The following is a 288,358-nucleotide window of genomic DNA, read 5'->3' on the forward strand; positions in this document are numbered from 1 at the left end:
ATATTTAAATAATACCCATTTTGGATGCCCTAATGCGCTCTAAGATCTGAAATGTGCCTGTAGTTTCTAAAAGACAGAAGCCAAAGAGGAGGGGAAATGGGAGGGACTGAAAATACCAGATGAGAATGAAGGATGAATTTATCATTGTCTCATGGTCCTAAGAGAAAGACTGCTGACAGGGTCCGCTGTACTAGTCACACAACTCTCCTGCAATATAAACATTTCTCCTTCCTCAGGGACCAGGTTTTTCTTTCTTGCACATAAAATTTAGTGTTTCCATGGGGCCATAGTTAATTAATAGAACTTTCTTAAAACTTTTTCACTAAGAAATCATTTGTAAAGTAGAATCTCTACTTTTTTGGAAGAGGAGATTATCACCATTGCATTTATAAGATTAGTTAGATTTCAGAGGAAAATAAAAGTTTAAATTCCTTTTTGCTAAAACCCCAATTTTTAGAGCATATTGTACTCCCTTGAAGTCAGTGGAATTGACATACTGGCTTGTGTGGGTGACAGGTTCCATTTATATTATTCAGTTCAACTTTATGGGTCACAGTACATAGCTGTTGGATAAAATTAGCTTTAGAAAACTATCAGTTTTTACACTTTTAAAAATAAAGTTTGAAGACTACTAAGAATGTTAAACAAAGTAATCAAAATCAGCAAAAATTTCTAGTTTAAATGTTAAAATAATTTCCCAGATGTGTTGGAAAAAACAATTTCTGTTTCATATGACAAAGTAGAATCATTATTCAGAATTCCTTTGCTTTCCTTCTAGAGCTAATAGTTCTCATGATCTCCTAGATGATCTAAGAACATACTACACATGGTATGTGTACTGCAGCAGCAATCAAAGTTCACAGTAAACTTTGTGGATAAATAGGTATTTTACGAATTCATTTTCTGGATACTGTGCAGAACCAGTCCATTAAAGAAAGAAAGAAAACAATCATCAAACTACTCTGATTTTTTTTTTTCCTTTTATTAGTGTATCCAAACCCCACATAAATTAGAGCCTTTCTGGCAGGCCAGCTAGGTAGCTGTTCACATGTGTGTAGTAATTCCTATGAAATCATTCTCTCTTAACTACACCCCTACAGGGTGATTTGCCTTTAAGATCTGCAGTTTTGAACAGCATATTCTGCAGTAAATATTACAATATTTTTCTTCTAATGATTTCCAGTGTTCACTTTCTTCACTTCTCCACTATCGAATCACATGCCTGCTATATGAGTTCTTGACTCAAATTCTTCTATGATAAAATTCACGGTACAACTTCTAGGTCAGGAATATAATCTGCTTGATCAGTCAGTGTGCATTGCAGACAAGAACATACAGAGGTAGATATATACTGCTGTACCCTGCAACTAATTCATTTGAATTGCATTTTCATCCTTTCTTTTCATATGTAAATTTCATCAAATTTAGTGTAGAAGAGGTTAGAAGAAGAACTGAATTTGGTTGTGTTAATTTTATGATGTTTGATATAACTAGATACAACTTGGAATTTATTCACTCCTCTCCACCAAGTCACTGTAAGAGTATTGCAACAGTATCTTCCTCTGCTACAGCATAAAAGTTCTGTGGAAGAGTTGTTGCATTTAATTTGGGGAAAAATGAAGTCATGAAGCATAGCATCCTTAATGAAAGTGACAGGACAAATCCATCTCTGGAGTGCTCACAGAAGGCAGTGGAATTATAATTAGAGTTGTTACAGTGGAGTTAAAAACAAGATGTTTGTTCTGCTGACTGTAATAAAGAGTAGCAGTTACAAGAAAGAGATTTAGATTTTAGTGAGTTTAATGTTATAATAGAAAATTGTCTGATATATTTACAAAAATAAAAATATTCATCTTTTGACCTTTCCTAGAGTTAAATACATATTCTAAACATTCTAAAACCACAAGTAAATACTGGATACATTTTTTTTTAAGTAGTCTGTTCTTAGTGAATGAGTTGCTTTGCATAACGTAGTAACAGGCAATGGTTGAAGTAGAAGGTAGGAGCACCCACACACACACTATTAAGATATACAAGCATTGGCATGCAGAAGGAGCCACTAATGGCATGTTGTCATAGACAGTTTCCATGATGCTGAACTTAAAACTTTGATTTACTTCCCAAAATATTCTAATTGGAATATGCATAAAATGTATATTGAAGAATCAGAAAGTTTTCACAGATTTTAACTGAGTCTTAGAAGTGAATTGTAGAGATCAAAATATTTACAACACAGTACAAGAAGAAACAAAGTTTGGAAGGAATTATATACAGTTATATAGAAATAAACCTTTGGCTAGGACAGGTCAAGAGGAAAGTTTCATTTTAGGGTTTATTATTCTGAAGCAACTTTGCAAGAATGTTTATACTTTTCTTGGAAGCAAATGATACCAACTACTATTGAAGGTGGAAGTCAGACTAGTTGGAATTCTGATCCAGTACAGCAGTTTATGTGTGTGCCCGAAACCTACTCCTCCCCTTTTTTCTTCATCTTGGGTTGAATGTTTAGCTGTGACCCATTGGCAAAATTTCTGCAAGAGTACAGTGAGAGTGTAATATATTTCCATGAACAAAATGTAAGTCACATTAAATAAAAAGGGAGATGGTTACCACTTAACCCAAATTATTTCAGTGAATTAGAAATGACAAACCTTAAGCTTTTTAACTCCTATAATTAAAAAATCTCAAAAGAGCTTTCTGAACATGCAGGTTGCTGGAGCAATAGATTTCCTATGGTTTGTGACTAAACCATAGGCTGATTAGTTGCACGGTGAAAAGTAAACAAAATCTAAGTCTGGAATTTCTTATGCCATTGCAATTTTGTGTTTGCAGAAACTGCCTGAGAAAATATAAACAGTCCTGAGATATTACAGAGAAAAAAATTCCTTCTACTAGGCCGTATAAGACTAAGTCCTAAAAGGTATCAGCATACTTGATATTTACTTGACGGTCCATAAGGCTGTAGACCAGGCTTTCATTGCTAAATGTGTAAGAAAAGACTGAAGGGTCACATCAGATCAAACCTTTACTCTGTGAAAAATAATATTGAGTGTTTACAAGTTCTAGCTTAATCTGAGAAGATACGACTCTAAAATCGTTCAAAAGAATATGCAAAAGGACAGCACATTCATTACAGACAGGGTGTAATTTAGGGTGGTCTTCTATATTTATGGCCCTTCATTAGCTTTTCCTTTTTTTGTAAGCTAAAGTTAAACTTAGGATCCAAATGCAAATGGGATAGATAGTCTACTCTAGCTCTTGATGGGCATTAATACAGAGTTTTCTAAGTCAGGATTTGTATTGCATATACTAAAGCTACCTACATAAGAGCTAATTACACAAACTATTCTGCAGTTTGGACAGACCCAGTATCAAATGTTATTCAAAAAAGCAGTCTTATTGTATAAACCCTTTATCTTTAAGAGTTTAGTTTTCTTTTGCTTAGATAAAGCAGAAAATATAGGGTCCTCATGTAGTCAGCTCTAGGAAATACTGGGTAATTGCATCTGTTCAGATATCCAGACCTTGTAATATCAATGCTGTTTAAATAGGCTAAATAATCAAACTGAAACAAGGTTGGGTAAAGTGCCTCTGAAGCTGAAAAAGTAATATAAGTTGAAATCTCTTCAAAGAATGTTTTTACAATAGTAGTAGTAGTAAATAAATCCATTCATTTGCCTATTTTATTGTGGCATTTTGGGAATGTTAGCTGTGAGGTTTTTGTTTATTTGTTTTTCTGTTCTTACGCCTTTATGAAATTCTGGGTTTCAGCTGAAACTTCAGCACGCTGGAGCTTCAGCACGTTGTTCAGTAATTTATAGTTATCATGTCGTAGGTGTTTGTAATCTGGTTGCTTCATCATGTCTGAGTTGCTGTCTTTCCTGGATATTGTGTGGCATTACCACTATCTTACGTACTCTCCACATCTTTGCTCATAGTAGGGGCCACCTGAGTTCCTTCTGAGAATATTACTGATTCTTCTCAGGGAAGTTTGCCATGGTACGGTACCTTTTCCACAGAGAAGTATTTGCAGTGCGGGAGCCCTGAGTGTGCTAGAAGGGGAGAATATGCTTTGGGGGCAACTTAGAGCCAGACCTGTCACCCTCAGTAGTGTGTGTGGGGCGGGGGGGGAGGGCAGCTACAGCATTCCCTTGGGAGCCTTGGCAAAGCTGGGACTGCCTGGACCTCACCCTCAGTTCCCTGCTTTAAGTAGTAGCAGCAGTCTTTCGAATCTGTGATGGTTGCTGTTTTACAGATGCCGTAAGGTGTCTCAAGTCTCTAGAAGGTTTAACAGAAGTTGATAGAAACAGTGCCTCATTCTGTATCTTCTGGAGCAGCTACGCTCAGCTTGTGCTGTACACATCTCTCCCCTTTGTGCACACTTTGAGGTTGGTAATGGGTTCTATAGTCCATCCTTTCAGAACCATTCTTGGAGCATCATTTTCATACCCTTACCCTGCTGCTACAAGAAGGTAAAACAACATTCTCTGATACTTATAAGTGGAAATACAGAAACCTTATAAAATCATTGAACACGAATGCTAAGATGGATCTGTATTATTTAATATTACATGCTGATGGTATGATAGGTGTGCATCAAATAGGGCAAATCTTCATGAATTCATTCAGATTTTCAAACTTTACATAGGAAGCTTTTCTTTTACTTCTGAGAGAGTTTGACTAAACAAAGACTGAATCAGAACTAAATAAGCACTACATCTGTAGTTGGGTAACTTGACCTCTGTACAGCTGAAGCCCCAGTTTTAACTGAAGCTGTAGTTAGAAAGTATCTTGAACCCACTGTATGATATCAGCACATTCTGATGTAGAAGTTGCAGGAGGTAACAGAAACGCTGGTAAAGGTGTCCCTAGTGTTCTGCTGGAGGTATGGAATTCTCCCTAATAGGCAAAGTTTGATTTAGCTTTATATTTATTTCACTACTAGTTCTGCTGTTGTTTTCATTTTACCCATTATTATTAAAAACTTTTGGCAAAAGGAATAAAACCAAAATAGTTCTCTACCCAGTATATTCCTTGTCCTGGAGGCAACAGAAAGGAAATAGCCTTGCTGTTTGCACAGTGATAGTAAAGGCTGTGGAGGGTAACACACTTAAATATGCAACATTATAATCAGTGTGCCCTGCTGGTGTTAAATATATACCTAATCAACATTATTACTATCTCCAAATAAAGTGTAGGTAGATTAGGAAAGCTGAGAAAACCATCTCCATAACCCTTTGAACCCTTTAAGGAGTATGAGTAATTTTCCATCCTTTTCCATAAAACATAGACTTGATATTCTGTTCATTTAAATGTGCTGTTTGACTCACTGAAAGAAAGTAATGTAAATGAAATCTGAATTACAGCTGTGTTGTGTTATAATGAATAACGTCTGCTTAGTAAGACACTGAGTCAAGGACCTAGTTTTCTGTGGAAGGAAAATATTTGTGAGTTTGACTGGAAAAGATGACAGACGTACATCTGTGTTTCTCTGCTTCCCATGCCGAATGCTAGAAACAAAGCAAATTGTTGATTTGGCTAGAAACAATAAAAAGATGGTTCAAGAATCATACCATTTTCTGCATGACAGATTTTGAGAAGCAAATGTAAACTCTTGAAGAATTTTTTTTTTGGTTTTGGTCTCTTTGGTTTGCCTTTTATATTAGTTGGGGTATTAGCTTCAGTCTGGAATGTCTTAAGCAAAGTTCAGCAAGTAAAGCAGCACTTATTTTTGTCCGAGTTAGATAACTGATTAGCAAAGCAGGATATAAAATTCGGTATCCTATCGTGGTCTAAATTTTTCATGTATGTACATGGAACTTTAAATAGAAATGTTAGCTTCCTGAACAAGTAATTCCTGTTACAGAATTTGAGAGGTTTGTATGATTTATATGGAGACTATTCAGAGAAAACAGTCTGTTTTTCAGTTTCACTGTGAAGTCAGCTCTGGATGTGAGCAAATTTTAAACACGATGCTGGACTTTGTTCATATGTTCCAGTAGCATAGGTAATTTGGAATATGTGTAAGAGTTCTTTGAGAATAAAATGGTAATAGCATACAAGAATTTGTTTAGTCATCTAATAAATGTAGACTATTTCACCTTTTTCATTCATACTTTATATATATTCGTATATCTATTGTTACCTTTAAAATTGCTAACAGGCAGAGTTTAGAAGACATTTGAAAAAGCATGCAAAAATGTAGAAACCCATATGACCCTGTAATAGGTTGTGAGGCAATTAGTTTCTCAGTGTACAAATTAAAAAGTGAGAATTCAGTATGAAAAAAAGTGTTTTGTAAAAGTGATTATGGGCAGGTTCACAGCATCTAGTCTGCTGCTGCTGGAAGAGGGTGGAACACCTGGAGTACTGAATCCTACAGGCTGGCAAGGACCAGAGAAGGCCAAACTTTGATCAAATCTAAACAGGGCTGTAAATCCAATTTGAACAGGGCCAGAATTGATGCTGGTGCTGTACTTTTCTCAAGCATTGCTTGACTGACCGTGCTGATGGCTCAGGGTCATACATACCAGAACATAAGCCTCACCTTAAGTAGTGCTTAGCACTCCAAGAAAGATTTATATAAACTGAGCCATCTAAGATCAAAATTCCATTTTGAAAAAAGAATCCAAGCTGCTGCCAGCTATATCATCTAGGCACCATTTAGTTTGACTTTAAAATTATTTATGTACCCAGAGCATTGCTCTCATTGCATGTCCAGAGCTGCCTTAATCTGGATACTTCAGAGCCTAGTTTCTACCTAGACTTGATTTTGATTGAAGAACTAGACAGCAAAACAACTAAATACATGGCAGCCCCAACGTAGTACATGGTGTAGGAGCTTATATAAAATGTTCTTACAAGGTTGAGAACTTTAAAGTTTTAATAGTTTTGTGGTAATTTAAACAAGGCCAAAAGAGGTACCTATCATTAAAGGAAGCATGCATGGGTGAATACATATACATACTCTCATGCAGCTGTAGACCATTTTTAGCTTCTTTTCATACAAGCTTATTTTAAAAAGCTGTAAGTAAAGCTCAGCTATAACTGTTAAGTAAGCCATTGCAGATATGATTTCATTTCCCTTATCAGCCTGAAAGGAATCGTACTTTAAATTCCCCGGAGATAAACTTTCACATTGCTATCCTTAGACCTTTTAACTACTTCACAGCCAATTCCCCTTTTTCCTACCAGGAGCTACACTTAAGTGATTTCTGTAGAAAATTCCTAAACATGTAAAATATACTTTTTTGCCCCCCTTTGTTGATGAAGAATAACCTCTCTGGATAAGGCATTGCTCTCTCAGAAGAACATCTGGGAAGAAAGGGGAGAAAGTCAAGCTGTTGTTATTCCCTGTAACACAGTGACTAGCTTTCTTGGAGCATATATCACTCTATTGCGTGAGCATTCTGAAATCATGGAGCGCATGAACGCTAGTATATACCAAAGGTTCTTGGTTTATACCTACTCCAGCCCCTATAATTTGGCCATTTCTGGAAGTAAGAGGACATCTTTGAAGACTAACGTCCATTTCCATCAAATGGTAATTTGTTATTTTTTTAATGTGTACTCCTCCCTAACATTGGTAGATAATGCACATACAAATATTTTAGTTCTTTTCAGATCTGAAAAAGTCATGCTGGATCTGTGACAGTAGCAAAAAGAACACTAGGTTACTACAATGACACTGTAGTACAATGTCATTATTGAAATAAAACCCCATTAAAAATTTTATCATAGTCTGCCTGTCAGGCATTTAAAATGGCAATAGTCAAAAATTAGTCTTAATCTACAGACAGAGCTTTGTGAGTGAATTTGGTTTTTAGAACATTTGTTTACTTTAAAGGAAATATTGATGCAGTCCATATATATGGACAAGTAATCCTTTTTGTAAATAATATTGTCATCCAAACACTTAGTTTGTTACAGCTCCTAAGATTTTGGATGCTTTTTTTTGCGTGCTTTACCATTTGGTCCAATTTTTCTGCAGTGTTGTCAGTAGAGTCCAATGAAATTCTTCATGAATTCCTGAAATCAAATTTATATGCCTTAAAAACAGGATTTAAAGTGCCTAACACCAAGTTTCTCACTGTAGGATATAAATGATTTTGCTGAGAGTTTTTCTTACCTAGCAGGGAGAGAGGTGTCTGCCTAGATTCTTTGTAGTTTGTAGTTGTTATTTGATCTGAGTTACATTATCAACTCTTTTCCCTCAAGCTATGCATGTCTTGTTTCTGCTTTTTTAAACGTTTTTGCCTGAAAATTTTTTGCTGAAGTCTATGCTAGGTAAATGAAGTCAGGAGAAAAAAGCAGCAGTTCCTTTTTTTTTCTTTAACTTGGAGAAAAATTATTCAAGGACACAAAATAAAAATCATGTATTTATTCCTGGAATTAATAAATACTTTAAATCTGTTTAGGTTAATATTTTGTTATTTATTCCACTTGAAATGAGGTCTGTGTATTGTAAGTGTGTGTTTCAAAGCTGACGTGTAGAAGACAGAGATTCATTCTCACATTCTGCAATTTTAAAAATAAATCAGAAAAATTTATTTATTTACATTTAAATATTTTTTTAGCTATCTACTTGAAACAAAAAGTTAATTTCATTAAATTATTTTAAGCGGACTTTAATATTACATGCAGGTTGTAACTTCAGACATAAAACAGGCATAACTACCACTTAATGTAATCCATTATTTAAACGTACTTGGTTTCATTCTCCCCTCTCTGTACTTTTCTTAATTTCTTCCTTTTCTGTTATCTATTCACATGATATGACATTTATAGTTGATTATTTTTTTCTCAGTAGTTTGTTGTGGATTTTTGACATGTGCAGTGGCATATTTGGAAAAGCTTCTTTTTCATTTTCAGTTCCCAAGCATACCGTACAGGGCATTCCTTTTAGCACTTGAAATGCACAGGTGCATGTATCAGTTCTGTTTTATCTCATCTTCTCATGATAAGTAGTTGAGAAAGGAGTAAAATTTTAAGTAAAAATGTAATGTATCATTACTAAACTTTATGAGGATTTTGACAATTTGACAATTTTAGTGCTTGCTACACCCCAGTAGGTCCCTTAACACAGTAAGTCTAATGTGAACTGAAATTTCTTCTTTCTGTAGGAATAGAGGAGTAAGACCTGGCCAGCACTGCTGAGGTTGTCTCTGACTCAGAGGCACCCCCACCGAGCTGCCTCTGCTGGCAGCCTTCCAGGGAGAACCCTATAGACTCCAGGGAGAACCCTGTAGACTCTAAAGTTGTCTGTAGCTGGTGGAAGCCCAGGAGAATCAATCATGCTATAAAGGTGAGGAATGAGAGAGAACTGTAATAACTGCTTAGGGAATACTTTTGAAAGGATATATCCAAATATCAGCAGCGTTTACTGTGTACGCAAATCCATACTATTCCTTGGGCTATCATTGTCCTGATAGTGGTTTGAACCATCAAGAGTTTTTGGAGGCAACATCATTTAGGAGAATGCAACTGATGATGTCATCATTGGTTTCATATCAGAAGATGCAGCAGATAGAGGAAAAGAGCTTTCTGCCCTCTAGGAGATGGTTTCCCCAAGTCAGTCCTATTGCTGTATCTGAAGGGATACAGCAAGGTAAGTCCACATTAATAGTCCTTTGAAATTTGTTAAATTATCAGAGAATTTTGATTCAGATCCTTCCAGCACTTAAACTTTATTTAGGTGCCCAAATTTGCCTGAAACCAATAGGACTTGGTGTCCTAAATCCTCAGAGCCTAAACCCATTGAAAACCCATTTAAATTTTTTCTCTAAGAATCTGTTTTTTGTGAAATTCACATTCATGTGAAGTGAAATTCCTATGAAGCAAGATGGAAGCAGAGCAGAGACAAAGCAACAATTTAAAAATATTTCAGTGAAAATAGGCATCTGGGAAGAGGAAAAAATAGTTTGAGAGGTTCCATTGCTTTAAAAATATCCTTTTCTCTGAGACTGTCACAAACAAATATCACACATTTCTCTAAGGATTTCAGTAACCCACCCCTCTTTATGTCAGAAGTAAATATACAGGGTTAACAGGTAGGCTGAAGCAAAAGTTGCTGCTTTGATATGCTGCTTTGTGACAAAATAGTTCTGTCAAATCTGTATCCATTGGCTTTGCTTCACTCTTTCCCTCGTGCTACTATTGAGAACTGGAGTTTAAGCTACTATTGAGAACTGGAGTTTATGGGAATGCATTTTTTTAAAAAGGTCTCAGTCTCCTCATATGTGGGGAGAGAGAGGGAACAGATACTAATTTCAGCCTTCACTATGCCTACATGCTCAGCACCACTTTAATTTGCACTAAGCCTTTTTGTTGCAAATGAGATAAAGATGAAAAATGAAAACTGGGTTTTGATTTTGTATTGACTGTTGCATTTTAAGTTGAAAGTCGTGGTTCTCTGCTCTGCTGTGAGCTGAACCACAGAGCTAAATATTCTCAAATTTATATGGAAAGGAGCTGAAACATAAAACAGGCCTGAATCCTGTGGCTTCAGTCCATCTCTACGTGTGATTTTTCATTCACTGCATCTTTTATTGCTTTTTTGCTACTAAAAGTGACTATTGCAGAGGTAAAGGAAAGCTCTGGCATCAGCCAAGTATAACCATCAGCTTTATGCTCTGGTTTTCCAACCTTTAACAATTATCAAGACTGGATAGTGACAAAAATGTTTGGCCAAGTAACGTAAATATAAAAAACATGTTTTTATAGCACAAAATTTTGCTCTGGCAAGCTGAGCCTTTGTAACTCATATGCCAGATAGGAATTAGTCAAGAACAGCAGCACTTGTAGAAGAAGAGCAGTCACTTCATTCTGTGCCAGAGGACCCGTGTTGCCAGGGTGGGCATGCATTACTTTGGCAGCCTCTGGCAGTTGTGTCATAGGGAGCATGAACCTCATTAGAGGTCATGCACTCAAGGAAACAGTCTGGAGTAAGATGGCATGTAAATTCTATCTGCTCTATATACAAGAGGTGAACTTTAGCTCAGGCACAATAGTCCTTCCTGGTTCAAAGTGATCTACATGGTATAGTATTTGAGAGATTGTCAAGAATCAGTCAAGATGTCCGTGAATCTTAAAAGTATCATAGCTTCAGGGCAAGTATTAGGTTTGGCCCAATACTCCTTCAAGGAATGTGCAGAGATCTGTTCTACAGAAGTCATGCTGGGTACCAAGTTCTGATTATCTCCTAGTGGTTTTTCTCTCTGACCCTAAAAGTCTGTGAAGGCATAATGGAAATGTATTAGTCATTTTACTGCTCATTAATTTCCCATTTGAAATCGTCAGTCTCATAGTGAGAAACTGGAACATACTCTGGTGATACTCTACTAGAATAGAATCAAAGCACTCAAAAGAAACTACTTTAGAAATAACCTTCCCTCTGAAATTGTTTAAAGTAAATCAAAGGATCAAAATACAAAATCAAGGATCAAAATACAAAATCAAGAATATAAAAGTGATCAAATCTTCGAAGTCAAGCAGTTGTGTTCTCTTTTCTCTCATTAGAACAATCTATCTGCAAGTAATCTAAGTAACTATGCTTGAAGATGCTTTTAAGGCAGGTGTTTTTTTTTTTGGTTGTGGGGTTCTTTTTAAGCTTAAATACAAGGTTGCTTGATGCATTATTTTGTGATGTAGGAGGCTATTCTCCAAATTTATGAACATCAAAGTGAATTCTTGTTTTGAATATCACCTTTGTCTTTTAATACTGCTTATAATCATACTGTACTATGGCATGAATCTCTGTCTTTTTCATAACTAAGCACTTACTTAAATATGGTATATAATGTAAGCATGGGCCAAGTCTCTGTTAATGCCATCAAATGATCTGGACTTCTGTAACTAACTTTCCAAGTAGCACATTTTGATTTACTGCTTCACTGGAAACATAGGAAGGAACAATAGGACTAGAATTTCTTTCAGGACTCCCTCTTCACAGAGATGAAGCGTAAATACAGAAACAGCCTTAGTAGCATATATCATTTCTCTCCAATTTTTTTTTAAATTCTAAATCTGATTTTAATTCTTTGTGTTCATGTATTTATCTTCCTTTATATTTCTAGTAAGATTTAAGTAAACGTAGAATAAGGCCAATGTCTTGTTTCACAAAGTGTGACTTTCAGAAAGTGTTGTTCTCTCTGGTTTTCTCTCCTACTTTGTCCTTCAGCATTTTCCAGCCCAAGAATTCAGCAGTCAGTTGGCGAGACAAATGAGAAGGGAAAATTTCAGGGTACTGAGAAGCAAAGTTTAATATCCAAAACTGAAAAGACTCCCAGATGAATAAAACAAGCCAGACACCCATCAGACACAAACTCTGGCCCATAACCTGCAGGTAAATCTGTTTGCATGGACAATTACCTACCCAGTCCAATGATGTCAGTGGAAATCCATGTAGAGGTAAGGATTTGAGGGCTGAAGTTTGGCTCTGCTCATATTGGGCAAGCTGTTCAAGTATTTCATTTCTTTGTAAAGTGAGACAGACGTTAGATGTTTGTTGCAATTGCATACTTTTACAACAGACTGTCATTCAGTACTAAGCTACTCAGAATTACTAGCTGTCAAGCTGAGCTGCGTACTATGCTCATCACTCACTATTGGGAAACTAGCTGCAAATTTTAGACAAGGGCATGAATGAAAATAAGATATTTTGTCCTATTGTGATACCCATTTTTTTGCCACAAAAAACAGTTTGATTCAATATTGCCCAGTCTTTGGTCATGCCTGAGGGGAGACAGACTAAGAAAAGGTGGAACTGGACTACTAGCAGAATTTTAAGGGACAGTTGACTGTTATGAAACTAGTTGAAACAAATGATATTATAATTTGTGTACTTTTATGAGTAATCTGTTTTCATGAGCAAACTATTTATGCCTGTTTATAAATGCTAAAAGTATCTTCTACCTCTTATAATCCACCAATCACTTATGAAATACAGGAGGAGGAATGTGTTTTATCATTCATTCCACCATGTTGTTATTTCAAACTTAAATATATATTTTTAAAATATTTTTGTTTCTGTTTATTGTCTCTATGTGCTTTCTTCTGTCCTAATTTTGCAAACTCTTAGCCAAAAAGTAACAGATGTCCCATTGATTACTAATGTAGAAGATTTAATTTACTCTCAGAAGTGTTTAGAGGAAAAAAGTCCTCTGAATAATTCAGTTTTCCTTGTCTCTTATCCTTCACTATTGTCTATGCTTCTATTTTTCTTTCTAGATTCCTGTGCTACTTAAAATCACCTTTTTCTCACTATGTTTAGAATACTTTTTGGAAAGCATTTTCTGTTAGCAACCTTAACTAGTTCAGACTAGCTTTTGATGGACTGAACCTAAGAGATACTGAACACAAACTTTTCTCTAAAAGGTATAAGATATCTGTCAGGTTCAGACCCTGTTATTAACTTCAGCAGGTAAATCTCTTGGTAAACTTGTGCCCTAAAAGAGTCTCGACAGACTTCTAGATGAGAAAACTGACAAACTTAATAATGAAAGGAAAGAATTGCTTGTTTTTCTCAACTGTTTCTTTTTTACTTGTAGATATCCTTCTAGTATCCTTTAAAAATTCTTTATTTTATGAAGTTGTTCAGGAAGCACACAAACTTTGTTCTTTAAATATGTTGGGCAGTTCATATGTATACAGTTTATACTTTCCAAGGTTACAAAAGCAACATTCATATTGAGTGCATATTGAGCATGGTTTCTGGCTTGATTTTTAGATACATAGAAAAGAAAAGTAAGCCACATGGTAACGGTGGTCACCTGGAAAATTTTCCAAAGTCTTCCTGTGACTAGTTTAAATACATTCCCATTTCTTATATCTTACACATTTATAGTTTCATTTTATTTTGACTTGCCTTTGCGCTATCAGAATGTCCAATTCATCATTTCTCTGGTACCAGAAATAGCTGACAGGCTCCAGTCATTTTAATTATAAGTACATTTGGGTAGCTGTCAGCTTGAAAAGGTATTTCTATATATAAATAACTGATTGCCCTAAATTCAATTTGTGACACTGGTATATACTTTCAACTGAGATCCACAGACCACATCTTAAATAATTTAATGTGTTTTAACATGAAGTTGACAAGGAACAAAGTGCGTGACTAAGGGGAAGGAGTTCTGGCGTCTATTCCTGTTGTTCTGTTTGACATTTTGTGTTAATGCAGACATGTCATTTAAATTGTCTGGATCTTCCGGTAGCTGATCTCTCAAGTAGGATACTGTCAGTTTCTACCTGATATAGATGTTCATAAGAATTACTGCACAAATGCTTATATATGCATTATGAGATTCTACAATGAAAACATTTTGAAAGAAAATGCAAGATCGCTATGGAGGCTCTAGTCTTTCAACTTTTGTTTCTACTAAAGCATAGAAGGCTAATGATACTGCAGAGCTTTTAGTTCATTATTAAATGCTTTTTTAATGGCTTAGTTTTAGTTGTCATCTGCAATGCATAAAAATCTTTCAAAGAGAATCTCAGTAGGGAATAAGTATAGTTGTCCAGTATCTCCTGGAACACCACCATCCTGATGGCTAGAACTTCCCGTATCATATCACAGAGCCTTACAGTTCTGCCTGAACAAGCCTGTAAAGGGCTCTTAGCCTCTCCAATAGGTATTTCAGAGCTTTATTCACTTTAAAAAATACAGACTTCTCTGGTTTTGGCTACTACTTTTCTCTGGCACAGATGAATTATTTTATAGGACACAAACCTTCCCACACAACTTCAGCTCATGTCTTTGGCAACTCAGCTAACCCCTGTTCCTGTGGAGCCAGAGTATATGGAAGGCAGCCATGCAGCTGACATCGGTTGACTTAACAGACTGCCATCAGAGACAGCACGGTAACGACTCCTACAAAAATGGGAGGTTCTCAGAAGAGGCCATTGCCATGGCAGATGACTGATCTTTCCATTCATCCCTTTTGGTCTCTACTGAGAGCATCCTGATCTTCACAAAACATGCTTCCAAAAACACTTGAGCTATATGGAGAGAAAAATTGTTTCGCCTACTGCGTGCAAGTATTTTTACTTTAGATGTTCATTTGTAATTCAGAAATACATAGGGTTTAATTTATTTGCCACAACTTCTTTGTGATGTCTCTAGTACTTACCAAACTGGAATGCTAGATAAATCCTTAAAAGCTGTAGACCAAACTATCTGCTATTCATTCATGAGTTACCACACCAATAGTTATCCCTGTTCTTTATTCCACCCCCTTTTTAGTGTCTTGTTGCCAGGATACATGATAAACAATAATAATGTAAAAGGTTATGTTTTACTGGTTAGATTATGTCCTCATAGTTTACTGCTTATTGTCGGGGTCACACATAGCAAACATTGTTTGAATGAGCTCAAAGGGATAACTTTCTTGGTAATTTGGGTTATAGGCCAGCACTGTTGCCTGTCAAGGGATGCCTGCACACAAAAAGCACAATATTCCTGTAGGCTGAGGTATTTCTTCATGCACATTTTGTCACTGATAAATTTATCAAAATATTTAGTAAAACCGTATCATGATGCTAGTATTTTAATCCCATTGCTTCAATACATTTCTTGTTACATAGAACTGTTCACGTCCCAATAAGGATTAAATATACAGTATGAATTTAAGTTTAGAGTAGTAGACTATGTTAAATTCACACTGAATAGGTTAGATGAAAGTTCAGGAATCAGGGATTTAGAACCATGATCCTGCAGAGCAGTTTGGTTAAATATTGTGCTGATCTAAGTGGAATTATCCTTGTACTTAATGTTAAGCGTAAAAGCTTTGATGAATTAGAGCTTTGTTTAACCGGAATACCTTCCTTGCTTTTGCAGAGTTAAGGGGAAGTACGTGGAAGCTAAACCAAACAGCCTCAAACAAGATCTGTGAAACTTCTCTGGTATATGAATATCCATAGACTGAGAAGAGAAACAAAACCAGAAACAACACTTGAGAAATGGAATTCAAGGTGAATACAAATAAAAGGCTTCTCTTGAAGGTTATGCAGAGAGCTTTTTAGTATACTAGAGATGTTTTCCAGATTTCTTGTTAACATTAAATCCAAAAGCCTATTTCAGAGTAAAGAGCTGGTTAAGTTCTTTTTGAACAATTTCATTATTACAAGTCACAAAAATTTCCTCCTGCCCCCATTTATCTACATTGCAACTAAGACTCAAGTCCGTAAGGCTAAGCTTTCTCACACCCACAGAATAAAGATCTCTAAAGAAAGTAGGAGTTAAGATTGCTGAAGTATCCTGTTGCAATGGGCCCTTTATTTTTTATAGTATATAGTAATTTTGAATAACTTTTCACTCCTGTAAATAAGCTCGTCTAGACACATGAAACTGGAAGGCTGGAGTTACGGTGCCTTTTATGTGTGGGACACCTGTATATTTTCTTTCCTATGTTATTTTTCTAGTATCGTAATCTTTTATTCCCAATTTCAGAGGGCAAGGCTGAAGTATTCTGCAATCCATTACATTTCCATAGCATCTTTATTTAATCTCAGCCATATGTAGCTTCCTATCTTATTTTTCAATTTTGAGAACAATAGGGTAGTTTTCTGTTGCATTTACTATAAGTTATCTCAGCAAAAACAATTCTGAACTTTTGACAACCTTGGAAGAACAAAGCAATTCTAAGACTATAATTCACACTTCTTAGGGTTTAAATATACATAAAAAGAAACTCATGTTCTCACAGATATCTGAACTGGATAATTTATTCAGCTATTTGAAAATCCTTGTACTTTCTGTATATTCTGGTTTCTGATTTGCCAAATGTATAAAAATATAGCCGAACTATGATGGAGTTGGCTGACTAGTTTGTGATGAGTTGTGCTTTTGCAGCCTGTGGTTATTCTGTGCTGCTTTAAAATTTGGAGTCCTTTGCCATCATGTAGTATTTTCATCTTTAAATCTCTCAGGAAACCACTACCCTGAGCATGCAGAGGAGCCCAGAATGGAGAACTGAGCTGAAATAGAGAAGTTTTGGATTTGAAATGTCCTTATCTCTTTGTGAACACAATGGTTAATAAAGCTGAGGTGGTTCACAGACACAAGGCATGGCAGGACAGCTTTGTTGTTCTTTGGTGGAATGAGGTTTGCTGAGGCTCGAGCTCATGACTAGGCTGAAGTTATAAATAGTGAGATATAAATGAAGTACTGGAAAACAATTTGAAAGTAATGGATTAAAAGAATTGATTATATGATACTGAAATATGTAGCAGACAACAACTGAATGTGCTCCGATCCCCATACCAAACAACTCTCTAAATCCTACTTAAATGATCTTCAAATTTGTTCTTAAAGTGTTGTAATACAGGGAAAGGAAAAAGCATGTCATCTGGTGAGAGTAGTAAGGGAAAACAACTGTGTCATGTATTTTGGGGACATTTTATTATTATTATTATTATTATTGTTGCACAAAAGATCCGTTTATAAAAGCAGAAGGTCAGTGTGCACACTACTTTCAGAACTTTGGGATTGCCTGAGCTAGTCTGCCTCACCCTCCTCAAAACAAATTTAATATGTCTTAGATAGCTAACCTCAGGTATTTTGTCTAAGATAATAGTATTCCTTATATGCAAGTGCTGTCTACAAAGACCAGTTACTATAGGGAGATTACAGAGAAATTATGTAGATACACCATCATGCAAGCCAATTAAGCTTGGATGAGTTTCCTAATGATATAGAAGTGTCAAGTTATTTTAGCTAATACTGGCAAGATTATCTCATATGATTATATTTTGAAAAGTTAAAAGTTATTACATGTATGTGGGTGACCTTTAGGTCCATTTTAAAAGAATAATTTTATTCCATATAGCTGACCATCTTCCTCTGCTCTTCATAGTTTATCAGCAGGCATGTGATTGAAAGATGTTAATATATTTTGCTATCTTTTCTTTTTAGAAAATTACTGTTTGTGTTTCAGTATCTTCTGATGAATGTGTTAGCTGATTCCTTTTCAGCCCAATTATTTCTAACAGTCAAAACCAAAATATCTAATGTTTGCAAGAGAAAATATTCTGGACTTAGCGATTTTTCTGGTGATTACTGTCTATAGTTCCAAACTGCTCTTTCTGTTTTTTAAATGTTCTGAACTTCTGGTTATTTAATCTTACATTATAATTTTAAAAATATGTAAAAGTAAATCACAAGACACCATTCCAGATTCTGAAATGAACAAATTCCACTAGAGTTTACATGAAAAATTCTGATGTTTCCCTTCTCTGTCCATTTTTGACCCAACTCCTTGTCATTGATTAAGGTAAGTTCTAAATTTCTTTTAAAGTCATGGTGTAATTTTCATTCCTGGCATGATGCACAATGTTCTGTGTACCAAACAGTGACCAGAAAGATGACAAGGTGAACTCTTTGGGGGAAAAAAGGGAAGGGAAATGTTCTGTTGCTTTCCAGGTCTTTGTTACTTGAACACAGAGCAATTTTATACCTTTGTCTCCAAGTTGCAAGAGGAGGTTGTTGGAGCACACATTGTCAAACAGTGATTTCACTAGCACTCCTCAGCTTGAGAGGCAGACAAGTGAAGGAGGATGTTGTAGTGATTTATAAAATAATGAGTAGAATGGATGAGATAAACAGGGAAAGGCTATGTGCTGCCCACAATTAGGAGGCATCAAATGAAACTGGCAAATGGCAGTTTCAAACAAAAGGAGTATTTCTTCACACAGCTCAACACAGCACAAATTGTTGAGGCCATGGACCTTGCCATGGGATGTTCCAAATGCTAACATTTTACACAGATTCAGAAAGCTCCTAGAAGATTCACAGGATAGGGCAAATAAATAAATAAATAAAAGGATTGGAAGCTATTAAACACAGAACACCACCTGTGGCTCAGGAAATCCCTTAGCTGTAAATTGCTAAAAGCGATTTTACTGTGGGAGAGTATCATTTTATAATTGCCCTGTTCTTACATTTTTCCCAAGGGATCTGCTATTGTTCACTTCTCAGATTAGAATACCAGGCTAAAAGGACATTTAGTCTGATCCAGTGTATGCAAAATAATGCTCTTTTATTAAGCAAGGATTGCATACTGTATGTTGTAGAAAAATCTGATGCGTAATGGTTCATCAGTAAAACGTCAGTGTTGTGTTAAATATGTTTCTGACTGGATAACAGATTCAGTGACAGAAAAAAACCTGGAATATGTAGTAGCGAACCAGTAGTTAGAAGTTAGATGAATTAACTCAGTAGTAAATCACAACTGTCTGATATTCTGTAGAAAAGTCTCTTAATGTAATACATGAGCTGGACTTTTTGCATCATGTATTTACAAGAATGTTTTATCTAGATGAGTGCCTTTTGTGGTTTTTTTGGGTTTTTTTTGGTTTTTTTTGTTTGTTTTTTTTTCTGAAATCCATGACCTAGATTCCCTGCAATGTTCACTTCGTCATGAGGTAAAGCTACACTGAAAATGCTAGTCTGTTTGTATTAGTGTTAAATGACCTGAAATATTTATGAATTAGGTGATTCATATTGTAAATCACAGGCATATTGTATTTACTGTTCACTTAACTTTACAAATGTTAATAGCTTCCTTTGGGAAATTATAGGGTTACATGAAAACAGAAATAAAAAATTAATAGTTATCATAACAAAGAGCATTCAATATTTTGCAAGCACAGTGAAACAGTCCCTCTCACTACTGAGTTCTTTAAAAATGGAATCAAAGTCTCATGACAGCACATTATTATTTTGTCTGAGGGAAACAGGAGAATGAAGGAACTCAGCTATATGCTATACAGTATATGAATAAGTATATAATATAGTAACCATATATATCTGTGACTGCAGAGATAAAACATGCACTGGGTTTATAGGCTTCATAGGGTCTTGTGACAGCACAGTTACGGTGGAAAAAAATGTGACCAGTGTGTTTCAAGGATCATTATTACTGTTACTGGTGTGCTTAGATATAGCACATAGTATTGTTTTTCACAATTATGTTTGCTAGTCATCACAGTATAATAAAAATAGACTAGAATAGAATATGTAAAAAACAGAATAAAATAGTAGCCCTTTCTGTTAAAGAAGAGAGGAGAATCATTTTTAATGATGACTTTGTGTCATCAGCTTAGGACACAAACAAATAGTCTGCCTGCAAAGAAGCCAAGAACAGATGAAATTTGCTATGGAGACAGAGAGAGTGAGAGACAGACCACATAAATATCTACAGTATGTTATTCTAATTCATTCCAAAGGCAGTAATTCAGCAAAGATTTTTCAGTCTGTTATTTTAACTTTCTAAGTGGACCTATTTCATACCCTTCATTCTGTATAGGACTAAAGTGCTAATGATGATTTACTGTAATTCATTTGCTTTCTTTGTTTCTAACCAACAGTCTTTGCTTAAATGATGTGCAGTTGAGAATATGAAAGTGTTCAGCCCCTTCAATTTTCCATAGTAATGTATTCTTGTTCCAAAAAGTATTTAAGCTGTAGCAGTTATATATTACTTCTGCATTTCATACCCTGAAATTCCTAAGTTAGTTAGGAGTCCTTTTCTGTTTCCTTACCAATTAACCAATCAGTACATTTTGCTTTAAAACTTTTATCTAATCTGCCTGAATAGAAGACACTGAAATGGCTCTTTTTGTTCTTTATATCATGTCTGTGTTTTAAAATTTGGTCCATTTCTTTTGAGAGACTGACATAAGCCTTGTAACTAGTTGAGACTATATATATATATTCTCTTCTTCCATTGTCAAATTGTTATTTCACCCTCACTTCTAGTTTAGAGTTGCTTACATCTCTTCTCCTAACCTATCAGCACTTACTGTAATGCTGCTTGGAGTCAAGAATCGGAAGTGAAGCATGATATCACCTTTCATTTTGTTATACTGACACTCTATTTAATGCTTTGCAGTATCACCCATTGGTTAGTTAATGTCTTTTACCCCATTAAGGAACTTTGGATAAGTAAGTAACCTTGTAATAATGTGTGACACTGTTTGCTTTCAATTCCTGATTTCAGGACCGTGAAGTGTGCATCTGTGTATACTTTATAAACAACTCTTACCTACTTACATTAGTGATCATAAATAAATTTCTTATTCTTTGAACATTTTATATTCATTATGGAGAAGGATTTTCTATTAAAAAAGCACCGATTGAAGGGGCTTCTATTTTGCTATGGAGACAGAGTGAGAATACTATCTAGCAAAGCTGAGATATGTATTTTTTAACTGGCTTCTATAACACAGAACTTTACAAAAGGTTCAGTATAAAATCTAGGGCTACCCACAGCATCAGGAAATTTATGTGAGCTTAGAACTACAATCCTTTAGGTCCACATCATATTGCCTTAAATTCATCAAGGGCAGTGTTAATTTAACTGTTTATTTCATAGGATACATGAGTAACATATTACTTTGAAACTCTGAGTCTTGATTTCTAAATCAACATCTTTGGAAAATCTTAGTTCTAAATATGTTACTTGCCAAACTAAGCAGCAGCAACTATTTCTGTAGTCATATCTAATGTTGACAACCCACATCTCAGTCTCTATAGAGGACACTTCTATACTTTGCATTATCATCATCTGTAGCTCTTCACTACTGCAAATTGGCCCCATCTGAGAAAACTGGCTTCACCTTGATGTCTTCCAATCCAGAATCTGTTCCACAGGGCCCAGTGATGGCATAGAAATTTTAAAAAAGGCAGTTGGATGTTAGGATCTGTAAAAAGCAACCCATTTATTTTTTTTTTGCTCAAGATGATCATTCTTGCCAGCAGCATATGGTGTTGTAGTTGAATGTCACCAAGCTTGCATGTGAAAAATGGCATCAGACTGCTGATTTACAGTAGTATGAAAAAAATTAGCAAGTAGGAATTGGGAATGGTAATGCATAATAAGTTATTCACCCATTTTGAGCCAAATCATTTACAGAATGAGCCATAGCGTGTTCTGTATTAGTAGCTCTTTTCTGTCTGACCTTTGAGGAGAGATCAGAGTTCTGACTGTTATACCATAGAGTACTATAACTTTCAATTTATATTTCCAGTACTATCTATATAGGCAGCAGGAAGTGGAAGTATTATGACAGTAGAACATACTTGACACAAGCAGTTCCAAAGCATCTTATTTTGGTAAAACTCTGGACATTTGGAACAAAAACTGATGCACTATATTCTCTGCATCCGTACAGTCCAGAAATACATCTTTCATCATAAGCTTTTGCTGAAAGCAGGTTTTGTTCTAAGTAGCCAGTGCAACATTTTATTTGCAGGCTCTTCCTCTTGCTGAAATCCAAAGTATTCCCCTTTCCAAGTCATCTCTCTGTCTAATGTTATGTGCTTGAGGATGAAATGCTTCAGTACGTTTAAGCAGGTAGAAAACTTTCAGAGAAACAAAACATCCATGGCATGAAGTTGAGTTGAATTAGAGCATATTTACCTAAAAAATATTACTGCATTAATTTACCATTCTCATAATACTGGAATATTTGTGACACTTTTCTGTCACCTGCTCATGGTCTTCAGACTTTCATTTCTTTCACTCATGTGCAGTGTTTCCACTTCACATTGAGTTATGTGCCTGAGAGAGCCCATCTTAGTGTTAGCCAGCCCACATCCACACGGGGTAGTGGGACTATTCAGAAATCAGGGAGCAAGCAAAGGTTGAAGGAATTGCTATCTAATAAATTTTCAAAAAAAAATTTTTTTTAAGATTTCCACATCACTTATGTGCAATGAAAGCTATCCAAAGTAAATACTAGCCAATTTCCCAGGCTTTAGGAAGGCACAGTTCTTTTGGGGGAGCAAAACTTATACCAAGCAAGAAATAGACTTGACACATCTACCATGTGATGCTACCTCAAATGGTAAGTCAGTGGATCCTAAACCAGTCAGTTAGAACAGCCCCAGCAGTCATTCTGAATGGAAAGTTCAGTTGGAGCAGTACAACGGTTGCTCAAGAGCATCAGTAAAACAATTAAGCTAAATGTAGATAGTTTAATTTGATTTTACACTCCAAATCTAAATAGCAGTTCCCAAGTCACTGTAAGGTATTTTGACTTTCATTTACATCTCATTGGTATACTACAAAGAGGTATAGAAATAAACATTTTGATGGAATTTGGCAAGTAGCTTAGTAAAGGATTATTTTGACCAGTCTTCACATATGGTTATAACAGTATACTAACAAATTTAAATTTCTAATAGAAGTAGTAGAATGAGAGAGGACATGAAATTTATATCAAATATGAAGTGAACCATCACAAAATGTGACCCAGACTATTTAAAATGATTGAAAAAGTTGCCATGCTGTTATCCATTGTTTCATCCCTGGCATATAGGTAAAATATTTATTGGGTTTGCTAAATGTAGTCAAAACAGCTCTCTGGTTTGGCCTGCCTGTAGACGCTGCCTACTGCTCTGGATGCCATCAAATTCTGTGTCAACAATTCAGAAGCCTGAATGAAGAATTATTCTTCTCTTTTATACAAATTGATAATTTTCCGAATATGCTCATCCTCAGTTGGCATTTTAGTTAAAAAAAAAAAAAAAAAAAAAAAAGCCTCTGCTCTCTTGAGTTTACTCATATAATCTTGGACACTAGAAGTGGAAAGGACTTATTAGGTCATTCAGTTTACCCGTCTGCCAGGATATGGTTGTTCGCTACAGTGCAGTTTTTAATTCTGTGGCCAACAGCTTCTTAAATGCATGAAGAGAAGCTGGTTTTATCAGTTTAGAAAAAACATCTGTGAAGAAAGCCCTCTCATTTGCAGGATTCTACACATCATATTAAACTTAGCCAATATAGAGAGTGAAAGGTTTTGCTTGTTCTCCTGTGAGACTGAAACCACAACCAGTATTTTTGGCATTAAATTACATTACAACTAAAAAAAATTACTGAAGCTATTGCTCAACTCTTCATCTAATCCATTAGCTTTCATAGTTAAATCTCTAGGTGGTAGAACAGGGAAAAGGGTAAAATTTACTGAGCTTAAACTGTTCAGAAACATGAAAATTACCCGCTTCTTTTTAGCAAAGCTTTTCTTTTACTGACATGGTCCCCAGACAATAACTTTCATTGTCTTAGGCGGTCATAACTATTCAGCAATAAGGCTGTATGGACTATCTCCCACAGTATCTCAATCCTGATTGAGCTTTCCTTTCCTATACTAGGGCCAATACTTTTTGGCTTGTGACTGTTTCTGCAATTAATACATCCCTGTTTTAGTGATAGGATCTTTATGAAAGTCTGTTTTTGAGGCAGGCTCCAGTGCTGCTATCATCAAGGTAGCAAAGTATGAAGTAGTCAAGGATCCTCAGAAGAGCGATCAGTGCTATCATACAATGGGCAGTTTGCTCTGCTACTTTCAATTCTTTTTGGAAAATGCTTTCTAGATAGTCAAAGATTAATGTATTGGTATATTAATATCTGCAGTAGATACCCCGGGCCTTGGTCTTTCATCTTTCCCTCATCTTTTTTTTAAGGCATTTCCGAACAAATTGCAACATATCTGTTCCAATACAGAGAAATCACTAAATTAGCCCTCTCAGTAGCTCTTCAGGTTCTGTTTAGGGTGTTGAACAATTTTCTTTCTTGTTTTAAGACTCAGTAAGCTATAAAATCTCAAGAATTGCTGTCCTCTGATAAGTTTTATTATTTATTAGAGCTTATCCACAGAATTAGTTACTTAACAGTGTGGACACCTATTGCACACTATTAACACCTTGTATTTCAGTAGTCTTTAACTATTGTAAAAGCCCTTGGAGGAAGAAAGCCCTAACACGAATGTATAATTATACAAAGCATGATTACAGAATTAAATGCAGAGTTTCTACATACAGATAGAAACTACATTAAATTTCAAAAGATGTTAAAACTAAAATATGTTTTATATACAGAACTAATTGTATACAACAGAAATCAACACTAATTTCCACAAACACTTATATTTTCAACTTGGCTGCTCACAACCTCTCCCAACACTAATTTCGAGGTTGACTTGATTGCTTTGTCTTGATGAGAGCAAGTGGGAAGAACAGAGAGTACTTATCTCAAAATCTTGTTGGCCTTGAGAACATTTACCCAGAAGGTGGGAGACCTTAGTTCAAATATTTCCTATGAATCAAGAAGAAAGTAAGCTTGAACTTTGATCTTCTAATATATTAGCTATAATAATGAAAATGTCTTATGTTTATATTTGAGTTAGGGCATAAATCTAAGAGGTCAAAGAAAAAATTCTAATGTATTTTTTCATACTCTGGGATAAGGGGCAGGAACTCTCCTGCATGTGAGTGTATTAAAAAGAATATCCCATAGCAAAAAAAGTTAAAATGTTGGTTCAGTCTGAAATGATTTCTTTTATTCAGCAGCTGAAACTTGTTTGCCCTACCTTATACACAGTATCTATTTTGTAGTCATAGAAAACATAGGAAACATAGAAAGTTACTGACAGTGTTTTCCAGAAATAGGAAGTCAATTGTTCATTTTTTCCCAGGCTTTTCCAGACCTTTTAGCTATCTAATCTAATGTCCACAAACCCATTGTAAACAGACTGATGCAAAGTAAACACTGAAGCCTCAGTAACAGATAAACATAACACTGAAGATTCAAGTTTCTTTCTGCACAAGTCTTCTCAACCTAATTAACAATAAATTTTCCATACGTATCAATTTTCAGGGGACTTTATAAACTTTACATTGTTTGCTTTCATGAAGTCTGCGGTTTTGCTGGCTATACTGGGACTTTGATACTACTCTGTGCTTTCAGTAGATGTGAATTCAGAAAGTAAAGGAGATATATTCTGTATAATAACAAAATGTGGAAGTAATACCAAGGACAAGAAGAACATACTTACTGGAAGCTTTTTCAGATGTGCTGAAAGAGTTGTGTGTAAAGATGGCTCTTTTGCTTAATTTTACAGAAGCTAAGAAAAAAGCCTAGAAAGTGGTTTATAATGAGCTAGCTAAGGGTACTAAAAGGGGATTTGATAATTAGCACTATGATGGAAGTATGGAAGACAGTAAAATGTTTTATGGCAAAAAAAAAAAAAAAAATGTTGATGACAAGATTATTTGACTTGGCCAGTTAAAGATTATTGTATGAGGGGAGACCAACGTGATGAATTATGAAAACAGAGTCTGAGGGGTTTTGACTTAACTGTAGGTCTAGATAATGCTATGGGAGTTATTAGGCATAAAGAAATGTTAAGCTTAGAATAATTGATATTTCTGTACTTGTCAGCATAGACAAAAGCTAATTTTGCAGATGAAGTATGGATAGCTAGTTATGTGGATTTTTTAACTGGCTCAGAAAATTCAGTCAAGCATAGTATAAAATTTTCTAATTAGAAAATACCAGGGATATTTTTATTGAAAAGGTTGCAGGAAATAGTACATTAGTGGTATTTTCTTTAAAAATATCAGTTACATCTTTACTTATGTTATCTGAATAGAAAGCATAACATAGGAACATGGAAGACAGAAATAAAAGAGGATGGTGAACTGGGCAGGGGTGTAAAACTCAGACAGCACAAAATGGAAAAGGCAGATGTGGATGGGATAATGCAACTGCAATCCAAACATTCCAGAGAAATGTGCAAGAGCTTTTGCAAACACTTCCCCCCTTGCATACACTATAGAAATACTTCGTGCTCAGTTTTGCATCTTGTGAACATCAGAGGGATTTTCAAAGTTGAGAATGCAAAGAAATTAAATCCTGACATGAATACCTAACTTGCTTTCACCCTGATTTTAATTAAGCATTCAGTAACTAGGACTTAACTAATCTATCAATGTATTAATTTAAAGTTTTCAGATACACTAATGTCCACCTATTACGTTACATAAAAGGTTCTCCATGTTACTGTTGTCCCAGACATTAATCAGTAAGTCATTCTGGACTATGTCTGCAGTTCATTAGAGAAAATGCAGAGATATTCAATAAACATAGCTGATAATGAAAATATCAATTTATCCAGGTGAATTAGAACAGTCCCTGACTTCATACACATTATTTCTGCTCCTGATAAACCTATAGAGTAGTGTTGCAAAAAAATGTATATGTGCCCTATAAAAGAAATCCCCAGCTAGTTTTTCAGTCAAGATTTGGGAATAAAATTTCCAAAAATAGCAAAGGAACTTTTAAATAAACATGTGTCCTTCAGCAAGATCATATGTAGGAAAAAAGATTCACTGTAAGGTCACTTTATTCCTAGACAGGCCTGAAATTTGCTCATATTGCAGGACTGGCTGAAAGTTTAGCAGAGAGATCAATATCTCTATGCATCTGCGGCAGCCATGTCTAAAATACCTGGCTGATCATTTTGTGGGTGGTTCTTTTGCTTTTCACAATCTGAGCGGAGCAGTTAGTCTCTCTTCGGGACCTGTACTTCCCAAAGTACGCAGAGAATTGGGGAATGGATAACTAACCACTGTGAAAACAGCTTGGGCATCCAAATATGCTTTCTGAGAGGCAGTCGTCTCATGAACCTTTGGAAAGCAAGGCCAGTTTATAGTAATATACTGGTAAAAAAAATAATAATAATAAAAAATAAAAAATAAATAAAATCCTAGAAGTGGCAGGTGCACCTTAAAGAGGCTGCATTTAATGAAAAAGTACTTTATGTCACTAGGATAAAAAGGGCCGCAATTATGTTATTTTCAGATAAGGGATTTTAGGATTCAGGTAGATGAGTCAAAGATAATTAAGAAAAAAGGTCTGGTCAGAAAGAACATACTAAAATCATAAAATCATATAAGTAGGTGCCCAACATTGCATAGAAATATAAAGGTGTTATTGTACTGCTCATTAAGAAAACAAGGTTGTTTGTCTGCTCTTCAAGTGTCTAACTTTATCATTATAAAACTCAAAGGAATTAAAAAGCACAGCAGATTTGTAAGTTCTTTTTATTAACAAAATTAAAAAGCTTAAAACTTACACATTCATAAACTTCTGTATGCAATAAGCTGCAAAGGTTTGAGATCCATGAAGTATTTTCTGTTACAGAGTTGTTTCATTCCAGAGTGTATTCAAGGAGCAAGCACAAATAAGTCAGTGCTTATATTAGTTCTTTTCAGGCATCATAACTCTCATTTGTTAATTTGCCAAAATGGCAGACTCTTGCTCAGTTCAATGGAGCATGCGGATGGAGGTTGTAGTGTGCTGAGGATAAAATCTGAGCTCTTGTCGCGGGCTTTGCCCTGGAGGCCTGAAGACAGGAGACTCTAGCAGGCCTGCCGCTGCCATCCGTGGCGTGCCCCTTGTGCCTCGCGGCTGGCAGGCAGCAGCCCTGCAGAGGCTGCTGCTGGGGCTGAGGGGCAGCGGGGAATGGCGCCAGCCTTCCCGTGTCTCTGCCCTGTCTTGCTGTGCAGTCGGGGGTTGTAGTTTTCTTCCGTTCAGAGAGTCCGTAGCTCAGGTTTCAGCATCTGCCTGTGTAACTGTCTGATCTGGTTCCTGCTGAAATTTGAGAGTCTCATAGTCCCAGTTTCACTTTTCCTAGTCGCTCCAGTAAGACCTATTCTACACTCCTTGCTAGTACACTGCATAGCTGACACACTGTCTACTGCGTATTTTAACAGTTATCATTAGTCCTGTTCTGTTCAAAGGGAGAACAAAAAAGAAGAACTCGCCAGTTAACTGAAATGGTAACTCACTGTGGACAAACTTGCTTTTATAGAAATAGAATAATGTGAAGATAAAGATCGCTAGTGAAAAAATTGAAAATATTCTGATTAATCTGTGAATCTATCAAGTCTGAGAGGAGCATTTTACAGTGCTTATGGCCTCATAATTACAAGCTGTAATTAAAAACATAGATATTTCTTATCTCTGAAATTAACACTAAAAACATGAAACTTGAGTAGTTAAGAATTGACCTAACCGTCAAAGAAAAAGGCAAAAAAGAGATCCTGTAAGCTCTTTGGGGCAAACTTTTTTGTTTAGGCTACAAATATACTTGCAGTAAAATAGCAGCACACGAGGAAGCACTGATTTAATGTTCTTAAATTTTTAATGTAATAAGCAGAAAAAAAGAAAAGGAAGAAGAATCATTATTGTAATGACTGTGAGACTCTGAAAGGTTAAAAGAACGAGAGCAGCTTCTATTTCTTGATTCCCTCAAGATAGCTGAGAGACTGCAGGGTCAGCCAAGTAGTGACTTGTTGATGCAAAGTGTCTAAGTTGTGCCTTCCTGGCTGACTGTGGTATTGCTTTATATCTCTCCAGGGGGGTGGGGGAAGAGTTCTGAGAGCTGACTCTTCAGCTATCACAGCTCTGAAGAGCTCACGTTAAACTTAATTGTTGGGTTGGTTTTATTTTTTTTATTTTTATTTCTTTCCAACTTGACTCCAGATGTTGTGCTCAGTGGTGCTCTATGTTAGTCAGATTATGTGTAAAAAGAGTGAGAACCAGATCACAGCCTCTAATAACAAAAATGCAGTGAGGGTAAGTAGCAGGTGTATATTCCATCCAAGGCTTGTGTAAGCCTTGTCTTTTAAAAGTGGCCACAGATTCCTACTGTTGGAAATAAGGAGAGATGTATAGAGCTCCTTTTCCTACTTCCAAGTGTCTTGATACTCTCAAGAGACAGATTGATAGTAACCTTTTTAGAAGTCTTTTTTCAAAGAAGAGTCCTCTGTGAGAGAGAAAAAAAAAAAAAAAGTTGGGCACGATCTACTGATTGTCCAGACTGAGGGAACTTTTTGAGCTGTGGAAACCAGGGCATATGCAGGAACTGTGCACAGATAGGTCTCAGCAAACCTGCTGTCAAGACAGTTTGGATGGGCCTGGCCCTGGATTCTCAGAAAGATTAAGCCAGCTTAGGTACAGTAAGTGTAACTTTTGGGGACTCTAAAGTGATTCAACAGTAAGAAATGTGGTAGGTCTCTTTGTAATGACATAGTAAGTCTGCTGATATTTATATTATATTTGACATATTCAGGGGTCCAACTTACATGTTTATTCAGCTCACTGAAAATAATACATTGAATTTAAAGACTGCAGAACAAAGTCTTTCATTTTATTCTATATCCAACAGCATTTCCCACGATCATTCCTAAGGTGGTAGGAATAACTGTACGGTGGGAAAATTGTTTCTTTTATGTACTGTTCTTGCTCGACGCTTTTCCAAAAGTAGAAAACAGGGCAAGATTCTTATTTTTTGTTTCTTCACATTATTCAGTTCATTAAAAAGACCTTTATGTGTCTATGAATGTAATTCACATCCACTTTAAGATATAATACTTGTATAGCGTGTGCACCTACTTATTTTAGACTTCTAACTTATTCTAAGAAGAATGTCTTCAAAATTTCCTTTCAGCTTGAAAACCTATCAGAATCTCAGACTTCAATAAAATTCCATCTGAGAATAGTTTCTAAGAAGGACTAATAACTATTTTCTCCTTTTGAGGGTTAATTTGCTCTTTCTGTGAGAACCAACATATTAAAACTGTCTTACTCATTATATTCCAAAATAGCCAATGTATTAAAAACTAGTGCACATTATTAGGTTAATAACATTAGAAGTTATTCAAGGACAAATTCTTTGAATTTTTATGGTTTGAATTATTTTTTATTCTTTGCCCAGCAGAAATTGCAATCCACACTACTTGTGTACTTTTACAAATACCACACCAGAAACTTCTCATGAATATTAAAGTACTATTGCTGACACTTTTGCAGCTTTCCAAAGAAACAGATGAGGTGAATGTTCCTGTCATTTATATAAAAACAAGGTTTTCAAAAAGGTTTTGAAGAATATTTCTAAAAGCCACCTTGTTCTAAATGTGAATAAGTGAGAAAAAGTAAAATAAAGATGACCCATGCCAGCCTGCTTGCATGATTACTATCTCTGTTTTAACTGTATGTTACTCCTTCACCTACATGACATTTTATTCACAAGTTAGCAAAAACACATGACCAGGATCAATGCTAAAAATTTTGAATGCTATCTGTTCATCTTCATTAGAAAACTGCTTTAAGCTAGAATTGAAAAGTGCTTTGTTCACTAAAATGACGATGCCGTAAGTTCACAGTTAACATACCTGCATCTTGTACTACAGGACGTAACTGAATAAGCCTGTTAACACTATTCTTTGCTATGAACCTATGGAGAGTATGTTGAATAATGCCAGTATACACTGTCTCTTAACTCTCTTCAGAGTCATGTTCATACTGTCTATAACTTCATATTGAAGGCGAGCCATCTGGGGTCTCTGCAGCTACCTCAGCACAAACTATAAGTAATACTGAATCTAATGGTTTGTTTGTGTCATAAAGTCATCTACACTGAGGTAGGTACACTAAGGGTTTGCTATGAGATATTCTGGTTTTGTGAGATTTTACTATAAATGGGGGGTACTAACATTCAAAACACTTTAATAACATCCCTGATGCCTGCATCAATTTTTTTAGATTATACAGTGTAGTTGGTTATTACGAATTCTTATCAGATTTATCATGCAACCTCTATTTTATGGACTTTTCTTGACAATTCGTGCACTTGCAGTTGTTTCTGTTACAGTTGTACAGTCCATGTGATAGTTAGAAGTCTGATGTAGCATAACAGGTATGTGTCTCACATATGCTAACATTTAAAACAGAGGCAGCTCTTACTCTGAGGATAGCAGGGGTCTATCCCCAGCAGAAATGCATGATCCAGGCTACGTTCTTTCTTGGTCATTAAGCTTTAAGTGACATGCAGTGGTGGCATAACACACTGGAGACTTTTCACCATTGTGTAACAGAGGTAATTATAACACAGTGCACCGGTTATACAATAATGTTGTATCGTGTAACAACTTGTTGCAATGGTTACCTGCGCGGTGACCTCCAGTGCATCTTTCACTTGCTGTCTCCCAGCTGGCAGAAATGGGCATGTTGCAGCTTGGCTCTGCACGTGAAGTGTGTTTAAGAGAAAGCTACGCGGTTGCGTAGCTTTTGTTGTGTAGATGTTGTGTAGAACAGATCTTCTGTTCTATTTTGTGAGGTAGAACAAATGTATAGTCTTGCCAGTATTTTCCTCATAAGGAATAACCTGCAGTTTGCTTGCTTTGTATCATACTGTTCTCTCACATCTCTTTTGCGCACAGGCAAATGTGGGTGCAGGCAGCTACAGAAGGCTACTGTAAAACTTCTGGTTGAGGCTCACTCCGGCTCAGAAGCGTCGGAGCAGCCACTGATGCAAAGTATCAGGCAAGATCCTTTACTTTGCTCTTTCCCTGAGGCCGTGACCTTGAATCATGAAAATGAAGGAGCTCTTTTTGCTGAGAAGAATTATGGGGCTATAAAGCAGTATCCATTTCTATTGAAAATTTTTTATCAGTCAGTGAAATCCGTTAGTTTGTTGATAGCTTTTGCATTTCAATGCCTGATTTAACTCAGAACATAAACATCCCCAGAAATACAGCTTGCTGTAGATTGTACACATGCAAATTTGTAGAGATGTTAACTATTCTAATACGAATGTTAATTAGATGCATCTTCAGAAAATTTTTTCTACTCTGTCCCTGTATTCAAGAAATGCCATTTTTGTCTTCAGAACTCCAGCCAAAAGCGCAGAAGGTCTGTGAATCTGGTGATCTGCACTCTTTGGGCATTGTCAGAAGAGCAATGAATCAGCAGCATAATGTTTCAGAAGGATTTACTATTTCACTTGTTAGAGGCCAGCTGTGGCTCTAAAAACATTAGGAGCTTGACAGGAATGCCAGTCATGTTTCTGAGCATACGTGTAAATGTCATTTGGCTGGTGAGGACCAAATTTGAGATATGTGCCAATCTTTATGAATTCTAATTGACAAGAGACCAGGATTCTGTTCATACCTTTATTTTATGTTCTCAGAAATCTCACTATCTTCTTTATGTTGTAGTTCCCCATTTGTCTGATCCAAAGATGACACTTTGTAAAGTTCTAAGAGGTCTAGAGATTATATATGCAAAGCTATTAGTCATTTTAAATTTTCATTAGTTTTTCAAGAGAAAATATTTCCTTCACTTTCTGAGTACTTAAAATGGTTATAGTTGATATCTTTAGAGCTGGAAAAATAACAATATGCACTGGTTTTGTGTGCAGTGACAAAGAGACAGTAAGGCAGTTTATGGGAAAGATAGTACAATAACAATGCTGACCTCTGGCCTTTATAAATTAGGAAGTGCAATTTCTAAATCAAAGTCAGCACCAAAAACTCTGGGAATGGAAACAGGCTTAATTCTCTGTTGTGCAAAGAACACAAGACGTTCCATAGCAGCAGGTCAAATTTTCAGTCCTGTATACGTGTCCGTTGGCTTCATAAATTCCAGACAACTGTATACTCTGACAGACTGTGGGAATGAGAATGAGCCAGAGGGGAAGGTGCATGGTAAATGGCTGAGGAGTCCGCACTCATTCCATGCCAATGAGATATAGAGTTGCTCAGAAAAGGGGCCATTTGACTATTCCTGAATTCTCACTGAGGGATCTCTTTGCAATCAAGATGCTTCTTCTCTCCTACACTGTCTACAGAATTGACCTAAATACTGAGACTGCAGCAAACAACATACTTTTACCATCAGGGAAGAGTGACCCAGACCAAATCTCTAATCTTAAAATAAATACTGATCAGATATACTGACATTCACTGAGAGATTCTTTCCTTGGCTGCTGCTTTTAATTTGCCATATGCAAGATATTCTTCAATATTGTGGGTCCTGGAACTTGACTGATCTCTAGCAAGAGCTTGATGGAATATCCCTTTGAGGACAGGGAGTTCAATTGTGGCTGGGAAGGTGGGATTAAGCATATTTTCATTTAAAGGCATACTCCATTTCTTTGTTTTCAAAATCGTGGCCATTGTACTTTTCCATAATTATGATATTAGTCTTATGGTCAAGATTTTCAGCATATTCATAATTGACTATTCACTGTTTTGCCATTTGGAAAAGGGATGTTTAAATTTTTCAAATATGGATTTAATTAATTAAAGTAGTCACTTTTGTTAATTTTCCTGTGTGTAGAAAATGATCTTCTGAGAAGAGTATCTTCTTATAATAAGGAGTAAAAAGACTTTATACCTCAAAGCTGTTTATTAAGAAAAAAAGTTATAATATTTTCCAATAAAATGTCTTTTTAATTATATTTATTTCCACTTTTCTATGAGACATAATGGTTAGGAAAGAAGACAGACAATTTCTATTATGTTTAGGAAACAATTACTGGAGTAAATGGATTTCAAATGAAGCATAACCATTTTGGACACAGAAAAGTAGCAAGTGTGTTTCAATTAAAAATGCTTGTTTTAAGAATAGAATTAGTACTGCAGATTGAGAGGGAGATGTGCTAGAGAAATTATACATGGAAGGTTGCACTTTATGAGCTTATTTTTCCCTCTTTGCTGTCAGCTGCCTTTCAAAATGGAAAGATAGCCTGCACTTCAAGTATTGTTGAATGACAGATTTTTTTTTTTTTTTAAGTAAGTGTCATGTTTTATGGGCCCTGCAGGTGGGCATGCAGTAGGTCAAGTTACCATTTCATGCAGTTTTTTGTCCTGGGAGAAAATAAGTTTGTGCCGCAGTTGCTATCATACTGCCTGACAGCAACCCAAACCTGGTTTAGAGTAGTATATGTCTGGCTACGTTGCTACTGTTGGAAAATGAAACTGTGTTAATCAGTTTGGAAGTATAGATGTTGTAAATCTATTAAATTCAGCTAAGTATGTTATCTGCTGTAGGCATGGGTCTTCAGGGAGACATGGCAGATAAGCAAGAAGAAATCTTAAGAATGATCTCAGAAAAAGTATTACTGAAACCAAAGGTCCCCACTCTGCGTAGAAATCCCATGTTGTGTTACAGCATCTTTGGCCAGTGATGAGGATATGATCATAGGCTGGTGAAATGTTGGAAAGCTGGAGGGGCTGTGGTAAGGGTTGGTGTTTCCATACAAAAATAGTGGATTCCAGTACTAGCTGGATTCATATCATTGTTACCATTCTATGTGCCATAAAGTTGGTAGGGCTGAAAAAGAATGACTGTGTGATTATACAGTATTTTCATCTGTTTTCCAGATGACTCTTGCTGACTATATAACTTGGTCACCAGAGTCCACCACGACTTTGTTGTTACTCCTTTGGGGTGGTTTCGTGGCATCTTTTTAGTCAGAGTGCCTAATAAAACTTTTCCAGATTTGCCTATCATAGCTCAAGCAGTTCTTGAGGAGATAGAATTGATGCATCTGAACAGGGATTTTCTATTCTATAACACTGAAACAAAACCTGCAAGCCCATATAGACCTTAGTCATAAAATGGGTTCATATCAATAGTATGACCACATACCTATTTATGATTTTCTTTTTTATATTTTCTTTATCTTCCATTATACCTGATGCTATTAGTACAGACCTTGAGGCCCTCAAATACTAGGTGGTGATTTAATGTTCTTAGGACAGGATTCATTTTGAATAAAAAGGTAGTTTTAAAGCTGCCTTTGAAAAGTAGAAGAAATCAGTCCACGTATTTAAACCAAGATGTCCAGTTCTTCTGGTAGCCATGACAATGGACAGATTAATTCATAAGTGCCATCACTTTCTAACAGCAGATGTATCATGGGCTCTATGAAAATATAGTAGAGTTAACAAGAGAGAAAAGAATGTGAGAAGAGGTCATCAGTCAGAAGACAACCCATAAAATGTCAAGAGAATCGTTATACTCAGCCTTCCAGGCTACCCACCCATCAACAATAATAGCAGAAGGGCTGGCCCCAGCTTGGTATACTTCCAGGGGTTCCAGAAAAGCAGCTGGATGCTATTTCTCCATTCTAGGAATTCTCTGTGCTCTTTAGGACACATGAAGCACTTGTGTTCCAGAAGAGAACGTCATACCTGCTCGGTATGATCAGGCAGTGAAAATTGTTCTAATGATGCTATTGAAGACTGATAGTTGATTTCATTGGTATTTCATTTTCTGTGAAAAAAAATCTGGTATTGCCATGTTTTCTGATCTCCTTGCACATATTCAGTTGCCTTAATTTAAAATATTTTTTTTTCAACAGATTCAGTTGTTTTGCCCTACTGGTTTCTTTTACTTTGAATAATGTTAATTCTGAACAGATCAAGAGTTAAAACACTTAATCTTGTGTTCTTCTGCTTTCCTTTTTTTCTAAAGGATGAGTCATATGAGTATGGACGGCCTTTTGTTATGGTTTAATAAACTCAAACAAGAATGTTTACTGACTCATTAGAAAAATAGCAAATCAGAGAACGAAAAAATGTGAAGCAATCATTTAAAATAATTCCTAGCTGTATCTTACAGTTATTGTTCTTTTTTATATTAAAAAAAAAAAAAAAAAGCATTCATAAAATGTGCTGGATTGCTAGTCCTGAAGCCTAAGACCTTGTTTTCTGGAACCTTTCTATGTTGAGATCTTAGATGAATCAATAGCTGAGCTTCGGCACACTTGATTTATACTGGGAACTACGCGTACTATTCAGAAGAACAGAGAGTTGAGCAGATCCAACAGATGTGGCAATCAGTCTTTGTGCAAAGCCAATGGAGTGGCTGTTTTATTTGTGTAATGCACCCTCACTTTCTGCACAAACTCTGTGGTAGAAGAGTAGCCTACTTTTTATGTTAATTCAGTTTCAAACTGTTTTCTTGACGGATCTAATGGTTTTTTCTTACTTAGAGGTAAAGCAGAACATGGTTATATGTGATCGTGTAAAACTAAACATAGGTCACCAATACCCAAACAAGTTTGTTCATAAATAATTAAATATACCTTTTTAATGTTCGATGTTAACATTCTACATTCTCCTAACAACCACAAGTCATGGAGAGCAAAAGCTTGTAGCCTTTGCATAAAGTACATTCTTTGGTGGAGAAGATTGTGATATTTCTTTAAAAGCAAAGGTCTCTTTTTTCAGACGTGCAATGGAAATCTGAGTTTGAGACAAGCAGAAAATACTTCTTGCAGAGTAAGTTTGACACCTCAGTAAAAAGGAGGAGCATCTTCATAAAAGCTTTGGGCCAATGTTCTAAGTTAACAGATTTCATCATTGGCTAAGAGAGTGGGTACGTGTTCAATGCAAAAATCCACGCCCTGTCCACAGATTTTGAATTCCCCAGCATTCGGTACACCCAAAGGTCATTAAACTAGTTTGGCTTGTGTCCCTCCTGCTATGAAGAGAAAATGCTGTGGGTGCTGTCTGCTTCACCAGTATACAGTCATAATGTTGGCTCTGTTTTAAGAGCCCTCACAGCTGTGCAGTAACATAGTTCCCAGCGTGACTCACATGAAGAATTGTATTTAATATCTACAGGACTTTTGCAAAAAGAGAATTTTCACTTCTGAAAACCATTGAAGCAGCACAAAGCTCAAAACAAAATACATGTGAAAAAGAGGCTGTGTCTCAAAAGCTAATTTCCCATCCTTTTAGGAAATAATTTCAGTGAAATGGAAAGTTGGGAGATAAATAGAACAATTCCATTGATTCGGCCACATTAATTCTTGAAAGCATCCTGTAAATCATCAGTCCTTTGGTCATAATTTGCATTACTTCTGGCTCATAAACAGAAATGGTTAAAAACTAGTTTATTTTTTGTTTAGTGGCCCTGAATTCAGCTTTGTTTTAGGTCAAATTTTTTTTTTAATGGGCTTAAAGAGAAAGCAATGTCATAGATGCATTATCTTAGCAGTGTGTGTTGTTTCCGTAAAAGTGCAATGTTGGGGGGAAAAAAAGTTTCCTTACAAGATTGCTTAAAAACCTTAAGCCTGGCTTCACTGATGTGGTATTTTGGAGAATTTATATAAATGCATATCTTTTTTGCTCCCCCCTGCACCCACCCATTGCTTTTGGTCACTATTTGCAGCTTTGTATTTCTGTGAAGCTGTACACTCCTTTTTTTAATTCCAAGGTTCTTTACTATGGTTAAAATCCACAGAGAAGAAAAGAAAAATATCATGTTCCTGACATAGGTATAATGACAGTGACAAATACTGAATATTGGAAGTTCAAATTAAGCTCTCTTGGGAAGAAAAGAGGTAGCTACCAGCCTGTTTTACAGGTCAGAACTTTGAGAACATTTGCTAAAGGACTTACCATTTGAGACGTAAACCTGAAGTCACTTGACAAATATATAAAAGTGTCTCTCATTTGTTATTCTGAAGCAGAAAGTCTCTGATCACAAGACTCAAACATACAGAAGGAATCCCTAATTTTGGAAGTGGGAGCATGAATACTGGAGAGTAATCTGACATAGAGGTCGGTTAATAGTTCTGGTCTACATATCTTTCATGGTATGTATTGTAAAGAGCAATTACATTCAGTAACTGTTCAGTAATTGTTCCAGGTTCCCTCTGTGCATGAATGCTTTGATTCTGATATAAGAGTACCTTTTTACAGTCTAATTAACTGCCAAGCCATTACATTCCCAAAAAGGAGAGTATTACCTAAGCCTACTCACAAAATATTCTGCTAGACTCAAGAATCAGTCTTAGTGCTGAGACGTGCAACACCTGGATTTATAGGAGGCCTATTTCTGTGAAGATGAATTAAAAAGGAAGCCTTTGCGTATAAAGTGTCTATGGATGTTCAAGGAAAGGAGTTGTGCCACAGTCTGTTCAGGGCAAGTAATCTGAAGAAAGCAATTTGAAGGCCCAGTCAAAGGGAATTAAATCATGACGGTATATGGCAGCTGCCTCATTGTTTTTCACTAGAGTTATGAAATCTATTCTAGAAGCACTGTCCTGTGAAGGTGTAACACTAATGAGAAATTTCAGTGCAGCTGATCGTTGCCATTCATTAGTTGCTGAAGCACAGCAAACGTGCTCCAGGACCCAAGGAAGGTCCATAGGTTATTTTGTTCTTTATGGACTGTATCCATTAAGCTATATTGGCTATTTTTATATATAGGAACCTCAGAATTACCACTGTAATCATTTCTGTACAAATTCAAACACTTGGATTGATACTCCAATGATTATAGGAATTAGTAGGCATGACATGGATAAATCTGGGCTTGTAGTCAAGTGATGGCCTAGTTTCGTGTCCAAGTTGGGCAATCCAGAACTATTCTTAGAATTTAAATTTGAATTTGAATGATCCAGCATTGATTCTGTTTAAAATAAAGGGAAGCATAAGTGAAAATAAGGGAGGATAAACTTTAAGAAATATAGAGAAATGTTTGGTGTGGTCAAATGGGCTAAAAGGTTCATAGAATTCATTTTGAAGGTGACTGTAAGTCAAAGACTTATCTAATTTCTCTTATTTTTTCATTAGACACTTAAATGTGAACATTTAATATTCATTATGTTTTATGTATATTAAATTATCACTGTGGCAAACATGTAAGATTCAATACAGAAAACAGAGTGCAAGTAAAAGGTAGGTCTGCATGCAATTTTGATAAATCATTAAATCATTCCATTGCTGAGAATGGTTTGGATCCAGTGTCTCAGTTCAACTAGTCTTACAGAGATAGTCTGGCACCAAAAATTTTGAATCTAGGTTCAAGCTTTCACTGATTTCAGTACAGTTTTGATTTAATATTTCCATCTTCACCTTACCATAAAAGATAAAAGAAAAATGAACAAAGCTATAAATGACACTTTTTTTTATATCAAGATAAAACCTTTTTGACTTCAGTAGCAGAGAGCTTATTGCAAACAGCTATGTAGCTATTCAGTTAGTCATAGATATGTTCTCTTACTGATCAGAAGTCCTGCTTCCTCCTAAAGGAAGGCAAACAGATTCTGTTTGGACATTGGACAAGCCTATAAACTCATCCATTTTTCTTGGAGAGCCAACCACATCAGTCCAGGTATTATTACAGGTATTGTGGTTCTAATTAATGTCATGAGCATAAGTCTGGGAATAAATAAATAAATTGTAGGCATGTATATGAAAATCTGAAGCATTTTTCCTTACATACTTAGCTATCTTAATAGGAGGGGGTTGTCAATTTGTTTATTGTAGCTACCTGAAATTTATAAACCAAGTAACCTAACTTATAAAGTAATGCAATACTGGTTACGAAAACCATGAAATAACTGTACCATTCCAACACAGACAATGTGGAGAATTGGGAAGTATTTAATTCATACAAAAAAGTGGCATGTAATTCTTGTGAAATGTGTCAAGCCACTTACACCTTATGAGTGATTAAGACACAGACGACCCCCTCAGAATAGAAGTGGCATCGAATTAAGACATCTTCCTACTTTCTTTGACCTCAAATGACCATGGCAGAAGAGGGATTTCCAGCTAAGTGCGAATGCGTTTCAAATAAATACATTTTGAAATGAGGCCCAATACATATCAGATATAAAGATAACCTCAAGCTGGTTTGATTTTTTTTTTTTTAATGCATACAGAGATACAGATCCCTTTTTTGGGATGACAGTTCATAAAATAAATGCCTTATAGGAGTGATGATTCCCTGTGTTTACTGTAATCTCAGCAATACTTAAGAATAAATGAATGAATACTCCTACAGTCCATGAATGGGACTAAATTCATCTTTTTCAATTAATTGACTGAGAGCAGCAATTAATTTGATCATTGGTTTAGCAAAGATGCACACTGTGGCAGCTTTCTAAATTCATTTTGAAGTCTCCCAAATTGTAAATAAAACTACAGTTGCAACAAATTTTCCCAGCAAAACCTGTGTAAGCAATCTTCTTTGCAAGATAAGTTTGTGTTCTGATCCTTCTTATTCTCAGTAAAGCGTTGTATGGAATAAAGAAAGAACTCGAGTTAAAAAAAAAACAGTAGTCTCAAGATTTTTTGTTGTCTATGGAGTAAACAGTGAAGAAAAAGGTGGTACTTGTTCTGCATTCCTTTAAAATACTGTAATGACAGCATCAACTTGAATTATTTGAAAAGTTTTAGTTTGTGAAGGATTTGGGATCTTGTCTTCTTCATAAAATCTTTCATGTTTACTTTTTCCCCAGGTCACACAAAACCATGGCGTGAGGCTGAGATGGTGAGAAAAGCACTGGAAGAGAAGTATTGCAATTTTAACGCCTCACTTTCATTAGTGCTGATTGCTCATCAGTAGAAATATCCATGACTGCTCTTCAAATTCTGAGATTCTTTCAGTTTCTATGGCCACATCAGGTACCTTTTACTTTTGTTAGGAAGTACTAAGAATTATAAATATTATTTGGGCCATACCCATTGATTCCTCGTTTACATGACAAATGCTTTACCACAGAGGTTACCATAGAACTTCTTTTTTCACATACATGTAACTCTCACACAGCATACACTAACTGTTCATATATAGTCTCAGTGTGCATTTCATATACACACAAAAGTTCCAGATGTGCTGTTTATGTTGTTTAGTTGACTTTATTCTTCTCTAAAGCCAAGAGAAATATTAATCATTCATTTACAGTTAGGGGATGGGTCGTCTTCTCATATTTCAGTAAAGGGGGTGGAAAAGTAAAGTAAGCCAATTTTTTTTCTATTTAAGGCCAAAGCTGGGGAATGCTTGTGGCTGAGTTCTGTACATGGCCCGGTGCTGGAAGGGCAGGGAACAACCGATGTTGCTACTTTGAATAGATTTTTCTTTCCCCCCCATTTTTATTTTTGCACAGAGAGTCTCATGTCTAATATTTAGACATGATGAGCTTTGTGCAAAAAGTAACTTTGCTCATTCTTGCCGTGTTTCAACCCTCAGTTATTTTGGCACAACAAGACGGTGAGTAATTCAAGCTTCTTATGATTTAATGTTTTTATTTTATTTTTATTTTCACCAATCATTTAAATAGCTTATAAGAAATGTATTCACAAATCTCACCAGAACACTTTATCTTCACTAATTCAGCAGTGTCAGATAGTTAATGTTGAAGCTGAAAGTTGCAGGAGTATGCATTATCATCCCATAGGTTTATCTTCGCTTTGCTTTTTCTGTGGTTAAATGGACTGTACAGTGTTCTCTGCCTCAGCTGCATTCGTTCTTGTTCTTTCTTGTTTTCATATTACAGACACGGGAGAGTTTTTAAACTATTTCTTTTAAGTCTTGGAATAACATCTTAAATGCTAGCTCTGCACAGTCTGGAACTTATTTGTCACAAACAGTAAGTTTTTGCATTCAGCTTTTTAATCGGAGTACTCCTTTGTACTTTTGTAGTATGTTTTCCCCGGCAGCATTTTTTTTTTTTAACAATTTATGTGTGGAAAACAGTCTTAAAATTCTAATAAGTTTTGATGAAACAGTTTTTATGAGTGCTACATGAAAATAAGTCAGTTTATAGGATTTTCACTTTTGACATAAAGCAGGAGGGTAAATTAATTCCCTCAGCTAAAATAGTTTCAATAATGCATCTGCAGGCTGTTTTAGTCCCTCATGAGACTGGTTAACAGCTGATGGTATCTGGGAGTCTGTGTGAATGTGTGTATGCATATGTTTACAGAGAGAAACAGAACACCAAAAAAAAAAAAAAAGAAAGAAAAAAACATGGAATTTAGAGAAAAACAAAACTTTGTATAAATAATATACTTACAGTGTATTCAGCTTCAGCTTACAGTGAAGATAAGTGTGTTATGAATATTTAAGTTAAACAGATGACATTCCACAAGTACATCTGACCTTTTTTGGATGTGCTCTGTTCCTGCTTGCCAGACATTTTAAACAAGGCCTTCCTTAAGATAAAACATTTTTCTTCCTTGTAGATAAAAAAGATCTGTAATGTATTTATCCATACATTAAAGAAATGAATAACTTTACAAATAATTTGATAAGTGGCAGCCAAATAAACTGTACTGCAGTAAAGCAAAGCCAAACGCTTTTAAACCCATATCCTATCCTAGTTTATATAATACAAATCGTGAAAATGATTACTTTAGCCATTTCATGATAAATCTATCTGCCTAAGCATACCTGGAAAGGAACTTCTGCCTAGAAGATTACTATGATTCTAACAGCAGGCTTTTGGCAGTGGAGCAATCAGAGCTCAGAATGCTCTGCTCATGAGTAAATCAGGTAACATAATCTGCAACAACAAATAGCCCAAATTAATCTGGAATACCACTATTCCTCATCAAGAATAGACACAGGTTAAACGTTGAAAAGTATCTTAAAAGAATGTACATGTAAAGATATTCCATAGAGAATAAATATAATTCACTGTAAACATTTCTGTTTCTGCTTTTTCAATATATAAATTGTATCTTCAGTAATTCTCAGTGAAGAAAAAATTACAAAACTTGAGCAAATGGATGCTGTGTGTTCTCTGCTTACAGCAGCAAATAATATGCATATATTTATAAATAAATATTATATATATATATACACACATATATATATATTCAGTGGGATGAGAACTAAGGGACTATCTGCTGTAAGAAAGAACCTCAGTTTCATCTGGTCCAATAAACAAAGGCCTCTGAGTGCCAGGTCTCTTCCCCTCCCTTTGGTTGTATCCCTGAACATTTCTGAAGTGCAAAACATATTTGACTCAAGAAATGGTGAATTTGGGGTGGTAAAACAATACACATGCAAAGTGTGGGGGAGTATTCTCATTTCTCTGCCACATTCCTGGTTCATGTTGTAGCAACTTTTCCTTGCTGGGCTAATTTCCGTACTTCTTACAGAGACAGAGTTACTTAGAGAGGCTGGTAAAACAGAAGTTACCCCTTAATATATCACGTTCTCTTCTCTCTTTGGAATGTTCCTTTCCATACAGTTCAATATTCTTTTCTCACAGTGAAACTAGTAATCAAAGGAGTTGCCTATTAACATAGCTGATTCATGTACAGTGCTGTGATGGACTGGGAAGCTAAATTTTCCATGAGTCAAAAGAGAATTTCCAGACATGCTAAAATGCTCTCTCTTGTCAAGAAAAATGTTTATATGGTTTGTATCAAATGTAAGTCAATATAAAATTTTCCTTGGAAAAGCCTGCCAGGAGACAAGACTTGGCAAGATATTAAGGAAACAGTATACACTAAGTTTAGAATAGTCACGTGTACCTCTGGGCTATGTGTTTCTTTGTCTTGCTATAATAGCTAGCAATGGAGCTTGAGTCAATTTAGGTTTTCTGATTTGTGTTAAGTTTCTTAGTGTAAGATACTGCCAAGCCTTGATCATGTGCAAGATAAAATGCCTCCTAGTGGCTGACAGCTGTGTTTCAAACATTATAGATGATTCAGATTTGAGATGTATATTCAGTTTCACCATTTGGGGGCATATTTTACATGCTGCATATTAAACTACCAAATAATGTAAAGAACTTTGAGTACTTCTTTAGGAAAGAAATCCATCTTCTACCTAGACAACACTATTTCCTACAAGCATTTGCTAGTCTAATGTCCTACATTTATCCCATTTAACCGAAGTTCATAGGGTCAGTAAAGACAGGTACTTCCTGAAGAGAGCACAAGTTTTAGGCACACTCACAGCCCCACTCAGCTAGGTGCTAAAATGGGACTGGTCCTGTGCTGAGTGAAAAAGGGCATCTCAGTGACCTATACCTGACCAACCTCAGATGAACACCCAATAGACTTCGCAGAGGTCATCAAAAAACTCTACTGCCCTAAAAGCAGGCTGAGAGCTCAGCCAGAAACCCTTCATTATTATTCCAGCTAAGTTTCTGCTCTGAAGGAATTTTAGTGCTTTCATTGTAATGTAAGTACTGTCTTGGATGTTTGGTCAAGAAGCTCATTTCTAAGATAATGATTGAATCTTAAAATATCTTTAAGAAGATTTGCTGACCTTTCATATTAGTCTGAGTTACAAATTACAATTTTAGAGTGAAATACAGCCATCATATGTAGGTTTCAGGAGCCAACATGCAAAGAACTCCTTATACTGAACAGCTACTTCTGATTAAAATACCCAGAAAAGAAAGATGTTATTTTAGCAATATTTACAAATAAGTAAGCCCTTAATTTAGCAATTCTGTTTTCTTCTTTTTTTAGTTGAAAAAGGTTAGATGGGTCTTGGAGTAGATGGGTCCTGCATAGTACCATGGGCATGCAGTATATTTGTGGGATTTCCAACCTGATATTTTTAGCACTTACCTATATGCAACACTGTACACATACATTATTTTTATTGATAAATTAGCTAGAGTAATGGGGTAATGCTAATGACTGTCTTTCCTCATGTTTTTTTGATGACATAGACAAGTCCTCCTCCAGATTCTTGAAGGTAAAGCTGGATGATGCATGTTTGGTACCTTCACAGTGTGCCAAAAGATTGTTACACCAGCATAGGTAGCCTGGACTACATGAAGGTATGATAGATCAGGGGTCTTCTGTTCTTGTCCCCTGCATCTCTAAATATCCTCAATGGTTTATACCAAGTACATTGCAAGCAAGGTTATTTTTGGGAAAAGTGATTAATCCCTTTCTGATTTGGAAAAATCAGACTAAATGAAAGCCTGGGGAATCCACTCCCTCTAACTACTTATATATATGTTCTTGGAAATATGACAAATTTCATAAACACATTCGAGACCTCACATCCCTGGAAGAAATTAGCCTTAGGAAAATGAGACCATTAAATATCCATTCCATTGTTTTCCGTGTTTGTTTTTGATTTGAGACTAAAGCTATGCATCCTGAGTTTTTGAAAGTGGAGGTGAAGATGGAAATATCTGTTGCTTTATTACAGGGAGAAGAGGCAGAGGCAGAAGGGTGTTGTCTCTGGCACTAATATTGTTGATGCCTCAGTCAAAGCCATTACATTTGTTTTCTTTTTAGTGTTACAGATTAGAAGCAGGTCCTATATCATCTTCCAGTTGCTGCCAAAGTTTTGAGGTTAGAAATAGGCAAATGACACAACTGCGTGTTAGTTTTAATTAATGCTTTTCAAGAGAAAGAAAGGAATGAATTACTACCACCTTTTTGTTTCACAGATTGGCTAATAAACTAGACTGGCATGGATTTATTAGTCATTATCCCAATTATGTGCTAACGTTATTCAAATCTTGTTTTAATCAGAAATGTTCAGAAGATGGGACATACCTGGCTTCATAATCTGGAAAATATGCTATAGATCAGTAATGGAATTGATGTAGACTGATATTTAACATTTTGGATTAGTAGCAATCTCTTCAGAGTTGAAAGGTTCAGCTGACCAATAGGGGGAAGCAATAACAAAGCATGTTTTCTCTGGCTAGCAGGCAACGTGAAAATTGTGTTACTCTTAATGCTTTTATGGTAGGTTAGTAGCCTGGAGAAGAGCACAAACCACACCTGTTGTAACAGTTGCATGTTTTCATTCGTCAGTTTAAAGTAATGATTCTTCAAAACCCACAGAAGTGGAAATTAATGCAATGGCTATGTCTATTAATACTCCAGATTATTGTGTTTCAGTCATGTTTGTTTATGAAACAAGGCAAAAATCACAGCTAAGAAAGTGAAAACTGTTGACAATGGCAAAGGTATGCTGTTACCTGCACTTTTTGGTGGACTTCAATGACTGGATTAGCTTCCAACATAACTAGAAAATAAAGCTGGAACATGAAAAGAGTAGAATAAAATGTTTTCTGATATAACATGAAGCTGTTATCTCATTTCTCCTTCTTGAGGTAGCTTGCTAAGTTGTAGGTTGCACTGCTTTAAGGTGGTTAAGGGTTCAGCCTAGGACCTACTCCCAGCGGAAATGATTTGTATATAGCACCTGTATGTCTACCTGCATATCCTGAGATTTTCTGATTTTGATTTTTGGTGGACGTGGATAATCTTAAACCACAAGTGAAAGAAAAATTTTAGTGTTATCATTTTACCTTGAAGTAGTTACAGCAGTACTTTGCCAGCCTATCCCTTGTTCAACACATTCCTAATAATATGTCCTATACGCAGAGAACTGAGCATGGATGTAATTCGTTTTTCAGGAGTGATGAAGGAAGAGTGGTGTTTTGCTTCCGTTCTCTAAGAGAGCAACCCTTCCACTGGTTCCCTTGGACACTGCTGAGGGGAGCGTTGGCAGGTCTGGAAGTGTGCCACAGCCTGTGGCCATCACTGTGCTGCCCCGTGCCCAGCCTGGGATCCCCACGTGGGATTCCTGCTGGAGGGAAGGTTGTTTAGGGCCCTGCTGCTCTCTCTGACCTTTTCTCTGTTAGATATATGCCACAAGGTGACTCTCTGCAATTGTCTTTTAGTGGCCACGCTGCTAGTAGGTGTGGGAGTCAGTGGTTTGACTCAGTTATTGCTGCAGAACAGCTATACGGAGTTGCTTTCTTCCATTAATTCTTTTGCTGCACAGGTTTTGCAAAACTTTGCTTTTTGTCCTCTCCACAGTTTCCCTGACAAGAAATGCTGTCTCCCTGGAAAATCTCTGAGGAATTCCGACAGAATTTTCTAATCTTTTCCTGTGCAGTACAGAGTCAGATACTTTGTGGTTTAGGGAAAAAAATTTCTCGTATTTATGTGTAGATTCTCATTTTTTGTGTAAGGACCAGATTATTAGTACTGTTCACATTGCTCTGACACTGTATCATAGCTTCAAAGATTAACCGTTCTTTTGCCCTTTGTTTTGGCTGATGGACCGATAATCTTTGCAGTGAGGTAACAAATTAGAGTATTTGTAACACATTACAGGAGTCAGGAAGGCTCTTCAGTATTTTTATTGTGATAAAGATGTTTCCTAACCCCATATTAAATGCTGGAAGGATGCAAGGAAGAATGAATTCCTTTTTTGACTGTAGAGCAATACATCTTTCACACAGAAGCATAGTAAATTGTATTTTGTATTTGTAATATCAAATAATCATTTTTTTCATCTTGTATTTCGTAGGAGTTCTTTCCATTTTGCTGGAGAAAATCTAGCACTTCTTCCAACCACTGATTTTATTTATTTTTACTTCAAAACCAATCCTGTTGTCTCTGAGTCTGCAGAGTCAAAGTCGAAATCTCTGCCTGTTTCATGTCAAAATGACAATGGAAAACATGATATAAACCCCTCCAACAACAATCATTTGTTGGCTTTAGTTTGGGTAAACTTCAAGTCTGGGACTTCTGGCTTTGTTTAGTGAAAATACAGCAGAGGAGATTCCTTTCAGATTAGCTAAGAGACTACTTCCATTTTCCCTCATTTATGTCAGACCCTTCATTTAAACATGAACTAGCAGAATGAGAAGAAAAATGGTACTTCCTTTAATAATGTTTGCACATTTTTGTCTTGCTTTGATTCACACAAATACTCTGTGAAGAGATGTCTGCTAGGGAAGAGAAAGCATGCATGGGACATTAAACAGGGAAGAATGTGATAATAATGGAAAGATGTATATTTTAAGGCTGAATATGTTTTCTTATTTGGAAAGACTAAGCCTTAACTTATAGCTAAAGGGCCACCCCAATGACTCTAAAGAAATGGGGGATAAAAGTTGTAGATTTAAGGCTGTAGCTGACTTTGTACCAAAATGGCCCTCAACATAAGCCAGAGAAACACAAAGGTATCCATAGCCTCAGGAGACCAATCCTGAAAGCATCCCTCTTTACTGCTGTTTTTTGATTTTATTTAATTTGTATCCCACACTGAAGGGTGGCACGGAAACCTCTGCTCTCCTGCCAGGCCAGTAAAAGATTTGCTTCCATGTGTGCAAAACTTCTGTGGGCAACTATGCTAGCTTTAGGCTCAGCTTTACTCCCAGCTCCAGCAGTGTGATGGATGTTAGAATCACAGGAAGACTCTGTGCATGTTTGCAGTAGTAGATAGAAAAGGATGATCTGTGGCTGGAAGCTACTTCCCACAGCAATTCAATATTAGCAATTCTTGGAAAATATCTGGACATAATTTGTTTCCACTGAAAATCACACCCAGTGACCAGTCAGTGCATTAGCAGCCATGTATTGCAAACATCTATTATTTTCCCCTACTCTTTGCCTTTGTGCTGCTGCTTCTCTCTCTCCCTCTTTTTCTTCTTGCTGTTTTCTTTTTGGAAAGGATGCAACAGTAAAATTGCAGCTCCCTTTTCAAACAGAAATGACAGAAACAATTTCTCACTTGAATACAGCTAATGGAAAATATGGGAAGCATCACTCATTGTTCCTTTGATGTTCGGTGTAACAGCCACACTGAGCATCAAAGGGAGAATGAACTGCATCCCCTATGTTTTCCTTTAGCTATAAGCAGCAAACATGGAAACACTTCTATGTTCGTGAGAGGCTCTTTTAAAAATGTATATATATTTTTTGTATTTGGCTTTAGATCTGCAGTATGGTGTTTGCTTGTTTCCCTGCCGAGTGGTGGCCGTTCCGTGCCAGTTGCTGCAGAGAAGAATGTCCTAGTGAAAGCAAACAATAGACTGTGTGGTGGGAATTGCGACTCTTTGGAAAGAGCAATTGAAATCTGCTCCGATATTTGTAAGATTCTTTGTACAATATTCTAAGCCTGTTGGTGGCTTAGATGTTGGCAGGGTGGTCCTCTTTTTAGATCCCTCTTTTTAGCATGAACAGAATAACATAAATATACAAAAGAGAAAAGAGGACATCAAATCCAACTGATTCCTTTCCTGTTAGAGCAGCTGAAGAGAGAAAGCATGTTGTAAACTTGTCTCACTGAAGAAGAAAAAAATAGAAACAAAGCCTCTTCATTTATCACATTTCTCAGGCTCAAGCTCTTCCATTCATACCTTTTAAGGACTCTAACAGATAACCTCTGATAAATCTGTATCTGTTTAAGATGTCATAGCCTTCCCCTGTTCCCCAGGACTGTTTCTTCTCAGTCTGTGCCAGCAGGCATTGTTGCTGTACAGGGCTGGGAGAGCTGATGGGCACCAGGCTTCAGGCGGTCACTTCAGTGCCAATGCTTGTGACCTTTGACATTAGTAAAAATCAGCACTGTATTTGCAGGCACAGGCTTCACCATGCCAAAAGTGTGGCTCTTTACCTGACAAGGGCATTAGTTGGGAAAATGTTTAGGTGCTAATACTTGAAAATAGGGACTGAAATTGAAACTTAGAAGGTGGCGCCAAAATTAAGGAAGTATCTTTGGTACCCTGAGAAAAACTTGACAATATTCAGTTTGGTAGCCTGAGAAAGTTGCCAGTAAGAATGATGTACCCAGTCATTTTATAAACAGCTGTTTAATTTCCACTATGAGGCAGATTAAGAATTCCAAATACTGCCATGTGTATCCAACATGTCCAAGATGGGTGTGGGGTGAATTAATACAAACTGGAATAAGGATTGAATGAATACAAATTGTTTTAATGGTTAAACTAGGTTAATGATGCACTATGCATTCAGAATCTTTTTTTTTTTTTTCTCCCTGAACTTCTTAATTACAAATACGTTTAATTTATTGGCAGTCAAAGATACGATTCTTTTCTTTAGACAACATGCCAGAGCTCTTTATTCCATCTTTGGAATATAAAATGCAAGAACCAAATCTTTCATTTACTTCCAATTTCTGCAGTTACACAGAATTCAATAAAATTGTGCGGGGAGTTACATTAATGTCAGATTTGACCCACTGCTGCTTTACTCACCTCTGATGTAAATTCACTACAGCCATGGAGTTATACTGGGGATGACTTTGTCCAATGTATCTGAAAATGTAAATGGTGTTACCATATGCACTATACTGCACTATAACATTCCCCATCTGTTTCTGTCTCAGGAAAGAAGCATTGAATCAAACTGATTTCTTCCAGGGCAAACTGTCTTCCAGGGCAAACCATAGAAACAGTGTTACATAAAATTCTTAGTCCTCTCATTCAGCTAAGATGAATAAGAAGAGCTTGTCCCCTTTTAAATTTTAATTACCTGATAAAAATTGTTTTAATTGCAAAGTTAGGCAAAGAAAAACAAAACCATACCTTTTCTTTTCCTTGTGGTCTTTGGGTTTTGTCTTGCAAGAAAGTTTAAGTATCCTGATTTAAGTAGTTATAGTTCAGATTCCACAGTGTTTTACATGGATTTCTGGGTAGAGCAAGTTGTAGCAATTACCAGTTTTAAGAGGTTCACTTTCACGTAGCAGCTAAGAGTCTGAATGTAACTTTCACAGTGCTTTGAATGTGTCAGACTGGTCTGGGAAACCTTCTTGTATACAATGACTTTTCCAGTTTTTCTTTCTTTTTGCCAGATCTGCTTCAAGAAATGCTGCAAAAACTCTCCAACACTATAATCTATTTGTAGTCCTAGCTAAAATCATGAATGCAGATGTACATGTCTTTAACATATACCTTGTTTTTTGTTTTTGTTTTTTTTAACATCTGACAAAATGTTATGCTGCATTTTGGTACCTTTTTCTGCTTAGTTGTTCCTAATAATGTTGAGCATGGAGCTAGTGCTCCTTCTTAGAAATATGTTAGGCCAGCTTCTTATAGGATAAAATTAATATTACCTTGATACTATGACTCTGTCTGTAGAAGTCTTCATTGACTGCCCAAGGATTGACAGATGTATGTTTTAAAGAAACTAATAAACAAATCCATAAAATCCTCAGTAATCACATCAGAGCTTTGAATTTATGGCAATTTCTGTTTAGTTTAGGATTTAGACACAAGTCTTTGTGCCATTTGGCATCATTCACTGTAAAGACAAGGAGCACATTAAAATCAGATTACTGCAGAGTAGAGAGAATTTATGCCAACACTGCAATTGAATCACCTCAAGTAAACTGATTTCAGCCTGTTGCTTATTTTTAGAGTGACACCAAATGGCACAAAAGGTGATGTGCCAAAAATATATTGTAATATGAGAACAGAGAGGATGGAATAATCTCATAGGCCTTTTACCAGTGTTTCGAAGAGTGACCAAGAAATTACGCAATTTTCTCTCTTAAAGGCATTGAATACACAGAATTAAGATTCTTATTTTCTGTGTGGCCTGCTCTAATGCAAAAGGTTGCCTTTATTAAAATGTTTGATCCTTTCAGAGACTGAAAACCTTCAGCTCCCACTGGAATGTTTGGAAGTTATGCTTTTTAGGTCTGATCCAAAGCCTAGTAAAATCAAGGGAGAGCCACCTAAATTCTAGTCGGACAATATTTACCAGTAATCAGGCATGAATGAGGTACATTCTACAGATTGTATCCAAACAAGTCTACCTCTAATAAAAAGGCAGAAGTATAAATATTATCATCTGAGTCACAGGGTCAATATATTCAGAGAGGACTTTGGAGGAAAAAGTCCCAGAAAAACATCTCAGTACAGGATGGGTGTCAGGAATATCTTTCTCCCTTATTTAAAAAAAAAAAAAAAAAAAAAGAGAGAGAGAGAGAATGCCATGATGATGTCTAGGAATAGCTAACAACAAAAAGAGTTCAACCATCCCTTGCATCCATCAGATTTTTTTCTCAAAATGACATTTATAAATTCAGAAACAGGAAGAACAATTCTCTGAGCAACCTAAAAAAAAGAAGCTAGATGATACATATTTACAGCATTCTGCTCTATCCTGCCTCTAGAATGTCTCGGTTTGAAGCAGTTCAGTAGAAAGAACCAACCAAACAAAAAAACCCCACCTTTCCCTTTGTTTTCCCATCAGCAGTTTTGAAATGAGAGGGCTTTTCTTCCATTATTTTTCATGCTGAACACCAGCTGGAGCCATTGAGACTGTTGTATAACAGTATCACTGGTGGGATGTCAGTCGTCCCTATTTCAAAGCCATGCTTATGTGGCATAGTGACATATACTTACGTGGCATAGAAGTCTCATGAAGAGCATCATTCAAGAATGTCAACATACATGACTGAGTAGAGGAATATGTGAAACACAACTGTGCAAACAGAATGCTGACAGATTCAGTTATTTTAAATGACATTACCTTTGAGATAAACAAGTTTTGTGAACATAGGAAAATAAGGTTCTTAACATAAATCAAACTTTAAAGATCAAGAGAAAGCCGATAATCTGCAAATAGAAATAAAGGTATTTTGTGTTTTATTTAGTAGCAAATTTGCCATAAGGATATTTTTTAATCCTAATTCTGAAATTTCTAAAAGCTGCAGAAAGGTTTCAGCATTTGGAGTCTTACCTGGAAGAATGGAGGGAACAAGCAGTGATTTGTTTAAAATGCAAGTGCTTGTTTGTACAAGTGTATACCTGTTTTTTCTATTTTGTAATCTGAAAGAAACATTGGGTAGGTCTCAGAGCAAGAACAGTTTGGCTACATGACATAATGATACTTTGCTTCAGAGTCTATCTTTTTCGGTACATTGCCAGAGAAACAGTATGTGTGTCCCTTCTGCAGGATCTCTGACATAAAAATATAGCATCGTGACTAAACAGCATTATTGTGTGCTGCTTCCTCTTTCTTGCTGTGCATCTAAGTTTAGAGTAAAAGGGCTGAGACTGGAGTAGTGGCAGAATTGTTCAAATGCCAGCTGTTAAATCTAAAACTGTTAAATCTAAAAATGTCATGATGGGTAGGCCCAAATGGGCCCTTATGTCCTCATGCAACATGTAGAACAGATTAAATTAGCTAGCTGGCTGTTTTAAGACAGTTCTATCTGAGAGATGTCTGTGGGCTCCACATTTTAAAAATCCATGTTCTTAAACCATTTCTTTTCCTGTATTTCCACCTCTAGTCCTGACTCCTATGAAAAAGAAACTATTTCAAACTTCTCCAGTACTTAGCACTTACCTAACTGAACAAAATTCAAACAAGCTAGACCATTTTGGCTTAGCAAGCCGGTGAGTTCATTATGAGAATCCATTGTTTCCATTACTGATCACAGGATGGAATGAGCGTGTTTGGTTTTCTTATAAACATCATCATAATACCAGACCGAGAGCCCAAACCATTTGCTGCAAGGTAGACATTGTGGCATTCTTTTCTGCTCGGTAAATGGAAAACAGTGACGTTTCAGAAGCTGGGATGGAATCCTAAGTCTGCTACAGTATATGGAGGAATTATAACATTTCCATTGAAATTGAATAAAGTATTTCCTTTCTTCTTTGTCCATTGTTTAAGCAATATATACAACATTGTTTTAGTGCACAATAAAGAGATGTACTTATTATAGAAGAAATACAAAACCACATTTTGAATTAGTCATGCCGTAAAGCAAATGGCCAAAACCAGGTTAGAATAAGGAAGTACAAGCTTCATACTGTTTAAGGTCCATGAAAAGCAACAGAAAGACTCTTCTTGGCTTCTGTAGACTTTGGATCTGGTCAAGTTTAGAGGCAAGGCTTCTGATCCTTCACTTAGAGGCCTTTAAAAATCTCTCTTGGATTAGTTTGAAAGGCTTGATCTGATTCATTTTAAATAATGGCAGAAACCTTGCTTGACCCGTTGTGTTTGCGAACAGATTCTAGCAGATCATAGTTTCTCAGTTTTGCTTCTCAAGCAATCATCAGACTGCTGCTGAAAGACAGTGAGTCATCTGCGTGTGGACTATTGCCCTCTCTGAGAGAGAAGCAGAGAAGTTCAAGATGTTCTTTAATTTCTAACCATTTAGTCACAGCTCTGCAAATGGGATATGTGAATCTTTTATTAATGTAATAGCTGGAGATTTTACTTTGTACAAAGTGGAAAAGCCTGTGGTTTTTGAGGAAGCTATTAGGAGATTTTTCCTTTTGCCATATAAATGTGGTTAAGCCATGATCAGAGTGCCTGCACAGGTACAAAGTCAAAAGCAACTATAACACAGGTCGGATTTTCAGGTCAGTGTACTTAACAAAAAATTCCCATTGACCTCTCTGGAATCCGATTTCTGTCCCGTGTGACATCTGTCAGTCTTACCAAGACCATTTTGTTTTCCTCTGTAAATATTTGGACTCTTTTATACATCACTTTCCCAGCTCCTTTGAGACTAAGTGGTAATTTTCCTTTCAGCTACGCCTGACTGGTCTGCTTACATACTGCTTCTAGTCTGCTTAGCAAATGGGAAATAATTGTGTTGCCCTTTTCCCCCCTCATGTTGGGCTTGCCCAGGGAAATGCACTCATAGCAAGACACAGAAAATTTTTAAAGTGTGAATGCTCAGGAAATAGCATAAATGCTAAGTTATTCAAACTTTCAAACAGAAAGCTTTAATGTTTTGTAAAATGAATCAGAACTTTACCCAGCCTCCAGAGAACCATTGCAAAAGCTGTCATAGAAATGAAGTTCTATACAGCCACCATATTTGGGGCTTTGAGAAGTAGAGTAAGAACTGGCATTGCTGTAAGCCAGTCCTCTTTGGTTTTAATACTTTTTGAAATCTTAGGCTAATATGTCCGTTTGGAAATCAGTAAGAAAACTTGGTTAAGGCAAGTATGTGATTGTTTTACCACAAGTTTAGAAGTAAGCAAGTCAGCTTTTTTATAAACTTATTATTCTTATTATTTGCCAGTGTTTTAGCACAAATCAGCTTTCCAAAGTATTTTGGAGCTAATATTTAATCTTTATGAGCAATGTACAATGCATTATGTCATAACATGCTGACACACAGATCTACATCTGAGCACAGAGGGGGTGTCTTGAACAGACTAAGTCGTCCCAGATGTAAGTTTCCTCTGGAAAACTTATTTAATACTTTCATTCTGCCAAAGGCCACAACGATTTTCACTGCAATTCTCCTAGCTTATTTCTTAACTCATTTAACAACATCCAGAGAGTTAGAAACAAGTATGAATATCATTATATCCAGATGTCTATTTAGTCTTTCTCTTTCTTTCTGTTGAGTGATGCCATCTACTGTGGAATAATAGAATGACAACCTTGTAAAAATAAGGAAATACATTTTATTTCCTTATTGCTGTAAAATTATAGCAGTCACTTTGTGAGACATTTTAAATTTCTTTGATTTTCATTGATATCATTGACTAAAAATAGGGAAAGGTGAATATTCTTTCAATATGAAAAACTGATCACTGAGAAAAGGCTCTGTTTCAAATAAGAGTGGTTATCTTGAAAACAGAATCTTTTCTAACCAGCAGTGGAAAATATGGGAATAGCAGTCCTTTTCTGCTCCCCATTGGAGGTGTCCTATTAACTGCAAAGGTAGCGGGATCACATTTCTGGGGAAAAAAAGGGAAAAAAATAGATGAAAGTGAAATAAGAATTAAGAAAATTTTGAAATACAAAAATGGAAATTCTTGGATATTCATTCATAAGAACCTTGCAGTCTTAAACACTTACAGTTAAAGAAATCTTGTGATTTTTTAAGGAGAAGAGAGTTGTGCTGAGAGCTGAAAATCTGAACATAAAAAATAAAGTCATCAAACAGGGAGACTTCTTATGGGTACAGGAGTGTACATGTACACTCTGCCTTTCTATATATGTATATACAATTCATATAACTGTACGTTACGCATGTACACACAACAATAATAAGTTCTTTTAGGTGTATATAATTATATTTTTAACAATTTTGTGTAAACTATGTTTTGCCTTAAACTAAAGAAAAATTATCCTTCACTTCCTCATTATGTTTGTAAATGAGAAGGATGTTTTAACCTGTGGAGCTGGAAAGCATGTAAGTGGAGTGACTGCTGAGTACCTTGCTCTAGAGTGAAGTGAGTCTATGTGTATCTGTGCTGTATAGAGTATATCTGACTTTTACATGGATAACAAGTTCTGATCTCCCACTAGCTTTGAAAGTAATGCTTTCAAATTGCACAGTATAATGGCTTCTGAGTCTTCTTTTATACAGTGAACCACTCATGAACAGTGTTACTCATCTTTTGCAGCATTATAATTCAATTCTTTTCATGGGTGATTAGAAAGACTACAAAGAAAAATTCATTCATAATGCTGCAATTCTCATTTCTAAAATACATTTCAGCCTTCTTAGTGTATGATAAATAAAAACATTATTCATCATCTTTCTTCCATGAATATAAAACATTTATCAGAAAGCATTTGTCATTACTTTTGTCAAGGTTGGGCAGTTTGTTTTTTCATAAGTGTCTGACATGAATTACTGGTTTATTAAAAGGGGAAAACATTTCTCACAGAAACAGTCAGCAATTAATTAGGCAGAAAATCAGTTTATTTGCCTGGGATCCACCAGACTGATTCTGCAGTGTGAGACGTGGGAAACCAAGCAGCTCTTTTTAGAAACTAAATCTGGCTTGACAGACTAATCAAGAACGTCTGGATACTTATATGAAATAAATGTTATACTTCTCTTTAGAAGTAGTGGTTGTTAGGCTGTGTGCTTTGAAGCAGCATCTGATGCTGTGACCCTGAGTCACAACAGGTGTTAGGAAGATGCTCTCCTGGAAAAACAAACGGTTCCTCACCACCTTTCTTGGGTATAATCTGAAGATCCTGGTGATGCTCAAAAGGTACAGAAGCAACAGGAATGGGGATAAGTGAATTTCTGTGTGATAAAAAGCATAGTTTTAATTACAGCTGAGAGGAAGCAAGTTTTCCTATACCACTGGAATGCCTTAGATTTTAAGATTTTTGTGTTGTTGAAGCTGAAATACTGGCCACTCCCCCAACATGAGGCACAGAAAAAAAATTTGGCTTAAAAATGTCTGAAAAGGTTACTTAAAGCTTTTTGCATCTTTTTTTTGTTCTAATCAAGCTAGTGGTCAAGGACAACTCTTAACCACAAGTAGTGTCAGTCTTGACAAGTTAACATTTTCTAGTTTGTTGTTTTTATAATTGAAGGGAAGAATTAACGTAAGCTGAAGGTCCGCAGGGGGATGGAGATGGAGTAAAAAAAAACCCTGTCCAATGCTGGGCCCTATTCTGAGTTCCCCAGTCTGTTACTCCACTCAGCTAGCCAGGAGATCTCAATTGTATTGCCCATTGCCCTTGTGTATGAGCTCAGATAAAGTGCAACGAGGAGGAGAGAAACTTCATGGATGACATAGGGGAAAAAAGTCAGGTTAACAGGAAGGAAAAGCAATGGACTGAGACGTTAGGAAGGGATCAAAGTCTCCAAAAATAAGTTCAGTTGAGTATGTGGGAGAAAAGAAGGTGGACTGTTAAGGTGTAAAAGACAAGGGGATTAAGGGAAGGTGAAATGAGAAGTTATCTATTATGGGAAAGATGAATATGAGTAAAGAGAAAAGAGGGTCTGAAACAAAAGAAATATGGGAAGAGGGGAAATGTGTAGAAACAGAACAGAGGGAGAGGAGTAAGACAGAGGAGAGACATATCAGTGGGATGTGAAAGCTGACAAGTCCCAAAGCGCATGGGTATAGAAATGGATACTCACAGAAACAGAGGAAGCAAAGCAAAGAATGTAAAGAGGAAAAATAGATTGATGTGCTGTAAGCAGTGGTGAAAAAGGTAAGTAATGGAGATGAAAAATACCACATGTGAGGAAAATAAAAAAGGAAGGCATAACCTGTAAGAGTGGACTTCAGTAATGAATTTGGACTCAGTCTCGCAGTATATGATTAGGACCATTACAACAATTTGATGGTATTCAGAATTTTCCATCTGGAGCCAGTGGTAATTTTAATAGCAGTGGTAATTTTAATAGCAGAGCTTTGAATGGCTTTTTTTTTTTTTTTGAGATTAAATTAATCTTCATTACTTATTCAGATATCAAAGTTATAAGGACCGTGTAGGTACATAAATAGCTATTTCTCCACGATTTTGTGTTTTAAATCTAAATTATTTGTAATTATTCATGGAAAAGTTCTTATTTCATCCAGACATTCACTGATACTTACATTTGTAATCTAAGACTTCTTACAATTTCTACAAAGTTTACTGGGAACTTACCTAACTTTGAAAGTGTAAGTAGTGTTATTTTTACATTGCTTTCCTAAATGACTAAAACTTTCTGAATCTTGTTGCTCGAAGAAAATACAACCCCAAAGTTTAATGTTTGAAGCTGTCCTTCAGCATCCCCTTCAAATTCATTATCTACAACAAATTTGATCACTGGAATAGCTGTTGGAAGGAATTCACAACGCTGTGAATATTATGGCTGAATGACGTTTTTCTGAAAATACAGACATGCGTAACATATGACCAGGCCAGATGACATATTTATTGCAAACCATTTGGGCGATTAACGTGAACATGCTTTTAGATCTATCCCATATGTCAGCTTTCAAAAAATATTTTGAAAGCACTTAATTCTGTCTACTAATGCAAGATGCTAGCAACAAAAGTTCATGCTAGATAGACTGCTTATTCTGTATCCATGTGTTAGTGCTCATGTTGGCATATGGGTGCTAATGACATATTTGTTTGAGAGTTTGGGCACATTTGCTTTGCATCTGCAGCAGAGAATTCAGTTGCTAGTTACACGGTAACTCTGCCCTACACTAAAATTACCCTAGACAGAGGATTACCACAGATTTAAGTGAGCTTTGGATCAGCTGCAGGAGGTTTCCATTGATGTCTACAGGAATCTCATACAGGTTCAGAGCAGACTCTGTGATTGATGTAGCAGATCCTCCCAGTGCTTGAAGAGAAGTGTTTAGCCTTTTACTTCACACAGACGGGCCTTATTATGGTAGAAAACAAAACATGCTGTCCAAGAGCTTTCATTTTAAGCATCTTTGTTTGGAAAATCCATTTGAACTATTATTGAACATTATTCTGTCTTTCTTTCCAGTTGCTGCAGAAACATGTACCCATCTTGGCCAGGTTTATGCTGACAGGGATGTTTGGAAACCAGAGCCATGCCAGATCTGTGTGTGTGACTCCGGATCTGTTCTCTGTGATGACATCATCTGTGACGATCAAGAGTTAGACTGTCCCAACCCAGAGATTCCCTTTGGAGAGTGTTGTCCAATTTGTCCACAAACAACACCACAACCTGTTACAGTAAGTATCTCCTCGATACCTGTTACTTTTGCATTCTTCTTGATCCCTGTTGACTTCAATTAATTTTCATTTAAATACTCTCAACTGTGTTTTTCATTTTCTGACTTCAGGTAAATATTTAGGATGGGCCAATTATGCCAAATAAAATAAAAAAACAACTTGAACTTTCCCTGAATTTGAACTAAAATTTTATCAAGATTCAAAAATCTTTTTTGTTGAAATCATAAAACATAATTCCCGCCCCCTTTCCCCTTATACCTCTGTACTTCTGTGTTCTAGCAGAGAATTGATACCCGATCTGATAAGATACTCATTACTTCTTCAGTCTATGCAGCCTGAAGGCAAGAAGTCCCAGGACAAAAAGCTTTCAAAGAGTGCTTCAGCCCAATTTTACTTAGAAAACAGGCACAGATCTGTTTCAGATAAATAGTAAAAAGGGGCAGAAGGCAATAATTAGCCATTACATATTTCATTTTAAGTAGAAGCACAGGAATAATGCAAGCAGCTTATTTGTTGAAGTCATGCTTAATCCATATCCATGAAACCAATACTAACACAGAGGTAAAGAAAATCAGACAATTTTCACAGCATGAAATGAGTCTGCTTTCTGATCATCTCAGTTCTGCATATTTGTACAGTATATTTCCTTTCGTGGAGTGGCTACTGATTTAATGCACAGTAAAGGAAAGATGAGTCAGACCCTACAGCTGTAATTTGTCATTATCTTGTCTTTAGATGTCAACATTATCTAAAAGCAGTTGCAACAACTTAACCTCAGAAATAGAGAATATTAGTGCCTGCCAGGCTCCTCCACCTAAACTGCTTCACGGCTTGAGCTAGCTATACTGAGGTCTATGTTGTAGAAATACTCAGGTTACCTGAACATTTCATCCTGGTTTAAGATCCATGAGATTCTGTTGGAGTGTATGGATTCCCTCAGGGATATTGAAGATTCTTAATTGGAATAGCCTCCTGAGATTGTCATTGCTTCCAGGTTTGGGCTGTATTAAAAAAATTGCAAAGAATGAGCTTTCTCACAGTATTTCAATATCCTCATTTTCAGTAGGGGTAAGAATTACAGAGCAATAATATAAACAGTGATCTCTGTGTGTGTGTGCATGTGTGTGTGTGCGTGCACATGCGCATGCATGAAGAAAGGAGACACTACATGCGTGTAAAAGAGAGAGATGTGTATGCAGAAGAGGAAGGGAGAGGATGTGTGGCATACAGTATACTACAGCTATATAGACAGTGTATCTGCTCAAATGTGAAATGTCAAATACAAATAACTGACCTAGTATCGGTTGCACCATGCTAGTGCAATGATAGTGCTTCCAGAACTACCCGAGTTAGTACACTGAAGAGTTTGCACAGGCATGAATGACTGGTACATATAAGCGTACTGGAGATTTAAGCATGAGTTCCTCTCTTGTTGACTCCAGGAGTTGCAAACTTTCCTCCCAGTAAAGGCTTTTTTTTAGCTTCTGGGATAAAAGGTTGTTATTTTAGGACTGTGGTTCCCAAGATGAAACAATATTTAATCAGTTCTCCAGTTCCTGATAGTAAAGGATGTGGAATACTTCCTCCGGCCTGTCTTCATTATATACAGGTTTGGTCAGACCTGTGGAAGCTCAGCTGCTGACTTTGGATAACATACAGGGAAATTCCGCCTTGAAAGATCCAAGATCTTTCAGCTGAATATCCTCTGCTACCATTAGTAGTTGAATTCATAAAAGACTGTTCAGAACTATTAATTGAGAATCTAGACAGTAACTTATAATTGCATCATTCATTAAAGAGTAAATAAATTGGGGGAAGTAGGTCTGGAAGATGAAACTTAAACTCCATTACTTCACTGATTAAATATGTTTGTTAATTGCCTGAGAAAGATACAAAAAACCTGTTCCTTACAGATTTTCAGAGTGCCGCCTGTCCCTGTTGTGGTCAATGGGGAAGCTCTACTGATTTCATTAGTACCAGGTTTTCACCAACAGGAGGTATATAACATTAGCGATGAACTATGAAAATGCAGATGAAAGACTGACAAAAAAATCCCACAAAAACCCAGCCTTTCGAAATACTGAAGTGCAAATAAATGGAATTCATTTGTTAAAACTGTATTCCAATGTTTGACTGTGTTTTCCTCTTACTTATATATTTATCTTTGGTTTTGTTTTTTGTTTTGATTTTCTTTCTTAATTCAGTTACTTTTCCATTTTTTTCTAGCCTACTCCAAGCATTGTCCCAGGTCCCAAGGGAGATCCTGTAAGTGTAACTTCTTTTTTTTTCCAAGAAAACTAACAAAATCCAGCGCCAATTCATACAGTGCTATATATTCCATTCAACCTGCTGAGATATACAACTTTCACTAATATCTGCACTGTCTGCAGACTGTCAGATAGTTCTTTTGAAGTAACCTCTTTAGTATCAATAGAACTGTGAAAAACAGAGAGAAGAATTTAGTCCGAACTGTATTATATTTGTTACCTTTTTTATTATATTTCTTCCCAGTAGAAAAAAAATTGTATGGACTTCATTAGCAATGTTAATTTCACATTCAGCAATTGACCTGTTTAATATTTATAGTGTGCTTGATCCAATAGCAGCTGGAATAAGGCTCAGTCAGGTAATAAGTGTTTCCTTGTGTGAATTTTGTCTACTTTCCTTATCTTTCTTGAATTGTTGAGGTGTGACCTTACTTATGTCTAATGGAGAAAGCTCTCTATCACAGTCTCATATAATTTGTTACCATTGAAAGGATTTGTCCCCCGTGCACTTGCACTGAGAAGCAGGTGACAATGTCTGTGTTTGTTTTACCTGTGTCTTTGCAGGGTTCTCCTGGTACTCCAGGCAGAAGTGGTGCCCCCGGCCCTCCTGGGCAGCCAGGGAGTCCTGGACCTCCTGGTCCCCCAGGGATCTGCCAATCATGCCCCAGTATAAATGGAGGCGTAAGTAATCGTTATGTTCAGCTACTGTGTTGTTGCTCATAAGCATACAGAACAATGTTGTGAAGTGCAATATTCAGTGGACACCCCTCCTTTCTCGTGAAGCACAAAGATTAGGCTCCCTTGGGCTGATACTCGTAGTGCTACAAGGCAGTAAAGAACCTAGCCCTTGTACCTCCTCACACAGTTTGCTTTCAATGGCATCTGTCTCATTTGTGCCTTTGAAAAGTACAGCTGAGAAATGGGGGGGAAGGGAAGAGCTTTATAAGGTTTGACTGGAGTGCAATTAAATCTCTATCTCATCTTATTCCTTAAAAATTTTGGGGCCAAAGCTGATAAGACTTTATGTTACTCAGACTTAATATGAGCAGAAGAAATTTGTGTAGGAGGAATTATGTCCATTCAAGCTTAACGGGTAGGGAACTCTTACATTTCTATATTTTATCTAATCCTGTTTTATAAAGAAACATTCTAGAAGACTGGACTGAAACGCAGGTCTTCTGCCTGTAGATAAATGCCATGTAAGAGCTATTTCTTGTGCTCCTTCTTGCATTTTGTTTCTGGGCCACTGAATCTTGGATTCTCTTCTGAACTGCTGTGCAGCATTAGCAAGAGAGTTCATGAGTTCTCACTGAAGGGGTGATTGGGTTGTCATTCTGGGATGTCTACGATAAGGGTTTGAATTCCTTCACGCAGGTAAAGGATTTGAACCTGGGTCTCCTACTTCCTTGCTGGTTTCTGTAATCACTGGCTAAGTATGAGTAGCCCCTTTGTAATATACAAAAGCAGTGACCATCACTACGTTTTATAGAGAGCTCAATATTTTTGGCAGTTCTGGATCTCAGGCTAAATTCCCACAGAGGAAATAAGCAGAAGAATACATATACTCTTTTTCCTGACAGTGTATAGGTATAAGTCAGGCACCAAGCTGTTCACCCTCTCCTCCCTGTCTCTCCAAAATACTCCAGTGGTTCTAGTTAAGAGTAAGTGCGGAAGTGTCAGCTACCTATGGAACGTTTCATATAAAATCCTATGACACCTATGCAGCATAGACACCTCCATGATTAGTTGGCTAGTGAAGAGGAGATTTTAGTATTGCAGCTTGAGATTTAGATGCCTAAAATTCTGTGCAAGTCCCACTCTGGACATCTTCTAGGGATATGGCCCATGATTTTTAGGCACATCCAGCCTTGGTAGTTATGCTTAGCAATATAGTATAATTAAGGAAAACCTGTTCTTCATCTTAATGTTTTCTACGTGTGGCAGAGTTCTTACTTGTACTATAAATGGTTCATGCTATATCATGGAAATTTTAAACTAAAGATTCTGTGCAGTTAATTTAATTAAGAGAGTTGAGTCAGAGCTAGTGGTTAGTTAAGAAATCACTTTCAGTCTCACATGAAATTGAGCAAGCCTAGCTTTACAAGATGTAATTGCTTTAGCACAAAAGTATTAAAAATTGTATGATGCAACAATTGTTACTTGTGAACACAGGCCACTATTCATAGTTTCCATATATTCTTCCCACTTCCAAGTAAGCCAAAATCTGAGGAAGGATGCCTTGTTTTTATTTAGTTCTTGATGATTGCTACTAAAGGACTGAGCTTCTGGGAGTCATACCATTGCTTGATTAGCCAGTCTCGATGTCCATCACAATAATACATTAAAAGAGCTATTATTTTGGATGGGCAGATGCAGATAAAAGTGAGGAGTATAGGCTGAATTAGTCACCTACTCCAGTGCTCTATTGAACTTGTGCTGCTGAATCTTGACAATGTGGCTGATATCAATAGTGTAGGATTCTTCTTGTGCCTAGCCAGTGAAGGAGCTGGGTCTCAAGTGGTCTGCGTTATCACACAGAACACTGTATACATTCCAGCTTTTCTGCTCTACCACATATGTGCCAAAGATATTTAAACTGCATTAGTGCTATATTATTCAACTCCTTTCTCTAACATCTGCATGACAAAATCACTGTATGCCAATTGAAAGTCTAAACTAGAAGTTTCCTGAATAACCAGCTGCAAAATTCTTTCTTTTTTTAAAGAAGTATTTTATGTAAAAGGGGATATCAGAAATGCTATGTGCTGCCACAAAGCCCCTTAGGACATGTTTTCTTTTCATGCTTTGGGTAGAATTTTTATTGATTTCAAGGTGAATTGTCATAAGCAGTGAGGCTTGGCTGCTAGGGCTCAAAAGTCATGATTGTGTTTGATTTATCTAGAGTGATATAATGAATGGGAAAGATGATAGATGTGTATGTTCCTGGTTATGAGGTGAAAAATGCTACTTGTAACTCATGGAAGGACACACATACATGTAGGTGAGAGACTTTCTGGTATGAAATGGTCTGAAATGAGACATTCATTAGCCACAGGTAAAAGAAATGAAGAATTAATAAATTGTTGCATTGCTTAGACCATTGGCCCAAAAGAAAAATCCTTCATCAACTTCTTTGAGAGACAACTAAGTCCAATAGAAAAGAAGTTGATAAAGAAAGTGGGGGGGAAAGCTTAAAAGGAGTCAAACAAGAAAAAGGAGAAGAGAAACAATGGTAGTTTGTTGGCTCAACTGAGGCCCAGCTGTCAGCATGAAAAGCGAATGCATACACTGTAGGGAGCTAACATTACCATGATCGCAAAAGAATGATATTGGCTGGGTTTCTCTCATGGATGATTTTGAACTATGGCAGCTATATGTTAAAAAAAGTGCTACTCAGTGTATGTAAATGAGTTATTTCCATACATTTACCTTGCCAAAGTAAGAAAAGGCTTAGATATAAAAAGCAAACACCTTTCTTTTTTCTTTTTTTTTCTTTTTTTTTTTTCTATTTCTGTTACAGAGTTTTTCTCCACAGTATGACTCCTATGATGTGAAGGCCGGTTCAGCTGGTATTGGTTACCCTCAGCCCATTGTAAGATGATAGTCTTTTCTCTTTCCTTCCTTTTTTAAAAGAACAATTTTTCTGCTTGTAGATTATACCTCGGATGTCTGTCTGTATCCTGATTTGAATTTAATACATTAATTTTAAATTTAATTGTTGTCTGCAAGGAGAATGTGATGTGAGGCAGCAATTTGCTTGGCAATATCATTCTAGAAAGTAACTACAGATTATGTCTTTTTCTGCTTTTTCTCTCTCCCTTTCTTTTCTCACCTTCTTCTTCCTGATCTCTGTCTTGTGCTACCTCTTCATTTATATCTTTCTCCCTTGCGTACCCTCCTCACTGTTGCTTTTATACTCTTCTGATAATTGCTTCCCTCTCCTCCACATTTTTACCTCTTCCACTGTCTCTAATCTTTTATTCATTCAGCTGCATTCTGTTTTTCCTCAGTATGATATAATGATTCCATACTTGTTTACATTTCCACAACTCAAATTTGACTGATAACAAGTGAGTAAACCCCTTCTTTTCATCCTAGATGCAGCCAAAGTTTTTCACTCATTAAATTATTATTATACCCGCAGCTATTTAGACTGTGTACTAAGGATGCTGTATTTACCTGTTAGGCCTGGCACAAGCTTTTCACATGCTTTTTAGCGAGATAAAGCATGGATTGTCCGAAACAATTATGCTTGAGCTATACTTCCTCTATAAAATAAATGTAAAGGTTGCACCTCATGATTTTTCTTCTAGGCACTAGAATTTATAGACATTCACCACGAATGACATGGAGCGTTCTTGCAATACTGATATCGTGCTGATATATAAAAGTGTCTTTCTTGATTCAGGAAATTTGCTATGTAATGGATGTGGTGAATTACTATCATTTGAGATTGGCTGCTGCTCCATTAAGTATAATTGTGATTTCTAATCTCAAGCTGCATAACAAGGTTTGGGTACCACATGTTGTAATATATGAAGGTAGTTCCAAGCAAACATTATTTCTCAGGATTTCGTAAGATCATCTTATGGAGTAAATAGCATTTAATCATGACGGCTGTTTTTGCTGAACTATAGTTCATTATTTTCTCACCTTTATTTTCATCCATTTTTTTCTACCTTGTTTGTTTGCTAGTATGGTCATTCATGCATTGGTCTCATTCAGCCATTCTTTTTCTCACTCATTTGTCCATTTACTCATTTTTCAGCTCCTCACAGCTTTTGCCCACAGCTTACCACATCATCTGCATTTTGCTGCTGGCATCTTAATATCTGATGTGCTGAACCAGGCAGATAACAGCGATACCCTTCAGTTTGACAAACATGGTTGTTCCTCTGTATTTGGGCATTTTTCCCTGAGGTGCTTAATGATTTCTTGTGTTCTGATCGCTGTCCTTTGATTAAAAAAAAATAATTAATTGGGCACCCTAGAACATTTTCAACAAGAATTGGCTATATATTTTCATGTCATATGTTCTTTTATGTTGCATCATGCAATACATGAATCCAAAGTAAGTAACAGAGCAGATGTGACTAAACTTGCTAGAACTAAATAGCAGTTATCATTAATATTATATAGAAACTTCCTGTTAATTTAAATAAATACCTCAAACTGAAATAATTTGCAAGAGTAATCAAAAAAAAATGTCAGCTATAGCACCAAAAATTTTCCATGGGTTATTATCATGCCTGGTATTTCATTAGTTGCACATCTCTCCATTACTGTATTTACAGTGGCTTTCCACTCCATATACATTAGTTTTGAAGTTCACATCTCAGTTTCTCTTCATTTACTCTTATTGCCTTCACATATTGCCTTTTTCTCTTTCTACCAATGCACATATTCTAACTAAAGTATGCTCATTTATTTACAGCCTGGAGACACTGACAGCAAGCTTATGAGTTTATCTCCTCAGTGTGCACCTTGAAAAAAATAATGTGTTGTTTGTTTAGCCATACGTTTGATTGATTGACTGCAATCGATGAGTCAACAAGATTTAGTTTGTACCAAATGAGTTCTAACAATCAACACTAACTGCTCTGCCACTTTCTCTACTTTCCAACTTAGAAAATAGCAACTATTACAGTGACTCTCCCTTTTTGATGAAAGAAAGTCTGTGAAATAGTATTAACATAGTATATGTATAGTATTATACTATACTACATATACTAGTATAGTATTACTCTACAATTAACCTTATATTATGAAAATTCACTCAATGTAACATCTGTAATATATGACAAGTTCTGATACCATATGACAATATCCACGAAACACATGATTCCCAATATTGCCTGTACATACAGTGCCTGCACATACAGTGTTTCTCATGTAGCTTGTATCTTCAATTGTTTTGGTTGTATCAAATCCATGAGGAGTTTAATTTAATAAAACCATTTTTTAAAGAACCACAAGTAGCTGCAATAAAACATTGTACTCATTTTCAAATGTTTTGTGTTTTGCAGTATCAAATGCTTTTGAGGTTGTTGCTACTAGAGGTAGAAATACTGGCATTTTTCCAAAATTTAGAATTTTCTTAGTTATATTTTATTCCATTTTTACCAGCTAAAATATGGAAGTTAAACTGATTTGAGTTTTTCCATATGTATAATGAGGTTTCATCCTCCGAGTCCTTTGGTTAGTCCAGACAGCATTTATTTTTTATGGCTCAGTACTGTACATCTTCAGAAAACGAGTTCACTGGCAAAAACACATGCCTTGCTCACAACAAAAATATGGTCTTAGTTCAGTATACCTGTAAGTCCTAGGAAGTCTAGGATCGTAAACCACTGACAGGATGTGTTGCCAAGACACATCTTTCTCTTAAAAGGGAAAATATTATGGCTACAGGAAGCCAGAAGACTCACTTCTTCTGCTACAGAATTCTTCTAATGGTTTGTACATGTATATGTAATGTAACTCCTAAATGCAGATGAGAAACTTTTTAATTAGCTTTAGAAACCAACATCTGGCATCAGTATACTAGCATGCAGATTTACTAGCACGCTTTAACTACACCAGTGATGGTGGACGGTTAGGGTAATAGAGCTCAGTTCCATGGTGAGGAAACAGAACCTCATTTACTCTGCTTAACAAATCAAGAGTTCCAGATATATCTTCTGTCATATATCAGAAAACCTAAGCTGCACGTAACTGAAAAGTTAAGCTGCAGGTAACTTTTTGCAGGTCTAGAGAAGTGAAACAGTGGCCAAAAAGAAAAATTGCAGCTTTGAAAAAGTCTCCTTTTGATGTAGGATAGCTAAAGTTGTATGCTACTGCAGAAAGAAACTCAATGGTCTGTTTTCTGAAGGGACTGTAAATACTAGGCAATGTATGTAGCAACATGTGTGTGCTCTTTGGTCTTTTTACTGCACCAAGTATGTGTCACTGCGGATTTTTCTCTGTACTAATAAGTATTTACTTTGAAAACTGTATTTCACAGTTACTGGTAACTATTGCAGTTACATTAAACTTCATATTTGTACTACATTGATATAGTGACTATTTTTTAAATCCACAATATAGAGCGGCTTTCCAGGACCCCCTGGCCCCAGTGGCCCCCCTGGCCCACCTGGTCATGCAGGTCCGCCTGTAAGTAAAATTAATTATTTTCATAAGTATCGCATTCCTTTATATGACCTTCTCCTTTTCTTTCTCATAAATATTAGGTACATTTTCAACCAAAAAATCCAGATCCCATGAACAAGAATTGCATGATTAAATGTCATGTTCTGTCCTTGGGCTGTACTATCTATGTACCACCAAGAATCAATGACTTAGGACCATGTGCTTTATTGTTATTTATACTTATCTAAGCACATGTGCTCCCTCTGAGCTCACTTACGTTCCATGGGATGTCAGCTGAGATGACTGAATATTGCCCTTAGAGATTTTTAAAATATACTGCTGTTTATGATCTTCTGTTAAAATTCCTAAATGTTTACTCATACAAAAATGGTAAAGGCAAGTTGGTAAAGGAAACTGGAAATCCCAGTACACATTCTATGAGCACACAAAGGGTCTGAGTTTTTTAATGTACATCCCCTTTTAGAGAAGTAGTTTTAATTCTTTTTTCATAGAGGCATATTTCACTTGATTCTGACAATTTCACCTTCTTTTGGTCATTTGGTGACAGTTCTGAATAATTTTTTCCTTATGATTATGAAATCATTATGAAATGTGGTAGCACCATGTAGTGATGCATGGAATTGTTTATATATTAGCTGTTTCTTTCTGCATAATAGGGTGCTAATGGATACCAAGGTTCCCCTGGAGAACCAGGACAGCCTGGCCCTTCTGTACGTATACATTACATATCATTATATATGTCAAAGGCCTGGTCTTTCAGGCATGAATTTGACAGTTCATCCTGTCTGTTTACTACTGTGTGTGTCAAATGCTCTAATATTTTGTAACACCTAATACATTTTTAGTTTGTAAAAAGTTCAAGAAACTTAAAATTTATTATTTTTCTAAAGGGACCTCCAGGCCCTCCTGGACTGATAGGCCCAGCGGGTCCACCGGGAAAAGATGTAAGTTCACTACTATTCATCCAGTGATAATGAATGGGAAGAGTGAAAGTTGATTAAATGATAAAATGTCAGAGTGAATTGATACTGCTCCACTTAAAGAGTTTTTAATGTCTCCCGATTTCTAGATTTGGCAAAATGACCGTAAGAAGCTGGATTTGGCTTAAACTAGGTGTAAATGTCCATTCCAAAAAAGCTTCAATTTTAGCAGGCAATTTAATTAAAACAATTTTAAAAAAGAAAACCTGAGCATTAAATGTGCTCTTTTGATCTGGCACAAAATGAATTAGTGCTTATAAAGGTAAGCAGATAGTAGTGGTGGTTGTCCGCTCCCTTCAAGTCTTACTCTGAAACTTTGTTTATTAAAACCGTCTTTGAGTCACAGCTGGGAGTCCTGAAGAGGTATAGTACAGGGAGAGGCAATCAGCTAAACTCTCTGTCTATTTTGGGTGTTTTGTCATGAAAAATCAGTTTTCTGTGATGCTATTATCTCTTCCTAAAGATTGACTTGAAATATATTAGATGTTATCAAAATCTTATTAAAAACAGAGTTAATAAATTGTGACAAATGTTTTTCAAAAGTAGTTTCATGTAGGGAAATTGTCTTTACCCTGATCTAATTTTCCCTGTTGTCTGCTTGTGGAGGTTTCACCTATTTATTCCAATTCACCTTGATCCAACAGGACTAATTCTTTGCTGGTAGCTGTCAGAAAATTTACTTTCTTTCCACAGGGAGAACCAGGAAGACCAGGTAGAAATGGAGATCGAGGAATTCCTGGATTACCGGTATGAAAAAGCTCCCAGTAACAATGATCTTCTGATGAAAGGTTTTGTTTTCCAAGTTTAAGTTAGTCAAGTGAACATGCCATGTAATGTACATTGATTTGTGTCCTTCATTCAGTGTTTATGTTATTTATGCACCTTTCTGTATTTGTATATTTAGGGTCACAAAGGACACCCTGGAATGCCTGGAATGCCTGGAATGAAGGGTCAAAGAGTAAGTATTGATAAGAGTGTAACGGAATTGGTGACTCCACTTGAATTACGGTGCTGCACTCTTGTGCTTTTTTTGTTGTAAGTCCCCAACTAAAGAGATTGAATCATAAAATTAAAACTCAATTTCTGGACTATGTAGTCTGACCTCCCATAACATAAACTGTTGAATTTTATCTAGTTAGCTCAATTGTAGAGCTCCATACCAAACATTGGATTAAAAATGCCTTCCAGAAGAGCATCCAGTCTTAACTAACAGACAAGGAGAGATGGAGAATTCAGCATTTTCTTTGGAAAAGTGTTCTACTAGCTAGTTGCACTCGTTTTCAAAAATATATCCCTTTAATATGAATTTGTCTGATTTCAAGTAATGATGATTGAATGTGTTACATGTTGATTAAAAGGTCACCAACATGCTGCCTTCTGTCAAACTATGCAAGAACAAAGGTACTACCTAAGTTACAAAATTCTGAGGGAAAAATTGTGTTTTCTCCATTTGTACAGCATCAAGCATAAGGCCCCAATCTAAGTGAAATTTTGGGGGTATTAAAAATATAAATATGATATTGTTATAATTTTAAGTGATAATACAGCATTCAATAAAATATAATTGTTATTGCTAAACATTAATTTAAGAATAAATAAAAAGGAACAGTAGTGACAGACCTTCAGTGGAAACTTATGCTGCTTCACTAAAGTCAACAGAAAGAAACCAATGCATGTCACCCAACTATCTAATCCATGGTAACAACGTTTTTTTTAATATTAATTTTATAAAGTGTAAGACAGCATACAGTCTAAACATAATTATTTTAAAAACAATTGTAATATTAGAAGAATTAAGCATTATAGTGTATAAACATTACTGATAAATGTGCAAACTTGATTTAAGCTAATTGCTATTTTATAAACAAAGGATTTATACTAAGCACATCTCTTTCCAAATTATTGTTTCTTGATTTTATGATACTACAGCTTTGGCTATAAAAGAAAAGAAAGTAAATGTATGTAAAAGTTAACCAAAGCCAGACCAGGTACTCTAAAATCACTATTTGTACTTCTACCATTTATCCTTCAAAAATAAAGATTAAACAGCTGTAAAGTTATTTAAGATTTTAGAAATGCTTTTTTTCTAATGCCTGCTCTGAGCGCTCAGCTTACACATTATGGTAATGAAACAAAGGGAATTTGTATTAAGCTTACGTAACAAACTTTTTTAAAATTGGAGGTAGTCAACAGTATTTAAAACTTCTTCTCTGCATAAATTTTAGATCAGGGCTAGAAAACTGAAGCTGAAATCCCTGATACTGAGTTCTCAGCAGTGTAAACAGCAGCTCACAATTTAACCAAAGCACCCAATCATCTTCTGTTACACTATTTTATTCCTGTAACACTTTGTTAAACAGTCGTGATTTCCTCCTGCAATTCTATAAGAATACATAAAATATCTTGCTACAGTTTGAAAGTATTTCTAATCCTTCAGATTTAAGATAAGAAGAAGAAATGATGCACTTTAATATTTGGCCATGGGGAATCAAGTTTTCTAGAGTGTGAGATAAATAGTATTCATAGATATGTTTTTTGCTTCCCACAGGGTTTTGATGGAAAAGATGGTGCAAAAGGTGACAGTGGTGCTCCTGGTCCAAAGGTAAAATAACTATTAGTAGTATAGTCTTTGTAGGAGATAGAATTAGACCCTCAATTCTTTGTTATATAGCTATGCTTTATGTATTAGGCTAGTATAAAAATCTCTTAAGCATTGAAGAAATTAATTGCACAGCTCATATAAAGAATTGGTAGCTCCAAAGGAATTGAACTGTGACAACCTTGTCTCATCCTCATTTTCTAACTGTAACAAATACGAGATTCTATAATGAAAAGACATGCCCTGATCATTTGACTTTATTGCATAATAGAAAAAGACCAAGTCTTCCTGATTTTTTTCAATTTAAATATTTCATTCTGGCACTTCTTCAGACTTCTCAGACCTTACTGACCTCAGTACACACTGAGTACACTCAGCAGCAGACTTAAGTGGCAAAGATTTGGGCTATGTTGTTTCTACAGCTCATCCCCATGAATAAACCAGAAAATGTTCTCAGCAAAGTTCATTCTGTCATTGTTTGGTGTTTTCTTTACATAACAGGGTGAAACTGGTCTTCCTGGCGCAAATGGATCACCAGGCCAACCGGTAAATATTCCTTATTCTGCAGTATTTAAATGGAAGTGCCAATGGTACTTCCCTGTTAACACACTTGCTCATCTTTCTTTTAATTACCCCACCACAAGCATTGAACAGTACTGACCTATGCAAATAAGAACAATGTCTCTTTACTAAACCATATGTATTTAGGAAGCCGTACTACAGATTAGTTTTCCTGTGTTTTGTAGGGACCAAGAGGTCCAGCTGGTGAAAGAGGAAGACCTGGGAATCCTGGTGGCCCTGTAAGTAACTGCAACTGTTGTTGTAATCAAAGAACAGCACATATTTTGTTTCAGTATGTTGAGAATTCTCTCCCTCATAGAATGTATGTCCTAGAACAGTTGTAAGCCAATGCAAAGGATTAGAAAACTATGTATCATCTGTAAAATTACTTGTGAAAACTTATCAACCCCAATTAAAGATGGCAGTAAGTAGCACATTACCCACTGGTTTTACTTTCACAACTTTTGCACCATTTTATGCTTATTTACTTTTTACATGAATGCATTACACTTTGAGGGAAAGTTCAAGGTTTCAGTAAAGGCTTAGGTTCAGCTGAGAGGAATAGGGAGAAGGAATGGGGGCAAAGTGCAGCAGGAGAAGGCAAAGATAGTAAAAATACAACCTCTAAATTAATTTGAAGGAAAAGGGTAAAATTATGTGCTGATGAAGATTAGGAGGTATATTCCATGCTCTGAAGGAAGTCATATTTCATAGTTTCCAACATAATCAACAAAGCACAACTAACTTAAAATAACCAGCAACTTGTTTACACAAGCACTATGTACCCTGAGTAGCAGACCTCTTGATCTACCATGTTTGCAAGACAGGCAACAGCATTTAAATCAAAACACTGCTAGGTTCTTGGAGTGAAATTTTACTCCTTCATGTGAATTATAAATAACTTATTCTGAAATATACAGCATCTGTTTGGATCTTGTATATTAAACCTCAGAAACTGGTCACAAAGGTGCTGATTTGTAGCCATTACCTACTGAAGAAATCTGATATGAATATGTTTTTATGTCATGCTGTCTCATCATTACAGTGCAAGTCATGTAAGGTCATGGACATTCCTTCAGCAATATTTAGTTAATTATTATTTTAGAATTTCACAGTTCAAGAATCCTTGGGTCTTAATAAAGTAAGTGGGAATGTACAGATTCAAAAACATAATTTGTGAGTCAGGGGCATTAAAGTGTCCAAGGGGAGTGCTCTGTATCAGCAACTTGTGTTTTTTCCATAGGGTTCCCATGGCAAAGACGGATCTCCAGGAGCAGCTGGCGCACCTGTAAGAAGACTTACAGTTGTTTGAATATTTATTTCTAGCTGGTGTTCTGTAGTGTCAGCAAACCTGAGACTTGACATGCTTTGGTTTAAGAATAAGCATTTTATTGAATTATATTTCATAACTTTATGTTGGTTAAGATACTTGAATCATACAATGAAAATAAGACAATTTTAACACTGTAAATCAGAAAATGCATAAATGCAAAACTAAATTGTTCTCAGAGAGCTTACTGTTGAAGAAGATGGCTGTTCTCTACACAGATCAATTTTGGAATGGGCTTATCAGGCCCCTGTATGAGATGGGCAAAAGTTTTTATTTTCCAGGTGCCCAGAAACATGAGCATGTCCATGTGTCTGTGTAACAGCTATATTAGCTTGTTTTTCTTCTGCACCTTTTTTTATAATTAAAATCAACTTTTGACTATTTTTCATAACTTTATCTCTTTAATGATGTTTTTCATGTTTTTAAAATTTAAAACACAGAAATTTAACTGAATACATAAAAGTCAGGGTAACTAACTTGCAGGTGTGATATTTTAAGACTAGCCAAACTTTGTCTTCTACAGCATGATTTATATTTGCTATTTTGCCAGGTGCTTCCTTATTCCGAGAAAAATCTCATAATCAGACTTTTTTTAACTTAAGATTAATTCCATATGGCTTTTACCTCTTGTATTAATAGTATTTCCTTCACTTTTTAAGGGTCCCCCAGGTCCCCCTGGAACTGCAGGATTTCCAGGCTCTCCAGGTTTTAAGGTATCCAGCTAAAGATGTATACTAATATAGGATTTGCTCCTTTCTCTAGTTAGTCACTTTATGTTACTATACATCTTAACTAGATGGAGTCTTCTTTTCTGGCTGCTATTGCAGTGTTTGCAAGGCTAGAACTGATGTGTCTTCCTGTGCAGCATGAGATGAAGCCTATCTTCATCACCCTCATGAGTACCCACCTGGAAACACAATTAAGTGGTAGACCCCATGCTTTATGTCACATTATGGGAGGGACTCAGCTGAACTTTCAGCAATTAGAGGAAACATGCAGCATGTGCTTTCCGGCATGCATTAGTATCATGTACCTCAGTGTTATGCAAGCCGTGCTTATCTGATCCTTGCATTCAGGTGATGGTAGTAACAGCCATTTTCCTGAATCTTCCAAAGATGCCCCAGGAGAGGAAGAAGCAGTGAAGCTAACGCTGTTTGCGCTGAAGATTAAACTGCACTCATTTTCCCCTTACCCTGTTTTTCCATAGGGTGAAGCTGGTCCACCTGGTCCTGCGGGTGCTAGTGGTACTCCTGGAGAGAGAGGGGAACCTGGTCCTCAAGGCCACGCTGGACCACCTGGGCCTCAGGTGCTTAAACACCACTTGAGAACTTGCAAACCCCTTGCCAGCTGCTCTTCACAAAGCCCTGTGATTCCCCTGTGGTTTAAGGGTACTAGGTTAGCATCATAAACTATTTATTCCTTTATTTTTCAGGGTCCTCCCGGAAGAGCTGGAAGCCCTGGCAACAAGGGTGAAATGGTGGGTACCTTTTGTATCACTGTCTTTTGCTACATTGTGTTGGTGAGGATTACCATTTTGACCAAGCAGAATCCAACAACACCATGCTCTGTTCATCTCAGTGTCTTTTGGTTCTCTGCAGGGACCTTCTGGTATTCCTGGTGCTCCTGGTTTGCCAGGAGGCCGTGGTCTTCCTGGTCCTCCAGGTACAAGTGGAAATCCTGGAGCAAAAGGCTCTCCGGTGAGTCACTAATACTCATTACACTCATTGTACAAACAGATATATCTGAAGAAGTTCTGATACCATTAAAAAACCACCATTAAATCTGCCTATTCATTTGAGATGGTCTAATAAATTATTTACAATAATGATATGCAATTTTTTATAAATATATAACATACTTATCTTTCACACATTATTTTGTATCTTGATACATGTAATGGTAATACATGAGTATGGTAAGATTTATTTGCTTTCTTCTGTTACCTATTAAATCAGAAAAACACAACAAAGCAATAACTTGTCTAAAATGGCTGCCCTGAATAGAATCTGTGATTTTAAAATCCCAGTTTCACCTGTTTAAATTTGTAAATTCCCATGGACCTGAGTCTATAGCCCCCTACACCTAGTGAGTTGTACATACTGCTGCTATGCTGCCATTTACCCCAGTATGCTCTCTCCTGGCAGCTTTACACCACATGAAGTTCTTTCTCAGAGAAACACTCGGTGACTTCAAGCAAAAGTCACACGGATTTCTGAAACTGCTCAAAAACATACCTAAAGTTTTGCTCAGTCAATATAGTCATGTTTAAGATCTCATCCTTTCTTTTCTAGGCTGGATTTTTTAAAAGCCCTATACATTCCACATCCAGGTTCAACTAAAGTCTGCTAATTCTGTTGCAGAGAGTAAAATAATAAAAATGAGTCAATACTTTGAAAGATATTGTATCTATTTCTTAGTATATGAGCACTTTCTAATAACCCTATAATAATATCCTGATACAATCCATCATTTTAGTGTGATTTTCTCTTGTTTAGGGAGAACCTGGTAAGAACGGTGCAAAAGGAGATCCAGGCCCAAAAGGAGAGCGTGTAAGTGATTTTAGAATGTATTCAGAGACTCCTTCCCAGGAAGCCTGAATCCTTAGTCATTCCCCCTTACAAAACCAGGAGTTTGCTTTTGAGGACTTCCAACTTCACTTGTGTTTTTGTTGTTGTTGTTGTTGTTGCCAGGGTGAAAATGGCACCCCAGGTGCTCCTGGACCTCCTGGTGAGGAAGGCAAAAGAGGTGCAAATGGTGAACCAGGCCAGAATGGCGTACCTGGTACACCTGGAGAAAGGGTAAGCCACTACAGAGGATGCTGCACACTAGATACATTTTGAGTTAATAGGGAGATATCAAAATCTGGTATTCAAAGTACTTTAAGGAAAATTTGACTATATATGTTCTGGACAAATTTCGGATGTGAAACTGCTTTACTAAATTTGGGAAAATTCCAGGTTAGTTCCTAATCTGAATTGCATGGCTTGGTTCTGTCTCAGTATGAAATAATTTCATTTTTCGATAGTGCAGAAGTAGTGATCTTAAATAACTCGTTGTCCTATGTAAAGCTTTGAGCCAGAAAGGAACTGTGTAATGTGAGATCTACGAAGGAGATTAAAAAAAAAAAATTAATGTATATACAGCTTTCAGAAGTACTTTCTTTCGGTTAAATAATACAAAGAGCTAAAAAAGAATAATCACAAAATTTCTGCTCTGGAAAATGAAATTAAAGCAAATTCTTGTACATTCAGGATTTATCTTTATGTGAACATATCTTTATTGTCAATACATTTTAAATATCAATGGTGACAATTTTGTCAATAGGTCTTATATGTCAATAATGTGTTTATTGACAACTGTTTTTTAACTGGTAGGTTCAATAACTTTGTAAAGCTTGTTTTCACAAAGGATTTTTTTAATTAATTTATTGAATAAGATAAATAGCAACAACCTCATACAAATTTTAATTTTCTGTTCCCATCTAAACCAAATGAAATTGAACTGACTTATTTATAACTCCCAATTTAAAATTGGTTGCAGTATCTGTAGAAGCTATTAGGAAAGCAGAGATGCACAGTGAACAAATAAATCATGTTAAATATATAAATGGGGATGGAAATTAAATTTTATTATTAAAATTTCCTGTTAACGATGAAGATAGTAAATATAATTATTAAAATAATACAATGGAGCTATTTTCAATATAGAATTAGAAGAAAATAATTCCTCAAGAATGAATTTTTTATTTTGTTTTTGATATGAGTTTTAAAACCACTAATGAGTAAAGTAACTAATGCAGTGCCTGCTGAAATAAAATGAAGGACTATCTATGATTTCAACAGGAGAGTTATATCCAAAAGAAAAGAATTCTTTAGATTTTCTTACCAAAGTGAAATCTCATTTCCATGTATTTCTTCCATTAATTCTCATAATAATATATCTAAAGGTCAATAGTTTAGAAAAAATAGCTGCCATTACCGAAGGCATATTTTCTATAATCCTTATTTTGTTATTTTATTTGGCAGGGATCCCCTGGTTTCCGTGGCTTGCCGGGTAGCAATGGACTTCCAGGTGAAAAGGTATGAGTCTTCCTCTAGACACATCCCAAACTTCTGTGGAATCCGTGTTAATCTGAATGGACAATTTCAGGTTCAATATGATGCCTATTTGCTTGCTGTGAATTTCAATGTCTGTTTTTTAGGGTCCTGCAGGTGAACGTGGTAGCCCAGGTCCTCCTGGCCCAAGTGGAACTCCAGGAGACCGTGGACAAGATGGAGGCCCAGGTCTTCCAGGAATGAGAGTAAGACAGAATTTATCAGATTTTCTTAGAGAAATTCTATTAGAGATCCCTGATCTGAGCTGATACGACAGATAAATCCAATCAATTAGAAAATTTTTCTAGTGATAGTATTGCCTCTGTAAGTAAAGTACACACGTCCATAGTGTAATAAATAGCTGCGCAGTGACGTGGAACATTCAGAGAATATCTACCACAAGTGAATGTAGGAAGTTTATATGGAGCTGAACATGTTCCACAGTTCTCTGAATATGTCATGCACTATCATGAGAATATGGCTTTAATGTGAATTATCATTGGATGATCTTCTGTATAGTCTATTTATATTTTAGCAAATCTTGTCTTTTATAATGCAAATATGTTGGTCAGATTTTCATAATGCATATTCAGTGATTTTCAGACATAACCTATGGTATAATAGGTGTAGAATGTACTAACATTTTGTGAGGTATATGAAGAATTAGCAAATGCTGACAACAAACACATCCAAGTTTGAAAGTCAGCAGTTACTGATTCTGAACGCAGGCTTTTGGAGCTAAACAGGATTTTATTAGAAATGAAAATGAATAAATTTTAAAATAAAAATAATCACATTTAAAGAAGATAAAGAATATAAAACAAATTACTAAAAATATGTTATTAACATATGTGTTGCTCTTACCTAGAAGGACAGTGAAAACTGTTTCACTCCTTGATTTTACCATCTGAAATGAGTTGTCTTCCCAAATAATGAAAGAATGGAGTTCTTGTGTGTTGGTTAATGTCTGATGCCTCAATTATCTACAATGAATCTTAGAGAAAGGGAAGACCTCCTAGCAAATTATTTTGTTAGCTTTCTCTATTTTTCCCCTGATTTGGAGGATTTTATTGAAGAGCTTAAAACCAGGCATATAATTAAAATATTTATATTTATATTTTTACATATAGTGACCTAATAATACACATTTTAAAGTGAATAATAATCATGCTTTTTTTTTTTTCTTCAATTGCAGGGTTTGCCTGGAATTCCAGGAAGCCCCGGAAGTGATGGGAAACCTGGCCCTCCAGTATGTACACTGTGCAAATATTTTATCCCGGTCCTCCTACTGATCTTACTTGATCCCACAGCACCTGCATGATATCATGTCATCATAGTCAGATTCATTGTCTCTTTTTTTCTTTTTTAATTACCAAAGCACTTTATGTGCTTTCTCATTGTAATAGCATTATGTAAATCTTGTCATTTAATATTATTTGAAATACACAGTATACAAAAGAGCTTAGCTGAAATTCAAAACGCATAGTAAGTTCTGAACGGAAGTGTTGCTAGCATGAATTTGCCTTAGCTACTAAGTCATAGATATTCATTGATTTCATCTAATGATGTTGCATCTTCATTTCTTTTCTGCTTAACCCAGGGTCATCAGGGAGAATCTGGTCGTGCTGGTCCACCTGGCCCAGCAGGCCCACGTGGTCAACCAGGTGTAATGGGTTTCCCTGGTCCTAAGGGGAATGAGGTTAGTATGATTTCTCCACTTATTCTGTGCTTATCCTTGATTGGTCAACTGTTGAAATAAGTTGATGTATCTCTGCAGTCGGACGGTCTGGTGCTGCAGCTTTAAATTACTGTATCCTGTCTAGAACAAGTATTTGAAATACAATCTTTCTCTTTTGTAAGGGTGCACCAGGTAAGAACGGAGAAAGAGGCCCTGGTGGACCACCTGGAACACCTGTAAGTTTCATTAGTCATTTCTTTTCAATAATATTACAGAATATCCTTTTTTGGTCAATATCATAAAAATGATATCAACCCATAACCACAGCCTAATTTTGACTTTTTATAGGGTCCTGCTGGGAAGAATGGTGATGTTGGACTCCCAGGTCCCCCTGGACCTCCTGTAAGTGCAGGACTCTAGTAAAATTCAGTCATCAATTATTGCCAAGCTGGTCTATCACCTATGGAAAGAGACTGAATTTTGGGGAAAAAAATATTTTCTCTGATATAGAGAAATATCTCTTTATGAAGACAGAAATAGCAGAGCTCTTCTTCCTCATTTTTTAATAAATAAATACTCACTATTTTGTTATGAGAAAACTGAGGCAGATATAAGGTGTAAGTTGAAATTAAATGTTGACTTGCAGCTTTTCAAATTGAGATATACAGTGTTTCCTTTCAACTTTATCAGAGCTAGCAGTTCAGACTAGTGTTGGGTATTCCTGTGAGATAAATATCTTGGCTGAATTACATCTAATGGTTAGAGTGAAAAGAGCACATACCAATATACCAAGATACATTAGGATTTAGAACTGTGCAATGTTGTCTTCCATTTGAGACAAGGAGACTTAGAATAGAGGTGACGTGGAAGTGTTTATATGTTCAAATGTTGTCAAATGGTTTTGGTTTTTTTCTTTCTGTTTCCTCTTAGGGTGCTTCCGGAGAGAGAGGAGAACCAGGACCATCAGGTTCACCCGGCCTCCAGGTATTCTGTGTTTGTTGTTTATTGCTTTCTGACTTTTTTTTAATGGACTAACGAAGAAAGAAAGAAGACATCTAAATATCTGATTGGGACCCATGCCATTGTGTTTTGAAGACAGATGAATCAATTGACAAAATTGATTACCCAGTATTTTATAATTACAAATAAGAGGGCTGGCTCTGTGGATTATGTCACATAGACCTTTGGCTATCAAATTAGAGCCTTCTCCATTGTAAAGGATTATACTGAATTAGATACACACCTCTATGTCAAAAAAATTTTGCTGGTTAGGAAAATGCATATTTTATCTACTTGCCGTAGACTTTTACAAGGTGATACTGTTTCTTCCTATAGGGATTGCCTGGTGGACCAGGACCAGCTGGAGAGAATGGAAAGCCTGGAGAACCAGTAAGTAGTACATCTTTTCTACACCAAAAATAGAGAAGAAAAACACATGGAAGACAATTCTTCCCAGATTGCCTTTCCAGATTCAGACAGCAATTAGCACTCTGCAGAGCAGAGAAGTCTGCTTTAAAGGATAGCGATGAGAGAAACAGTGTGCCAACCACAGTGCAGTTTTACTATGATGTGAAGTGCATAGATGAATTACATTTATTTTCTCATAAACAGGGGCCAAAAGGTGAAATTGGAGGACCTGGATTCCCAGGCCCTAAGGTAATTTATCCTACATTTCTATAAATATATAAATGAATTAACAAACTAAGAACCTGAGAACAAAGAGTAACATATTTTGTTATTGCAGGGTGAAAATGGTATTCCAGGTGAACGTGGTGCACAGGGTCCTCCGGGACCTCCTGGAGCAAGAGGTGGGCCAGGTCCTGCTGGCTCAGAAGGTGCCAAGGTACCAACAGACTTGCATACTTTCCTGTAACCATGTGCAGCATTCAGGTTCATATTCTGTTTTTTTGGGGGAGTTCCTAATTATTTTTTGTCACTCTTTAGGGGCCTCCTGGACCCCCTGGAGCCGCTGGAGGCACAGGACTCCCTGGTCTACAAGGAATGCCAGGAGAAAGAGGAGCTTCTGGAAGTCCTGGACCAAAAGGGGATAAGGTAACAACTCCCCTACATGTGCACACAGACACGCACACACAAACATACACACTGCTAGTTTTATGCTAACTCCATTTTAGCTTCCCACAATGCACTGCATTTGTTACATGTTACACTTTTGGCCAGATTTCAGAGGTGCTGATTACGTAGAAGTATTATTGATTTAGCAATGATATGTGGGCTATATATGTTCAAAAATATATATTAAACCAGATTAAAAATACTATGCTAAATCTTCTGCTATGCTAGATCTTTTTTTTTTGGGAGGGGGTGTGTGAATCAAAACAGGTCTAATGAAGCTAATAAACAATGAGAATAGTTTATGCCAAACTGTTTGCCCATGGTATGGACACCTTTATGAATTAATTGGTTTTTTTGCATCAAAGTATTCAGTATCTGACACTGAATACTGGGCAGAATGTCATTCTCAATTTTAGATCTGTGTGACCGCAGTGAGAAACTCTAGTTACTGTGATACTCTTAGGATGCTTTCCTTTGCGTTGTTTTAATTCTTTCTTTGTCTTATGCTTGATAGGGAGAACCTGGTGGCAAAGGTGCTGATGGCATTCCTGGAGCAAGAGGAGAGAGAGTGAGTACTCTTTGAAGGTCTAACAATTCATGAATTAGCTTCACAAAGTATACACTTACAACATGAGTAAACTTAAGTGAATAAATACTATCTAGACGATGTAAAGTACTAATCCCATTGTATTTCATTCTGGGAGTACAAATTTGATTTTGTAAACTAAATCAGATTTAATACTAGTTTTTGTGATTATGTCTGCCTGGGTAGATAAAATAAAATTTTTGCAAGTGGAAGGCTAAAATACAGTGTGAAATTGTTTTGGAGAGAAAGCACCAATATAAAAGTAGGAAAAATGCTCCTAGCTTCCTTGATCTAGTTGACTGAGAAGGAAAATGGTGGTTACAGTAGAGCACAAAAAGACATCATGTTTGTAAGGATTCCCATGCAGGATATTTCTACGGCATAGTGTATGTGATATATTTATACATATACATATAGTATATGCACATAAAATATACACTTAAAATATAGACATATGTCCAACGAGTGCATACAAGCAAGTATATGCAAGTACATTGAAATAATGAGGGACAACAAATATAAAAAAGCAGCTTGTTTGAGATGGAGGATAAAAAATGGGTTTCAAAGTATAAGGTACATAATAAATTCTCAAGGCAGAATGTCAAGGAGCTGGTCAAGAGATATCTAAACTATCCTGAAGAAATACAGAGTAGTTTTATATATATGTGTGTGTGTGTGTGTGTGTGTGTGTGTGTGTGTATGTGTATGTGTATATGTTATATTTATATGTATATAAAATATAATGTATGTATGAAAAGTTAGGGCAATGAATGACTTTCATTGTGTATCACTGAAAGAGACCTGTTAACTTAAAATGGCTTTGGATCAGCTTTGTATGGGGAAAAAATAATGAGAAATCAATTGGAGATCTCTCACATCACAAAATGGTGGATCTCAAAGTGGCAATCCAAAATAAAGAGTGGAAATTACAATCGCATTGTAGATTTACTTTCCTTTAAATATCTCTAGCAGCATGTTTAAACTGATCATAATAGATGAATTAACACTGTCATATTTTGATACAATATATGTTATTTTCTAATTGTGTAGGGTAATGTAGGTCCCATTGGCCCTCCTGGTCCTGCTGGCCCACCTGGAGATAAGGTAAAGTATCCTCTGTAGTGATGTGTGATGCTGTAAACAGTCGCATTGGTAACTGTCTCCTTGGAAGAGAAAGAAAATGTAGTAAACATTTGTGTTTCTTGCAGGGAGAGACTGGTCCAGCAGGTGCCCCAGGTCCAGTGGGTGCCCGTGGTGGTCCTGTAAGTAAGAGTTCTTCTATTCCATCATAATCCTACCACAGCTCCTCTAGCCTGGCCCAGACATCAGTTGTGTAAATCATTCCTATCAAGAACATATGTGGCTTGAGTTCAAGATAGACAAAGCACATTCAGCTCCTGTTGACTCTTGGGATTTACAGGCGCTAAGAATCTCAGAAAATCAATACTTTTAATGTTGTAAAGGGACCAGTGTGCTAGGGTGACAGTTCAGGGCAAGAACCGGAGCCAGTGGTTCACGAGCAGAGCAGAGGGATGTCTTTTTTTGTTTTGTTTCTGTCTTACAGTTAAGTAAACTTTTTAAAATACCATACTGCTATATTTATACTTCAGACTGGTAAAACAGCAATCTGAGTTGTATATGGGGAACACCATGGATCGTTACAGGTATAACTGAGATCAGTTTGACACACACTAGATAATTATCAAATATTTACTGAACAGTTTATAGAGCTCAGAAGCAACTGTTCTTTTTTTTTTTTTTTTTTCCTCCAAAGACTGATAGGACAGAGAAACTTCAGCTATATGCATGAGAATGTGCTCAGACTTCACATGTGAAAATTGTTTTTCTAACATTTTCCATCATTGGCATATTGTTTTCTATAGGGTGATCGAGGAGAACAAGGTCTCCCAGGACCTGCTGGCTTCCCTGGAGCTCCTGTAAGTATGAATACTTAAAGGCAATTACATGTGATTATCGGTTGTATTTCATTTCTCTTAAATTCAGCTCCATCTTAGAAAGACTGACTGTAACACACTTTAACTTACATGCTTACTACATACATTCACTACATTTGCTGCCCTTTCTGTACTCAGTCACACATACAGCAATATTTCTTTATGCTTTCCTTCCCTTCCTGTGCTGGCAGACCAATAGAGTTCAGCTGCATTCAGATTTAATGTTATGGTTAAATATCCATGAGGAGAGTGTCTGAATAGGTTTTCTCATCATAGTGATATTGTCTGCATTTTTTTGAGTCATAATAAGGGATACTAAAGGAAGGCAGCATGATCTCAGCAGACTTTTAAGAAATTAGAACTTGTATGCCTTTTAATTTTCTACAGGGCCAAAATGGGGAACCTGGTGGGAAAGGAGAAAGAGGCCCGACTGGTCTAAGAGGAGAGGCTGGACCCCCCGGAGCTGCAGGTCCCCAAGGTGGTCCTGGTGCACCAGTAAGTATTTGCTGCTCCTCCGTGCTACAAATGAAGAGAGGCTGCTTCAGTCCTTCCTCAGGTCACTGCCGTGCCTGAGCGCAAGCATTTGAACTGCCTGAAAGTTAATGGCACTTTCTATAATTTTTTTAATCTGTTTTTCAAGTAAGTCATGTTACTGTATCTGCTTCCTTCCATATAGGGTCCACCTGGTCCCCAGGGAACAAAAGGAGAACGTGGATCTCCTGGCGGACCTGTGAGTATCTCCTTGACATAGTCACTGATATATGGCTCTGTTTATTAAAGCAAACATGCTGCAAATGAAGTACAAGAGCTTCAGTGACTTTAATCAAGAATAATTCAAGTGTTCAAGAAAAATCAAAGTATTCCACATGGAGTAATTAAGGTTGAGGTATTTAGTGATCTGGCTTCCATTGGTTCAAATGTGAGTGAGGTGCCAAAATAGCTTTCGGGATAATGACCTGAAGCTATAAAATGGCTTATCTCAACAGTTGTTGTTATTAGATTTACGTGCCATCTTTGCCAGTTTCTCTGAGCCCATTAGTTCACCTTTGAGGGACATACAAAACCTTCTCTTGGCAATAAATAAATAAATACAATTTTGAAATTCATGTTCAGTTCCAGGAAATGTAACTCAGGTTGTATGCAAAACAACTAAATATAATGCAAAGTCAGTTTTTGTATAGGGAGGAATTTGTTCACTTTTTTTTTCTGATCTTCAGAAACTGACAACTAAAAGCATTGATATATTATAGGGTGCTGCTGGTTTCCCTGGTGCTCGTGGTCTACCTGGACCCCCTGGTAACAATGTAAGTTGACTTGGCATTCTTTTATTCTTACCTTGCAGATGCATTTAAACATATTAATGTTTTAAACTGTAAAAAGCTGTATATACCTTGACATAAATACAATACAAGCAAAAGTATCCTGAATATGATATTTGTCTGTAGGGGGAAAAAACAGTGCAGAGGCAGGCTTGTTCTCCTCTTATCTTGGCTGGAACAGCAATTCTTTCACTTACTATCTTGGTACACCTTTTTCCTGTGGAATTAGCTTTCGAAAGCCCATGGAAGTTTGTGGAGTTGTTCTGCCAGCTCCCCTGGGATTTGGATCAGGTCCTGCTGTATTTCTGTTGGTCACAAACATCCTGTTTTCTCCTTGCTCTTTTATGATGCAAGAAACATTCATTTCAGGATCCTGCTTTGATACAGTTTTCGAAACTACATTTTGTAGATCACTGTTGACATTGGTTTTAGTTGTCTGGAGAATGGAACAGCATAAGATTTAATTACCTTGGGACAGAGGAGTTTAAAAAGAATAAGGTGCAGAAAGTTCCTTTCTTGTGATGTGGTTCACAGATAAAGTTTAATCTACCTGTCTAGTCTGCAGTGTCTTATTATAAAAATGAATGCTTACACATCAACTATTTCCAGTATTTTATGCATTATCTATTTGTGAAGAAATGCTGTTCCATAATAATCTTTGCTTGTTCAACATGCACCTACTTTTGACTTACATAGTAAAAATTAGAAATTGATTTTTGATTCTTTAAAAGCTAAGAAAGGACAAAGAGTACAATGGATTTTCACATTTTTAAATAATAATAATTAGAATTGTTCTATGTTGTATGGTAACACCGAGATATGAAATAAGAAAACTTCTTCTGGATTTAAATAAACAGATTTTTGTTTTCTGTCTTACGGTTACAGACAGATGCAAATTTGAATACTGCTGAACAATAAGAAAACTAGGAATTTTATTTAAGGTATCATTACAGTCAATGCAGTTCTTTCCATTGATTGGCTAAGCTAAGAGTTTTAATGAAAAACATTTCATTCTGCACATGTCTAAGACACCACCTTAAAAGTGTGTCTTGGATAAATAGAGGTATCCAGCATGAGTGATTCCAGAAATCAGCTGGAACTGCTACTATTTGAAGTTTCTGTGTCAGAGCCCTGGATAAGGAATTTCCCCTGGGTGGGGAAATTACAAACATTGGGCATCCCAAATGTGCTTTTGCTGCATTATGAAAACCAGGTATCCAGACATTAGGGAGAAAAAAAAGAAAAAAAAAAATCTGGTTTAAAAGGAGATTAAAAGCAGTAGGTGAAGGGATTAATTCTGTATGTAAAACCAAATCAGATTTGGGTGCATAAAGGTTGGGCCCTAAATCCACGTTTAGGCAACGAACCAAGTCTCTCTGGCTTTCATGAGGAAAGATCAACACCAGATTGCATGTGATACTGGTTCAGGTGATATTGCTCACTCTCTTCTTTCTAAAAAAAAATTCAGGGTAATCCAGGTCCACCTGGCAATGCAGGGCCTGCAGGCAAGGATGGGCCTCCTGGACCCCCTGGTAGCGCTGGCTCTCCTGGCAGTCCGGGGCCTGCTGGAACAAGAGGCGAGCCTGGCTCACCAGGTGAAAAAGGCCCACCCGGCTCACGGGGAGAAAGGGTATGTACACCTCTGTCCAGTAACTGTTGTAGCAGTAGACTGTGATTATGGTTGTCAAGAAGAAGAATGTAAAACAGAGGCTCAACTGAGTATTGATAGACCTGACCTTGTCTTAAACAGGGAGCCCCGGGTGAACCAGGTCCTCAGGGTATCGTTGGTGGCCGTGGTAACACAGGCTTACCAGGCCTGCGTGGCCCAGCAGGTCCAGCGGGCATGGCAGGCGCAAAGGTGAGAGTGCCTTTATCGAAGTAATTATCCTAGAGCTAATGCAACATACCTAATTCCGCTGTTAGAAATAGTCTGGCGTTACAAAAAAGTAATGAATGTGTGGCACTTTTTAATAATCTTTCTTTTATTCATAGCACTTTTGAATAAGTGAAAATTGATTACTCTTCTAATTTATTTTAAAGACTATAGAATTTACAGTTATTTGGGTTTATATCCATAAAATCAAGCTCTAAAATGTCCAGTAACCAACAGCTGTGGTATGTGAGGTTGTCTTTAACCTGTATTACCCAGATGCTTGGATCAGATTATCTATAAGTATATTCTGTATATACCAGCTATATTAAGAGGGTAGTTGCCCATTAACTCTCCTTGGGATAAATTTTTCACTAATAGTTTCATCACTGTTGGTTGTTTATCTTTGGTTATTCCTCAGTATATATCTTGCCAAATATTATAACCCAAATATGAAAATACTTTTGCCTCCCTCAAAAAAAGCAGGTGTGCAGCATGTTTTATTTTATCAGTAATACTGTGATAGACTGGCATTTTTTGTTAACTGCTTTGGCCATTGTTTTTGAGCACATAACAAGTGACAGTACCTGTTTACTATTTTGTATTTAACAAAGCAATAAGGAACACTGTTCAGTTTCAACGGTATTGCATGAATATTTACTAGTGACTTGTGCAGACCCCCCCCTTAATGTACATGATAGTGTGCCAGATAACTGTGTGTGACACCAAAGCAGGGAGAAAGTACCTGTAGCTGTCATGAGCGTGCAGTGTAAACAAGAAAGACATCAGCTTGGCCAAATTTTTCTCCATCTTCTTCCAAGTACTCACTATGACCAACGGCACACTGGCCCTTCATGATATTGGGTCTCCTTTGTGATCACTGCCTATTTAATGAGAGCCGTGTAGTATGATGGCATTTTTTATAAGCACATTATCTGGAATGAAATCCTTTCCCTTTTTGTTCAGGGTGAAGACGGTAAACCAGGCACCAATGGTGTCCCAGGAGAACGTGGTGCTCCTGGTCCACAGGGTCCTATTGGACAAAGAGGTCTACCTGGCGAACCTGGTAGAGATGTGAGTGGATGTCTTGGATTGTCCTGCTAACTTACTTATGAATTACATACAGGAGAATCAAGGAGTAAATATGCTTTAAGGTTCACAAAGCCTCCCTGAAATGCGTGATGGACAAGGGCCTACATTCTCGTGTAAAATGGTGAAGGCTGCTGTAACTTTCACAACCTGTGGACCGTGTCTCTGTCTCAGTTGGAACTGAGCAAGAGACTGCCCCGCCCATACTCTTACAAAATAATACAAGTCTGATAGACCTTTTATGGGCTCCTCAAGCTCCTTGAGCTCTTCCTTTTTGAAAACTCTTGTTTTGATGAGCATTATTGCAGCTTAGTGGAAAACATGCTGTCTATTCATAAATAATCTTATAAATAAACTGTACCACCCTGTTTTTCCAGGGTAACCCTGGCTCGGATGGCTCGCCTGGACGTGATGGATCCCCAGGAGGCAAAGTAAGGAACGACCAGTAATATCTTTAGATTGCCAAATAAATGTTATAAAGAGATATCCAGATATGTAAATAATTCTGTGCCATGTGACTTGTTCCTTGCATCTCTTAAGCTCCACTGAATATACACTTTATAGTGTAGTTCAACAAAATATTAAATTCCTTATCCTGTCAACCGTGACTTTATCTGCAGGGTGACCGTGGTGAAAGTGGCTCTCCTGGCCCTCCTGGACCTCCTGGTCACCCTGGGCCTGCAGGTAACAATGGTGCTCCTGGAAAAGCTGGTGAAAGAGGATTTCAGGTAAGACCAAAGCAAACAACTTACTGTTTATTTACTTCTTTCATCTGCACAGTCCATTTCATGCAGTATGAGTCAGTTTGGAATAGCTATCTACCATCATTTGTTACTGTTATAGTTTCTTGGCATTGAGGACCTCTCTTACAAGACTACTAAGGGAAAAGATGTCACAGTTTATATTGCTAATAATATATATATATATATATATATAGTATGTATGTGTGTATGTATGTACATATTTAGAGATTAAGCTCAAAACCCGCCATGCTTCTTAGAATGCCAAAAAGCACATCATCCCACAAGGCCCTATCTTAATTTCCATCCCATCCGATGCCCATGCAGCACAACCTATGTTAGGTAACTGAGAGAGTTAAGCACTTTGGAAGATTTCAAGTTACTTCCAAGAAATGCTAACATCAGCACAGCCTGAACACTGAGCACCTCAGAGAAAGAAGTAGGTGTCATGCTCATGGGGTATGTTTTGGTGCGTACAAACAGCTGAGTAGAAGGAACATTGATAGAAAAATGAACTGGCTAAAGTTCTTGCTGATTAATTCGTGTGTGAAGCTTCCCCTAGTGTCTGAACAGCTGTAGGCTTTGACCATACTGCTTATCTGGATATCTAGGTAATCTAGGCAGTGGCAACTGAGCCGCACCGTCTTATTCTTCTCATGTCACAGGGTCCACCTGGCCCTCCTGGCTCTGCTGGTCCTGCTGGTGCTCGTGGTCCTGCTGTAAGTCCTATTTAAAGTATTTTTGATATCATATATTCACTATTTTCTGCTATTTGGACATTTTTTTTCTTATTTGTTTACACATTGCTTCTATTACAAACCTACTCCTAAAGGGTCCTCAAGGTCCTCGTGGTGATAAAGGTGAAACTGGTGAACGAGGTACCAATGGCATAAAGGGTCACAGAGGATTTCCTGGTAATCCTGGCCTCCCTGGTCCTCCTGTGAGTATTTTGCATTATTTGGGGAATTACAGTTGTGTTCTTAGCTTCTGTGGTTTGGGTCCCAGGTACCTAATTAGGCTTAGCTAATTTACTGAGGAGCCTGTGTATTTTCATTGTCAAATGTATTCAGAAGTCCAGGTTCCCTGAATCAACCTAAAATAAGGATGAATAAAGAGGCTGCTAGGAGCTAAAGCTGGGTTTACATTCATTTTCATAGATTATTCCTGATTAAATTGTCAAAGATAGAAATAGGGGTTGAAATATCTATGTCTATGAGAAATTTATGCTAGACAGACTAAATTTATGAAAAACCTACTCAGAGTCCAAATATTTTGCTTTTGTCACACATCTTTTAGAGTAATTAAAATCATGGCAAAATGTGTATGAATCTATAAACTTTGCGAACAACTGAATTGTAAACGGACATTATCATTTTGAGCAATTCTTAATAGCTAAAATGATTGAAGAGTAATAGACAGGCACACCGTAGTATTTATGACAAGTCCAAATTTAAAGAGGGATTTATATTGAAAAGAACTATGATAGCACAGCTTCTCCTCATAAAAGTGAGAATCAAGAAATCCAAAGTCATCTAGTACTCTGTCAGTGATGCCAAAAAGATGGAAGTATTAACTGTAAATACCAACCTGTTTAACAACACAGCATACCCTGTTGTCTTACTTTTATCATGAATAAAACAAAATCTGATGAATCTTCATTTACATTATGACTGTGATATGATTAATCATTTTTAAATGTATGGCTTAGTTCTTTATGGTGCATCCATAAATAAAACAGCAATTTTTAATGTACTTCTTTTAAACATATTGATATCTGCTAAATTCTTTAAATAACCCTGATGGTAATATGATTAAAACTGCTATGTATTATGAAGATAAGATTTCATCCAAAGCTTGTTGAAGTCAGTTGGCTTTCTTACATTTTGAATGAGAGCCATTTCTAATATTTTTTCATTTAGAGAACATTTGATAATTTTCCTGGTCAAAGAATGTATCAGATATAAGAGATTATAAAAGATTGTATCAGATATGAGAAAGAATGATTGCCAATCTTTTATAAGATGCAATTTTTTATATATATATTACAATGATGTGTTTTATATAATTTTAAACATGTTTTCATTGTCTTTATTTAAGGTACATCCAGCTAGTTGCAAAGTAGCAATCTGAGAAGTATTTGACTTATCTTTTCTTCACAGGGACCTCTGGGTCCACAAGGTTCAATTGGAAGTCCAGGAGCTGCAGGTGCAAGGGTAAGAAAAACTCCCTACCTGGTGTAACTGTAAGATTCAGAATGTTTGCACACAAAAATATGGTGATCTTAACAGGTGACTGCTGAAGAAAAAGGATACACCTGATAAATCATACAGAACTGTTTGAAATCTCTCACAAAGCGTTTCTAAAATTGAGATTATCTGGTAAACTATTTTGACCACATTATGTTCTAGGGTCTCCCAGGACCAACTGGCCCCCCTGGAAAAGATGGTAGAAGTGGATACCCAGGTCCAATTGGTCCTCCTGGCCCACGTGGTAACAGAGGTGAAAGTGGCCCTGCAGTAAGTAAATTGTGCACACTCCACTTAAACAAATACTTTAGGCACTACTTATTAAAAATAGGACACTCTCCCATTTAAGTATCTCCCTCAGAGCATTCTGTACTTCAGGGATAGAGTTTTTGGTAGGAGGTATGTACCCGTTGTGTCCAAGTCCAAAAAAATACAAATCAGTTAATTATAGCTCAGTGTAACTATTGATTTACTGGGCTTTCTGTTAGTTCCACATAGTCACTGACCTTTTACATGTACAATGGGAAAGCAGGAACTCTTTACTTCAGATCACAGACTCCCATTTTGTCTTAGAAGCTACAGAACAGGGATACAGTTTTCCACACTCCTCTAGGGAAGCCAACACTGCAAAGGTCATTAGCATAGCTCATGGTACTTCTTTTAAAGCCAAGGAATGGCCATTCTCTGGATTTTGGTGAAAAAGGTTCTTTTTCCTTCCCAAAGTCCAGATAGAAGAAGGCCAGTCACAGTCTGATAAAATTAGGGAAACAAAATTCCAAGTTTAGGAAGACAGGATCTCTAACAAATGTTCATACTGAATAAATGGCATGTTTTATTATTAGGGTCCACACAGACTGCCAGTTTGAACTTGTGATCTTTACTCGGCATCATGTTCTTTATTTCTCAGGGTCCACCAGGCCAACCCGGTCTTCCTGGTCCTTCTGGTCCTCCTGGCCCATGTTGTGGTGGTGGTGTGGCTGGCCTGGGTGCTGGTGAGAAAGGTCCATCAGGCTATGGGTATGAATATCGAGATGAACCAAGAGAAAATGAGATCAACCTGGGCGACATTATATCTTCGATGAAATCAATTAACAACCAGATCGAAAACATCATTAGTCCTGATGGGTCACGGAAGAATCCAGCTCGTAACTGCAGAGATCTGAAATTCTGCCATCCTGAGCTCAAGAGCGGTATGTTAGGTTTTTATTTATGCCAATAGCAGCAGATCTTGGTTTTTGCTGAATACTATTGTCTTTAAGTATTGGAATGCAGAGATCTGCCATAAAAAAGTTTTGGTTTGGGGATTTTTTTTTGAAAATGTAACGATAAAGATGATAGACATTATAATCATTTTAAGCATAAAAGTGACTATGCATATACACAGCATATACACAGACTTCAATTCCACTCCTTATAGATAGATATATGTTTAAATCCTTTTCTGGAGAAGAACTATAAAAAAAAAAAAGTTCTATATATATTTCAAGTGTCAGTCACCTTACACTACTCAAACGGGCATATTTGTTTATTTGTATATCATCTTACTCTCTTCTGTGTCATCTCTTCTGTCAAAAATAACATACTCCCTAATTTGGTTCAGGAATCTGGAAGAGAGATAAGCCTCACATCATACATTTGAATTTCTCTCCAAATATAGTAAGTCTTTCAATATTTTGTTCACCCATAGGAGAGTACTGGATTGATCCTAACCAAGGTTGCAAGATGGATGCTATTAAAGTATACTGTCATATGGAAACCGGCGAGACATGCCTCAGTGCTAACCCCAGCACTGTGCCGAGGAAAAACTGGTGGACCAGTGAAAGCAGTGAAAGGAAACATGTTTGGTTTGGAGAATCTATGAATGGAGGCTTCCAGGTAAGAGCTCTACTACCACAATAAGCAGCCCAAAGGCTAGTACATATATTGTACTTGCATACATTGTAACTTACTTACCAAGAAATGAGCAATATTCAGGAATCAAACCATGCTAATATTTAATGGGTGAAATAGTTACTACACTAGCAGTCCCTAGACATGACTAAATGAAAGCTCTCTCTTACGTGTTGTACTCTGCAGTTCAGCTATGGAGATCCTGAGCTTCCAGAGGACGTCTCGGAAGTTCAGCTGGCATTCCTCAGGATCCTCTCTAGTCGGGCCTCCCAGAACATCACTTACCACTGCAGGAACAGCATTGCCTACATGGATCAAGCCAGTGGAAATGTTAAAAAAGCCCTGAAACTGATGAGCTCTGTGGAAAGTGAGATCAAGGCTGAAGGAAACAGCAAATTCACATATGCTGTTCTGGAAGATGGCTGTACTGTAAGTAAACAAGATTTTAGGATGATAGTCTAATAACTAATTCCCTCTAGAGGACTAGACCCTGAATAATGGATGAGAAAGCTTTGTTTGCCCTGGGTAAAGAAAGGACATAGTTGCACCTAACTGAGGTTATTTAGATTCGTTACACCAAAAGTGTAGCTCTTGTAGCAACTGTAGAAAGAGAGATGAGCTCCTATTTAAATCTGTGCTTTACCATTTTCTCATCTCTTTTGAGCCCAAGTCAGTTAGAGGCCTAAAATGAAGCCACAGTGACCAATTTTTGATCCTAACCCCATCTCAACTCTAGAACTAAGAGCAGTAGTAGGTAAATCATCCCTGCTGTGCAAAAAAATGAAGGCTAGCTGATTCAAACCGGTCACCTTGGCAATGATTATGGGAGGGGGCAAAAACAGTCATTTTTCAGCCCTGAACGTTGCTAGTCACTGTGCCTTGCTTACTGCAGCAGAAAGTACCAAAGAGGAACAGTAACATCTAAGAGCATGCTTGTCTTGGAGCGTCTGCAGCCTTTTCTGTAAAAAATAAACAGCAGGAGGCAGAAATTGTGAGTGGTGTTATATATGGTTCCAAAAGCATAACAGACACCAACATATATTGCAAAAAACGCATTTTAAGGATGCATGAATGCATCTACTTTGTGGCCATTTCTTTAATGTTAACATGAAAAGCTACTTCATTACTGCTACCACTTTTTCCTGGGAACAAAACCACTTTCCAAAGTAACTATCTGTGCAATCTCCCAGCACACAGTGTATTTCAGTACTAAGTCAGAGCACAGGCACAGCTCCAGAGTACTCTGCAGCCAACAGGCACACATCTTTTCTGAGCAGCGAGGGGCTAGAACCCTGCAACGTCTTGCATAAAAGGTCCAGTGGCTGACCAGAAATGAAGAATGGTTATAAACATATTCATTTCTAAGGAGCTAATGGGCATAAAAGTTTTCCTATTGCTGAGAAGAGCACATTATATGGGAAAAGCAAGTAGGGAATCCAATAAACTGTATGATAACTTCCATATGGCCCAACACTGATTTCTGACGTGCTTTTTTTTCTCTTTAATTTCACAGAAACACACTGGCGAATGGGGTAAAACAGTCTTTGAATACAGAACACGCAAGACAATGAGGTTGCCTGTGATTGATATTGCACCCATAGATATTGGTGGTCCAGATCAGGAATTTAGTGTGGACATTGGCCCTGTCTGCTTCTTATAAATCAAAGATCTTGCTCTTTCTGAAACCCCAGCAAACAAATTCACACTCCAACTGAGCTCCTTTGTTTTAACCTTGTCAGCTAGTACAGGTGACCATCTGTATCCCAGTTATTTATTAACAAAATGTCTGGGGGAAAAATTAATTTGATATCAAGGGTTTTTTTTTTTTTTTTTTGCTATTACACCAAGTACAATAAAAATGCTTTTTGCTGTATTTTTTTTAACCAAATTCCATCTTCAAAAACATGTCTCCGTGGTGCTATAATAAAACTTCAACACTCAATAAAACAACACTGTGTTCTATTAGTTGAATGTTAGCCAATTTACAAAGCACTGATTGCTCCCAGTACCAAAGTTTACCCTCCTTTCTAAGATGCAGTCCATAAAGCTAGAAAGACTTCCCTGTTTCAACTACCTCAACATGGACAGAAACTGGGATGTGTCTGATGATTCACACCAAAAATCAAACAAATCAAAACACATTGGACCTATTCGTCAATTCAGTGGAATCACTCATTTGGTACAAAATTGTATATTTCTGTACTGATTAGCTGTGAAAAAGTACAGTGTCTTTTAAGAGTTTAATACCTTAATATCAACAGTCACCATAATTTTATTGTTGGATTGTATTCTGTTATCAAAGGTGCTTCTCTACTTTCCTGTCATTGCTGGTCAAGACCACTAAAATTAGGGAAGTGTAAAAGACTAATATGATGGTGCTAATGTATTTTTCACTCCTAACTCTGCAAGTCAGGGTTATTGACTTGCTTTAAAAAAAAGTAAAGGATTAACAGCAATTGTAAATGTCTCCTGTCATAGGTTGTTATTGGCATGTCATATTTGAGAACTTTCTCCCTTCACTCTGTAAAAGTCAATAAAGGTGCAAAATTGTGAACTTCTTTTGTCACGTTAACACATTTATAGTGTTGAAGGTTAACCATCCTTGTAAGCTTTTATATGGTTGTTGGTCTATTCCTTACAGAGACACATAATAAAATATCTTTTTAAAACTCCTTGTTGTTCCATAAAACTGACTTTCTTTATTTTGCTATTTGTATCTCTTTCCTCAAACATATTAATAAGGCAGGCTATAATGCTGGCACCATTTTTCTAAGGTAATTTTACTTGAGGACAGGAAGCAGTTTATGGCACCATATAGTGAAATTTTCTTACTTGCTACTCCTCTCCCTCCAGAAGCTCATCTTTTCAAGCCTGATGAGCTTCTCTATCATCATAGATTCAGCTCTGACAGCAAAATCCAAAATAGTACCGTGTACCTGAATAGATCTGTTTGGAGGGAATAGAAGAACTGAATCCCCCTAAGAAAAAGACACCATCAACAACAAGAACAACAAAAACTGCTTTGATCTAAATAAGCAGGCTGTTATCTTTCCGGATGACAGCTTAAATGGCCTAAGGGTCTACTACAGTATTTGCCCTGGGGCACTACCATTTGGACAAAGCTGCCAGTCATGATTTGTCTATGGCCACTGGAGAGCCACAACTAAGTCATCTGCAGATCTTAGCGCAATCTCAAGGCAAGGCAATCACCTCAGTGCTTTTGGTGGCGTCTGAGTTCAGGCCAGAAGATGGAAGTTATGGGCACAGGAGAAGCCATGCTGTGAAAGCTCTCTGGTAGGTAATGCCAAGGGACACGACACAGGCTTCCCCATGACAGAACTGAGCCAAAATCTCCCTCACCTATCAGGACCCCCCTGACTCACTCCAGAACCCCGGGTGATTAAGGCCCCTCTACAAGAAGATCAACAAGAGCTCCAAAAATTGGGGTGGGGGCAGAAATGCTAAGTCTGAAAGGCTCTTGATGATAGGTGGGGGTCAGGCATCCTCTGAGAGTATTTCTGGATTGGACCAAGCAGGAAAAATGGGCAGAGGACTGCTGTTTCTGAGACATCTCACTGGACTCGCGTCTGAGCCATGCCACTGACCTGCTCTGGCATCGCGGGATTCAGCTGGCCCCACACAGACGCAGCCCAGTGAGGGGCTGGGGAACCTTTACCAGCACAAATTAAAGCATCAGGGCAGAAATGACTGTACCTAATATAACAAAAGAGCAGCAATGCCAGTGACTCATGAAAAAAAAAATTGGCTTTCACAGGAAACCCCCTCTTCTTTAATGATAAAAATAGCTGCCATTTGTGGAAAAAGAGAATTACATGTAAGTGATAATATTAGTCTGATATAAATTACATGGTTCTAAGTCTTTTGACTGGAGTTGAAATTTTATGAAAGCAGCCACTAAGAATGTTGGCAGATGGAAAAATGCATTGGAAACACCTGTTCTTAATCCTCCAAGCAGGAATAATACCCTCTACACTGTCCAGTACTGCTATGCCTGAGAGAGTGACTGGTAACAATTACTTGAGCTTAAAACTGAGGGTTTTTTTTTGTTGTTGTTTGTTGTTTTTTTTAAAGAAAGAAACTCATCAAGTCTTTGATTAATAATTTCTACTAACGAAGGGTGATTACTAAAGCATTTGTAGAACACAAACGAAAAAAGAAATAGCTGAGACCACCATAAAACAATTTACTTGTTTCAAATACCTTCATTTTTCAGAGAGTCACTTATTAGGACAACATGAGCCTGATGATATTTTTGTACTTACCAAGTTCTTACCTGATACTTTTAGGCTAGCAGCACCAGCCCTCATTGTGAGAGTAGCGCATGGCACACAGCAGTTAGTTAGTTCTGCAAATAACCCACTGTAGCTTAGGTGACTAACAAACAGAGATCTTCCAAGGCTGCAGAGAAATAGCAACACCTGCTTTCAGGCTTTATGATAAGAAAAGGCATAGACGAAGCTGGTGTAGGACAGATATTCACATTCATCTTCCTTTCAAATATAACTTTAATTAATTTGTATTGGAGAAGAGGGGAAAAAAAATACCATATTCTACACAGTTGAATGAGAGTCATGGACAAACAAGCAAAGACGCTGCCAACACAGTAATAAGCCTGATATGAACAAATATCTCATTCTGATTCACAGGTTCTTATTTAGTTACTACTTACCAGCTGACATTCACATATTTCATTCCTGCACATTACTACAGCTTTTGCAAAATAAAAAAATAACAAACAAACAAAAAAAACAACAACAACAAAAAACTTTGACTCCTCCTCAGATGGTTTCCCAGATTCTCAGCTCATACCAATAGCTTGAGGATTTCACTAACTAAATTAGTGCTAGGAACTTTAAGGTCTTAGTGGCGCTTCACCTTCCCAAATAACTGCAGGTGATCACCCAAAGCTGTGGCCCTTTCGTAAGACAGCAGAGCTTTTCTTCTGCTGAATGTGGATTCAGTGCCTGAGGCATGGAGAATGTTTCAACATTTCCTTATCTTTTTCCACATTCCTTATGGAAATCAGGTTAAAAAAAAAAAATACAACCACCACCACCACCACCCCAGCAAATCTTTCTCTGTTTCTAACGGAGAAACACTGGAATCTGGTGAGGCCCTGATTTTAGCCTGTCCGGAAACACTTGCGAGTCACAGAGCCTTACCTTGCTTTGGCTGATGGGCGAAGGGTTCTCTGTGGCTGTCCTATCTGGCAACGGCCTGGTGCCTGGCCCTGCTTTCGAGGCCCCAGAAGCACAGCTCCTTCACCCCAGAGGAGTATCGGCAGGTACAGGTTGAGAAAGCACGGCACAAAAAGCTTGGCGTCGGCGGTCCTCACTGTTGGACATCGACTGGCACAAGACAAGCCAATGAAGTGTGTGTGCGTCTCTGCAGCGCTTCACCTTACAAGTCAATTTGCAGCTAGAACCAGGACAGGATAAACAACTTCCTGTAATTGGCTTTGGATAGCTCTTGAATTTGAGTAACTGCTATGAATTATTTCCTGGAGCTGGCTAATGATCAACAGATTTCCTTGCTAAGAAAAAAGGTGACCATTTAAGTAAGTGTATAGTGGTGTAATTTGTAACTCGCACACCGTTGTGGCACCAACCAGATATTCCTAAGCCTCTGGCTGAGCTGGCTACAGGAATTTTGACCTCATAAATGGGAAAGGTCTTCCCCCAAACACGCCAGGTCATGCTATGATTTGGCTGATAAAGCATAAGTATTGAAGTCCTCACAGAAATTTCATTTCCAGTGTTCCTCCTCAGCTGCACATTATGCACATAAGGTACCTATTTTGGATGATTGGTTGTTATTTATAATTGTAACACGGCTTCACTGCAGTCACCAAATTAGAATATATTACTTATTATGAAATACCCCTTTTGACCAAGATAGAAACAATAATGGCTCTTTAAAAACCATGTCAACTTAATAATAGCTCTTTACAAATCATGTCACCTTAAAAAGCATAGGAAAAATGTTAGATCTGGCAGGCAATGATTTTTAAATTGAATGCCTTTTTTCTGGAAGTGTTAGTAATGAGGCACTTGCTGCACACATCTTAAACTACAGGAATGTATGAAATATTTTAATTACTATGTAGTTACTTTATGTTGTTACTTTACAACTAAATGTTAAAGTGACATTTTAAAGTATCCAAATGTTAATCTGATGTCCCAGATTGTACTTTACTGTCCTTAAAGACAATCCATAGAAACATAATGTAAAATACTAGAAGAGAAAGATATTTTGCAGGAGGTTTTTGGATTCAGGAGAGGAGAGAGGCGCTTACCACGTTTCTGCCTATCTGTTTACCGGGAGAAGGGAACCCCTCGTTCACCCTACGCTGCGGGATCGCTGTTCCAGGCTAAGGGAAGTGCATTAGAGCAAACGCCTCTAGCCTCCTGTGCTCACCTGTCCTTTGCCCTGTCACAGCTGCAGTCGCGAGGACATCTTTCTGAAGCGTTGATTGCAATCCACAGTTTCTCTCTCATCACTCTGCTTGTGACCTCTCCTTCCAAGATGGCCCTTGGTTGTTGACAACTCCTTTGTCCTCTTTTGTTCGTCCTTTTTATCCTCTTTTTCTAAGCAAAATCATGCATAGCCAAAACTTCTCTCTTTATCGCTGCCAGAGGAGGTTCATGAGATAAACTGCAATGGCCTGTTTTCAGTGTACAGTTAGCCACAGACACAGACACCTCTGGATTAAGGGGCTTAAACATATTTTTTATTGCTGAATTTCAGATCCAGGTTCGCATCCACGGAGAATACAGTTATTCAAAGAAGGTCACTTTAGGATGCGCTGGAGATGCATTTCAGTTATGGTGGGATTTTGTGAATGTTGCTATCACAACTCACATTTGAGCTTTACTATCTTTGTTTCAGGTGCTCCAACGTACCTGAAAGAGTCTACTCATGCTTCCTGTCCGTTTGGTAGCATCTGCAAGGCAGGGATTATAGATCTCACCTCCACTAGCAGTGTCCTTTCAAGGGTTTCAGCCATTCCTTTTAGAAACTGGCTGAACTGCTATGGCAGCAGTAAATACTTTTGGCTTAATCTGATTTCTCGTTCTATAACCAGACAGCACATTCCTTAGAGGACAGAGGTTCCTATACTACGAAGCTGGCTCCTATAGTTGTCACAGCTCTTATGTCAATGTTATATTTCTTTGTCATAGGAGTAAGATTTCTCCCTACCATACACGGAAAAAATATTTTACAGACATTGCTAGAACTGTAATAAAGTTCATCGTGTTAGAACTGGTTGTTTTTGTATCAGATATTTCACTCAGATGACTAAGGCCAAAGCGCAGTTCTGTGATGCTTTGACAAACATGACCTTGCATGGTCTTCTGCACTAACTCCTAACCAAGGTTGCAGAGGATGGACAGAAATACCTCAGCTGAGGAACTAACTATGCAATGGGAACACTTGATAGCACACTACTTCGATATTGAGAACACTACATCATACTGGCTATGAACTATTACTACTTAGAGGAACCTTAAGCCGGAGCTGATAACAAAGATGATTTCTTACCTCCAACAGCAAGGAAATAAAAAACATGGAAGAAATCAACATGTTGTGGATGGCAAGGAAACTAACCCTTCTAGGATCTGGTTCAAAGTAGTGTTCCCTGATACCTTAGCACTTTTTCAGACCTTCTCCCAAAGAATGAGGAAATATATAATGCTAATAGCACAACACGTAAATCAGCTATCAGTCTTTCTGAGTTTTCTCCTAGGTTATGTAAAAGTATGAAGCATCTCAGAGTTGGATCAGTTGGCTCAGATCCTTCCTCGACACTGTCTAATCCACTGGCTCTGCTACAGTATGTTCCGTTTTTCATCTTTGACATTGTGTCCTTTCTTCTTGGAAAAAGCTGATTCTTCTACTACTCCTACAAATATTTTGTTGTCCAATAATCACTCACAGGAGTGAGAAGCAACTTCACAAGAAACCTGGTCTCTTGTACCTAGTTTTCCCTTCGTGATGCACACACACACGCATACTCTCTCCCTCCTGTGGCTGCCAAGAGTTTAATGCAGGTGATTCTTCATCACAATTCATCATTTTCTTAATAATGTTGCCCACAATGTCTATTTGATAATTAATACACATTACCTCTGATATTAACATGAGCTAAATTACCAGGTGGCATGACAGCAGGTCAAATAGTCCAGCTAACCTTGTAAGGAACTGAATCTAATTCTTTGGTGCCCATTTAGCAATTTTGCTCAAGGCGGCTCCTTTACGAACATTCTGGACTCTGCAAAATATGCTTGAAATCACACACACCAACAAAATCTTTAAACTCATAGCAAGCAAATTGCAATCCACTGGACACACTAATCTAGAACCAAAATGATTTTTTTTTTCTTGCATAAACAGTTTGGTCAATTTGGTCTATGGCTCTGCAGTTTATTTGGCATTTATATTCAAGGTGTCAAACTGTAGATTCTGTACTACCTTTGTTCATATGATTCTTTTATGATAATACCATGAAATTTTTAATATTATACTCATTTTTAGCTTGTTTTCTCCATGGTATTTGCCTACTTGCTGGGAATCTTTTTCTTTCCATTGCCATTTTCACATTTCCATTTAGTTCTGCTCTTCCTTTTGCAATTGTTTTACTTTCTATCTTCCTGAAGGTCTCATTCTTTTTATAAATACAGCCTCTCTCAGTGAAACCAACCGCCTTGCAAGTATTAAGCTTCAATGTAGTCTTCATTTCTGTCCAAAATTACAAATTTTATTTTCTGTAGATTGAGAGTTACCTTTACATCTACTTCATATACATTCACAGAAGTTCTTTCCTACAATATACTTACCTGTTTGTGATGTTTTTCTCTTCAGATGTTTTACTGTCATTTGAGCTATTACATTAACTAACCCATCAGTGTCAATGTTATGAGTTTTATTCAGTGAGCAATTCACTTCCTAAACATATCCCACAAATATATTGTCTTAACTGTTATTTTAAAAATTCTTGCAGATTTTATTTCTACATGCGGAAGGTTACTGAAGGCAATGCCTGTGCAGTGTTCTGCTGCCTCGCAAATCCTAATGGCTTTTCATAAGTTTCAGGTAGTTTATCCTAATAGTTTTTTACTCAGTTTGAGAACTGGGAATCCTCTCTAGAATCTATATAAAATTCCGAAAGTCTTCCAATGCTGTTTAGTTGAATAAACTGAGTCAAATCCAATATTAAAGTTTCAAAAACTTCTTTCACTTTCTAATTTCTCGTGTAGATCTTGTTCTCTTCAGGGATGCCATTTCTCAGTGTGCAATACTCTTCTCACATCTTTAATGCAATCCAACAACAGCTTTGTTCAACTTCAGGCAGCCTCAGGAGATGAACAAAACCTAGAGGCCATTACCAGCAGTAATAAGAAAAATAATACTTTTTGTTCATACCCCACTGTTAGACTCTCTGCTTGCCTTCATACAGAAAAACTTCTCTACCTGTTTGCTAAGCTCTGCAGACTTTGCTTGCGTGGTGCGTCTGGCTGTTATCCCACAAAATTTTCTTTCTTACACTTTTGTGTTGCTTGATGCGTTTTTCTGTTTCGACATAGCACTCCAGGCGCCCGAAGAATCCTTTCAGTAGTAAGAGCTTAATTAGAGCTGAGTATTTACTAAAGCTACAAGGAAGCTAACAAATAGGCGAGGAAGGAGTTTGAGAGCGAGAGGCAATGAGATTTGAACTCGCACTCTCCGACGCCCAGACACCCGGACTGGAAAGAAGCACCAAAATCTGAGAGAGAGGAAAAGATTTCTGTGGACAGAGCGTGGAGGAGGTGCATCTTCGGCTGTTCCAGCCTTTCAAAACGGCAAACGATTCAGCCCAAACCTAAACCTATTTTCAGAGTCACTCAGAAGCTAAGGTGCATACATCCAAAACCGTGATCCAAAAACCCTCTTGCTCAGGGAGGACTTAAATAATTGATTCCTTGTTTGCCTCACTTTAAGCACACAGAGCTCAGTATACAAAGCTCACGGATCCAGCAGGCAGGCTGTGATCACCTCTGACACGCACAGAGTTGGCTTCCTCAGGAAACGCAGCAGGAACAGCAGCATTCTTTTTTTTTCAATATTAATATTACTTGCGTATATTTTAACAGTTATATTATTTATATATGTATAGCATATGTATAGCATATGATAGGCATTTAAATTTAATTTATATTAATATATAAAGTAATATTAATCTTGCCCAGTTAAACCACTGGGCAAGTTAAATGATTTGTCCAGTAAACTGTATCCCTAAGACCAGTTCTGTCTTCAGTCATGTCTCCTACTGCTCAAAATAAATTAAGAGAAGGTGTCAAGCAGGGAAAAAAATAAAGTCTTATTCTTAGAGAAGGCATAACTAAACTCCATTCAAAATATAGTGTAAAGGTAAAAGATTATTAAAATTAGTCAATAGCAAAACAAGAATAGGCTCTGCAATACTTGAATCCCAATTTTTTGTTCATTGTGTTTGCAGAAAAACACATTTTTTCATCTCTGGGAATATTTATCACAACCTCCAAAGCCCACTGAGCATATCTGAGAGATCTGCTGCCTTTTTCCATGCCTCAGTAAGACCAGATTCTTTCGAAGTTTTAACTTGGAAGAAACATAACACAAAAATACACTTTAAAAAGCTGTTTGTGTTAGGAGCCACTGCAGGAGAAAAGAAACCCAATATGGATTCTACTGTCCAGCTGCATAAAAGCTAAGCCCTGAAGGAGAAAAACCAGTGCTAAAAAAGACCTGAACCCTACCAGCCGAAGCTGCTGCTTTTCATACCTGGCTGATATTTTGTACTCAGTGAGATACTAAAAAGGACAGGCTCTCCCACTGACACGGCCCCTTGCGCTAGCGAAGCTCTGCGTGTTCCCAAACCTATAACCAGCTATGTAACTGCATGCAGAGTCAAGGCTGATATTTTATATCTGAAGTTCAGTGACACAGGGATAAAATCATTACAGTGATGATACACATACCTTAAATCAACATTACAAATCCAGATTATTTGGTTAAAATGAAATGACAAAAGAATCCAAACACACCTTTGTACACACTTCAAGGTAAACTACCCAACCATCGTTAACCTCTCTGTATACTGGCAACATACAATAACCACCAAATTACGAGTGGTAAGTAACAGAATTTTAATTTTGAGCTGAGATTTTACTGACTTGTTTTTAATGGAGATGAAGTTGCAAAGAGAGAGACTTGAAAAGAAAAAAAAAAGTCCCTCATAATAAAACACTCTTCTTCAATAACCTCACAAAACATTTATACTTATTATGGATTATCATATTCTGCTGATAAAAATCAGAGATTACAAATAACTTTCAAACATGCATCTATACTCTAAATGTTCTTTACTTTATGCTCTTTGAGAGATGTCATACAGAGGTACGATCACAGCCACCTCTGCACGAACTCGTTTGAGCTTGCCATTACACCTCAAATTATGAACATTACCCACCAGCTCTCAAGGATCCCACATGATACGGTCACTCATGAGTTACATATTACTAGAAACCATTTTGTGCTAGTAAAAAAGAAATCACAGAGCTACTGCTTGGGTCCAGAAAGCTAACGTCCGCATCAACTCGTCAACATCCCTGTTCACAGCCCATACGCAAACATGCATATGGACAACCTGGACACACACAGTCTCCTTGAATACTTGCCCTTTGGGAAGGACGGAAGAGGCATAAAGTCCTGCCTTCCTCTCTACAATGCAACTTTATGTCTGGTCTAGCAACTGTGTTCTATCAGAGACAATTTAAACTGAGGACCACATTTTATTCAGCGTGGAATAAAAATCCTGATTCTCTGGCGTTTCAGACAACACTAGTCAGGTAGCTCGACTAGGATTGCTGGTGATTGCTCCATACAAACTGACACTGATCTTGTGAAAATTGTCACAAAGAGAATATTATTCAAAATACTTTTATACTCCTATGTTTAAAATACTTCAGGTGAATGCATCGCAAATAAGTTATTTAAAATAGCAACAAAATTAAAAAAGCTTAAATACTTCTATTTTCACATTCCTGGAAATTAATTGATATGGGACACACTGGAAGGAATTCTACAAAAAGGAAACCACTGACATAGCAAGAAGCATGTATTTAATTAAATGCTTTGCAAAGATACATGAATAAAGCTATGTGCATGACTTTCTTTAGGGATGGCCCCAGCTGTTTATTTTTTTTAAAGAAACAAACAAAAAACTTGGAGAGCACAAATGCAGTAAAGAAACAAACAACTAAGTAAGTTTGTACCTACATGCTTTACAAAATAAAGCAGGCTGGTGGTACAAAACATTCTATATACTGTATGACCAACAGATAAATGCACTGTAACATTGTTCTTTAACACACCATAAGCCTAACAGCTAAACTCTGAAAATGACATTGACAGTAGGCGTCTTTATTTTATCAGCCTTCTACAGAGTCATTTAGCACCATCACTTTTTTTAATTGTTTTTGCCCTGCCTATCTCCGTTCTTGAAATAATAACAGAAGCATAGCACCTTTTAATATCTAAAATAAAAACAAGAATATCAAATGCATCCCAATTTCTAGAGATGAGGTAGCTCATGCTAAGAAATGATGGAACTTCCCTGCCTTGACAACTCAAGGCCATTAAGTCAAAAATTACTGGTGATGCATGTCTGGATGTCAGCAAAAAATAATGAATTTCTAAACTCTCTTTCTCTTTATTAGCAAACGCTCTGGTATACATGTGAATGACTTGCAACATACATACGTTGGCACCATATATAAGACATCTGTATAATTTGATATGTAATGGCTTATTAGATGGACAAGTATTGGAAAATCAACAAGCATTGGGTTTAACATGTATTTTGAAGATAAATGATAATTTAATGGAACTACATGGGTATACCTTGAGAAGTAAGAAGTCAGGCCTTAAACTTTATATATGGGGCAGTTCTACTGAAAACTTGTATTACCCCAGTAGTATTTTTACTTCATAAATTAATCATGGCTGTGGAATCCTCTTATGAACAGACTATTACATAGCAGAGTGCAGGAAAGTCAATGCCAAATTAAGATGGTCTTATTTGAAGAGATTTTATTCTATAAAAGACAGATTTCTGTGAATGGCTATCCTACTGACAACCACAGAAAGACATGCTGGGGTAGAGGGAGTAGACCTGACTGAAATATAACAAACAGTTCACACAAGCGCTCTACTCTTCTGTTACTCAGCATGCATCCAAGCAAAAGAAATAATCCTTAGAGCTTTACATAGTCCCACATTAAAACTATCTATTTTGAATACCTGTAAATTTTGAAATAATCTGAAGCAAAAGCAAGAAAAGATTCAGATTATTTTTAAAAGGTGATCATCGGTCCTCTTAAAATTGTACTGTTGTACTAAAAAGTTAATTTCAATCATTTAAACAGAAGGTTTGTAAGTAAAATAAATATTCAAAAGGAGGCTGGGCATTTAAGAAGAACTGTATATACAATGCTGATCCAATATCAGCCATTACTTCAAGAGTCTCAGGATTAACTTCAGTCTAAGTTCATGTGTTTAATTGCTGCTGTTGCTGGGTAGTGTGTAAATTTCCCCCCTCTCTCTTACACAAAGCAAACTGGCCCAATTTCAATTCCAAATTCCTGGTCAGTGCTGCCAATGTCCACTGGTGCAATATCTATGACAGGTAAGCGCGCCACATTCTGCGTTCTGTACTCAAAGACAGTCTTGCCCACATTCCCGTTACGTTTCTGAAAAACAAAGAAAGGAAGAATTAGGCCAGAGCTCATGTGAGAAGCAGACTGAATGCCAGCAGGTGAGTCAGCTGAGATATTTTAGAAGGATCTCACTGTATCTCCACTGAACAACACACAATCTTGTGCACTGCACCTTGATTATTTTAAAATGTATAATTTGTTTTACAGTGATGAGCGGATCCTTTAGACGGATACATTAAGGCCTTCTCCTCAAACTGGATTGATTTTTCTTCTTCTTAGGAAGTTCTTCCCTATGTGTTAATATGCTCCTGCACACGTATTCTTGGGCTACACTCCTGTAACACGCACTCTAATTTATGTAAAGTGCAAAACTAACTTTAAAAATATTTTGTCAATATCTTGATCTTGGCCAAGCATGTTATTGAACATGAAAAAAAACTTATGCAACTTCTACTTGATCGTTTTTTTTCCCATCAGTAATTTTTTTGTGGCAACATTTCTCCTTTTCAGCTAAGTCAGCCACAGCACCAACAAATTTACTTTAGTGTATTGCTGCAATGATCCTATTCGTCTGGCAAACAAGTGCTTGAATTTACTTGGTTTCTTTGCGGGATCCCACACAGAGGTAAACAAGTATTGGGAAATGCAAGATGGTAAGATATGTATCTCAGTATGTTCACTAATAACCAGTAATTTACAAATCTCCTCTAAATAGTGCAGACTTCCATTAAGTGAGCCTAGAACTGTATTAAAATATCTATTTGATCAGTTACTTCTATAATTCATGTTGAAATTCTGCAGCATTTTAATTATCTTGGTTCTATGAATTTTTGCTAAAGTGAGGAAGAACTGACAGTATTAGAAGACAAAAGTCCTTTTTCTCCATACCAAATGATAAAAAGAACTTACAGAACAGCTGTCATGAAGAACAGTATATCTGAATCGGCTGTTTCCCTCTGCTTTGATCTCCAGGTCATTGGCGCCTTTCAGAATTACAGCTTTTTTCAGGTTCTTAGTCTGGTCATCCATGTACCCAACACTGTTCTTACAATGATAAGTGATATTCTGGGAAGCTTCCTTAGATAAAAGGCGCAGGAATGTCATTTGAGTGACAGCAGTATCCCCATACACAAACTGTGAAGATACAAAATAGATTAACATATATTACATGAAAATTTGTATAAAGTGTGTGAATTTTATAAATATCTGCTATTCTCATAATCCTTTCCAGACAGGATTAGCACAAGGCCTATGACAGAAAATCTAAGAATGATTTCATCTGTGATTTGCTGCAAGTTGAGGACCAAGAAATACAGACATCCTGTAGCAGGGAGCATTTTGAAAAATTTTGATCATAATGCAGAAACTTTGAAAGTGAACAACTGACCCTATTCTGGAAGGCACTTGGGCCTCCACAGACATTTCAAGTTTTGGAATGAATACTGCATTCTTTCAAAAAATGGATTCGCTAGGAGCTAAACATTATGTATGAAATAGTAAATTATAGCAACCTCAAACTAGATAACAAACATCAATCTCAGAAAATGCTTTTATGCTGTACCTACTATATCACAACTTTAGGAGCTAGTTTTCTACAGAGTTTACATTTTATTTAGAAACATCATCAACAGCAAAAGTTTGACTAAATAAAAATACCTATACATTTGCATATGGACATTATAAAACTAACTTAGGCAGAAGTTTGAAAAATGTTTTTATATTCTTTCACTGTTTCTATAAGAAACTTCAGCAATTTTACCTGTGCAGTTTTCATTTTATTCATGCTTTGTAAATGATCGCAACATAGAAAACCACACTTAGGAATGACTAAAAATGCGCACGTTCCACTAAGCTTTGCCAAAAAAAGAGAAAATCTTATGTATTGCCATTGTCATTATATACAAAATGTGTTATCTATGTTTAGTGATATCAGAAGCATATATATTACATTAAATATCTGAAGGGTGTATGTGGCTATTACACAGATCGTACTGGTAGTTATCAAATCTGACAATGTTTTCAAAAATTACATATTCTTTTATAGTTTTCCTTGAGATAATTTCTTCTGCCAAAGAGTATCTGACTTACAAAAACCCTTTTTGTAGCTCTGCAGGCAGCTATATTTCAACCGTGACATTATGGGTGATGGCAAGTTCTTCTGAATTTAGTAGGAAGTAAAAGCACTGAGTATCTTAAAAATGCAACCAGTATCATATCTGCTCCCAATTGTTAAAGTTCTGAACTGTCATCAGGAATCTAGCTGATAATGGCATGATTATTTTCACCCACCAAATATACATTTTAAAGATGTTTAATTACTCCCTATGAAATAAAAACTGCAAATACTTTCTACGTTTTTTATTCAATGAACTAGGAACAAAAAGGCAAAAGCTGGTGGAATAATTATATACTTTGCATAGCATAAACTTATGTTATTTGGCAGCACCATTAAGCCTACTCTTAGAAGTTATCACAGATGGAAAAATCCCATGGAAAGCTAAGAGAGGGATTTTTGTCTGTCTAGACATTGATGTATTAGGCATGGAACATTCCTGACACACATGATACAACAACCATGCTTTCTTTAAAACCAGCTTAGTTGAGAGAATTGAAAAAGGAGGCTTTTTCTTTCTTAGGAGTGAAGAGTATTCTGAAAGAAAGAGTGGATTTCAATTAAAACAAAAGTTATTTAAATTATACATCAAAATTTTAAAAAAAGAAAACACTTTTTCAGGACAACGATAGAGAGTTACTAATACAGATTGCTGAAGAAGTTTAAGTTTTTAGGATTAAGAGAAATAAACATCCACCAGCAGTGGTCTAGTTATAGCTGATCCTGCCTGAGATATACTTGCATAGTTTCTCCCAGACTTTCTTCCTATAATTGCTGTATGATAATAACAACAGATTGAATATCCACCAGTCTATCAATATTTATAAAGTTCTGATCATAGCAGACTCTGCTCAGTAAAGCAGATAAAATTCCAAACCAGAAGGAATTAGAATAAAAGAGAATTCTTGAAATTAAATGTGTTTAGTTACCTGTGATCCCCTGTTCATATCAAGGCCATACCAAATAGGCTTCAGATCAGATGACCTGCTGGTCCACCATGTTTTGCGTGGTATAGTAGACGGGTATGCAGAAATGCAGGTCTCTCCAGTTTCCATGTTGCAGTATACTTTTATAGCATCTTCAACACATCCCTGATTAGGATCAATCCAATATTCACCTACAAAGAACATAAAATGTGGACTCTGCTATATTATTAAGATTCCTGAAATAACTGGGGAGACAATACAAACAGAAGAAAAACAGGCATACTCTTCATGTAACAATTTGGTGTGTATTTAAACGTGTGCTTTAGATATACATTATAATGTTGCCTTAAGCTGATCAGTATTTCAAATACTTCAAGATCAAGGAATTCAGACTTGGAAGTTGTTTAAGGTTATTAAGGTTGTTTAAATTCATTGCAAAGCTCCTAGAATCTCTCAGAGCATAAAGACGACACCATAGCTAGATGATTTTCCCTGCATATGAGAATCTGATGGCAGCTTCCCCGACTGTTGATGTTGGAGGCAAAGTTTCAGGAAATGGGGAAAAGCTGGAAAGGCCTGCCATGGATTCTCTCTGCCTTCCAGTCTGTTCTCATTTATCACTGGTAACCAGTATATGTTAGGCAAACTCCTAACTGGCATGTTAGTATATTACTACCTACGAATTGCCAACATGGAGAAGCAGCAGAAAATTCTGGATGGAAAGCACTCACAGGTCATCAGCAATGGAATGCACTGGGCACCCACGGGCAACACTTCGAGCTAACAAAAATTAAGCAAAAATTAACAAGTGACATACCAACCCATCTCTGCAACCATGGAAGTGTTCTATGGTGGTAACACTAGAAGTAGCACTCCATGAAAGTATAAAATATTTCAGATGTAAAAATACATCTAACTAAATAAATATGGGACACATCAGAAAATACACTTCATAGGTAAGAAGAAATGATACATTTCTGAGAAGTTTTTGAGCTCCTAGTGTGAATGTCAGTTTAGACCATCAAAATCTGCATTACGTATTTTTTCAGCGACCCAAATATATTCTGGAATAAGTCAGAACAATATGGCATATACAGAAGATGGTTTATACGCACCACTCTTCTTGGAGGAGTGACAAAGCTTCAGGTCATCACAAGTCCGTGCCGGGTGCTTCTTTGAACCATCAGGACTGCGCATAGTCTCGATCTGGCTGCTCAGTGATTTCAGTGTCGCATGGACTCCTGGATCTGTTTTATTGTGATCATCTGGGGCTGCTTCATCTTCAGTAAACTCTGGTAGTGGGTCTGCCATAGCATCATCATAGTGTCCCATAATGTCACCAATGGCAGCAGTAAGGTGTCCTGGAGGGCCTGGGGGGCCTGGAGGGCCTGGATCACCTGGTGGACCCTAAAGTAAAAACAAAAACAAAAAAGGCAATAGAGGGACAGCTGAGTCAACCAGGCAAAATGATAGAGAAGGGAAGCCAGTCACTAATAAAGCAGGGAAGCCAGTCACTAATAAAGCAAAACTTCAGGGCTGGTCACCCTAAGGCACAGGCAAAATTCAGTTATAGATAACCAATTCATGCTCCCAGGAACAAAGGTAAGAGATTAGAACTACATGAGAGGCATTCTCTCTGCTTCATGTCCTCACTGCCTGTCTTTTGCTACCTTGCTCAGTTTTTTCTTATTCCCTGCTTTTGGACTAAACAGCTGGAAAAAGTCAGCAAGGAAGGGCCTCTTGATTCCATTTTTTTAAGCCATTCCTCCCTCCTCCTTCAAATCCCTGCCTAATAAATTTATTTCTTAGCACTCCCAACAGCTGTAAGTGATTTTTTAGAACAATCTAAAATTCCTGTTTCTACTGAGTTGTCTCAGGCACACTTTCAATTAGTAAAATCTGAAGGGAAAACCGGGCACCAGAAATATTTTTATGTTAATCATGCATAGTGCTGAGCTTTCTGGCCACAGGTCTACAAACATGTGACACAGAATCCACTTCATCCTTATTTGGCAGAATTGGTGTTTCCCAGAGTAAGGCTATTTTCCTGAATGAGGGGTTTTGAGGTCCTTCTGTCAACCTGGACGGTGATACTTGGGGAGGTAACTGAGTCTTGAGAAAGAAAAGGTCTGGTGGTACACACTGTATCTCCACCTGCAGACTCTGCCAGCTCTTCTTTGGCAGCAGAAGGTCTGTAATATATCTTCATTGCAAGTTTGATGCTCTGGTGCATCAGATGGTATATGTGGATGTGGCATTTCCTTGGACATTAATTACCTCAGAGTTTGCAATTATTGCTCCAAATGTTTAATACAGAACACACACCCAAACTAACACATTCTGTGTTTGGCAAATGCAGCACTTAACTGTTATTTCTTGTTTTTTGGTTCTAATTTAGAGTCACACACAAATGTCAGGAAAAGCAAAACTAAAAATACTGGTATGCAGTATTTCTTGTACTGTCTCATTATATAGATGAAATATTTGGATACACATTATATTCCTGTATTCTACCACAGGCTATTATTTCAAGTCTTGGTGCTTCAGCAGAAGTGGAGATAATGAGAACTGGCAGAAATTCAAATGAAATAGGGTAAATATTAGCACATGATAAACACAGGAAACAACATGAATGTTTGTGTTACGAGACAAAAGAACAGCAGAAACTGTTTTTCTATGTTGCTCATTATTTTAGGTACCTTTATTCCACATTTCCCATATCCACTCCAAAATAAGCAATGCAAATCTTTTAACTCTTCATATGATCATTCATATCAGGCTGTTCTCAAATCCTTCTAATTTTTTATTTATATTCCTTGGGATGGTATTATGTTTTATGACTTAGGAGAACACAGACTGGTAAATGTCAAATGTGTGGAGGGCATTCAGCCAAGTTTAGGACTTTTTCCAAAATGGTCAAACTACTTTTTCTTTGTTGCAAATTAGCTCATGGTGATGCCTGTGAACTTCAGAGTAGGCTGAAGGTCAGCTGAGATCTGTGTTAGAGTTTGGGCTGGTAGTTTGGACTGAAGCATTTCCTTAATGCAAGGCATGATGGAGTATGCTCTTGGCATTCAGGGTCTGTTCTTAAGTCAGTGTCACCTTCATGTGGCTGGAATTAATTTAGTGGTAGGGCCAACATGAAAGCTGACTTTGCACTACTGCTGTCTCCACATGCACCCAGTGAACTATGCTTAGGCCTGAGGTTTTAGGGCACAAACTGTCAAATAGCCATGCTGCGCTGTAGATCCAGCAGGGTCCAGTCAGCTAATTAAAGAAGTAGCTTCAGATTGGTCTAAGGATAGCACAGATGGATGAGACTAGGATACTCACAGGTCTGGAAGAAGATAGTGGGAAGGATGCAAGCCCTTTTTAAACACAGTTACCCTAGCTATCTGTTGGAGAAAGTATATCTAATCCTATGATTTGTCTTGAGCTCATGGACGTTTGAGAAATTGCTGCAATAGAGTGTAAAAAATTTCCTTATTTGAAGGTAATCTCTTCCCTCCATGTTCCCACCAACTTACTTCAGGTCCAGCTTCTCCCACACTTCCTCTAACACCAGGAGGTCCAATTGGCCCAAGTGGTCCAGGACTTCCATCCTTGCCTGAAGGACCAACCGGACCTGGAGGGCCCTGGACAAAATGAGAGAAAGAAGGAATATGTTTTAGCATTTGATAACAAAGTTATCAAAAAAGCCTTTTACAAGCATTATCTCTTCAGGATGCAATACAATTATTTTTGTCCATTACCAGATTTTTAAAAATCATGCTTTTTCTTCTTCTCTAAAATTAAGAAGGTGGCAGTTTCAATGCTGTTTGAAGGCAATTGCCTGAGACAATATGCCTCGGATCAGCTGTGTTTTTCCCAAACCATACAGGTATATTCAATTCTGAGTGCTACCCAAACTTTGGAGTAGCTGCTTTATGCCCAGCTGTATACAGACCCAGAGATATCCTGTGACTTGAGAACACCCTAGGGAGCCATATCTCTCCGCTACTTTTCGGTCAATCACATACATAGAGGGTATGAAAGGCAGAGTTGCAGTAAGCAGAGTTGCCACATGCATGGTTTCTTTGCATCAGCTGTAGCAAAAGTCTCTGTATAAAGAGACTGTGGCACCATAGTGATTCTGAACTGACCTTTTTATCTGGCTATAAGCCACACTTATGTTAAAGCTTTCTTATATTAAACAAGGTAACATCCCTCAGCAAAAGATAGTACTGTTAATCACCACATGATACTGAAGCTGATAAATACCAGTAAGCTAAAAATGAAGACCAGATAGAAACGTGACAGTGGGGAAAATACCAAAACCTGAAACATGATACTCACCCGAGGACCGAAAGGGCCTGGAATGCCAGGACTTCCCTGTTCACCAATAGGACCCTAAATGAAAGAAATTAGGGTATCATCGAGATATCTAAAGCATATTCCTTTAGCTTTTTAAAAAAACAGCATGTGATATCTGCAAATATGCAGGCGTAGGGTTATAATATGCATGAACAATGGGCAGTACATTTCGCTCTTATGATTCATTTTCATCCTACTGCTCTCTTCTGCCACAAAGACACAGTAACAACAGCCATCAAAATTTAGATGAGTAGAATTTACTGGTGCTTGGCTATGTATAAAGTTGTTCCTGCAGAACAGCCTTGCTTTTGTGACATTCAGAATCAGCCTGGGTTACAAAAGAGTAACTGTCAGCACTATTCTGAAGCGGAAAGATGTTTTGGGGTTCTTTTTATTGACTCTTTTCCTGGATGTTGAAACTTTCAGCTCTTGCACAGGATCAGTGAACAAATGATAAAAAAATCAAGCTTTTCATGGCATTGCTAACCAATTGCCACTGCAATCAGGAAGTCCTTGCAAATATTTTAGAGACATACTGTGACACTGGCAAAAAGTCTTCTAAACTGTAATGTGCTTCTTCGTAACTATCAACTTCTGTAATCATCCTGTGCTGCCAGGTCATAGATTCTCAGTGACTGGTCCCTTTGGATTGACACAAATAGAACAAGAGCAGAAGGCAAATCTTGCAAAGCACAAGTGCAGACAGTCAGGCCGCTGGCAAGCACCTACTGGGAAAAATTAGCTCTTGTACTTATTTATGTATTTCAAATAACTATGTTCTTAAAATATGGTTCAGGTAACAAGAAAATAAAGTTACAATAAAACCAGAACAACTTACAGGAGGACCAGGAAGACCTTGAAGACCAGTAAAACCCCTGTGTCCTTTCTGGCCCCTATCACCTCGATCTCCATTGTCACCTTTGTCACCACGAGGCCCTTGGGGACCCTGTAAGTATCAGTGATGAAATGTAAGATTCTGGACTGGAAAAAAATTCATTTTGCTTTAGACACTGCTCTCCAACCTCCTTCACTAGTAAACCTAGAAAGGTGGTGATGCTGGGGCAGCTCTAGAAATCTTAATTTTTACCAAAAATAAGTAAACAATTACATAAGACAGTGTTGTGCTTAATTATACTTGCAGTAAATTTAGTCTGTTTAGCTCTATCATACACTCAAAAAACCGCTGTAATAAAAATATTAAATAAGTTACATAGCAGAATTATTAATTTTGAGAAATATCAACAGTGTTCAGGCTCTCCAGTACAAATGGCTTGGTTCTATTACTGTCATAATTTCATTCTTGGTATTTTTGACAGTTTCAAACGTCTTATACTGATTTAAAAAATCATTGGAAAAAACAGTTTCTGCTTTCAATTCTGTATTTCTCAGCCCAAATTTCACGCTAAATCTCTCAATGCAAAATTCCAAATAGTTTATCAACAACATCATTATTGCTAACTATTTAATAAACTTTTCTTTTTCCTCATATGACTTATGCTTAGGGATAGGACAGCATTCTTTTGAATTTCCCAAGTTTGAGATTAAGTTTTTGCTCCCAGCTTGGACTGTAAATAAGTTATGTAACAGAAAAAGATGAGTTTTGTTTGTTTTTCCATTTGGATTGAAGTCAGACTCTTGTGAGTTGAATAAGGCAGTTTCATGGGAACAGGTGATTTTGTTACATTTCTGACATTTTGATCTAAAAATCTGCCTTTCTCTTCAGTACTCATTTCCTACTTCTCCCAAAATTTGATTTGTCAAACACAGACTTTAGCCATTTGCAAGCTCAGGTCAGATCCATCATCTGGACAGCATTGCTGTCCAAATAGAGAGACTTCAAAAGCATTTGTTATTTCTCTGAAACTACTTTTAAAGAAAGCATAGGAATACTAGTATATTAAAAAAGAATTGTACAGCTTTACAACTTGGAAGACATTGTACATTCATTTGGAGTCAGAACACTAGAAGTGCAATTGCTATTCATCATTCTAAATTGGGTTCAATTTCCCTTACACTCCCCTGTAAAAAGTACCTCAGATTAAACCACAGTGACTATGGAAAACTTACAGGCAAGCCTCTCTTTCCTGCACGACCTGGGGGACCCACTGGACCTCGAGAACCCTACAAAGATCGCATAGAGATGACATGTGAGGGAATACACAAAAGCATATACAATGTATTTTTGATAGACAAAAATAAAAGGCTTCACTTACAGTTTCACCTCTTTGACCTGCATCCCCTGGAGGGCCAACAGGACCTGGAGTTCCTGGACCCCCTGGGGAACCAGGTAAGCCTGCAGGTCCAGGTTCACCACGATCACCCTGAGAAACATAATTTCAACATTATTTATCTAAATCATACTTTAGCGTCCTAATCTATTTTCTAGCAATTATGATTTATGAAGATATTCTTGCTGTAAGAACTCAAGTCTAAGTTTCTGAAGGCAAGTGTTCTTAGACAGGTTTCCTCAGCTTTGAGAGGTACTTCTTATTCAAAGCTGTAATATGTTTTTTTGTTTGTTTGTTTGTTTTTAAAAGAAGTCCTCCATTCACAGAAACTGAATGAAGAGAAATAACTTGCCATAATAAATAATAAAATGCAGATTTACAAAAGCGACTTAATAAAACAATATATTCTTACACGTTCTCCAACAGCTCCATCTCGTCCAGGAGTACCATCATTACCAGCAGGTCCCTAGAGTTAGGGAACCAAAAATAGGATTATTGATTTGCTCTGTAATCTTGCATTTGTATGAGAACAAAGAACTAGAAAGGTGTTCTCCATCTCTAACTGTAACTCTAGGAGAATAACTGCTAGACTCCTGCCTTTTTTTTCATGGTATTAGGTTCCAAATACTTACTTCTGGACCAGCTTCACCTACAGGTCCAGTGGCACCTGACTGGCCTATAGGTCCTGGAGGACCTTTATCACCCGGTGGCCCCGTGGGACCTTGTTTTCCTGGTGTACCCTAAAAAAGATGAGAAATATCACATCATAATTTAAATCATAAAATAAAGAAGAAACAAGAAAATTGCTGCCTGTAAAACACTACTTATGAACCCATAATCCATAATCTGAAATACCACCACCATTTGTAACTTCCAAAAATTGAGAATTAATGAAAGCGTTCATATAGATTTTCAATATATATTTGATATACTATGTAATATGTATTTTTAAACAGTTTCATTGTATTAGCTGCTTTTTAATAACACCTGTTTGAATAGGCCTTTGACTAGGAGCTGCCCTTCAAGTTAGTCTTTCTAGTAGTAACTCTAAGCACACACTCCCTTGGATACGTCAATATGTCTGGTGGCATTATCCATGACAGACAAGGGCTTGCTGACTCTGGAAAAAAGTAATGCAGCTTGAAATAACTAACATAAATTTTTTGTCCGTCTCAGCACGAACACAACTTCTGAGCCTGCAATAATCTCTGGTTCTCTTTAGCTATAAATTGACTTCATGAATTCAGTGGTGTACAGTTGTCCTCTATACTACCCCTCTTACTAATACTCTATTTAATGACTTACTAATACTCTATTTAATGGCTCTCCTGGATCCTTAGGCTTTCTAAGAAATATCTGTAAATCCCATGTGAAAGCAAATGGCCAAAAATTGCCATTGGCCAAATGGCAATTTTGAAGACTTGTTCACAATGACATTTACAAAATATTTACTCCCATTTAGGTGGCCTTTGGGTACCTAAATGAAGTGTGAGGTTGGTTTTTATTTTTTAAATACCTGATTTCCAGTCAAATTCTAACATCTTAACTAGAAGTCTTAACATTATTACCCATTTACTTTTAATTCAGGTTCCAATCCTCCATTATGGCAAAAATAAAATCTTCCACCTTATGCATTTGCATGAGGTTTAGTTATTCATTACTCTCTCTATATTAAATCCTGTAATGGGGGTTTTCCAACTTTCTCCTCACGCACCGGGCACTACGCTCTCAAACTCACAAAGCCAATGAAAATGCTGAAGACTGGTACGTTGACTTGATTGTTACTTACTGCGGGACCTGGCAGCCCAGGCATGCCTCTTTCCCCTCGCTGTCCTGGCATACCAACAATACCTCTTTGACCAGTAGTTCCTGCTGGACCAGGGGGGCCATCTGGGCCCTGAAATCCACAAAGGATAAAACATTACTATCACTTCACTATCAGTAACACAGGTAACAAGATCAAGCCTAGAGTTAGCTTAGAGAGAATTAATACCATCAACAAGAACGTACCGGCTGCCCATCTTCCCCTGCATCGCCCTTGTCTCCAGGACCTCCAGGGGGGCCGGCCGGCCCTCGATCTCCCACACGGCCATGAGAACCAGGATCACCGCGAAGACCTGGAGGACCTTCTTTTCCTGGCTCACCAATAGGCCCAGCAGGCCCGGGAGCTCCCTAATAAGATTAAAAGACCTCATCACACTAGACTTTGTTCTTATCAGGACAATTAAACTCTAAGGACTGCGTTTTGATTAACTGTAAATACACCTATGCTAAGAAAGGACCAATATGTGATGATCCCAAGCTAGTATCACCTCATCTACAGTGGTGTTGGACTTCCAGGATATTCAAATGATGTACAAGCTGCACTCCTCTTCCCCCCTGCCCCATTGCAATTCCAAACTTCCTCCTTCAAAGGACTTTTTTTTTTTAATCTCAGACGTGCAATTACAGGCAGAAAACTCACCCTCATTCATTCTTTCCAATAACATCAAGCCCAAAGTTCATATTCAAACTTTCCATTCCCTTTGTCCCAAATTAGTGTTTTCTTGTACTTTTGACCATTTACCAAAATGCTTTTGAAAGATTTCACATTTATATTTTTAATACAGCTGCTTCAACTTCTCTTCACCTTTTCATAAACTCGCAATGACTGTGAGTCATTTTTTTCATCAAAACTTAAAAAGACATATGAAGACAATGACACACAGAAAAATGGAGCTGAATTTTTACTTGTTGAGCCACAGCTAATTTTTTTATTTCAGTGTTTCTGCAAATGTTTAGATGTGAGAGTTCTCTTGGTGCTATCTTTTTTCCTAATTTTAGTAGATTACATTAATAACTTCACAGGTGGCATAGCCCAGCAGGGGCCTGTTCGTTTTACAAAAACTCCCCTAACTTCAGATATCACTGAAGAAAAAAAATGAGAAAAAAAAAGGACAAGATGATACAGGATATAGTTTCATTTCTGCTAGCAATTAATTCATCCAAGCAGTCTGAACAGCTCAAAGCCTAACCAAAGCCTACTTAACTCAGTGGAAAGTTTTGCACTAACTTGGACACACCGGATACAGTCCAAGATTAACAAGCTTTACTTAATAAAGTAGGATGCAAACCTGCAGTCGCAGAAGTCTGTGCTAACAAGCAGCTATAGCATCAGGTCACGAACACTGCTTCATTTTTCCTGTTTCAATTAGTCTTCAGGATTTCAACTATCATTTTATAAAATGTACCTATTAGGAATATGGGAATTAACTTACAGTAGGTCCTGGAGGCCCAACTCTTCCAGCAGATCCTGGGAATCCAGTAGCACCCTAAAAAGCATTTTAATGACAACTTTACAGAAAGAAATACAGGATTTTTTACCTGAAATGTTCTTAGCTCAATTAACAAGCAACTGTTATCATTACAGTCTGTTAAATGCAAGCTGAGATGAAGAAAGATATGTGCATTTTTTCCTTTACAAACATTTTATGTAAAATTATATTATTAAATTATTTATAGACAAGTTGCAGAAAATTAAATCTACTTACAGGTGGACCCTGAGTTCCTCGACCACCTTTCAGACCAGGAACACCAGGAGGACCCTAAGAAGACAGAGAGGTGTGATGGTGAACACTCAGGACATTTTAAATAAGCAAGATCAGTCTATGCTACTGGTTCTCTGATAACATTCTCTATACTTACTGGTGGACCAGGAGATCCAGCAAGGCCCTGTGGTCCTGGAGATCCAGCATCTCCTTTCTGTCCAGGTTCCCCAGGTTCACCTTTCACACCTGGCTGACCATCAGGGCCCTGTAAGAAGTAATAAAGAGAAGAGAGATCAGGTCAGAAAATACCAAAACCTTCCAGTCCGAGAAAGTCATTCTGTAGAGTATTTCTGGAAGGCAAAAAAAAACCAGAACAATTCAGCCCAGAAAACAGTAGTAGTGCATTTGCTCAATGAGACAGTTCAAGAGAACTGTAACATTTCACCACAGTCTTTAGAGGATCACAGATGGGATATTCTGAAAATTCTTTCAAGTCAATATTTGCATTAAAAATGTCAAATCTAGTTCATATTTTTCTTTTTCTTAGACCCTTTACCATCTATATATTTTCTATTTTCCTTGGCAGCTATTACATATCTAAAAGTAAAAGGGATTCAACAAACATTCTCTTTTTTAGATTTTTCCGCCCCAAGAGAAGTAGATGCTTAACTGTTTGTGAAAGGTCTGAAATGCACTATGTCAGCTGTGGGAAAGTTTGGGGTATTCACTGAAACTCACAGACTTTCCACTTGTTCCTTTTATTCATTCTAACTTCAACTTCTCATGGAGTAAATCTTTGCTACGTTTCAGCAGATGACAATTTATAACTTTCCTCATTTTAATCTCAAAGAAAACAACACAGCATATTCAGGAAGATATGAAATCTGGTGAACAATTACATAATCTTATCAAGAAAAACACTTTTCAACTGTCTAGGGTATTTATTGGCCCTTTTCTTTACATGATATAATAATGGGAAAAAGAAACAGCTTTTTTTGTAACAAAAATGTGACTCGTGTTCCAGAATTATACTCCAGAATTATTCGTAATGTAAGAAATGAAACGTGTCAAAGCATGAGTAAAGGATTAGTGTTATACAACACATACCGGAGGACCAGCAAAACCAACAGCACCAGTTGGGCCATTTTCACCTCGGGAACCCTGGTCAAAATATGAATAATAATTATTTTTCACAAAAAAGTCTTTGCATATACAGTATAATTTGCAAGTAAGAAGAAAAGATATAAACTACTTACTATCATAAGTATAATTATATTCTTGCTCTAGTTATCAGAATCAAATAATCACTTAATCACACAATAGTCATGCACTTAATGTGTTCATCTCACATTTAATCACACAATAAACACAGTGTTAACTACGATGCTAAGATCTAGCATGTGTTCAAGACTATATATAAAAATTCAAGAACTTTCAGAATTTAGAGAAGGAAAACATGTGCAAGGACTAAAACCACAATAGGAGAAACTCTCTTCACAACCAGTTTCAGTGAGAGCACACACTCTATGCAAACCTACCTTTCCAATCAAACAGACAGGGCAAAAAAACCCCAGTAGTTCAAACACCTTCACTACTGTGAGGTCAGAATGGGCTGTGAGCTGCTTCAGCTGAGCTTACCACAGAATGCTTCTTTGGAAAAGAAGTAGATGACTGCTACCAAGGTCCAGCACTCCCCAGAGGAGTGGAAGCTGTTCCAGTTTATACTGGAAGTATGGTTGTTCTGATTTATGACAGAGTTAATCAATTCCAAGCAGTATCAAGGATCTAGAAGGGCTGAGCCCATAATTCCCTAATCATCAAAGCCAACCTTTAAAATCCTTAAAATCATAAATAGGCAGCAGATGACAAGTTAACATAGTTAGATCAAGATGCACCTCTGCCAATTGTCCTGTTAAGTATTTATATGTGTAGAGTAGTATCTGGTATAGGCATGCTTTTAAAAAGATTGAAACAATTAAAAGTGGTGACACGCTTTCAGGAGTGAGGTAAATGAGGGTAACTCTATGCAGAAATTGCCCTAACATCAGTACAGGACAAAATATGACAACAGTTTTACAAGTACAAAGCATCGAGACAGGCACTACAGATTTTGTCTAAAAAGGAAAGAGAAGACAAAGAGGAAAACCTATCAACCAGTGAGAAAAATGCCTAGCTTGGATCAGTGTTAAATACTAGCAATATTTGTCAACTCATGCCAGGCAAAAAGTAAACACGTTTACTCACAGGGTTTCCACGGGAGCCAGGAGGACCAACTAGACCTCGAGGACCTGGTTCACCCTTAAAATAAAATTAAAGGTTATTTCCCAGATAACTTCTCTGAGGAGTAGTGAAAGTGCGAATAAAGTGTGCTGGTATTAAGAAACTTCAGTAGGGAATGGGATAAAAATACAGTTACCTTTTCGCCAGTGGGACCTGCTGGCCCCATTGGGCCTATTGGACCAGGGAGACCCTGTTGAACAAATTAAGATAAAACGAGGTTAGAAAAGAGAAGCTTCAAAACCATTCAGTTAAAACTTCTCTTATGTACCATTTACATGCGCATTTTAGTTCCTTTAAATTCTTCTCCTTTACCTCTGCAAGTCTGTTGGGTGTTCTTTATCTAAAATTTACTCGCATTTTCTCTCCCAGTGACCGAAAACCCGTATCTCAAAAGCCCTGCTTTCCCTCATTCTTTCATTCTTCACTAACTTCATCATCTCCTTTTTGCAGTGTCTATGAAGACCAAAGATCAAAAAGCTCTGGCTTTATTTTGCTCTCTCAGGAGGACATAAGGTCCTTTTCTCTCACTTGCACAGAAGCTCTCTAGATCTTTTCTGCTAGTACTTCACTGTTTAAAATAACAAAAGAGGGTTTATCATTACCTTTGAAGACTCATTTATTTATACTATGCAAACTGAAAAGTGTCCTTTTTGTCCTCGTAGCAACATTTAGGCAAATCAGTTCCAATCTCTCTATCCAAACCAATCAACCAGCATATAACGATCCTGCAGCACTAAACATACTACTTTCTTGAATACTTAGATACTCCAATTATAATTTGCTTTCACTAGAAGCAGAGTATCACAGATTTTGTGCTTCACATTTGTATTGAACAAGATTTCCCTCCCACAAAAAGGTGCCCTGGAAGCTGCTTCAGACTGTAGAGAAATTAAAAAAAATGTATTAACAAAAGGTACTGCATCGCTGTCAGTGCTCTAGTGACAAGGAGCAGAGATATCTGCAGATACCTGGTTTTAGAAGAGAGATCTACGTTCAGTTCAACATGTACTAAAGTATTCTACTTATTCGTTACTGTAAGCTATGAACTTGCCTTTTAACAACTAAGAGCTGTTCTATATCTATGGATCCTATCTGACTTATATAACTAATTCCAGATAACAGCTGGTAATTCCGAGTTAAGGCTTCTGCATGCTACAGTTTCTCCAAAAACCTTCTGTCCTCTAACTAGAAATTTAGTTCCGGTGATATCTGAGGATCTTTCATATTTATCTCAGATTTCCAGATGTCTAGCAGCTAGTACTCCAACTGGTTTGCAAAGTTGAAGAATCTCAAATATATGCAATATATGTACACAGTAACACCAACACTTCTGGGAAGCAAAAATGGTCAGTGCATACACAGCAAACCCACTGCACTTGGGATTCTTGGATAGCTGGTCTTCGCAGGAGAGTGAGTGCAACATGTCTTGAACATTTTGGGTTTACTGCATATAAGCCCATCTGCATTATTTATGCACAGGAGATTCAAAGCTTTGCAGAAGTGTCAGTAACTCACTGCCCTTGTGCTGTACAGTATATTTACAGGTATTTTTTCCTGCAAAATTCAGGGCAGAAAGAGAGCAAATCAATTTAAATGATAAGGAGGCATCCCACTTAGCCCAACAGTCAGAGCCAGTGGGTCTGCTTTTTGGCTACTGAACTCTGCCTGTGCCTTTTACACCTTTTTACTCTTGTTCAGCTTAGGTAAATCCCAAATCAACATTCTTCTTCTGAGAATCTTTTCTGCTGACATCCTAACTCCAATTATCTATCATACAAAACATGGGCTTGGAACAGAAACTTTCCAAAACACTGTGCATAGAAATCTTGAAAAAAATTTAGAGACCAAATTTGAAGGGTAAGTGGGATGAGATGACTGTCAACCCATGATATCTGCAAGCTGAATATTGTTTATCTCTATGAGGTGAGTAGTACTAACACAGTAAGCAATCTGCTATGTGGAGAGTGGGTCTAAGAAGAGCGGTAGATTTACTTACTCTTGCCCCATCATTGCCAGCTGTACCTTCAGCACCTTTCTCACCTATGCCGCCCTATGGAAAATACCCAGAAAGTCAAAGGTGTGACACCGAATCCTGAATAGTTCATATCCTGGAACAATTACAGTATTAAGAGACAGTTAATTCTCGTCAGCAGAACAGAAATAAACAGACTTACCCTATCACCCTTGGGGCCAGGAGTTCCAGCAATCCCTCTTTCTCCAGGCATACCTTGAAGACCTGGTGGGCCTGGATCCCCAGGCGTCCCACTAGGGCCTGGGCTTCCCTGAAATGAATAAAATGTGAATTTTTGCCTATTCATTTGAGAAGTATCTCTGTCTCTAGGCTGTGCCTGAGTTGCAGTCTCAGGGGTATAGTTGTAAGTAATAATTTTCTTAAATTTGGACCTAATTCATATTCAAATACTTTTCTTTTCCCATTGTATTACTCAGGAAGTTCAGTTGTAATACTGTAGTCTTTCCAAAATACATTAGTATGCACTCAGTGCATCCTGGGGTGAGGGCTGGCTAAAAGAAGCTCCAGCCTCTTTCTACCTTGACAAAGCATGGGATGCAAGATAGGTCCATTACACCAGACAGCAACAGGCAGAAATTGCCAGGAACAGAGGTGCTTTATTTATGCTTTGCTTCTCACAGTTGTGTCCTTCATGTGCATTACAGGTCCCATAGTACCACAGGCACTCACTTTTTGGAGTGATCTGCCCAGACCCAACTAAACCAGATGTAGGTGAAAGTAAGGGCTTGCAGTTTGGCTTGCAGTTTTCTGCATTTTCTTTTAAACACTCAACCGTGCTTTGTCTCTTCATGTGAAGTGACACAGTTCTTAAAACAGGGCCAATGCTAGTTGGTTTTCTGCAGTTTAGAAATGGCTTTGCTCTGTTCTACTGAGAAAAACAAAAAATATTTTAAAATTTAGATCTATATAAATGAAAACAAAATGTGATTTCTCAACGTTTTACTACCTTGCATTGCATTCGTACTGTTATACTGGAATAACACATTCAATACTGCATGAAAACTCTACTTCTAGAACCCTCATCTAAATAAGATAGCTTTCATAAAAAGTTAACCATTTTATAATAACAAAGATCTCTCTTTTATTCTTCCAAATCAGCAGAATTATACATGACATCACCGCAGCAACATAAATCTCTATTCAGATTACCTTTGGACCATCTGGACCATGACCTCCAGCCATACCCTTTTCACCCTGAAGTCCTGATGCACCTGGCTCTCCCCTTTCTCCTGGATTGCCACGTTCTCCCTACAGAACAGAAAATTATAACATATTTAGTAGGCAGGGAACAATTCTGGTAGGAAAAATGATAAATACACCCTGCATACAGCACTGCTATTCAAAGAAAGAGCCCAGGAGAACTGATCAAATTAAAAAAAAAAAAAAAAGTATTTATGCTTTTATCCTTAAAGTTGCGTAATACAGTTTGTCACTCAACAAATGGATAACAGTGCCATTTTCACAGGCTGTAAACCAAGTAGCTTTGCAATCTGTGCATCATCTGAAGAGCTCAAACTACTTAACTATTAATACAGCTTCATGAGCTATGAAAATGTCACTGGTTTATAGAACTAACACACCATCTTAAAATGTATGCATGTTTATAATCATTTTCTTGGTGAAAAAAAGAAAAAAATATTGACCGGGGTGTTCAAGTTTGTATAGTATATCAACCTTCAACCTCAGAGTGCTGTTATGAATGTTTAGTTCCGAAAAAAAAAAAGAATACGCACCCTCGGGCCCAAAGGACCAACAGCCCCAGGATCTCCAGGAACACCCTATGCAGAGGAGAAGTCACTATTAGAATGAAAGCATTATAGTTATGGAAATTAGACATAAACTTTTTCATAGTTTTCATAGTACTGTGAATGTAGGTGGCTAGTTGGGAATAGTATCTGTTCATGACAAGAGGATGTCCAGTGTTCGAGAGCATGTCCAATCAAATCAAAGCAGATGGCTGGATTCCAGTAATTATTTTACCCAAAAGCAGTCTACATCGACAGCTTGCAGACTACATCAGTACACACTTTGAAACACAGTGGGAAATAAAATTACAAAGAGAAGAAAAGGTAAAAACTCCCTTATGAAGTGAATTCTCATTAAGTTATACAGAAATTACCTGATCACCTGGCTTTCCTCCTTCACCAGGAGGACCTGGTGGCCCAGGCAAGCCCTGTAAAAAAAGGAAATAAAATGCTCACTAATGTGATGAAATGTTATGCAAATTCAGATTTAATTAAGACACCAAGAATATGAATTGTAGTATTATACACAGTAAATAAGATTATGCCCTCAATGATCCCTAAGCAAAATAGTTACATGAATATAGCATCTAACTGTTTTCCTCTTCTCTAAAAAGAAATGACAGTCCTTATGTATTTTTAGTGTTGATATGCATATGTCCTACAAGTGTTGAAGTCCTCTATAAGCAGAGATTAATTTTAATACTGCTACTACTAGTGGTCTTCATTACTACTTCCTTATCAAAAAAACTCATTTGCTCCATTTTTGAAGCAAATAAATTTGGAAATCTCCAATTCAAAACTAAAAAACAACACAAAGGTTTTCCCAAGGGATATAGATTGGTACTTAAGACTTATGCCGGTTCAGTTGAACACAAAGTTGGTGTTAGAACTAAGTATCACTAATTATTCTGAGCATCATTTTGTTAAGCATCACTCTGTTGTTCTCTAATCTAAGTTGATAAAGACATGGCTGTTTATTTTTTCCTCTTAAAAAAAATGAGCACACATACCTGAAACCCTGTTGGACCTGGAGGGCCTTGTTCTCCTCTTTCTCCTGCCAGTCCCTACACAAAAGAAAGTAATAGGTGTACAGTAGAGAAATATAGGCAGACTCCACATTTTCCTTCTGTCTGAATAGTGTAGGTATTTTCAATTATGTATTTGTTTCTTACATATTTTTACTTATCTCAGGTCAACATATACCCTATCTAAAAGATGTAGTAAGATACAGCTTATCTCCTTATTTAAGATCACAGAATAAATTTTGTGCTGATGGGAAAACATTCCATTCCACTGAAATCAAAGAAGCTAGGAAAATGCACTATAAGAAAATTTTGCACTTTGCACTATTTTTTGTAAAGGTCAGTAAAAGTAACTGGAATATCAATATGTACATGTTTCAACACAAAGCTCACCATATTTCTAGGAAAACTACTTATTTAAATGTTTCTTGTTTGTTTGGAATCAACAACTGGCATGAAGACAGATAAAAACTGAGGCAGAAAGATTAATGAATGGATGGAAATACAAGCAAGCAGGCAGGCAGACAGTGTTGAAAAAGTTGACTTACTGGTGGGCCAACAGGACCAGAAGGGCCAACTTCACCATCTTTACCAGGGGCTCCCTAAATTAAAACGACAAAGAAAGAAGTCTTCTATAGCGAGCATATACAACAGAAATGCATCATTTCCTATAGTCACTGAAAAAGTAACAGTCGCACTCACTCGTTGTCCTGGAACACCCGCATTGCCTGCTTCTCCGGGTTTTCCAGGATCACCCTAAATTCAAGAAATAAAAATAACCATTTTTAGCAACTATTTTCATCCATTAAAATACACGTACATGCTGAAACTTAAGCAGATACTGGGTACTAGGTGCTAGGTACTCACACTGCTGCCCTTTGGTCCAGGAAGGCCCATGCTGCCTGGCTGACCTCTGATTCCTATTGAACCTGCTGGACCTGGACGTCCGTCTTCTCCTGGGGCACCCTATAGAGATACAGCATTTTCCACACCAAATTAAAAACACTGTTTACTCATATGAGCCTATTTATCCCTGGAACATGACTCCCAGTGATACCAGAGCCTAACCAGCACTATCGGAACTTGAGAACAGCCCTGAAGTGAATAGATATTGTATTGTTTCAGCAAAATAGTTGCTTTTAAAAAGCATTAATATATTGAATATATGTCTCAGAGTGTAGTAACTGAACCCACACTTTCTCAGTAGTCTCAGAAGAAAAAGGTCAGCATGGAAGATAAATGGCTTTCCAACATAAAACAAACTTCCCTAATTCTACTTATAATTGAAATACGCATTTAAAGGTACAATTTTTCACTTGCAAGTTGGTGAATCTAGTAAATACTAGTTAAAGCACTCATATTATTGCATATGTATTGTATTAATCTGGTTTTGGTGTTGTATTTATCAGTTAAAAATGTCTTTTAAGCAGACAGAGTGCTTTATGGAGTTATAGGCAGACTGCTAGAGCTAACCAAATATCATGCAATTATCATCATTGAACCATTAGGTACAAATAGTTTATGGTTTCCAAAAAGAGAGAGTTAGAAAAGATATTCAGTTTGCAAAGATTTAAAAATCTTGCAGCAGCTGCTAAACAATTGACAGATACAGCTAAAACCAAAGGAACATTATTTGCACTAATTCAGGAGCTGGGAACCTAAAGTTAACACTTAGAGGAAAAGGTGAACCTTTAAAAATGAAGGAAACTCAGGTTAATAAAACCAATTGCAGTGAGTTGGGACTTTCAAATTATTGTGTCATTAACGGAAAAGACTAATTGATATGTCACTTACCAAGGGGCCAATTTTTCCTTCGGGGCCTTGAACACCTGGATTTCCTGTCAAACCCTAAAAATGGGAATAACATTAGTGTAAAGTTGTACACAGAATTCTAGAACAAGAAAAAAATTTAAATGAATCCAAAAGATATGCTCAGTAATTAATATTATAAAAACACTAAAATATTCTTTACACAACATTTTCTTCATTGTAGCTAAGGTCCTCATCCTCACTGTTAAATTATTTTACAGCTTCACGCCTCATTGTCTTTGATCTTCTCTTTTCCTATGCCCTCTTTTATTGCTTTTACACATCTCTTCAATGTCCCAAGGGATCATCATCTTCATTTCTGCTGCTGTTGCCCAATGGTCTATATTACATCTTGTTCTTGCTAAACCCTTTCTTTCTTTTTATGATCTTCCAAATTCTCCTCAAATATTTTTCCTGAAAAAAATTTCCACAGCATGTACCACTCAACCATATAGGTTATCAATCACCAATTTAATGAAAGTTTGACCTTCAATTAATGTTTTCTGTGATAATTATGTGTTTTACAAGCACACATCCTTCAGCTGCAGGTCTAATCAGGGCTATTTCTCCTTCTTCTGAAGATAAATGGGATCTTGCTTTTGACATCATGGCAAAAGAGTCCGATAGTTTGGCCTTTAAGTGGTCCCACTGAACAAAGTTACAAATCACATTTCATTTCAAAAGACAAAAGGCAATTCAAAAGAATGAGGGAATAAGTCTGTTCTTACACAACAGCTTTTTAATTCTGTGAAGTTCATTGTTGCCTTTTGAAAATGGAAAATGCCATGGTTTATAGTGTGTTGCTATTAGTTCCTTACCCTTGCACCTGGGAGGCCAGGTTCGCCAGGACGCCCAGGATCCCCCTGACCTCCTTTAGGACCAGAGGAACCTGCTGGACCACGCTCTCCTTGAGCACCCTAGAAAGATACCAATGGACTATTAAGTAATAGGTAGAACATTCACAGTGAGAAGGGTTTAAATAAGATAATATCTTGTATTAAGACCATATTTTTGCAAACAAGAGTTCCAAAGTATCTGAATCTTTATTTTTACTTAAATCTGGCCTCCTCCATAAAACAAATTTATATTAGGAATTTAGAATCCCTGTATTCTTATGAAGAGTTAAGAATCAGCAGAAATGCTAGCCAAATACATCTGTGAGTCATTGCCCTGGAAGTGCTACAGCAGTTAGGAAAGCCAAAGACAGATAAGCCCATCTGTTCAATGGATAAGCCTAGAAAAACTATACTACACTCACTATAGAGCAATGTATTCAGCAGTACAGTAATAGTGACAGGTCAATGTCTCCCATCCACATCTGAATATAAGAGAGCATTAAGTCAGGGACATACAAAGAAAGCTGAACATCACAGGATTTAAAGTGTTTTTTATCCATGACATTTTGGTTTGAAAACATTCAGATGCTTTTCTAGCATTTGTCAGTTCCTTTGACCCTACCCTTAGAGATTCTGAGGATCTGCCTATTTGCCCAGAAGCATATGCTTTTAATGGAATACTTTCTTTCCATATATCTGCATGTATGAGAATTTCAAAAATGACCCAACGAAAGACTGGACACTAATTTTACTTACCTTTGGTCCAGGCAAGCCATCAGAACCTGGAAAACCACGATTACCGGGAGCACCCTGTCACAAGTGATGTGGACAAGATTATCATCTTAATTTTTACATAACTTCTTGCAAATAAAGTAAAAGACTTATGGTTTGGAAGTTCAGTTTATTTTCTTACAAATTCCTTACTTCGGTACTTTAAACTTGTTTCTTTGGAGTGGTAAAAATATCTAAGTGTTTTATTCATGCATGCTGAACAGCTCTTTCCATGTGAACAGCTCCACTGAAAAGATAACTACCATTTGTAAAAGGGTTAGGCAAAAAATATATTGATTGATTCACTCATCAGACCTCCAGTGTTTCTGTTACTATGCCATCTGTGCACTGAATATACTAACTAAAATTTTCAGTGTAAAAATAATGCACAGTATCACAGAACTCCTTTTCCCCCAAAACAGTAATCAGAAGCAAGAACTATTCAGGATGCAAAAAGCATCATGCTACATTTTTACATACTCCTCATCACAGTATCATTTTCAAAAAGAATATATTGTATCACAGGAGTACAGCATCTGAAAATTACTAATCTAAGAGACATAAATTAACTACTATTACAAAAACAAAGTCTGACTCCACCTACAACGAAGCTGTAAGAAAATTCATGTTTAGGTGAAGATGGGAGGCTTTTCAGCCTGGCAGTCCCTGTCTAACAAGACATACTGTTCTTCTGCATTGCTTACCCTCTCTCCAACTGGACCTGGTGGACCTACTGACCCTGGATCACCTCGAGGGCCTCTTTTCCCTTCTTCACCTACAGGGCCAATGGGACCCTGGGGACCTTGTGGGCCCTATTGAAAATAAAATTAAAAAATTCTTTGTTAAGCTCACTGTTTCTCAGGCATATTGAAACAGACTGTCTTCTAAACATCATTAACGTTTTCCCAAATAAAGGAGAAAAATATTTAATAGTTATGTTTTGAATCAGTTGCAAAATGCAGCTATTCGGGGTCAGCTTTTCCCTTTTTCAGTATTTATAAGCTGATTTTTGAGTAAGAAGTGCAGTAAGAATAACCTGTAGTTCTGCAGTTCAGCTCTACTGTGCTTCTTGTAATCAGCTATTTGCTCAGACAGAATAATTTGTAATTAGATTTTTCCAGTTGAACAGGAAACAAACGACTCAAAAGTCAGTAACATTCTTGTAGAAATTCACAAACAAATGAGATCCACTGAGCAGTAAAGAAACCATTACTTCATGTGTATAGTTTTATCAGCTATTACGTGATGACTAAACTAGGAAAAAATAATAATAAAAAAAAGTTGAATTGACTCCAACTCTGCAGAATCTTTTTTATTCTGAAATTCATATGTTACGGCATGGAATTAACCATGCTGTCAAATAATTTCTCACAGACATGAGCAGTGGGCTAAACAGGTATTAATACCATCTCATATTTTTTGAAAAATAAAAAACATATTATACCTGTATAATTAAATATATTTTCTATATTAATATACATTATCCCCATATTTATAAATATTCATATTATTTTAGCATTTAAGCAAAAATATAATGAACATATATACATGCATAAGTATAAAATGTATTAAATATATTTTATTTTAAACGAAAAGGATTGTTTTCATTATGATCAGCATGCACCTATTTGCTCTTAAATGTCCAGAAATACATGGTATCTACTTTTCAATAGATGAAATTAGAATAAAGTCATTCTACAAGTGCTTCAGAAACCTCAATAGATACACTAACTGGTTTCTCTGTCTTCCAGCCCTTCAAGGTCTGTAAGGTCTAAACGGGCTAGGTGATTTATAACATCCAAGCACCTACTTTACCATCCATTCTTAGTACTATCTAGGCGAGTTGACTGTGGATAATCTTCCACAAGAATTACTTGATAAACAAAAGTAATCATGAGAAGTAGCACTGGATATGTCTTGAAAACTGTAATAACCTATTCAAAACATTCATACACGGCTTTGTGATTCCTTTTCATTTTACAAAGCATGTAGAGACTTACAGGTTCACCTTTCGGTCCTGCTTCTCCCTTGAAACCTGGAACACCAGGGTCTCCCTGAAAAACAAACAGGAGTAACACCCATAAAGGTAAAAATCTGCATAAGACATTCAACTAGTTTGATTATTCTTGGTAATAAAAAAACCTAGTTTAGGAACTAGCTGTAGGCAATATAATAGGATGTTTACAGTGGTCTGTCTTTCCCCTAAGCATTATGTCATCATCAAGACAAAAACCTAAGTGAGACCTAATTTCAGAAGATAACTGTTAGCTTTCGTCCAATGTACACAGAGACTCACTGCTAAACACTGTTTCATTTTATTGAGTGACACAATTGAAAAATATCACTGAGAAAAAGACATTATTACCGGCTGGCCTCGAATACCGGGTGGACCAGTACTGCCTTGTGGTCCTGGGGAACCAGGTGGACCTGATAAGCCAGGGGGGCCTCCAGTGCCTGGAGATCCCTACAAACAAAAATATCAGCATAGTAAGGAGAAAAACAATTTAAAAAAGGAAATAGAATAAATCCACTTACAAAATTTCTTCAACAGATGATTTGATTACTTACTGTTGGGCCCTTAGCGCCTGGGGAACCATCTGTCCCTTCAGTCCCCTAAAAATAACGTACCAATCACTAAAATGAATTTTTGTGAGTTGGGTATCAACAACAAAAACAGAGTGAGACAATCATTTGATCTGCTTTACAAGAGCAGCCAATAAAGGCTAGTCAATAATAGAGCAATATGAGATCTACCTGTGCAAATGCAGATATGAATAACAAAGTACGTAAGTTCATGTAACTTCTAATACACTTAAGCTTTAAAGTACTTGTAGGATTCAGACTACATCAGGCTGTGTAACTTTTGGTTTTCCAAGCTGTCTTAACTAAATAATGGAAAGTTATTTGCAACAAAATAAGTAGAAAAAAATATGAATGATATCTTTCTGGGAAAAAAAAGCCATTTGGGCAAAACTCACTGTCTATCAATTGGGGTATTAAAATCCCAACTACTAACAGACAATACATAAGCTGAGCCCTGAGGAACCAAAGTTTAGTGTACTTACAGGAAGCCCTTGTGATCCAGCTGGGCCTTGTGGCCCTGTTTCACCTCTTTGTCCTTGAGGACCTTCAGGACCACGAGGACCCGTTGGACCTGCTTCACCCTAAGATGTCACAGGAGAAAACAACTGGGGATTACTTTGCTCTGAAAAGCTGCATTTCAAAATAACTAAGGAAGAATAATGAATTTATAAGAGAAAGATAATTCAGGCTTTGAAATAGTTTATGATGCTTAAAATATATTTTTACTTATTTAATTCTGCCTCTATTGCTTCTATATGAATGTAAAACTTAAAAACTACAAAAAGAATTTTTCCTCAGTTTATATATGTTCATAGGAACTTTCTACAGAGAAGCAGCATTATATCTAGGGCAAGTGGCCCAAATCACACCATGAGGTTACTTTGATCCTACTGTTACTTCTGTAAGATAAACACCTCCATACAAAAACTCAGTATGTACTGGTAATTAACTGTTATCTCCTTTGCATTTTACCTTTATATAGGCAAATTGGCTTTTGGAATTGATAATTAATATTGTGCGTGCAGAACTGAAGCCCACATCTTCCACATGTAGTCTGCTTAGCTTTTACGAATTCAAAGCAGCTATTTCAATTACATCATCTGATGATGAAACTTGAAGGTAGCTTCTCCTTTTCAAAAAAGCTTTCTTGATTCTTCCCTTGGCAACATCTCCAAATATTTATGTAAATATTTAGCACTGTTTAGGCACACCAAAACATTTTATGACATGCATTAAAAGGATTATCATCTAACTGTATAAATTGTGTTAATACTTTTACTGAGGCTTGTTTCCAGATAATTGTTTTGTAAATGTTGCCAGCTTCACAATAAAACAAAACATCTGCTGAACTTTGCTACCTAGAATGGAAAAATAGTTTCTTCTTACATAATTTTTTCCTATCATTTTTAGGAGCATAAAGTAACAAAGAGGAACAACTGGGTGACAAGGGGGAAAGAAGTATAAGGAAACTGTCTCAGTCTTATTTGCAGATGTATTCTCAAGGATAGAAAAAAAATATTGAGTTGTTTCATGAAAGCCAACAAAGGAAAGTCAAACATCAACCACGCTGCAGCTAGTTCAAGGTTTTTCTTTTCAGCCCAATCACAGAGCCACAAAAAGTTTTAATCATCATTTGCAATGTTGTGATGAGTAGTGGTGCAAGCTCCATTGTGGTTCAGGCATTCTTCTTATCAGTCTAGGTCATCGCAGAAAGTTTATTAGGCTGAAAATGGTCACTGGAAGACGCAGCTTCTGTACAGATTCTTGCATTACCAAGTCTTAGACTAGTCCCTGCAACTCAACTTGCAGAATGTAATTCTTGTAATTCTTTTAATATACTGGACATTTCTGGGGGAGCACAGCATGGTAGTTATCCTAAAACCATCCCTTTGCACAAGAAAAAGCAAAAAAAGTATCCTGGTTATGGTCAATTTTTATTACTTCATTTGGTTTCTGATTTACAGCCTCTCTCTCAAGGTCTTAGCAAGACTGAGTTCAGCAGCTGAAATACCTGTATACATGTCAGCCTGAACTCTGTGCAGTCTAGGATGTACTTTTTAATTCTGTGTTGTTAGACATACTAAAAAGGTTTTGTTTATTTGTTTGTTCTTTTACCTTTACACCAGGAGCACCCGGAAAACCTGGGGAACCAGTTATGCCAAGCGGGCCCTACAAAATACAAAAGCAAAAAGCTGTAATTCTACAGTTTGGATCACAGAGATTAGAATCTAATAACTGGGTAAACATCATTCTGTGTCTAAATATAATTTAACTCACAAAACATTTTTTCATAACAAAAAACCCAAGTAACTCTGTAGCTATCATTTTTCTAAGTGATCCACATATGCATTATGGGATTGTGGTGTGATGTTTTAATAGTGTATTTACTGAGCGGCAAAATTACAGCTCTTGATTCGACTGCTAATGCCCAAACTGCAATGTATACAGTTTACAACTATTACAGTAATTGTAGTGTAGTACAGTAGTTTTTCAATTTCAGTTTTTAATAAATAGCTTATTTCCTCTTATGTTTATGTTAGCATGGTAAGGTAATGAAAAGATATTTGTTAAACAATCGCTACTTGTCCAATAGGATGTAGCAGACGAGTTTTGGTTCTTTTAAACTCAGAATAGTAACCTACAAAAAAGAGAAACTGAAGCTAATTCTGCATTGAAACAGGTTACTAGACAAGATTTTTGAGGTGAACAATATGACAAGTGAAAATATAAATAAAGATTATAGAACTGCCCGTGCTTCTCACCCCTCTACCCCACTGAGATTCTCAAATTCACTGCAAAATTCATTTTCAAGCTTTAAAACGCAGATTTTGTTTCACCTTTTCAAGGTGATACAGACAAAGCCATGTACAGCAGGGACAGTTTCCTGCTTGGATGCTTGTTCAGAGATATGCAGATACCTCTCACAAAGGAAGCAGAGGACAGGCTAGGTTATGGCATGCAACGATGCAACAGAATGCTCTGCAGAGGCAACATCTTTGGTTCCCAGCAGCAGCATAGCTCTTTCAGAAGAGCATGGAATCCAAGATAGTTAACGCTGTATCTAAGAAGGGCTGATAGCTTGAGCACAGCATAGTACTGATGTGGCTATACTGTTTCTGGCTCTAGAGCCAAATTCTCAGTGCGGTGCACTGCACTGCAGACCACACCTTATGTGGCTGAAAGGACACTAAGTTTGGGCATAGATGCAATCAGCTGGAGTTACATTATATGGCTGACCGTTCAAGGTTGCTGGGAAGCAGTCCTCGGGTGTATACACTTTAACGCACCTGTCTGGTTTGACCCTGTTTTGTTAAGCAGGAAGACCTCCAATTATAGGCCTTGGAGTAAAGTTTTAAATTGTTTTAAAACGTTTACATAATGCCCCCTGTGCTGAACAAAACATTCCATCGGAGACCTTTTCTGCTGCAGCATAAACTCTCTACAAGGCGGCACACAGTGGTTGTAAGTAGCCACTACAACTCCATGTTCCCAGATGATTCCTCTATCTTCTTCCAATTTTCTCCTTTTTTTGTAAAATATGATGCATACTGTGAAAGAATGTTTTATGTAATGAAGTTCTGCTGACAAACCTAATCAGAACAATCTGTCCCAGTGAGTATTAATTACAGACAACATTTCTGCCATGACCTTGCAATGGATTTCTACAGCACTGCTGTAATAGCTCACCAAACATACTCTTGAAAAAATCTATGTCCCAGTTTATTGGATCACAAATGGACGTCTGCCAAATCTCTCTCTTGTTGCAAGGAGAATTCCAGAATTAGGATATACCACTCTGTACTAAACCAAATAATCACGCATTTGAGTAACAGCTCCTCCAATGAGAAACATGTGCGTTAAGTATCAGTATCTCCCTTGTGACACCATATGCCAAAAATGTTAGCCAACCAACCATCATGTCCAGCGAAGCTGAGCTCATGTTTTATGCCAAATAAAAATTTCAAACTTCATATAGAATTACATTACTAGAGGGGTTTTGTTCTGCTTTAGATTTTGTTTTCAATGCTAAAACATCTTTTCACTGTTTCGGTTTCTTATAATAGCTGTAGTTACCCTTCTTTTCATGATGCACCAAGCAATTGAGATTTGCAGCTTTTATACACTGACACTCCTGTCTTGAGCTTTTAATATAGTTAACTGTTTCTTAATGAAGTTTGCAATAAAACAGTCCATTCATTAAGAAGACATGGGGAAATGAATGTTTCTCAGGACTAATATCACTGTTAAAGAGCATGCACGAAATGAAATTTTAATTGTGGGCAGGTCCATGTGTTTTTTTTTTCCTTTAAGACGAATGTCACAAAGTGACAACGGTTCACATTGCCTGCATCAACAAGGCAAAAACTTTGTCAACTGCATCTCAGAAGTAACACTTTCAGAAAAAGCAAACAAACAGAACACATTTTTAAGGTGGAAGCTTGCCTCTTGTGAATAGTATGAAATCACCATAAGCTTTAATTTGCAAAAGCAACATATGCTTCGTACATATGACTTCCTAATTTATTTGCTCATGTGGCTTGATTTAAAGATATCTTGCAAATGGACGCTGGGACTGGACTGTAGGATTGAACACATCACCTTTTGTTACACTAACATCCACAGTTTAATCTGCCACCACAATCACCTTCAGTTCTGCAGCTCTGTGAGAACTTTTAGTCATGCATATCTGGCATCCTCAGTGAGGCAGTTATTAACTAGAAAGACATTTACGCACAGGCTTCTGGTTCATTAGCTCACTCTCTGACTGTCTATAATTAAAACACTATCTTTTACACATTTTGTAATTGATCAATTCCAGGTAGCAAGTTCTGATACTGGTGAGCAGCATTTTTTCTTGCTGAGAATGGATATAACTTCATTTGTCAGCTTTGCATACGAAGGAAGATAATATGGAAGTATACATTGTTTTCTGTTAATAATGTATATCTTTAAGACACTTAACTCCCTACAACATGGATCCCACTGCATAAAAGCAGCAAAGCCTTATCTCTCCAGGGAGGATGTTCTAGTCTACTCCCCTGCAAATTAAAACCTTTAGATGAAGCAAACTACAGACTATCATTTCTCAGAAGACAGCATTAAACTTGCAATGAGTAATTCAATGCCAGAACCAGGAATCATTCACATATTCTAGGCGCACTTACCGTTACCAGCCACCGGCAACAGTTGTTTGTGCTTCTTTTGACAATGTCTAAAGGCAAGTGGCAAACACAAGGTGAAAAAAACAGATGATTAAGAAGCTTACCATTGGCCCTGGCTTCCCAGGCATCCCATGCTGGCCACGTCCACCCTAGGTTTGAAAATGGACGAGATGGAATGTTCATAAGAACACTTACTAAATCTTTTATTTATTGTTAGCATTTGTGATGACAGTCACACAGACTAAAGCATTCAGAGAAATGCTGGCTTGAAGATCCCTCGGGACACCAGCACAGAAAACTTTTGGAAGAACTCATAGCACCCCTTCAAATAAATGGGTATTCTGACAGTGTCATTGTATGGAGAGGTAAGGAGTGCATACATAAATGTCATGAGGAGAAATGCCAGAAAAACCAACAATCTGAAAGTGGATGTAAGGCCACAGGAAGAAATTTCTACTCAAATATGATCCCATGTCAAGGCTGATCCTTCTTTTTGCTGAAAAGCAAGATCATTCTAAAAAGTTTGTTTTTATTATCTTGAATTAAATTATAAGACTTTGAAATGAATTAAATTAGAAGATTAAATTTTCATTTTAAACTCTTTTTCCAGACAAAACTAATATATATTATGTCCAATTTGGCAATTTGGGGTTAAAATAGCCTTTCAAGGGTAATTTCAGAGAAAGAAAAACAAAGACAACAACCTTTTTGGATTACAGAAGAAAATGCTGTGAGGATACTTGGCCTTGTGGGCAGGTCAAAGAAACCACTGTGCTGCTAGCATTTTCCTTTTACTTGTGATTTTTTAAATTTACAGTAAAGATTTCATCCCACAAAACTCTGTTAAGGCCTTAACTTTCTTAAGCCATAGCAGAGCACACACAGAAGTGACTAAGAGTCATGTGAATAAACATTTTCAGGCTCAAGGCTTTAAATTTAAAGCAAAGAAAAGGAAGAATTACAAGGAGACAGAAGCAAGGCCCTACGTACAGGGGCACCTTGTGGTCCAATTCGACCTCTTTCTCCTGGCATTCCTCTAGGTCCCTTGAAGAGAAAACAGAAAAGTGCATTACTCAGGAGCTCATCATTACAAAGTAATGAAAAGTGGAAAATACAGTTCACTTGATTTCACCCCCCACCTCCCCCGCCATAGTGGATGGACTCCTCCTTATTTTTCTTTTTACTTTTTCTTTTCTTTTTTCTTTTTCTTCAAACATCCTTGACTTTTCCTTTGCTTCAAATAAGTTTTGTACTACATTCCTGCTCAGTAATTAAGTCCTCTCTATTGGCTTTTAATCAGAGTCTGATTAGGTTTACTGAGACTATAAATATGATAAGGATAGCTCATGTGAATAATGGTTACAGAACCGAGCTAATTCTTTTTTTTCCCCTCAGGTCTATTTTATCTTGTTTGACAGCAGGAATAAAGCAGCAGTTTACATAAGTCCTTGCAACCTCACAGGCTTGCCTAGTGGAAATTAAATAACTGTAATTTCTCTTTTCCTGTTCCAGCAGTACTTCCAGCTGCAAACACAAAAGAATAAATTCTGTATATACTCACCAGGGTCAATAACTCAGTATCATTTACTACAGCTCATTCACAACTAGGTTGCACTTCAGGGATATTACATTATGCATGACACAAGACAGTGTCTTGCAGAGAGATGTCATCTGCTATCACACAGGCATTGCACTTACATCATCACTGCTGAAAGTGGATTTTTGGAATGCTATAATGCTCACTACTGTACAGCTGTCCAAAACCATACCTGAATGAAAAATACTCTGTGAAAATTCTTCTCTGTTTCATTTTCCTGTCATGCATGCTTACCCTCAGCATTACCTCCAAAACCCTCTGTCCATGGTTTTCCATCTAACATGTTTCTGACCTAAATTATTTTAGTTCTATCTCACAGCAAGCTAATCTGATTTCTGTCACATGCAAATCACTCCATATGAGGCATCAGGATGTTAAAAAAGAGCATTTAATCACCCTAAATTTCCATGAGTTGGTAACCAATCACAAAACCTACATTCAAGCATCTGTTAAGCTTTCCGATTTATTACAGTTTTTTTTTTATAGTGGCTACTAATTGTAAGGAATAACAGCTTACACTGGACAGTTTACTGTAATAGAAAACAAAACTTCAACTGCACTAGGAAAAAGTTTAACTTTCAAGACATGAAGTGTGGGTCTCAAAAACATAAAATTCCTACATGTACTGTATTAGCAATAATGTGTGCAATACTACAACCACTTCTGTAAGTAAAATTCAATGCTTGTGACACTCACTAGAGGACCAGTTGCACCCATGGCACCTGTTGGGCCGGATTCTCCCTAGAAACAGAAAAGAAACAATACAGTTAGAGGGAAAAGGTTAGCGGAAAACAGAGTTACATTTTTCATCCCCTTTCTCTCAGCTTATGCTAAAGAGGCAGATTTGCATAGCAACATATGTGCATCACACATACTCAAGAGCTTCCTGCTAATGGGAAGGGCAATAGTCATATGATCTCAGTGAAGCAGAATTAACGCTTTTTGAGGAGATACCATGCATCATTCACAAATCTCTACACGTGATTGGGAGGCACCTCCTTCATCTTCTCTCCTAGGATTTTCATGTCTGATTCACCAATTAATCACAATGATGTTATTTTAGTACTGAGTATTGCCAGCATACTTATCTGAAAAAGAATCTGACCAGCCTCTCATTGACTGAGTAGGAGGAAAGCAACAAAACAAGGGAGAACCAGCAGCATTTACAGGCAAGAAATGGACATATTCTCCTTTTGCTTGCTCTAGCTGACAGCTCATGCTGCCTACTGCCGTGTTTCTACCTACTCTGATGCTTCTGTTGTTGCTGCCTCCACTGAAATTGATGGGAAACCCTAGCAAAGAAATCTTATCTTAGACAAACTGTCTTGGACTATTGATTTAACAATTGAAAAATCAATATTTAATATTTAAATTTAGATTTTGGAAGATTCACTTAATTTACTACATTTTTAATCCCAAGGAAGAGTACCATTTCACCTGTGATTACTGCCCTCAGCTGGCCAAAAAAGCTTCAGCAACAGCACTGAACAATGTAGAAAAGCCCAGAAAAGTTGTCTTATGCTCTTTCAAAAAAAGGTTTAGTCTAATTTGAAAGTATTGACTCCAGCTGGCTACACTGTGTTTAAAGTGCTTTGAGTTAAAGTAGTAAGGGTGAGGCAGTACCAATAAGGGACAAAAGTTCTAAGAAAATAAAACTGTTAGGAGAGAAATAGTCTGATAAAACATATTCTCTCTGCCTACCAAGCCTGTTTCTTTCAAACTGATCTTGTTTAAACTTAATATGGTAACCTGAAAGAGGAAATTCAGTTTTTAGCTGAGCATTGCTTTATGTTATTATATAAAGAAAACGTTAGGAAAGCCTTTTGGTTTTCTCTCTGTTTTGAGATTTCAGTTTGGCTGCCCCAAGTTACAAGCTGGACTGGTGGATTTCCAAGAGAATGCATAAAGCAGCAACACAGCAGTCTCCGCGTTGGTCAAACAAAACCAACAAGACCTGCAAAGTGGCCAAATGGCAAATTACAAGATGGGTATGGGCTTTATCTTAACACAATTTACTGCCTTCAGTAGGTGAAACAGGCAGACCCTACTCAATTCACTTAGTGATATATTATAGGCCTAAAACCAAGCGCCAGCTCTAATTGTGATTTGCACTGCTGAATTCAAGTGCTCTCTTCCTGTACAAAATGACTGCAGTTTGTAGCAGCTGGTGTGGATTGAACACACAGTAAAAATGGGTAAGTTCATGTAGCCTCTTCAGGAAAATGTAATCTTCATGCAACTAGCACTAACAGGAGAGAGAAACAGGGCTTTGTTCTAAAGATATACTATCTTTCATTATTTGGCATCACAGCAAGCATGCTTCAGCATTTAGTTCTTTGGGCCATGAAAATACCTTCGCTCCAGCTGCTCCAATTTCACCTTTTGGACCGTCAAGTCCTTTCAATCCCTGTAAGAGTTATAAAAATATGGAGAGATGGTATTTATACATGTGTATGTATAAACGTGTATATACGCATATAGAGAATTTCTAAAGTAACCCGGTACTAAAGTGTTAAGAACAGATCTGAGGTGGCAAGAATAAGAAGAAAAAAACAGATGGAAAACAGTTTTAAAACATTTTCTAAATGGAAAACATTTGTACAAGGTACATTTCCTTGGATTTGGGTTTTTATGTTGAAAAAAAATCCTAAAAGCAACAAGGAGGAGGCTCTGAGCCATAGGAAACCTATTTATTCCTCCCTGAAGTAAAGTTCTGGCCAGAAAGCTTGGTAATCTGTAATCACTCTGTCTTGCAAACATATCCAGCTCCAGAGTTCCCCACCCTAATGCCAGACTTGCCAACAAAGTGAGAGAACTGTCAGGTTTGTCCCTCCTGAAGTTTGGCAGTGTTCGTGCAGGCTCTTTCCAGTTTCCCAGACCATTTGAAACTAGAGTGAAGAAAGCACTAAAGAATATAATACAGAGGTCAGCTGCACTTAAAGGAGACTAGGTTAGATTTTCTGCTAGGTCCTCTTCCTCTCTAATGCCAGCAATTCTGCTGTAACTGGCAGGGCTAAGCATATAGTAAAATTGACCACACACATCAAAGAGGCTGAGTATGGCAACTGTCTTGAAACATTATCTCTAAGGAGAGGAAAAACCTTATTTCTTACCCTGTGACCCTTGAGACCTGGAAGACCTGGAGCACCAGGAAAGCCTCGAGGCCCCTATGCAGGAATAAAAACAAAAATAAAAAAAAGAACAAAAGCCACTGATTTCTACAGTGATACAATTAGCAATAATGCTGCTAACAAGGAAGAGGGTAGCGGCATTACTGCTAAAACTCCTAACACTGCTCCCTAGTGACATAATATAGTACGGTGTGACATTTAGTGGGTGGCACAGAAGATGAACTTCACCCTGTGAAGTTAAATAGTCTCAGCATTAAGCAAGTTTTTGCTGATATTAAAAGCTTTATGGTTTACACAGGTGTATGATAGAACCTCAAATTTCAACAGAAGCCATGAAATAAGAACCAATGGTAGATCCAGTTCTGAAGCTTAAATGAAGAAATCCCAGTTAAGCAGGGATCAAAAACCAGGGCTATCATTTAACATAAAACAGAAACAGAAATCAAACTGTGAACTGTTACATCAGAAAATATCAATCAAGTGGCATGATAAATAACTGCTATTAAAACACCTTTAGCAATCATGCCGAAACCTGCCCTACACTTAGATTTCTACCAATTTTAGCAGATTCTTTTTTTCAGGAAAGGCTAAACAATGAAAAGGAGCTAGATGCCCTGAGTTATAATATTGGTTACATTAATTTATAGCGGAAATCCCATTAGCACCTTCATACTCTCTGGCAACAGTTCAGCAAACTATTAAAACATATTATTTCTTCTACAGCACGAGGAATGGTTCACTTTAAGACTGAGTGGGCATTTCCACCTCAACAATTCTCTGCTACTGTAGGGACCTACAACTCACCCCTCACTCATGTAGCAGTCCACGGGGCTTGCCTCGAGCCAAGACAACGTGCACTTCTCTAACAAGGCGTTTGTGTAATCAGCGCTGTTCTCTACAATACTATGCAATTGCAGCAAAATCTTAAAGGTGATGAGAATTGCAATACTTCTTTCATTCATTGGTTTTAATGGGAACACAAATTCCTATTTGTTACCAGTTTGTCATGCCATGTCTCAGAAAGCACCTGTTAAACTGAATTTCTTACAAGCAAAGGGAGAAATATTTTCTGAAGCTACTGGCTAAAAATTCCTAGTCCGTTAGTGTCCCCAGTCCATTAGGGCACTTCTTACCATATCATGCCCTCCACAGTTTTCTAGGTTGAGCACATATGTAAATACGCTCTTTCATTGTTTAAACGTTTTCAACTTTTTCCAAGATTTTATCACAGGTTTTTAATGGGGATGATGTGCAACAGCACACACTGCTCTAAAAACATACAAAGTGGAGACAATTTTATTAACAAAAACAGCTTGATCGGAACTGAACAATACTCCACAGAGTACATTAGCATATTAGCCTCAAGCAGCTTACAAAGCATTGCCTTTGATTCATAAAACTGAGGAGAAAAGCTTAGGAAACAGCACTGCTTCATTAAAAGATCATTTCTCTCTCTATGAAATAGCACCTCCAATTGCCAACCAAATCACCACACTAGAACTGTATGGCTTGAAAGAAGAAAAGATGATGTGTAGCAGGTAGCTTCAGCTCTGGGATATACCTGGTCCCTTTTTAGCCACACTACATCTCTCTTCCAGTCACAGAAATTTGACGGATGAAGGCAGAACTGCTAATATTGGCTAAAATAATATCTGATGATAAAATGACTTATCATATATACCTGTTCCTTTTATTTCTGCAGTGAACCATAAGGAATGTCCTCTGCATTACATGTACATACTGTTTGGAAATCCTGTAATCACACTTGCATATTGAAAACACATGAAAATAAATTTTATATACTTCTATGATACAATCCCTGCTTCTCCTGCCCCTCAGACTGACTATTTTAAATCTAAACAATACCACCCTAACCTGACACCACTTTACACTCTGAGCACTTACTGCAAATGACTGTAAATAACCATATGACATACTGGGAAATGGCTTCATGAATCTTTATCTTTCATGTAGGTGTATTCTCTTGTAGGGTTCTTTTAACTACACATCAGCAAAGAAAAATGTTTATTAACCAACCAATATAATAACATTGTATCCATTTCTACTAAATAAGCTGACTGGTGCAGTTATTTTATATTAAATATTTTTAGATTTTGGTAGGCATTATCCAATCTGATGACCGTGTACGAGATGATGTCTAAGTGGATGACACACAAAAATCCAACTTGTATATACTGTCATCTGTTTTACACATATTTCATCTTTGAAATAGCTGGAACGTGCACCTGTGAAATGACTCTCAAGATTAACTCAAGGACATTTGAATCACCTGCTTGGTGCTTAGCTATCACACTGCTTTAGATCATCAGAGTAAGCTGACACAAGTATTCCAGAAACTGCATGGCAGAGCTTTGCAATCATTATTAAACCAGATATTGATGACATAACTATGACTATTTTCCGAAAATCTAAATAATCATGCTCTTACTGGAGATCCTGGAAATCCAGGCTCACCGGCTTGTCCTGGTCTACCAGGTTCACCCTAAGGAAAGAAAAAAAAGGAGCACATGAAAATAGCAAATAAGAAAATTAAGTTCTCTTATCATTCTTCCATGCAAACTAATGAGGACATTCCAACATCCTCATTCAGCACATGACATTTATAAATATTCTCTTTGCTGGAACGCTTCCAGTAATATACATTAACCACACACAGGACTAGCAATGTGTATTAGATTGCAAAGATTCCATTAACTTAAACGCTTCTTTTTAACAAAGAATTGTGGAAACTTTGATTGAGTCCAAACTGCATCTCAACATCACAAGATGGTGATGCAATGTAGTTTTACTGTGAATTAATGATGAGGCAACCTTTTATCACTGTTCAAGTTATTTTAATTTTCCATAGGAACGTTTTAATTTTCCATCTAAAACTCTTTGGGCTATAACTTATTACTTCTCCTTCTGTTTAGATGTTTTAAAACTTGTATAATGTAATTCTAAATCAGTGAATATTTTCTGTGTGTTGTGATAACAAAGAAAATGCAGTATGAACTAAATAAGCATATTTTAAAGATTATTCAAAGACCTCCATAGTCACAACCAAGCATTCTTTTATGCATGAATTAGTTCAAATACATCCAGAACTCTGGACTGGCAGACTATGAATGGCTTCAGAAAAATAGTTTCTGGATAGAGAAAACGTAAAACTCTTCATAAAAGCAATTAAAGAAACTCTTTCAAGTACTGGAAATGGAATAAGTTGTTCGAGTAATAACCAGATTTCGTTTCACTGCATTGAGAGTTATCCATTTCCTAAGACACTTATGACTGTAACTTTTTGTACAGTTTATTGGCAAAGCAACCATTACATAAGTTATAGTAAATTCCATCCTAAAATATCTGGAATCTTCAGCTTTTAAGTCATTTATCAGTTATAAATTACAATTCAGATGGATTTTGCATGCTTTGCAAACAAAGAATATATGTATATTAGAAAATCCTTAAGCTAAGTGACTTCATAACTTCTGTTGTGCAGTTATGTGTATGATTATATGTATAATATATACATATGTTATGTAATCATATGTATATGTATATACTCATGGGTATAGTCATAAATTCAGTTATGGATATAATCAGTTACTATGAAATCAAAAATTTTTAACTAGCAAAACTTTATTGTCCAGATCCAGGTGTATATTATCATTACAATTCCCTTTCTCATTGTGCAATCCCAAAGCTTTTGTGAGAGGAGATGCCTTCAATTGCCCCGTCATAACTGTTGTATATTATCATGTCTGATTTCAAGAAAGTCATCTCAATTGAAGGGCTAGCTGAAGCAAGAAATAAAGAGACGATGCTTTAACTTTAGGTATCATGGTGACATGCAAGGAAAAGAAAGGAGGGTTCTGAAAGAGAACACATCTTTTGCTAAGGATTATAGTTATGATACTGGACTTAATTAGAAGGATGGTTACAAAGAAAAGGAAACATAAAAGTTGTTAGAACATGCACATCTGCTGGTTAGTCACTGTCTCAGAGAAGCCAATATTTGTTTTATTAAAAATAAAACAAAATGCGAAGAATAACAAACTTACATCTTCACCAGGTTTGCCTGGAGGTCCTTCTGGTCCACGAGAACCAACTGGACCCTAAGAAATAAATACATTTGTTGAGAATTCAGCCATTACTAACATCTATTTGCTTCATTTGATAATCTTGTTTTCTAAGAACAGATGTAGAAAAAAGTTGATTTTATGTCTAAGCATATCTTCCCACCTAATTTTGTAGTGGTCTGTCTATCCTGCCCCTAAGAAATATGCATTATGCTATATAAAAATATAGGAGAGATTCTTTAGCAGGAAAAAAAAAATCAGTTGCTGTTGTTCTAAAGTCATAGCAAGGACTGTGAGGAGGCACCTTTCAATGGCATTTCAGCAATGTCCAAGGAGAGAGGGCTATCGTCTCATCAGGCTACAGCTAACAGTTATGATACCACCATAGGCTCAAGATAACCTGGTCTATGCTCTTGTTTTTACCTTCTAGTCATTATATCACCTCCAAAAAATAAATATTCTTATCTTTCTTTGTCTGAGTTACCCAAAAAGACATGGGATTACTAATGCTCAGTCCTGTGCTGGAAAAGTAACAATGATTGTCTAGTACTATAATCACTATCATTCACATTCAAAACAATTAAAATTCACTGATCCAGGACAACATGGTTTGAACACCACACTCTTGACTGAAGTATTAGTTACTTAATAGCTTTTGTCAAAGCAACATTAAAAAATCTGTTTTAAAGTAAGGAAGTATAATAAATTGTATGCAATTTTATTGCAGAAAGGTTTGTATTTATTTGGTCTTACCATAGGTCCTGGATCCCCAGGTTCACCAGGTGGGCCTGTGGGGCCAGCACCACCCTAAAATTAGGAAAAGATGAATACAGTTACAACTTCCAAAAAGTAAAAATAGAAAGATATAAATTAAAATCTGTGATCAGGAAAATCACAATCCATGGGGCAGCCTAGATTCTGATTCAGCACCAGCTCACTTTGCAAAATGAGTGAAAGTTGGGTACTAAAATCCCTCAAACTTTAGAGAAGTCCTGAGCCATACACAAATCTTACTGAAAACTAACACCATGCCAATACTGAAACCAGAACTGAACAGTCAGCATTTTCATTGGTGTTTCCTCATTAAAAATGTATGTTGGGTTAAAGCCTTTTTACAGTTCTAATAAATTGTTCTCTGAGTTAACACGACTCTCTTCAGAAACCTTCCAGAAGCATCATTGCAATTTTAGGACATTGTAATTTCTAGCTTGCAGCAAACAACTCCAAAGAATAATACTCTGCCACAAATCAAAAATTGAAAGAGAAGCCAGGAATCAATGGCACAGATCATTGCTGGACTGAAGTATTATACAGTGGACGTAAGAGTGGTAAAATCTCACCTATTTTGTTTTGACTGAAATCAATTTTAAAAGCAGGAAAAATTGTGACTTCATTGAACATGGCATATTTGCATTAGATCAGCAGAAAGCCCCCCGTGTATCTAGAGCCCAACAGTGTAAATTTTAAAAAAGACAGTGGAATAGAAGCAATATCATCATCCTCATTCAATAGATAAGAGTACTCAGTGTTATTAATTGTGTAACAGTTGGATTATCTAGCTTAATTCCTTCTGAAAGATACCAGTGGGTTACTCTTTCAATAAAAAGGCATGTATCTGGGGCAATCTGAACAAAGATGTCTAATGTATATATAACATAACACCTAAATAATAACATCACATGGCAACAAGTTTATAATAAAAAGATAATTATATGGCTAAACATGCCATAGGTTTAACTCCATAAAAGCAAACAGGCTATAGTAAACCCCTTTTCAAATGGAATTGCTGTATACAGAGTACATCTGGAGCAGAGCCCTTGAAAGTACCATATTTAGATTCACCTCCAGATGAGGATGGATTCAGCTATGCTTGAGGATGGATATGTCTCTGAGTTAAGTTCTAGCTACATACACCAGTTATTATAGACTTTGCCTTCTTTTTTGGCCATTTATCTTAAGTTCCACGAGACAAAGCACATACTTGTTTTCCTTGGAGACCTTGAGGACCTCTTGGACCCACTGGACCCTATTAAAAACAAAACTTGTTACACCCTGAAAAATACACTTACTCAAATAATATTCATTCTGCAGAGACAGCTAAACGGCCTGATAGTGACCTCCAAGATAACATTTCTGTAGTCAAAGCCTCTGAAAGGTTTTCACTCAAGAGACAGATGTTATGAAGTACAAAGAAAGTACCTAGAATTGAAATCTTCAAACTCAAAAAAACCAGAGGGGCATAATTCATTAGCAGCTGAAAATACTGGCTTTCTTTCTCTCTAGGAGGTCACAGCCTCTGGTATCAGTAATAAGAAGCTGGATGCCTGCATAACTCCACTGCAAAAATGTAAGAACCGGTTGTGAAGAACAGACACACCTTGAACTGAATCTCATTACTTAGATTAACATAATAATGGAATCAATGACAAAATAAACTCATCCAGCTATTCCCAGCCACGAGCAGGAATATGTCCAGATGGAAGGAAGTATTTTCATGAATCATATAAAAAATTACAACTGTTTCAAAATGGTTGAGTTTTGCTACAGGAAATTCAGATTTTCCCTTAAAATGTTTCAAGGGATTTTTTAGGAAAAATCTCATGCTTAATTGTAAGTTGTACTACGAAGTAAAAATAACGCTCACTGACAATAATTCTCTTGGCTTCGAGTAATACAAAAAAAAATACATCAGACATAACTTGTATTTTGACAGAGGCTCACAATTTCTCTCTTCAACACACAATCCATTATTTTTTTTCCAATTCTTATATTGCATTTAATTTACTTTAATCTTTTTTGCAAAGCCAATGTAAAAGAGTTAGTAATAGGCCAGTTAAAAATTCTAATCAAAAGTAAAAACAAAACGAAATCCAGTGGTTCAACTGAGTGATGGTCAGATATTGAGTGTACAAGGAAAGGGAAAAAAGATATCCCAGAACATGATGAATCAATCCAAAATGCATTAATGTCAGTAACTAAGTTCCAACTGACTTTAGCAGACATTGTGTAAGGCTGCAGAGAGGCCTAGATTTTGAAAAATAAAGACCTTTAAAGACATACTAATACTGAAATGAATCATATATGGGAATGGCAAAAGTAGAAGGCGGAGTACAAGAGGTGTGTTGTCTGAGACACTGAGTGAAAGGAATAAGCAGAATGATGGTGTGCAACAAAACAAGCAGGACAGACAAATTCATAGACAAGAGACATTCATAAAAAATAAAAGTTCTTTAAAGAAACCAATCCAAAGGCCAATCTTATGGGAGAATATCAGATTATCTTTAGAACCTTTTCTTTTAAATTGCATTGAAATTGAGTTCAAAGGTTACTGGTGGGAACTTAGAAAGAAAATGTTCAGATAGGCAAACTCGCAGACAGTGCAGTCACTGAAGGCTTGTTTCCTTAAGGAAGCATGCTAAAAATAACAACAAACAGGCTAATGATAGCTACAAGCTACTACAATATGATGAACACATGTAGTGAAAAAAGACAGTAATCAAAAATGACTCCAAGACTTCTCGTAGATACAGCTTAGGGTGGTGAAACGGGTTTTATAGATTGTAAAAAAATGTCAACATTACCACTAAGTCCCCAGTGTACTAGAAGTAAAGGGCACGTCTAAACAGGGAGAGATGCTAATGATAAAACTGGAGCCACTGGAGAAATAGAATGTGTCTTTCAATACCAATTACTAAGCTGAGATTTCAGCTCACAACTGGTTTCAAACGCAATCTTTTAAAATGCTACTAAAAATAATATTTGATAACACAATGTGAAAAAGAAACCTTCAAAGTTACGTAATTTTTTATTCTGCAGTGCTTACTCTGCAGTGACTCAAGAAATGAGAAAAGCAGAAGTAGCTTTTTTCTGTACCTTACTGGTAATAGCTGCTGCATTTCAGAAGGAAGGAAGGACAGCAGGAGGGCTAGGGAGAGTGGAAAATAAGCTTTCATTTTAACAGAAGAATACTTTTTCATCGTTTTCAAACACTGTGTAAAACTGCACTAAAACATTCTGTATATTCCTGTTCAATAAGCATATAAAGTTGAAAAGGATCCATTCCCCTTTTCGCTTTTGTGCACCATTCCATTTCACACATGCTTTACAATACAAAGGTAATCTGGTCTTACCACTGCACCAGGCATCAGTCCCATCTGACTACCAAGCCCAGATTTCTCATCCAGTCCTGCCATCTGAGCTGCAAATGGCTGAAAAAATAATGTGTGTGATTTTAGCAGGCAGTCATGTTGATGATTCACAAGGCAAAAATGTATGCAACAGATTCTTCATTACTTACATTGGCTTTGCAGTGCTAACGACTAAATTCTTGTTTTAATCATTAAAATAGAAGTGCTCTTTCCTATAGATTTAAGTTGGATAAAGGCTTCAAAGACCAGTTTAATGCATCATCCTATCTTCTTACTATTCTGACTCTACTTCCCTTTAGCACTGAACAATGGGAAGAGAACATAAAAAGAGGAAAGCCTCCCATAAATTAATTAATTTCTTTCACTGTCTTCAAATTTATATCAGTCCTTAACTTCAACTGCAATATTTTTTCATGTCTTCTAAGACTTTTTGTTTTCACTTACTACGCTTCAAGTTCAGAAATATCTGAAGATAAATGGAAACGCGGCTGATTTTATCACTTCAAATTAGATTTTTGAGCATGTTACCCTTAGTCAGCAAAGTTGAAAGGCCACTACTGACCATGCCAATCCACAAAGACAAATGAGTTACAGGAATGAATTGTCAGTGCCCTTCTCTCCTGCCTTTGTGCTTCTTGACATAGTCGAAGTCAACAGTTTCATTTTGCTTCTTTCAGGGCCAGATCCTCACACATGGCAGCTCAGCGCTTAGAATGGCTGAGAAGGACTAACAGCACAAATGTGTATTCAGCTCTTCTATAATTTAGGTCTTGCTTTGCATCAGATTGGTCCCCAAACACATTTTTGAAAAGGCTAGAGACTTCAGAGATAAGAATACAAACCAAAAATCACTTAAAGCTCTGACTACACCTATTCTTCCATATTTCCTAGGTAAATCTATGAAGAATGGGGGTCTAGCACCCATCCTCGTTCTTCTGTGATTCTAAAGGATTCCTCTGTGCTGAAGAAATTCCCTTGAGCTGTTTCTGCTGGATTTGGCACCATTTGGAAAGGTGTTTAAGTCCAGAAATGCTGCCCAAAATTGCAGGCTATTGGCCTGACTTCAGTGTTCCAGCTTATTGTCAATATAACTCCTTTGTTGTTGCAAGAACAATGGAATAAAAAATCAAGACAGATACCTTCAAAACAGTAACGAATGTGTAAGTGAATATACCTGAAAGCCTCAAACAGGTATTTTATTATCAATCATAATTAGTCTTCCACCAAATTTATGAAAAAGATATCTTGTAGAACACCTTGTTTGTATCTAAGACTGGCTAGCATTGCTTTTCACAGATCATTATTGACTTAGTTATCTAACATTTGACCTGAATAATTCCAGCAAGAACTAATTCACCATCTCGTTAAGAACGAGATCAAATCACGTTTTAATTGCTTTTGCTGGTTATTAAAATCCACCTGAAATTTTTCTTTTCTGTGTTCCCAAGTTGGTCTTCTACTTTCCCTGTACTACTGCCCTGATCCCTCAGGCCTAAGTCAAGTAGAATTAATAGAATCCCACAGAGGGTTTTAGATTTGGGCACCTTGGCTTTTCTAGATGTTAAAATAGACTGTGAAAAGTGTGCCTTTTCAGGGTTTTCTCAAGTTCACCTTGTCCAAGTCATTAATCACCTCTGTTGGCAGAATCTGCACTGCTGCTGGCTGCATTCCATGACTGCAGGACAAGAACTGCAGGCACAACATTGCAATCCAAATGGCTATTGCCTAGGCCATGGAAGAGGTTGTATGCTATGCATCTGCAAAAGGCTGATTCTGTGAGATGCTGCATATTCACTGAAGTAAACAGAAGTTACTCTTTGTATCATGTAGATCTGGTCCAGCATTCACCTGACTTTCTACTAAATCAAGTGTAAAACTTACCCTGCTCAGTCCATCTGGTCCTGGGTGGGTAGGATGTCCTGGAGGACCAGGATCACCAGGCTGGCCAGGGATACCAGGTTCCCCATCAATCCCTTGAGGACCACGTGGACCCTAGAAAGAAAAAAAGAAATGCAAACATTGCATGAAGGTTTTCATTAAAAGCATCAAACCAAACAGTTGTCTGCCAGTTATGTGATAAGTCTGTATTTCCACAAAAAGATCTTCGACCAAACAACATCCCTCAACACCTGTTCTCACCTTCAGATCAGAAGCACTGGCTAAAATTAGTCACACATCCAACACACAAGTAAATTGCAGTAATTTCTCTCAAGGCTCTTTCAGATGCCCAGGTTCCCTATCATTCCATCTTAGAGTATATTACTCCTGAAAAAAATATTTGGCTTTGCACACAGTATAAGAATATCAAGAATTTATTTCTAAAATACAGAGAGCTCAGATGAGTGTACATACATATACATACATAGGAAATTCCAGTAAGGCTGGATGTTTGTAGCCTCCTGACATCATGAATGATTTAGACAGCGCACACCATTGCTGAATTGTCAACACAGCTACACTACTGAAAATGCAGACTAGCTGCCCCAGTGCCAGCGTTACCTCTAACTAGCATCTGCAGACTAAGCTGGGAAGCTATCCCATTGCTCCCATTTTGATCACTCAGTTTTGATTTCTAATCTGCATCCCTCTTATCTTGTGCCAGAACCAAAATTAAATATGGAGGGAGATGATAAAACAACAGTGATACAAATCAATAGCAATAAGGCCAATAGAGATAAACTTCAAAAATAAATATGGACTTTAAAGTGATTGTTATTGCTGCCTCCTTTATGAGAAGAGAATGCTGGACTAAAGTGAGCAAAAGGTTTATACAGTATAATGAGCTCATTTACTTTAAGGATTCTTCGACATAAAACTTGAGAAGCCTAGCTCAGGGAGTCATCATTACAAACACAACTGTAATCAGATAGACTGCTTTTATTTCTGAAAGATGAGGACTGTATCTCCTTGCAGTCTGTGACACATTTCAGTGGTGTTAGAGACTGAACTAGTATAGTTTGCATGTTAATGAAAAAGCATTTCCTTGGGAAAGGCTACAAAGACATTGGGATATTGACCATAGGATTCCTAGAAACTTCCAGTGAATGAGTTGCATTTTTCCTCTTAATTTTCAATGAATCTTCATGGTCTGAAAGTCATATAAGCCTAGCAATCAGGGGAAAATCTTTCTTCTTATCAAATGAACATGTATACACACACACACGTACTTGGATACAGAATCTCTGTATTGAATAGATTGCAGAAAGAGTATTGAAACAAATGAGCAGATTCTTGCATGTTGGATGGAAACAGGAGGTTCTATCAAAAAACTTTAATATCTACCATTTTTTATAAACAGAAGCACGCACTGCCAAACCTTAAAGTCCATACTGTCTAAAGGGGAACAGTATAAGGTATTAACTTGAATACTTCATTTTCAAAAACAAAAGAAAACAAAGCCAAGCATTAGGGAAAAACACGTTTGCCAATAAACAATTAAGCAAGCTTCTATAAAATGGCTACTGACTTTCAATACCTAGACCAAGCCACCTTAGCAAAATCTGATTCAGAAAAAGAGCAAAACCTCATCTCCCAGACAAATCAGTCTTGTTGTAAAGTATCTCAAGCTAAGAATGCCAAAATTGTGGAACACCAAATAAGCAACTATGTCTTTAAACGATGGTCATGATATATATGTATCTTTTCTCTCCAGATGTTTTAACTATCCCACAGGCACTAAATCCTTCTCAGTAAATTGAACTTGAGTCAAACAAAGTCCTAGCCTTATGCCAAAGACACAGATGCACTGTGGTGAAGGAAGACATAAGACTAAGTGTATTTTTTTGAGTCACCAAAAATAAAACTGTTTCAAGCAACACAGTAAACTTTCTTCTCCAGAACTCTGTAAAACCCAGAAAAAAGTTTGTATTTCTAGATGGTAACTATACAGTGCTATACTGCCCATATTTATTGTTTTATTTTTATAAAATCTTGCTTATATGTATAAACCCATCATTTTCCTTCACCAGCTCAATGTCAATGAAAACGTTTTAAAAGATTCCGCAGGGCCACAAGGGGGCATCCTTTAAACACACACACAGTAGAGTGGCACTGACCGTTCCGGACCGCCGCGGCTGCTATTCAGGAAACTCTATCACAGATTTTGCCTGTGATGGAATGGTGAGAGGAAACGCAGTTTCCGAGAGAGCGCTTTCAGATGGCTCTGTCTTACAGCTACTACAGCCACCATCTAGTGTAAAACCACACTGAAACGAAACATGTTGATGGCTCTGAGCATGCTTAATCTTACTTTCTGTCTTCCAAAAATCATTGGTAATCACACAAAATTGTCATGCTCCGAAACTCCCCTTCCCAAGATGCATTTTGTAAATCCGTGTATTTATCTCTCATTGTAACACTAACAAAGAATTTGATAGCCACATTAGAAGTAAACCCGTATATATTCCTGATTTTACTTTTATGTCCGAATGTCCTGCTTTTGTAAAATTCATAGCACAGGTGAGTGCCTACTGCTCACCAGTTAATAGGACCCAGTTTTAAAGAAACAAAAAAGCACAAACAAACAAACAACTTCAAAATGTGCTTAGCAGTTTTGTAATATCACCAGTCAGCAATGTATTTTTCAAAATGAATTTTATAAAGGGTATCTGTATAAGCATACCTGCTCAATGAGCTGTTTGAAAAGGCTTGCAAACAATTTGTGGAGAGCTTTTCATATTATGAACGGCAGGTGTGAGTTAATAGGGCTTTTTTTTTTTCTTCCTCTCAAGTGAAAAATGGAAAGCCAGCATCAGTAGGCATTCCACATCTAAAACACTGCTCTGTGCTCTCCGATCTACACTCTGAGATTTAACTGTCTGACATAAACATACAGCTCACCAAAACCTTCGACAGAACATTCTCAAAGGAGCTGAATGGTTCCTAACTCCCCTGAAAGCAGTGTTAGTAATCTGTTTCAAAAGAACTCAAACTTGTCACAGGCTTCTGAAATCCTAAATACTTCTAGCCACCACTCTAGAAAGGAATACGAGAGGTACATATGGGACAGAGTTAGAAATTATTTAGTGTCTCATTGACAACATGGCACACTGATAGAGCACTTTAGATGTCTCTGTAAACTCACTCAAGATTTCTCTACCCACTGCAAGATTTCACAATTACTCCACCAATTCTTTTATGCATCTTCATAGTTATTCATCATACAAACATCTTATGGTGATCTAGACAGCAGCAGTGGCTTGGCATCTTTCTCAAAGAGGCCACACACTCATTCCACTCCTCTACAAATAGTGTCATGACCATCTATGGACAACAGCGATTCACTGGGGAAACAGTGGAAAGGAGTCAATTTAAGGCCTATGGCCTAAAACTCAGGTCTGTTATTAAGGCAAAATATTTTAAGCAGGAAAATATATAAACAGAAATTAAAATGATACAACTCTTTAAAACCTGTTAAAAGCGGCTTCTGCATTTTTACCTAGCTTTTTTAATAGGAACGTGTCGTCTTCAGTATATTCAGCACTCCCTTTCAGCCTTTCTGTGGTTCTCCACACACAGACACTGAAATGACCTTATGAAATCTTTATTTCCACTGAGCAATCTTGATTATATTATTCACCAGCATACCACCATATGTGGTCACATATTAACTCCTACTAACTTCCTGAGCTCTATCTTCTATTCTGAAATACGCCTTCGAGTTAATATTGCTTCTGATACATGGTAGTCACCAGTAAGAAGTCAGAAAGTACTTAAACAGGGAAACGTGATGTTCCAGAGTTTTGCCCTTCTTTTTTTTCTAAATCCTGGAGAAAGTTGTACTCTCACACACTACTTTGGGTAACTGCTGAAAAATCATGGATTTAGTGGAAATACTGCTAAGCCTAGCTCAGTTTTCTCCAAATATTCAGGTTTCAAGCTAATCAGAGAACAGTGAGATGTAAATATTTTTATGTTTGTTCGCTGATTCTTAGGAGAGATAAGGAAAGTATGTGGGACTCTAGAAGACAAGGAGACAGTTTAAAGCAATTTAACTTTTTGAAGTTAGTCCAGTACTTAATTTCTAGGAATAGTTAATAACTTACAGGTCTTCCCTTAGGTCCTCGTTCTCCTCGGGGTCCTTGTGAACCTGGAGGTCCCTAGAAGAAAGATTAGAAATATTTTTACCTTTTTACCTAGCTAATGATTTACTAAGCTCTGAAAATATAAAGTGTAATTCTTATTTGAAAAAATATTTGTGGCTCTTTTTTTCACATGATCATAAAGAAAAGGGTTACAATCACAGAGTACTCGTGATTTCTTCTCAACTGCATATTGCCTGAAGGGAGTAGAAACAGGATGCAGAGACCTACAAAATGGTTTCATGTCTTGTGCTCTAGAGTTCAATTTAGCAAAGGTTTTCTGAATGCTGGAGGCTCTTCTCATTGAGACGCACAATTTTGAGACACCCTCTCTACTAGTCCAGAACTGCTCTCTGCTTAGCTGCACCCAGGGAGCATACTGCATCTCCTTTTACTAAGAGGATCCCTGCTAGAGAAACTCCTCAGCAACAACCTTGCAGTACAGGTCCTCAGACACGTACGTACTACAAAACATAAATCCATTCACTTATGGCATGGGGATAACCCGGCACTAGTACAGAATCCCATAATCTTGCTACCTCCTCAAGTCCAGCAGCTTTGTACACATTCCTCCTGCAAATCACATTCGCAATACAAAACAGAAATGGCAGAAACGGGGAAATACTATCAATTAGAGAAAGAGAAGTTCAAAAACTACTCACGGCCGGTCCTGGACGGCCTCGTATTCCTGAAACCTAAAGAGGGCAATACAAATGAAAATTATTGCACAACATTAGCGATATATTTCTCATGACTACCCCGCATGAAATTAGCTACTGAAAAATAAATAGTGGCAGAGAAAATTAAGGTACTTGGCAAGCTGTAAGGCTTTTTGAAAAAAAAGGAATTTTTTTTATTAGTTCTCTCTCCACAGTTTTGGAGCTCTTCTACAAGCAGTATAAGCAAAATCTTGGAAGTACCATAGTTATTTTGGGTAAAAAGGAAATTAACTAAAACTAAAGCTTCTATAAACCTTTAGAAAAAAAGTTCAAATGAATAAGTGACTGACAATGATTTAGCCTCCGCTTCTCTAATTTTTTATTTATATCCTTCTGTGATAGAAAGTGATAAAAATAAAGGTAGAAAGTGAGAATTTATTTACAGTTTTCCCTAATGTTTCTGCACTGTCCGAATACTAATTTACCATTACACTCCATAAAATTCTAACTACAAAAATAAAGATTATGAGAGATTTAACTATAATTTTTTCCTGACATTCAATTGACAGGAATTTCCAATGGCACACATGTGAAACAGAGCAATTATTTCATTCCTTTAATAGCCTGTACATTTTTTTGTTAATTGCTGCAATTCTGCTATAAAACACTGACAATTTCTACTTTCAGAGAGCGCTAATAAATGAAGAAAAATGGACTTACAGGTGGTACTATTCCAGGTTCTCCTTTTTGTCCCTATAGAAAGATACAAAAACATATCAGATGGCATATAATTGATGATATATAATTAATGGTACTAGTTACACCAGTATGGTCACTGCCACATGACAAATGGTGAGGCTTTTCTACCGTTATACAACTGAGACTAAACTGAAGTACCTGCAATAGCTAATCCATATTTTTAATGAGTACAGACACTGTGTGGTTACATTAAGGCTATAAACTAATGGAGTTTCTGTAACTGCATAACATACTGGCTGAAAGAAGAGTCAAACTAAAAAGTACCATGATTTTTTTAATTACTAAAAAGCATGTTGCTAGTTCTGTTACTGGCTGATTTGATTCAGATGCAATGCAGAGTGCACAGAACAAATCAAAAGCATTCAGATCCCATTTCTTCAAGATATTAAACTAGAATTCATCACATCATTAAAACCTATGGACGTAAAAAACCTGCATGTCCATCCGCACTGTAAGGACAGAACAGAATACATATAGCATAGCTACAGCTAACAGCGCCCAGACTAAACTTCCACATGCAGCACTCCGACTCAGGCAGACCCACCTCCTGTACAGCCTTCTGTGGTAAGGGACACTTACATGTACTTGGGCAAGGGTTGCCAACATTTTACTTAGCACTGACTTGAAGAAAGCCATGATGTTATGCAACCTGCCCTGTGTGGTCTGAATTATTACCATAGTGAAATTAAAAATGCTGAAATTAAAAACGGTGCTGAAAAGATGTTTTAAGCATGGTTTTATACACACAAATACGGCTAAGGAGCATCTTTATGGTATTGTGCAATATTCCAGCGATTTATACCAGAATTCCATTTATTCATGGCCAAGCATATAAAACAATGAAATACAACAGCAAATGTAAGAAAAAAATCGTATTAAAAACATTATTTAGATCAAACAGCAGTATAAAACTAGTACAAAAACTTGAACTACTAAGTTTAACTTTGTGCTGTAGCTCACGATGTCAATGCTTCGGGATACCAGCTAGAAGGTGGAATAGTTTCTGGGCATATTTGCCTATCAGTCAAAAGTATCCTTTAAGCTCCCGTAAACACACTTGATCTCAGGTACCAATAAGCAGAGGGGCTGCAAAGCCTACCTACCTGTTGTGCATGATATCTAACTGGTGACAATGGCCTGTGTGCCGTGTTGCAACAACTATGCTGTTATTGGTACCTGAATTAGGGAGTTTAAAGCTACCCTAGGGAAGCCTTGACAAGCTGCAGTAACAGCGTGGACCACAGTACAGACATACTGCCTGCGCAAAGTTTTAACAAATAGAGCAGGAATGTTTAAAGAAAGATTGCACTAGCTACTGCATGCTAGGCAGCTAAGTCTCATCAAAAACCAAGCTGAAAGTCCTAACAGCCTGGATCCTAATGACCTAGTGGTCCCTTTCCTCATTCTGTGGTACTGCTAAGGATCAAACAACCAAACTACTTAAACTGGGATTTCTTTAATGTAGACTGCAGGGATTTTCAGCCAAGGTATTCTCTGTGTTAAGACCAGTTGTGTTGCCAGAGTCTGAGTCCCAGGATTTTTTCCACAGGCCTGCAATCTCCTAACCACTGAGGAAGAGCAAGAGAAAAGACCACATGGATTTCGTTAATAACCTGATGTATTGTTTTCTGATATCTAATTGTGCATATTAACATAAATGAAGTGTTTTTACAAAAGCGTATACAGAATTTCTGTGAAGTGCTCCAAGGACACGTGAAAGACTTTAATATTTGTAATATATTTTTTTCAAAATTTTAAAACAAAATCTTACCTTTCTTCCTCTACCTATTAAAATGAACAAAAGAAAAAAAGAGAGGAAATTAATGTTTTTATTGTGAGAGGCAGAAGACGATAAGAATTGCATGAAGGTGTTACAACTAGAACTGTCCAGCATCCTGGATGCACAGAAGATGGCGCAGGAATAAGTTCACAGGGATGCATACACTCCCTGTTTAGGGGTGAGCAAGGTTTCGAATGTTGCTCCCTGATCCTCAGCCTTTTTTTCCAGTGCTGCACAGAGTAAGACAAAGCACTTCAGGAAAGCAGAATATCTTGTGGGGAACTTTTAGAAGCCTTTACCGCTAGCCTAATGTTTGGCAATGAAGTCAAAAGGAGTTTTATTACTGACTTCAACACCAGAAATGTCTAACAGGAATCTACAACGTAACAGTAAGGAACTCTGGAATGTATCTATAATGCTGTTGTATCTGCTGGGTGTATTAGCGTTGGCCTAATGCCTCCCAAAACATAGCAGGATCCACCATCTGTTTATTAATGCTTGCCACATCTTGTTCCACTGCTCAATTATGCAAGACCCTACTACGGTCTCTTTATCACTACTTCATTCTGTATTAAGCTAATCAACAGCAATTATATCCCTTGTAAAAATTGCTTTAATTATTATATATTGAATGTAGTTCAAATAATGTAATACACAGTATTAATGAGTGTTAATTGCAAGTTCAGAGATATTTTGGGGGTGACTGCCCAATCCAAGTATCTCCATGAATAAAAAACTGACTGGAAAGACATAATCTTTAAGGTATGCTACAGAAAGTATACAAACAGAGTTCAGAATACTTCCTACAATTTTTTTCTTATGGCTCAGAAGTGGTTTGCATTAGCCTTGGCTAAATGCTAAACTGGCTTCAAGCATTGGGGGTCCGTATTTCCACTTTGGGGAAACACTCTACACTGAAATAATGTTTATATTTATTCATCTATAAAATATGGAGGGGCCAGGAATTGAGCATTTTGCTGAATCATGCACTCATTTTCTTATATAACTGTAATATACTCATTTTTTAGTTCTAGATGAACCAGAAAAGGAATGCAGAATTCAACCTCCTTGAAATATCAAGATGGAATTCAGATCAACCTTTTAGTTATAAACCCTTTGGACTTGTATCAGATTCCTAGTCAGAAGAGAATATTCTCCAGAGCCAGCTCAGGTGCAACCTTAGATGAAAAATAACTGTCAAGTATTGATTCTCTACAGATTTAAAACTTTACCATAGAAATACTATTACAGTATCCCCAGGTTCCTACTACTTTGGGTTGATTTTAGAGAACTTTAGCCTCAGCACTAATCGTGCTGCATATTCAGACTTCAAACTGGGAACAGATGTAGATTTAGACACCTTCTTCTTGACCCATTTTGAAAAACGGCAGCAGAGCAAACATCTTTCAAAAGGTCAGCCTGGCTAGCGCTCTTTTCAAAAAAGCAAACTGAAAGCAATCTTACCAACGGTTGTGTCAAAATTATTAGTTGCATGGGGACACACAGGACAGCACTCTCCTGGGGGCACCTGTGGGTTCTCACATTCTAGGACATCTTGACACTGGATTTCATCACACAGAATAGCTCCATTGTCACAGACACAAATCTGGCATGGTGCTGGCTTCCAAATATCCCTGTTCAGGTACATCTGGCCATTCTGAGTGCAGGCTATTTCTTCAACATCTTCTCCTAGGAAAGGACAGAGAATACAGAATGGATTTTTCAACTGTGAAACCAGAGGAGTAGGAGGTCTGGACAAGCAAACAGCATCTTCAGAATTCAAAAGCAGCATCATATACATGAAAAGAAAAACCACCATCATTGTTGAGGTCACTGTGAAGGTCCTGAAAACATCGTTCATCTTAAACTTCTTTCGTATCTTACCACCTTATTTCTTGATCAGAAAAAAAATAAAATAGTCATCCCAGAGTGCACAAAAACACCGCAGTAGATGGTCTCAAATGAATATTGCCTTATGAGTCTTTGAATGTCATTCTGCTCAGTGGGCTACTTTGTGTTGAGGAATTCCTGCCATGTGCCAGCTCTTCCTAACTCTTGTGCACAGCATTAGAGAAGGCTGACTATGAAAAAGAGTCTGTGATACTTTTGTAAGAAACTGCATACGTCAGCTACTCGCTGCTGCAGGTACTTTACACAGCCAGACTCACGGTAGTGTTGCACAGACACTCATGGCATACGGTTTGTTAAAAATAAAGAACTCATTTATTGGGATCTTGGTGCAGAGTAATACTCGCATGGTGAATCGAGTCTCCCAAACAGCCCAGCTGCTGTCCAGTGGCAATGGCAATCTCCACTGCAAGGGTCCTTGCTGTGGCACCTTTCAGTTGGATGAGGAGAGGCTCCTCGAACCACTGATTTTGCTCAGTCCTGTAATCCAGCAGGCTGTGGTCCTACAAAATCACCCCAGCACACACACAATTCATTGCTATTAATATATCTTAACAACCTATGAATTATTTCTTAAATATCTCAACTAGATATCAAAGACTGTCCTACATGACAATTTCTGCAGGAACAGCTTTTACTGACTATTCACAAATGTCTTACCTATGTACATATTCTCACATTTCTACAGAGGTCATCATATTTTATTAAAGTTACACATCTTTAAGAGCCTTCTCTAGACTGAATTTCTTTTTCTCTCTCTTTTTAATGTTCTGACAGAACTTAAAAATTTCCTATTCGATGGAGGGCAGGATTCTAGAGGACACAACAGTCCCTGTACATATTGTTATATCCATAGGTAAGTCCATGCCTTTGTTTTCTTCCTCTTGTGCAGTCAAATACCCCAAATACCTGGATTTGTTTTTTAAACACGAGGTGAGCATCTGCCAATACCTCCCTGCCCCCAAAATATGGTATGTCTGATAAAGAATTAAAAAAGCAAGTAAAGTTAAAACTTTTCTTTGGGTGTCCAACATTTTAAGGAATGTCCTATTAGCAGAAAAGACAGTTTTGCAGTTTTGCTTTGGCCCAAAGAATATTTCCTTCTCTGTACAGAGAAAACAAACTCCAGCAAAAGAAATCAACTCTCTCCAGACTGTCCCTAAGCGATGAGTCACAAACCTGCAAACCAAGAACCCCAGTGCCAAGATCGCCCCCCGCCCCAAGTCATACACAGCAAAGCTTTCAAGCAGAGTCTCCTGCACCCCAAATGATTGTCCTAACCCCTGGGATACTGTGGAGAGGTTTTATCTTACTCTGGCTGGAAATTCCCTCTAACCACAGAAACCTTCTCATCAAAAATATCTTTGAAACTGGCACGATCCATTAAAAAGCATTATCTGGTAATTTCCAACCAACTCTTAATTTCTAACTGAACTAAGACTGGGAATAGGAGCAATTTTACATACATATATGGAACACATCCAAGTAGTCAAAGATCATAACCATTATTTTAGAAAAACTATTACTAGGGTAAAAATTAACAGCCCTTAAGCACAGTCTCAGTTTCACTGTTCTCTACATCTTTGTCATAATTTAAACCAGATGTAAACAGAAAATCATGCAGTAATAAATATGAGCAGATTTGGGATTTCAGCTTCATGACTTAAGTCTGGTTATTCTGTCAATCTTAAAGCTAGGAGAAATGGAACAGATGCAGCATTAACTGTTGCCTGCCTTCATTAGCTTCTGAAGCCTTCGAACAGAAATTGAAAGCCAAATATATGCCAGGTCAACTCCTATCTCCAACTGGTTTATCACACAAACTGACAAAATGACTCTAAAGGGTGCTGCAGAAGCTCAGGAGGAAATTTTTTCACTGTGAAGACATCAACCAAGTTTGCTGTACAGTGCATTTATGGCACTGTGAGAATCATTTTCCAAACTACAGATTGTATTCTGGAAAGCATATTCTTCTCACTTCTCCCTTGTGTGCATGACATAACGCACTGTCTGACATATTTAGCCTTTTTCCCCAGATGTCTGGCATATGGTCTATGTCTTCCTTCATGTACTACCAGTAGAACTCATCGTGCTGTTCAGAAGAGCAGAAGTTTGCATAAATGCAATTTCTAAGTTACTCAGTCCAAAGTCAGCATTCTGTCATAACTTCAAATAAACCACATAGCAACTGCTTTGGCAAATGAGAGTTGAGCCAGATGGTGACTAGCTTATGCCTGAATACCGCTCAGCAACTCACTGACAGGAGACAGAGAGAGAGAAAAGAGCACATACTAACTTCTGGAAATATATTGTCTCTTTTCCTGTCAGATTGCAGGTATGCTGATAACAAAAAAAGCTGTAATACTTCAAGAAAGCACATTTTTAATCCTACTATCCTTTGATCATGTTCCAGCTCCTCGTCTTCCTTTATTCTGTGACTGCAATATGCTGACAGAGTAACGTGGAAAAAGCAGCTATTTCAATTCCAACTCAACCCACAAGCACATTTTGACATTTTACTCTCAGGCCTAAACTGTAGCCATGTTGCCTGTTACACCCAGAGCGGAAAAGGCAGCAAAGGAAATTGTTCTACTCCGTTTCTTCCCTAGTTTGGAAATCAACAAGGTTTAGCACAGAGAGCGTCATGCATTCTTCGTGTCGCAAGTTCTTTCGACTTCAGGAGTCATAACACAAGATGCCAAATAACTTCAGAAGCAGATTTGGAAATTCTTTATGTGGCAAAATGATATACTAGCCAGTTAACCAATTCCTTTCTTCCCAACAAAGGAGTGCAACTATAATTGATATTGGGCTTGACCAGAAAATCTACAGGGTCATGAATCTTTTTAGATCAGTGAAAACGAGGCTTAAAACATTCTGCGGATGTAACAGGCGAGGTACCAAAAATATCATATGACATGTTTAAGGACTCATCCATGTGTTTGTAGGTAGGACCTTTGTGAAAAAGAGAATTTCAAAGAAAAGCATGGTGAGTACAATGTGATTTTTTTTTCCCGCTGTACACTAGCCTGTTGAAAAATCATTTTTGTGTTAAAGAACTATCCGACCAGAAGTCAAACAGTCAGCTATACAAAGCCAACGGTTTGGAAGCAAAATCACACCATGCACTGACATACCCAGGTGCAACTTTTGTGAAGTTTGTGAAACTGTACTAAGAATTATCAAAAAAAAAAAAAAAAGAAAGATCCCAGCCACTAGATGGCTGTGAAAGCCCATCACTCATCATGAGCAATCGCTGTAGGAAAGAAGTCTATGCACGGTAAAGGAGTTGCTTTTCCTTTCAAGAAAATTTCTGTCGTCGTTCAGTCTCCCTCCTCCACAATTCAGCAATAGGACAAACATTTGGACAGAGAGCATATGAAACCATTTAAATGTGGCACTACAAGTCATGCATCGTTGTGAAAACAGCACCTGGAAATCCACTGCTGCTTACTCACTTCCCTCATACCTATACGGTGGGTTAGAAGAGCCTGAACACCAGGCTGCTTTTCTCATGGCTAAGGCAGGGGAAAGAAATGAAGATGAGAGAGAGTAAAGTGGGAGAAAATATGGCCTGGTTTGCTGCTCAAAGTTATTTCACATTATTGTGACCTTGTTGCTTTCACTAACTTATGGTTCACATCTTACATGAGAAAAAGGAAAGTAAGGTGTGGGACCAGAGAGAACAAAGGAGAGAAAGAAAGAAAGAAAATGATACCTTAAAAAGAGAAGGCGAAGAAAAAAAAGTGGGAAAAAAGTGTCTTGAGCAAAAATATTTTAAAACAAAAGGGTAAAAGGGGGAACAAAAAGATCACTCCACACATATGGACAGGAAGACTTGCTGGCGTTGATGTTTGATTCTGGATTCCTTACAGAAAAGTCCTCAAAGCACCAAACCATACTCTCCTCTTACTTCCCAGTTACTTGTCTCCTGTGAGGCTTATACCTTATGACCTAACTTGCAAGTGGTCAATCCCCATTAGCTCAGCGGCAGAGACGGCAGGCACACGACAGAGCAGATTGCCTTTCTGAATGCCATACTTCGGGCAGAGAAAGGCCTGAGCAAGGCTGGCAGTTATCTAGGTTTTCTGCAGACATTAACAACTTGGATTCATAGCTGAAATGGTAAGGGAAAGAAAAGAGTCTGACAGTAAAGTGTCCATTTCCTTACATTTGTAGTGGTCCTACCAGTGCAAGTATTAAAGGAGCCTAAAGGCTGATAAATCCTACAACAGCAGCAAACACAGTCTAACAGGGCTAGAAAAGGTTGTGACTGGTGCTTGAAGCACAGCCTGCCAGTTTTATGCTTTCTTCTACCAACAGGGACTTCTCGATAGCATACTGCAACCAAAACCCAATGCTTTTAACACAAAAATGCACTTAACGTAAAGAAACTGAAACAGAAATGATACAATTATTTTAATTAAAAAAGGGTTAGAATTGAAACAGCTTCTGCAGGTAGGTTTTCATCTTCTCTGCCATCCTGAGGCTAGTTTATGAAAAGGAAATATAAAAATAATTAGAGTAAAATGAATACAATTTTTTTTAATTTAAAGAAAAAAACATTACCCTTCAAGAAAACTCCAGAATCTGAAAGATCCAAGTTGTGAACTGCAAAAATTTAATCCTGCTGACTCACAAAGCATAGGTGCAGAAGAAAATCAAAGTGAAAGGTGATACGTGCTTACAACCATTTTGTGGATGTGCTGTGCATGCCTCTGTACAGAGTGCCAAGAGATGCACAAAAGGTGCTTGGTGTTAATAATATTTGATTATCAGCCTGTCACAACATCAGTGCAGGGCTTGATCCAGTTCTCACTAAAATCAACAGAAAAAACTCTTCTCTGATAAGAATTAGATTACCTGTTGAGTTTTTGCTTACCTAAGTTTTTCTGGCTGATAAAAAACTAAGCATTATTCAGATCACTGTACCATGTAAACTCTCATGCAAATATAGATTATTTTGAAAAACATACTTTTCAGGAGTGCTGATAAATATACAGCCTATTTTGTATCTGTTGCACACGAACAATTCATATTAATGATTAACACATACAGTTTAAAGAAAAAGTAATTTACAGATACATGCAGAAGGATGAACCTGGAGTCCGTTACGAATAAAAGTTGAACTGATTCAGAATTCACTTTATATGAAATATTTGATTGTCAAATCAAATTCGAACTCAGACATTTCCATTCAGGATGCATTCTATATCTCAGTGAAGTTCAGACATTTACACTACGACTATGCACTTCAATCCAAGTAACTCAGCATTGTCTCGGAAACACTCATCACTAACAAGGTCTTTAACACATTGTTATTCATTAAGTGTTACAGAAGAAGAATATTCTCTTGGTGACTTGAAATTCAGTTTCAGCTCCCCTCCATATTCAAGAGAGTAAGGAATGACACAGATTTATCAAGAGTATCACTAAGAAAAATTACTCGTTACAGGAATGCCTACAAAAGGAATAAAAAATTATAACTTGCACAGTCATTCATCGATCTAAAATAAAATGACTTTCTCAAAGTCTGTGGCTCTGTGTTGCTTTAAGCCAGCTGGAGGTCTGGATGAACATTTCATTTGCATTTTCCCTATGATATCCTAAGGCAGTTAGGCTTATGTGATCCCTCTAGCTACACTGCGACATCAGTTTCCCCAAGCCCGTTTGATTCCAGTGGTTAATTTCAGCAAAGTTTGACAGAGACCGGGAGAGAGAGCAGGTCTCCAAGACACCGTGCCCCTGCAAGCTTCGGGGAAGTACACAGCTGGGAAGAGAAGGGAGTTCCAAAGCAGTGCCTCACTGAACTCCCCTGTAAAAGGAGTGGATAATAATAAACCCTTTTCATTATAATTTTGGTACTCCACACATGTACACAGTTTAAGATACAAACCTGTAGGAAACCAAGCTTCATCAGATCCATTTCTTAGGAAAAGAGATTATGTTTTTTAATCCATTCTGCAAAATTCCTGCTTAGAAACCCTACCGGATAATTTGCAAAGCTCACCAGAAATACATAATATTTTAAAAAACATTCCATCAGATTAAGAATTTCAATGGTCTTAATTAATTCCAAATGACTTTTCAATATGATCAGTTGGTCAAACATCTAGATATGGAGTTGAAACCCACGTGCCTTGTTTCACAAGTATAAAAGTCCCAGGGTGTTCTCCTAAATGGCGTAGGTAATTTTAAAACAGGCATTTTAGGACTCAGAAATCACAGAGACTCAACTGTTTTTCCCACCACATGCTACCATAATATTAAGTATCAATAAATACTGCTAAGTATCAAGACACAAGTCAGCTCCCAAGGAGCAAGGAGAGACTTAATTAACTGAAGAAATCACCAAAGTAGTTAATCAAAGCTTTACTGAACAGATACACTTTGCAGCTGGCCAGCTGTTTCTGGCTCGTACTAAGGGTAGGGAGTTTGCTCTATGAAGTTTGTCAACCAGGAAAATACAACCTCCAAGTTCTAAATGACAACAGTCTGGAAGCAGAAAGCAACAACAAAACAATATACCCTGGCACAGGAGAAAAGGTGATCTTCCAGGAGAACAGTTCTTAAAATGCAATCTAGGAACTGCTTTGTCTCTTCAAGAAAATCATGCCAAAATAAATAATTCTGTTTTCCACTCAGCAATGTAAGTGATTCCAGATTTGGCCAAATAGAGGATACTGAAAAGGAAGAACTATACTTAGGATACCCATTAGACTCTTCTGAATGAATTTTTATTTCACATCTTAAGTAGATAACTGAGTCTCCACCCCTTCTTTTACTGGAAGGAAAAGCTACTACCCAACACTTGAGCTGTCAATCAATATTTCTCCTAACTCAGACATTCATGTATCTATGTTTCAGTTACTGGAGAACAGGCATTTTGCTTGCCTTTTTAAGGATAATAATTTCCTACACAAAACAATCCAACAAAAGAACAATGTTTTTATTATTAGATCAACACATGCTAGATATGAAGGCAGAATATACTGGGATCCCTTCCAGTAGAAAGGATTTCTCTTGGTGGTCCTACAGTATCATCCAGTGTTTATTATACTGACTGTTCAATTCACTAAGAGTATCTGATGATGTCATATACCAAGATTAACTTCATTATTGCTGAGCTAATGAGCAAGACTCAAACCTTCTAAACACCCCAACTTGTGCTATGGACAAGGTAGCAAACTACTGAAAGATTTGTCAAGCCAGTCCTTTTCTATTGGTTACTCCAAACTTTTGAATCAATGTGCTTTGAAAGACTTAATTTAACTATCCCACTAGAGTTATCCCATAAATAAGGATGGATGTGAACAAAGCTCTTGAGTTTTACTGTGGTTCACGAAACAGAATGGCTGGCGAGTTGCTTGGTGCCTGTATTAGAACAGGGGGAAAGAAGGCAATATCAAGAGGCTGATCTGCCAGGAGCGCTTATACAAAGTCTCAGATGACAGCAATCAAGCCTCAAGCATACAGTGGGAAATGAAATCATTTCCAAATGTCTAAGGCCACACACAGATTGTAATGGAGAGGCATGCAGGGCATTTCTTCAAAAACACTGTAGCAGATTTCAGCAGTCAGAGCACATCGGTCAAAAGCTCACGTCTGTATTGGGGAAGCTGGTATCTGCTGGAGTCCACTCTGCCAGAAATCCACTGCTTTGACTTCATCACTCATGGTAGCTACAGGGAAGTCAGTTTAGCTACATCCACCTGTACCACAGTTTACTTCCTCACTGCAGGGCAGACAAAGCCTAAAAGTGTGTTTACCATGGGGAATTACTACATTTTATTATTTCAGAATAGGCTTGAGGCAAAAGAGATCATCTGATTTTCCAACCAAAGTGTTTGACCACTTTCTTGAATCTGTTATAACTTTTTTAGTGGAATCGCTTTCATTTGTGTGAGGACAGCCTGGTTCCACAGAAAGAGCAGATTCTTTTTGATGGTTAACTTAAAAAGAGAGAGCAGAGGACATGCTGAAATAGTTTCATTCAGTGAAAAAAGAATGTGACAAGGGCTGAGTATCCACAATTTCTGAAATACAGGAATTGTCTTTAACATTAAAACAGAATTAAAAACTGCAATTAAAACTTTTCCTAAGATCTAAGAGGCTGAATCCTTTAACTTCATTCTGGAAGCAAACACTCTCTGACATTGGGAATTTTGCCTGAGCTGATGTTGCTATAAGTTAAAGCAAATCTTATCAGGACATAAGGAATTTTGCCTAATATATTTTAACCTAAGTCTAAAATAGCAACAGTTTACAATGAAAATATAATATTCTTCTCCTGTCTACTTTGGCACACGATTCTGGAATCTGTGAATGTTTGATTTTGGTCTTTCCAAAGTCCAGTCTTAGACTGCTATGCATCAGTAAAAAATGATGCATTTTGGCTGTGAAGAAAATTCTCTCAGCTGCTTCCTGTGCCAGTATCAGTCAGACAGTTTCCACTCACAGTCCATTTGGCTTCCTGTAGTAAATCTATCAGCAATTCACAAGTAGCCATCTTGTTGTCCAGTCGGCCAGAACCGGATTCCCCAAGCAACATGCTGTGAAATTGCACTGTGCCATTCAGGTTCTGAAGTATTCAGTTTTTATAACATCAAGGGAGCTACATGTTGCAGAGTTGTTCAGATGGTTCAGGCTGCTTTATATTTTGATCTTATGAGAAATGATTAAAAAAAAAAAGCCCCTCTTCTGTAAGTATATCCTTTTCTAAAACACTCCTAGTAAAGAATCAGCCTGTCTACAGATTGGACTCAGAAAAATGTAGGCTGGAAGCGACCTTCTCCCAGCTCAGAAGAGGACTACTTCCAGGTCAGGTCACACAGGGCCTTGTCCAGCCAAGTTCCGACTGTCTCCAGGATTGGACACTCCAGAACCACTGTCTGACTTGTCCCAGTGCTGAACCACTCTCACTGTGAAGACTTTTTTTCCCCATATATCTGGTTAGAATTACCTTTCTACACCTTATGAACATTGTCTCTGATACTCTCACTGCACATCTTTCAGCAGAATCTGTCTCCATCTTCTCTTTATTCCCTCTCTCCACCCTTTAGGTGGTCAAAGGCAGCAATCAGATTCTCCCTCTCAGTCCTTCTTCCTGCAGGATCAACAAATCCAGATCTCTCAGCCTTTTTTCACTCGTGCCCCAGCCCCCTAACTTCTTGGTGGCCCTCCAATAGATTCATTCCAGTTTGTCAATGTCTTTCTTGTACTGAATGGCCCAAAACTGGACACAATGCTCCAGATGCTCTCCAAAAGAGCTGAATAGTGGGGAATAATCACTTCTCTCAACCTGCTGACTACACTCTCATTAATGCAGCTGCTGCAAGAACAGACTGCTGAATCACATTCAACCTGTTGTCTGTCAGGGCCCTAGGTCCTTTTCTACAAAGGTACTCCTAGTCAGTCAGTCCCCAACCCAGCCTGCTCCACTGGGTTATTCCGTTTCGGATTCAGGAGTTGGCATTTGACTTTGCTGAGCTTGATGAGGTTTCTGTCAGCCCATTTCTGTCTAGATCACTCTAAATGGCAGCACTGCCATCCAGCATATCAGCCACTCTTCCCAGTCTGGTGTCATCGGCAAATCATCTAAGGGTGTGTTCTGAAAACAATAAATACTGTCAGCCCCAGTACTGACCCTTGAGGAACGTGATTACTAACTAGCCTCCAGCTGGGCTTTGAACCGTCAATCACTACTCTTTGAGCTCAATAGTCCCACCAGTTTTTCACTTACCTTGCTGTTGACCCACCCAGTCCATGCTTTCTCAATTTGACTACGGATGCTACGGGAGACTGCATCAAAAGTCTTGCTAAACTCAAGGTAGACAATACCCACTGTTCTCCCTTCATTCACCAAGCCAGTTATCTCACTGTAGAAGGCAATCAGATTTAACCAACTAAACAGCAAGGGGAAAATTTATGCAATAGCTAGCCCCTATTTGCAGTCTGATCATCTCTTCTCTGTATCCTATCTAAACTCTTAAAAGTTTGAACTTTTTTTTGACAGTGAATGTCAATAAGGATCTCCAGAATCCTTCGTTCCCTACAGAAGCATAACACCCAGATGGAGAAGCTGACAATAAAGGTAAAATGCTAATCATTAAGTTGTGTCAGACCACAGAGTTTATGAAGGCGGGATAAGAATGTAAAGAAAAGAAAGAGATGGTTTGCAGAATTTTCATCTGATTTGTTGGCTTATAATTGCAGCTGCCTGTGGCTGCTAATGGCTGTATTGAACACTTCCGTTAATAAAAACTTGCCCTATACAGACTTGTTCTGGTTATTTACTTTTTTCCAATAATAATATGCCTAGTGTTAATTATCCAGCAATCTTCATGTAACAGAAAGTACATGCTTCAATGGATATGAAAAGTCTACAGCAAATTAACTGTCGCAGCATAGTAAGCATATGTTAAATTAGTAAAGTAATGCTTATCAGTATCTATAAAGTACTTGCAGATAAAGCATTAAAAATGCACACAGTGTATAATAATATCAAATGAAAGAAATCAGAGCCTGCTATTCTCTACAATAGACTAGGTCATTCATCTCTGGATCTTAAATGGCTGAATTACTCAAAATGAATGCAACTTTTACACTAGCTGAGACTATCCGGGATATAATTTAGATTTATAAAGTGACTGAAAGTATGTTTCTACCATCAGAAGAGTGTTATGGATTTAGACTGACCAATTTCCATGCATATAAAGCACAACTATTTATATGCTATAGCTAAAGTAAATCCTCTGACAGGGCAACAAGACTAACTATTTTTCCAGAACCTCAGCTGGAGTAAATTAGATGTTGTTTCAGTGATTTCAAAATCTTTAAGCCAATTTATCAAACTAGTCAAAGATCCACTGTTCTGGTGTTCTGTTTTCTGGTATTTAAGAAATACTCTTAAAAGTCTGACCGCTAAAAATAACTACTTTGTACTGTAAAAGAACTGGTCTACCTTTCTTATTTTATAGGATTTCACTGCTTTGAAGTCAGAGAATATCGGTACGAACATCTTTTCTTTTTTACATCTAAGAGAAACACACTTGCTGCTGCCCAAGCATCCTCATTCTTTGCAGCTGCACACATCAAAGTAAAACAAAAACCTATCATTAGATGCTGCCTTTTCCAGAGAGCTTTTCTACATTGTGGTTTGCGAAGTGGACACATGTAATCCCCTAAATGCATCCTCTGCTGACTCTTTTTAACTAAAAATAAAGATTTGTAATTAGTAAGAAAATTCAATTCCATAATTAAAAATCCTTGCATACCGAGATACTCAGCTTTTCAAACTGAAGAGAAAACCACCCAATGTTTGGGTGGAGTAGGAAGATATTGCTGGAAAGCTATACTGATAATATGCTCTTTTTACAGCAAAGCTATTCATTTGCTGAAACTCAGGGCTTCTGAGAAATTAAAAAAGAATGGTAAGCAAGAAAGTCTGCAAAAATTCCAGCAACAAAGCCTCCGTTTCTTTTCTACTACCATTACCTTTACCACACTTCGGACAGCTCAGTCAGCAACTTCTGGTTTCAAAATGACATGGAACAGGCTTTGGCAGCCCTCAGGGTATCCTAGCTGTTTTCTGCACAGCATCAGGGATGAAGGTTATAGAGGAGTAGCGTGTTTTTTAAAGTAATCTACAATCAAGCGTGGGCAAGCGCAAGCGTGTGTGTGATTTAGATGGGTCTCATGACCAACAGATTTTTCTATTACTTTAAGATATGTGGGAGGAATTTCAAGTTCTTTCTACAATTCTAAATGCCCTTGAAATAAAAATCAAAATAACAAACTTCAAAATACATTAGGACCTTGATCCTGTAGAGACAGGATAGCTGTAGTATGTTGCATACGAACTGATATAGGAACAAGTTAAGTGGGTATTGCTTTGTTTTATTTTCAGTAATAACACTTCTGCTTGAGTGCCATGTTATCCCTTGCTAGTAGCAAGGATAAAAAGGCCACGAAATTAAGCTTTTGGTGGTCTGTGAACTGTCCAGTTGAACTGTTCAACACACGAGAGGATACTTAAGACATTCTCAGAATCGCGCCCCCCAAAAAATAACAATGATAACTCTCTCATGGCATTAACAATTCGCAAACCAGTTTCTGCTATGACACAGGGGGATTTACAAGCATTTACCACTTCAAGGACTCTTACATTCTGCAGATGGGAAACCTGTAATTCATTACTTACAGATATAGGAACCATAACAGTTTTCATCTTTCAATATCTACGAATATTCAGAATTATAAGTAACAGAGAGGGGAGCCCAATTATGTTCAGTAACATTTCGGGCTGAGAAAACTCTTGAGACTGAATGTAAGAGCGAGGGAATGCGCACTGGTCAGGAATTTTTCTAAAAGATTTCTTGTTGGAAAGTGTTGAACTACTGAAATACCAAGGAAGGTGGTTTTATCAGACATACTTGTTCTTGTATTTTCAAGATTGTTGAAATTACCTATTTTAGTCAAGAAAACATTGCTTTTGCTTACTAAGATGTTTATACCAGAAAAGTCTTTAAAAAAAAAAAAAAGAAAAGAAAAAAAAAGAGAGACATCTAAATCAAGTTGAGGAAAAGTGTCTTCATTGACCTGACCCGATTATATCTTTTCACCATTACTGATTGAAGAAAATTCTCAAGGTTCCCTTAATTCATCCAGACTGGATGGTGAAAACTTTCAGATTTATAGCACAGGCTGGCATTTGCATACTGCGACTGCTAGGATGTCTTCAAATAGAGTCTCACATTGGCAGACCACTGTAATTTAATTTAATTCCTAGAAAAATAATAATAAAGTTAGGTCAGAGGAAGAATATCCTTACTCCACTCAGAGTGTTGCATAAATTCATTAAATTTAAGGACGAAGTTTAAACAAGACCAAATCTTATTTTGTCTTTGCACGACAGCTGGAAACATAACATTAAATTATTCTTGTTTAAATCTACAAGTAGGCATTGAGAAAAATCTACTCTGAAAGCTTAATTAGAGACATCTCTGTATATCCAGAGGCCTTCTGTGACTGTGTCCTGCATTTGAATAAAGTTACATTTTTTTTAAATTTTAATTTCATTTTTAACTTGCCTCTGGTATTTTCCCAATCCTTGGTCCATGAAAACTAAAATAGTGTGATGAGCATAAAAAAGGGATATTGACAGGGCAGATAGAATTTCTTCTTTGCTGACTTTTTATTATTCGTTTAGATACATAAGGCTGATAAAGGATCTTTAAAAAAAACAAAGAAAAAAAACATACCAGCCATTACTTTGCTCTCCTGCAGGATTATGGTTTCTGGGACAGAGGAAATGAAAGGCTTTTCTGCAAGGCTATCCTGCTCTTATTCATTGGATATGCTTCCATGCTTTAGGCATGAAGCATTATGAACTTCTGTGAGGCAAATAGTCCATACTAAAAATATTCGGAATGAATTAAAATTCAAGTAGGGATGCCTAGTTTAAAACAAACCAGCTGTCATCACCTCCAGCTACTGTCTGCTTTGAACTTCTATTTTCTATTTCCCTTAGTTCTTCCTTTAAAAGCTACTTTATCTTTTTTCTCTTTTTAATTTTATCTTAGAACAGTTTCATTGATTTGAACCTTTAAAAGCCCAAGAAAGTCACAAGTCAAGCTCTACAAACACTGACACCATATTTCAGGAGTTAACTCTCACAGTGGAGTTAAGCTGCAATCAGGTGCCTATAATGCATAAAACATACAACATACACTCTTTATTTTTCCTTTTGTAACAGAATGAAAATCTATGTGGAGTTGAGAGAAGCATTCAAGCTGAAGTGATGTAACTTAGATATTTGGCTGGAAGTCTATGCTCCACATACATTTGAGATAACTTCTAAGGAACAAATCAAAGTATATGGCTACTCTATAATTAGAGTATGATTATACCCCACTGTCGATTTTAATACCTAGTCTTTCATTACACTCAGAAACCTGCAAGAACTACACAGGGAACGCCAGCTTACAACCAGACCTGGTTTGTTCTTTGAAGTGGAATTCGTGAGTTGGAACCCAGGAATCCTGCACATTACCTTAGACTCAGTTTAACAGTGAAAAGCTGTGCCCTGATTTACCTACTTCCAAAATCAAATGATAGCAGCACATACCTGGCTGGAAAAAAAAAGTATTTTTTTTTAATTGCTTATTCTTCAGTGCTATTAAATGAAAGACCTTTGGGGACTAAGCCACTAAAATCAATCAGGACACCCATTAATGTCAGTAGGCATTAATCTCACATAAAGCATGATCACGTTACATTTAGAGGCACTGAAATTTCATGACCAATCTGATTACTTCAGCTCCTTATAAACAACTTTCAGCACAGGTTTGTCCCTTGGAATCTAATACAATAGACTGTAAGAAGTGTCTATTACTGGTACATCAAATGTGTCACCAACCACATCTGTGACGCAGTATTTAAGACTGTAATAAATGCAACAAATAAGAACAGTCTAATCACTGTTTCCAACCCTACAGTTTAGGACTTTCCATAACCTTTGGGCTCTCCTCTGCTTGGAAAAGCTTCCGGGAATATAAACATGACACAAGTCAGTTCACTAGCTCTCTTTCCTAGTTTCAGATGACTTCCAGAAGAACCTCAAAGCATGCTCTGCTTGGTTTATATGAACTCCAGTTTATCACAAGCTCACCTGAGCCCTTCCAAGGTCTTACATTTCTCAAAGAACATCTCTACTTCCTATCTTTTTATGTTTTTATGTCATTTCATTTTCTGACCCTCAAAACTCTTCCAGTTCACTTTCCTCCTCCAAACCCAAAATTTCCCCTCTGAAACTTTGTCTTTCCCTAAGAAAACCTGTTTCTCTCCTTCACTTCAGCACCTTACATGCCTTTGAGTTACCATCAAGAGGATGCCTTAATTTTACTATTTCCCATTAGGGAACTCAATAAAATTTTACAGTCATCAGTAACTCACCAGGCAAGAAACAACCCAAAATGCCTCAACCTATTCTTAGCTTAGATAAAAGCATTAGCACACATCAATTCAGGACAATCATCTGCAATTTTTTACTATCAGTTTAGAAACAGACATTCATCTCAGCAAGGTACCATATATGCTGGAACATGCTCTTCGTAACAATAATAATGTCTGATGCTTGCTATGATCAAGATGACAGAAATTGCATCATTACCATGGTTCTTCAAAACCTTTAAGATTTTTATGTTCAGTTCCTTCAAGATGTGGCTTTATTGCTTGAGTCACTACTGCCATTACTGTGCAAAATAAGACTGCAACTTCCATATGCAAATTAACATATTTAGTTTTATCAGCCTACTGAAATCCTACTATCAGCCTAATGAAAGTTAAATAATTAGACATATTATATTTCAATTCTACCATAGCTTTAGAATACTAATGTTTTACCTCTTTCAGAATATTACAATCAAGAGCATCCCCAATACTCATGTTTCTTGTGCGCTTGCAGAAAAAGCCTAGAAATTAAGGGCTGTATTCTTGGCTGATCCAGTGATTCACAGCTCTGAAGTCAGTAGTTGTCAGTAAATTGAATCTTCTCCAGTTTATAGGAGTTGAAGATTTTGACTTCTAGTCTCTCAATCAGCATCTGTTTTATATATATATGTATCTATCATTCTGTTCTAAGAATGTTCCCAGAGGATTAGAAATAGTTGGCATCTATCCACAAAGCACACTAGAGGTTTGTGATAATTTCCAGAACACAATGTCCTATTGCTAAATTTATTCACAGTAGTCAAGAAATTTCACATTGCCAGTGTCCTTCCTCACAAGTTCCTTCCCCTTGTCCACCAGTGGTCTGCGCTGTAATCCAAGCCTCTTGCACCTACTCCCAATATAATCTTCTGTGCAAATAAGGCCATATTGTCAAAACATAATTAATCCTATAAGGTTAGCTGGCTCATATGTGGAATCAAATTCATTAGTACAGTTAAAATGAATTTTTCTAAAATAAAATGCACTGCAGGAAATAAGGAGTGATTATTTCAGAAATTAAAGATGCATACTAGTGCTAGACATAGACTAGACATAGACAGCCCTCCAGAATCAGTGTGCAGTAGTGGAGCTGCTAGGCATCAGCCGCACTGCTCATCTGCCCACACACAGAGGCCTTGGCAATATAGTATATTAGCCACGAGCCAGATTCTGCGGCATATGTGCAGGCTCTATCTCATGCGAGGTCAGATTTTCATGCATCTGTGCTGTGCTCAGGCCTTCCAAATACTTAATGAATGGCCAGTACTCAAGGCAAGCTTTTCAGCTGTCTTTAAACTTAACTTAGTTTCTGCTTTAAAGAAACAATGATCTAAAGCAAACTGCTAACATATCTACAAACACCTCTGGTAAAGTGCTTTGTTGCCTGGGTCTTTTCCAAAAGAAATGCAAGATTTAGGACTTTCAGTAATATTGCAAAATATACCTGATGCACATAATAAGACATACCTCTATGCATCAGTGCCTTATTTACAGTTCAAATCAAAATCCTTCAAGGCTTACAGTCTCCTAACATCTACCTGTTTTAATGAACCTAAATATTACATATGGGACAAAGAACAATACACAGAATTGCATTAAATGACCAAAAGATAAAAAACACAAATTTTCACAGGCTACATACCATCTTTGGTTTGTGCAAACGGATACAGTTGCACTGAAGTTAATGGATCAGCCCCATCATTGACAATCTACCCCACACAATGGCTCTTCAGCACAGACATCTGGCAGATAATTTTTTAACGAGTAGATTGAGTAGCAATTTTTCCAGCTGCAGAATAACATGCATGTGTAAGTGTGCTCTTACGTGTTGCATCTCTGAAGAACTACCAGAACTGATGAACTGGGATAGTATAAAAAGGAATATGTATTTTTTTGCCTCTAGAGCTGAAGCATAAATTGATCTATTATCTGCAGGGCATCAAAAGGAACAACTGTCTTTCATATAGTTCATTCTCACTACTTCAGTAACTACAGTTTTGTACATTACAGATATTGAAAGAGAGAGCAAAGTATTTTCATAGTGATAAGTCTGACAAGGAAAGATAATAACCACCTTATAGAAAACAGACGGTTTGCATTGCTCTGCTATAGATAAACTTGTGTCAGCATTTCCACAAAAGGCCTCCCTGTTTCCCGCAGTTTTAAAGCTGGCAGACAAAATTCCTGCGTCAACTAAGAAGATATAATCCTGGGAGTTATTTAGAAAAACTGGGGAAAAAGCCATTCTTGAGCTAGTAGTGGAAAAGAGAGAAGGCAGCTTTTTGTAGACAAATTGCCATAGGAAGTGATAGTATCCTAGCAGTACACTGACTTTTACCAGATTATTGTTTAGGCAGCAAGATCATATCTGATTCCACTTCTGTTGATGTTCATGACATAACCGCCAGTGACTTCACTGATGTGGAATCAAAATGCATATATAATCATATCATATCTGTCCATATATGTACACATACACATATGTAATATGTATATTTAAGAATACTTGTAAACCAAGGATAAGACCAGTTAGAAACTGAAAATAACACAGTTCAAACAGCCATTTGTGACAGAGCAAAAGGTTTAGGTCCTGAAAAAAACCCTTTTGTCTAACAAATGATCCATCCCAGATTTCACTACTGCTGAAACAAACCCCAAATCAACATAAACAACATTCAGATACATTTCAGAGGACACAAGTTCAGCTCTGTCCTTGTCAAAAGCATTTAATCCTGAATATTGTTTTAACTATAGAAGTTAGGCTCAATGTCTGCGTGTAGATACATAAGGGTATTTGTGCAAATATATCTTTAGGCAGAATTTGATCTAGAATCTAAGATGATCTAAAATAATTTAACAGGTTTATACTAATCTATTGAAACAAAATGATTTTTCAAGATGTATAAATCAAGAGTAAAAATGACTCTGCTTATAAATCAAGAGTAAAAATGACTCTGCTTCTCTTTCCATTCAATTCTGTGAAGTTCAGCTCTGGATCCAACCCAGAATTTAACATCACAGTTTAGGTCCCTCTGATTTAGTTTTATTTATTAACTTCATTAGAATTTAGTGTGCGCTCTTTGTACACTGATTCAATTAGCTTTACACTGACTAGAGCACTGTTCTTCTTGTGCTCCAAGCTTTTGGGTATTTGGATTTCCTCCTTTATGTGGACCACAAATGCTTTCTGGCAAGTTATTTCCTCATTGCTTGACAGGGGCTTTTTTTGTTGGTGGTGGATTTTTTTTTTTTTTTTTTAACTGTTGTAGAAGACACTGAAAATGAATCATAAATGAAACACTGCCAATGTGACAGGTGAAATCTGAATCAGATGCTCTGCACTAAAATTTATCACAGTTATTCTCATATAAAACACAGGAATGTACAAAGTGCAACAAAGGTTACACCCACCCAAAGCCAGGTAATAGCGAAGAGATATTTTTATATAATTACATCGGTTAAGTGTCTGGGAAAACTCCCAGAGAGGCAACTTTCAGAAACTTAAAGACCGTTGCTTTATTTCTGAATGAATGACTAACCAAGCTTAGCATTGAGCTTGGTGGCATTTTGGCAGGGGTAAAACCTCCTGTACAATCCTATACAAAAACATATGGATGCAAGAATCTCTGATATAAATTGTGCTTGCTTTCAGGCACAACGTAAAGCTTCCCTAGAGTTGTACGGTAGGAGAAATGGGCAGAAGCCTACTTCCATGAAAAAATGCACCCCACTGGGCTTAGCTGACACAAACTGCCAGATTTGCCATAATTTGATTTTAGTACAATACCAATGAATTTAGAAATCTATCAACTACTGTGGAAAATATTTTGCAGTATTTCTCTCTGATTTAATTTTTCATACAATTAGCAAATGTACCAGGTAAAAATGTTCTTTTCTTCAACAACAGGAATAAGACTGCCTTTTTCTTTTGTCCCCCACATATTCTCTGAAAGAAAAGTAATTTAGTTCCTAGGTGCTGCAACTCATTTGAGCAAAGTATCCACATACACAACAGGACTTTCTGCTTCTGGGATCAGAGAGTTTTCTCGCATACTGTCATTCAGGTATATCAGCTGCATTACAGGTTACTAGTGCGACCTACAAGAGATACACTTTCCCCTTCCATCCACACTCATTTTCATTAGCAAAAAGGTATGTAAAAAGGGGGCAAGCAGGAGGAGGTGAATCTTACTGCGGGATATTTAAGGACTGTTAAATATTCTGCACTAAAATTCAACTGGAGACAAGGGTGTTAGGTTTTTGACTGCTAGGAAAACCAGATGAAGCTAGCTAGATTGGATTATAGTATTGCTGTCAGTTATTTACCACATAATATCATTCATTACATTCTTCTCTTAGACTATTAACCAAAGAAAAGTTTGTTTGATAAAGCTACGTATATCCACATAAAAAGGAGAAAAAGGCAATAAGAAAGTTTAAATCTGACTTGCTCTTGCCAAGCTCTTCTGTAAGGCTAGATTACAAACCAGCACTTCTTTCCATTTGCTTACTACTATCCAGTATTCATAGTCAGTTCACATACTCATACATCTTTATATGTGATTTTATTGGTTTTGTCATGGGCATGTTCAAAAGCCAAAGCCATGTCTCTGCAGCTAAGAAAAAAACCCAAATGTATGGAGCATATATTTCTTGTTACCTTCGTGAAGTAAATGGTGCTGAACTGTATTATGCCAAATCAGATACTATTCCTTGGCCACTACAAAGTATAGCTTCATTTTATTAATTATCTAGCCGTACTTGGGAAGACAGTGATTCGATAAATGTGGATTTGGGGGATGCAAAATATTCTTTCAATATATTAAGAGAACAATTTAAGTTCTGTAGTTCCAGGCCATCCACTGACCCACACAGCACTGTTCTGTATCTTTGGCACCCTTTTGATAAACAGAAAGTTATAAATAAATTGTGTTCAGAAGCAAACCTCACTTTCAGGCATTCCATGGATGTCAACACTTGAAGAATATAAACAACCTGGTTGTTTCAGGGCCCCTTACACTTCTGATATTATGCAGAACTGGATAGTTTACGCTCAATACTGTCTATAACTCAAATATAACAAAACGACATACCTCAGAGATCGCTTTCCATATTTTACAACTTCTTTCCAACTAACAAGAAATCCAGCTGCTGAGTGCCATACAGCTACAGCATTAATAAAGGAGTAATAAAAAATAAGTAAGAGAGGGCCCTTTTTAATCTCATGCACTTGCTGAGTATCTGACCAATCGAACTAGTTAAAAAAACTTTAATGTTTTTGAATTTTGAATACAAAACCCAGAAATATTGTCACTGACTTGTTTCTATTTTTCAATCACTGAAAATATAAATTAATATTATCTCCCTGAGAAGACTGCCAATGATCAAGCTGAAGTTACTATACTGCAACATCACTTTTAGAGACTGGAATTTATTGATTCTTCTATACAACATGCCACGTGGACTAAAAGCTTTGGTTTGGTGTAAATGTGTTCTGTGCACTATTTATACAAATATCAGCAGAAATCATGTACTCTAAAATGAGTATACAGCCTTTTGTAATTACATAACAAATTTAATTCAAACAATATTTGTTAATGGTGTTAATTACCTTTTTATTATATAAATTAGTAGGACAATGCATTTGTAAAGAAACAATATTAAATATGAAATTAAGTGCTTATGGAAATTAAATGCTCTGTAATTAAACCTTATGGCTCAAAATCTCTAAACATTACACAAGTTCTTTTTCTCAAAAAATAATTTTAATCCACTACACCTCTTCATGGTTGGTTTGCTGGTTAAACTTAAGTAACTATTTTTGTGTACTGCAACTACAGTTTAGGGTAATTTACTTGAGATCATATTCAGCAAAGTAGAAAGGTTATATATTACAAACCAGTCTGTACATCTTGAAATATTCAGATTCTTATCCTATATTTTATTGTACAGTATCTAAGAAAATTTGTTATAGAAGTGTTGCTACACTTGGGGTAATTTTGAGATAATTCACAAGCAAACTATATGAGTCATCCATTGTTCATAACATACTTTGCAGATGGCATCGCAACTGACTACGATAGCTTATTTATTGAGCAATCATTTTAAATTGTATTTTAGGTTCCCCCATGTGGAGCTTTTCTAGGAATTCTTCTGGGGACTTGCTTGCCCCTTTGGAAGTTATCTCTACATACGTGCAATTAGAGAGAAGAAACAAGTTACAAAATGATAGAAGGCAGGAGCAGAGGAATATTACTGGCAGTAGATTTCTCGTGCTAGAGACCTGCACATTTGTACCTTATCACAGTTAGTTTCACAGCAGTTTCAGGACTCTTACACAGGCAGGGAAAGGTCTTTAGAACATAGCTGGTCTGTGTACATGAAAGCAAAGAAAACCTAAAAATCAAGTCTGACCACCAGTATAGATACAGCCCTTTCCCCAGACCTGGCTAAATATTAGTGAAGGACATCCACTGAATCTCAGTGAAATTAACTGGGATTCTTTCATCCTCTATAAAAGACATTGTGACCTTTTAAGTGTTCATAGTTGTAATGGGATCTGCTCCAGATCCCTGACCAATATTTTGTAAAGCCGAATTATAGTCAGCCTTCAAGAAAACACTAAGCATTTCCACTACATATGAATACTGATATAATGAAACAATCTACAAATTCTAGGTAACAGAAATCACTATTGTGTTTTAATGCTTTTACTGAGGCACAAAAGAACAGTAAAGACTGTCATAGTAGAAATGGAACAGTGGATAACAGACAGATGATTTCGTTTGAAAACTCAGCAAATCCCAAGGCTCCCTGACTTCCAACAACGTGCAAATGAACAAGACTCCCCCCCCAACATTATCAGGAAACACAAATGACAGCAAAATATCCACATGAACTTCACCTGTGACCAACACAGTTCATTTTCTAATTAGACAGATGAGGAACCATCAAAAAACTAAAATGTACCTCTACAATTTTTGAGAAACTAGAAGAATGAGGTGTACTGTTTTCAGTAACGCCGTAATCAATAAAGCCATAGTTTGGTCAAACACATTACTAGGCTCAAGGGTAAAGTGGTGAAAATGGATGAAGATTTCCATGTTTGTCCTCCAATTTCACGCTTGTTTCATCCTGGACTGAATGAATATTGCACAATCTTTGATATTATGCAGTCATACAAAGAGCAAGGGACTCACCCTTAACATACCTATGTTACAATGTTACCTTTCAGTGGCAACTTTCCAGTCTACACCAAGGGGGAAATTAGTTTAATCCAGCTCCAGAGATTCCACCTCAGGTAATAACAGAACAAAAGAAACTTCATTAAATCACAGTACAATATGAGAACACATCCTTCAAGACTTGAAATCTAGGTAAGGTTTGGGAACATTACAGATTGTTATATGATTGAAGAAGAGCCAATGGTACTACTATGCATTTAAAAAATTTTGATTTCTATGAATTTCTTAACATGAAGGGCACTATGGGAGACCTAACTTGAACCTAATGTTAAGGTGGCTAGCAAAGCAGTCCTAAACTAAATATTTGCATTCCCTAAATAGTCAACGGAGAGTGGCAGATAAGGATCTCTAAAAGCTTGCAGATGCAGGCTCTGCCTGTCTCGGCAGATGACGTTTCTTCATGAGTATCTTCAAGCACACCTTCGCCACACACGTCAGGGCTCCCCGAGCCTGAGGGCAGTTCAAGTGTGGGCCCTGTGAGAGGACCAGAACACCACAGCCCATCCCTAGGGGAACCCGCTCTGGCCACCAGGAGCTGCTGCAGCCAGCAGTCACTCTGGGACCTGGCTGGGTGCCTGCACCAGTGGAGCAGTTTGAAGAGTCAGCTCACTAAGCTTGGTGAAGTAGCTAGTGTTTAATGCCCAAATTAGACAGGCTGATTACATATATTTTTCCTGCTACAGATGCTTATTGACACGACAGTATGTAAAAGCTTCCTTACACATGAACTAGCTATTTTCAAGGAAAACTGCACTTGTTAGACTATAAGTCACCATGTGCTTTCCAGGATATTTCTTCTCAAAAAAGTTAATTAATTGAAACTCTGAATATCACAGATATCTATCTAAAAAAAAAAAAAAAATTGTCCCATGGTTACTAAGACCCATTAAAAACTTCAGATCTCATGAAGCAGTCTACAAAACATTGACAGGAATGAGATACAGAAGACTAATATGACTCTTTCAATATTAAAAAAACCCCATATATTGCCTCTAAGTTGCTCTACCACTGCTCAAGCTGAAAAATCCACAGACAAGTCTCCGTTTCTAAACCAAACCCTACCATCTGGCTTAATTGTTCTTTAATGATTCTCACACTTTATGAAGATCTGTTTTCAAAGCTTTAAAAGCAAAAACAAAACTGAAAGCCTCTAATCAAGCATTTCTGAGAAATAATCAAGCTTAGTTTAAAAAAGCATAATTATGTTTGTTATAAAGTAAGACTAGATTAGACATTTGTCCAATCCTTGCAGATGTGTTTTGGCTCCAGAATCTTCCCTGCTTCGAAAGCCACTGTAGAGCTATTGTTTCATTCTTCCTTCAGTGAATGACTGTTAAAACTCTAATCAATACCTCCAATAAGCACTTCTGCATGACTTTCTGTCCTTGCAGAAAGCCTTGCCAATCTCAAGAAACAAAAAAGCTTTTGTGCCACGTTTCATATCTATTTTTATATCATAGGAGCTCATTTTTCTAGGATATAAGTGGCAGCTTCCTGCCACATCTACCCACTCACATTGCAGCTTCACATAGTGAACTCTTCAAAACACCAGAGTAGGAATTACAGTTTATTTTAACAAAGATCAAAGGTCTCAACCTATGAAAACTATTGATCTAACTTTCGTAATCTGAAGTTCTAGTACTCAATGCATTTTCTTCACCATGAAGCTGTTCACATCAACATTCATGAATATAGGCCTCCTCTACAGATCATTACTGCTGCTCAGTCCTGCATTTTCTACATCCATGGTAATGGGCCTTCTGCCGTCTTCAAGCGTTAAGTGTTCGCGCCATATTGGGGAAAAAAAAATTAAGAACTACTTATAATAGCATATGGTCAGGAGCTGCCAGTTAAGAAACAGAACTATCAACACTGTTTTTATCCTCCTTTTTACTTGCCCTGCCAATAGGTTTAGATTGCTTCAGTTACCTCCTCACTAGGTATAACAAATACATCTAGTAAAATTCTCTCCAGTTACCAAAAGATTTGGAGAGAGTTAAGCTTAAGAAGTAGACTATACTAAGCAACACTCATCCATTTTGTATGAAAGAGGTTGAAAAACTTTGAAAATTTGATTTTTAAATGAAAAAAATCATGTCCAAAAAAAAAAGTAAGATCTGTAACAAAACTGTGGAAAAAAACAGGATTTGCTTCCTTTTGATGTTTATACATCAGGGCACAAACTGTGTTTGGTTGTAAAATTACCCTCATGCTTTTCACCATCTCGCACATCCTTTTATCTGACAGAACAGAATACAATGGAGATTTTCCATGAAGAAGGATCTTAGGATGTTGTTCAAAACAATGACTTGCAAGCTTTTCTCTTCCACAAATGGAAAAAAAAAGCACAGAAATACCACAAACCAGATGAAGATTAAAGGACTTGAGGGAAAGTAGGTGTCATAGCTACTTCTCATTGCTTCTTCTACTTCAGATCACCCTACCTGGTTGGCTCTGATTCCAGAGTAGCACCAAAAGTGATTGCACAACTGCTTGTTAACAAATACATAAGCTAGCACTTTCACTTAGTTTTGTAAGAAGCTTTCTTAAAAGATAAAGGAACTTAGTGAAAAGTTGGTCACAAACTTCCAGTACTTAATAATTTATTTACAGTTTGTCCTATTGTTTCCTAACATTCTTGAGCGTCATGTAATGTCTCCCACTCTTCAGGAGTGACCAGAGTTCTGGGGTTTCATCAGGCCAACATGGGTTCCTAGTCAAAAGAAACTTTGGGTTGAACAAAAACAAACCTGAGCCATACGCAACTTTTATATTAGGAACCCATTCCTAAAAAGTAACTCATGAATTAGTGTCACAAAGGAAGTTGTGTGCACCAGCTTTTTGGTACTGCAGGCAAGTGGTCAGTTCTTAAAATTTATAGGTGTTCCTCACAAATTTCCACTGACTACAGCACATAGTATATTTTTGAAGGGTTTATTTCAATATATTTGCAATCTTTACATGTCTGTCGGAAAGCACAGCAAATACATGCCAAGATATCTAGAAACAACAAACTAAATCATCACTTGCCAGAACAACTTCGAAGTGTTCAGAGGCATAGCAAAAAATGAAGCAATTCTGCAAACAGGTATCTTCCAGGGTGGTTTTTTTTCTTACTAGCAGCACTGTCCTTTAAGCGTTACCTCTCATATGGTAAGTAGAAATACCTCCTGCTGCTATTTACTGTCTTCTGGCACCAGCTGCTAATCACAGCCAGGCCACAAGCTCGGTGATTTCACTTCCAGCCCTCAGATCAGCCCCGTGGGGAAGCCCACAACCCTGCCTCAGGCAACTGGAGACTGCTTCTGGCAATTCCTCTCGCTTGTGGAAGGGCTCTGAAATCCTACGCAGCTATGAGAGTCACACACATACTTAACAAGCACATTATTCAAGGCATGTTATCAGGGAGTTTTATTTTTCTCCTCTTTCTACTGCTTTTTAAAGACACTTTAATATTTTTAGATATGTATCTTTAATGGTAAACAGCATAAAGTAATGCAAATTTTCTTTTTTCTCTTCTTATTTTAAACTAAACTAAGTCAGTCTCATCTCACAATTGTGAAGAAAATTCTGAAAATACCAATCTGAGCACTAATACCTTTTACAGTCAGACCTGCTGCACATACTTTGTCTCACCAGGAACAACAAAAAAATTCCATTTTAGAAGAATCTTAAATTTGCTATGAAAACAAAAGATTTGGAAGTCTCGAGAAAACACCTGAATTTTTGAAGAACCTTGCCAAAACAGAGATAATATATGGCTGCTCGTGGTAACGTTATCTCTCGGTTTATACCGGATGTCATGAAAGAGCACGCTATTCCTTTGTTCATCACTTACGAAAAAGCCACAGTAGCATCTGCATTTATTATTTGTTGGGCAAACAGATAGATATGAAATGTTGATGTAATCCAGTTATAAAGCTCAACCAGACAAAGCCAAACACATGCATCTGTAATACCGGTGCCTTAAATAGTATATACATTGGTTTATGCCATTTAACTTTATACCGTTGTTCCTACTTCTGGAGTTTTCTCAAACTCCAGAGAATAGTAAATATTATTGTTTAAAGATCTCCATTGCTAACTGTGCCTCAGTATCAATTCTCTCCAGCCATGTAGCTTTAGCTTATAATAACCAAATATATGTTGAAATATGAACTTCCTGCCAGGAGGTATCCATATATCTGAAACATGGCCTAATATTTGATCCTAATTTCCAAATGTGGCAACAGGTATAAGAAGAGATCTAAAGCTTGGAATATGATGTTCCTTTGTGCTATCTGCACTTAACCAGACACCTACATAATAGCTGAGCTATTAATTTGTGAGGATACAAGAAGTACTAGAAAAATGTTTTTCAGGTAAAAGACAGAGCACGTTGCCCAAAATTAGATTTTAACTGTTCAGAATAGTTTCGCCATCCTGCTCCAATATTTGTCTTTTACTCTCCACATATTAATCTCTACTAGTGATGAATAGGTTATGTTCCTTCTCACAGTTTGTTTATTTATTATAGCAGGGATAGTGGCACTTTTCTCAAAACATGCGTCCTTACCACAGTCCAGTAAAATGGTTTTGAGCCTGTAGTCTCTGGGTAATTTCTAAAGGGCCCATGACAGTAATTAAAGCTATGTATGAATAAAATATGCATAAAATGTGTACACTACAGTGTGCTCCAGGAATCAGGTGTCCCGATCTTCCAGACCAGGACCCTGACCAGAGCAGATCCAGCTCTCTTACAAGCCATGCACCAACATTTCTTTCTGATGAAAACCAACGCACAGAAAGGAAATGGGGAATGAAGGACTGTGGGTATCTCACTCTAAATGAAGTTGACGTAGTTAGAATATGCACCTCGACTCGTTGGTTAAAAGGAAAAACAAACATGCTGTTAATAGATTTAAATTGCTCTACAGCGCTCTGTACTTCCAAACTTTTTAAGGGCCCACATATTAAGAAGGCTGAAAACCATTAGTCCAGAGATCAGCTGCCCAAGGCAAACCTCTCTCATTTTCCTTTCCTGTAGTCATTTCACCCCCTGTAGTTAGCACATATTCTGTATCCTCCCCAATGTCAATGAGAACTAGATATATATAATGAGAGGAGATCCAGAAGGTGAGAGTCCTTCCAGTGATAGTTACTAACCAAGCATGGAGGAAAAAATCTACATTTCATGTGTCTTTATAACTGATTACATCCCACCTTAGTACTGAAGAACAAGAGCACATTTTCCAATATTTTAATACATATGGGAATCTGAGACATAGCCAGGAAGGCTATTTCATATGGAAATAGCTTCAACCTTCAAGATTTCAGAAAAGTATTCCATTTCTTTATAAATATCTCTCTAATCCCCAGGCAGATTAAATCCAAAAAAAGTGTAATAAAAATCAGTCTGAAGGCCCAACTTAGCACAAAGCCCGGTGAGATCAGTTTTCAAATCTCAGGCAGAGTTTATTTTTCTTCCCATTTACACTCAACAAATCATTGCTTCTGCATTTTCTTTCTTTCTATTTCATATTACTCTGCTTTTCAATGGACCAGATCCTTCTGAAGAGCATTTTGCTGTACAAATAATTCTTTCCAGTGGAGAGGAAACAGCACAACCAAAGATCATAGCAATTCCCTCCTCTTCTTGTTTGAGCTTATAGCAATTAAAAATACTGTATTTGGAACTAGAAACAAACAGTTTACAAATTACACCTTGTTTGCACTAACGCACAAAGCAATATATTTGTAAAAGTTATAAAAAGGAGATGAATTCACACAGTTTAAATATTAGCGTGGCCTTATGTTGTTTTAGAGAATACTACTAAGTTTTTACTGTGAAGACGCATGGGCAAACTGTAACAGAGTGCCTAAGAACCCCAGGACTACTACCTACAGCAGCAGCATTTACCATCACTTGGTAAATTCTCAGTCTTTTGGGGCAAATCAGTATTAATACCCTATTCACATATGGGCTTACTTCATATATACAGTATGGTCTGTTTCACAAAATATTCTCAGAAATCCCCATTCCAATGCTGTCTGTTCTATCCCTTCCTATTTACAGCAGAAGTACAAGGAAAGGTGATCTCATACTCTTCACCTCTATATAGTCAACTACATCTCCAAGCCCTGATGGCAGTTCTCAGAAATTACTACATTACCAAAAAGGAAAAGACAGGCACATTGTTTTAGCTATTATGGTCTGAGGGCATAAGCAAGAAATGGCTTGTAGACAAAGATCTTTTATCTGATCTATGAGTATAGTCAGAAAGAGCAGACAAGCTGAAGTCTTAAATAGAAGCAGCATACCTTCTTCATACCTTGTTTCAGAGAAGGTTTCACACCAATTATTATCTAGACCAGTTATTTAAAATTCTTGAGCAATATTTCTTAGCTGCCATTTACCTGTGAAGCCAGTCAATATCTTTTTTTTGTTGTTTTTTTTTGTTGTTGTTTTTTTTTTCCAGAAATAGTCTAACTGAACAGATTTTGACATTTGTAAGAGCACCAGTGCAAAAACCCGTTTGGAAAATGTATTACACCATGTTGTACTCAGTTTTAGTCCGGCTGGGCCTCTCAAGGAATATCAAATATACATACTAGATGCTCTATGTAATATCGATATGACATCATTACACTTCTCACAGATCTCTATATTTAAATATCAGCTTACAATGCACTAAATCCTCCAATAAAGTGTGTATATACATCCAATATTGTGCATAATAATAATGAACAGCAAAAATGCTCTTCATTATAATAATATAATACAAAAGTTTTGAAAGCAGTATATAAAATCCAGCTGCACTTTGAACTAAAGTTTAATTTATATGGAGTTAATGAATGTCTACATATTGACTAGTCTAACATTGTTGCTTTTCTCATTACCTAGGAAATTATCTATTTCTCATACTCCTCATGAGTAAAATACACATATATCTGTAATCCTAAAACTCCTTTCAAATAAAATTATTAAGGATCATTATTTTTCCGTTATTAAATGGAAAATTAATATAAAGCATAACGTGTCCTACTGCTATCTCAGATATGACCCAAATATACCCGCATCTTTCAGTACCTTCACCAAAAATTAATGAGTAGAGAATGGATTACCCTACATATTCTCATGATTTCATGGGGAGCCTGATGATATCCTACATGTTCATGATATGATATGATACTTTTAATTCCCATGCTTGCAGAGGGAAGCTTTAAAATTTGAACTCCAAGTGTTAACAAAAATAAAAATTAAAAATTAAAAACCCAGAAGGCAAATAAAAAACTAAGCTTGTGATTTTTTTAGTATAACTCATGATTTTGGAAGGTTTTGGATTGGCAATACTGATATATCTCTGTTCCAGTAACTCTTTTAGAAGCCTGTATAGACTGCATACCTTTTCTTATCAGCAGTTTCTTCCATCTCTTGAATTTCAGCCCTGTTCATTCCCTAAAATATTCCTTCATCATCCCCTAAAAACTTGACTGTCCCTTCAAAAGGAGAATTGCCTCAAGTCCTGCCACTCTCTCCCTCTTTAACTAGATGACTAAGTTTCAAACTAATCCTACCCTGTTCCTGTTTCTTACCTAATATGCTATAATTGCAGCTGGGGAGACAATGAATATAAATTAAGACACAATCCTTACTACAAAAAAAACAAATCTGGTTCATTTGATAGCAAAAGCTCTCCTTTTTTTTTTTTTTTTTTTTTTTTTTTTTTTTTCTTTCCCCCAGTGGGAAAACTAAAATTGGTTAACTCACTGTGAAATCCCAATAGATCAACCATCAGTAAGGTGTATGAATCTCAAACACCTACCTTACATTAAAATCCCGGATGGCTTGTCTCCACTAGCATGTTACACATAATGCGTATTAATTATCTAGTTGTGAAAACACATCTCCTTGGCACTGGGGACAAAACCGTCGTTTTGTTCACTTTGGCAGAAAATCAGTTTCCAAAATGATGTAATCTCATATTACTGAACCATTTTATAGACTCATTTAGAATCTGCAAACTATCATTTGATGATTGATAATTTGAAAACACATCTGTGGTGTTAGTTTATTACTTAATTGTAAAACAGTTTAAAATTTCCTATATTGATCCACTGCCAACCATTAAAATATTACACTTTTAAGCACTTGAAACTAAATAGGCAAATGGCACCTATAAAAATAGCCTCAATACACTTATACACAGGTTTACTCATGAATTTGCTGTTGTAGAACTTAATTTTATGCCAAAGACTAAATCAGAGATGAGTATCAATCTAAAAATCAAGAAATTAAGGAAAGATGAAAGTGAAGTTGTAGACAAGCATACAACTCTCTTCTATCATAATTTCAATGGCATTACCCCCAAATCTTAAGTCTACAAAAAGGTCATCTTAATTGTAAAACTTTTAGGCTACACTTTACAGAAACGTCCTGCAAATTTCAAAATAGCCTGCCACGGAGTTCCTGAATTATATGCTGTTCTTTTCTAGAAGTGCATCCTTAACTGTGTATTTCCTAGGTTTCTAACATTCAGGAAAATTCTTCTAATTTATCTTCTAAAACTGAAAAAAATAGGACCTTCTTGGGCCTGATCCCAGCACTATATTTACACTGGCATCACACAAATATTTTTGCTCTATTGATAAGATCATACAGTTGGAAAAGAATGCAAGGGATCTTCCCATCCATCCATCATTCCTGACAGCTGCTCTTCTGACCTGTTCTTAGACACCATCCACGGCAGAATCTCCCCAGATATCCTCCCCAGATTAACCTATTGCACAGTGCGTCAGTCCCTGTGTGAAAGGATTTTTATTGTATCTACCTTGAATTTTCCTTGCTGCATTTTAAGCCCTTTTACAGCTTTTAAGGCAGCAGTCACTGGCTCACACCTTCCAACGAGATCCGAGTTGTGCTGAGGGTATGAGACATACATCCGAAAAAAGCAAGACTTGGTCAGCCTGTCTCAGCTGATCCAGTCTCCCTCCATAATTCACAGGGGAGGAGAAGCCAGATCACCAAGACTCCACCGATCTTCCATTGGTTTCTACTCACTGAAAGGTGGGATAAAGTTGCAATAATGCCATTGTATTTGTGAGGTTAGTGGGTACGGCATAACTCGTGACTTCACTGGGAGGCCAGGTCTCACCTCCTTGAGTGACAGAGCTTCGGTTTGTCCCAGAAATTAGTAGGTGCCACCACAGAGCAGCCATTCCTCCCCAGTGTGCCATCACCCAGCAGTAGCATCTTGCAGTAACTCCTGGGCCTGGCTAGACTACTTGAAAAGTCTGCAGGATTTTAGTGGGATGGCTGTCACAAACTTCCTATATGCATTCTTAAGGGAGTACCCAGTAAATCTTAAATGTCCTCTAAACCTTAAAAACAATAAAAAACAAATGGAAGTATGGCATGCTATTATACCTCCCTGCTCCAGCCATGACAGGCATAGCTAAATCCACACAGGCAGGGTGCTGTACCATTTTCAGCATGCTGGAAAATACCAGATAATCAAGTCTGCATGCATAAACAAGGCCTTACAGAAATTTTTTTAGGATGGGCCTGTATATATTTTCTCTGTAAAGTTGTACACACATCCATGTGTGCGTGTTGACTCACTTGCTCATACAAACAGGACCAAATTTGTATAAATTCATGGAGCTGAGGAAAGGTCTCAGTTGTATGCCCAAACACAGGTTTCACACACCTGAGTGCTCAACACAACAACTGCCAGTTTATATAAGCTGCTCATCTTCCCTGCATATTAATGCATGTAAACAGAGAACATCTCCCCCATTTTGGCTGGATTTAATCTACTATTTCTAATAGTTTACAGTCTTCTACAGATAAAATATGGACTTAATAATGGACATCTTTTGGCAACAGATATCCTATCCAGTCCGCTTTGGATTCGTAAAAGTTAACTTTGCATAAAAGTAAATGAGATCTTCATCAGCAACATAGCATTAACTGTATTTCAGTTCCACAACATCAGCCAAATCTACTGTTATCAACATCAGATTGTTCCTTCTTTTTGTTTAGTTCTAGCTTTCCAACTCAAAATGCTCTCTCATTAGTAACACAGCTTTAATTAATTGCATATGTATTTCCAGAGTTACCAAGAAAAGGCTAACGACATCAGCATTATATGCATCAGCAGTGTGTAAACATTTTCCAAAACCTGTCTTTGCTCTGTCATCCTCCTCCCGCAAAGCTTCTACACACGCACGCACATAAAAGTGCCCCACAGCTAATAAATTCACATCCATTCAGCTTTAAGAGTACTCAATGTTCATCATATTCACTGATGCACAAACATCAAAGTGGACACTCCTTTTTTGTGTTATCAAGCCATTTGAACTCTTTTTACTTTCACAGATCATAAAGCATAACTCAATCATAAATAAAACAGAGTTCAAGTATTTTTTTGAAAAATTCATTCTAGGTCATGAGAACAGAAACATCTCAATGATAAGGATTATGTCCTGGTCTGTAGCTGGTCACATGTTTACTGGCAGGCCTGCACTAGCCACAGCCAATTTTGCTCAAATTGAAAGCCTGATGTCTCAGATATACTAGGACTGGGCCCAGCTATTTATATACGAGAAGTCTATTTATCGGTTATGCTTTCTACTTTACAGACCTCTTGGTACAGCTGCACTAAGGGTTCCTGAGTCCTAGTTCCTGCTCTGTCTTCCTCGTTCCTATCCTGGTTTCCTGCTCTCCTGCTCTAGATGTCTGCTTGGGAGTCAGCCTTCGCCGAGTCCTGACGTTGGCTGGCCGTGACCACGGGCCTGCTAGGCCCTTTGGACTGATACATAAGAATGTATCTTAATACAATCCTTCAATAACTGACCTGCACTAGCAGAAACCATGGTACCTGACTCTGGCCTGCATTTCTAATTGTAAGTTACACAACCTTCCACGTGCCTCTGAATATTGATTTAGCCCATGCAAGTATTAATGTGTCTGTTGTTTTTATTATGCAGCTGAACCACTGTTATTAGTTGTCTGATTTTCTACCTAGCTCTTTTTAAACCCAAAATTTCAGGTGAAACACATGCTTCAGTCAAGAAATTTCTTGGCATTATAGGATTTGAAATATTGCACTAATTTCATTAGTAACTTAAATAAGTCTATAAATTGCCCTTTGAAAATGAATTACAGGGTTGCACACGACAAAAACATAGTCTGAATATTACTTCAAGTGCAAGACAGCCGCAAAAACAGTTATGAACAGTGCAAACTAGAAAATTACCTTGAGCGTACACTCATCAAAAAATTGGTCTTGATTCAGTTGCCTAAATATAGGTGGTCTTTAGATGCCATAGGGTATCCAAGACCTCTGCATAAGACTGGCAGAGGCAACATAGGGTATATGGAGACCAACGGTCTTCTGGACTAGCAGCTGAAGGCTAGGCAGAATATACTAAGACTTCTCAAATGGCACTAGATGCCTTTATTTAAGCAACTGTTATGTCCCAGATCCAGTATGACCCTTAAGTTAAACATATACTTGAATATTTTGCTGGATGGAGTAAAAATAAGTAACTTGTGCTTACTAGGCAAGCCAATTCAGACCTCCTATGAGTTAGTCACGGGGCGTTATCCCTCAATACAGGAACTCATGCCAGCACAAAGTCCCAGCATGTCTAAAGTGCAAAAAGCCTCCATTTTATTTTACATACTTGTGATATTTCTTTGCCCCAATTTGCCAGGTCGTATTTGTTTTCTGCATCCACAGAATAATAAGCTGGTGACAATTAAACTTATTTGCCATTTATTATAAATCTACTGAATGGTTATAAAAGTCAAAAGAATTAAAATCAGCTAACACAAATATAAGTGGATAACCATATTCTGTTTGCATAACCACTTTAACTGAGGTAAGAGAAAATGGAATTTACTTGAGGCTGTATTTAATTGACCCTGAGTTTATCTGAGATATTTAGGGTTCTGTCTTGACTTATAAAAAATGTCTTTTCCTAAGGAGTGCAAATGCATGTCTAAATCAAACAAGCTGTCTCACAGTATCATCAACAGGTTCTGTCATGCTGTTGTATTCAAGATCACTGTTGGCACTAACTTGAAAACTACACATTACTTCTGAATAACCTATAGATAGGGTTGGGGTTTTTTTGAATAACGATAGGATAACTTGTGTTTTGGTTTGACTCAACTCTAGTTTCAGCTTGCACACGCCTCGCTTTGCAAGAAAACTGATGTCTGAATTCAAATAGAATTATTAGGTATTCTTCTAGTAGCAAAACTATTCAGAGCCTTGAGTCACATTTTGTCTTCTTTTACTCTATTACAAAGATGAAAATAATTTACCAGGTATTTAGTTTACATAAATAGCGTAAATGATTTGCTAAAAATCTAATAAATTTGGAAATATTTTGCAGCTATGTAGTGCCTTCAGGAGAAAGGGCTGAGGTTGCTTGATGTTTCTAAGATACTTAAAACCTCTGATGGAACATGACACATAACAGAATCAGCAACAAAATTTTATGACACTCTACCTGAAAAATGCTAATGCTAATAATACTCAGATAATTCTTTTGAAATATCTTTTTTTTTGCTATTATTTTCTGTTCATTGAGTGATCTCAGATAAGATGGATTGTGTACTAAATTTTCTATGCAATTTCTTCCTAATGAGATTAGGATGCTTACCTTTGCATTATATAAATTATAGTTATACATACATTATGTATAGATGTTAAAGTATTTCAAATGTGTCAATATAGTTTGATCATGCTATGCTTTTAGGGTTATGATTAATATTCTGCAAGAAAGTTATTTGTGAAATTTGTAATTTAAGGAGATCTTTTTCCATTGCACTATGAAACAGTAATATTTTAAGATGGCATTACCTCTAGGGAAAATATTTTGAAGACATAATTAATTCCATCAAGGGATACTAAGTGCTTTGAAGTTTAAAAACAAAACAGGTTATATAATACTACTTTGTTCCTATTTTACTGTTGAAAAATGTGGAATATTTGAAAGTTGTCCCTTGTTTCTGGTTGCTCAACCAGAAAGATTTCTTTTGTTGTTGTTTTCTAATGAAATGATGTACAACTACCACTCAACCTGAAGTAAAAAGGACATACAAATTGTTCCTCAAATTCAGGCCCCAAATCTCTCAAGACAGAACACTGAAATCTTTACTCCTTTGAAATCCTAGGCCTGCTCATCTCAAGATTTGAGCTACTTTGAGGATAACTACTCAGCAAATACATTCCTTCCCCCCCCCCCCCCTTTTTTTAGCTAGCCACTTGAACATCCAGCTAAAGGTCAGTTTTCAGAAACTCGACCTTAGTCTGCCCTAAGTTACAAAGATAAAATCCTCTCTAAATCTTTTTTTTTCCTCTAGCCAGATTCTATTTAACACCTAAATTTTGTAAATTAATACCTTTATAAAATTGGAGAGCATTTTTCTACATCAGCCTGAAATCTATTGTTTTGCTCTATTTCCTCACTTCACAATAGCAATACTGTTTTTGGTGTTAATGGTATTTCAACATTTCTTGCCTCATCTTATGTTGTGAGAAGACACTCAGTTTTGCTCCATGTAAACAAATTTGTTCCCAGAATTTGCCAAAGGCAATCCTGTATTTCATCTGTCTTCCTGTCTATGCCTTAAAAAAACCTTATGAGAGAAGAAAAGCAAAAGGAAATGAACACGCGCTTCTATTTTCTCATCTATCAACATCAATGTTAATTTTATATTAGCACTACTGCATGTACTAGTTTTTACTTTTCCAAAATTCATTAGCATATTCATCCTAATGTGGATTCTCAATTTATTTACATTGCATAAACTGACTGGGAAAAGCATGTGTTTCTGCAAACAGCATGTTTGCCAGTTGTTAGTGTTTGCCATTCTCCAGAAAGGGCATTGAGTAACCTAGAGAATTGTTTTTTTCAAACAACTTGAATTTTTATTCTTAAATCATACCCTCTATTTTGAGGGCAGACATTATTCACACCTCTGTACACACAGCAGGTATCATTTGGGAACGATTGTGGCACCATAGGACAACAGCTATGGTTGAACACATGGCAGCAGTTAAGGGACAATCTCTTCCTAATTTTTTCCTTCTTGTTCTGTAATGCAGTCCTCCTTATCAGTACACACAGGTGACTTTCTGCTGATTTCAAAGTGAAATGGGTCTAAATGAAATAGCAAGCTGAACAGAGCTGACTTTTATGTCCCAGGAAGGCCTTCCCTACTCCACTGAAAAGGCAAGAAGCAAAGCAAAGGCCCTGCAAATATTACCAGAGGACCAAGATTACTTTTTAGATTTCATGAAATTTTTAACTACAGAATCTGGCAATTTTATAATCTCCCACTTTAGTTCCAAATTAGGTCTCTCATAAATCTTGTTTCATATCATTATTACTTAATAATTTATCTGATATATAAATAAGAAAATAATTTATAAAAGAAATTAATTGCCTATTAAAAAAAGAAAGCTATTTACACTTCAGGGATAAACAACAGCAAGTTAGATTTTCTAAGTATATTTTACCACCCACTTTTTAAAGAGTTTTAGAGATTTTTAAGTGAGCTGTCTATCTATTAATTACAAATACAACTACATCATCAACAACATTAACATCATCCAGCCAAAAGTCTTTGTGATACGTTGCATGTCATAGCTTGTCATGCTCAACAAATTAAAGCCCGAGATTGCCAAAGGACAACTGCTAAGCAAATGGACCAGTTATACTGATTTCTTCTCATGACTGGCAATGCCATTAAGTCCACCTAAAGATGCTAGGTACAAGTGTCTTGTACTTTGCCTTTCAGGAAAGTGGTCGTTTTATGGGGATACTTCATCCTCTGCCATCTTTGTTTCAGTTAACAAATAGCTTCTGACTGTCTCAAAGCCGCTTAGTTTTAGTCTTGGCTGAAACCACTGTTTCCATACTTGCACATGTATATTCTGCAGCTGGTGTTGTATCTTAATATGCAAACTTCATGAACAGATTTTACTCTTAAACACTACATAGTAAGTTTTGTTTCTTTCTTCTACTCTATAAACTTCTGTCTGATTATCATTAGTCTCCTTCCACCAATAGCCATAAGAAAAATGTGAATTCTCAACATTCAAGCTTTGTCAGCATAATCATGAAAAGTGAATCAACTGCTGAAAATATAGTTATTTACACTGCCTTGATCATAACCAAAAAATGATCACTTATAACGGGAAAGCACTATTTTTTTTTTAATTAAACATTTCTCTTGACGGTCTGGCAATACAAGCCAGTACCTGTGGTCTTTTTACTAGTCATGAACAGACCTAAATACAGAAATGTTTGCAAACGGAGAGCTACACTCTCTAGATTCAGTTTCAGAATTTTCCGTTCTAAATTCTCAAGCTTGTAGCACTTGAGTTCAAGGGCATCCTCCTAACTAGCATTAACAACAAATAAGTAAATTAATAAAAGCAATCACCCTCTTTCTCAACTTTTTACTTTGAATTCATTAAAAATTATGCAGGAAGTGCTCTTTTTTTATTATTTTTAAAGGAAATTGCCAATACATCCATAACAGAGAAATACTGTCTTATTTAACACATTGGTGTAACAGGTAAAACTGGAAAAGAAAAAGTAGAAGCATAATATATGAAAAGGTAACAAAATACTGAACTCAGCCTAAGTAATTCCATCTTTAGATTACTCATTTAACTCCTTCAGGAACTACATTTTTTAGAATGAATGTTGTACATCTTTCCTATCTCATGCAATTTTAAACGTGAATCATCATTCACATTTCACCTTTAAAATAATACATGCTACAAAATAAACCTTAGTTACAATTAGGAAACATAGTCCCTATTGATATTATTGAAACTGATGTGATGCCAAGATATTAAGTATCATCAAATAGATATCTTCCCAGCTTCGACGTATCAGCCATATGAGACTCTGCTTCAATCCACAGTTATAAAATAAACATCATAGATCAACACTGTTTTCTGCCTCTCCATACTGCCTACAAAGTATTTGGATTGCATTTATTTCCAGATCTAATGCAACTACACAAAATGCTTGTCAGAGTTGAATTTTAGAAAGCTTATTTCAGTGTCCTACTTTTATCTTGCCAAACTACTCTAGCAACTATTCAATGCAAACTAAATACTACTGTTAAACTTGTCAGCTGGGGAAAAAGAGAATGCTAAATGTACAGTAAGATCTTAAAGTTTTTATGGACAATAAAATGAAATATATTCTAACAGTCTAAATTGTGTACATTCATGAAGTAACTGAAGAGGGTTACTCAGAGACAAAATCATATCTCATCTCGCTATGACAATCCATTAACTGCAAAAGTAGGTCAGGCCATTAATAAACTGTATACATTTGTTCAGGTATATTTTTTGTTTTGGAACACAAGCTATATTATTAACTAATACATAATACTAAGCAACATTACTTAGCTTTGAGCAAACATTAAATCCCACAGAAGTTGAAAGCATTAAAACAAAATAAAAAACAATAAGCTTTTTTAGAAATGTGTGCTGATTACAGCAAGCCTGAAAGGAGCGTATACTTCGGGGGGGGGGGGGGGGGGGGTGTTTGTTTTTTCTTTTTTCCACTTCAGTGCTGGCCTATAATACTGCAAAGCGGAGAAAGAGTAGAACAGTGAATGCCTCTTCCCAACACGGGACTTACTTAACTCTTCCCTTGCTCCAGTTTCACGTGTGAATTCCTTGCCCGTGTCCCTTTTCTCCCATCTACTTTCATTTTCAAATCAAGTCAACAGTACTGGAAACAGCCATGCTAGCGCTCTAGTAAGGACACGAATCTGCCTGGCTTTATGGGACAGCAGTTACAGAGTTTGCGGCAGGGTGGGCAGGTGCTTATTTTATTGCTTTGAGAAATACTTTGACATGGAAATCAGTTAAGAGCCTTCCCAGTGGTAAAAAGCCTGATGTCCAAATGCATTTTGCTAGTAGATAAAGTGTGCTGAAATGACAAATTTTGTTTTTCAAAACAAATGAAGTTCATTTTATACTATCTGCTGCTTCTTGCTTGGAAATACAGCAATTTGACCACAATAGAGAGAATTCTTTAAGCATAAATTATTCCTAAATGTTCTGATAAAAGCTGGGAAAGAAAAGAAATACCAACATCTCATGGTGCCAACATTCACAAATATCTTGCATTTTTTTTGAATTATACACCCTAATATTAATTCATCAACATAATAAGCCTTTCTTACTTTTGTCCCACATATGCATACACAAATTCCTTCAAACATTCTTTACAGTTTCAATGTTTCACCCACCCTATTCTGTTCAAACTGAGTATTTTTAAACCAACTACATACTGAAGTTAAAAGGGTTTGGACAACATTTAAAGCAAATCCTCATCTTCTAAACAAGGATTACCCTTTAACTCTTTCCATGAATAAGCTTTAAAAGACAGAGAGAAATAGAATTAAAGAGGACAAAAAGATTGACAAAGTGCAGGAAAGAACTACATGGTTATTTGCAGACATAGATCATTTGCTTAATTTTATTCATTTTACTAGAACATCAACTTGAGGACATCCCAATGCTTTATTTAAATAATAAAACCTTTAAAAATATTTCAGTCAGGAGGACACAAACCAGCCTTCTAAAGATACTTTCAAATAGAAATTACGTTGTTGGTATTATTCTTGAATCTATTTTACAGCAACAGCTTGAGCCCCAGCGAGGACCTAAACCCTGAATGATCTAGCAAAAAAATCTGGTCCATTCTCAAAGAGTTTACAGTGGCATCAGTGGAAACAGTATGCAACCTGCTATAGATTAGGAATTGGTACACTGAGACCTGCTTGTTTCATTGCTCGCAGTCTTCACCTCTGATGCAAACTTCCTAACACTCTAAACCCAGCTGTTTCCATGCATAACATTAAACATGAAGTCTGAAAGAGCATCAACTGAACACTGGCACAGGGTCAAAATTGGGCTCAGTTTCTCACCCTAGAGAGAAAAAACAGTCTCATTCATATTCTACAACTGGGACCCGAAGACCTGTGAAACTTGTCAATAACAACATCCCAACAACCAAGCGAGGCCCTAATCCACGCTTTAATTCACGTACTTCAGGGCTATGTTGGATCAGGGCTGAATAAGTAGCAGACAACGAATCGTTACACTTTTATTTGCTGTTTTTCCTGTTTAAAAGCATTCACATTGTGTGAGTTTCATGTATCACCAAATCACAGCCTGAAGGTTAGGGAATAAATCCCAATTTACTGGTGTACTTTTACACAAGGTCAGCATTAACAAGGATAATGCATTGCATAATTGCTGAATATGATTAGCTTTAAAAATGCACACCAAAATGAACGGACCAGCACTACACTACAAACCCTCCAGACTGTTAATACATACATTAAGACTTTATGGACAACAGAAAAAAATCATGTGGCACACCTGATCTCTGGATAAAGTTGCAGATCTTTGGCTGTGGCAAGTTATTCCACTGAAGTAATGGAACCACTGTAACTTACACCAGCTGAAGAGCTGTTCCAAGATCTGCTTCTTCCAAACGGGAATGTCATGACAATAAGTGAAATTATCTGACTTAATAGAAAGTTTTTTTCATGTATCAGTTACCTGACTATGACATTGTAATCACAGGGAAAACATACTGCAAAAAATATTCAGTGTTGGTGAATAACCCCAAAACTCCACTATAAAAGTGAGCAGTTTAACTACTGCTCAACCAAACTTTTCAGAAATGGGCTGGATGGAAGTTAGGCCTCAAACACAGCACCTTGAAAATCAGCAAACTCAGGCTTGCTTTTTTTTTTTTTTTTTTTTTTTTTTTTTTTTTTTTTTTTTTTTTTTTTTTAAGGCAATAAACTCAGCAGATAGCTCCTCTCCACTGGAAGCATTTTGTTCTATTCTGCCTGATTAATATATTCAGAGTCCCGTTTTTATATCTCCGCCAACCCTACCACACCAATTGCCAACAATCCCTGGGTTAATTTAGTGTCAGCAATAATGTTACGGTACTTTCTCTCAGCAAGGTCAAAAGAACGATAGGCTAGAAGGAACCAAGGGTCCAGAACCAGGACTGGAATGAGGTAACACATTCTCTCTCCCAAATTAATAATCTATCATTCTTCCCAAATATAGCATTGCTTTATATTACCGCATTTAAAATATGGCCTTTGGCAGAAATTTCATTACTTTTAAATTTCTACCATGGGAGAAAGGCAGAAGATGGAAGTTTTAATTAAACATTTCTAAATAAACCGAGACAATTCTAAATTGCCAGTTCAATACTGATCTCAAAAAGTTAAATGCAGCCTATTCCCTTGTCCTTTGCATAGATAAATGAAAGCAGACTACACCATTTATTGCTTTTCTAGCTACGCTGAGAGAGAGGTTTTTTTGGCTTGAGTCTCAGAGTGCACAGGGAAATATTTGTAGCCTGCATTGATGACCTTTTTCAACTGAGTTCTGGTTTAGAAACAGAACTTCTCAAACGTTTCAGCGTGTTCAGTTCTGGGGTTTGGTTCAGATCCAAAACTCATGGTTTGTTTAATAGTAAGATTCCAGGCAGTCCACAGCTGACCCTGGCTACTCACACTGAAGCTTCGACTTGCTGACGTGGAGGAGGAATACTGCCCTGGGGACTGAGCAGGACCAGATGCTTCTTCTCTCTTTAGAAAGGAAATTATAGTCTATAGAAGAGGAGCTTGGCACAGCCAACTTTCTAAGCTAGGAAATTTCATGAACTGTTGGAACATATTAATATGCACATTTTTAACTCTAGCAGAGACATAGCCTGTTTCTGGAACAAATGCTTGATAGGGGCTAAGTTGCAGGGCCTAAGGGGCTGTGAGGGGCTGGATGATTTCATTTTCCCTAAGCTAAGCATTGGGCAAATGTGGGTATGGTTTGGTACTTTTTTGCTTTTATTGTTATGAATTGTGTGGATAATTGATGGCAGATTGCCTAGAGCCTGGGATAGGCCTCTTTTTATGGAAGCTGAAGTAAATAAATGGTGAATTGCCATTATTTCCCTGGTATGGTGCTGATTTCAGAAAAAACAAAGACCCACTTGGCATTTAAAGGTACCAGCCCAGAAGAGTGGCACAGGCTAGTAACATACAGCAACTGCCTCGATGCAGCCCTTGGAAGAGGAACTGCTTCTGCGTCTCAGCGTCTACTGCAGACACAATCTCTTCAGGTGAAAGGGACTTCAATTTCCAAGCAATTTTCGCTCACACTATTCCCAAGCTCTGAACTTACATCACACACTGCAGACCAGAGAAAAAATAAGTAAAACATGAGAACCTCCTAAGAGCTTCATTAAGAAATAAGCATGTTTCAGTCCTCATTTTCACAGCCAAAATTTTTCTTGTGCTAACAAACCTGCTAATATTGCATTCAAATAAAATGCTTACCATCTCAGTTAAATACAGCATCTGCACAAGTGTCTCTACCTCAAACTATTTCTATTACGTGAAAAATATTTCCACTATAGGTAAAGTTAGGTAGTGCAGTGCCAAGTTGTACAAGAATCACAGTGAAGTTTCCATTTCACAAATCAGCTTAGTTTAGTTGTGAAAATAAAATCCTGCTGTTTGAAACATTCATTTGAAATTAACCACTTTGTTTCCGTTATGCTAATCTACTAAGGATGACAAGAAAAATTGAGTTTTTTTGAACTTTTCCGATGCAGAAATCAACTCAACCATAATACAGGCTGTCAATAAATAATTGGTCTTCTAATTGTTTGCTTCACAAATGGTAATTGGTAAATATTAAATAAACCAACTTTCCCCTTTTTCCCCTCAAAATTAGGAGAATGCCTAAAATAAAAAGAATTTTGGCAGAAGTGAGAAATCAGGAACTCGGGAATTCCTAGTTTGGCCCAGCACCAGGAGGTGGGACCCAGAGACTGAGCTGAACATGTGCTGGGCATGAGGAAGGAACCAGTACAGAGTGCTGGCTGGTTGCATTGCTTTGAACATGGAAAACAGGCATATGCAATGAAGGAGGAAACTTAATATTCTTAGTTAAATAAAAGTGAAACCTCTGCCCAAAATGTGCTTCACGTCCTAAGAAGGAGACAAACCTGCAGTGGAGATATCCAGTCAAAAGTGACTCCGAATCCTGCTCCACTGTCAGAAATGTCAGCTTTCCAGAGTGAAACTCCCTCCATCATCTCCTGCCCCTACACTGCAGAGAAACTAGACCTTCTGAATCCGCCTGCCCTTAACGGAGGCCTGAGTAACGAGTTCTGAGTAACAATCTGAGCCTGGAACTGGTGGGGTTTTTTTTATAAATACAGAGACATATGCATAGATGAATGTCTTGACTGGCTGAACTAAAAATATCAAAGAATAAATTTGTGCTAAAATTCCTGTCTGGGAAATGAACATTATTGTAAGGGTATCGAATTAGCAACATGAAGCCATTATTATTATCCAGTAATACTGTAAATAATAAAATATTCAAATGGCCAACCTCACAGAAGTGCTCATTCAGATGATAAATGTCTCTCATGGCACAAAACTGGAGGAAGGCACAGCACAGGGTATAACTAACCATACAACTCCCACAAATAACTATGTAATTTCAACTTAACTGCAGTGCAAGGTCTGTAAAATCCCTCTGTGAAGTAAATTTTCTATATGCACCTCATTGCTATGCTTGGCTGAATTTAAGGAATTATGTACTATTTATGGTCAATATGGAAAACAGGCCTAATTCATTACAGGCAGCTCTCTCCAAAAAGAATACTCCCTAGGGAATCAAGTGATCAGGCACCAAAACAGGAGAGCCAACTGGTAAGGTACAAAGAATGCGATCACTTCATTTGGAACAGAATTTTTCTTCAGAATATCTTAAGGGCAATAATTTAAATCCCAGAGGCACATCTGGTAACAAACAATGAAAGAGCAAAATAGCATCCATATAAACCGTATCTGTTAACAAAAGCACCTTCTTCCAAGCAGGACAGCACATGAAGATCAGTGTAATAGTCTTTTGCCAAGCAAGGCATTCTTTTGCAACTAAGCTATACAATAAAAAATTCCTGGTGTAAAACAGGTGTCAAGGGCTCACTGTGAAACATCCTTATTCAAAAGGTGATTGTGTGAATAAATCTGTGAATGCAAGGTCTAGATAGCCAGGGGCTTGAGATGAACATTCAGAATTAGCACACATTTGGAAATACAAATCTAATCACTCTATGCTTCCATTTCCCTACCTATTAGCAGTGTAACATTCTTAAATGCATTAAGCAACTCAGGTTTAACTCACTAGTGCACACAGACTACTTTGGAAAGGGGATGATATTTTACTATGATAAGAAAGTTCAAATGGATTATGACTCAGAAAGAATACACCTCAAGCAAAAAAAAAAAGTATTCTTTCTGTTAGCTTGTACTCCAGTCAGACCACTTTGGCGGGGGAACCTTGGCGTAGCAGACATGGTGCTGCAAGAGTTACAGAACATAGAGACACAAACACTTTTTTCAACTCAGGAGTTCTCTTTGAATGTATCTTGCCACCAGCCTCTTACAATGCTGGCATTGGTCTATACAGATTCTTTGTAATTTCGAGTCAGTTTGGATCAAAGGGAGTTGTAATCCGTGTATGTTTTTTTCTAAACTCTCTTCTATCCTTCTTAATATTCTGATATAGCCTAGGTAATATACATACCAGCCTGTTTAAGATTTCACCAAATCTTTTCTTCTGACTAGATTAGAAAAGGCAGATGTTCATATCCAGACCAAACAGTACATGTTAGCGATGTTTCTTTCTGCAGACAGTTTCTCTCATTAAGAAGCATCTAAAGCACCGGCAGAACACACAACTTCAGCTTTAATTGCACATGACACACCAGAAATTTCAAAGGCTAAGAAAACCTGAATTTTGCGAGCATGGCAGGCTCTTCATAATACAACAGTGAATGTACTGCCACAGGTGCTGGAAAACTCATTACATATTTAGTTGGGTTAAAAGAAAAACATTGCCTTCAGGCACTTTGTGTGAAGACAATTCCATATTCAAAATCAGAACTGTCTGGCAGCAAGCTTCTATATGTTTCCCACAGAAAGAGAGGGGGAAAAAAGAAAAACTAAGAAAATCATTGTAAGCTAAAAGAGACTGAGGAAGCATTTTCAGGAAACATTTCATGTCCTTCAGACTATAGTACATGAATAGGCAAGGCTAATGGCCACACCTGCAATTTCTCCTGGCTCCAAATCTATTACTGGGCTACAAAAATGTGCAGAAAAGCTACAGATGAAGAATGGCACACACACCTACAGCATCCTTAGGAAAACAGAATATATTTAGTTCATTAAGACTTGAAAGTAACCTTTCAGATGCCTAAAGAGATTGTGCTGTATCACACAAAAAATAATAATGTAATTTTAATTGTGTATCACCTGCAATGACCTACAGGTTACACAGCTGTTGCCTTTTTCCCCTCTAATACCTCTACGTTTTCCTGAAAATTTGACTTTGCTATTTCTAATCAAACTGAGGATATTAGCTTAGTTTTTCAGTTTAATGAAGGATACCAGACTCAAACAATTTCTTTTATTAAACTAACTGTAGTTGTGCTATACTATTTGTTGTTGTCTTCTCAGAGCAAGGCAAGAATCTTAGGCTAGGCTCATCGTTATTAGAAGCCTTGCCTTTATGGACACACGGAGCGGCAAGACCAGCTTATCTTGCATTAGCTCAAAAATCTTTTGCCAAATCCCCATCATGTTTATAGTAGATAACTGAGGAAAAAGAACCCTTTTACCTATTGAAAAAGAGTCCAAGAGAACAGGCCTAAGCGTGTTCTAACCTGCACAATCTGCTAGATATCGGAATGGCTCAGGATTATTATTATTATTAGCTTTGCCTGACTGTTGACAATTGTCCTAAAGCTAGCTTTGCCATTTGGATAAATGGTTACAAGTCAATGCTATCCACATACTTAGGAGCATCAGAGTCCTGATATTTACATTACATTGTGAGCAGCATTAAACTGAATAAACAAATGACTTAGAAAATTATAAATCTTCCAGACTTCAAGGAGGAATTTCAGTCCTTAAGCCTCCAAAGGCAAAAAGATCAAAGAAAAGCAAGATCAAGATGAAGAATTAATTTAGCTGTCTTAAAAAGAAATGAAATCAAAATCAGAAAAATCATTCTGACTTTTATTTTCTTTGTGACCAGACATATAAGCTGGTAGTTCTGACAAACAATCACTTGAAACTAGTTTTCGAAAAAACATACCCTTTGGCTAAGACCCTCAAAAAACCCTGAAAACCCTCAGCTCTAAACCTGACGGCTTCACAGTAAACAAAAAAGTGAAAGTCAGAACATGAACCACTCCGTTAACTCTAGCCAGATTTAGGTTTTTTTCTTATGGTAGGAGATAATAAGGATATAGTAAATCCATTCCTTTTTTCTTCTGTGAGGGTAGAAAGAAAAGAACAAACTGGAGAACAGACTTCACATACAGGCCCCAAATAGCATATGTGTACATTGTAATTCATTGTAATGACTGCTGTGCAGTGTTTCACAACTCTCTCAAAGAACAGCGCTCTTAAGTTACCATGTGATGAGCCTATAAACTCCCGGAATTTAAGAGCTTGCTGTCTGAGTATCAGCAAATGGTTAGTAAATCTGAATAACATACCATACAACAGCACATGCTTTCACTTCAACTCATCATCTTTCAGCCCACAGATACATTTTACCTCACAAATAGACATAACCTTTTCAGACCAATAGTCTTCAAAAGTTTAAAATTTAACCTATGGGATAGGCAGGCTTGGAAAAAAAACAAAAAACAAAAAAAACCCCCACACAACAGAAGCCTTAGCCTCACAGAGAAGATGCTTTTACTTCTTTACTGAACAGTATCTGACTTGCCAAGTGATCGCAATGAAGTAATTGAGGCTTTTAAAGCAGGGAAGTTTGATGCAGGCATGAATAAGACCAGCAGATTCTTACTCTCGTGTAGCTTTTACAGATGTGCATCGCAAATTGCTCAGTTGTGATTCCTGCCCCAATATGAGAGGGGCAGGGAAGGATCACATCAGAAAGTTTTCTTCCCATAGGATTCAGGCAATGCTCACCGACATTTATGGGATTTAGATTAAGCCACAGCTGTGGCCTGTTGGAAAGCAGGGCTGTAGGTAGCCTCCCGCTTCCAAGAGTAGTCAAGTTTTCTTCCAGTATCGTCAGCCCAGTGTAGGTCTCCTGAAGCACATTCTTCCAGGCAGAGCTATGGATTATGATGTTACATACAACCAAGTATCAAATTACTATCCAGTTTAGGCATGCTTAATCCCACCTCAAACGTAAATCTTCACTGAACATTATGTAGCTTCACCTAAAATTTATCAGGAGTTTATCTATCATACTAAGTAAATAGCTGGTCCTTAGAAGCCTGAAAACCTTAACTTGCTTTTAGTTCTTAGGCACTGAGATTCTGCGATGACCTTTTTTGCAAGATTTGAGTAAAGAAACTCAGATCGAAGCCACAGAGATTCTCATCGTTTCTGCTGAAACCAGAAACTGGGCTGTGTTTGTTAATGGCTGTGTGTGTGAGCTGATGTTTACTCAGGACTGGTACCACCTTTAGTCAAAACCATGTGAATTTGGGCAGAAAGTACAGATAGCAAAACTCTGCATTGCTTAATTTCAGCATTGATTATGAAAAGTATGCACAACTTTAACATTCCAGTGATAATACATTCAAACAACACTCCTTATGTGAAAATAATCTCTACGTGCACTTCAAATTATTTCAATATAATTGATACAATCTTTCTATGACTACAAATTCTACTGTTTTATCACAACTTACCTACTGCTGCATCATTTTTCCTAATTAATTCTTAATTCTTATGTCAAATAAATAGATCCTGATGTTTCCTGACATCTTCCAAATGAAAAAGAAATAAATTACTGTCTTTATTCATTAAGGTAGTCAGGCAAACATAACTAGGTGCAAGTCATCTCATTACAAGAAATAAGGCCATTCGTGTGGTTAAATTTAGGCTCACAAGTATTCTGTTGAACTGAAGTTGTAAATCACCAAATATTTACTTTTTCCTGTTCATTACATTCAAACACATACAAAATAAACTGCCTATCTTGCACAGTGTCTGTAAAATAGAAAAAAAAAATCCATACCACAGGGGTTTCCTAGGAAACCAGGGCTGGCTCAAACAAACTGAGAACAGCTTGGGGGGGGGGGGGGGGGATTAAAAAAAAAAAAAAAAAAAAGGTGCTCCATATCCTCAGTTTTAAAACCATTAGAAAGACACCACTAACAAAAATCAGAGCAATACAGCTCACAGCAGCTGGCCCTAGCATTCTTCATGACAGCAAATGAGTAGCCTGAAGAGCTCAAGATACTGGGATTGCACCCTCCTTTTCCTGCCCCCCCCCCCCCGCCAAATATCCCTAATACACAAGGAAAGTGTACAATTTGGTATAATGCGATAAAGCAGAGAGGTGTGCTTACCGAAACCCCACAGCTAGCAACAATTTATTTGGTTCACTGTCTAGAGGTTTCTTTGCTAAGGAGCTAGGTTATACTTCTGAACCTTGGTCAAGCTATGCAGCATGAAAACACATGCAATTCCACAAATATATTATTATGTCTCAGTATGTATATTATAGTAGCACTCTAAAGTTTCATCTGAGATCAAAGATGCTTTGGGCTTGGCACTGAACAAACTCAAAGGAAGGTCCTGCCTTGTAAAATAACATAAACTCAAATCATGCTAAAACTCAATCTCAGTATCCAGGTTCAGATAAAATTTTTTAGCCCTAGAGCAAAAGTTTCAACTGAAAAAATGAAAAACAGGTAAAAGACAATTTGTCAAACCTCTCACTCCCAATTTCTGAAGTAGACTCCTGGCACTCTGCCAGTCATTAATATAATTTTAACGTCCAGTGCTATCAGAGCAGCCATACTGTTTTGCTGGCTTTTCCTTCCCCACATGGCTCCATTTTCCATGTTCTGCCTTGCCTGTCGCAGAGCCTGATGTCTCTTACATCAGGTTCTCTACTTCCTTTCTTTCTTTGTTGCCAATGCATGTTCCAGTATTTTGCAATTCTTGCCAAAGTAAGCACTTAAACATCTGGAAATCATCCTCCACCACTTTCACCAGTGAGATGCATTTGTCTTGCAATGGAGTTCCCATACAGTGGGAATGTCTGATGTCTTGAGACACCACACTACCTTTTATTAAAAAAAAAAAAAAAAAAAAAAAGCAGCAGCTTTCCAAATATCCAAATACTCCCTGGCTATGGAATATTTAAGTCTTCTGACTGAGAGTTCAGGGGCTTCCCTCCAAATTAAAAGCATATTCCATTGCACTAATCTAAAATTTAACATGCAACAAGGTACAAACACTTCTGAGTTTCTATTAAAAAATTAAGCATTTATACTGGTAGCTTGAGAGCCCAATATAAAGGACATTCCTATTTTGAATGAGTTCTAAATTAAGGATATTTAAAATAAATATGGAATATTACATTCAGATTTTTGGGGGTTTTTTTTCTAGTACATGCAATTGGAAATTAAAATACATTATCTATTTATTACACTAAGACTTCTTGGAAACAAAGCCTTTAGTGGTCAAAATCGCATTTCAGATGCAAAATTGGGAGTCTATGATCAGCCTATAATAATCACATAAAAGTACTATGATTTGAATACCTGGTCTATGAAAGTCTCAACCACTTCTCCAGAAGTTGTTCCCATGTGCATTCCCCTTCACTATTCAGATAATTCAAGCTGTGTTTTTAAAGGTTCATTTTATAAAACACAAGATAGCTAACAAATCAGATGCTGTATGTCATGAGATGCAAGTGCACATAATGCTCCAATTCCACCTTGTAAGCCTCACCTCAGAAACATTATTTTAATACTCACGTTCCTAAAGAAACACTACCAAGGTTGATGTGTAGCATGTGAAAAGCTAGCTATATCTGTTTGATCTGGCTACTCTTCCATGTTCCTTTTGAGTAAGAGTTAAAGAAAAAATACACTTTCAACTTTTGGAGTTCTTTAACTGCATCAAGTTAAGAGGCTGTTTACAGCCGCCTCTTTAGGAATCCAACAGATTTTCAATGTATGTATTAATTTTGGTTTTTAATAACAGAAGTCTCCCCTTCAATGGAAAATGAATAAAGAGAAAAAAAGATACTACTTGCTGCTTGTGCCAGTGAAGGAGTGGAAAATGCAAACTAGTTCCACTCCTTTTTCCAGAACCTGATAGCACAACAGGGCAACATTGTCTCAATCACAGATAGCCAAGGGCTCCTCAAGAGGTATCAGCTCCACCTCATACCCGAAGCATCTCTGGGAAGTTCTTGTCTGTCTTGCTTCCTTTTGATTTCCTTTCTGGGATCTTTGGACACACTAAGCGTTATTTAGTCTGGCAGGCACACACGTGGCAAAAACCTTGAATTAAAAAGATACAATCATCCAAACATCTCCCCTATTCCAGCTGGCTGTGTCCCCTAAATTTCCATGTATCACTTGGTCTGACAGGCTCTTAATCATTCAAGGATGAACAAAATCCTCTTTTCCTATTCCACATCCTTTCCTCCTGATTTGGCTCATGAGAAATATGTTTTTCTCTACTAGATCCTACTACCTGATAAAGAGAATAGCACTCTTAGTTTTACTCTCCTCTGATCGCACAGTATAATACAATCTCAAATTTTACTTGTTTTTACCCTCAAGAGCTATCTCTTCCTACACCTTTCATATACTTAACACTTGGGGGGGGGGGGGGCAGTGCTACTGAATCACTCTAGCGTACCTTTTTCTAAGATAATTCTGTTCTCTGTATTTCTTTCCTGTATTTTTTGCACAGAGGGCAAGTATTTCATTCTTCAGTATCATCTATAAATTGCATTAGCATCCTGTTTCTTTCCTGTTCTAGATGATTACAGAAGACCATCTGTGAAACCACGAGATATCATGCACAATAGAGATACATTACTAATAATCGTGTACCTTTAATTAATTTCTCTCCCCCTCACTCACAACAGTAACATTCAATCCAACACTAACTTTGAGTCTAAGATTTCATGAGACAGTGGACCAAATGCTTTACTAGCAGTCAAATACTTTTACATTGACACAGCATAAAGCCATCAAGCAACAGTCTTTTAAAACTATCTGAGAAAAGCAAGAAAATCTTTAAAGTCTCTCCCTCGCAACAACAGCAGAGTAAATTATGATTCCATAGTACACACGACGAATGAGGTCTTTCCCTCGCAACAACAGCAGAGTAAATTATGATTCCACAGTACACACGACGAATGAGGCTAAAGTCCTCCCTTAGGGGCATAGTGGGCCTACAGTACAATCTACGAATTTCACCTCTAAAATACATTGGAAAGATCTGTTCACATCTCCAAAGACTTTAAATCTAACATTTTTCAAATTTCCTGATGAATAAATGAAGAATTTTCCAAAACTATAAGAAAGGACCTTTGCCTGTAGAAGTAACAGCTGACAGCTTAAGAAAGCTTCAGCTAGCATGGATATCAGCAGTCATCCTGCTAGGCAATGTTAAGCCAGGATGATCACAGAACCAAAATGTACTTTGCCAGCTAAAGTGTTTAATCTCCACTTCAGTGACAGCTTTCTAGGGGCCTGGCCACAGGTTCCACCAAGAATCTTCTCCTTTCTCAACCACAACCTCTTGTGCTAAATATGACTACCACTGGAACTGGGAACCTTGTGGAGATAAGTCACAATAAATTCGCACTTTCGCACTTTCAAGTGGGAAGAGAAACTTCAGAAAACCTCCAACAGTCTAGGAGGTGACCCAACCACTGGATAGTATCTTTCCTCCCAGAAGGCTGATCATTAGTACAGACTGCAAATGGGAAAGCCCAAGAAAAGAGAAAGCCTATATTCTATTAAAAAAGGCATACACTTGCCAATTCCATTACTTGTTAATAATTCATAATTCAGGGTAACCTCATTCTCTTCAAATAGCACTGACTCTTAGGATAGCTAAATTGGACCTATGCCTAAATAATCTTAATCATATACCATTGTCTACAGAAAGTTCTTCTAGCCTGTGAAATTTCAAATATTTATCTCAGCAATGTGCCACAGGATACTGTTACCCAGCCACTGAACATGTGACCTGCAGCATTTGGGAAACTTAATGCACTGTAGCTGAAGGAAAGAACTGCTTTAAGATAGGCAGAAAATGATACAAAAATAATTATCATAGGATAGTGATCATTATGTCATTACATTATGTTTTCATTACATCAAAAGATTTGGTAGAAACCTGTAAATAAAGTGTTTGTGAAAAGCTGAATGGAAATGGGCAATCAAGCAAGAACAGCTTCTGTCTATTGCTTCTGCTTTAATTTTTACTCATCTATTTTTTCTTGGCCTGTTGGGATATTTAACAAGACGGGAGACATGAGAACTCAGACTGTAAAGTGAATTAAAAATCAATCAAGGTATTCTATGATCTCTTGGTAGAGAGAGGACTTTTTTAAGCAAAAGTCTCAATATAGACTCTGAAGTTACCTGTAATACTATGACTATCCAGGGAAATGTGATAGAAGTTCTTTTAAAATAAGGGACAGTTTCTCCATGTCTTTTAGGCTTATTTTCATTATCATTTTAGACTGCAATTTTAATCTTGGAGCAATTGCGCCAGGACACAGACTCTTGATGATACTTCTGATCTCCCTTAGTCTGTTCCTACATGACATCATTATGCCTTTATTCTTTCACTTCAGATCTTCAGCTGGCTGAAGCCTCTGGCAAGCATTTTATGACCCAAGAGTATACAGAGCAGACATGGTATGGACTTTCTAAACCGGACATCTACTGCACTGCAAGGAACAGGTCTCAGAGACAGTTTATTCTTCTGTTCCTACTCTAAATGAGTTTCTGTCCAAAACTCTGAATTCCAGCCAGCAGTACCAGAGTCACTGCTTCTGTTTCTATTCAGTCACACTATCCAGAGAACAGAGGCCCAGAGATTAAAATGAATTCTTCAGCCCCCCTGCTTACTTGTCCAAAGCTATAAATGAAAACCAATGAAGACACAAAACACTGTGGAAGTCTTTCAGTATAAAAACACCTCTGTTAGATCAGTTTCCCACCTGCACTATTTTGCCTGAAGATGCAGAACAATACACATTCTCCGAAACATCTCCAATAAAGCTTCAGTTGGCAGCAGCACGGTCAAAGAACAAGCTTAGAGTAGCTCTCCAAAGACAAGACCTATCTTCACCAGCTAATAAAAACAGAATCAAAAGATCTGCATAGAGGGCTCCTGCACAAGAGATCATCACATCACTGGCCCTCTGATAATCACTCTGAGTCTTCATGCTTATATAGCACATGACCTTTCAGCAGCAAGAGCAGGTGGGATGATGGAATAATGAAATTGTCTCTCACTACAAGAATAAAAGACAGCATAGCAGGCTATGGAAATTTTATATGGTTTAGTAAGAAAGGATAATTATATGCAACAGTTCGGATATTTTATCTTAATTACCACAGTAACAATGTTTTATTGGCATCCAAAGCTTCCTGTACTTTATTTTCATAACCATAAATCAACCTAGTATTGAAACAAGCATATGAAACAAGTATTCCTTTTTAACAAATTCAGTGACAGCCAAGCTCTCCCCACATCTGACACTGCATGTCAGAGTTTTCACTGAGGATGAGTGTGCTACCTGGACCTTCTAGCAGAAGGGAATCTCACACAGAATGAAGTCTGAGGCACCTTTCAGGATTTTAGAGGAAATTCACATGCCTGGGCTCACACTTCATTGAATTATAAAAGCTGAAAATAGAATTCAGTGGTAAGTTATACTGGATGAATATATAATTAATACGAGATCTTTAAGTGCACAAAATTACTATCATTTTTTTCCAGGAACAAAAGAATAATGACTCTAGTTCCCAATCAATGATACTAGAGCATTAAAGAAAGTCACAGTTAGAATATTCTCTATTAATATTTTCCAGTAAGAATAAGCCCCTAACATAGACTCAGAACAAATTCAGAATCATCAACAATTTTCTTGGTCTATTGTAAGGGTTTTCTATGCCATCATGACATCAAAATTCCATACCACTGCACAAACTTAAGGGGAATTGTATTTCCCATTGTAAGTAACTATTTTCCCTCCTATCATATATGCTAAAATTTTAAATATTCACTTGGAAATTACTGAAAATTAAAATTCACAATTTCATCATGAAAACAGTTTGGAAACAAGAGAGTCTAAGCGCCCTTGCTTACAAATAGTAACAATGAAGTCCAAACATTTTGGCCTTTTAAATTGTTAACTTGGAAAACATCCAAAGCCTACTGAACTGTTGATGAAAATTTTACAACCTTGCCAGTTACACAACACACCAGGTCCACAATATGCTTCCTCTCACCAGTTCCAACAAATGTCTTACTTGAAATGGTATAAATACAACATGCATGTTACAGTAGACAAATTCAAGTAATACTGGGCAACTTAGGAACAAAATTGCCTGTTGCTTTCTCTTTGAAATTCATCTGCTAAGCCAGCCCAGCCTGATTCATGCCCATGTGGCTCACCTGCTGATGAGGGTCTACCAGGCACAGTCTGGCCCAGCATCCACATTGCGGACACCCAAACACGCATTTCAATTCTGCAGAGTTCCTGCGAGTCCTGCATGGTAAAGATGACGCCCTCATATTGTGCCTTAGCACAAGACCACATGTTCTGCACAACCCATCAAGGCACACTAACGCAGTTCATGAGCCCACCCCAACTCGGACTCTTTTTAAGCAACATGGATGCTTTCAACATAAACCACAGCTGCAGAGCCTGCAACATGCACAGAAAACACATGGGTCACGACATCTACTGTGCTTTAGTGTTCCCGAGGCCATATTTCAACAAGATGCCTATGGCCACAGCTAGTGCAACTTTGCTGCAACCGTTAATCCTTCAAAAGTAGTCGGGAGACTCTCACTGGCTTAAAATTGCTTAACACTACAACTTAGTTAACAAGTGGATGATAACAAATGAGATGGACTGATAAGCCAGAGCCATGATCAGAATATGGAGGAATTCATGATTTGGTGAAATTATTTAAGGAATTAAGGAAATTATTTCCTTGCTGGACTAATTATGGCAAAAAAATATAGGTTTACAGCTAAAGTCTTCATCATGAAGGTGTCCCTGAATCACCTCTGATTACAGTCAAGGTTGCGTTACTTCCTATAGACGGTATCACTGTTTTATCCTTTTTGGTAGCTCAGCAACAGAACTAACACTTTTAATTTCTCTGAACTTAAATCCAGGGTGACCCTCTCAATTATGGGATTGTAAATCGTATCCAGGTCTTTAAAATGTAATATACGATAAAAAGCTGTGGAAGCAAGGTGTGATTTGTATACACATAATGTACTTACTCCATTAAACATGTAATCAGGAAACATGTCATCTCTAAAGTACCTCTCATCCTCAAAATGTTATGTGACGTATGCAATTTTACTGAAACTTTAAAGTACATGATTTCTTAAATAACCAAAGAATAATTAATGTATGATATTACTAAAAAAAAACAGCTTTCCTCATACCCTTTTTATTATATATTGAATTAATGCATCACACATTCCAGTTCAAGTTACACCTGACCTTCTGCACAAGACATTCTAGCCAGGGCTTTAGAGCTGCAGTTTAACAAGGTGGTTCTGTTGCCATCTGAGATTTCACGCAGAGAGTGCAACAATCTTTCCTAGTGTTCTGCAGTTTCAAACTCCAAGAAGCCTTTGTTAAAAACTGAAATTCCAAGTTAATCTGATTAATTTATTCATTTTACACTGAAGAATACTTATTTTTGCCTTATGCATTAGATTAAGAATAGGGTCTTTTGTATATAGAATAAGGTATTAAAGTGCAAATCCATTCTCTCTTCCCTGATCTAACTGAGCATCTATTCAATCAGCACTCTCTGATTTATTCTTTCTAATCGACTGTTTCTCAGTTCTTCTATCATCAGGGCCTTACACAAAAATGAGCAAGGCCACAAAGACACGCAAGGGGGAAACAATCAGTGTACATATAAGGATAGATCACATGTCTCCAGCTGGAATGTCCACTATTTTTTATTATTACTTTATAATTTTTGGCACTGAGATCATTGCCTTTCTCTGTAAACTGAAAAATAGTTGCACCCAGGCCATGAACATCTGCTTAATTCTTTTAAAGGATCATAATATGTTGGTCTACCCTCAGAGTCAGTGGTTCCCTACAGAAATACAAAAGAATCCCCGCATTTCTTTTCTCACAAAACTGAGTAGTCTGGTGAGGTGACCAGTTATAATTCTGATCACAGACAAATCATGTAACTTCCTGTGACTCACTTAACCCAGACAGGAATCTGGTCAGATACCACTTCAACAGCAGATGATGTCTCTAAGAAGGGTTTTCACAGGTAAATTTAAAATACATTCAGGGTTTTGGCAGAGATTTATTTTTTCTGAACTATTCTAAAAAGTTAACAAAGTTATAAAAAGTTAACATAAATTGCAAAAGTTTTAGTTTTATTTTAATAAATATTATTATTAAACAGGACTGATCTTGTAGTGTTTTACATGAACAAATCAACCCAAAAGAATAAAGTGTTAGCATATCGAAATACATCGCAAAGTTGGATTTCACCAAGAAATGGACTGGGAGAATGCAAAAATGTGAATGAGAGTGAGACTGAGAGGAGATTGAGAGGATGAAATGATCGTTCAGTTTCTATGACAATAATCTATATTTGTAAACATTGCGGCAAAAATTCCTGCACTAACAACCAAAGCACATAATTATTCTTCAAGCACAAAGTATCTACTAAAAAAAATCGAGTTGATGTGGCTCAAGTTGATGGAGCTCAATTATGGACTCCATAATTTTGAGCGAGAGTCCACTCAGAGTAGAAGGAATCTCCTTGAGGACTCTTCCTGTGGAAATTTCTGTGTAGAATCTCCTTCCCACATTTTTACAAGCTGGGGAGCCAACCACAAATATTTAAAAATCATGAGTCACTCCCCAAAGAACGGCAACATTTTTTTTAAATGAGGGATTCTCATTTTCTGATTTTTTAGAGCCATAATCACTTCTATTTTCAAGTCGTTTGGAATGATTAAACCCACAAACATAAATACCTACACGCACACACACATACACACACACTCAACTCTAAGAAAACAGAGGTACGCATATAAGCAAATGATCTTGGGATCTGGAACTTTGGGGCAAAACAAAAATCAGGTATCATGAGATTCTCGCTAAAATTGTGAGAGCTGGAAATGCTGAGTTTTTTTTCCCTGTCACATCACTCTCCTCAGGAGGCTTTAAAGACTCTCTGTAAGGTTGGAAGAAAGGGGTGGGGGGGGAGTATCAACCTTTTTCCTCCCTAACATCCCTAGTATCAATGAGGGGATAATGGACATATTTACTAGCCCCCATTCTACCAGCGCAGTTGTTTCTCTCTCCATTAAGGCCAGACCATTCTCCTCTCTCCTCTGTATGGTTTCCAGACAAAGTGGAGGACCTCCAGAATTCAAAGAGGACAGCGAGGATCATGAATTCGGATGGTGTGACCTTGTTTATTATTGCTTAGTCACCCAGTGGAATGAGGGAAATTAGTCCAGCTATTCTTAAATCAATACCAGGTCTCTCACTGGTCTCAGCTGAAGTAGGGCTAACATTAAAAGAGTGGGGCAGAGATGCATAAATTGCCATGAAACATGCAGACAGGAGCATGTTGCAAAAACTGATGAGAGCCTAATGGCAAATATAGGATTGCAGTGAGAAACATAGGAAATCATGGCAATAGATCATCACTGCTATGCTTGGATGGAGTTCACGGCAGACAAATCCTCCACAGGGAGACAATTCCCACAGTTCTCATCCAAGTGAATCAAGGGAGAGATCTTTCACCGAGTTCCTCAGTGTTCTAGGTTTTTTTAAAATAACTTCTTTGAAGAAAGCTATCACATTTACACTTGTGGGTGGGAAAGCAACTGCCTAGAAGTATGCACCAGTTCTGCTAGTAATTTCTTCTATACTGATTCCTGAGGGAAGAGGAAAGATGATACTGTGCATGCAAACTCCTACACCACGTGCTCAGGGCCTCCAAGTATTCAGTGCTTATGCAGCGCACGACTCCAGCTATCTTGTGGGCATCTTTTGGCCGTATTGCCCTTCTGAACCAGCTGGACCTCTACGAAGAGCCAAATGTAAAACTAGGATCTTTCATTCTTTCTAGGCATTTGAAGTGCTGACTTTATTCCTAAATGACATTTAAAGGGATACACTTAAAACATCTAGGTTCAAAACGACCTACAGTTATTGTGCTGTGCTGGGTTTGAAAACATCTACTTTTCAGGTTTTTGTGTGCATTTTAAGTGTGTACTATACAGAACTACCAGCCAAGCATTCTTGAGAAAAATAGATCAATCTGCAATGGTTCCAAGAGAAAAAAATGAATATAGAAACTGGCAACAGTTAAAAAGGACTCAACACCGTAATAATAAGTGCCAAAAACAATTGTTAAGGACTATGTTTGGTTTGAAGAAGCACTGGAGTTCTTGTACTAAACATTTTTGAAAATCATTTTACCTGCTTTATAATTTTCAGTTTATCTATCAAAACAGAACCTGGCATAGATCTCACACTCACTGTGGTGATAAATTCTGTAAGATTCTTTTGCAAAAGCTATTTCTTTCCTTCACTGCGGTTTGTGAGAACTACTATTTACTTCTTCTCACTTTTTCAGTGTTGGCATGAAAAATGATGGGTAAAAGTGTTCTACATATTTGCTGAAAATCTGATGACCTTTCTAATTTAAGCTTTCTGAAGTACCTTCCTTCCTTCTCCAGAGATCTCTGAAATTTGTTTACTATGGCACCTACACTCAAATAGCATATTTGACCGCCTAAGGGGAAAAAGTGCAAAAGCTGCAAGGTGTATAAATTTACATGCAGTACAATACAACGTACACTAATCTTAGACCTCTGCGCAAGTTAGTACTAAACTCAAGGCAAAACTAAGGGAGAAAAAAAACAAAAAACAAACAAAAAAAACATTCTGCAACCTTTGTGGGCCTCAATCGGGAACTAAATCAGAACTAAAAGAACCTTGTTTATACAGTTAAACCAGGCCTATGTGCAGGATATATTCCCCTCCTCCTCAGTCTGCACCCTCCCTGTCAACACTCCAATAGTTTTGGGGTTTTTTTTTGTTTTCCGGTTGTTTTTTTTTTTTTTTAAATAAGCAACATGGGAGAAGCAGCTCCCATGTATGGTAGACAAAAGCTCCTACATTCTCAAACACAAAAATCAATAAGTGAAATAAGTGCAAACAGATGTCATTAATTTCTTACAGCATATTTTACTCTCTGGCAGATCATGTACCTCTCACAGTTTCCCCAGCCATCAGTGTATGGGAAGTACATCCCAGAAGGTGGTGTTACTGGCTCATCCCATAATTTCCATAATAGCAACAAACTAATAAATGACACGTAATAACTTAACCCCACAGAAATCTGTTTTTTTAACAGCAAGAAAGTCATCTTCTTTTACTAAATGGATACTGAAAAGGGAAGTCAATATTTTCACAACTGTTTTCTTTGGTTGTATATATACCTGAAAAATACATGTCTCTTCTATGGAAATAAAGGGAGTTATACTCCCAAGATTATACCAAGTGGCCCCTCTGTGGGACTTCTTACACAGCTGTGCACAGTCAGGATAATCTCAGTTTTATTTGTAGAGTGGTATTATCAGAACTACTGCACCACCTTATTCATCAGGATTTCAATCCTCCTCAATTGTGCAATGCAGCATATTACAGGAGAAGTTCCGTTATAAGAAAAATAAAACTGAAAATATACAATAAAATAACTGCAAACTGTACAATATCTTAATTTACCAGTCCCTTTGGCTTCTTTTCCAAATAATGTCTAATGATGTTTCACAAGAAGCCCAAAAAATACGTTCAGGAGTGCAATAGCTACAGAATATCCTACAACCAGTCTTTTCACATTTCAGGAACCAAAATAAAGCAGGACATCTAGATTGAAGAAAGAGTACAGCCACTACCAAATTCCATTGACTATCAATCTCTCTTACAAGGATTGAAATGATATTAAATAAAAAGGGATATAAAAAAAGCCTAAGAAAGTTCATGTTACACAAGTCAGGTAGTCCGCTTGCCAGCCTTCCTGCCTTCAGACAGCTTGCTAAACCACTGCTCAGAATTGGTTTAGAAGAAGTCAGACGGGTGGGAAAGTACCAAGCAAGAGAGCCTGTATTCCATCAAACTGTGTCCCTGGGGATTAAACAGACTCTCCGCAGCAAGAGCGAGAGAGTGGGGAGGAGAGGGAGAAGGAAAGAAAGGAGGAGGAAAAGGAAAACAAAAGAAAAGGAGAAAGGAAAGGAACATTTTTTTATTTCCCTAAAACAAAGAATGTAATAAAACAGATGTAGTTCAGTGCAAAAAGACTCCACCCTGCAAAGCTTCTGTGTTTACTTCTCTCAGCTCAGATTGCTCAGGCTCGTCTCCAACCCCAGAGCCTGCATTTAATCTCATCTGAAGCATTTTCTTTTGTTGCAAACTTTTCGGTCTCCACAGCCCCACATGTTGTTAATGCCAGGCAGCAGGGTTTATTCCTAAGAGCCCCACAGCAGCATTTTGCATCTCTTCTTCCCCTGCTCTGTGTTCGCAGAACACTATGCAGAGAGACTTGCGAGCCCTGCAAAACTCCAACTTTTAAAACCACCCTGTCTTCTGATTATATTCCCAAAGCACAAACCTCGCAGCCCCCTTCTCAACATATAAAACCAAAAATCTCCTAACTCTTGTATCTCAAAGGTTTTCCATTCCACATATTATCCAAATCATGCAATGAGCACGCAGCATACCAAGAGAAAGAAAAGAGAAACTCACCACCATCGTATTCTTCCTCCTCTTGTGCTTTTATGGTTACAAATCGCCCTAATAAAGCAGCAAGGATGAAAAAAGTTCTCGTTTGTACCCAGACTGCCATCATGCCTAGATATTAGACATGTATCCTCCTGGGCAGGGAAAAGTGCAAAAATGTAAGGTTATTTTAGCACCATGAAGCCAGCTGGGAAATCTTTTTGCTTTTCAGCATCAGTTCCAGGACAAAGTCTGCAAGCCCTTTTTCCAGCACCAGCTCCAGCACAGTCTGCAAACTCTCTTTTCAGGGGATGCAGCTTTAAATAGGAAGAATGCTGCCTCCACTTCTCTTCCTGCCCCTTTTCAGCTTGTTCAGGCTCATAATCATCCACTCCCTGCCAAGCAACAGTCTGATTGATGGTAAACAACCGAATCAGAGCTAGCTTCACTCTTCCTTGAACTTTTCTCTTTACTCTCTATACTTTCAGGATATTTTGCTGCTGCTGTGCACTACATATGCTGTGTCAGAACAAGTTATTAGGAGAACAAAACATAATTCAGTAAGAAGCCGTCTGGCAGAGAAAGCTCTGCTTTTAACGCCCCCCCCCCACACACACACACACACCCCCACTTCCCGGGAACAAGGATATAGCCCCATTTGGAGCTGATCCACTGTTTAGGAACTTGATCCCTTCCAGCTTGCTGAGAGGAGGATTTCCTCTTCCCTCTTGATAACTGCCCCCTGCCTTGCTGTAACTGTATTATCAAACATGACTCCAATTCCTTGAGAAGGGCAACAGAGCTACCAGTGCAGCCTGCTGTCAGGCTCCTGTACATCACCTCCTCCTTCGCCCCTTTGGGGTCTGCATCATCTTCCCCCAAATGTTTAGCATGTTATACACTTACTCTCCTACCCACTAGGATGACTCTTGCAAATCTCTGGAAGATGCTCTATTTTTTACATCATAATGACAGTCCAAACTATCCAGTTATCTTCTTTTCTCCTAGTCTGCCTCTGTCCCCTGACAACTGGCAATCTACCTAACCCTCAACCTAGTATTTAGCCCTTAACAATATACTTTAATTAACATTCTAGCATAGGAATTAGTTAAAACTCTCTTCTGTGTGCCACTTGCAACTGGGAGTAGACTGATACATTTTTTTTCTGCCTAGGGTTTTTATGGTCTGTGGAAAAGAAGCTCAATCAGTAATTGCCTCACTTCCTAAGAATGGGATCACCTATACCTGCTGCATGGGAACACAGATCCAGCTAATATCATTTGCTGGAAGCTTTTCTGTCCCTAACAGCTATTTCACAGTCCTAAAGCTTGTGAAGTTTTCTTCTACCTCAGCAGAAGAACAGCATGCCAGAAGAGGAAAAGTAAGCCCAGAAGACATGGTGTAGGACCGCAATTCTACATCCAAACCTCCTCTAGTATAAAGACCAGGGATTAACCTAAGAATGCAGCCGAAACAGAACAAAATCAAAAGGGAAAATTCTGCTCCCTGCTCTCCTGCATCAAGCAGTCTTGCCACAGCAGTCTTGAAACCCTTATAGAGTTTCACTGCAGAAACAGGATGCCTCAGTCCCTGTGGATGAAGAAAAGTAATCGTAAGAAAGGATGGAAAATTATTATTACAGCTGTGCAAGCTATTGCAATTTTATTTTGAAATGCAGCCATAAGTATTGGTGAGTATTAGCTGAAGAACTCTGAAATGGAAAAAAAAGTTACTATTTGTTAATCTGTTTAGTCATAGGTAAAATTCTGTTTTGCCAGGTTCATGAGCACTTGCACTTGTTTGCTGATCTCAAGAGTGATATATCTTAGATGTCATACTTCAGCAGAACCCAAGAAATCTCCCTCGAAAAGTTGATGTTACGTGACGCTGGCTAGAAACATCGGCTGCTTTAGATATATCTAGTTTAGAATGAGATCTGAACTTTGCTAGTTGCGCTGTTCTATACACACATTACTAATGAGACAGCAGCCAACGAGAAAATTGGGTCATAATCCAGTATGTTGCCATTGCTAAATCATCACATGAAAATTACGCAATGCAAAATCATCTACATTACCAAAGAAATATATCACATTTTTAAAGGCAATACTATACAGGATTTCCCACAGATGGATGGTCAGTCCCACTGCAGGTAAACCATCACCCATATGATTAAGAACAGAAATGATAATGTTAATATAACGTTAACTAGGCTGAGAATACAGCTAGGCTTTTGAATAATCCCTGTGCTCATGAATGAAAAAAACATTATGTCAGACAGGTAGGTGTTTCTGAAATATTGCTACTAACTGTAGCAGATTTACGTAAAAATTCTTGTAATAATGCTGACAACTGCTCAAAGAACTTACCACTGAAAACCCTGTACACAATCTGAGGATAGCTACGGCAAAAACACAGGGAATTCGGACTGTACCACAGAATGATAGAAAATGGCCACACGCAGTTAAAACTTACCTTTGTAGTTGGTAATTTTGTCTTTGAAATTAGATAAAAAGAGCTCACACTTATTTCCCCAAGTATTAAATCTGCAACAGGTTGGTAAATTACTGGTGTATTCACAGCAAGAATAAGCCTTGTCATCATTATTTCTTCTAGTCTCCAAGACAAACATCAGAATAAGAAGAGGATGCAATTATAGTGATATTTTCTCCCCAACAGTTCATTGAGGAAAAAGTCAGAATGACACCTTTTGCTATTTTCGGTGGAACTTTTTTCTGAAGAGTCAGATTTTAAAAGGCGCCTTCAGCCGTTTCAAGTCTAACATTTACTTTGAAGAGATTCCTATAGCAATATCTAGAAGTTGCCCCTCAAGTCTATTTGTGCCTTGAGCTCACCGCCAAATAATACCACATAACTCAAAAAGATGAACCACAGAGAAAAGGATGCAAATTGCTTAGAGCAACAATCCCTTTATGTCTCCTTATAAGCAGTTGCTTTCACCCTGGATCTACATTTAAATAGGTTTTCAATGTTATTACAAATATCGTAACTCTAGTCATTAAGTCCATTATTTTTCATTTAAACAAATTCAATCCTAGGCCTAAGCTATTTGATGGCATCACATTGGAGAGACATTCTTTAGTCAGTATGATTGTAAACAGACTCAGACTAAGTAAGTAAGAGTGGGCAGATAAGTAATTCCAAGCATGTTCAGCGTCACCTCCCGCCATTCCTGCCTTCCTCTCTCAATAGGAGAGAAACTGACCTTCCATAAAATAACACTGTATATTTACGTAGCAACTTCTCTCCACCTGTTTTTTACTTTTTCCATAGTTTTTAGGATTCTGTAAGAACAGAGGAATGTGGAATTTAGCAAACTAGCCTAAGGTCATACACTCAGTAAAGCAAAGCCAGATACAAACTTTTGAGAGCTCATTTCTCTTCTGTGCCAAGGGAAACTTGATACAAGGGCCCTGATTCTTGGAGCCTGTTCCATTCCTATACATCCTCAATCTATCCATTGTTATGCATTAAGCTTAAAGTATTTAACGAACCCAAATTTAGTAGAGACAGCCTTGGCAGGAGCAGTAGCACTGAGTACTCTCCTCCTTCTCTTCCATCTCTGCAGAGCAATAGAGGTAAATATGCAGGACACAAAACCAATTTCTTTCACCAGCAGGAGATTCCTTCTAATAGGGACAGTCTCTGCCACCATACTGTGGCCAAGTTCTGACCCCGAAGGACATGAAAAGGAGATACAGAATTGTTAAAGATCATTTTCTTATGCTTCATGCTTCACACGAGAGCAACCACATACTTTCAAATTCTAATGACTTTTATAGTAAAGGAAGGGAAACGGCAAAACTTCCACAAGAAAGCAGTGCCTGCCTCCTTTTTTACATGCTGTAAAAAGTCTTCACAGACTGACAGCTGTCTCTGTAGCTAAGGCACTCCTCAAAATTTAAAGATACAGTAATCTGAAAAAAGATATAACTAAATATTCCTTAATATCCAGGCTGTTGATTCCCACTCCTATGTTTTGGCCAATAAGCAAGAACTCTGTTATCTGAGCTAAAATCGTATGTTCTAAAAATCTTATGTAAAATTCAAGGGATTTGGAGGAATATAACAGGTGAACATGACACTACTTTTAACTCAGCTCTGTGAGCAGACTAGATTCCAAACTGATAGCATCACCTCCAAATCTCAACCTTCGTGCTCAAAAATCGAGCAATAAAACTAGTAACTGGTATCAGCTACAAATTTCAACAGTGCTACATCGGTAACTTTATTGCTCACTTATGGGGGAATTTTCCCAACAATTTTTAGACAGAAAGTTTAGGAAATGAGTTGAACTCCTTATGGAGGAGGGCAAGGAAAGATTTCTTACTTAGTAACATTTAAACTTTGTAATGCTGTTTCACAGTTTGAATTTGGAAAAGTAGGATGATACTTTGCTTTTAAATTGCTAGTGTGGGGTCTTGAATTATGTCAGTCATTGTAAATCTGCTTTTGCTACAGGCTAGTCCAAATCTAATAAGCTCAGTGAGGTTATTAGTGCTGGCAGCCTTTCCTTCAGAATGCCTCAATTAAATTAAACTCAACATTACTCTAAGCAAAAAATCAAGAATAATTAGGGGAAATCTTGCATGAAATCCTTCTGAAAATTATACTTATTCTTTATCTATTACAGGAAAGGCAGCGTCATTATTTCATTGTTTATTACAAATTCATTGTCAAGCTAGTTTTCTTCTGCCTGAGAACTTAAACTGATTAAGTGAAAACATAAAAGGGTCACAGCAAGCGGCATACTTAAATGGCAAGGTCAAATGCTAATCTGTAATTCAAATATAGCCCCCCTTCCTCCACTTCTTTTTTTTAAATTTCATTTACCTTGGGATCCTTAGCTAGTTTACTTTTTACTTTTACACTGACTGAAGATCTGTGCAAACATAGAGTTAAAGTCCCATCCAACAAGGAGATTCACATCTCCAATCAGTTTTCTTATCCAGGGACTCACTGAAAACAACGGGACTGTAAACAGGGGATTTGGCTGAAAGTTCATCTTTCAGTCCTCTTCTCTTTCAGGAACAGGCTTGTGAGCCGTGTTTGCACTCAGGGATCCATTCATAAGGGCATTTATCATAATCTCAACACTTGATCCATCATTTTAAAAGAACAGTACAGTATTTGTTTTATACTCATTTCACTGCCATTCCTTTGTTTACAGCTCTGAGTATAAGACTGTGCAGAACTATTTGGTCTTATTATCATAGCCACAACTGATATCAGACAACCATTTTAGTATTTTTTGTGCTGCCCCAAGCACAAAACTAGCACTTTCATAGTTTGTCTTCATTTCCTAGTATAGCAGATCATGTCTTTAAGAAACAAAATACTGTATCTGCTATTTAGAATATAAAGTATTTGAACTAAAGAAATTATTTAAGTTGTATGTATTTATTTTATCCATTGTTGTTGTTACAGACTTTTTTTTATCTGTTTGCTGTTATTTAAATGGATACAATCACTGCCGGTTTCACATATTTAAAAATATTACAGCATTTATTCTCACAATACTTCAGGAGCATTAATGACTCCACTGAAAACATAGCAAAATGATGTGCAGACCGATTAAACCCTTACTGCCCCTACCATTATCAAAAGCTGCAAGCAAGGGGAGCCCTACATTCACTAGAATTTCTTTGCAAGCTAACAACCTAAAAGTATTCTCCTCAAGTACCAGAAGCAAAATAGTCATATTATCACAACACGCTGCCTGGACCTATGCTCAGCTATCCTGGCGATTTCAGGTCTGTCAGTCTGGATAGAGAAATAGTTTGTTTTTACTAATTCTGATCGCATGGACTAACATAAGATCAGCTGCAAATATGACTGCATGATATTTGACCAAAGCATTGTAAATAAACTGGCCGATTATTTTCTTTTTACGATCATTACACCTTCTTTTATAAGCCTTGATCTTCAGCCTTATAGTTAATTCTGTGGAATACCGACAGCCGACAGTCATTTACTTGATACTTAGACCTGAGGAATAAAGCATTTGAGTCCACTGCAAAATTCTTACTGACCTGAACGAGAACAAGCAGCTCAGGATGCAGTCATACATACCATGTCACTCCCAAGTTACACCTTACTTCCTGGCCAAAAAAAAAAAAAATGCTGAAAAAGACCGTACACACTCTGTGCAAATTAACAGTCTTGGCTTACAGACTTGAACTAAGAATGGCCAGAGATATAACAGTAATCCAGGAGGGATTTTGAGAATTACCATATTACTCACAGTAAATGTATGTAAAAAGTAATCTTAAAGGGAATATATATATATATATAAAATGTTCCAAGGAAAGCTAGTTACTGATCAAGTTCTATGGACTACGTTGCCAAATAAGATAAAGCTCAAGATAAGCAAATGTACTGAAATTTGTCTTTTAGCTAAAACATGATAATTTTTCTTCAGTTGTTGTCAAACTCCAGCCTGCTGGCTACCAGGGAGCTGTGGTGGAGCCATTCTGGGTGGTCTGGAGCATGAAGCATCTTGAGCAGATGGGGCACTGTGATGCCAGAAATGGAGATGGATCCGAGAAGAATTTCCCTTCTCAGAAGGAGAACACTGAGACAAAGGGCCACAGAACTCCTAAGAATTTTTATATATTAGATCTCTTATAAAGCCATATTTATTACTGCTTAGAAACTATACACTTCCATGTGAAACAAAGTGCTTGTGACTTTACACACACTATAAAGTAGGACTGAAAGGATCCATTTACACCGGATATTGTTTCCCATGCACAAACCCTTAGCAGATGTCTAATGAATGTTTTATATTGTATGTCATAATTAAATTTACATTTGCCAGAAAATCTCAGCTATTAGTCTTTTTTTTTGTTTTTGATAGCCAAAGAGCATTTGCCTTTATTTACCCTGTAAAATTAGGAAATGCCTCAGCTCCAATGACAATAGGAATTCAGCTTGCTTAAGGTACTTTACTGGAATTGTTCAGCTTTTTGTAGGATAAGGTTGTCAGTTAAGAAAGAAACAGCTAATAAATTTAGGGCAGGTATCCTCAAGACATATCAAAGCAAACAATACAGCAGTGGACACCATGGTCAAACCTTGATCCAGTTGAAATTAGCAGTAGTTCTGCTGCTGAATTCATATTTTCCTCCGAGATGCAGGTTTCTAGTCCTTCTTAGCCATCTTATCGTCACACCATTTGATTAACAAGGAGTTAATACATAACGGGGCATCCTTACTTGCAGTTTCGAGCACAAAACCCTCAGTGCTAGTGGCAGAAGCCAATGTCACATTCAGCCTGTCTTTTCCAAAATAAACAAACTCTGAGCTTTCCCTACCATGGGAGGTCTTTAAGAACATCTTAGATAAACATCTGTCAGGAATAACACAGGTATAGTTCATCCTGCTTTAAAGAATGGGAAGAGACTAGATAATCTTTCAGATTCTTTACAGCCCTATTTTTCTAGCAGTATGAAATGTGATTTATTAGAATAACCATACTCTCTCAAAAGTGAATCCTCTTCTGGAAAAGGATTCACTTCTATCAGACAAATTTAAAAAAAGACGAATCTGGGGATGAATAAAACCCAATTTTAAAGGCACTTAAAATAAACTCATGAAAAAGCAAAACTTTTCAATTTTTTAGTATTTGCCATGTTGGCATGGATATTCCATTTCTCTTTCTTGAAAGCAGCAAGGAAAAGACTGTCAACAGTGACCACAATAAGGATGATTAACAAAAGAATGAAAGGGAACAGCAGCAACACCAGACGGAAGCAATAGAGAAAAGTAAGCAAGAAAGGAATCAGAATTTGTGAAGGTATAACACTTGAAGATGAAAGACTTGAATCTATGCATCACACTCACACAAAGCTAAAGCAAGCATAATTGTGATGAACGGAGCTATAACTGTAGCACCGGGGGTACTGATATCACAATTAGAATTACAAGCCAAGGACATCATCATATCATTGTGAGTACCACTGCCTGGTTACTTATGCTAGATTCAAATACAGGATGCAAAACAGATTCATTAATGAGAAAAAGTTCCTTCTGCTTCCTTTACTTTCCCATATCCTTTCTATGCTGTCTTCTTTCCAATATTTTATAGTTTTTTATGAACTCTTTTGCATTATGATTTGAATACGTGTGGAACACATTTCCTACTGCCTTTAAAGATTAGCGAAGTGCTAACTGAAAGTATAGTTTACTCAGAAAACAATCCATCACATCTATAATTAATTTTTGCTGTGAAAAAGTGTTTTTGCTGTGAAAGGTGTTAACCAAGCCTTTTAAAAGTTTTATGCAGGACCTATCCATGAGGCTTATTTTCAAAGCTATGGTCCATCAGCAAATGGATTTGGTTAACGGGCTGGAACAGATTGTTCAGGGGAATACCTATCATCCATATTCACTGGAATGCTTTATCTTGCTTCAGCTGAGTCCATGACACATTTCAAGCAACCAGCTTCATAGCCTTTTAAAAGAATGATAGCTGAGTCTAAGATGTTTTTAAAAATATTGTTATTAATGCTTAAAGACCTTCTTACATTTCCTCAGTAGCGTATTTTTTTTTCATTCAAGATCCCTATACCCAAAATTTTCCATAGTAGGTAAAAACCTATAAAATGTCTTCTTATATCTCCTGTTAGCTATGTAACTTCTGACTGCAGCTGAAATACTTAAACCTAGTGGCACTGCAGCATATGAAAACAAACCCTACCTTGTAATCTGAGCCCCCTTGATTCAGTAATGGGTTGGTTTAAAACATAGTCTGAGATAAGTAATATCCACAGTGGATGCCTGGATTTCTCCTTTCTCTGCATCTCTCAAGTAGCAACTGTTTAATATCAGAGAAGGATTTACAGTTCTTGTTAGAAAGCCAGAAGGTACACTATAAAGGGCTTATATTCAAACACTTTAAAGTGCTACACCGTGTCACATAACGGTCCTTCAAATCTCCCAGAACCTTTATTTACATCAACATCAGTTCAGCATGTAAATCAAGGCTAAATACTGTTACACAGAGCAAAGCCCACACACACTTTGGTATGTACAAAAGCGTCCCAGACTAAGACATGGACAAAGTCTGCAGATCTCTTTCACTGTGTTTGATGTTATGTCTGCCAATCAAAATAGCGTCAGAAAAGCCACAACTGTTTCACTGTGTGTATTTCTACCTTCATTTCAGATCTTGAACATGTATGGCAACCAGCACAGAGCTAGCCAGTCAGGCTTCTCTGCAGGTATGGGATAGAAGCTCTAGAACTCGTATTTTTAACACTATACCTGCTTTATACCATATCTATTCCTTTGGGTTTATAGTTCTAATTGTCACAAGCATACAACCTTTATTTAACTAAACTTTATTCACGTAAGCCAAGCACAAACACATCCCCAAAGTTCTTGATGCATGATAAATTCCTTGGAGAGGTAAAGAAAGATGATAAAAGTGAGGCTGGGGGGGCTATAAAAACAAATGAAGTATCAAAGCCATAGTGAGGATTTTGAATTTCCCAAGAATGCTTCCTTTACCACACTAGCAACCGCTCCCAGAACCGTGGCAAAAGAATCAATCACTTTAAATGCAAACAGTCACTGAAACTAGATAGTATGAATGTTCCTTAGATCTAATAGTGCATATATGTGTTGCCTATATCACTGACACATATATGCAGATATGCAGCTTTTTCTGTTTAGATTTTATATATCTCATGTATATGGCATACATTTTACAAGGTTATGGAATACTCCATAACACGTTCCTAGTATTCAGTGGAACAGCGAAAAACAGTATCCTTTTCAGGGAGGCTTTTCCACTCTTACATTCTGAAAGTTATATAAAGCACAGCTGACTAAGATAATTCCACACATTTTTCATATTATCTCCATAAATTAATGGCACTCATTTTTTCTTATATTTCTAACCAGTCGAAAGTCCATTGAAGTCGATAAGAATCTTTCAACTAACTGATTTAATACTTTGGATCAATCCTTCACGGAGCTGTTATGGTAACTGGCAACCATAGGTGAGACTTAGATATTTACCTAATAAAATATATGAACAGGTTTCACCTGGAAGAAATGCAGAGATAACTAATGGAGTTGCTTGCTCCTTTGGATCTTCATGGTTTTAAGCACTTGCTGTTTTACACATGAAACAAAAGCTAAGTATAGCTATGAGTTAATTGAAACCTGTACTTCTTGTAATTGTGTCTGTTGGTTACCAAATTCTCTTATTATCATTTTTATTCTGGTATTCCTAACAATCTTTCATGTGATTTACAAAAGGAGTATTTGGCTTTATTAATGTGATCTCACACGATATCATCTCTTAAATATATTCCCAATCATATATTTGTAAAAATAGAGGCCCAAAGAGAAAGTAGCTATGTTTCACAAATTTTAGGATACCAGGAATGAAATATTTGATTACAATTGACTATATTTTTAAGCTTATAATTAAACATCTCGCATACTACTTAGAAAACACAAGCAAAAATGCCATTTTAACTTCTTTTATATATTTCCAGCATTCAACATTGCAATAATTCTCCTACTAAAAAGAGCAAAGCTTAATTTCCATGACCTATAATTTCCAACAGAATGGTCTGAAACATACTCCTGCCTTAGTGCTAATATGAAAAACTTATCTAAACTTCTGTGCAACTGGAACAGAAGCTTCAGGTATTAATATTATTATTTCATATACACTTATAAATACTAACCATAGATGTGGAACAGTTCATATGCTCTTAGTGAAGGTGGATGAATTTTCCAGATTTTTCATCCGATTCTTACAATTATTTTCATAATTATACCTAAGAATAGGAGACTGGGGTGAAATCCTAGCCCTGTTTTACTGAGAATAAAGGAGAATTTTAAATATAATTATAAAATCTTAACCTAATTTACTTGGATTCAAGAAGTCTGTGACAGTGTCCCTCTGAAGAGGAAACAAACAGTTATATATCAGAGGTAAAGTCCAGTCATGAACCAAAATTCGGCACAGCTTTATCTTGCAATGTATTCTTAGAAATGGTTCTCAGAACTGTCACAGGCCCCAACTACTGACTGAAGTCAGTAGAGCTTCACACAGATGATGATTTAACACTGTGGAAAAGCCTTTAAAAGTCTTTTTTAAAAGAAAAGTTTTTGAAACTTTTAAAAGCTTTTAAAACCAGCACTTAGTTAAATATTCATAGGGCTTGATCATTCTCCTGGCCTTCCTTGGTTTAATTATTACATCTTCTCTGATTTTTTGTTTTTTTATCCTTTTCAAAATCTTAGATTCAAGCTTGTACACTAAAGCTGACTAGACTTTTTTTTAGATAATGCCCTTTCTAAGCATCTTTTAACAAGAAGGAGAAAGGAGGAAAGGGAGGGAAGGGTGCGGGGAGAACGTTACTCCAAATCCCTACTAAGTGCCACAGACTTTTTAGTAGACTGTTTATACCCTATGGGAGATTTTTTACGCCCCTGAAAGATCACCTTTTTTATACTGTGTAAAATAAAGCACTTTCCAGTTAGAGTGGAACCTGCAAATCAGAGAGCACTGCCACTTAGATACCATAGTTCTAGAAGAAGAAAATCAGTCCAATGATCAGGTAAAGCATATCCTTGAAAAGACCTTCCACCATGGAAGAAGGCATGGAATCAGCAGCAAGCCCATAATTCAATAGTGTAGACTCCCTCTGTTTCAACAGTGAAATAAATAAGTTCAGATTCTATGGGCAAAAAATAAAACAGATGGAGCCTCTTATATTATAACCACAGACATAGGTAATGTAATAGACTATTATTACGATAGACTTCTAATAGCCTATTTAAATGTTTCCTACTAAACATAAGTCAAAGAATTTACAAACCCACTATCTTACATTTAAATATAAGCTACAATAAAGCATGAACAAGACCAAGCCGAACTTAACACACCCATGGCCTAGAGGAAGTGCTTAGTTAGGGTGGCACACAGACGAATATTTTCCTTGGCTGAGAATAAGTCTGTATAAACAGGAACACAGCTGAATTCTGCACTTTCCACAGTATCTGAAGTAGGTGAACTAGAAAAAAGAGGCTATATATACACTACATAAGAAAGAAAAGAACAGAACAGATGCAGAATTTAGAACGCTTCCTTTACTTTTATGAAGTTAGATCATTTTCAGCATTTTCAGCAGCATATTCCTTCTTGCACTGCTTATAGCAATGTTTTTGAAACTCTAGTTGTCATATCATACAGGCTGTACCCAAAGGAACATTTGTTTCCACAAGAGTGGAACTTTCAGTAAAACCCTACAGTCCATCTACAGACAGCTTGCAATCGCCTGTTTGCACCTTTTACTTAGTGTCACATGTTCATGACCAGTTTCAATCCGGCCATAATGACCCTTTGTGAACACGGAGGTCAGAGTACTTCGGGAAAAACCAAAGACGAGTGGCACTTTTCTTATGACAGTAAGAAAAAATTCAGACAAATGGCAAAAACAATCACTCTGATATTCAAACTTGAATCCCTGTGCAGATCAGCCTTCATGGAAACCAATATTATGGCTCCAATATCTGTAAGAAGGATATTCCAAAAACAGTGCTGTCTGTTGGTCACTTGCATTTACACAGGGGCTACTGGAAGGCTCCAGTTCTGTTGCTTGGCTTGTGTGCAGTACCCCTCCCCAAGTACACTGGTCCCCAGTATTCATCTTGACAAGTGATCTCTCAATATTTGGCCCTATTTTTATTTGAAAGTGACCTTATCCATACTAATGAGGACAGAGAATATCCAGAGTTTCATTTTCTCCTTCCTCTTTAGCAAGTGTTCACGGTCTACTCCAGGCCTACAAAACTTGTCCTTCTGCAAATTCTCTCTCTCCTGGCCTAGGAATTCTCAAAATTAAGCTATTTGCCCCAAAATCTGTAAGCAAAATTTAAGCAACAGTGACATATGTTACCAAGAACTGATCTTTCAGCCACTTGACTAGAATGAGATTAAGCTTAAAGAAAATATATAGAACATATTAAAGTACTGTGCCAATTTTCTTCTCATGTGAACAGATGTGGATACCATGAAGCCTCAGGCACTCCAGTAAGTAGTCTTCTAGCAATCTGGCCCTAATTTCTCAGTGAAGAGCTTTTCATATCCTTGTAGTATTGTTGTAGTACACCTTCAAAATCAAATGTACTTTTGAAGTAAGAGTTAGCAAAGGATACCTGTAAATGTTACTTTTGTCACATTTAAAATGATGAATGCAGAACTTTTGTGAAATGTGATGGCATAATTATGTGTATATTTAGGAACTTTGAGGACTAATTACAGAACTTGCTTGCGCGAATAAGGTAAACTTACATAGAAACAAGTTTTTGTCTGTGCAGTCCTCTGTGCTCATTGAGGAAATGGAGAAGGGTTTAAACAGTTAACTGAATATGGATATTTTTGTAAGAAAACCGGCTGTACCTGGCTTCGAAAATTCAGTCACTAAAGTTCAAACAAAGCCATAAAATATTTTGAAATCCCAAGGTCATCAATGCACCTGTGTAGGACTCATTAAACTTAATAGACATTACATATATTCATTAAGGGCAAAACAAACTCTTGTAGAGCTGCAGCTCTTAAATGACTGTTCATTTTCATGGCTTTTTATGACTGCAGGCCAGATTATGTTTTAAATGGGCAAAATATAATACGTTTCAGCAGAGTAATCAACATTTTCTGGCTTCAGGCTTGCGTGAGCTTGAGTCACAGCCCTGGGTACGAGATACGGAGCACCACACAGCTGTAGCTCAGGATGTTACAACTCCTCCAGTTGTCTCCACACTGCCGGAGGGGAAGTCAGGGACTCAGGCTGGTAATTTAATATGCACCAGTTTGAAGGAGAGTGTGTCTGAGTGGTTGGGCCCACTGTGCTCTGACCTTCTCTCCTACTTGCTCACAAAAATGAGATCTGGGCATGAACACAGCTGTTCTCCTGCCTGCACCTAGTGATGAAATCCAGAGACGGCTCATACAACAGCATACAGGGCAGGACACAATCTAGCCCTTGTTTGGCGGATGTTTCTTAAGACTCATTTTTATCTCTCAGTAGGGTTTCAAATGTACCACTTTAAATTGCTGTGAAAGCTGCTATAATGAGGGTCAGGGCTAGGCCAAAGCCAAGCAGAGAACCAGGGGAACCATAACGCATTTCTCTCAACATCTCCTCCCATCTTTGTTGCAGGCCGATCCCACATACCACAATGAATCTGTCCTGAGAGGCTCTGGAGTGAGCTACCAAGAAATCAATAGTTCATTTCCTGCTCATCCACCCTGCTTTGCCACCCTCTCTGATTGCACATGAGATATCTCACGTTCTGCCACAATATTTCTATTCATAGTCTTTTACCACTTGCCCCATCCCACAGTATTTGAACATTTGCCAGAAGTAGTGAGCTATATCATTGTTTTATAAAGGAAAGAAACTGCTGAATATGTGGTATTGCTTTTTTATACTGTTTATGAACAGGAGAGTAAAATAACTGAATAGAGTCCCAGATCACCTTAAGTCAAGGCTAAGTTTTCTGTCAAATTGTAATATGTTGACAAAGAGAATTATTTGGCATTCTACTCTATGAACTCTGCACTTGATAGGATCTACAGGGTATGTCCATATGTATATGGACAGCTTACTAACTTTAATGTATAGCAATTAATATTTGTGTTTTCTTTGGTGAGTAATGCTGTATCATGGAATAATATGTTGAAAGTCATCACTTGAATAGAAAATGCAATTTTAGAACTTCATGGCAATTTGTTATTTTTGCAAATGTACAATCGAATCCTAAGCCAGTTTTGGTGACAACCCACAAGTCAGGTAAAGAGATGGTGTGTCTCTAGAAAGTACCTGTGATCCATATTTGCCCTACAGATCCTTTGCTTTCCCGTGTACCTCACTTCTGCCATCCATTCTCCACCCAGTCCTTTCCAACTGTGTCAGTGTTCTGGCTCACAGCAATGGAGGCAGGTAAAAGAGAGGCAGAAAAGTGCTCTGTTTTTCTGTTATTTAGACACTAAAGAATATTTCAGTTGCCAAAGGATGCTGTCTTACAAAAACAGAACTTCTCCAGTTGGCCAGAGGGGACTTCTGAACTGCAGTTGTTTTTTTTCCTACAACTAATGGTACACAAATGACTTCAAACTGTATCCTGTGTCAGATGTGGACAGCAAAAGGCCAGGGAAATAGCAGGACACGGGGTTAGTGCCCTGGCCTAGGAGGGTACTGGCTCTGAGCAGGAGGCATGTGCAGGTGAACACATGTGATTAAGGGTCTACCTTGGAGGCAATACAGGAGTAGGGTTGAGGAGAAGCGAGAGGATGGAAGCTAGTGTTTCCTTCGTGTATGCACCTGGCCCAGCACAGAGCCAAGACCAACTGTGGCAAGGGCTGGTCCCCAAGGCCAAAAATGTGGAATCTCCAGCTTAGGACATTAAAAGGTCTGCACATTCCAAGGAAGTCAGTTCCAGCCAGACTGCTCTTCAAGCAATTTCCTGTTTTCACCAGAGAGCCAAGCATTCTCCCTTTCTTTCCTCTTCGGGCCATTCCTCAGCATCCTGCAGTCTCCTTTACATAGTCCTGCTTTGACAAATCTCTAACCAACTGCCTGTCAGACTTCACAGTAGTGTCTCAGAATCAGAGAGAATTATAAAGCTATGAAATAAAAACTACTAATATCTATTTGCTCCTCCTCCTCCCCCCCCCCAAACAAACAAACAAAAAAAACCTTTAAAAGGCTGTTTTTCCAGGAAGGCTACTAAAATAAAGAAAAAAAAAAAAAGAGAGAGAGAGATTGCGAGCTAAGGCATTCTAGAATCAAAGAAATTAAAACTTTTTTGAAAATTAACTTGCTGTATATTTATTAAACATTGCAACATTAAAAATCTCTTTTTCCTTTCTCTTAACCAAGTTCCCCCCAAAATACCTGTGAAGGTTGGAAAACCAGAGTTACACTAAGTAGTATCTCACATTGCCCTAAACAAGGAGGTTACTACAGCTGCACCATCCTCGGCCAGAAATCCCCCTCCATGGACCGGAAAGCGGCTGCTTCACTCGGAAATTCCACTCGGGATTTGTAAGTTCTAATACGAGGTTCATGTGACAGGCACGAGCGAAGAACTGACTCAGGGAGGGCTCAAATCTATTTAATGATAGCAGGACTGAAAGAAAGTAATTCCTAGGAAAATTTCTCCTCTCCATCCTTTCTAAAAATACTGAGATTCAATGTAGTTGAAACATAGTATCATCTTAGACTAACTATAACTGTTCCCAGGTTTTGGCTAGAGAAAATAAAAATGACATCAGCAAACCAATCCCTGACAAGCAGGATGAGTCACATTTCAGTCTGTTTTCAATTAATTAGGGTTTTGGTTTTAAAAAAAAAAAAATTATGGAGTTAAAAAAAAAAACAACCCACAGACAGCCACTGCAACTGGAAAATTATTAAAAGTCCAAATATGAGGTACTGACTCATTGGCGAGGTATTCTTAACTACAAGAAAGCTCTGAGGAAATAATGGTACCCTTTGTAATCTGCAGAAATAATGATACAAACTTTGTGAAAGGACATCCAATATATTTCTCAAATTCAACACGTGGTCTACTACTAGCTCAGAAAAGGAATCCTCCTTATTTTGCATCAACTGGGTGGGTATATCTTGTTATGTGAAAAGAAGAGTGAGAAAAAAAGAAAATGAGAGAAAAAAACAGATGAGAGAGAGTTACAGCCTGCCTGCCTGCTATTTTTGCAATTGTTTTCTATAAACATACAGTGAAAAGATGGTTCCAGAGTAAAGCATTATGGTTTAGTTTAAGAATAAAAAAAACATGGTATTGATAACATCTAAAAATGAGACTTCAAAGATTTTTTTTTTAATTTGGGCGACAGAGGCAACTATTTTTTTTTTTTCTTTTTTTAAAGCAACTGTGAAGTAACTGCCTGATCATGATTTTTTGGGGGTGGGAGGGGAAATCAGCTACACTTCCTTAAAATAGTTGGGTAAAGAAAAATGCAATCTGAGCTTTCCCACAGACAGCAGGGCTTTCTTCTAAAAAGAAAAAGAAATCTTATTTTAAAAATCTTTAAATGTGCCCAGATGAACATGTCACACTGACATGTATCACATCATCTCAAAGAATATGGAACAGTGATTGCTGGTGAACCCAAAGGTCTCCATGGGTTTTCAAACCACCAGAGTCAACCACAGTGACAAGAACATGTTGCCTGAACACAAGACTATGCAAGAGTGCCGCTATTGAGAGAAAACGTGATTTAGGTGGATTCTCCTCAAGTTTGTTCACACTCCTTTAATGTCTGTTTTAAAAGATGGTCTATCTCCCTCCAAACTCTGAGCAAGTTTGATAAAAATACTGAGTCTGAGACACAGTACATTTTTACCTACTCAAAATTAGTTTTGTAAATACCTGGCCTATCTGGGCCAATTCCATAAACTGCCTTTATAATACCACACAGTTTATCCCCTAATTTTCATGCTTTTGTGCTTGTGTCTTAGGTCAAGAATAAGAGTAGGCTGGCTTCCTCCCAACACTCACAAATGGAAGAAAATTGGTGGAACAGCCTAGTGAGTGGGCAAGTGTTTTTTTTTTTTCTTCCCTTCTCACAGCTGATAAGCCAATGCAGGCTAAGAACTCCAACTATCCAACTCCAACTCTTCTTCCTGGCTTTTTATCCTGACGAAGTCTCATCCCTGCACAGTGAACTGGTACTCATATTTACCTATACACTCAACCAGAGTTAAACAAGTTGATTAATACAAAGACAGGAGAAGAGACGGAAAAATAAAAGTGTATTGCCCTGCTTTTAAGGAAGGCAGATGCTTAAGAGATGAAATCCTGACCACAACTGAAACCAGTAGCAACAGCTTTGTTGTGCCCATGGTTTCACCTAATGTTATTGCATATAGTGACAAAAAGAGCATGCATTTACCTTGCTAACCAGGATTTCCAATTTCTGCGTGCTTTTATATTTCTAACCTGCACTGTTCTAATCTATAATTGCCTCCTTTTCGTCTCGCCCCTCTCTACTGAACTTTCTCTCTCCAAAGAGAACAAAGGACTGAGATTGTCAATACCAGGTTATCACCTACGTCACAGTTTCCATAGAAAAGTGAGACTTTGGAGAGAAAGTCTCCCCAGAGACACTTCACTACGGAAATTATGGTGAAAGTAGAGTAAGCTTCAGACTTCGCCTCTGCTGCAATCATTTTTGTAGGCATTTCAAGGAGGGAAGGGGGGAAACAGACAGCTGATTTTGCATCTCCTCTCTCAGTGCTGCTCTCCAGAAATGAAAGTATTGCATCAGTACAGAAGACTGAACAAATTTACTGGTTTAAATAATATTTCATTACCTACATTTGCATTATGCCCAGAACAAGTTGCTTTACTTGTCTATGGCTTGATTTCCACATAAAAGCTTTGTCTCAGCAATTGCATAAATCCATACGTGTCTGAAAATCTCCAAAGCAGTACAATGCTGTTATCAATCCACATGGACTAATCAACCACTTACTTTGCACTAGGGAAACTCTAACACACATTAGCAAAGTCATGCATCTGACTCCCCATGATCCTAATTCAGTTTTGTTAATATGGTTCAGTATTACAAGAAGCTTAACTGAGCCCTTAATCTACGCATGATGCTCAGTGACAGTTTACTTTCAGTCTCCTCTTTGTATCTGAGTTCTTGATTATCACCTCCACTACCATATAGATTAGGGCAGTTATCACTATATTCTCAATTTTTTTCTAGTGAAACCAAGCCAAAACACATGGAATTATTAATGGAATGGAACACGTGGAATCTTTCTTCTCAAAAGCCATAGTTCCTCTGGAATTAAGAGCTTTTCAAGAAATAAAATCAGACATACAATCCCCTTATCAATATCCACAATGAAGTTTTTACTTAGATATACTCAAAAGATTCTCAGATTACAGCCAGAGATATCTATAACTATCCTCAACCTTTCGAAATTCATCTAGTTACAATGCAGAGATAGCCTCTGTCATAACACAAATTACTTCTGAAAAATCTGAAATGAATTGATTAGCAAGTAACTGAAGAGAAAGCAAGCAGTAACTAAGGCCTATAAATAAAAAGTCTCAGGCAACACGTTCAATACCAGTGGAAAAGCCGCTTTATGGGATGTCATGACAGATCACAGCAATCCAGAAGGAATATCTGCAATCTTTTGCATGAAGCTTGCCAATGTTGACAGATACGATGAGAAATTTTCATCAGTTTAACCACATATGAAAGCTTCGAATATGTAATTTGCATTGCATATGTTTGACGGTCCAGAGGTGAAGCCAAACCATCGCACTCAAAAGACAGGCAGTGATTAAAAAAGGAGAAGCAGTAAACAAAATCAGAGCCAAGGCCATTCATTATATTAGTTACACTATCGTTCCTGAATTTACATGCTCAAAATTTGTAAAAACAACATTTTCAGATAACTAGCACTATTGTTTCATATGATATCTTAAAAAATAAATTAATTAGGCATGAAGGGAGACATCTTGACTTGGATGCAAGTAAGAGAATAAGTAGTAAAGTGCAAACAAGAAGAGAGAGGAAAGAAAAGACAGGCCAAATAAGAAGTTCCTTCGGGTGCCTAAAATATGAATCTGACCATACAATACTCATACCCCCAAGCAGGGGGGAATGACCAGAAGGTTGGTCTCTCAGAATATATCAGTCCATATGGGAAAATATTTGTTAGCTGTGTAGGACAGCTGCTAATTACAGTCCCTGGAAGAAGCCTAAAACATTCTAAGGTCCACGGTTTTTAGTTGTGGAGTGATAAAGATGTATCAAAGAGTAACCAGCTCTGTGATTCAGAAATGAAATGAGCTTTATATAACAACATCAGCAGGTAACTAAGAGCTAATCAGGCACTCTTCAGAAGCCTTAAATAAAATGAAACTGCCTGAATAAACTTCTCAGGCATCACACACTTCATCACTCCACCTGGGAACACCTGATGGTGAAATATCTATCCTGCCTGACAGGAACATGCCCCATTCCTGCTCATGACTCTGCAACGCAGCAGTGGGGAAGAACAGTTGCAACACAGGGACATAAACAGGACACACACTCTGACAAATCTGCGCTGCTATCGATCCTTTCCTACTCCAAGAGCCCGTGTGCAAGATCCGTCTAGCAAATGGATTAAGAGTCAGAGAGCAGCTACAGTACTGGAAACATGCAGGCTGCTGGCAGCAAAGTTAGAGAACAGTCCAGTTTCATGCATGAGACTTTACAGGTTTACCTGAAGTACAAATACAGGTAGTAAAACCTTCTCATAAAAAAGCACTTCCCACATCAGTGGTGACACTTCTCATTTCCAGAAAAGCCCAGGCAAATATGAAATTACCCTTTATTAATACAAAACGGACACACTACGTTAGAAAACTGCCTGCTTGTTCAAGTCTTATTTGAAGTCTACAGCCTCTATTTGATAGTTTTTACTGCTTCCTTCCAATCATAAATAGCTTTTAACTTCAGTAGTGAATTCACTGACCCTGCAGTAATGATATATGTATCATTTCCTGCATTGCTGAGCTTCTGTGGATGCTCTCTGATGAGCAGAGAATCCACACAAGTTGAGAGGAACTGTAAAACAAGCAACTTTCTTCTTACTTGAAAAGTCTTCCATATTTGGTTTCCTGTTATTTTAACTGTTTTCAGTCACTGTGGATCTAATTGATATTAAATAAGTCTCTTTCAGGCAGCTCTCAATTTTACCTCATTACACTTGATATCTTAATGAGGAAGGAGAAATATAATTTCATTATAACCTTGTTCATTAAAAATTGTGATAAGCAATTCTGCCCAACCACCACGATACAACAGGATGCAGTGCAGACTGCTTTTCCACCAGAATGCTCGATTTAGGTGCAGAATTTTTCTGTGGACACTTTCTTCTCATATTCTTGACTTGTGTTTGCTACACCTGTCATCTGGATGGTAGGTACAAAGGAAGCAGTTATATTAAAGGTACTTGCAGGCAGAGAAATATCTGTCCATCATGTAAGTACAAAACATAGCAATTATGCAATGCTGTTTTATACATTTTAATTTCATTGAATTTATGGCCTCTATGGTTGTGTTACACGAAATCATTCTGTAAAAACAGACATAATTCCTGTTTCTTGCCATACATAAAGTAATGGAAGTATTTTTTATATTATTTTCCAAACATTTTTCATTACATTAGGTCACCTTGTTCCCTGATACTATTATTAATTGTTCTTAAATAGATTATCACTTCAATTTGCCTTATTTTTGATCTGGAAAGCCAGTTTGGCCTTTTTTAAAAAAAAAAAGAAAAAAAACTCTGATGGTTTTGATGTTAAAAATGAAGATGGTTTACATCCATCGCTGAGAGATTATGTCATAAAACTATGCTTCCAAGGAAAGACTGCCTGCAACATATATGTTTGCAAGAAATGTGACTGTCTGATGTAATTTCTTCCCACCTATGCTTGCAGAAGAGGTGTCTCTTCACATTTGCAGTCACACACAATAAAAGGAGGCAGATGTGTGGCATATAACAGAAGACTCAAAATGATCAAATATTTTGCTTCCACAGCAGACAGCAAGCTGATTCCCTGGAAGATTGTATTGGGACAGTTAAAAAAGCATTTGTGGGACTTAAACCATGTCATTTAAGACATGGCTTGGGGCCAATACAAACCTGTCTGCTTTCATCCTCAGGAGCGGCAGCTATGTTTTTAATTCACAGAAAGAAGAAACTGCCTATTACAATTACTGATAGATGGGTTGCCAAAAATGTGATCATGCAGCTATTGAGATGTGGAACACCACACAACTGAGGAGAAACAGAATCTGGAATGATTCACCTTTCTCCATATGAAGGTTTTTTAAACTCTTTCGCCTTCAGCTGCACTTACTCATGCCTGCATGTTCAGCATTTTACTCCAACTAAGTTGGGGAAGGGAGAGTGGAGTCTGGTACATTTTCTATGACCATTCTCATAGGCTTTGGAATGCCCATACTACTTTAATTAAAACTTGAGTATCTCTCAGATCACATCAGGACACCAAGAAAGATCAAGTTCAAAAGATGAATAACATTATTTTTAGTTCCCATCACTTTTTCCCAGGGACTAGCTATGAAAATTTGATCCAACTCACTAAATTGAATTAAAGAAATAAGATAGAAATCCAAACTTCTTTTAGTTCAGTTATTGGTACAATTACAGTGGAAGCATCCCTGTGTAATCACAGTACACAGGGAACAAAGCACTGCATTCAGTATCAGAATGCTGGGATTTTATTCTGGGTTACTCTGTGGGTTCACTAGATTTGACAAGTCACTTCAACCTTACGTCTTAGTTTTCAGAGGATAAAGTAACGATGATGCATTCTGTAAAGCACTAGTAGGTCTTCTGAGGAACAATGCTGTTTAAATTCAACCTATATTTTGCACAGAGCAGGATTCCCCCAGAGAAGTGAGAGAATTGAGCAGTGGCATCCCTCTGAAATATAATATATTGGGGCTCCTTTATGTCTGGTAACTTTGAGATTCTGAGCAATACTTTTCAAGCTAACACGGTGCAGACAGAAGGTCTTCAAGTTAATTTTCACCTTTCTTCAGCAAGTCTGACTGTTATCTGTCATCATAACTGTTGTTAATTTCTTCAATTACTTCCAAGCTACAACTTGTATAGATCACTATCATTCTGTTGATTTTTAAGAAGCATCCAACTTTAACTGCTTCTTTCAACTTAGAGATGTCTATTTCGTATTAGCTGTTAACATTTAAAGCTCAGGCACAAACTAGTTTAAAAGGGCATTCTCACCCAGAATTGTGAGGGTAATCTGACTTACAAATGACTGAATCCATTCCAGCACCAGAAGCTGTCTACTGTTCTCAAAAAAATATTAACACAAGGTGAATTAATACAATTTCCTAAAAGGAAAATCAAAAATAAAAAACAAGTTGTCTGATACTTTAAGTTACAGATTGTTTATATAGATTTTTTTTTTCCTTTAAGTACAAAAAGCTGGTTGAAGGTTTCTTCCACGAAGTTTCAGATTTAGATTAAGTAATGAAAACCCGTATTTGAAAAGGAATTCACAACTCAGTCTGACCTCAAACAGTGTCATTCTCATGACATTAAATATTTATTCTCCTCTGTTCCTTGGAACCAAAAAACCCTTACATACTTTTTTAATACTCGCTGAAATTTCAGCACAGCATTAATATAATCAGAGAATAAAGTACGGCAAGGCATTGCTACTACATCAGAGAGTAATTTTGTGTCTTCAGTTTGTACCCAGGTTTTCTTTCTTAGGACCAGAGGATAATTCAGGTTGGAAGGGGCCTTGAAGGTCTGTAGTCCAACCTCCAGCTCAAAGCAGGGTCAGCTATGCAGTCAGATCAGGTTGCTTAGGGTTTTGTCCAGTCTGGAGTTAAACAAACCTAAGGCAAAGGACAACTGAGCTGAAATGGTGGAACTTGACTGCTCCCATTAGCAGCTGGAGTTCCATAAAGGCCTGGTTCAAAGCCCACAGAAGTCAGCGGGAAGCTTTCCATGACTTTGGAGGCATAGGATGAGGGCCCAGCTCCCTAAAACAGATCAAAGTGCAGTCATCCAAATTAAAAAGATCTAGGACAAATTTCTCCCCATTTTACATCCAAAATAATCAATCAAATATAAATTCCTTATGATTCAAAACTTTGCTCATGTTTGCTGTGCAACCAGATCTAAAGAGAAATCATGAAACCAGAATTTCAATTCCCCATGAAAATATTCCCACAGTTGTTCATTTGGGGGGGGGGGGGGGCAGGGCTGTTCAAAGCAATCTCAATGATCAAATCAATATAATGTGCCATTTAATTATCCTTACTTAGTGAGAGAGAGAAAAAGGAGGCAGAAACACACGCTGGAACTATAAATCAAACAGAAAAATACCCTCTATTGCTGTGACTTGCTGGAATTAGACAGAAACTTCAATTCCTTGTACTCAGGCAAAGCAAAAATTAGAATTTCCCAATATTCTATAGTTAAAGAAGAATAGCTGAACTTTCACTTTCCAAAAAACAAAAACACTTTATTTTAACCTTTTCTGAAGTTTCTGAAGCTATCTGAACCACTGACAGCCTATCAGGGACTCCCAAGCTGGCAAGAAGTCCAGAGTCTTTAAACAGCAGCAGCATAAGGTTTTGGTGAGTTACACAATAGAATAGATCAAAGATATTCTGATCCTTACAAACAAAATAAGGAGACATACACAATAATGTGATTCAATTACATCCACATTGAGAGTGCTTACCCACTTGGCACTCAGCAAACATTTCTAATTCAACTGCAAGTCTTTGAAACTAATAGGTGTGCAAGGCTGCCACCAAATAACCATTAAACAAACGAAGACAGATTGCAAAGGAGCTAGGAGGGTCTGAGGATGACAGTTGCAGAGTTGGCTGCAAAGCATCTTATGATGCTTCCCAATAACTTCCCAAAGCTATTAGCTGTGTTTAAAGACATGAAAAAAGCATCCAAGGAAAATATAAGAATGATAAATTTAACCATTGAGCTTTCTACATGAAACAAGCCATTTGGAAGAGTTTAAAAAAAAAACAACAACAAGAAAACCCCCTATAAATAACTAATTTAATGCCACTTTGACCTATGTTTCTCTTACTGCTTAAAAAACATCTCTAGTATCCATCCAAGATACCATTATCACATCTGCTTTGCAGTAGGGAGAAAAAGAAGATTATATACTCAGCCACTAGTAAGGCAGTTAAAAAATGCCTGAAGGCTTAAAATAGAATCCCACACTGTAAAGGCAGCTGTGTAAAAACATATCATCATACAATGGACCTATCAGGTATTAGGCCTTCCAGGCTTAGGGTCTGTTCCTTTCTTACCTCTCCAAGTTCTGCAGAGCAAATATGAATGGCAGAAAGGAAACTCGGGTTTTCCCCCTTATTTAATTGTTAAATAATTTTACAAATGTGCCTTTTAACTCATTTAACAAAATCCAATTCAAAAAGAGTATTTTGAACTTTCTCTGATACACTAAAAATCTACTAAGAGAGATTCTCCATTTAATCCAAAATTCAACTACTATCATATGAGGTTTTGAGCCTGGGTAGGGAAAAATAAAAAATAAAAATAAAAAAAAAAGCAGCAGACAGGAATGAACTTATGCCAGCTGAAGAATATAAAACAAGTCATATGGAAATTCCAAGTAATTCACCAACATCTCGACATTTCTTTTTTTAACAAAACAGTCGTTCTGCATAGCAACTTTGGAACGGTAACTAGCACAGCTACTTTATATGTCGAAGTTTCCTATTCAATCAAACTAATTTACTTTCTCCAGTGCAGAGTCCAAAATTGCTGAATAACTAAATCATATAATGATGCTTCTTTGTTTTCATTTCAGAAAATTAGATCAAAACTAGTTCATCTGTGTCAAAGATTTCCTTTCCACCTCAGGAAAGCTTTTTCTATAGTTTCACCGTAGTTAATAAAGACCTCACAAATTGACTCCACAGTACAGATTTAAGTGCTTTATTTTTGGGGTGCCATGGTTTCATAGGAAGTCCGATTGCCCTGACTTCTGAGGATTAAGCTCAAAGACGATTACAAGTGAACACATTCATTTCAGTGTACAAAAATTCCATTATTGAGTACCATATGTTTTTGCAATGACATGGATTAGCAGTTTTCTTTCCCTAAAATAGTTGCATCTGTCATCATTTATGCTCCTACCAAATAAGTCTGGTATTTCAGAGTGGTTATGCTTCTCCACAACTATGTCCAAGTGAAGGAAACAAAGAAGAAACAGATCAGGGATGAAGAACTATATTTTGAATATCTGAAAATGACCTCAAGTATAAAAGCACAAAGCTTCCTAAAAATAGTCTTTGTTTTTCTTTTTCAGTTTTCTGAAGAACCAAAGCTCATTCACTTTGTCCAAATCTCTCTCTCTCTCTCTTTTTTTTTTTTTTTTTTTTTTAAATCAATGCAACTGGTACTTTTTGCAATCTACTTTCCATTTGATGTCAATTCTTAAGAATTAGAAATCTAGCTTACAACTTAATATAAGCCAAAGCAAAGAAATTAGAATAGGCACTTTCACATGTTACTGGTCTTAAAAAGTGAACACAAGATTTTAAACTGGCTCTGACAGTCATACTTCATAGCTTAACTAATAAAACACCTTTGCTAAGCAAACATGGACAACAAAAAATACAAATGTCATATAAATCTCTTTAACAAGCAAGTTAGATGGACATGCAAAGCTATCAGAGAATTATTGCAATTATGCACCAGTTACAAGCTTAAAAATATCATTTACTCACACATTACAAATAAACATGAATCAAATCAAATCAATTTGAAATAAATGTGTATTTATTCTGCATTCCAAACTTTTGATTCACCTTCAAGGTCTGGATGCTCTCAGGTGTTCTCTAGAAGCATAACACTTGTTTAGGTCTTTTCTTTAATAACTCTGCTATTTAAGATCTTTATATATAGTCCATCTTTCAGTTTATTTCTCTTCTCTTTGCTCTTTTAAAGATTGTTTATAACTAGATTTTGTCAGTGTAACAACACATAAAAATCAGCCTGCTGGAAGAAGCATGTACTCATTCACACTCCAAGAGCGGTCTCATTTTCTGCTCTACAGCAAGATACTACTAGGTGTAACTGCCTGCTGCCTTTATCACAGTCCATGGTTTGTTAATAAGGATTTCTTTGCATCACTGGTATAAATTCTAAACTATGTGGCAAAAGTCTCAACACCACTGATAAAAGCAGTTATAAAAATAGTTTTAAAATTCAGTCAAGAGAGCAGAACCCAAATCCCAAAGGAAACATTATGCTGTGACTAGAAGGAAATGCTTGGAATAAACAGCCAGGCACCGAGACATTCTCCTGCAAAGCTGGAGAGAATTCTCTTGAAGGAAGAAAACAGCACACTGCCACCTCATGCCTTTCCAGTTAATAAAGGCTGGACGTGCCTTTCTTTGATGAATATTTCCCCTGCACTCCTTTTGGAGTAGACTTTTCGGACTTATCAACAAATTTGCTAAAATAAAGGAACATTCCTCCACCTACAAGAAAAGGCAAAATCATTTCCCATTAAAGTCCCTAAAATGACACATCTCACTCCCCTCTTTTTTCTTCAGAGATTTACTTCTGTCAGGATGGATCACCATGAACAACTCACCTAGCAGGCTACTTCAGCATTAACATTTCCCAGTTTTAATTCTTCTAGATTTTAATTCTATTTCTGTCTCTAAAATTCCTACAGAACCTCATGGTAGCTGTCGTGACTAATCGTGACTGTCGTGACCAATGCCAATAAAATAAAATGACGCTATAATTATTTGCCTCTTGAGCCCTCTTTTGAGCCTTCTCTATTCAGCCATTAATGAACTTGTTATCTTGTCCAGCTATCATAAAGAGCTTAGTGCAGAAAATGTGGATATCCTTGTCTAGAGGATATAATGAAAAACTCTTGTTTTTCCTGAGTACATTGTTATTGCATTTGGAAGACTGGATTTTACACCCCCTATGAACATTACTGCTCTCCAGGATGAAACAGCACCAGCACCACTGATGTAAGTGGAGCTACCAATCTGCAAAATCAGCATGAGCAATGGAATGAGGTGTGTTAGGGCCAAATGTTTCACATAAAACATACAATTGCTGGCATAAAATCAAATTGCTCTCACACTCTTTCCCTTAAAAAAAGGAGTGGGATGTGACTCAACAGAATGCATCGTAAGTCAGTTAACACTGGAACCACTTTATTTTTCTAGTCTGAGTCTAAAAAGCATTTGAAGAGTAGACTAAGCGCAGATCTTATTTAAAACATTAATGATACCACCCCAACAGTTTAATCAGGGCAGTAAAATATTCAGACCTAGTCTACTGCAAATGCTCTACATTGCTTAAAAATGTGCTGTGCCTCTTCAGTACTCAATGAAATGCTGCTATTTTGTGGTGCTAAAAAAGAAATTTCCATTCAGCAGAATGCTGAATTCTGTACAAACCCATTTCACAGCCCAATCCTGCTGCAAGCCCTACCTCTAGACTCTGATAAAAATAAGCCAAAATAGTTCGAGCAATGCTATTTTTAAGTCCATAAGAATTCCTAAATATAGGTCTTTCTAAATTTAGCCCATCATGAACATATCCAAAACTGCAACTCCAAGTTCCTTATGCAGTAATACAACACACTGTAGTAAAATTACATGGCAAATATGACACAACAGCTCTCTTGTTTCTACAAAACAGAACTTGCACATGAAGGAAAAATCCTGTCCAACTGAAACAGCAAAGGATCCATTGTCCTCCGATAATCTTCAGTGAACTGTGTGCAAAAAGCCTTAAACGTGGAGACTGACACACTTCCTTCTTATGCAGTTCTGCTTAAGAGTAATTCAGTAACAGTGGTATAGAAAGATGGATTTGGGGGTCTAGGAAGACAAAGCATAACAAATTGTTTTCTGTCCAACAGTCAGGTATGGCTACAAACACAGGAGAGGTTGCTGAGAGATATCAGAGTGGACACAGAACAACCTTAGGAATCCACGGAGTTTTTTCTGTGTTGCAAGCCTACTTGCCCCAGCTTTAAGCAAGGGAAGGACTTAATCAGTAGGATACTCTACACATCAGACTTATGTTTATAAATATTACATATTCTCAGGATTTCCACTATTAAAAAAAGTTCAAAGCTTGTTTTCTGACAATCCAAAGACTTTTAATTTCACATAATGCACTAGTTGCTATCAGGAGAAAAGGACAACTCCTGTGATGCAGTTTACACAGTATCTACAAAGCACACTTCCATGGTGAGTAGGTGCAGTATAATTACAGAGCTGTAGAACAGTTATTAGCACCATCTAAATTAAATCAAGGGATACTGAAAAAGTCTGAGAATCATTTTCGGTATGCGGCTTTTTTTTTTTTTTTTTTTTTTTTTAATGTGATGTTTGAATTTTTTGTTTTTTTAGAAATACTGTAATTTTGACCTTGCCTTGAATAGTGGCTGCCATTCATGTGCATCTAACTAGCAGTTATATCATTCCAGACAAGGCTAGTCATTGCTGGCCAGATGATTCATTGTCAACCATCAAGTTTTCCACTGTATAACATATAAACACAGTAACAATTCAAAAGGAGAGGAAGATGTACATTTGCTTATTACAGTGTTAAGAGTAGCAGAAGTAACTAAAAATTGCAAATTTTAACAAAACTTTTTAGTGTTAACATACAAAGACCGTATGCTATCAAGATGTTCTGCATAACTGAGCCGATACTTTAACAATATGCTATTAAATTCATGTATTCTCCTTATTTTATAAAACCTATCCACCTTGTATGCACCAACTTGACTTTCTAGTTCTCATAACCCGGCACAGGATTATTTTACTTAGAAAATCTAAGTTACAGATATTATTTTCCTTAATTTTGTTAAAATAAAAGTGAGTTTAAGTACAGTGGGTTTATTTAAGTACTTAAATAAAGCAATTTTTGAGAGATCAGAGGATTCGGAGGTTTGATAATGAAATGTAAACACTTTGACCAGTAGCTTTCCAGCTCAAATGCAATCCACTCCAGCAATGACTGAAAATTAAATTGTAGGATGACTACAGAGATGATTTACTACAAAGGATGACTACAGCGGAAATACTAGAAAAGTATTTTCTAGTGGGCGAGTGTCATTAGTACATACACTATCACAACTATCCATAACAAGAGCCCCTGCAGGCTGAAACAGGCTTTAAAGTCTGTCTGTATTAGGATGAATAAATTAGCAGCTTGATCTACACCTGTCCATACTGAGTCTGTACTCGGAAAAGATAAATTTCTTTTTCTGATATCATACGTCTGACATATTTCACAAGCATTATATTTGATCAAAAAAAAAATCTGAGGGCTAACCATCTGGACAGCGTCTCTCTAATCCCCAGTCATTTTGCTAATATATTGCCAAATAAGAATTCTCCATTCACAAAATTTATTCACTCTGCATATATACACTGCATATATATATATATATATATACACACACATACATACATATACATACATACACACACATACATACATACACACACACACGAAGTGAGTGAAGTATCAGGGCAGTATACCCTAAAAAGGAAACAGTTGTGCCTTTCTGATCCCTTAACTGTGCCTAAGGCTATGACAGCTTTAGCAGACAAAATTCTACATCTGTACCAAAGACCACAGCTGTGCTACTATTCAGATAGGAGAAGAAAATATCATTTTCAGAATTGCTCAGGGCTCACTCTGTGATTTCTGAAATAAGAATTTGTAGTTGTTCATGCCAAGGTCCTGGGCCTATAAGGAATCAAACAATCATCCAAATGAGGTAAGAACACCTATCAAGCCATTTAGTGTCATCATGTACCAAAATACTATAGTATCCAGCTCCCTAGACATGCACTGTATGTCCTCCCAGGTATTCATATCAAATGTTAATTTTATGTTTCTATTCAGACCCTAATCCACAGCCTGGTAGATCTTAAAAAGCCTGAAGATGTAACTGATATATTTTACCATTAATATTTTCTTCATACTTTTACCCTGTAACTATTGCTTAGAAGACAGGCCTCATATATCCTTTCCCTCTCTTCACCACAAAGTTAAGTTCCAGAATGAAATTTCAGCTGTTTCGGAATTCGCAGTTATTTTACTGAGCACTCAAAATGTAAACCTTTCATCCAATCAGTCGGTCTTCTACTGCATTACATAACTGATAATTTCTCTAGGTTCACTGATGAGATATTGCAATATTTCATTTATCAGTGATATGATAAAAGACAGGAAAGAACATAGATTCTCTTCTTCATTTTCCAAATGAAGTAAACAGTCATTGTTTCTTAGAATTGCAAATAAATTTCTCAGGAAAATTCCCTTTACTCACTTTCCTCTAGGAGTAGCTAAAGGTATACAAATACAGGAGTGGCAAATTCCAGAGAAACTTCAAATAGAGTATTCTATTTATCATATTTACCATAAGACTGTACTAATCCTTCCTTGCAGCCACATACTTTGAAGCTGTATTTGGATACTCAAAAGTGCAATCAGCTTGCAGGGAACACAAACTATCATTCTCCTGATTTTTAATTTAAAGTGATTTTGGAACTTGCCTGTTTCCATACACACTCAGATAGATTCTGACATAAGCCTGAAAAAATGACTTATTTAAAAAAACAAAACCAAAAAAATCTATATTTATCTACATAGATTTTATTTATATACATATACATATTTATGTAAAATATATAAATATATATATAAATATATAAAAAAATAAATAAAGTTTTCAGGCAGGTCTTCAATGGGAACTGTCAGTGTAATCCAAGAGTGGAATCCTGACGCTAAGAAAGGCAGAAATCTTACTTCATCCCAAAAGCCCAGATTTCACTCCAGTCTCCATTCCACTAAGCACTAGCAACTGGCAAGAGTTAATAAGTGATTCCAGTTTGCAGGAGTCTACTCCACGATTTCAAATATGAATCTGGGGTTAGGATAGAAAGCAAAATACCAAATAATTATTTTATTATTAAGGAAATACTATATCACCATCAATGATTTCTTACCCAATTTCACAACAAAATGAGAGTTGCATCAGAAAAATATGTGCCCAGAAATTTGTTTGCAGACTTGTCTTCTAAAGAGTGAATGCTTTTTTAAACCTTGGAAAAATGGGAAAGCAAAACCTATTAAAATTAGAGAACAAGAACTTTATTTTCCTCTCACTTACACTGTACTCTGAAGAAAGCCACTAGAAGCAGCAGCACAGTGTTGGTTCTAGAACTACTTTCTGCTCTAATGGGAATCTAAAAATATACATTTAAACAGTAAACTTAAATATACTTTCAGCAATCAAATAAAGACGTCTGTTACCTATTTGAGTGCCAGAAAATGCATGCATATAGTGTATACATGACACTAAGATTCAGTTAACTGGGTTAAATTCTATGTTTTATGCAGCAGACGGCAAAAAATTAAAGCTAATACAACTGTTGTTCCAGGATGTCCAACATGTCAGACTAACATTGCTTCCTTTCAAATCAGGTGCCTTTTTTGCAGTATAACCTTTTTCTGTTTTCTTAAAAAATAAAATTTACATATATATTCTTCATATATATAAAAAGTATATGTATAAGAGAAGTCATTTAGTTGCCCAAACTCACCTGAGGCTAAACATAACCAATGGACTATCTAAACTACCCTCCCAGCAGCTCCCCAAACCATACAAACCAGTAGGTAAACATATAGAGAAACAACCCATGAGGTTTTTTTCCTCACTTCATTTATACTGTGAGTGCGCGTTTGGAGGGCTGCTGATACTGCAAAGGAACAGGGAAGGCCAGACCTTCTGAGCGAAGCTGCTGCAGTGCGCAAAGCTGGGATAAGGGAGAATTGAAAGTGCGTGGCAATCCGGCCAGCCAGCCTGTTCCCAAAACCGCCAAAAGATTTACAGAGAACAATGTTACTGTTTTTGTTTTCTCCCCCCAATTTATAAACATTTCTGAGGGGACCATTGTACAGTTTCATTCTTAATCTTCCATGTTCAAAGGAGCCGTTTTAGGAGAAGAGAAGCAAAGATGAGATCTAGCACTGAAAAAGATGCCCAGACACAGACTGCTAAAGACATGCATCTTGATTTCTGTATGAGAATAAGCAGTATAAAAATTTCATGTCAGTAAAATTAGGAAGGCTGCTCTTTAAAGCATGTCTTCAAAAGTGGGAGTTTGCTGCAGAATATTCTCCCTGACCCTAAATCCTACTGCCGTATGGAAAGAGAAGCTCCCCTCCTTCCAGTGCCCTCAGGCTTGAAGTCGGGCCTTTTCTTAGCCACTTTCTCTTACAAAGATTGCCAGCTCATAAAAATCAAATATTTTATACTGCAGCTGATACTTCTAGACACTGTTACAGAAGAAATCTCGTCTGATTTCCTCCTCAGTGTTGAATGTGATAGCAAGTTAAAATTTTCTCCAAAGCCAAAATACCTGTTGACTTGTTATCCCCCAGATACATACGTATCGTCAACTCCACATCAAGCTAAGAAAAAGAACTTGCAGGTGGGGCTGGGAAGGAAATCCACATTTCAGAGAACATAGTGGGATCAAAACATCCATGTCATAATGAACTCTATAGCAAGGGGAACCTGTCACAATATCACAACGCAGAGATGAATACAGAGATGAAGTCAGTGAACCTGCGCAGACAGCACCTACTTAGGCACAAGAGAAAGTCTTAGAGGAGGGAGGCTTTATTCAGGAAGCAGAACTAACCAGCTGTGATTGTAGGAGGACTTCAACTGGACAGAGTTCTGGAGCTCCTCAGAAGGAATTTGCCCAGAGCACTGCGATTATCAACCCTCCTCTTTTAAAAAGCAACAGGAACACTTTGCACCTGACACGCTAAAGCTATTAAGTACCATTAAACAGCTAGAAACCAATTTTCTTCTGCTTTGTACATTGCACATTTATCTGTATTTGAAGATGTGTGTAAAACTTTGACCTTTCTAAGACGACAGCTTAGCATACCAGTTTTGTACAAGTATAAAGAACTATACAGACACAAGACAGTTGAGATTCCAATCTTTAGATTGGGGTAGGCCAATCATCTTTTCACAGCCATGCAGCAAGTCTCATCACTGCCAAAAACAAACAAAACAAAACAAAAAAAAAACCACACACTACAGAGCAACTGTTTCTTTTTTAGAATTTTAATTCTAAAACACCTAAACCTCTAAACCTGTAAACATCTAAAATCCTTTGGTCAGTAAAACGAAAAACAGAAAATGCAAGCATAAACTCACAGTGATAAGAATGAAATATCCTTTTGACAGATTAATTAAAATCCAATACAAAGAATGTCAGCTGCGGATGTTATGAACTATCAATGGATAAGAAGCTAATTTGAAATAAAACAACATTAAAGAGATTAAAAAGCAATAGTCCAATATTGGCAAACAATTTTTTTCTAATTAACTATCCTCCATCAACATGGTGTAGGGTTATGTAAATATAAAACAGGAGCAGTTAGTACATACAACAGGAAACATTTTGTAAAAGGAAAGCACTTTGAAATTCAGTTCTTGGGCTTTGTAGGGTTACACACCCATCTAGAGATCAGGGAGAGAGCAGGGAACATAGACACAAAAGGACAATGAATTCTTTCTGGTTTTCTACTTTTTAATGTGTATTTCATCCAACTGAAGGGATGTTCAGACTGCCTGCAGTGCACAGAGCACTACACCGCAAAATTTACTTGCAACCAAGGCGTAGCATACACTGCTGCCATCCCCACTGCTCAGACAGATCTCTTGCTTCACAGAAAATTATTTGGAAAAGATGACAATATTTGTAATAAGACTAGTGAACTTATTTTTCATTCCTTGAACACTAAACACAAACCTTTTTTCTGGAACTCAGCTTTGAAACTGTATGAAAATAATAGCTGTAATCATAAAGTTATCCATTCGGCTCACATGAAAAAACATTGCAGAGTAAACAGTTCTTTCATGAGCTCTTCAAATTACAACAAAAAGCATGTAATGAGAAGACATGTTAGCTCGGAGAAAGCCATTTTCTCCCGTAGCCACTAAGCAGTGATTATGGAACATATTAAGATACATTTTCCTGCTCGCATATGCTGAAATCCCCTGGCTTGCTCTGTTACAAGGTATAGGGTTTTCCTCCATTCAGGGGAAGTCAGAGAAGTCAGTATGTCTGATCACGTAAGAAACAAACATCTTCACGGAGAAAGATTTCCCCCTCCAAGCTGACTCTTGCTATTCAGAACTGCAGCGAGCTTATCGCCTGACATCCCCCCTCTGCCCTCGGCACCGCGCAGCCGTCCGGATGCCGCAGCTATGCACAGCTCCCTTCTTCCCCACAGCATCACAGCAGAAAGACCCCGTTTTCCTCAGCTGCCTCAGACTTACAGAGATGCCTATAATTCTTTTTCTCAACAAAGTGGCAGTTCAGGTCTTGGCTTAAACACAGGAATAAGAAAAACAGGAATCACAAGTGTTGTACATTAAAATCCAAGATATACCCGAAAGTAGGGGTAGACCTAGGGATGAATGACTTAGTCTGGGACAGCCGATGAGGCAGTGGCCCCAGCTGTTCAGCAGTCCCCACTGCATGGCAACTGAACCAGTCATCTCCTCAACTGGTACAATTCACGCTACAGCATTTTAAAGCAACGCAAAATCTAAACAGTTTACTTTTCTTTAAGCACTACAGTGGAAATTAAATGGATTCAAATTTGACCAAGGAGCAGCTCAGACAACATGTGATAACAATAATAATCTCCTTGGCTATCTCAAAGATGGATCCTTAAATTAAAAATGCTATTTAGAAACCAAAGCTTTAAATAATGCTTCTGGTTCTGTTATGAGGGGTAACACCCCTGTTCACAGAGGGGAGCATGCAGCAAGCACTGGCCAAGCAGGGAATACTCACAAAAGCAATTTTATTCACCTCAGGTACCTGGCCTTTCCTGTGTTCTAAAATCCCGTAAAAATCACCTGAGGTGATGAGATACATCATTACTTCCCCAATGGGTGCTGTTACTGCTGCAGTGTACATTTAAATTCCAGAGGGAAAAAAAGCAAAATACTTTGCACTTTTAATGAATCCACAAAACAGAAAATATTTTTTTCCACGAACTGCGTCATTCTTTTCCAGGTAGTTTCTTTTTCCAAAACAACAGTTCTATAACATTGCTAATGTGCATGCAGTTTTGTATAAACTGCAAGGAATTTTCAGGTTATGTAGAAATGTATTTACTTAATTGCCCCTTAGTTTTTCTCTAAAAACAATGTTTGCTAATGGCTTGAATATCAGTATTTTCTGGACTGCAAATCTAACATTCAGAAAAAAATGCATCTAAATTGTGAAGCATATATGTATCTGAATGCTATGCACATATATAGATACACTATATATTTACATAATATTTAGCCAAAAGTGCTTTACATCAGGTTTTTTAATCTGCAATATGCTACTTAGATTTACAATTTATCTTCACATCCTCAAAACACCAACTCCATCATTTCTTAACCCTATTTTGTACATGGAACTACACTGGTACATCACATGACTCTCTATAATATTCTTAGTGTTACATGGTTACAGTTACCAAAGGGTTAAGCCTGACAAAGCAGTAAATAGTTTCAAAATCAAAAAGTCTTTATGGTGTGCTGTACATGTGGCAAGGACTCTTCAAATTGCTTCCAGATAGTGCTATTTCTATAATTCCACCACAGAAGCAAATCCTATTCTACATGTTCTTTATTTAGATGCAGCTTTAGAGGAAAACTGTGTGCCTCAGAAGCAACAAGACAACCATTGCCCAAACTGCTTAAGGAAAATTTCAATGTAAGAGGTTCAAATGTAACATTAAAGAGCTCAGTGCAGGAATCTCAAAAGCATACTACTCACTTTTAAATTCCAGTTTTAGTTTTTGTGGGAACTATGTACCTTTATTTCCAGCTGTTATTTTTGATTTTTCCTGTCAATGGGCTAATCAGACTTCAACAAGCAGTGAAGCAGTAAGACTAACGCTGCCACTGTAGGAAAATGAAAAGTACTACTACCAGGTGCTCAGAAGGGTAAGTGAAGAATAGCAACAGAGGACAAGGCAGGCAGCTGAGAATTTTTTGTTGGTGGTAGTCTTGTTAAGATTCCTTCATGATTATTTTACTTGTGCCAAGATGACTGAATTTTCCTACTTTTTGCACAAAGCAATACTCCAGATCTGCCTGGTAGTCTTACTTTCCCCTCCACCACAACTCACATGGCATATGCAAACCTCATAAGAATTCTAGTTGGTGTTACCACTTTGTGGTAACATACAGCATTTCTGTACAACAATAATCTGGAACTATCACTGAGGACTGGCAGAAGAGGAATACCCACAATATTAATTTCCTTTCATATAGTTTCCACTACATAACACACAAAGTTTTTTATTTTTTTATTTACTATACCAAAGTGATGCACCATACAGCTTTTTATAAACTGAGGGAAAGGCAATGTTTTACTCAACTGTAGAGCACATATGGAAATATCAGCTAAGACAAAGTCCACATTCAATCAGTCCCACATTAAATCTAGGAAGCATAATGAAATGAAATTGTTTTCATGTGTGGTGCACAGAGGCTATTGCTGTTACTTTGACTTCCTTTCCCTAAAGGTCCTGAAAACAAGCCTTGCTGAAACTGATGAGAAACTTTCCTTAGATTTTAACAGAGTTTGGACCCAAAAGAGTCAGTGACTTCAGGAACTCCACAGGTAAAAGAAAGTGGAGTCAGAAATAATAGATACTTCATTTATGTCACCCCTTAATATTAATACAAAGTTTGGGGAGTATCTTTGCATCTAATACTCACAAACAAATATGAAACTCTTCCCATCCTAGTGCATTTGTCTCACATTTTTAAAACTAGTTGTCAGGCTGCTACCCACCAAGAAATGCAATATTTATTAATTCTTATACAAACTGTTGTATGCACACAGGAGTATTATCCCTATTTCAAGCAAGCAAAAAAAGGAGAGAGGTTCATAGGGTTGAAACAATTCCCTGAAAATGCAAGTGTTTAGAAAAAGCCATGAAAATAAATGTCTTTAACTTCCACTCCCTTCTGCACACTGATGAGGAAGGAAGAGTAAAACTAATCTCACTGGGAATGGTCCTGTTCATCTACCTCACCCCATATCTCACGCGTACAGTAATCAATAGTAAGTGCTCTACTGAAAGGGGCACACTGATGTGGAATCACCTGCAGAATTCCTAAACTTTGCTCCTTTCTCCTCTCTGCCTATTACCACAGGTTAACATCAGAACCATAGAGAATTTGTCCAGAAATAATTCACCTCTTTGATTCTAGGAAAACACAGGTAACACACTATCCCTTATGAAGTGGACAGTCACACATACGTTTTCTTCTGATTTATTTGAAGCTATGTTCACCACAACATTCCCTCCTGTAGTCTCCACATTTCAAATCTTTAGGTATGCAATCTTCTCATACTAACAGAGTGGAATATTTAGTAAGCTTTTTCACCCCCAAAATATATCTTATTTAAAAATGTATATTAAATCCCATTTTGCCATGGATGTTTAGAGAAATACATTGTTTATGGTTCTACCTACTGTGAAACCTGGAACCCTAAACACACGTAAAATTGATGGTTATCTAAATCTTAAATAGAGCAATTGTACCTTAGACTTTTTCAAAAAGGAAATATATTTTGCTTGCCTATATATTTATGAAAGGTCCAGCATGCAGGAACACAAGATTTAGCCAAAGTGAGCTTTCCAATTCACATTCGAAACAGTATAAGCTGGTTTTACAACATTATAGAATTTCAGAGTTATTTATAGGGTTTTTTTCTTACTTATTAAAACTCTATAGAACAATGATGTTAGCATTACAGTATTTTTTTTTAAAAAAAAAAAAGAGTCTATACCTTCCCTAATGAGATCCATAGCACTCTTTCATCAGTGTGATTCTCTAGATAGTTTTAGATTCTTAATTACATCCTGTTACATATTTCAATGTCTAATGCTCTCAGAAGCCACAAACAAAGCCACATTCCTATTGCGGTAGTCACTGCACAAACATGTAAAGGAGCAACGAAGCCCTTCCCCAAACACTCAGAGGTACTGTGGGAAGTTTTCAAAGACAAAAAATGGGAGTTCAGTGTGCAACTACAAAGGAATTTAAATGGAAACACCTCACTATACAGCTGTGAAAATTTTCTTCATAATACCCAGGGAAATTCAGAAATGCTTTAGAAATAATATAGAAGACATCTGTTTCCAAAAAACACACAAATTTTTAGAGCAAAATTTCTAAAATACAAACTGGCTTTCTATCATATTTAATAGGACTTTTCCATAAAGTATTATGTCAGATAATTAAAAAAACATTTTTATAGCCTAAAGCAATAAGAGGCTAATGGTGAAGTGAAAAAAAGTATTTTTAAAAGATAGCAAAGTTGCTCTTGTCCTTCCCCATTTATTGATTGCTTTTAAACTCAGGTTTCTTCCTTTTCACAAGCCTTTTCCCTTTTCTCCTGCTACATAACTTAATGAAGAGTCCAAACTACCTGATGAGAATCACGGCTGAGAAAAAAACACATCTGCACACCATGGAAGACATCAGTCCCACAGTGATTTATTGCACTGCCTGTTAGTTAAAATCCAGAGTGGAGGGAGGAGGAGGAGGAGGAGGAGAATAAAAGCATATGAATTCAAACTTTATGACCATAAAGTTTGGAATTTTCTATTCTGAAGTTTCTGTTCTAGACAGAATAGAAGAAATACAGAACTCATTTATACAAGTCCAACCCTGCAAGCTTTCCAGCAGGACGAAGTTGCAAGCACTATATTACTAGTGATGCTACAAATGAGATTCCTTCATTCTTATTAACTTAAAATTACAATTTCTGCAGATGCCATAAGGACTGTATACCAAAACTTAGAATTGCTAAAGCAGCTGGGCTCAAGTGCAGTTGCTTCCATTCTTTTATCATTCAGGATAGCAACCTTGTCACAAAGCCAAGCCGCCACAACACAATTTAAGATGTTAAGAGAACAGAGACTTCAAAAGCTAACATAAACAATTTGAGCAAGATCTATTGCCTTCAGAATTAAGAACAGTAAAAACATTCCTAGACATTGGTCATATAGAATGTCAAATTATGTCTTTGTAATTTTAAAAATCATATATGAACAGGCATGTCAATTAGATCCAGAATACTTCACTTGTAAAATTATTTATATTAGACAAATGTAGTTCAGCAATGCCAAAGACCTGCAAGTAAAAGCAGACATCTGGCTCAAAGGGCATTCTAGGTCACCAGTTCAAAAACTGGTCAGTGCTGGCAGACCTAAAAAAGCCTGACAACTGGTCACTGAATGCTTATTGTTTTTCCTGTTGATTAGGTAGTGTTCTTTCAAAAGATTGTGAATGATTAACCAGCCTGGTGAATTTACATGTTGGGTTTCTTTGCTTAGGTTTTTGTATGTGTATGGGTTCACAAGATCACACCTCTGATTCACAAGCTTCAGGTGTGTCATCCTGCAAGTGTCTCTATTTCCAAAAATCTTTAATAGAAGAAATAATTGATCAACCCCTCAAAGGATTATCGGCAAAGTAAAGAAAGAGCCTGTCTAATCAAGTTCTTGTTGGATGTGTCCGTGTTCTAAAAACACTATGTTAGGAGGCAGTAACTGATATCTCTGGTTACTATTGGTACAGACTAAGGAAGGAGGCTTACATTTTTATCCCTACAGCTAGTGTTTGTTACCTTTTATAGTCTTATAGCACAGTAGTAGCTGGAATTTGTATCTCTTGTATCAGAGCTAACTACCCTGAGGAAGTATTTAGAGATCTCTGAGATGAAAAATCATATTGTTATTTTGCCCACCACAAGAAAGCTTATTCTTTATGACTCCAGCAGAACCAAATTTTAAAAATTAAAGGCTCAATGCTAATTATGATCAATGCATTCCACAAACATCCCCATACCTCTGCTCACCTAGAGAAAGAACACAGCCAACGCTACAATTCAAGTTTTATACTTCCTTTTTCCTTTCACACATTTAATTTCCTAGAGTTTTACTTCTCCTTGATTAAAAAGATAATTCACTTCATTAAAAAAAAAAGAGTCTAAAACCATAGCTGGCATTTCCCCTAAACTTGCACTGCTATTTACAAAAATAAGCTCTGAAGCATGACAAACAAGAAACCTTAAGAACTGCCCTTTCTAAGCTTCTGTTGGTTCAGAAGAGCAACAGATGAGGCCAGAAAAGATATTTTCAGTTATAACAGCTTGACTTTTTGCTAAATACACCCACATTCCTGTAGATTTTTGGAATCTACAGTATTTTGCAATTTTTACTAAAGCCCTCTAGAATTTTTCAGAAGAGTTCTTTACTATTATTTCATTAGGATAGCACAAAAAGTTTTAAAAAAGAGAACAGCTCTACACAGTAACTACTTCACTCTGTTCTTTCCTTTAAAATTTCATACATTTAGAAGTTCAAGTCAGAGATAACATTCAGGGATTATTTCCTGAAGCACTACATGAAGGCTACAACTCACCACAATGAACCTCCAACTGACACAGCTACATACTACTTCAGAAGATGCCCTCTTCAAAGAGGTTATCAGCAAGCTCCTACAGAACCTATCACACCACTTTCCCAACCCCACCTAGTCCCAGCTGGTTTGTGAATTAACCTGTTAATAATGTTGATGATTCACAGCTGTCACCAAGATCTCTTTTTGCTTACAAGCGAGCACACTTTTTTTTGGCAACTGCACAAAATAATTACAGAAATGTAATTAGCTGCAGGCATAAAGCCTGTTTTGAGTCAACATTAAAAGCACTGTGCTGTAATGTGTTGCAACAGAGTGCCGTATCCTTTCAAAGCTTCCTTTTCTTAGTAGTATTAGGTATACTCAAGAAGACAGAGCATTCAGCTATAGGTTTGCTAAGGAATTAAACTTGTACCACCTTTTTTAAAAAAGCACTCTCTCAAGTAACAGCAGTTTCTTTGGTGTTTAAAAAGGAGCAAATTTTAACAGGGTGGGGATTTAGTATAGAAAGCCTCATTTAATAATGGAACACAAAGGTCAATGCAAGACATGATAATGAAATGTAGCTTTTTATTTTTAATGATCCTTAATGTTCAGATATTTATTTTTAACCACATTTAAGAGCTCTCCTTGTTTAGCACTGCTCCAGATCAGTGACTCTTCTCTTTCACCCAACTCATGGACTCATGGAAGCGAAAGAAACAAAAATGCAGTGGGTACAGTACATGCAGAAAGACATCCCTGCCGTGGATTCACTCAGTCTGACTATATAGTACAATATAGTACAATATAGCCTCCCTTTTATACTGACTGCTGCATAGACAAGTTTATGCACAGGGAACAGCTTTCAGAATTTGGGCCTATACATCACAACTAATTATGTTTTTCAGATTCAGGAGACCTGCTGCATTGATATCACACAATAAACCCATCACTGTGATAACTTCCATCTGCTGTTTTAAAGGTTTAGCTATGTCTTACATGAAACGCAGTAATGTTTTAAATCTGGTTCTGCTTGACAGGATTTTGCCTGCAATACGGGCAGTAGGGCCCAGCAACTAAGACCAGGCTGTGGCCAGAAACAGAAGAGGCAGTAGAGGTGAAACCCTGGCAAAGAAGCAACGCAGCCGCCTGCTTGCCTCTCAGATAAGGCGAGAGCAACGCTCACCAATCGGCTCATCAGGCAACTCTAAACCTGCTGGGAAATGAAACTGTGGCCAAGTACTCAGCTCCCGCACAACTGCCGACGCAGAGCCTGACAAGCTGTATGAAAGGCCAGGTGGCTGGCACAACCTGAAGAACTACACAGAACCTGAAAACACTCGTACCATATTCAAAAAAATAACAGAACTGAACATTTTGAGATTTTTCATATTATAAATTCTTTCAGAGAAAAAAAAGGCATTCAGAAAACAGGATTCGGTTACATAAATGCCTGTAAGATCTGTCCTCAGGCACCTTACGTGAATCTTAAAATCTATAAATACCTCAAAAAAAGCTGGATTTAACCATGCTATGTTTCTAAATGTCAGCTAATGACCTTGCTTACTAATCTGTCAAAGTACTAAAGAAAAAAAATAGAAAAATATAAATAAAATTTCATACATTATCAAATGCAACAAGGTTCATTTTTACTTTTATGAGAAATCCTGTTCTTTGTTAGAATAACTTACAAAGTAGTTTAAACATAAATACAGTTTATAGAAGCTCATTTCCTGAAGTATGATGATATAGGCCACTCCAGTAAATTTTTTAGTCTGGGACTGAAATGCAGATCAGTTCTTATTTACTTATGACTAAATCGGTGGCTGTTCTTATAAATACTCAGAGGGTCTGCAGCAGATGCAGCTGTGCTCCTGAGCTCATATATATATAGAGAAAACAATTCAAATTTTACTTTAATCTTGCTTCTAGAAATGCAGGATTATGAGTTGCCCTGGGAGCTCAAATGTGGCCTTCATATGGAGATCATATGTCGAGCAGAGAAGCCACGCATTACATCTCTTCTATAACTACAGCAATCTTAAATTTTATCACCATGTATATGCAAGAAATCAGCTGAACAGAAACATGATACTGGAACGGATGGAAAAAACTATCTTTTAAAAGGATATTACTGAAAACCATTGCCTCCCCAAAATGTAGGAAGCCAATGCTGACACTACTGCTTTTTAGTTGGTGCGCTTCCCAAAGGAGAACTCCTGTGCAAAAGCAGTCTATTTGCTTTTCCAATGTGTTGTCATTCTGGGCTTGGAGCTGGCAAGTCTGTCATCTGTGCTTTGTGCAGCAGAGAAATAAGACTCAGAAAGATTTCACAGGGGTTTATAAAAATCTGGTGGGGATGGCCACACTACCCCAAGTTAACAGCTGCCCCTGCGGGGAGCACAGCATTGCTTAGCTTCGAATTTTCCTTTGTTTCAGTATCCCGTATTATAACTTTGGCTAGCCTTGTTATCTACACTGATGTAGCACACATATGAAACATTATTTCCTGTAACTGGTTTTCAATTGAGGATTACTCTTGAAAATGCTCTACGAGAACTAACTCTCAGTCTTATGCCCTTATAGTTTTGATGGTATTTCTGTACCTTTAAAAACTTTATCCTATGTCTCGGCTCCATACTTTATTCAGACTTTTCTTTTTTGTGAACAGATCACTATCTTCCAGCTGCGTAACATAGAGAAATTTTATGCCAAATAGTTCCACATATCAGGGTGGCCAAATTTCTTTTTCAAAACAAAATCTGTGCAAACTGGTAAATTAAATTAGACTGAACATGGGAGTGATGTACTGAGTGCCACACAAAGGTCATACTGCATAGTCTGGCACACAGATAGGCAAGTGATAGCCAGAAGATATTTAGCTCTGTTTGCTAGTTTCAAGCTCAGAGTGCTAACTTGCCAAACAGAAAGTCATAATAAAAAAAATAGTATTAATTACCACATGAAGAACACAGTAAGAAGCACAGATTTAATAAACTTAATTAATTTATTCTAAATAGAATTCCCTGAAGTTGTCACAGTTGAATTGTTGAAAAATCACTGTTCTGCAACTTAAAGTGAATGGAAAATGTTAAAAAAGCCAGGATTGGACAAGACTTATGAGTCACTACAGAGCAATCCAAAGGGATACAGAGGTCATCCGGCCATTAGAATGTGGGCTGAAACATTCATTGGTTTATTTTCCAAGAATTCCAACAAGAGGCACTCTCAGGGGAGCACAAGACAAGAGACTCTGCCACAGTTGTAGCTATAAAGATGACTACAGTAAGAAATTCTGGCAAATGTTAGTGGCTACAATAGCAAGGCAATCCTGTACTCAAAAACCTTTGAGAATTAGTATCCTCACCAATATAGAAGCAAGGCACAATTACAGTAGCACACCCAGGATGTACTACATATATACATATCTATATATGTGTGTGTACACATACATGTGTATATAAGTGCCCATATGTTTACATATACATGTATATTCGTATGCATTCTTATTAAATAAAAGATCTTCTAGATGCAATGTTTAGCACCCATGTTTTATGACTGAGATTTTCAAATCAAATTGTTTCAGGTAGCTCTGGACAGCTATGAATTACAGGATTAGTGGATATTCCTTGCTAGAAAGGAATGTAGGTAGTGCTACCTTTATTGCTATACTCGTAGAGTTCATTCACACCCCTCATTCCCCAGAAATGGTAAATTCAAATTACTGTTTTCAGACTAGTGAAAAAGAAAGATGTGTGGGACTACCTGATGAGATTAACAAGGTAGAATATAAAATTAGATGACATTATAAACAGCCTTTCACTGTGAGTTGCTGGATTGGCCTAAATGAGGTTAAATGCAAGAGTTTATTATTTTATTTAGAAAAATAAACCAATTAAATTATATCAATAAAACATCTAACTCTAAGGCTCTAGATGCTCTAACTAAATTATACTATGTACTAAAATACAATTAAACTAAAACATATTCCACAAAACCTTGGCCAGCTCCTACTTTCCTCTTCCACAAATTAAAAAGGAAAGTTTTTAATCTGTCTGACAGATGCATGTTTTCTTTACCAATATTCCTGGAAGTCACCAAATTCACCTATTTCTGAGTAAGGTGGGCAGGATTCCTGGTATTTGAGACCTTGCGAGATGACTTTGTCTGCAGCCCAGCCACTTTTAAAATAGGAAGATACAGCTCTGGCTGCTGTACTAATTATACCTGTAACACATTGAACTATACATTAAAGAAACTCTGACATCAACTAGTTAGAACTAATCATATTGTTCGGGTGTTCATAATATGCATTGTAATTCTGACAATGAACAAAGTGGACTTCTGTAAAATTTCAGTGATCTCTGAACAACACATGGTGTCCTAAGTCTCAGAAATAAAACGTCAAAGTGAAAGACTGAAGCAGTCAAAAGCCTCACCAGAACTGTGAATCTGAACACATACCAAAAGAAAAGAAGAGAAAAACCAAAGAAGATATTACAGCTATTAAAGATAGATATCATGACATAGATAATAAAAGTGATTCACTGGTAAGCAATAATCATCAACAAATAAGACTAGTCAGAGGGCAGTTTTGTATCTGTTAGTAGCTTGTTTCGAATCACTGGATGCACTGTGAAATTACCTTACCTGACATTAAAAAGCACTGATCCCATATAAAATTAAATATGTAAGACATACAATTTTAAATGAGGAGTTGAGAAAGGTGACAGAAACATCAGACATCCATTTTTAAATGATTTAGGAGTGATCTAAGGCCGAAAAAAACCTGCAATTTAGAAGATATGAACTAATGACCTAAAGAAGTCTAGATTGAAAGTGATTAAATTAGTACATCTTAAGAAGTTACCATGTCAGCTACGACACACTAACTGATTTTGTCACACCTCTGCATTCACCAGCAAGTGTATTTGTTTCAAGCTCAAAACTCAGTTTTTTGCAACATATATGTAATTTATCTGTTTTATCATCCTTAAATAGAAAGAACAATAACCACAATTTGCTTTCACCGATTTCTTCGAAACCCTTCTGATATCAGTAGCATTTTTGTAGCTGTTGCTAAAGGCTAGGCTTAGCCACAATAACTTTGCTAAAGGTCACCAGAAAGTTCTGGTTCAGAAGGTCCTAGATGTCTGGCCATTCTCATCCTCACTGTGACATCCAGTCACCTACCTACATTGCCTCACATATTGCTAGCTATGGAGCAGAACCAGTGAGAATCTTCTATTAGCAGTTCTCCTTCTTATCAGTAACTTTCTTCACATGCCTTCCTCATTACTGATTATTGCTCGATGAAGGTTCTGACTCAGATGTAAGCCAAAAATCAAAGGGTAGGCTCGAACTAGGCTCTCTAATCTCCCAGGACTAAAGCTTCATGTTGAACCATTAAAGTAGCGGTGGCATTTTACAGCCAAAATCATTTTTCCGTAGTATGATAACATATGTGACCTCCTTTTAGCATTTTTAATGGTATATGCACTTTAAATGGGGAAAATAATCCCAGAACTGTATAAAATCACTATGCCAGATGCTGATGTAGTAGAAGAGGAATCCCAGAGATATAATATACCGGAAGCCACAATTCATCTAGGAAGCCAACCTGGAAAACCTGAGTAATGCTGTGGGTAAGGTTGGAGTTCAAATGTCTGCCTTTTTTCCAGAAAAAAAAAATCTGGAATTTTTAGAGCTTCATATATCAACATGTGCTCTGAAAATGCCATAAACTTTTATGTGCTATTTTCTGGTCTGTTTTTTAAGTAACTTCAGTTTGAGTGGAGACATGGCTCTTGATTTCTGTCTATAAAAGATGACTAATTTTATTTTAGTGAGAAATGTGCATTTTTGAGAAAATTGTGTTTTACATCAACTGTCCACACAGAGATGGGAATTAATCATTACAGCACTCTGCCGCACACAAATAGATTCATTTAACAGATGTAAGATTTAAGTAAAACTCTCCACTCATACTGAAAAGTTTGGAGTAAATCCAGTACAAGGAAAATAAAATTAATAGAAGGAATCAACACAGACCGTTTCAAAGGAGGAAATTGGAAGAAGTGTCCTAAACTACCTTCTCAGTGTTCCCTTCCTAGGAGAAGAACAGTGGGCAACCTTGGGGAAGAAGGAAGAATTCTGTCTGCTTCCAGGCGGGGGGGGGACAGGAAAGTGGTTAGCCCTCGCCTTTGGAAAGCTGACTCCAGCCAAACATCACTTGCACAGAACAATAAAAAAAATTAAATGAAAATCGTACACATCATCACAATGCCTATGAAAGAGCATTCTTCTGTCTGGCTTCCACTAGTCATTAAATTTATGATCTGAGAAATGAGAAGTTCACTTGTGTAAAAGTTAAAAGCTTTTTATAACCTGATGCAAAATCTACTGAAACAACTAGAAAGTTCTTCTTTAACTTCAATAGAAGTTGGATCAGAACTTTGTTAAATTAGAGGACGAAAAATTAAATTTTGTGTACTACACTTTTTTCCTGGATAGAGCACACAAAAACCACACAAATGACAGCTCTTCAACTTTTTAGTAAATGAAGATAAAAATCCCTACAGGAAGACGATTCTTTTAAATGATCAAAATATGACCTCATCTCTCAAAACGTTATTAAAATACCATTCTCATAATGTCGGTTGGTCGTCTCACCACCAACTAGGAAAATTTGAGTAAATGGAACATTTCATTTGCAGTCTCACTACATAGCTAAAAACACAGTAACAGGTTGTAAATCTTTAGGGATAATACACAGTTGTAATATATACTGAGGCTACTTTTTAGTTCTAACATATTTCTAAAATAGACTATTTCCATTTTTAAACCAAGCTATTACAGCTTTAATGTATTTTATGTTACTGATGTCAGAATATGCTCACAGAACTGCTGACTTTATTTTATTTTGTGGAAGTGCTTAGAAGTCAAAGATTATGTCATAACAGCATTATGGTAAGAGTGGGAAATTGAGATAGTGCCTGTCACAGATAACAGAGATGGCAAGCGACAGATAGAGAACTGCAAGCTAATAATCAGATAGGATAATAAGCAATTTGAAGTCAAAACCAATCCCTTGACTAAATATTGTTGTGTATGTGGAGAGATCACTGAACCACTGGTTTAAGGAGAGTTATAAAGATGGGCAGCACGATTTTTTTACAGGATGCTTCCATCAATGACAGAAGCTTAGGGGAAAGCAAAGAGCTTCTGCGAACAAAGTGGTCAAGTTGTACACAACTGGTAGAGAAGAGATGTCAGAGAGCTAGAAATATATTAGTTAGCAAATAATACGCAAAGAGTTGGACCATCAGTCATTAAAAGTGAAGATAAGATTTTATTAACAACCATGAATGTAGAGTTTAAAGCTTATGATAACTTTCCCTTGATTAATAAAATTTAGCTGAAACAAAATTTCTGAAAACATCTGAACTACAAGTTAAGTAGGAAAATGAAAGAGCACTTAGTGCTTTCTGTTTGAAAGTAAGCAGAAAACACCAGAAATATGAACTGGAAGAATGCAATCTTGTAAATATTTAAAGGAGTAGAAAACACCAGGTACTCTAGAACAATCTCAGAAATTAGATAATAATAGTCAGCTTTCACTGGAAACATGTTTACAAAGTCATACATCTATTTCCGCACTTGGGAAACTGGCATGGAACATGCTTATTCCTGACAGAAACAGAAATGCTTTAGTTATTTTCTTAAAATAGATATTTTTGCTGACACTTTTAAGGAAAAAAATTTAAAAAATGATATAATGCATTTCTAGCCAGAGCATCAAAGTTACCCATTGCATTGCACCCTGGGATTACAAATTTCTCCAGAAATGTCAGCAAATGTATGCACTTAAAGTAAGAGTAGAATTTTCACAATTTATTCATATAAGTAAGATCCGATACATCACAGTGAGCAGGTTTTATATTGTCACATTCAGTATGTTAATTCATATATGTCATCGTCAGTTCAATAGAAGACACCAACTAATCATGCTACACTTCAATGCCCAGATGGGGCAATCAAGGGCTATTATAGTTATTCTTTGGTTTGAGGATAAAATATTGCCTCAAGTCAGCTTAACAGAATGAGATGGAAAGGAATTATGGGCTGAACTCTCAAGTTACTCCATTCTCTTTGTACACCAGTAGCAACTTTGCCAATACTGGTTTCACCACGTGTTCAATGCTGTAATATTAATTACTTAACATAATTATTAAACAGTCATTACTTCCTCACCACTTAAGTAATGACAGGTTACGAAATATAACTGTCAAATGGACAATGCAAATACCTAGATCCTCTCTCATTCCTAGATTGCATATTCTAACCCTACAAACTTATTTGAAGAAATGGAATGTCAGACAGAGAAAATATTTTCACTAAATAGAAATGGATTAAATTAATTCTGTGACATGGACTACAAATGGGATTAATTTGAAGGAAAACATTCCAGAAGTAATCTCTACAACTGACAAGATACTTTGTACTTCCCTTGCAGTAAAACAGGCTTTTGACTATAAGACATAATGTGCTGTCATTGAACTGAGTCTGCAAAACGTATGCAACTACATCTGTAACATGATATATACTTGCTTCCTCTGGTGTGACTCAATTGTTTCTTCTTTTATTAATTTTGTGGAAGATTTATTTTTAAAGTGGTGATGAGGATCATGTTTGCCAAATAGCTTGAGTTTGCCGGAATTCCCATTTCTAAAAACCAAATAGAAAACAGTGGATATAAACCATCAGGTGAACTCATAAAAAAATCCATGTCCAGAGCCAGTCACTAGCTCCTTTTAGAGAATGATCACATGAAGCTGAGATGCTGCTGATACTTCTATACCTTCTTGAGTCCCAGTGTTCCCATTCTAAGTGATGTTCTTCAGTCATGAGCTTTTGCTGTGTATTGAGATCTGATAAGTGGGTGTGTTGCATCCTCTAGTCCATTCTCAATTAGGGGAAAAGTAATTATCTGATAAAATTTTACATCATATTTTATATCACAGATAACATGGGTTGCATTTTCTTTAAAAAAGAAAATACAAACCAGCAAAACACATGTATGGTAGGTCTCACTGATCTCTTATTTCTACCATTCGCTACCATGGTTTTCCAAATTACTGAGAGAAAAGAGGCAGACAGAGGTCACAATGAACTACCTTTCTTGCTAAGAACAGTTTCTTACTTCTATTACAATTATAGCACAGGAGAATAACAAGAAGTTTCAGGTTCCTTCCATATCCTCTTAAAATTTAGTCTGTGTTCTAGAAATGTTTCCATATTTCCATGGCTTAGGTTTTTTCCAGTTATTTCTTCTCATGCAAACATTAGGTTAGCATTCTTTTCAATTAAAGCAATGTTTCAATTCTTTCACTGTTGGTATTTTTTCTTTCCAAAGATATTTTTTTCCTCAATACTTTGAGGACTGCTTCACTTTTCTTCACATTCTCCCTTGTCTGAGGACTTAATACAACTTTCATTTATGAACATAAATATTTTCACACCAGGGATCAATTAATATCATTTCAGTTTGATGGAAGATAGGTAATGTGGTGGGATAGGAGTGAAACAGAGTTATTTAACATACTATTCAACTATGAAGTTGCCATATGCTTGGATATGAATGTGGCTGACAGAAAATTTGGGGAGCAATTACAGCAATTTTGAATTGGTTTATGTTTTGTTTTTATTATTATAACTGAGCACTGGAACATGTAAACACAAAAACATTTTCTCTGTTATAAAGGGCCCATGTACATAAAATTAAACTGACTACAAGTAATTACCTCTGTACCAAAACCAGTTATGAAATAAGCCATGAAACTGTTACTTCTAACTGCATGCATGTTCCTCAAAGCCTGACTAGGCTTGCCCTGGAAGAAAGTTATCTTCTTTCAATGAAAACAAAAATGGCAGATGTGATATTTTGTCCAGGTCCTCTCCTTCAGTGCTGCTAATGCCAGCACTGAACTTTTCCTTTTCCTATTAAGGGTTAACATGAAGGACTTGCCTATAACTTGTTCAAACTTTCCAGATGAGACTTCTGCTGTTTACACTGTGGCAAATTTATTCAGGTATTTTATTTTGTATTAAAGAATATGACAAACATATACCCTGAAAAAAATACTACATAAAATACTGACTAACAAAAAGGATAGTGATACAGTATGATGGAGAGATGATAATTAGCTGTCTTGCTTTCTTTAAAATACAAGAACTAAGCAAAACTAAATTATCAAGCAGTATGCACAAAACTAATTAAAGGAGAAACCTCTACACACAGCAGATTGTTAAACTGTGGAGCTCATTGCAGCAGGACACTTCAGATGCCAAAAGCTTGTGTGTTTTCAAAATAGGCTTTAATGAATTAATAGCAGAAAAATCCATCAAAATCTATTAAACAAAAAGATACTACCTTTGATCTCACATGGCTTAAATATTTCATTCAAATGCTTAAAACTAGGAGCTTGCTTGCTGTGTGCTCCTCTATGATCACTACAGATAAACAGGAACCTCTAGAGTGCAACTCAAACTGCAGGTAGGCTTTGGTTAGGTCACCTATAATGACTCCAAGCCAACTTGTATATTCCCCTGCAAATTGAGGATCCCAGTTAAGGAATTAACCCAGGGTCCCTAACCCTGAATTCTGTTATATATGAAGGTCACCCCTGTAACAGCAGTACTGGCAGAACATGCTGGCATCATGTTTCACATCCCTGTGGCCATTAAAAGAAAAGCTAGCCAGCCTTAGCTTCCATAACACAGAATAACATTTCCCCGGCAAAGTTATGCCAAAAGCTATTTCAGCCCATGGATCACAAAGAGCCAAGAATTCTCCACAGTCCTCCCAAAGGTGAAATACAGAACCTCACTCAGAGATCAGTTTTGGTCACTGGCCACAAAACACATCCCTTCCTACTTTATCCAAACTCCTTTCCTTCATACCCACTTCAACAAGTTTAACTTTCATCATTTTGTTATTCATTACAGCAAGGACTTTACATCAGGTAATCTTAAATACTAACAACTTACTTCCTTATGATATAAATTATCTGGAAAAGATAAGACAAGACAGTAGACTGAAGTAATTATAAGTAATTAGTGATTAGCCAAAATAATTTGCCTATGAATAATTAGCACAGCATAACTACAAAATCTGTTAGGATTCCCACAGATTGCATTTCTATTATAGTTACAGCAGTCAGATGTAGGACACTCCGAGAATTAGCTATATTGCAATAGTTTGCTTTAACTAAAGATGCAGAGTTTTACAGAGATAGGTGTTCTTTTGATAAAGCAATTTAGCAAATTACTATTTAACCAAATATTTTCTAAAAAAAATCTTTTAATCAAAAAGCAAATTTTGTAACATTTAAGCAGTATCAAATCTTTTTTTTCATTTTGAAAAAAATCACTGCAGTCCTTCTGTAGCAATGTTAATTGGTTTCTACAGCTCACTTCTCATAAGTAACTTTGCAAAAACAAAGCAAGATAGAACCCTGCGAGACAAGCACACATATTAGTAAAACAACGTGGTCTTTAATTACAATACATCTTTGAAGACAATAGAAATGGTAAATGATCTTACAATTATGAAAGATACTTCTAGGCCTACTCAGTCTGACAGGAGCAGTGCAGAAATTAAAACCATATAAAATGTTAAAGAGAATGATCTCGGCATACGGCATAGAGGACTGTCATCTTAAATTGCACCTATCTACGTTTGCTAAAGACATTAAGATGGGGCACAGAGTACCACATGAATCAGCACGGAACAGCAAACAGATCTGCACAGTTGAAATGGTCTCAGGAATAAAGCAGAAGTCTCAAGGCTAAAGCAATTTGTGCCAGTGACAATCTGACATGCTAGCCAGACTTTTTACAGAGCAATCTTCATCTCAAACCTTTTTAACTGGTTTAAATATAAGCCCATCAGAAAAATGATTTGGACCACCGGGCACAAGCACCTAAGCAAGGCCCAGTATTTTCAACAAAACAAATTATAACCAGTCAGAAAGGCTCTAAATGAAGTAAATTAAAATAATGGTCTCTTCTGCTTGCTATAGATAAGAAAGGATTCAAATCACATAATAGCTGGTCCATTGATTTTTTAAATGCACTTTAAAAGGTTGAATTGCTTCATTTTCGCATTTCCAAACAATAAAGTGTCATAATTTTAGCAAAAACTTTTACTATTGTTTTCCCATGCCAACTCTATAGAATTCAAATATTGTTTTTAAGTAAGCTGTCCTGTCTTTGCACAGCAAAAAGCTTCTCATCTCTGGTTTGTCCAGATCCTGATGACAAATATGCTGTCCAAATGCCCCTCATGAGTATTATGAGTCTGCTGGAAGCTAACGTTCTTAAATATAAGACTTATCTTTTTAGAATATTGAACAGGTTGGGAATTGTTACTGGAGGAAAAAAGTTTAAAATGGTAATATTAACATTTTTTAAGCGCAATTACTATTTAGAAAGGGTGTCTATGTTAAAGACTGTTATAGGCTTGTGCAGAAATATAGAAAGTCCTCTCTGTATAACAGAGTTTCTCTATTCTAGAATAATTTTACATAGTGAGTTAAAAATAAATTATATAACCACAGTTTTTAATATGTTTTTTTTAACCAGTTGATCTAAATAAATCTAAACCTTAGTAGAAAAACATTAGCACACATTTAAACTTATTTTGTTACTGGAATTAAAACTGAAGAATTAAGTGGAAGCCTGTAAGAGATTGAGGATAATTATGTTCAGAGGAACAAAGAAAATGATCCATTTTCTCTTCGTGTTCCATGAAGCAAGGTATCATTTTCTAATCAGAGTTTGGTTTCATAAATTCATCGTCATAATTACATTTAGACAGAGTTTTTCATCTACAGTTCATTTTTAGGTAAAGTCAGTTCACAGACAGGTGGTCACCATTTTGCACTTGCTCAGTCTTTGGTACAGAAGGGGACACACAGATGTGCTATTTCAAGGTTGTTAGTACAGACCAACACTGACATCTGGTGCCAGCAAAACCATTTTACATTGGGGCAAAGATTCAACTTTAGAGCTCACTGAAAAGTTGCTAGTTTGATGCTAAGATATATCAGTACCTCCTATCCAGCACCAAGCTACATCAGAGAATGACTATAGGGAAAACAAATGAAACTAAAAATACCAAGGATATACTTAAAGCCAGGAGAAGAGAGTACATTCACAGTAATTTTTTGCAATGCACTTTTCCTAAAGTAATAGTATTGGCTGTCATATCTCAAAATCATTTTAGCTGCTGCCAGAATAGGGAGATCACCATTTCTGTGAGAACAGCATTAACATGGTCTTTGCCAGATACAGGATGTGTAGAACATGCATACTAGAAAAGCACAACAAGTTGTATTCTGACCGTAACTGTTCAGACTGTGGCTGCCACGAGTTTACTCTGGTTGCACTGCTACAATTGCTGTATGCCACATTCTGTAGGCTGGGGAATCACTCTGTGCCAGGACTTTTGGCTACTTGCCTAGGACAAGTTGTCCCTAAGCAAAGGGGCATTCAGTCCACTCCATATCAATATGTCATAAGCACAATCAGGATATGGGGTATAGAAGTTTCACATGTGCAGCTAATGTCTGTTTTCTCACAGGACATAGCCTATCACTACCAGGAAATCCAAAGACAGGCTAACAAACCAGAGAAGATAATCCCAATTGTAATTCAGTGAGTTTCTTTCAACACTGTGAAGAATCAATTACAAAAGAGTAAAATGGCTCTCATCTAATATGGAACTAAAGTGATACTATACTTCCTTCTACTACAACTACTAGCTCAAACATCCCTGTGAAATATTCACAAACCTGCCACAATCACAAGCCAACCTCACTTTTCTTTCATGCAACTGGCCAATAGAGAACCATTTCCAAAGCACAACTGTTCTGTGCATCAAAACACTTTGCAACATGTTCTCATTCCCATAAGGTATTCTGTAGCCAGCAGACTGTTGTAATAATATTATTTGCAAGAACAGACGTGGAAAATAATTGCTTTTTATTATTGCATCTTTGTGCCAGTGCATACAGAGTCCTAACTCACCAGATGTTTCTTATTTCTCTTCTTCTAAACTGCACCTTGGCTTGTAGCATTTCTAGCACTGGGAGGTTTCAAACAAAGAGCTTTCTGTGTTACTCTAAGAAGAAAAAAAAAAAAAAAAAAAAAAAAAAGTATTTAAGATTATTTTGAAAAAGCTTTGCTTATAAGAGTAAAGGTTGATTATGAGCTCCTGAACTGCCCCAAGCCTCCATACACAGTGAACACTTTGGGTCACTCTCGTGTGACCCCCATCTCCTTAAAGAACATGGAAGCAGCAATAAGCTCTGGAAATTCCATGAATGGAAAAGCATCCACTAAGTAAAGTTTTGAGGTTTGGGCTTTGCTCTTTTTTGTTGTTGTTTGTTTTTTAAAGCAGTGAAAAACATTGAAATCCTCGAACTACATAGGGCCGTATATTTTGCAGAGAAAAATACATTAAGTTATTCAGTGGGAGGGATTTTGCTTTTGGTTTGTTTTTTAGCATGCAGGGGGTGAGGTGCATGACAGCATGACACAACTAATACCTCACATTCCAGCTGAAATAATCTTTGTCCAGTCAGTGTAAAGTGTAACAGATCAGTTTTCATTTCATCGTAACTGAGAAGGCAAAATCTTTTTAAAGTACCACAGCTGCATCAGAAGCAGATGTGTGACTGAAGTTTTTGATTTTCCTACTTGCAAGAGATGCCAGTACTTTCAGTTCTCTAATCCTTAACAAACAGCAGCTTCTGCTGTAAGAAAATATGAGCCAGTATAGAAGGTAAACAGTTTACAGCAATTGATTTTATAGACTACTTTGGGAATTCAGTATGCAGCAATTACAAGAACAGTAGTTGACTCATGGATGTTTTTTAAGCTCCACATTAGACGTTTACATCACTTTCAAAAATGAATCATAAATACTTTTAAATCTTTACCCAAGCCTCTAACTCAAAGGATGTAAAACAACATAAAGACAGTATAACTCGCATTCTTTGGATAATAGATAGGACAGAGTGAAATGACTAGAAGAGGGGAATGAAAGAAATCAAAGCACACTGTCGGGTCAAGAGGCATTGGCAAATGAACGAAATCCCACAGCTATTGCAAAAGCTCACCATGCAGTTTACAATTTAAAATAATCCAACACTGCAGAAAGTACACAGAGATCTAAACCAATCTGTCCCTCTTTGGTTTATCCTACTTTTGGATTTTCATCATCAAAGCAACAGATTTTTACACCAAGATGGATCATTTGTTCTCTTACTGAATGTCCTGCACTATAAGTAGGGAAACACAGCTGACTGCTTAAACACTTGTCTAACTACAAAATGTTCCAGTTGCATCCTCTTTGCCAAAAAAACTCTTATTTTTGAATTATGCCTTTACTCATAGACTGCTTATTGACTTTTATATCTTTATAACTACTACTAAGTAAGGGGAAATCAACATGGGTAGCTGGGCTCCCCACGACGTGATTCTCCAGCATAATTAAACCTTCACAGGGGTTCAAAATATTGAACAACACTGAACTACAAATTCATATTTGTTTTTATATTCTTGCAGTCTCATATGCATCTTTTCTGCCCATATGCACAAAAATTTAGGACCCACCATTGCAAAATTTCTTCAAAGTAAATAGAATCATGGCCAATTTTAAGACTTTGATACAGTCACTCCTGACCATTTTTAGGTCTTATTGCTGCTGCCTTTCTCTTTTTTCTCCTTTCCCACCCTCCCCTCAATTAGGACAACTGCCCCCTCTCTCTCCCTTACGCCCCAGACTGCAATTTCCAAATACTTAAAAGCCTCTTCATTTTGCTGCTGCCAAGCTCCAAAAGATCTAATGCAAAGTCCCAGTTAGCAGGCCTGGAGCCTTATCTGTAATGGTGGAATGTTTCAGCAGTTAAAACTTTGTCTTTTTTAAAAGGTCAGGTTCTAGGCTTAAAAAGACTGTATTTAGAAGAAGGCAAACTAAGGCAGTATTTTTTTCAATTGCTTCCTTGTACAGAAGTGATGATTAGGAAAAATTTGTAGTGATCTTCTGTGCCCACAGATGAAGGTGAAGCTGACACTAAAAAGACTGAACCCAGGAGGGTACAGAATTCAGGTACCATTTCTGAAAAGCACATGCAATTCAGGGTTCGTACAAACACTAAACCATAATATGTAGCTGCTCAGCCCACAGCCACATGGTCAACTTCTGTTGTGAGAGTAGGACCTGTGGAAATAAAAGCATCCAACATCCTGATACCTACATGTAGCACCAGGTGTCTATTTGCTAATTTCAGCCAGGTTATATTAAGAAAACATTGAATTCCAGTCTTCTCATCATTCCCTCAGAAATATAGTGTTCCTCTCAGATTGTTAGTCTTATAACCTTATAACACAAGGTCTATTGAAAATGATTGTAAGAAGTGTGGCGGCTGCTTGTGTTATTCCACAGACATTTCTAAAACATGTTAAGCTTGTCAGGACCTAATATCGAACTGTCTTCAGCTTCCAAATAAATTGACTAGAAAAAAATATAATACTATCTGTAGCACAAAGGTTAAACTTACTTAATGGATACTAAATTGATCTTGTGTGCAATGCTAGCAAACATCTGTATCCTTGAAGAATTTCCACTTGAGAAAGTTGTCCAAGCTTGCTTCTTTTCCAAGTCTTTCTCATTGTGATATCTGTACCAAACACTCAAGTACTATAATAAATGATACTTGTTAGTTGATCTTCCATCTCTTCAGATCTGCTGCAATAAAAAAGTTTTCTTTTGTTTTCTTACCAATGGTATTTGCATTAAACTTTTCAGTTCTGCGTGACCATTCCTATCCAGTGCTGCTTGGAAACCACCTAATTTTCTTTGCAGGATGAGCTGACAGTCTCTGATCCACACCATAAAGGCTACTCCTCCCAACTGGCACCCTCACCAACAGCTGCAGCAAAGGTAACAGGCACAGGATGGCCCAAGCCAGACTGAAATACTACCTGATATGGGCACGTTGCCAAAGTCGAGGCATAACTCCAGCGTGAAACTTTTACCACCACTACTAGTCAATGACATAAAAGCGTTGCAAAGACAAGACTCAAGCTTCTATTACCATCAACCAGAACTTTTCATAGGCGCTATAAAAGACAATCTATTGTTGGTTATTCTGTAGCCTCTGTAGTGGGACAGTCAATTTCTGAATAAAAAATTTTAAAACAAAATATACAAGTGGTGTCCAAAAGAATGCATAGGAACAATTATAAGCATCCTGAGACCAACTTCTGTGTACTGCACTTATTTTTTAACACAGTCTTACCAGGTTCAGTTAAACATGAACTCAATACAAATAGTCAAAATCTGTTTCCATTGATGGGTTTTCATTCGTTCATGGATTTCACTGGGACATGATTTTAGTCCTAAATGTAGCTCCCTAGTATCAGCTGTTCCTAGGAAATTCCCCAAAATACACAGACAATTTTCTACCATTGCAGATGGACTTCTAGATGGGTTTTTAGGGTAGTATAGCTCTAGCTCCCTATACAACAGCTTACTCTACCTTGTATGCATTTATAGGAGTCTCTAGCTTGCTTAAAACTAAACCTGAAGTTTTGGCTCTAGACATGTGGGAATTCTGTGCCACTTCTCAAAGTCCAGGGTCCTGAAACTCCATGTGATACTATGAGGATTGCAAATAATAGCAAATATCAAACATTGAGGAGGAGCATCTTCCAATGCTATCTTCAAAATTTAACTGTGTGCAAAGAAATTACTCCAGTATCTCTACCATATATATCACCTACCTTGCTCAACCTCATAAATAAGTCAGGTTCTTGAATTTGTTTCCAGAGCTCTGCTGATTCCTTACAGCCACTTACAAGCAGCTATTTTCTCTGAGTATTTATTCAAAACAGATCCTAAAAACGCAAAGATCATCTGCTTTCAAAACCTTCTATTAACAGACTCATACATTCTCTGATGCATACCTGTTCAGTGGTAATTTGTTTTACAAGGGCATATAGATCTGTAAAAGATTACCAGGGAAACGAAAAGTTTGCTGCTCTTGCAAGCTTTGTACCTGTAAGTTAAAGACATATAACATGCTCTCCAACGTACAATATTTTAAAAAAACCCTTATACTTGTAACAAAAAAACAGGAGAGAAACAGATATTTACACATGTTCAAAAAAAATCCTCGAAAACTGATAGAGTATATCTATCTAAACTGTCAGGTATTTTCCTGTTAATTTGCATGAAAATAGGAGGGCTGACTGTAGCAATGTACATGTCACCTCATTGCTGGTAGCAATGGAAACAATCATTTGCTATGTGAAATGCTTATTGCATGGTAAACTGAATGGTAGGTATGAAAGTCTGGAGTGTTTGAAAAGTGAAGACCTGCCCAGAAAACTTCACTGTATGTCCATGTACCACAGTGACATGTAGCAAATAGCTAGGGTTTTCCTAGATGTGACTTCCTAGATGGTTAGAGGAAGTATTTCTTTCCCTCCCTCTTCACAGCTGTCCTTTTTTTCCTAAAAAAAGAGTTCTAGCATGCCTCAAAAAATCAGACATACAACACTAGATTTTCTGCCGTTACCATTCATTCATTCCTCCTGCTTTATTCCCTGACATGTGACACAATAGCCTGAAGAAAAAGGGGCTGTTTCATGTGTTGCAGAATATAAAAATTTAGTAAACAATGTATTTTTTTCCCCTCTATTTGAACCAAATGTGTTCTCCTCTGTAATATTTCACAGATGGTACTCTTCTTGTTACTTAGATGTAGCATCCAGTACTGCAAAGGAGTTATGTGTGTGCTTCATGAGGAAATGACATAATACCACAAATTCAAGCAAACTGACTTGAGGAGTAGCTTGTGAGTTTAGAGAAGCAAAAAGCTACCTGGCATTGGCCTATATGCAAAAGAGCCATTAAGTAAAACAGAACAACTGTATGAGTACAACAAAACAAGGCTGGACAAGTTTGAGTGCTGGTTCTTTTTGAGCATAGTCACAAAATGTTCAGAAAAGTGTTCAGAAAAGCAGTTCCACTTTTATTCTCTCTATATATTATTAGGCTGTTGATGATTTCTGTTTATTTTTAATTTAGAGCTTGGAAAATCCAGCATACTCTTCTGACACCTGTAAAAATATTTCGATTAATGGATGCCTAGGAGAATGGGTCAGAAGAGAATATCTGAATACAGATAAAAGATATTTCCTGTGACCATAACAGACTTTTATTAGAAACATATTTGAGATCTTTTACTCAAATCCTGTGAAGAGTTTAAAAGACTTTAGTCTGAGAAAACGGTCAACTGGGTATTAGGGGATTTATACGGTTCCTCTGATGTAGAATTAAACAAATTAAGGCTGTAGAAGATGTATTTCAGAGGGGTACTTCTTAAAAGCAGACTTGTTAAAAAAATGGTTTTGATTTACCAGTATAAAAGGAAAGCTCTCTGAAAACTGGATTAAATTTCAATGGGCAGCAAATATCAGACAGCAATAAACACTGCACAAAACCCCTACCTATTACAACAGCAGTTCTAATTCTACAGCTCTGTAATAAAACTAAGCCTCTGTCCAAAATAAAAAGCTAAAAGAATGAAACAGAGTCACCACAGAGGAGTGTTTTAAGGGAATATTTCAAGCATTGTATCTTTCTGTAAGGGATTTCAAATCCAACATGTAACTAAACAACAACATCTTCAACAACAGCTACATCTAATTTTTATTCTTCACAAGGACTGAAGGGTAACAGTCCAAATCAAAAATGGGCACATTGATTTGGGAGAATCTAAACATATTTGTAAGCATAACTGCACTGTAATGTGCAACACGTAAATGTTGATAGCTTAAAGCAGACACTGACATTAACAGCACACATTAATGTACTCAAGTCGCATTCTAATATACTTCATTTTTAAAATCTAGACATATCTCTGCAAGCTTCACATTTTTACTTACCATTTTCAAAGAAAGAATGTTTGTTTTAGTGTCTGAAGAATGGTGAGAATTTTGAGACTTTGTTTCTTGATACTCCTCAGTCTACACAGTTAAGACAAGTGGTGATCGAAGTCCAGCTGATAAATGATATCAATAATTCTTCTCTTTGAATACACAGCTACTTCATTTTTCTCCTAGAAACAAGGTGAAAACTTCAAATATGTGGATGAATTATGCCTTAGCAGGAAGTTGAAAAAAAGAAAAGTCATTAAGCTTACTTTGATGTTGCAGTCCAGCCTGTGTGTGGAAAAAAAAGGGTAAGTTGCATTACCTCGTATTACAAGTGGGTAATCCTACTTATTGGACTTTCCCACATTTTACATATACTTTCTCATATGCCTATCAGAAAGCTATCACTTAGTAAGTAACTAATACAGATTGAAACTAAGCTTTACCTCCGTATCATTGTAAGCTGCCTTGAAAAGCAGAACAAGCTGAAATCTATAAATGACTTTTAACCAAGCAATGTCAGAAGTGATTTGTCAGTCAGATAAACAAGCCTGTTTCATAAAGTTCTGATATAAGCAAACCAGTTAAAATTTACTTTACCACTACTAGACTCTGATAAAGCAACTTAGCTTTACTAAGAATTTAAAAAGAAATCCAAGTCAGATTGAGAAATATTCCTTTAACTAGCAAATACTACAGTTCAGTAATGTTCCTATGGAAGGAGGAAAGAAAAAAAAAAAAAAAAAAAACCAACTTCAAAACGATTCAACATACAGCATGCAAATCAGATAGTCTACAGCTTTGTAGTTAGGTTTTTTGATTTGCTTTGTTTTTAAGATCCACAACTTGCACTTCATATGCTGCATTTATTAATAAGCATAGACCTTAACCATCTGGTGTGTATGTACATTCTAATTTTTTAAGCCTTAACCCTAGTTCAGTTCAGTTCTGGTTTGGTTGATATGTCACCATTTTTTCAGTCATCAGTTTATGAAGTTTTCTTCAAAATGTCAGTCATTCATGTTGTTAACCAAGGCTGAGAAAAGTGGTGAATTCACCAAACTGACTTTTGGAGAAAATAATCTGTAAAACAAGATGGTCATTTCCCTCAAAGAAGTTCAGCTATTTTTTTAAGCAAAGTAGAGGGAAAAAACCTAAGTCCCCAAAGCCAATTGTTTCTATTCTTGTTATTGCATGTGCAAACCTTGAGTAACAACTAAGAGGGCACAAGATCAACAGCTCTGCTCTTTAAAAAACAAAGAATTCTAGAGAACAAATTCTGCCTTTATATATTCACATGAGTAGACTCATAGATGGTGTAAATTACTAATGTCCCATTTATTTCAGTAGGACTACAAGAGTTTATATTAGGTAAGCATATAATTTACCTTGTGTCATTCAGAATCAGCATGGATATATGTTTGGTGGCAGATTTCACAGGTGACTGAAATTCAGTAAATCTTTTTTTTTTTTTTTTATTCAATAGAATTTCATCTCCTCTCCATCACTTCCAGTGAATTAGTTGGGGGTAGATAAATTGACAACGCATGTATTTGTTTCAAATAATATTCATGAGTCATTGTTTCTGGGGATTGGTGCAAAGTTTTACTGTACAAAAGAACTCATCATCTGACTGCATTTGTGGATAAAATCTAGCATCCTTTACATCTCCAGAAACTAACTCCAAAGAGATGTTCAGGTGTCTGATTACACTAAGATGCAACTATTACACCACTCATCTGACATCAAATATAATGGCTTCTCATACTAGAAAACCCAACTTACATTTCAGAAAATACTTCTCCATATGATATTCTTGGCCCTTCCCCAGAGATATGCCCTATTAATTACTGGCTCTGTTGGAGCACCTCATGGCAAGACTTCTCAAAACTTAACTCCCACTAGATTTCAAAGCTCCATATCCTCTCCAGAGATGACTTCTCATTCAGTTACATCTGTCTGAAATTGCCTATTTCTTATTAGAAACAGATAATAATTTTCAATCAAAGAAAATTATCATTGCAAATGTAACTAAGTAGGTTTTGTTACAGAAAAGTCTATCATAGAAGAGCTATGTGTTGTTACATTGACAAAAAGTACCACAAGCATAACCAGATGGAGAGATCTGTTAAAGATCCCTTTTTATTTTTCTTTCTCTCAAAGGCATTTATCGACAGTGACAGTTCAGTATTCAGCTACCCAGTGACTCTGGTGGAAAATCTATTTTTGCAAGAAAATGGTCCTGCTATATATTTTTGCAAAATACAGCATCAGGCATCAGCATAACTCTGTTTTTGTTGAACTCAATGCAAGATTCATCATCAGCAAAGGTAAAATAATTATGTCAATACCAAACATGCAATAAAACTATATCGTCCTCATTTAAACTCAGAATTATAGTCGTAACATTACAGTACAGAAGGGAAACAGTACAGAAGGTGATATGAGAAGAGATGGAAACACCTCCACTAAGCATGGACTAGCACTGTCAAGTTACAGGAATATTTGGGGCAAGACAGAAGATCAGTGAAATGTTTTCCATTGTTTCAGATATGAAATTTTAGAAATGCTTGAAGTCAATGGGTAAATAAATAAGCTTTAATAACTGCTTGTTGATTTAAAAAAGCAGCATGGCAGGTGCTGACAATGCTATACAACTTGTCTGTGTAGTTCAAAGGAATATCAATGAAGATCAGACGGAAAGGTAGAA

The 288,358-nt window shown here is 37.0% G+C and overlaps 2 protein-coding genes and 2 long non-coding RNA genes across 5 annotated transcripts; 2 read left to right on the forward strand and 2 right to left on the reverse strand.

Annotated features, from left to right (window-relative positions):
- Positions 1-9,128: 9,128 nt before the first annotated feature.
- On the forward strand, positions 9,129-41,050 carry LOC135328968 (uncharacterized). The gene is made up of 4 exons (XR_010390099.1): positions 9,129-9,304; positions 12,179-12,343; positions 15,833-15,966; positions 40,891-41,050. It is a non-coding gene; the product is annotated as an uncharacterized LOC135328968 (long non-coding RNA).
- Positions 41,051-41,395: 345 nt separating this feature from the next.
- COL3A1 (collagen type III alpha 1 chain) lies at positions 41,396-96,670 on the forward strand. The gene is made up of 51 exons (XM_026095864.2): positions 41,396-41,642; positions 59,361-59,572; positions 61,799-61,837; positions 62,404-62,520; positions 65,360-65,431; positions 68,926-68,991; positions 69,645-69,698; positions 69,879-69,932; positions 70,662-70,715; positions 70,873-70,926; positions 72,517-72,570; positions 73,069-73,113; positions 73,314-73,367; positions 74,372-74,416; positions 75,118-75,171; positions 75,666-75,764; positions 75,891-75,935; positions 76,057-76,155; positions 76,954-77,007; positions 77,149-77,256; positions 78,484-78,537; positions 78,660-78,758; positions 79,748-79,801; positions 80,153-80,251; positions 80,413-80,466; positions 80,579-80,632; positions 81,161-81,214; positions 81,566-81,619; positions 81,842-81,886; positions 81,975-82,073; positions 82,175-82,282; positions 82,818-82,871; positions 83,940-83,993; positions 84,098-84,151; positions 84,773-84,826; positions 85,232-85,339; positions 85,521-85,574; positions 86,095-86,148; positions 87,632-87,793; positions 87,914-88,021; positions 89,000-89,107; positions 89,500-89,553; positions 89,743-89,850; positions 90,528-90,581; positions 90,695-90,802; positions 92,022-92,075; positions 92,271-92,378; positions 93,016-93,298; positions 93,796-93,983; positions 94,185-94,427; positions 95,512-96,670. The coding sequence occupies exons 1-51, from the start codon at positions 41,564-41,566 to the stop codon at positions 95,656-95,658; spliced, it is 4,389 nt and encodes a 1,462-aa protein (XP_025951649.1). The 5' UTR covers positions 41,396-41,563; the 3' UTR covers positions 95,659-96,670.
- On the reverse strand, positions 94,358-104,056 carry LOC112980785 (uncharacterized). Of its 2 annotated transcripts, XR_010390014.1 has the most exons (3): positions 99,182-104,049; positions 98,293-98,417; positions 94,358-94,957 (listed from the first exon to the last, which is right to left on the reverse strand). It is a non-coding gene; the product is annotated as an uncharacterized LOC112980785 (long non-coding RNA). The 2 variants fall into 2 exon arrangements; XR_003258516.2 differs by lacking the exon at positions 94,358-94,957 and having other exon boundaries at positions 95,640-98,417; positions 99,182-104,056.
- A 2,147-nt stretch (positions 104,057-106,203) lies between these two features.
- COL5A2 (collagen type V alpha 2 chain) lies at positions 106,204-225,037 on the reverse strand. Its single transcript, XM_026096058.2, has 54 exons — positions 224,488-225,037; positions 162,840-163,064; positions 161,367-161,380; positions 159,557-159,589; positions 158,840-158,872; positions 158,142-158,195; positions 153,979-154,089; positions 152,080-152,157; positions 149,931-149,975; positions 148,703-148,756; positions 147,932-147,985; positions 146,320-146,373; positions 143,853-143,906; positions 143,093-143,146; positions 141,436-141,480; positions 140,133-140,186; positions 139,247-139,291; positions 136,096-136,149; positions 134,463-134,561; positions 133,966-134,010; positions 133,763-133,861; positions 133,398-133,451; positions 132,102-132,209; positions 131,383-131,436; positions 130,609-130,707; positions 129,776-129,829; positions 128,849-128,947; positions 128,684-128,737; positions 128,530-128,583; positions 127,970-128,023; positions 127,334-127,387; positions 126,948-126,992; positions 126,364-126,462; positions 125,357-125,464; positions 125,179-125,232; positions 123,319-123,372; positions 123,147-123,200; positions 122,010-122,063; positions 121,060-121,167; positions 120,906-120,959; positions 120,633-120,686; positions 119,386-119,547; positions 119,165-119,272; positions 118,008-118,115; positions 117,788-117,841; positions 117,361-117,468; positions 117,215-117,268; positions 115,986-116,093; positions 115,130-115,183; positions 114,322-114,429; positions 111,910-112,201; positions 110,798-110,985; positions 108,665-108,889; positions 106,204-107,788 (listed from the first exon to the last, which is right to left on the reverse strand). Exons 1-54 carry the CDS (start codon positions 224,588-224,590, stop codon positions 107,642-107,644), a joined length of 4,491 nt encoding a protein of 1,496 aa, XP_025951843.2. The 5' UTR covers positions 224,591-225,037; the 3' UTR covers positions 106,204-107,641.
- Positions 225,038-288,358: the final 63,321 nt, after the last annotated feature.

This window comes from Dromaius novaehollandiae, chromosome 7 (genome assembly GCF_036370855.1).
Source record: "Dromaius novaehollandiae isolate bDroNov1 chromosome 7, bDroNov1.hap1, whole genome shotgun sequence".
Taxonomy (NCBI): domain Eukaryota; kingdom Metazoa; phylum Chordata; class Aves; order Casuariiformes; family Dromaiidae; genus Dromaius; species Dromaius novaehollandiae.

Excerpts from the sequence above, each read along its gene's own strand:
- COL5A2 (XM_026096058.2), bottom strand. The coding sequence starts at position 224,590 with ATGATGGCAGTCTGGGTACAAACGAGAACTTTTTTCATCCTTGCTGCT. Across the intron at positions 143,907-146,319 it reads CTGGATTTCCAGGATCTCCA|GGGCCTCGAGGCTTTCCTGG; the intron begins GTAAGAGCATGA and ends ATTCCTGCATAG. Across the intron at positions 143,147-143,852 it reads CAGGTCTCAAGGGTCACAGG|GGATTGAAAGGACTTGACGG; the intron begins GTAAGAAATAAG and ends TAACTCTTACAG.
- COL3A1 (XM_026095864.2), top strand. The coding sequence starts at position 41,564 with ATGATGAGCTTTGTGCAAAAAGTAACTTTGCTCATTCTTGCCGTGTTT. Across the intron at positions 76,156-76,953 it reads CTGGAGCAAAAGGCTCTCCG|GGAGAACCTGGTAAGAACGG; the intron begins GTGAGTCACTAA and ends TCTCTTGTTTAG. Across the intron at positions 89,851-90,527 it reads CTGGTGAAAGAGGATTTCAG|GGTCCACCTGGCCCTCCTGG; the intron begins GTAAGACCAAAG and ends CTCATGTCACAG.